A 288,358-nucleotide genomic window follows, 5' to 3' on the forward strand; every position below is an offset into this window, starting at 1 on the left:
AAAATACAAGAGAATTGAAATTTTCCTCGCAACTAATGAATAATCATTTTTATTTCTTATTAGATTTCAATTAACTACTGCTCCTTATCTTTTGCTCTTTTAATTTAAGTTCACTTCTAATGAATAAGGTTGTTGGTTTTTCTTTTTTCATTTTATCTGAGTTAAAAAAATTTAAATAAAATTAAAAAAACAAAATATTTTAAATTCTAAAGAAATCAAAACAAATATATGTTTTCCTTTTTTAAACTATTAAAAGTATTATATTAAGCTTATTAAATATAATTAATCAATGTCTTCAATTTCTCTATATTTTTCCCATTTTAAATATAATTATTTTTGTTATGCTTCTTTATTAAAAGGGGTGTATTTCATGAATGAGATTAGAGTAAACTTATAGAATAAGTGATATATTATTTTCGTTGAGATTTTAAATATAAAAAATTATACGATAAAATTAAATAAAATGTATTTTAGTTGAAGTTAAATCCAAACTTATATGACAAATAATATTAACTTATTTTAGTTGAGATTCTCAAATTTTTTAAAAATATTAAAAATTTCTTGATAAGTATAATCATCTGAGAAAATCTGACGTAACAATTATTCGAGTTTATTATTTTCATTTCATTATCTGTTTTAGTTATAGTACCAATCACATGTTATTTTAATTGCCAAAATAAAACATGTTTATGAGATACAATTATTATTTGATTTCTCAGTTAACACAGTTTCAAGGATGGAAAAACCATTGATATATAAAAAATATTAAATCTTTCAAGAAGTAAAAAAAAAAAAAAACCCTTATAGTTAAACATATATTTAAAAATATTACTGTAAAAGTAAAACTAATATACATGTCAATACATAATAATAGAAAATGTTAAAATGTATCAAATTTAGCTCAATAAAAAATGTCAACACATGCACAATAGTAATTGATTATCATGCTATGCACAATAGTAATTGATTACCATGCTTTGAAGTGAGAGAAAAAAGCAAAAATAGACACACTTCAAATTAAACTAAATTATTTTAGAGTGTGGCACACTTAATATGTATTTAGAAATAAAACACTAAACTAAAATTAATAAATATGTCAATTAGAATGTGGTATATTAATTTTAGGAAAAAAATTGTGAACATAGTTAAATATTTAAAAAACATATTAAGCGAAAATTAATATGTTCATCAATATATAATAAGATAAATTGTTGTAATTTATAAATTTTATCATAAAAATATAATAGTAAAATAGAAATAGGGACACACAAGTGTGTCAGTGCTTGTGTTTCTGCTAGTATATGAATAATTAAAATTATAATTTAATTAATGATCACATGATTACATAAAATGTCATATATTTTAATTTTAATAATCCTGATGATTGAAATATGATATAATTATAATATTGATTATACAATTAACTATTCTCATTATTTTTTTGCATTCTTAGTGGATAGAAGATGTTTTATTGGTACGACTTTATTGCACATAAGCATATATATCGTTTAGTATTGATTGTGATCTGAATAATGAGCACAACTACAGCGTGCGTGTATCAACAACAAATTAAAGATCAACATTGACAAGGAAGCACAAATCACTATCAGTAATGACTTGTTAATTAATCAATCAATGAGATGTTCCGTATGCTTCTCTCTTTTTATTCCATCTTTGAAAAATTGCATTCCAACTAAACCTGAAAACCCACAGAAAAAAATTGGTTAGGATACAACTCCAAAGAAGAGCTTTCCAAAGGCCATTCTTAAACCCAACAAGGATAGCAACACTTTTTCCCTCCTTTTTCCAAAGTTGGAAATGTGAAATTCCTCACTCTAAGCAAGTCACTATAGTCCGGACTATGAGGAGGCCATTTTGAAGAGGAGGGAGTTGAATTCTATGACACCCTTTAACTCTCTTTAGTATGGTGGTGGGAAAGTGAATGCATGGGGTGGTGTCAGATCTGACCCAATCCTCCTCGTAAAGATCTATGTTCTTCCATTTATACATAACTATTCTTAAAAGTTAGTATCCTTCTCTAAGGGCATTTCCCCACCCTTTTTATGCTCTTACATTAAATCCTTCCCTTGTTTCTGACTGGTTCTGTTGTGGAATTCAACTAAGTTCCCCTTCCCTTCAATATATACAATAATAACTATATTATGGTTTTAAATTACAGTTGCCATAAGTCAAAAAACTTTTATAATAAAACAATTGCAGAAAATTACAGCTAATAGATCGTAATTGCGGCCACGATGCGATTATAAAATGTCAAAATACTTTGACATTATGATCACAATTGTAATTGCGGACCATAATTCAAAATTATATGAACTATATCATATTTCGAGAAATAATAATAATAATATATAGTGTTTTATTCAATAAATTTCCTAGGATAGTAAGCAAAATTTGAATGGCAAACTAGCTAGCATATATATATATATATAGCACAGCTTTAGAGTAGTGCTTATCTTCTTTATATATTAGTAACTTTCAGTTTCACTACCACATTTACATGGACTTGGTTTCAATATTGATCCTTTGATAAGTCTATCTAAACAACGCTAGCTATTCTTTGTATGACTAAATGTCTTATTGAGCGTGAATGGAATCATCAAATTGTTTTAACGTGTGTGGTAGGTCCATCCTTGATTATTACTTTTCAGGTTTCAATACAAACTTTCGAAAAGTATGTGTAAGACCGTAAATGCTAATTAAATTGGCATTATTTCACCCTTCCCCTCCGTAAAAAAAAGGGGGAAGATCCCCTGATCATGAGCCCTTTACTCTGAAACACGTACACTCATCATATTTTGGTAGTGATATAGTGAATTTTTATCATATTATAGAATTATAAATTAAATCTTACAATACAGAATTATTTTATATTGTGACACATGTGTTGTGTTTTTATTGATTTAATGTACTATTGTCAGATTACACAAAATTTCTTTTGTTTTACTTGTCAACATGATTATTAATGAATGGTCTTGTATGTCAATAAATTTCATCTCAAGATACAAACACTGCACGTACATTCACATGGGTGGTACGATAAATGTAATCGATAGTGCAATAATTTCCAAACAACCAAAACAAGGAAAAGAAAATAAACTTAAATTAAACACCAAGAAAAATAATTAATTGTAATTAGTTTACAGGTTTTGTTTCAGAACTGAAAAAATAAATAGAAGACCATGCTAGTACGAAGGGGAGGAAATATCATTGTTCGTAAAGAAAGCTCCATTGATGAGTTTTTATTGGTCTCTCAAACCAAATCATAGAACATAAATATTTTGTCTTGATAATTAAATAGTATGGAGTTCGTACGTGAACCCACCTGCAAAGGAAGTTAGGGTTTGTATATCTTTACATTGTTTTTTTTAAGTGCAAACTCCTTTGGTTCTTCATTCTTCCACCGACGCTTACTTGCTGACCTTATCATTAATCTTGAGGAAAATTTTCTTAATTAAGGAACATTAATGTATACGTAGCCAACTACTGCGTGCACCTATCCAACAATTATTAATAACAACAAGAGTGATAGTAAATAGTACGAAATAATTCACACGAAAAGCACGAAAACACAAATATTTGAATTCTATTGAATACAAATAATATATTAAAAAATAAAAATAAAAAAGAGTCAAAATACACAGTAATAGCAATTCGTTTTATATTATTTCGTATCAACAACCAATTTCCTAATAACAATAATGTCACTAAATTATTATTAATTATTCTCTTCCTGTTTCACATTTTCTCAACTTACCTCCACTGTAAAAAAACAAAAAAAAAAGTACCTCCTCAATGTCCCTATATTTCCTTACATGTTAATTACAAACCACAAGTCTGAGACCATATATAGTTAAGCAAAGTTAATGAAATTTAAAATTTTTTATTTACTTCCAAAATTTGGGGAGTTTAGTGACAAAAATTGAGAAAGTGTAAATTTTCGTAATGACAATATCAATAATAATGTAATAACGATGGTGATTAATTTTTGCTTATGAATTATGATCCTAGATTACTAATAGTAATAGATATGTTGAGAATGAGTAGCTGACAGAGAAAAGAAAAAAGCCAGGGAGCCAAACCTGCGATAGATTTGTTTTTGCACCCAAAGCCAATTAAGTCATGAGATAGAGGAAGGAAACCGTAGCCATCACAAAATGATTGCTTTGTGCATGCGCATAGAACAACATAGAATTATAATATATAGATACAGTGAAAGTCATGCGCAGGTGTGTGTGCGTGTTGTACTTGAGAACTTTGAAAAATGATTAAGAAAAAAAAAACAGAAGAAGAAATGATCACACAAGTCACAAGCAATGTTCCCCACCCTCTGATCATATATATGATCATCAGCCTGAGGCTGGATGATGTAATTTGGTTTGGCATATATATCATAAAGTTTGTTGCTTCTCACTTCTCATTGTATTTGAATCTTCTAAGTATTCATTACATGAAATATGTAAGATTGACTTAATGAGAATGAGTGAACAAATGAGATGTGGTGAGTTTGAATTTTATGCAATTAATATATTTAATAAAAATTAATAAATTAATATTTATAGATAAAAAAAAATTATTACATGTAACTTGTTACACTTGTCTTGTTCTGTGCATGATCACACACACAAAAGACGTGCTTCGGTGTGAATCATCAGAAAGATAGCAGCACTACTCCCTTTTCACTTTCCTTGCTTCTATTTAATTTCAAGTCCGTTCTCTCTCTCTTCCCACTTTCCTTCATATGGTCAGAACTTTGTGACCCGTATATATGAGAAATAATTGAGAATTAAATTCATCTACATAAAAAGTGTTAGGTAACTATTTCCTGCTCAGAAACAGAAAATCTTGTCTGCTTCAAAACCTGGAATTATTTGCAGACGCCATCATCTCTGATCTTAATTGAATCCATTATTGCTTCATTAATGAGCTTTGATTTTTTTTTATACGTAATTAGCTTTGAATATATACCAGCTATATATTTCAAAGTAGATAATACGCCTTAAACTAATTCATGTCTTAAGCTTCCTTAATTTTGATGACAATGCCTTCAATTAATTCAGGTCTTAAGTTTCTTTAATTTTGATGACCAAACAAGGTTACTTTATTAATATCTAGAAACCTTAGCAGACTTTAAATCATTTTGTTGAGAAAAATCACTTTGATCGGTTATTATAGCAGTGTGTTGCATTGAATTAATTTGTTCGGCAGAACGGTTTTTCTTTTATTAAACTAAATGACATCAACATTTCAAGGTTCTCAAGGTCCGTCAATGCTAGATATTAAATTGGGTTGTGTATATATCAGTATATGGTTTTTAAATTTTTAATTTCCATATGATGGATTATTTGATAGGGAAATCGTTCCACTTTTGGAAAATACAGCATCAGCTTCCTTTTTAAAGATTAGTTGGCTTCAAGAACACGATACGACCTTAATTATTTGGTGGTAGGCTAAGTTCTCACTAATTTACTGTTCATGGATGATATTGATATTTTAATCATCTTATATGTTTCTTGACATTAATGATCAATAGCATTTATCTATGATTACATACGACACATATGCAGGTGATGTCAAAATTAATTATAACTTTGGAATTGTATTCTGAATCTGCATCAATATGCTTTAATTATAACTTCGGAGTTGTCTTCTTATACCCATCCAAATTAAGCCTTTGGTTGACTACTCCAACCCATTACTTACAACCTTAAAATAATACTTCAACCCATTACTTACAACCTTAAAATAATAGGGTAAATGATTTGTTCCTTTATTTTATTTTTTTATTTAGTTTGACTGTTTATCTTTAAAAAGATTTAATTTAATTATTTTTTTTGTTTAGTTTATTCATTTATTTTATTAAAAAAATTATTTAATCTTTTATCTTATTCTTTTGATTCAGTTTGATTTTTTTTATTCATTTTAATCTTTTGATTTATTTAAAATTAATGTCGCTAATCATTTAAAAATAAATTATTTATTCACTTTTCTCCCATTTCAATCCGGCCACTTCATTTTCAACAAAAAAAAATTATTCTTAAGTGATCAATTACATCCATCTTAAATGGACCAAAGATCAAATTGAAAAAAAAAATAAGATAAATGACTAAAATATTTTTTTAAAGATAAAAAATTAAATTGAAAAAAAAATAAAATAAATGATTAAATTAAATTTTTTAAAAGATAAATGATCGAATTAAATCAAAAAATAAGATAAATGATTAAATAGATTATTTGACCAAAATAATAATATATGAAGCGTACCTATAACTATCAAACGTGAAAATTAATTGATATAGAATTGTTTAAACTTAATCAGTAATTTTAAAATTGAGTCTTAAATATGCAAAATTGTCACTAATAGTGATTGCATACATACTCAAGACAAAATTTAAGAATTTTTTTAAGAGTACCCAATTAATTAATATTGTATCTGTACTTAAGAATATTTAAAAAATATATATAATAGATAATTTAGACGGAACCTTATTATAAAAAAGATTAACACAAACTTTAAAATGTTCTTATAAAAAGGATCGGATAGTATAATTTTGAAAAAGAAAATAGAATTACACATGTATCAAATAAGAAGACATTTTATATATGTAAAAGTAAAAAAATATTAATCATTAAATTTTATTATGTAGTTAAGATTAAAAAAACATCTTATGTGACTTTTTTTAAAAATATATATATAATTTTCTTAAAAATAATCTTAATCATTTATATAATTCTTACAAGAAATTTTGCTATTACAATGAGTCAAATTGAAAAAATTCACTATATATTGACAGCTTATCCACGACTCCTCATCCCTCTATAAAACTTCCGCGGGTAAAAGATTATTATGAACACTCATATAAAATGACTTATAATGATCTGATTGATAATTAATGTGTTGAAATTAATTATTTGAATTCAATTCTTGATAGTAATAATTATTGATCAAATTATATTTATCTTTGAGTCAAACTTTAGATTAGTCAGAGTTTTTGTTCCCTAAATGGTTAAAAAATATATATAAAATGACTTATATGAAACTAAAGCTACATCTAAACTGTCATTGGAACTAAGCTTTTCTCAGTAGCATTTCTGGGATATATTCAAACTTGAAACAGTATAAACATAGTTCGACCAGAAACACAATTTATTTTAAATATGAACAATCATTGCTGAATGTCAGGAAAAGCTTTAATTTAGACCTTTGCATATAGTTTTCATATCTCATTTGATTGCTTGGTTCACCTATGAAATCAACCTCATTGTATTTTGTGGCCAAGTTAATTTGTCTAATTTTTTCTAGTTCTGTAAATATAAATTAAAAAATGATTTAAAAATGTTTCACCTGATCGAAATATTTTCTTTTATTATTCCTAATACATATTTGAATATATAACACAATATTGAATAAATATTTGTCAATAATTATTTTCTTAAAATTTAAAGAATACCATAAAATCTAATAATATATATATAAACTATTCTTATAATTAGGGAAATAATATTAAGTTTAGTAAATTATTCTTATAATTAGGGCAATAGTGTTGGAATTTTTTATTTCAATAATTAATGTGGATTATTATTATAAGATAATTATATTAACTATTTACCATTAGTGAATTTTATTTTATGTGATTAAATTAAGTGAATATGTTAAACAACTATCTACATCGGATGGACGTAAATAAGCATATGTCAATATTGGTCCATTAAGAAATAATGAAAACCCTAACTATTTAGTTTACACATTATAAGAAGGTTATGATTCTAATATATCAAGTTGTCACATATAATTTTTTTTTCTCCCCATATGAAGTTACTAAGTACTATTGAGGAACAAAGAGACTCCGATCCGGTTGAGAAAAAATCATGAAGCCACCGATCATGCTATTAATCGATTATCTATTATTTATCTCTATAGTATTCCGTAACAGATCCATCCTAAAAAGAGTGCATAGATCAAAAATCACCTGTGAATTCAGATTTTGTTGCGTTTGTTTAATCAATCATTATGGATTTAAGTATTCTTAAAACTCTCTTGTTCATAATCTAATGTAGTGTATTCCGGATTGTTATTGATATTTTATAAGAATTTCTTAAAATTTCAACAAATAGTTAAAAAAATATAAAGTTTATACTAAAAAATATAACACTTAATATTATTAATACATTTCTAAAAGGATTTTTAATAAAAAAAATTTCATATATTAATTTTTTACCATTGTTTTAAGGTGGCGGGTGTTTGGTATAAAGAATTTTTTAACGTTCTTGACACAAGAATAATTAAAATATTTTTTATTATAAGAATAAAAGTTTGTCATATCCGATTGAAAATAATAACCTATAATATTATGGATATGAAATATTCTTTAGAATGTTACGTTATGAATAATTAAGATTAATTTTGTCACTTTCATAAAAATTTTCATGGTGGAGTACTTGAATATAAACAAATTTAATTAACTTTATCTTATTTAATTAATTAAATAATTATAAAAATATATTTTTATTTAATTGTGATTCTATTTTTAATATCTTTTCTTTATTTAAATATTAGATTTCAATAAAAGATATTGTAGAAAAAATTATTATTTTTTATCTTTATTATATAATCCTTCTTAAAATATTTTTTGTATTACTTTCTTTCTACGAAGATATCATTGATTAAAGTTAATTATAGAAGGATGTAATAATGAGAGATACATAATCTATTAATATTTTGTAATTTTATTTGCATGAATAATTTTTGAAAAAAATATTAAGTTAAAACAAATTTAATGTTTTCAACTAAATTAACTAAAATTTTAAATCTTGATAAATTAGTTAATTGAAACTTATAATAAAAACATAAGGTAGTAATTTTTAAGATTAATAAAATAAATTATGTTAGTTGGCTTTCTCATAATAACTATGATTTTAATAAAAATATAAGTAGTTATTTATTACCTTATTAATTAATGTCTTTACAACACCGATGAGCAAGACACAAAGTATGATTTTAAGTTTTTCCTTATGTTTTTTCTCTCTCTTTCAAATGCTTTTTTAATTACTCCGTCATTTTTAGGAGTCATTTACTTTAATTTTATGACACATAAATTAACAAAAAAAAAATCATTTATATTTTCAGAAATCATTAAAAAATATATGTTTACACTTTCCTGTAATATATGTCATTTTTTCTTAGTGTGTCATTTATTTTTGTCATTAACTACTTGGACATTTTATACATTATTTATTTTTCTTTTCTTGATAAGAGTATTATTCACAAAATAATCATTAATATTATCTTAAAAATTTAAAATAAAAGATGAATTAAAAACATATTTTTTTTTATCGTGATAGATAAAAATAACTGAAGGTGCAGTAATCATTAACTTTGTTAATTAAAAATACCTTAAATGAAAAGAAACACCAACAAGCGAACCTTTAGCTTAGTTAGTTTTTTTATTGAACAAGGATTAACGATATACTGTAGTAAGAATTAAATGGATTCAAGAATTAACCATTTAATTTGGTCTTAGATTTTTCAATGTGTAAGGCTGTAAGGTGTGACTTTTTTTTAATTTTATTTTTAAATTCTGTGTAAGGTGTGATTTTGAGGACGCCATATAAGTGTTCATCAATCCCGAATTGAGCGAATTGAAGGAGACTGGAATATACCAAAGGGCAAGAGGCATTATTAAAATGGTGATAAAGGAGAAGTAGCCCTAGGATTTCAGTGCCCCGAAAATCAAATTGGAGAGAGAAAACCAGCTAGTCTTTCGTAGGTGCAACTCTTTTCACCGCTAGCTTTCTACTACGAGTCATGCAATTGCTCATTCTAGTTTAACCTAATCTAAACTTGATACGATAATTTGGTCGTGTAAATTTTGTATGTCTCAAGTAATAATTGGATGTTTGACTTAATTTTTTTTTACCAAAATATGTAAAATTTGTAATTTTTAAAATTTTATTGTATTTAAAAGTAAAAAAAAAATTATTTAAAACTAAATAATTTGTAATAATTTCTAAATAATAGTAAACTATATCAATATAAAAGGTGTTAAATTAAATTAAAAATGTATTATTTATTATCACTTGTTAAAATATATGTTTCTAAAAAAACATTTGGTCAATATTTTAAATCAAAATATATTTCTAAACCTAGTTCTAGTAAACGCAATTCTTATACAACTTTTGTATTGGGTTGTAAATTTATATACCAATTTACTGTAAATTAATTCTTCAGATAGCTAGAAAAGCTTTTAAATGTACAAATTAATTACTTTACTTCAATGTTTGGATCTATGCCAGAAGATGCGCTTATATTTAGATCCGGTCGTGTCTTAAACCGAATTTTCTCCAAAAAGAAGATACATATGGAAAATAAAAAATAAAGCCCCAAACACACTGAAAATACTTAATCCCAGCTAGGAAATCAAATTTAATTCATAGAATGAAAATGAACTAGCTAGGTATTGGGAAGATTACTTATAATTTCCGTAATACTCGATACAAAGATGGTTGATATTTCGTAGAACCGCGCATTGAATCCCCTTTAATTTGCTTTACCACCTTTTCTTTTTATTCATTCATGTACATGCTTTTTGCAGTCACTCCCCTTTCAGTAAAAACCCGTTCCCTAATACTTACTTGCCCTCGGGCCCCCTCTAGGGTCTAGCCACCTTTACAACCTTCAATCAAACTTGTTACTAATTCTGAGAGAGAACGATAAAAGCTTCAATCTAGCTAAGGCTAATTCAACGAACCACACAGCTGTCATCCTCTTATACGCACTACTTAGATTATATATTTATAAGTGCTGTGCTTCATTTCAAGTGATATGGTCATACCCAAAATTAAACCTCTCTCTAATCTCGTTATTCCCTTTTATCTTTTTCAGCCATTAATCCTTAGCAAATTAAACCACCAAATTAAACTTCAACAACACCCCCGATCTGAATAAGGAGCTAGCCCCATCCCATCTTATATTTCATATTTGTCAATTTGGTCATGGACACCAACACTAGTACATTATTCACAAATGTGAACAGCACTTGGAATCTTGAAAAGATGGAAACAAATGAACAACAACAACAACATGATGACCATAGTATTATTCTCCAAGTTCAAGACCCTATGGGTTCTGGGATTTGGCCCATCAACAACTACCAGAACCTTCTTCAAATGCATCAAACACCCAACACAACAACCTCATCCACGGTCATAGTACCACCCTCCTCCTCATCAGGGTTCCTTGGAGACATACTAGGTGTTCATCACAACCTAGAAGAAGATGAAGAGCCAGAAGAAGAGCTAGGAGCCATGAAGGAGATGATGTACAAGATCGCTGCTATGCAACCCGTGGACATCGACCCCGCCACGATTCGAAAACCAAAGAGAAGAAATGTTCGCATCAGTGATGACCCGCAGAGCGTGGCTGCACGCCACAGGAGAGAGAGGATCAGCGAGAAAATCCGAATCCTCCAAAGACTCGTTCCCGGTGGAACCAAAATGGACACTGCTTCAATGCTCGATGAAGCCATTCGATATGTTAAGTTCTTGAAGAGACAAATCAGGTTGCTTCAATCTATTCCTCAACCTTCACGTCAACCACCACAATGCATTGGTGTTGCCAGTACTACTCCTCATGCTAGTACCTTGTTGTTAGCCCCTTCTTCTGATTGGCCTTTTGCACCAAATGTGCTACCCCGTTCCACCGCCGTCAGCGCCTCCATGGACATGTCGGCTGGACTCGGATTCGACGGCCATGCTCATGCTTGTGATGGCTCCTCCAGCTTTAACCATCATGAGGTAATCAGTGAATAATTAGTGGCTTTTATTACATGTGAGAATCAAAAGATAGAAATTTATAATAATTCACACACCGTGCTCAATTAATTGAGCTAGACTATCCTGATGAATAATTAGTAGTTATTGATTAATTAGGTTATAATTAATTGTATTGCTTTATATGTGTACGCATATGGAATTGAGGAGTGCTTGGTTGGTATTAGTGTATGTGTATGTTGATGATGTTTTGAGTTTGGGGGAAACTAAAGAAAAAAGAATAGAGTAATATTTTAGGGGAGGGGAGAAAGGTTTGTTAGGATATTGTTGACTAAAGGGTTCTGTAGAATAATCATAACGGTTGGCTTGGTTACGTACAGCCATAGAATAATGTGTATGCCAGTTTCGGTGTTCGCCGGAAAGTTTGTTTAGCTGACTCTCTTCCGGGAATAAATTCAACTGTGACGTTATAACCTAGTATTGAATAATGAATAATATTATTGATTTGTGAACAAGATATCTTGTATTACTTTCAGTGCCCTTTTTCTTTCTCTTTCTCTCTCTGTGCATAATTACACATATACATGCTTATTGGCGTGTGTGCCAGCAGATACATACACACACGCACTCAAGAGTGATTTCTACTCATATCCAACAAGACAATATATATAATATGTGAGTATCGAATTAACTTGGCTCATGCTTGTGTCCAAAAATGTTGATTTCAAAAGGGGTCAAAGAGAAAACTCATGGTGATCAGACAGATTAACTAAAGCTGAAAATCCCTTTTTAATTATTTATATGGGGGAGTGGGGGAGATGACACCTTTGTAGTAAGGTTTTAATTAGTTGCAGATAGTGTGAAGAACTGGAATAATTTTGGATATATATATATATATATATATATATATATATATATATATTGGAGATTATCACCCAGATATTCAGTTGTTTTCTTAGATTGACATACATTTACATGTTCTTAATTGGCTTCTTGTTAACCATTGTTTAAGGCTGGCTGTTCTGTCATAAAACAATTAATATCTTTCTTTAAGTTATTTTAAGCATTTAAACAATAAAGTATTAAATGTTTTTTACGTTTTAAAACATTAAATTGATTCTTTATTTATAACTTTTTTCATAAACTCCTTAGCAAATTTTTGTTTATCTTTTTCTTTTAAAGGAATTTTTGTTTGTCTTAGTCCCCTCTTTCTAGACTTTATTTTCTGTGTGAGAAAATCAAACACTTAAACAAATGTGGGTTATGGGTTCAAAACCTAACGGTTTTCATTTGCACTGAAAAAGAAACCTTCTTCTTCTCCCTATGCTTTGTTTCTTTTTTATTTTTACCTCATCGAGTCATCTTTATCCGCTTTTATTGCATGCTTTCTTTCTTAGTGAATAAGAATTCTGGGACACTTCGATGCTGGTATGTGCGTATGGGAATACTTGCATTGCATGCACATGAATCATGATCATGCCTAAATTTTTATGTATTTCCTGTAAAGTTATGGCACACTGACGCTATAGCTAATTGTATATATGAATATATGTAATTTATTGTTTAGTATAGTTAATAAGTTGCGTTGTTGATAAATAAAAAAATGCAAAAATGGGTTTGAATAATATAGTTGGATTTATGTAATATTATAATATTGACTGCATAAAAATTTGTAAGTTATATATGTAATACATACAAAATCATATATATTTGTGCATTAGCTTAGAAAGGTGCCGAGGCATGTACATTATTCATCCAGTTACACACATAAATATAATAGATGTAGAGTCTTTGATGGTCTTTTAACGCACTTATGTATACATGGTGAATTGTCGTTTGTATGCATAGTTATTTTGTAATCTTCACTTGCTTAATTGACATTATATATCACTGTAAATGAGGTCTATATAGTTTAAAACAATAATTTATAAAACAAAGAAGTGAAGGAATATGAAGTCTTATAGGAGAGACATCCCCTCAAGTATTTTGATATATATATATATATATATATATATATATATATATATATATATATATATATATATATATATATATATAAAAGATCACAACACTTGTCAAAAGTATTTTTGAAAGAAAAGATCAAAGTGCTTCTTCTATATACTTGAGATTTAATTTCCAAGTCACTTAGCAATTGGTCACCATCAAGTGTTAATACATGGCTTCAATTCTCAAATAGTATAGTGCTTCAGTTGGAGCGATAAGAAATAGTGGTAAGAAAACATATTTTTCTAATACACAATTTATTATTAATTTAAATTGATTAAAACTCATGAAATTATAAGAAAACTATTAAATAAAAAAATAAATTACACATCATTTCATCAATTAATGGTAAAAATGTTTTTTTCATTAACATTTTCCTTTACTAAAAAATATTAAATATTTATTTTTATATTTTTGATATAATAAATACTTTTTCAATAAAAAGTTTTAATTAGTTTCCTTAAACATTTAATTTATTGTATACAAAAGTCATGCTGTTACTTCCTAATATTTCTCTCCTAATATTTCTCTTATCTAAATATTATTTGAAACAATTTATTAAGAGAGTGACTGCTAATTATTACAGACTAATTTTTTTTTTCGATACAACAGACTAATAAATTTTAGTGCTTGGATTATTATTTATATATATGATTTGCTATAATCCTAAGATAACAGATTTAATTAAGGCACACTCGTCTATCTCAAGCACAATAATGTTTCTTGCCTCCATCTTTTAATTTTTAGCTCACATGTATACTTCTTGCGGTGATACATATAAAAAAGTGTTTAGGGTTAATCATAAATTTTTTATTTTTTTAACTATATGAATCTTGGACTTCTAATTTTATTTTTTGAGTCAATAAAATTTTCTATTTTTTAAAATAATGTAAATTTGGTTTTGTTGATTTTCTTTTTGCCTAAACATCTCACATTCTTATTGTCTTGTGCAAATATTTGGGGTTTATTATGAATTTGGGACATGAATTTTTTTAAAACTTAGATCTCAAAAATTTAGTGCAAATTTAGTAAATTTTTTAAATGATATTATATGGCATGAAATAAGGATATGAAGAACGACAATTTTGAGATTTTTTATTTTAATTTTGGTGAAATTTAATGATTTTGTTTGTGAATTTTGAGTAGAATAAGGTTTAAAACAAAGTAATTGATTTAATTTATGAAAAATTTAAGTAAAACGTAAAATTTTGAGGATTTTATTTAGAAGAATGAAGGACAGAGAAATCAAATTTGTCTAATTTTAAAAATATAGAACTTAAATTATTAACTCAAAAGACTTAAGACCAAAATTACACACGGTATAAATTTTTTTTTGTCAGTAAAATTACACACGGTATAATTAATTTAAAGGAACAAGAACAATATTGAACATCATTACAATTAAATGAGGAAAGATATCAGCATAATTTATTCTAAAGATATACTAGTATATATTGAAGATTTATCCAAATTAAAATCACATGTCTCCTTTTGGCTATTCAATCGAAAGAAATGTCTCATCTTATCTTATGCATCACTTCTTGAAACAATTAATGTTGTTCTCTAGCCCACTTTCCCCCCTCATGCCATTTATATATATATAGTACTTTTCCTTCACCATATTGTACACCCAACCCCACTAGAAGTCTATCTCTTAACTATATTATTATTAACACCAACTTCACAATTCCTCTCTCAGCTACTCATAAACAAATATTGAACACTTAGAAATTAAGCCCCAGATATATAGTCTTCAAAATTCCCTGAATCAAAGTTAAACCATCCTTAATTTTCGTTTTTACTATTTTTTTAAGAAACAAAATCACTTAATTTGATCTCATGTTTACTTTTGATGCGGAGATTATAATGTTGTTGGTGGCAAAATTGTCATATAGATGGCAAGGTTACGACCTGAAAAATCAGAAAGAAGTACAAGAAAATTTACAATTGTGGATTTGCATGCATATCTGATGGTAAAAGGTAATCGTATGATCTTGCACCTATTGTCAGTGAGGTTGCGTGTGCAGACAATGAAGGGTGAGTGGATGACAGTGGTGTTATTAATTAGTCAAATCTTCAATATTTCCACTAAGATACCAAGTCATGACTCGGTCATTTCGTTTCAATACAATATATAATGGAACAGTATAATGTTCAAGTATATAATAAATTAAATAATGAGAACATTAACTTGCGACCTCTTCAAATTGGTTCACTAATTTACTGAATACTGTACTGATCAAACTGGTCAAGTCTAGCCAACTTTTGTACTGATCAAATTATGTCAACACTAAATAGAATACGACAGAATTAGTTGAATAAAAGGATAATATAGTGAAATAAACTTATATTTTTCTAATGTAAAACCTTAAATGATTCGTTACATATGTATATAGCATTAGTATGTAAATTATGGCCTTACTTAGGATCTTTGTCAGTGTACTCTAAAAATAGTACGGTTCTTGAATCTCAAATTAAAAAACCAGCTGTGAATTCTTGGATTTTTCTCAATAATATAACAATTTATTTAGAGTTAGATACGCCCTGTGTGTGGGTTCTAATTTTGTAAAGAGTTATTAGAGGTAAATGAATTATTGCCGAAGAAGAATATCATCATGGCGAAGAAAAGTATGAACTGTGTCATAAACTCGGATGCTTTGCAGATCAATCGATCTCAGCTAAGCATGTACTATAAAGATATCAGAAGTATGAAGTTTACCATAATGCCTTCATCAAATTTGATCTCTAGTCGTATATATATATATGATCGATAGAGAATGGCTGCGTGTAAAAATGGATTGTTTTGCGGCAACTCAAATCAAATCATGTCATTTTAAGGAATGAGAATCACTTATTTAGACTGCAGACACACACAACAGTTATAAATACTTACAGGTGATATAAGATTGATCAGTAATTTAGAAAGGAGAAGGGAGGGAGGAGAGAACGCAGGTTCGAATCTTCCTATCACTTTTAGCGAAAACTAACAAATAAATTAACATTTTGATAAAAAAAATTTATAAATACTTATGATATACGCGCCCGCACTTGCACTCAAAAAATATAGTGGCTGTTAGTTAACTTGCGGGTATGTCAGTGGCTTTTTCCCTGGTGGCGGTGCATGTGCTTACTACTACATATTGAAAAGTATGCTAAATTAATTAAACCTAGCTTTCCATGTTTAACCCTAATAAACATAACGAATCAACAGATTTTAAGGTTTAAAGAAAAAAAAAGGCGAACTGAACATATTGTAATAACAAGATAAGAATTAATGGAGTGCATGCATTTATTTGATATTTTTAATATTAACTCAGATTTCATTATATGAAGATTTAAAGTTGTTATTGATCTATATTTATTGATGGAAATATTGGAATGATTATTGATGTGTGTTGTTTGTTGAGGCTGTGAAAGAAAAATATTAAAATTGAAGAATGTTATTGATCCATATTTATTGATTGAGATAATAGAGTAATAAATAAATATTAATAATAATTTGGAAAAAAATATAAGTTAATAATTTAGGTTAAATATTTAATTAATTATTAATAAAATTAGTTGAATGTGTAATTATATTAGAATATAATTAAAAACTTATTTTATTTTGAGACATATTCAATGATTTAATTTTATTTCTTTTGATGATTTTGTTAAAAATGATCGAGGGAGTATTACATAATAACTTTTTGAAGCACTTATACTTGAAAACGAAAAAAGTCATCATTCAACGTACACCGGAAGTTTAGAGACTCGTGAATCGTGATACTATGAAAATACGCAAAAATTAAATTTTAATATTTAACGTCACTTTCTGAGATGAGAAAATCCTTTTTTTTTTAATGTGTCCTTGTATATACTGAGAAAAGACGGTTATCATGTATGACATAGTAATTATATTGAGTAATGAAATAGAAATAAATTAAAGACGCCCCCCAGGACTTTGATATTTTATTATATTAAAAAACGTTCACAGTTTTAACTCAGTGAGTCAATAAGTTCAAGTAGCTAATTAGTTAACCTAAATAAGTTACAAATGTTTATTTGCTACCTTCACTATGGATTAGCATTATGAGAATCAATCCCCATGAAATCAATCAATATACAAGAACACCCTTTTATCTAATAATATAGAATATAGAAGACCACAAGCAAAAGAGGAGCAGGCCCAAAGAGAAGAGAGACTAAGACTTGCATGGAATCCATAGTCAGTTTTCTATTAAACTTTTTTTTTATATATATTGTATTGATTAATTTTTCTATTATTTGGTATTTTTCATTTTTCTTTCTAATTTCATGATAAATGTGTAATTTTAATGCACCGTTGTTGTAATTTTTCTCTTAACCACACGTTATATTACATAATTAAAAGAACGCTGGCCTATAATTTTTTTCCACAAGTAATATAGTACCTCACAACGGGAAAGAAAATTATATTTTCATTATTAGTTGAGAATAGAAAAAAGAGAGATGAGAAAAAAAAATATGCATATAATTTTATTTTTCTTCCATTGGTGAGATCTCATGCATATTGGATTGAGAAAATTGTCAAATTGTGAAGCACATTTTTTTAGTATAAGTTAAAATTTATTCAAAAGTGAAAAAATTATAGGCACAATTTATTAAATAAAAGTGAAACTTATATAATTTATTATTTTCAATAAATTTCAGTTAATAATATTAAAATATATTAAAAAATTATGTTGCTAAAAAAAATTATCTATAAATTACTCTAGGTGAACTTGCCTATTTTTTAATAAGAAACACAAATGCGTCATTTTATATTATAATTTTTTTCCTTGAAATAAATAAGAGGAAAGGTAATGTTTTATTTTTTTCCTAAAATTAAGAAAATTAAAAGTTACTTTTTTTCTGTCTCGTTTTTCTCCTTTGCATCAACTAATTAATTAGTTCGATGATTGACTGTTATTAAAAAAAAGAAAGAAAAGAAGAAGTGGTGAACAGATCATGCCATCCTGGTGGCTGGCAAGTGTGCACTGTTGACGACATCTAAACAGGCAAATGGTTGTAATATAAAAACATGATTTGGCTTTGGAAATTAATCTAAGCAGCTACGGCAACTCATGTTGATAAATTTAAAAATAATAACTATCTTAGAATACATATTACAAATTCAAGGTAGCAAGCACCCTTGAATACATATTACGAAAATAACTATCTTTTATAAATAAAAAAATCATATAAGTAATCTCAATAGGAAATAAGAATACAGTATTTAAAAATAAAACTGTCTTGCAAAAAAATCATATAATTATGAAATTATTTTGCTGTCTTAGTCCTGGATATTATTTCCTCTCCTAGATTTTTAATTAAAAAATATAATTACAAAATTATTATTTTATTTAAACACATAAATACTGATTTATTTTTAATTTATAATTATTAATATCTCTATTACTATTAGTATCATTATCAACAATAACATTATAAATATTTTCATTATCATCATAATTACTATTATTTTTTATTATCATTATTATTATAATTATAATTTATTTTGACATACTATAATTATAATTATCATTATTATTAATGATATTATTATTTTCATCTATCATTGTTAACATGAATGTTACCACTTAATAGTTATTTAATTAATACGCAGTCTGATCTTTGAGGTTTGAGCTGACAAAAAGTGAATATATTACATTAAAATTATAATATTTTTATTTTAATTAAAATCATTTTATAAAAAAAATAATTATATTCTTAAAAACATTTTATTTAACCGAATATAAAAATAAAAGTCAGTTAAAAATTATATTATTATTTCTTAAAAAAACGAGATTAAATTTATTGTTTAATAATAACAGTTCTGAGAATGGAAAAGTAATTTAGTCCATAATAATAAATTTAAAACTTTACCTAATACTAGTGAGTTGTGGTGACACATGTTGTCGCCCCACCATAATCAACCCAACAACTCTTTCTCTCTCCGTTCCTCGGACTTCGATTTTTCTGTATTTCCCATACTTTTTCATTTTTGGCATCTGGGTTTTCTTTCTCTCTCTCTCTCTCTCCAAAATCGAATCTTTCTCATCTGGGTCACTGAATTAATTCCCCTTTTCAACTTGCTGAGCGGTTGCTTAGCGTGATGATGGCTGTTTTCTGTCACAACAATGAGTGCTCTGAATAGGACTATTATTTCCTTCAACAAAACTTCATCCTTCAATCATCGAAGGACTCTCGGCATTGTAAGTCCCAGAGTGATTCATAACAACCGCTTCGGATGTGTCTCTCTGAGGCTTCAGGTTCTTGTCATCTTTGTCTCTGTGGTTTCCTTCTTTTTAGCCATAGGTGGCTACATGTACGTGCTTCCAAGCCTTAGCCACGCGTTTTTCAATGGCCAAGTTCCCTTGTTATTATCTGAACATAACAGCAACGGATCAGTGAGAGAATGTGATGTATTTGATGGAAGCTGGGTGCAGGTTAAAAAAGATCACACCTTGTACAATGCCACAGAGTGTCCTTTTGTGGAACGAGGATTCGATTGTTTAGGGAATGGGAGGAGTGACAGGGATTATCTTGGTTGGAGGTGGAAGCCAAGGAGTTGTGAGATTCCAAGGTTTGATGTGCGTGGTGTGTTGGAAATGTTGAGAAGCAAAAGGGTTGTTTTTGTTGGTGATTCAATGAGTAGGACGCAGTGGGAGTCTCTGATTTGTATGCTGATGGCTGGTGTTGAAGATAAGAGGGGTGTTTATGAAGTGAACCAGAATCAGATAACAAAGCGGATCAGGTTCTTAGGGGTTCGGTTCAGTGCCTTCAATTTCACCATTGAGTTTTTTCGCTCGGTTTTCCTTGTGCAGCAGGGTCGAGTGCCTAGACATGCACCAAAGAGGGTCAAATCGACGCTTTTGTTGGACAAGTTGGATGATATAAGTGACCAGTGGGTTAATTCAGATATTCTGATTTTCAATACTGGACATTGGTGGGTGCCATCTAAGCTTTTTGATATGTAAGTTTCCCTTCCTTTCCACGTTTTGATGTTAAGCCACTTCCTAGTACAGTTGATTCTAATTCTGTGAGTGAGAGCCAAGGGTAGTTTCAGGTTGGACTGAGACACGTACCACATTATGTCCACATTCTATTTTCAAAGAGAACATAGATATGCATATATCCCATCTTGGCATCTATCTTAAATATGTGTAGTTGCTCCTGAATCCTCTTTTTATGCAATTTTTACTTTTTAAAATTACATTCAAGAGTACTTCCCTTTGTGAACAGAAAACTGTCATAGTTAAAATCATGCACAATTGGTTAATATTGCAACTATCTTCCCTGAGAATGAGGGATGTGCATAGCCTCATTTGAATGTTCCTAACTGTCAGGATAAGCTATCTGTCAGCTTTCCTGTTGGATGGGAATTGCATCTGGCTACTTTTTCTGAGCATATTTTTCTATAAATTGAATATAACTTACCGGCAGCAAATGTTCTATTAGCAGAAACGTGTTTATTAGCATAACTAGTTTGCCAAATCAGCAAATCCTTCTAGACTCTCCCATTTTGCCCTTTTTTTTGTCTCTTCTGGCTTATACCTATCAGATTCTAGGCCTTTGATCTGATTCATTAAGCAATTGACCTTGATTTTCCCCATCAGCCCTAACAAATTCATTATTCATTAAATATTCATTCAATTGCTTTTTAAATTTATATTTGTTAGGAATAATCTGTGCCTTCAGATTTTGAAATCTGTTTTTTTTTTTTGTTCCTGTGTAAAATGCTCCTCTTCTTTCTTTCAACAGGGGCTGCTATTTCCAGGTTGGAAGCTCTCTGAAACTTGGGATGACAATTCCAACTGCCTTTAGAATAGCACTTGAAACTTGGTCATCATGGGTTGACAGAGAGATTAATAAAAATAGAACACGTATCTTCTTTAGAACTTTTGAGCCTTCCCACTGGAGGTATTTCTACTTTACTGCTAACATGATTCTCTATTTAAGCATGTTTATCTTTGAAATCTCACTTGCTGGCCATGCCTTATGTATAACTCAAATATTTTCTGGTTAAAATCTGTTCTCTTCAACAATTATTGATCCAGCCTTCATGATTGCTGCAGTGATCTTACCCGTTGGATTTGCAATGTGACCCAGTACCCAACATTAGAAACTAATGGAAGGGACCAAAGCTTGTTTTCAGATACAATTTTACAAGTTGTAAAGAATGTTACTATTCCTATAAATGTTCTTCATGTTACTTCTATGTCTGCTTTCCGGAGTGATGCACATGTTGGTAACTGGAGTGACAACCCATCTATTCAAGATTGTAGCCACTGGTGTCTTCCTGGGGTACCTGATATGTGGAATGAAATTATCCTGTCCCAACTTTTTACTGAATTTGAAATCCCTTCTCAGCAAATTGAATCACTCAGTAAGTTCAGTTATCTTCTAGTAGACTAATACTCTTTCACTTTTGCCTGGGAGCCTTTGGTATGATTTAAGCGCATTCATGATTGGCTAAAATACACAAACTGCCTTTGACTTCTATTGGTGCATAGTCACTCCCCTTATCTAACTTTTATCTAAATTGATAATGAAATCATTCTACGTAAAAGAATTGTAAAACATTCACCTCTTATTGATCTAGTTTACACTTTAATCGTGATGGAAATGACTAATTCTTATGATTCTAATCTTTAATAAAAAAAAATGGATTGCAAATAATTTTAGAGGTTTTATGTTAGCTACTATTTATTTAGATTGAATTATTATTAAGTCTCTCATATATTGTTCAAACAACACTACTTTTATAGTCAAGGTATCTGGGTATGTATTTCCCTAATCATGAAAGCATTGTAATTGCAAGAACTATCTGCCCTTAACTGTAACTTTGTGTAGCCTCAAAATAACTACTTGCCATTGCAATTCTATTTGTAGATCAATCCACAATTACATAATATATCTTAAATTATATGGCCTTTCTACTTCACATGTCAATGTATGGTAATTTATGCCACTTTATTTCTCAGTAGCTTTCTGTTCTCAGGTTGACCTATGCATGGCAGGGTAGCTATGTAGTTATTCTCATATATACCCTGCATTTTTTTTTTTCTCAAGTCCGATGAGTTTAGTTATAACTTTTCTTAGGTTGGATACTTTAAATGTTTCTACTCCCCACTGTAATTAATTATGACTTCAGTCCTAAGCTCAAGTAGAACCCTTAGCCCTTGTTCCACATCAGAGTGAGAGAATACTTTTCTTTTATGAAGTAATGCTTCATCATTTTTAGAAAAGAATTACATTTTTCACATACTTTTTTCTGGGTGCAGATTAGAGAGACAGGGTTCTTAGTAATTGCAAGCGTACCTCAAAAAGTTCAGATGCCTCCTAAGTATGGATCGGATTCTAGCACCATAAATCTGGGGCCATCTCATTCTGCAATTTTGACCTCTGCCATCTACCATGGTTTTCTTCAAAACTCAAACTGCACCAGATTTTGTAAAAGTAAGGCCAAAATACACATACCATTTGTCAAAATCCAATGAAATGGAAAGTTTTTTTTTTTTTTTTTTTTTAATTTGCCAATTCTTTGTATCTCAGAAAGGATATTGTCTGGGATGCATGTCATGATTTTTGGATTGTCATGGCAATACTGTTGTTCTACATAGCAAAAGAAGAAAAGGATAGTACGAATCAATCAAATTTTCATTTTTCTGATTGCCTTGTCTTATTTTTGGTTGTCATATTTCTCTTTATTTAAATGAAACTTTGTTTAATTTTTTGCTTCATTTGGATGCCACTTTTCTTTTGGCCTCGTGAAAGGTTAAGGCAACATTTGACAGGTTCAGATCAGTCATGTGATCACCACCTATTCAGACACTTCATGTTAATATCTATACCTGTATTATGCACAATACAGTGCATTAAGAACAACAGTAGATAGGTGGAGACCGATCTACTCAAGTGTAATATGTGGATAACTACACTTATAAAAAAAAACTGGAAAACAAATATGCTACAGAATATTAGTCACATGGTGAAGAAGTCTAGGTAGTAGGTACATTCTAAAACAGAGGATGTGCTTATTCCAGAAGTTGACAAAAATCAGTTGAACTTCGTATTGATGGGATATTCATTTTGTATCTCGCATGGAAACATAATCCTCCTTTGCTTAAAGGTATGTTTGTATCAGATTATCATCACCACAAACAGATAAAAACCATGATCCAGGGAAATTTTCCAAATTTACTTGCGTTCCCTAAACAGCCTTTCCGGTGAAATACTGGCTGTAAGATAATGAGAAAAAATTGAGAACAATAATTCAAGAATCTTTGTTCAATCAAAACGATTATTCGAGTGCTTTTAACATGATTGATGTAATATTCAACTTTTTTGGATAATTGTCAAGTACATACTAGAAAGTATTCCCTTGTAATGTCTTTTAGCCAATTTCCAATTACCATTTTGTACGGATGGAATACTGATTCCACAATAAAAAGTGCAATTCTAAAAATGTAATGTATAACATGAAATAAATCACACGTGGCTGATTGGATTGGATTAACTATTGAATAAAACAATCATTTCATAGCTTATGGGAAAAATCTTTGTAAGCTAAACTTATGGAAGAAATAATATTTTTAAAAAAATAAAATAAGATGGCATAATCATGCACAATAATAGTATACTTATCAAACTAAGCAAAAAGAAAAAAAAAATGTTTCTTTTAAAAATAAGGTAACAATCATGCATCAAATTAAGCAAATTTTACCTTAAACCTGACACGTCCAATCTAAAAATACTTGTAAAAAAGATATTTTATGCTATTTTAGTATCTTACCAATCTTTGGTAATGATCTTTCGCCTCTATCTTGTTCGCTACTAATTTCATCCGTCACCCCAGCACTCTTTTATCTTCGAACATTAGATAGGACACAAGAAGTAGAATAACAGGTCCACAGAGAAGTCTCCAAATTGAAGATTGTTTTCACTAAATGATATATTGGAATCTATATTACAGAATATGTCAACGAAAACTATGAGAAAAACATTAGAGGGGGAAATATGACTTCCAAAAAAATGCCGCACAACAGATGTATACAGGCATGCATGGAAAGAATTTCTCAGGAATTGAAAAATCATGGATCAATGGCAGTAGGAGTAATACGCTTCTTGGCTGGCTTATTTGATATGGGTGTACTCTTCGGATTGAACAATTGTGGCCCTGCCTTTTCTTCTGCCCCTGATTTTATACCGTCTAAACTTGATTGCAGAGTCTTTGTCTTCTCCTTTGCTTCCGCTTGTTTACCATCTGAATCTAGATTAGCTGGCTGTTTCTCTGCCTTATCTTCTGGCTCAGCTTTTCTTCTATCTAATTCAGCTGCATCAATACTTCCAGTTGTTTCAATGACCATGTCATCAGTTTTCTCTTCTGCTTCATTTTTCCTACTATCTGCTATAACCCCTCCAACATCCCCTGTTGCCTCAATGACCATGTAAACAGCTTTCCCTGCTGCTTCATTTTTCCTAAAATCTGCTAAATTCCCAGTTGACTGGATCATGCCAGCCTTCTCTTGTGTTACAGTTTTCCCACTTTCTGTTACAACAGCACCAATATTGCCAGAGGCTTCAATGACCACGTCATCAGCCGTGTCTTCTGATTCCATTTTCTTGCTCTCTGCTAGAACTGCACTAACATTCCCAGTTGGTACAGTTACAGTGTCATTGGTTGTCTGTACAGTGCTCCTACCATCCTTGTTTGAGACTTTTCCTTCTAGAAAAATATATAAAAGGGAAATTAAAAACGTCAGAGTGGTGACAATATGACATCAGAAAAAGGAAGGCTACTTACCTGATAAAGAGTAAGGTGATCCAAGTTCGTCATTTTCAAATTCCACCAAAGAGCAGAAACCATCTTGTGAGGACAATGCCAAATAATGAGCATCAGATGACCTTATGAACAAATAACAGTTAGAGTTAAACCTTTCCCTAAAAATTCATCTTAATTCTCAAACCAAAAAAGGAATTGCTAGCAACTAAAATTTACCAGGTAATATCTGTTATTGCGGCATAGTGAAGGCCAGCTAATACAGCTATCGGAGAGGTGCTCTCAGTGTCATAAATGTACAATGAATTCAAAGTGGCAACAGCAAATATGATGCGATATGGGAATTTAAATAACCCAGCTGCAGTAAGCAAAATGAGCATTATGCATCTGTTGAACAATAATTTCTCCAAGACAGGCAAAATTTTAAGCAATACTAATTGGCAGTGCAAGCTTTGATTTAAGCTGACCCCCAGGCCACTCAGGCAATTCAATTGTAACAGTACAGTCAAGCACCATTATATATAATAAAAAACTTCGTACCCCATTGCCCAGAGGCTCTTCGCTATGCGAAGGTTAATAGCTGTTCATAAAATATAAGTATACCAAGTACACAAATACCTGAATTTGTTCCCCGAAGTTTAAAAAATATGGGGCAGAATCGGACAGCTACAACAGCTTTGCTTGCACAGGGAAGTTGTATAGCAGGCCTGTATAAAAGGTCAAATAATAAAGTAACACATCACAAACACATACTTTTGTAACTTGATTCATTAACTTAAAACAAATAATTGCACATAAAAGCCAGAAAATTGTATAGTTTGTGGCATTGAAATTTAACTACTCATCTAGAAAGCAAAAGATTAGAAGTCTGTTTTGGTTTTGCATAAAATAGCTGAAATTTTACCTAGAAAGATCTTTTCTAGAAAATATGTAAGCCGCATTCACAGATTCAGATGCAGTACTAATTTTGTAAGAGCCTGAAATAGGTAAAGTGAGACATAAACTTATCAGTAAGAAACCGAGCATATGGTAAATGTTATGCAGGGTTCAGGCCTCAAAAGGAAGAAATCAATAGATATGATTCAACCCATAAGTTGAAAATATCTATTGATTTTAAAAACAGTCCAGACATCAGAATGCAACCAACAATACATAAATCAACAATTCAATCTCCTTTGACCAGAGACTCGTCCACTTCCTTGTAAGATAAAAGATGATAAACTATGAAATATTCAAGTGCTGGCCTGATTCTAAAACAATCTCAGCATGCAATTACAAAAGCTCGTCCATGGAACTAGCACAAAAAGTAAGATTAATTGAATCATGATCTACTACTGCTGAAAGCAAATACCTGCGGGCACAAGTAGAAATGAACCATCAGGAGACCATGCTAATCTCCTGAAGAAAGATGGCAACGTCTCATCATGGAAGAGATGAAATTTTGTCTCCTACATTAAGAAAATTAAGCCTGATGTTCAAGTATGCAACAACCCATCAATGATGCAAATAAAGACAAATATGGACCTCTAATAAGCTAACCTTAGAATTCTTAAATAATGGCTGATCTGCCTTGGAAATGACTTGCTGACAAACATAATTGATTTTCTCAATGCCCTTTGATTTATGAGGCTTATTCATGTAAATTCGGCAAGTCCTATCAGAACTAAGAGAAGTAACATATTTCCCTAGAGGGTCCCATGCAACCCCCTGAACATAGTGTGCATGGGTATCCAACGTCTGAAGGTTAGTTCCTGACACACAAGGATCAAGTACTATAAGAACATAAACCACACACTACAATTGCCATTGCAATTACAGCATATCAACTGCCATGTGCAACAGTTCAAGTGTATTGAGGACAGTCAAGTCTCATCTTTCTTACCTTTGTTAACATCCCATATAATGCAACAATTATCAACTGATCCAGAAATGATATACGTGGCATCAGTAGACCACTGCAGGTCCAAAATGTCCTTGTGGTGAGATCTAATTCACAAAAATATCTTTTATAAGCTGGAAATCAATGCAGTAAAACAGGAATGTTAAAATGAATATTAAAAAAAAATTATGTCATTGCTCTGTATGAATGATTCCTGAATTGGTTTTTAATCAAACCAAATAGTGTTGTGTGATCCATGAATTGACCTCACCCAGAGGAATAAGGCTTTGTTGTTGTTGTTGTTGTTGTTTTTTATGAATGGGTTGTAGTCATAGTTTGTAATTCTAATTTAATAATACTCAATCTTTCCTTACATATATATTTGCAGAAATAAATCCAGCAAAATCATTACTTAGTTAAACTGAAACAGGTAAGCACAAATTCAGCATTCCCTTTCCTAATAAACTATGAAAACCGTGGAGCTTGTTTAGTGTACAATTTGACAAATTGAATGGATATCAATCAGCTAAAATATGGCAAAATCTGCCATACGGCTGGGTTTTTTTTTTTATAATTATTTTACAATGCTTTACTTTTAAATTTTAGTGCTTCTAAGTGCTCATTGACAAATCAAAGCAAAGGCCTAACCGTAACATCTTGAGAACCTTCCATGTCTGGCCAGCATCAGTAGAATGCAGCTTCCAAATTATCAAGTCCCCTCCTGGAAAAAAAAATCCAATTTAGATGAAACATTGCCTAATTACATTAACTCTAGGAAAACATAGCTGAACACACGAAGATCGTACCATCAGCACCAGAGGCTAGCAATTCCCCTGCAAAAAAAAAAAAAAATTGTTACTAACAGAAATTGCAGGACAACAAATGAGGGAAAACAATTCAAATATCATGAACAATAGCAAAAATGATTAACGAGATACATTTCCGTGACAATCAAAGTATATCCGTGCGAATTAACAAGATACTAACTAGTTGATCCAATCAAATTTTGACGTATCCTATTCCTAGGAGGAGAAGCAGAAGCAGCGAATTTGACTTACCGGAAGAAGAGAAGCGAATAACATTAACTGCAGAGCTATGGTAAGAGAGGTTACTAAGATAGGAAACCACGGGAAGCTTCTTCGGTGACCCCGCTGGTTTTATTTGCCAAAACTGAAAACACAAGAAGACGAATGAAATCGAGCGAACGATTTTCCCTAATCTAAGCGAATGCGAAGCGAGAGAGAGACCTTGATGTCGAAATCGGCGCCGGCGGTGGCGAGAGTGGCGGAGTGAGGGTGGAAATCGAGGGTTAAGACGGGTTTGCCGTCGTGCCAGCTAATCTGAACCGTGCCACCCTTCATTGTTTTCCGTATCGGAGTTTTTAGGTTTGGAGTGTAGAAGAAAGAAGAAGAAGCCACATAGACACTGAGAAATGGATTTTCGCGCCCCCCTTTTGCTCTTGGCGGGAAGTGCAATATGGGCCTACAGTACCACACTTACAAGTGATTACCTGTAATTTAGGTAAATATTTTAAATAGAGAGAATATAATTATAATAATTGATTTGAAAAAATTACTCGAATTACATTAAATATTGGAAGAAGAAAAAACTATTCGTAAATAATGGAAATAGAGCCACTAGGATGGTTGAAACCAGCCATCTGACACATCTTTTTAAAGTAGTGGAAGTGTGGTCTAACCATCAGAACCGGCTCTAATATCATCCCTCACTTATATATTTTAATGAGAGATTATTTTTAATCGATAAGAGACTTGAATTATTTCTAACATTAATAATACAATACAAAGACTAAGTGTGCTACGTTACTGAGTCGTGGACCAAGAGAAGTAGAGACCTAGAGAAGCCGATCCAGATAGTTATAAGTGCCCGTAAAACCAGTCCGGTTAGTTGAACCGGTTTGAAAAAGAGTTTGGTTCGGCTTTTAAAAAATCCAGTTTGTTTAACTGAAACTAGTTTTTGGCCCAGCTAGCCAATCCGAGATTATTAACTTGAGCCAAATACGCGGAGCAATACTAGATTAACATATCAATTAACAAGCTCTTATATAAGCTTTGATCGTTGTTTTACACCCAGCTGTTGCAAACATTGAGACGCAGAAAGAGAAATTAAAGTATATAGAAGAAAAATACACACCACCAGATAATTTTAGTGGTTCAAATTTGGCATATGATGCAAATGCAAATGCAAACTAGCTACCGATTAAGATTCTCAACAATCCCCAAAGCAACATCACATAAACACTTCAAACCATCCTCTCTAGGAGCAAGCTCAGAAGGATAAACCAAACCCGAGTAGAGTTTGAACAAGTTGTGACAAACATTGGAGTAATCATAGGCTGCAATGATGTGCATGGAAGCATAGTCATATGCCTCATTAACCAAATCCTGAGCAGAAGCTTGGAGGGCATCACTGGCATACTTGTACTTTTCTGCACACTCCTTCAGCACCCTTTTGAAGGTGGAATCGTTGTTGTTGGCAGTGCCAAGCATCTTAGAAGACAAATAGAGAGAAGTGGAAGTGGCATTGGCCATTCCAATCCCAACCATGATCACAGCCAAGCCCTTTGGGTCCGCGTTTGCGCTGCTTGGATTGGATTTCAGGGAGGAGAAACACAGATTGTAGTACTTGGTGTTCTTGCAGGTTTTCTCTATCAAACTGCCATCTCCTTTAACAAATACGTGTGGCTGAAGAAGGTGTGCTAGCAAGAGGAGAGATAATAGATAGAAGATCTTAGAAGCCATTGAGATTGAGATAGCAAAAGAAGAACCAACACCGAATTATCATCACCAAGCACCTAAAGGTATTTATAAGGGGATTGAGAGTTTTTCAAGAAGGTTTTAAGGGATTTCCTTTTACTGTTAAATTCTGGGAGATTTGCACTGTGACATGATTTGTTAAAATCTTTTAATTCAATTTTAATTTGAACGTTTGGAATTTATTTTAGTTTAAGGGAAACTTTTGTTATAACTATTAAATTAATTGTCTTATGATTTGTGTGTGGTTTCCGAAAATATGTTTCAGCTTCAAATTCCTTCTTAACGTTCAGTTTTAGTAAATAAAAAATGTACTTCTCTATTTTCCACGCACAGTGTTAAAATTTTAATGAAAGTCGAGGCAATAATTAAAGTCAAGAGGCAGAATTATGTTCGGATGTGCTTTTACGTCCGGTTTGTCTTGCGTTTCAAGAATTAATAATAGTTTGCCTGAATTTTCGGCTTGAAATTGGACGACAAATTCTTGCAATGTTCTATGTAGGACTCGTGACATGTAACACGAGCATTGATTGGTTTGGTCCATGTTCTTGTGATAAACTAGGAATATCTTGTACCAGTACTAGTACATTATTGTTGGTTGTTGGCTAATTATAAGCAATGATGAACATATCTTTAGGGCGGGGCATAAGTTGTAAACTATGCATGAGTTGTTTTCTAGTTGTATTTACCGATTATGCAGACCTTTTTTGGGAAAACACCAAGCTACTCATAAGGCATTGCTTGTCTTCTAGCACACATCCAGAGCCCAATTAATTCACGGGTCACAACCAACAAGAATCTAGACTCTCAATCCCATGTCTATCCAGTTCTGAAATGTTTCTCATTCACCACTACTTGAACAATTAATAAGCTTCAACCACCATCCTTCTAGATTTTGCTCACTCCAAAAGGCTACAAATCTTTGAAGTTGCTCTACTTTTTGTCAGAAGATTTTCACTTATTTCAAGTTCAATGATCTCCAATTCTTATCATCAATAATATTCACATAAGAGTAGTAATTAATTAATCTTGTCATTACGGGTAAGATAGTTTAATTTATTTGAGAAGACTTTTGATAGATTTCTGCATACAAATTTCAAAATTCAAATCCACTCAGCGATGAAATATATACTCTACTCATATGTAAAACCCGGCAGTAGAGCAACACCTTAGTTTGTTTTGTACAAACGCAATGAAACTCAAAGGAGAACCTTGAACTTTCTTATACATTGACTATTATCCTAAACATATTTTCTTTCTGACATAAAAAATGAATAATTTGAAGTGTTTGAATTCACGGGGATGATACAACACAGGTTCTTCACTTTTTCCAATGTATTTAAAGGCTTTATTGATTTCTGAGAAAGGCACTCATGGCTGATAAATTTTGATAATTTCTCCGGCTCAAGTTCTTGTCACATTAGAAATAAATCAGAAGAAAAAAGTGTATGATGACAGGTGTCTAAGATAAAAAGTTGATTTAATTTAAAGCTAATGCCTAATCCAACAATATCACTATACTTCTTTTCATCTAGAAATTGTTGTCAATTTAATTATAGCTTTTGCACCTCAGTTAATCCAGAGTTCTCATGGTTAGTGTCTAAAAAACATGTGCCTTCTTGAGCTTCTCAGCTCGTGGGACTTACAACAATATGGGGCTCGAGTTTTTACGAGTTTCGTTCGTGCAAGTTTGCACAGCCAAACTCGAGTCTCCAAAATCACACATTTTTATACCCTTTAGCCTATGTTGCTTATAGTTCTCTAGACACTTAATTAGACACTCTAATTAAATTTTAAAGTCCTAAATTGTATCATGTATTCATGTAGCTTAGCTTTAGATGATTAACAGGGAAGTTTACAAATTGACCTAAGTCCTTAGACTAATTTCTCCAAGTGTCTTCAGTCTTTCACCTTTTGGCCTTCGGCTTTGTCTTGGTGTGTCTTAGAATGATTTAAGTGTTGGATTTGTAATCATCAAAACTTTTTATGAATGTCTTTTGGAAGTCTTCGGCTTGGGAGGTTATGGTTTATATTAACATTAACACTTTAATCATCAACTACGATGATTTACATACCAATCTCAAGCTATGCTTAAGATTTTCTTCCACTGACAATTATAAGAGTATTACAGTAATTTGACCTTTTACAATCAAGGAAACCATCTTAAATAACCAAATACCCCAAGATTCAATGTTTAGTTTGAATCTTTGCTAGTAACCTCAACACGTCATTATTCATTGTTGTTCTGCCGGATGATATTAAGGATTAAGGAGTCTTTTAATTCTATCACTTTTTGTTGAAAATAATAATAATTACTTTTTTAACAACATGGTCCTCGTTCCTAACCAATTAATAACTTGTGACAAATATTAATGTCTCTCAACCATGACTTGATTGTATAGCTAATAGCCTATATAATATAAGTAAAATAAAAACTTTTATCTTTTATAAAAGACTAAAATATATTTGTGATCTTTATTATATATATATATCTGAATTTTGATTTTAATTTCTGATAATTTTTTTTATTCATTCATATTTAAAAAGTTTTATTTTTTACTCGTGTCATTAAGATTTTACCGATTAACTGGCTATGTGATTGTTAATTTCTTAAAAATATGATTTGTGATTATTTTAAAACCATCAATATTTGTATTGAATTATAAGGTACAAGAGATAAAAACCTCTCGAAACAATTGAAACTAAAAAATAATTCCACCCACAATTAAAAAATAGAACTCAGATTCAAAAGGATAGAACATCCTTTTTTTTTCAATTGAAAATTAAATACCTTATCAATTACTAGCAGCAAAGCGAGAAATAGGATATTCATGAGATCTTACAAAAATAATTCCGCGGTTGCTGCAACAAGAGTAAGCAATTGCTACACAACAGAATGGCACAAAAATCTATGAGAAGAGCCTTTGAGCTTCTTGGCGAGGCCATCGGCATTCGGCGGCGGAGTCGTTGGGAGAGAAATATTAAACACTCTTCCCATCTCAAAGTTTTTTTAGTTTCAATTGTTTATGCATGACAATTTAAAATTCAAATAAATCTTATAATTTTAAAAAGTTAACACTCTATCATCAGTTGAGTTGACGGAGAAATGCTAACAATCAGGATGAAAAATGAAACTTTTTAAATATTAAGAAGCAAAAAATTATCAAATTAAAACTAAAAGTTATATATATATATATATATATATATATATATATATATATATATATATATAAAAGTAGAGAGAGGGAGGCTAAATTAGGACAAATCTAATTAAAATTGTTAGCCCATGAAGTTGACTTCAATCGTACACAAGTACGTACAAGATGTTATCAAAATTTATGTACTATCACATCGAAAAAACTTGTGTGTATTAATATTCATTTAATAGTATATATATATTTAGGACAAATTTAATTAAAATTGTTAGCCCATGAAGTTGACTTCAATCATACACAAGTACATACAGATGTTATCAAAGTTTATGTACTATCACATCGAAAATAATTAAAGAAAACTTGTGTGTATTAATATTCATTTAATAGTGGGCCAATTTTGCATGTGTATTATAATATTCGTTTAATAGTGACTCCAATTGAAATTCATAAATGTCTATGAAGAATAAAAAATCCAAAATTCTCATTGAAACTTTTTAATGAGAGGATTTACTCCACAAATTCATTTTATGCATTTATTCATTTTGGAAGAAAAAAGATTATGAATTAATAGGCTAAAAGAATTTATATAATTGTCCAATCTTACCTCAGTATGACAAGTGTATAAAATTGTTTTATATTATGAGTGCATAACATTAAAATGTAAAAAAAATGAAATTACCAATCAGATCCTTGCTCTTTATTAAAATGTATATTCGTCTTTTATCTTTTATTCGGCTATGACCAAGGCATGCATTCTTGTCTACCCCAAAAGGCACAAACTATTAAAGTAAGAAATCTAGCAAACAGAAGTGAGGATTAATTGTCCCCACTTGAAGTTATTCATTCATTTAATTAAATTTTAACCGACATTAGTTCAACTTTCTGTGGGTCCACTTGTCCATGTCAAATTAAACTTGTGGGTAAACTAATTAGGTAGGCGCAGCTTCTCAGCAGACACTATTTTTGTTTTTTTACGAGAAAACTTCTAAAAGACCCGTAATACTCAATACCTAAGAACAATTTTAAAATACGAATCAACACGCAATAAGAAATTTAATTTTATGTAACTAATAAAATAGTAAGTACTATCCTTTTTTTTACGCAAATAGAAAGTACTATCCTACTAAATAATAATAATTTAATTTTTAAATGTAATTCAAATATTCTTAACAGTGACATAATAATTCCACCAAAAAATACTAAATGACATAATTATTTTATTTTTTTATTTTAATATAAAAGTTTAGTTATATTAATCACTTTTCATACAATATTATTTAAGTTAAATTATAATTTTGATCACCCTAATTTTAAATTCATGATTTTAATTCCTTTGATTTTTAATTGTAATATTTAGTTTTTTAATTTTATAAATTAATGATTTTGATTCCTGATATATTATTAAATAATAATTGTGATTATTAGACATATTAAATTAATTTTAAATTAAATAAAAATTATGAATTATTAAAAATTTTAATAAAAGACTTTTTTATCTTTAATATGGTGTTGCTGTCTGTCGGTGGAGTTGTGACAATGGAGGAGGAAGAGATATTTTGCCGAGGAGAGAAGAAACACATTATTATAGAGAATCATGATTATTAATATTTTTTAATAATTAATGATTTTAATTAATTTATAATTAACTTAATAATGTGATTAATCATAATTATTTATTAATAATCTATTAGGAGGAGGATCAAAATAATCAATTTATAAAACTAGAAATACCAAATATTATAATTAAAATCTAGTAAGACTAAAATCATTAATTTAAGAAACATGAGAAACCAAAATTATATTTTAGCTTATTACTTATAATTATAGTTGCATTAAAAAATTATTTTATTTGTACACAGAATAAATTTTAATATATCAATGAATTTTATAAATGATAACCGATGTACTAAAGTTTATGATTCTACTAGTCCATTCTCATTTATATTTTTAAATGGCAATTTTAAAATAACATAAAAAATATTTATGTTTTAGAAATTTTGTGTAAAATAAGAGTTATTTATTATTTATATATACATATAAACACCACTTCTATTTAATATAAATATAAACACTACTTTGAAAATTAATTGCAATTAATTTTCTCCTAAGTTACACAAAGTGGGTTTTTATAATAATACAAAATATAGTATATGTTTTAATAATTTTTATTTTTTTTAAAACTTAAATATAAACACGGTAAAAATTTGTAAAACTATTTTTTTAACATAAAATGATTTTTCATAAAAAAACTGAAAATACCTGTTCTTAGCTTCTTATAATCCTTGTTAAAAAAAAAAAAAAAACTTCTTATAATAAGCTAAACATATGGGACACGTCCTTATCTTAAAAAGTAATTAAAACAAGACCTTATATTCACCACGCAAAAAAAAGACCTTATCTTATGTATTCTATATCATTACTGTTTATTATGAAACTCCCCAAACTACCGTTCCTTCCGGTTTACTTTAGGGGGAAAAAATTCTCCCAAAACTAAGGTCAGGTAAACATACCACATTACCTACCATTAGCTGGTTCAAGAAAAAGTAAGAAACCATTACCGTGCACTTGGTGGTCAACAGAAAGGAAAAAAAAATTATATCTATATCAATATACAAACCAGATACAATTTTATGTAATTGTTTTGAGTCTTCATATTTTTTAGATCATTTTATTTATATTTTTAATAATATTAAAGTAATAATAATAATTAATCTTCACGTATTAAAACTGATCAACTAATCAAAATTAAGTAACCACTCACTAATCACTTTACATTTTTATTAGACAATTTTACCTTTAGATCATTTTTTATTTTTTTTTAACTTATATTAACTTTCCACTACTTTTATATTATTAATTTTTTTATTAACTGTATTTAACTTGTATTCTTTTTATTATTTAAAAAATCCATAGAGGCACGTCTTCCCCTGGTTATTATAATTGTAAAGAAACGTTACATTTAAAAGTAATGTTCAAATAGAATGTTTGCATGTGTTGTCTAGTGGGCGAGCTACCTGAATTGTACACATATCCACAATAAAGAGGCTCCACAGGTTTGTCCAGCCCATAATATGCATCCCACTGAAACAATTACCTCTAACCAAAATATAAATCAACAAAATTATTTTGCCTTCTCTTAATTAAAGCCTTCTTCTACTTGCACCCTTTCTTATATGCTGCGTTACATAAACAACATCATACAACATTATATTCAGTTGTTCTTTCTAATGGAGGTACTAGAGCATCCCTTATTGGCAGAGATACCCGTATTAGCCGAACCATGCATGGATCAAAGCGTGGACAAAACCAACAACGAGGTTGGAGTGTTATCCAAAACAAGCATATCATCTCATGACTTTTGCAACCACTCTGAGTCCTTCAAGAAGCTCGTGGAGATGGGTTTGCCGTGTAATGAATCAGTTGAGGAAAAGCTGCATTGGTTGCGGTTACAAATCATAGGTAATGAAGCAGAGTTCGATTCCCCATTTGGAAAGCGAAAAGTTGTCTATGCTGATCACACTGCTTCAGGCCGCAGCCTTCACTACAATGAGAATTTCATCATCAAACACCTTCTTCCTTTCTATGGTATGTTATTCACATCATTACACCAAGCCACCCTTAATCATTTATATATACTATAAGCTCTGATTTGATATAAGAGTAAATAGTGTATACACTTATTATATTATCTAATCATAAATTATCACGCAAGTTTGTTAACTTTAACCATGTCTACCTCAAAATTATACTTACCATTTTTTTTACTGTGCATGGAAATTAAACTCTTGTTATAATATGTTGCTAGCTTATTTTTTATTATGTATAGACTATGGAAGGTACGTTGCTCAACTTAATTTTCCATATTAAGGAAGCAAGCTATAGAGGACACTAGAATTTTAAATGTGAGAACATGTCTGAGTCTTGTTATTTTGTGTATAGGTAACACGCACACATGTGACAGTTATGTGGGAAGCAGGACAACAAAAATGGTACACGAAGCAAGTGAGTACATTAAAAAGTGTTTAGGTGGTGGAGAAGATGATGCACTTATATTATGTGGCTCGGGCACAACTGCAGCTATCAAGAGGCTTCAAGAAGTGATGGGAATCGCTGTGCCATCTGTTTTGAGGGAAAGGGTTTTGAAGAGCCTTAGCACAGAAGAAAGATGGGTGGTTTTTGTTGGACCTCATGAGCACCATTCAAACCTCCTTTCTTGGAGGCAAAGCTTGGCTATGGTGGTAGAGATTGGTCTTGATGATAAAGGGTTGCTTGATATGGATGCTCTAAAGCTACAACTTGAGGCCTACAAAGACACCAATCGACCCATGTTGGGATCTTTCTCAGCTTGTAGCAATGTCACGGGAATCTACTCAGATACACGAGCAATTGCTCAGCTTCTTCATCGGTACAAAGCCTTTGCATGCTTTGATTTCGCAGCAAGGTATTCAGTTAGATCAATAATTGTGGGCATGTGTTGTCGATTCTCTTACTTGTTCTACTTGAATTGATTAAAATTATCAACATTGGTTCACACAAGTAATAAGGACTTTATGTTCTTTAATTTTACAGACAGGTATTGTATAGAATTTTTGGCATGTGTTGTGCTATCTGTGTACATGGAGAATTAATATATAGTCTTAAGACGACCAGATATATGTCTATAGTTCTTACTAATCTCTATATGACATGAAGTCAAATTTTATTCTTTTTTTTATAAATCACAAAACTCAATTACTTGTCATGTGGAAATCGATGAGGATCATAAACATGTGTCAGATCATACAATAATTTCCCGTTGTGCATGAGTTTGTGTGTTAGAAACATTTGGAAAGTTGGTAATGCTTTTATTTGTTTGTTTAGTGGTCCATATGTGGAGATTGACGTGAGGTCAGGGGAGAGTGATGGGTATGATGCAGTGTTCCTGAGTCCACATAAGTTTCTTGGTGGTCCTGACTCTCCTGGTGTGCTCCTCATGAACAAGGCCCTGTACCTGCTAGGATCTTCACCACCGTCCACTTGTGGAGGTGGAACCGTGACTTATGTCAATGCCTTCAATGAACAGGTAAATTGCCATTCTCATGTTGAAAATTTTGGAAAATCATTCGCTATGAGCCTATGACAGAAACTACGATTTGGATCGAAAAATAACTCTAAAGTTACCTAAGAAATTGTATCTAAGTTTTATCCTTTTATGCCATCTTACCTATGACAGAAACCACATTAAAATATGTAGACATACATCCATTTCAATATTCATTTTGCAAAGCATTTTAAAATCTTCTTCCCCTTCACCTTATATTCATTCAAACTTCATCAGTCATCATCATCAAATTTAATGCAGGATACATTATACTTGGAGAACATAGAGGAAAGGGAAACTGGGGGGACGCCTCCAATAATCCAGACAGTGAGAGCAGCATTGGCATTTTGGGTGAAGGAATATATAAGCTATGAAGATATTGAAAAACGGGAACAACTGTACATTAACAAGGCACTCGAGAGACTTGGTTCAAACCCCAACATTGAGGTTCTAGGAAACTTAAAGGCCAAGAGACAAGCTATATTGTCATTTCTGATATACTCTACCACCACCAATTCTTGCTCAGCTGGTGAGTGGAGTGATGGTAACAAAGAAAATGAAGGGGAGCTTGATTTGTGGGCAGAAACGGGGAACCAAAGAGGTAAACCACTTCATGGTCCTTTTGTTGCAGCATTGCTCAATGACCTCTTTGGAATTCAAGCTCGAGGAGGGTGTGCTTGTGCTGGACCTTATGGACACGAATTGCTCCACATCAACAAGTCTCATTCACTTGCCATTAGATCAGCAGTTCAAGAGGTGAAAAACATGACCCCCATCAACTTTAAATATTATGTTTTAAGTGTGTAAAATGTGGGTTACATTACTTAAGATTTTAGTCCTTACAATTTAAAAATCGGTGGTGTGGTTCTTGCATTTCTGAAATGTGATGGATTTTGTCCTTGACTTTATACTTCATTTCCAACTAATCAAGGACAAAATCTACCATGTTTCAGAAAATACAAGGACTAAAACTATTGATTTTAAAACACATTTGATTTGTTTTAAAACTAAAATTGTTTTGTTACTTTTGCCCAGGGCTATATTGGAGTAAAGCCAGGGTGGACTCGAGTAAGTTTTCCATACTACATGAGTGAAGAGGATTTTGAGTACATTCTGAAAGCCATAGAGTTTATAGCTGTGTATGGCCAACGATTCATTCCTCTATATAGTTTCAATTTGATAAATGGCAGCTGGAGATTGAAGACACAGAAATTTGAGGCACAAACCAAGGAAGGCACTGACAAATTTGAGGTGGCTAAATGTGTTGCTAGTAGCCTCCGCAAATTCCCTTCTCAGGGTATACTCCAGGAGGAAGTGGATCCCAATATCTTCTGCTTTAGAATTTAAATTTATTGTCAATAATACCAAACACCATTTGTTCCATGTACAAATATTTCACGAGACTTTCCATTGCTTTTACACCATGATTGGGATCTACATTTCCTGGCACCCCTTGCTGGTTTCTATACTTTAAAAAATTAAAATAGTGAATGACTGGTATTGGATTTAGAAATGAAAAACTCTTGCTCGCAAAACGGTCAATAATTCAATGCAAGTAAGGCTAGTGAATGATTGGAATGGTGACAGAGATTGGAGTGAAGAGGAATAGAGTGGATAAAAAAGTTGATCCAATTGTTTGTTTTGTAATAAACTAACAATAGATCAGAATCGAAGGGGATGAGACTTGTTTTCTTAGTCTAGTTTTTATCAAACTTTGGAATTGAATTTGCATTCCACTCCATTATAAACATTCAAATAATAAAATAATATTTGTAATCCAATTCATTTCATTGTATTATGTTTCAATTCACTCAACTTCATTCTCTATCATCAATGTAAACAACTTGAAGGAAACTTGAATTTACTCAAAAAAAAAAAAAAGAAACTTGAAAGAAGTTTATATGGGACCCTTTTTTTTTTTACAAAAAATTATATGCTACCTAGACCCATATAATCATATAGATGGATATTATAGTATCTAATGTATTCGAAGGAAAGTCTGTAAAAAAAAACTTTTGAAGGAAGTTGTAAAGATGAATTTCAATAGTTTCTAACCCACTCTTTTAATTATATTATTTATTATTAATTTAAGTTGATTGAAAATCATAAAATTTTATCGATTTTACTTTTTATTTTAACGATTCTCTTTTATAATTTTGTGTGTTTTTTGATAAATTTAAACTAGTATTAAATAATATATTAGGAGGAATATAATGGGAAGGATATTAATTACCCAAATTCTAATCTAGTTGGACTTTATGAGTTTAACAACCCTTTTATCTTTATAGTTACAATAACTTTTTTCTTTTAGTTTTTACGGTTAAAAATATATAATTTTAGTCTTATATTCCAATTTTCCAACCTATTTGGTTTTCGCTGTATAAAATCGCCTAACATAGTTATATTTATATTTTTAAAACTGCTACAACATGGACAATAATGACTCATAATGAAAGACTAAGGACTGAAATAATTTTTTAAAAGAAACAAAAACAAAGAATTTTAATAAAAAAACAATAAACTAAAAGTATACTGTATTTTAGCCTTAATTTTATTACGAAGGTATGAATATGAATGATTTTTTGTTTCTTTTTATATTTTGATGACTCGGACCTCAACTTTGTCGGCTTTTTACTCTGAAAAAGTAACGACGACCTCCACTGCAGAGCACCGTTGTCACCGCAACAATCATCGACAAAACGCCGTCGTTTGAAGCAGCTACGGAGATCCACTGCGATATTCGATTGAATTCCGCGCTCTCTTACAACTAGAAGAATCAGGTTCAATTTTCCATCGCAATTTCGGTATCTTCTCTTCCTCCAATTTAAACTCGCGTTGCAATATTCAGGGTAATTCCTCAATCGTTTCTCCTGTAGCTTCAGTTTCCGTTTTCCTAGAACTTATCATTGTTAAATTGTTGCTCTGTTATTTTATTCGCATGACTGCTGCAAAGGTTTCTGCTCAGTGTCTCGGTGCTCGGGTTTTGCAGTAGTCGTCAGAATTGGGCAACTGCAAAGAGGGTAGTATCGATTTGTGAGAGGATTAGGGTTTTCACCATGGTTTAAGGGATTTATAGGGTTTATATTGATAGAGTAGCCAGTGTCGGTAGCATTAACGTACTTTAGTTGTTCTGGATTTGATCCAATTGAAATTAGGGTGTCCCTTCGATGATGGTAAATTGAGGATGGTGAGGTTTTTAGGGTTGACTCTTGGTTATGCTGAAGAACCCCGTGAAATAGCATCGAGGTCGAACCTGACCAGTGATTCTGGTGAAAATGGGTGGCTCATCAGGTTCTTTGACTCGGCATTCTTCTGCGAGTGGATTGCTGTTAGCTACTTGTACAAGCATGATCATGCCGGGGTGCGTGATTATCTCTGTAATAGAATGTATACTCTTCCTTTGCAAGGTGTTGAGAGTTATTTGTTCCAGATATGTTACATGATGATACACAAGCCTAGTCCCTCCTTGGATAAGTATGTGATAGACGTGTGCTCGAAGTCGCTTAAGATTGCTTTGAAGGTGCATTGGTTCTTGATGGCGGAACTTGAGGACTCTGATGATAATGAAGGGATTAGTGGGATTCAGAAGAAGTGTCAGATTGCTGCCACCTTGATGGGTGAGTGGCCACCTCTAATACGGCCCCTAACTGAACCCCCGAGTCCCGGAGGCAAAAGCCAAGTTTTGAATAGGTTACTGTCGTCGAAAAATCTCTTGTTGTCACTAACATCCTCACCACCTGCTCAAAAGCCTTTATCATTTTCACCGTCCTCAGGAAACAATTTGCAAGAGGATGACAAACCACTTTCTCCTGATGAGAATAAGATATTCAAGAAGTTTATGCCGAGCCCGAAGGTTAGAGATGCTTTGCTTTTTCGGAAGTCAGTGGACAAAGACGATGATGGTTCAGAAAAGGATGGTTTTTTCAAGAGGCTTTTGAGAGATAGCAAAGGTGATGATGAACTGGGCCAAAAAATTCGTGATTCATTTCTGTTTAGGAAGTCGTCTGTGAAAGATGATGAAGACTCTGAAAAAGAGAATTTCTTTAAAAGGTTCTTAAGGGACAGTAGAGGTGACGATGAAGACTCGGAAAAAGATGGTTTCTTTCGAAGGCTCTTAAGGGATAGTAGAAGCGAAGATGAAGATGTAGCTTCAAGTTCAGAGGGATTATTTAAGAGGTTGTTTCGTGACAGCAAGAATGATTCTGAGGACAGAACACGTACTAAAACAATAGAAGATGAAGATAAAGAGGGATTTTTCCGAAAGTTTTTCCGGGAGAAATCTGAAGATAGGAAGGATGGGAGTCATAGGAATGATAATAGAGATGTGGCTAATTTTGAAGAGAAATATGCCAAACCTGCTGAAGAGGATGAAAAAGAAGGGTTTTTCCGGAAATTATTTAAGGATAAATCTGAGGACAAGAAAGATACAAATGATAAAATTGAAGAGGGTACTGCCAATGGTGAGGAAGAAGAGTCTTCTGAGTTTTCCTTGTTCAGAAGACTATTTCGCGTGCACCCTGAAGAGGCTAAAAGTAGTCTGTTCAATGAAAACAGTAATAATGGCGGTTTATTTGAAAGTAGTCCAGGTACAGAGAATTTTTTCCGTAAATTGTTCAGAGACCGTGACCGTTCAATTGAAGATTCAGAGCTATTGGGTTCAAAAAGACAGAAAGAGGTCTGTTAAATATTTGTTTATAATTTGGTTTATTTCTATGGTAAAATCAGGAATATAAAGCAAAAAAGTGTGAATGGAACCCATATATACAGAATCCTAATTATTTTTTTAATCATAAAAGATGCTTAATGGCTCTCTGTGACTTCATGATAGAAAGTCTGTTTTACAATGTCCATTTGGACTCTGACATTGCTTAAATTTTTGTAACAGCCACTTGATTGGCTTGACTACCTGCAGGCACAGCCTCTGCTTTGAATAAATCAATTTAAATAAACATGGTACAATTCATGCATGATAGCATGACGTCAGAAATGGTCCATATATGCGACGTCTCTGATTGTAGTTGTAGGTCTGAGGGCTACTACTACTAGTATCAATGCATTCTGAAATTTATTTCCATTTTCTCCTTTATGTTTTGCTAGTTTTTAATCTAAGATAAAGATTATTTCTCGTATATCACATTATTATGGCCTCGTTTGGGGGTTATCATATTATTTTGGCAGAAGCATCCTGGATCCCCAAAGCAGCAGAGTGAAAAGTCGAGCACAAAGCCTCCATTACCAATTAGTTTGTCTCAGTTCCGGAAAGGGGCTTATCATGACTCATTGGAGTTTGTGCAGTCATTATGTGATACATCATATGGGTTAGTGGATGTATTTCCCATTGAAGATCGCAAAAGTGCTCTTCGTGAGGTTATTTCCTTAAATTCTTTGTAAATGCTTTTTGCATCTAGTTAACATTGTTAAAGACATAATTGCAGAAATATGTTTGTATTCTATGTATGTGTTTATAGTTTCCTTTTCTGACTTATTCTTTGCTATTCTTTTATTTCTAGGCACTTGTAGAAATCAATCTACATGTAGCAGAGGTTCAGAACACTGGAGGTACTTCTTACCCATTATTTATATTTTTTAAATGATGTTCATTTAAGGCAAACAGATTCCTGTATATTTTTTTATGTTTCAACTGAGGAGGTTAAATGTTATTTCCAAAGAGTGGAGTCTGAATTTTTTTAGTGGCACTGCTGCTCTCTTGGTTCAGAACGAGAGGTTTTACATGTGTATTTTCTTTGTTCCTTTCAATATTTAACAAAATAATTGCCTTGGGTGGCTGAGTGAAGCGTCATAGTTTGGAGCCACCGAGACATCAACTCTTAGTGGGTTGAATCCCACATCAAACATTTTTTTTTCTTAAAACAAAAAAAAAATGTTCTAGAAAACAGTAATCAAACAGGCTCTAAGTTTTTGGTTTTTGCTGACAGTCCATTTTTAGGAGGATCCTTGGAAAAGTATTTCTATAATGTGAATACAGTTACTGTAAAGTATATCCTTTACATGTGTGCTGAACACCAATTATGTTGCTGCATTTTCCATTGCTTATGCTAAGTAGATTTCACTTATCTCCCTGCTTCTATATGAATTATAGGAGTTTGTTTTCCATTGGGAAAGGGCATGTATCGTGTGCTTAATATACCTGAAGATGAAGCTGTTCTCTTGAATTCTAGGGAGAAGGCACCTTACCTGATCTGTGTAGAGGTTTTGAGATGTGAAATGCCAAGGTAATACATGGATAATACTCCTCAACATTGTGAAGAATAATATTAAAGTGAAAAGCATATTTTTGATATGTTCGATTCACTGCAAATTGTTTGTTCTAGTAATTCCAAGGAGGCATCCAGTTCTCAGAAACTTTCTCAAGGGGGAATCCCTTTGGCAAATGGAGATGCTCTCATGCAAAAACCACCTCCTTGGGCTTATCCATTACGGACAGCACAAGAGGTGTACCGCAATAGCAACGATAGGATGTCCAGTTCAACTGCTCATGCAATTGACCAGGCGATGACTCATGTATCTGAGGCAAAAATCAAATTTGTTAGTGTGAATTTTTCTGTGGAAATGCAGTTAAATGGTCAGCCAGAGGAGATTGAAGTGGCCGATCTACACGGTGGCAGTCATCGTTCTGCTTCAATTCATAGAGAGGGTGTGTATGATGCAGCAGCTGCAGGACATGTCAGTGATTTGGAATGGGTACGAGTAGTGTTGACAGCCGATCCTGGGGTTAGATTGGAAGATATTGAGGATCAAGCACCGCCTCGGAGGAAGGAACATCGCCGTGTTCCAAGTACGGTGGCAATAGAGGAAGTAAAGGTGAGATAGAGTGCTTTTTCACTGTTATCAATGCTGCTATTGTCATTACTTTTGTCTAAGCTTCTACTGATCTGTTTTTCAGTCTTAATTTGGTAAAGAAAATCAACCATGTCTCCTTGATAAATTACTTGTCATATATATGTCTGTTGATCTGGTTCCTCATGGCATTGTGCAACCTATGATGAAAGAAATTTAATGTTGTTTATTACTTTATTTCTATTTTTAATCAATCAATGGGTCAATAAGGATTATTTTTTCTATCAATGGTTGTCAAAGTGGACTGTGCTTTAGATTACCCAAATGATATGCATTAAAAGAATTCCTTAATTGGAAGAATATTTTGTTTTTAATTGTCAACATTTGAACCTTTGGTAGGCTGCGGCAGCTAAAGGGGAAGCACCTCTTGGACTCCCTTTGAAAGGTGCTGGTCAAGATTCATCCGATGCACAACCAAGGGTAAGCCATACTTATTGAAGTTTACTTTTAATTAACCTCAGGGTTGTTTAGTTGTCATATATAACATGATTCTTCCAACAGGTTAATGGAATTACTCCCAAAGCCAGCGATGCCTTGTCTGGTGAACTTTGGGAGGCAAAGAAGGATAGGATATGCAAGGCTTCCATATATGGGAAGTTACCTGGTTGGGACTTGCGATCTGTAAGTGCATGTTTTAAGTAAAAGAATTTGCTTTATATGTAGTTATTACTTATTTTGGAAACTCATGAAGATATGCACTTGCTATATTAATAAAACTATAGAAGTGGTAATATTTACGCATAATAGGAAAAAGGAATGAACCCAAGGATCTGTTGATCAATTTATTTTTTACTATAATAGAAAATCACCATTTGTTACATTCGGTGCTTTGTGTCCTTGACACAAATATATTACAGTCAAATTATTTTGAAGATGGTTTTTACAATTAAACTTGATAATTTGTGCCTTCAAAAAGTGCTTAAAAATGTCAGCGTAACAACAATTTGAAAGTTTCACTTGCTTGGTGGAAAAAAGCATCGTATATTTTAGAATTGAAGGCTTAAGACTCCTAAGAAAAAGGGCTGACTCTGAATATTGTCTCTATACTGCTATTAATAAAATAGTTACTTAATTCTTTGTATGCTGATAGCTTTTTTGTGGGCAGATCCTAATTGTACATAACATGGAAGAATTCTCATTAGTCATGACAGATTCAGGATTGAATTACATACTGTACTTAGCAAACAATATTTTCACTGTGTCAAAAGCAGTATCTAAAGCACATTATCGTGTACTTTATATATTATTATTATTATTATTATTATTATTATTATGGTGGTTGGCTTTTGTATTTTATTAGTTATTTGTCTTTTAAGCATGATGATGCAATTTTCCTTTTCTCACATAGGTTATTGTAAAGAGTGGTGATGATTGCAGGCAGGAGCATCTGGCTGTTCAACTTATTTCTCACTTCTATGGTAGGTGGTCTTTCAGATGCTTTTGTTTTCCCCCTTCATGTGCAGAATTTAATCATTGTTGTTCCATTGATGTTCATTATGTTGCATAAAAGTTTTTCTCAATTCTTTTGTCTTTTATACTTGTTTCCCACGACTCTTGTTTATATGATGAAGTTTAGACAACATGTATTGTATCTGTGAAGGATTAATATCTATGTCCAAATGGAACAAGTATAGAAGGTAAAATTATGACTTCCTTTCCTTTTAATAAACATTGGTTTATAATTTTCCTATGCATGCTTGAAGTTAGATCGAGTAAGATCTGAATGACAGGAAACAGTTATTTTGTTAAGAATTTGGAAGTATCTAGTTGTTTTACATCTATTAGATATGAAACCATTCTTGTGCCTTTAGTAGGGCTGAGAAAAAGCTGTCTTAACCAAACTAAGTTAAAACTGAACTGAACCAAACCAAGCCCTAAATGACCAACCTTCTTGTAACTGTTTCTTTTCTAATCCAGTTATTTTAACTCCAAATAAATACAGTTATTATTGTATATGATTTGGTGAGTTTAAACAACAAAATTCTTGTTCAAGTTATTGTATTGTCTTCTCTTCTCTTTTCACCTGCTTCCCTGGATCCAAATGAAGCTATTTAATCTTTAAATATCAGAACATTTTATTAACTATTCCTTAGAAATTTCATTCCCATTTCATTTTGTAAGTCACGTAATGCTCTCTTCGTATAATAATACTATGTTATTCATGATCTCATTTAAGTTCTGTCGTGGATGTCCACTTGGAGAGTTGATAAATCTATTTTTCTGCAGTTTTTAATGCAGTAGTTGTAAGTGGAAGTGTGTACTAAAGCATGGATGAAATTGTCTAATAAGCTAGTTGGATTATATGCACTTAAGAGCTGTTGTGGAAACTTATTGGATCATATTTTTATTATGTTCTAAATTCTTATGAGAGTTTAAACCACAATACAAACTTTTGTCTGTGTTTCATTACATGTTGCTTATAATCATTGGATTTTGATGCTAGATATTTTCCAAGAAGCTGGCCTACCCCTCTGGCTGCGCCCATATGAAGTTTTGTGTACTTCATCTTACACAGCTCTTATTGAAACAATTCCAGATACGGTAATTCTGTGCTCACATTTTACATGTGTTGAAATGTCCAAGTTTTCCTCTATTATTAAAAAATATTGGTGCTTTCTAGGCTTCTCTACACTCTATCAAAAGTAGATATCCCAACATCTCAAGTTTACGTGAATTCTTCAATGCTAAGTATCAAGAAAATTCTCCCAGTTTTAAACTTGCCCAGGTAATTTAGAGATGCAGATGCATTGAGTTATTGTAGACTGAACTTGTTCATCTTATGATTTGCATGAACTTCTTATTGGCATTTGTTCCACTAGTATACTCTCTTTGTGAGTCCCACTAATCTATGAATGGGACCCCCCAAACAGGAAACAGGATCCACATTAATTTCACCACCCAATAAAAGTCTGTCGAAAAGAGGGTGTTGGAAAGTGTGTTTAGGGTTTAGTCAGTTAGTTAGCTATAGGGGACTTTTGTGAGGACAAATGTCTGTGAAATCCCTATAGTTCTCTATATGTGAAATGTGATGGTTGTGTCGGAAAGAACAGTCAGCTAGAATTAAGATACACATGTGGCAAGGTATATTGGATAAAATATCAAAACTTATTTGCCTAAAAATGAAAATATATACTTATAGATTCAACAAAAAATTAGATAATATATGAAGAATTTAAATACTTCGAATAAAAAATTTAACACATACAAAATTAGATACTTTGGAGTATTGCTGTGCCATTTTCAGCATTCTGGTTTATTGTTCTTGTATCATGTACTAGTAAATTTTAATTATTAAGCAGGGGTTTTCTTTTAGGTTCTACTTCTCAGCACCCTTTTCTGGGGGGGGGGGGTGTACTAGAGTTGATTTGTTTTGATCAATGTAGTCTTGTTGCTCCTTACTTTCCCTCTGTCCTTGTTCTTTAATCTGGCATAGTTGTTTAATGCCATTTGTTTCAGTTTAATTGTAGAGGTTATTAATTTTTGAAGCTGTTTGTTTAATAATTTTACTAATTTTAACTTGTGTGATTAAGAACACCTTGTTTTTATATTTAAAATGGAGACAATTTCATTTCTGTTATTGTGTTTTACTTTGATAATTTTACTTTCTTTGTTTCAGAGAAACTTTGTTGAAAGTATGGCAGGATATTCCCTGGTGTGCTACTTTCTGCAGGTGTGAACTTTCTTATTAACTGATGCTTTGAGTGACAATTTGAATGATAACATTTTACTGTTTATTGTCATTGAATGCTTTTTGTTCTTCCCATTTCTCTTTTTCATTTCTGGTCATTCAGGTGAAGGATAGGCATAATGGGAACCTCCTATTGGATGAAGAAGGTCATATCATACATATCGATTTTGGCTTCATGCTTTCCAATTCACCTGGTGGTGTTAACTTTGAAAGTGCACCTTTCAAATTAACACGTGAACTTCTTGAGGTAAAACTCAGATTATTTACTTTTTTATTATACTGCCCATATTCAAAATTCCATTTTAATAGATATTAGATTTCCTCTATACAATGATCACAAGTTCACAACAATGTGATTGTACTAGGTTATGGATTCTGATGCTGAGGGTGTTCCAAGCGAGTTCTTTGATTATTTTAAGGTGCTGATGAATACTCTTTCTGATTGCAGATGATAGATGCTATTGTTAGCTCTAATTTGACATGTTGCTTTGTCCTCTGCATTTCAGGTTTTATGCATTCAAGGCTTCCTTACTTGCCGCAAGCATGCTGAGCGCATCATTCTTCTTGTTGAGATGTTGCAGGTAATATGAATGTTAGCTCCCTGTGGTTCCATGGTCATATAATATTTAGTCCATCTGTGTTCTGTCTGGTTGTGATTTGTACTTCCAGTTTCTCAGAACAGGAAAATAGGTAGCTTACAATATGCTTTCTCAAACAACCTTGCAAATTTTACTGACTGAAAATATCTCATTATATGATAGAAACTTGGTATCGTATTATTTAGAAAGAACAAGGGATTTCTCCCTCGAATATAGTGCCTAATTTGCAGAACTTCAAGGGTCTGCACCCCAATGCCCAAAGGCTCCAATTATCTCACAAATGACAATTGACAAGTTATTCTTCTCTTTTCACCTCTCTTATTTATTGGCAATCTGCCTTAATTATTTTTCTCAGCCCATCAAACAAATAGATACCAGCAACTAACTAACAAACTGACACTCTAATTACTAACAGATAGATGTTATCTAACATTATATTCTCACCAGTACATGTACTATCGTATGCCACTTAGTGCCCCCCCCCCCCCCCCCCCCTTTTTCCACGTCTGGCTCTGGAAATACTCTCCTGTTCATGTTGGATTTCCTCTTAATTTTTCTCTTTTTTTGGGTAATGTTGGTATCAGGATTCAGATTTCCCATGCTTTAAAGGTGGTGCTCGGACAATACAGAACCTACGAAAGCGATTCCATCTCAGTTTAACTGAAGAGGTTTCAATATTAATAATGTTACCTATTTAACTGTCACATGTTTTTAGGTGTGATTTTTAAGAGTGAGTGTTATAATTTTTTTGGCAGCAATGTGTCTCCTTGGTGCTTTCACTCATTAGCAGCAGCCTGGATGCTTGGAGGACACGGCAGTATGATTATTATCAGAGGGTTTTGAATGGAATATTATGAGATAGTTTGTCATGGTGATCACTTGATTTTCGACTTTGGCCAACCCTTGTACAGTGAATGCTCGTCAATTCAATTAGTATTGACATTTTTAAGTCACTAAAAGGGAAGGTTGGTTCACCATGGAGTGGCTTTAAAGTATTTAACAGAGGGAAGAATTAATAGGTGGGGGCGTCCAGCCTCTTTTCTCCCAGGAAAATCCTAACTGGCCTTAAAATTTGTACAGTGTACCAGGCTATATTTACTGGAGCTGGGTCTTTTTTTATTTCATTTCCCTCGTATCATACGAATGAAGCTCTGCTGCTTGGAGAAGTTACTTTAGCCTCCTAAATGCAGAGAGATAGTGCAGAGTGTACAGTGATTTGAGCGGGACAGACCACATTTGAAATGGGTGTTGAAATGGTTGCTTTGTAAACTGATTTATTGTCTTTCGGAGTGTTCAAACTCCGAAGTGTTGGGAAGGAAATGATGGACAGGCCTAAGTGTAAGCAAACTGTGCTGTAATTTTTCTTGATCTCATTCTCATATGTTCAATTCAACGGCGTCTGTCTTCTCAGAGTTGATTGCTTGACCCTGGAAAATTGTGATCCAGATTCTTAAAATGATGTTTGATTGTATTATCTCCTGGTTAATTTCACGTGAAATTTGTCTAACCTTCGTATTAATCGTATACAATGTTTCAGGCTTGGTGACATTGTATCTGGATCACAGTTCTTGAAATTTACTTATAGTGGAATGGTAAAGTTGTCTCTGCCTGCTGCAACAAAGTCAAATGCGACATTGAGAAAAAATAAAAGGGTCTTGAAAATATTGGTTAAAAGGAATAATAATTAAAAAAGTTTTTATTAAAAATTAAGATAAGGTTAACTTGGAGATCATGGTAGGAGTGTTAATATTTTTGCATTTTTAATTCCTTAAGGGCCTAATCAGATATTTTAGGATACTGTTGGTATTTTCTAAAAGGATTAAATATATATTTTTTCTACAATTTAGTGTTTTTTTTATTTTTGTTCATGTATTTTTTTTTTTGCTTTAGTTCTTATAAAATGTATTATTTTATTTTGTCTTTAAAATACTTTAGATAACTTTTTATTATTATTCAAAATATTTATTTTTTACTATTTAAAGTATTGTTTAAAATGTTTTAAGAAAGAAAATTAAAATAAACATATTTTATAAGGATTGAAACAAAAGAAAAAAAAATTGTAGGGATGAAAATAAAATAAGTGTTAAATTGTAAAATGTATTTAAGTCTTTCTAAAAATAAATCATTAACATGAAGTTGGTGCACTTGAATGCACTAAGCTAGTTAAGTGCCGGTATATTGATAATTTATTGTAGTAAGTTAATTGTGGTGATTTTTAATTGATAATGTCTTAATAATTTATTGGTTTAATAGAATCAACATGGATGTCAGGGTGTGTACACATTTAGGCAAACACCATTTTGACTTGGGTTGGGAATGTGGAATTGCAGAGAGATCTGAAATTGACATTAACGATGATAAACTTATGCTTCATCCATTCACTTTTATAAAAAAGAATCATTGTTTCTTGATCTTAAATATAAATAAGTATTAACTATTTTGTTTTATTTAATCAAATTATTTTTAAAATGTTTTTCATTTAATAGAAAAGAGTTTATATTTGATATTAAGTTTTAAGTTTTAATGAAAGCCTGAAAGGCTGATTTATGAACTATTATTGTTTAATTTGACCACTACTTTATTTGGTCCGAAAAAATGGAATGTAAAAATTTTTGAATTCGCCAAAATTTATCTGATGGACAGTAATTTATTTTGTTTTACAGTTACAATCAAAGATTCAAACATGTAGCTAAGTAATTTTATGTTGGGCTGTCCTTTACTACTTTTTTTTTTTTTCAAATCAAACAGCTTTATTTTATTTTAGAACTAAACTATTGTTTGCGGTTGGTGGGCCAGGATCTTGACCTTGACCTTGGTGCGCGTTCCTTACAGAGATTATAGCATTGGCAACTGTCTCTTCTCTTCTCTTCACTTTCCTTGCAATTCATCTTCCTTTCATTTTTCAATAACGAGAGAGAGAGAGAGAAACGTAGTTCAGTTCAATTCAATTCACCACTGTCATTCCCAAATCCGATCGCAACTTCAATTCTTCTTCATTTTTCTCTCTTCTCTCTCTCTGACAACAATTATTTTGTGGTGACAAACTCACTCACCGGAGTAGCTTCTTCGCGTTTCGTTCCGTCTCCCGAATCCGTTCGATTTCCTTTTGAGGGTTTGACCGCGCCGACGCCGATGTCTGTTTACCTCGTAATCGGAAGCTCTTCATCCATCATCGGTTTCAGATCCTGCTTCACCAACCGCGCCAGGCTTCGCTGTCCCGCTAAGATACGCTTTCGCCACTGGACTTGACGGCACTCCCTACCATTTTAGGGTTTCCTTTCCGCTCAATCAAACTAACAAAAAAAAAAACTTTTGGATTCTGAAGCAAAGCGTTGTGTTGTGTTTTTTATTTTGGATTCGATGGTTAAAACTGTTGGAGTTCGGTTCCACCCTACTGGTGTTGAGTTAGTTGTGTACTTTCTGAAGAGGAAAGTGATGGGAAAAAAAATCTGCGATGGTTTCATTGCTGAACTTGACATATACAAGTATGCTCCTTGGGATCTCCCAGGTACATTCATTATACACTAATTTAGCATAGTGTGACTCTTTCGATAAATTTCTCTTTAAGCAGTTACAGGATTAAGCTTCTGTCATAAACTATAATTAATTTATCAACTAAATTTCTCTTTAAGTTCTTCTATTTAATTTCTCCAAAATGGTGCATAACTTGATTTTAAGTTACAGGAGAAATTTAATTCATTTTCTGTAAGTACTAATTGAAAACAGAATCTATGAATGCCATACCAACAAGGTCCACCATAGTTGGTAGATGGCTGGGTTCCTTAAGCATGTTGACAGGAGTTCGATTCCCTGGCCGTGTGTATAGAGAAGACTTTGTTGGGAGAGGCAAAACCCACTTTCGTGATCTCTACACTTCGAGGGTTAGTCCCATGGCTTCTGGCTGTGGGGATACCTTGCTTCCAGCAAAAAAAAAAAAAAACTATGAATGCCCTTTTGTTTGTTTGAAAATTGAAATTAATGAGGTTTACTTTTTGGTGGTTTGTTTTACAGATAAGTCTTGTCTGAGAACTGGGGAATTGGAATGGTACTTCTTCTGCCCGCTAGAGAAGAAATATGGCAGTGGGAGCAAGATGAAGCGTGCTACTGAAATTGGGTATTGGAAAGCTACTGGGAAGGATAGAGTTGTTCAGCACAATAATCGAACTGTGGGGATGATAAAGACACTGATATTTCACACGGGTAAATCGCCTCGTGGCGAAAGAACTGATTGGGTTATGCATGAGCATAGGCTTGAAGATAAGGACCTCGCTGACAAAGGGATTGCTCAGGTATTCTTTCATTTCTCAATTGTAATGTATCTTTAAAATTTTGGGTTAAATATGTTTCTAGTCTCAGTAAACAGGGCAAAGATTCACTTTTAGTTCCTAATTCAATTGTCTCCTTATTATGTAAATGTGTCATGTGTGATCCATATATTTCTATAGATGAGAGACTAAAAACGAAACAATTTTCTATGAAGGACAAAGACAACCAAAAGGAGATGATTACTTTTTAAAGGGCAAAATGCAAACCTTTTCCTATTTGTAAGGATTAAAATCAATTTAATCGTAATTCTTTTTTTCTGGAAGAGCTTTATTTAGGAAATATATGTATCAGTTTGTTGTGAACTGTTGGATATGTGGAAGTTTGTAGAATTTGTGCCTTTGATTGTGAATGCACATATGACATAACATAAGGATATGTAAAATATTCTTGCTACTGTTGGTATCTATTACACAGCAACAGTTTAACAGATAATATATGAATACATTTTGATGTTGAAATTTAGAGTGGCTTTTATGTTGCCACCTATTGTGTTGCTATTAGTGGCATCAAAATGGAATTTGTTGTTTCATGTTTTGTCTTATAACTGTTGAGAGATTTGTTGGCTGTTTGTATATGACAACCCTTCTCACCTTCTTTGCATCATTTGTTGATTATTTTTTTCCATCTTATTGTCCTTGCAAAAGTATTTAAATTAGTTCTCCTGGTGTATTTCTATGGCAGGATTCCTATGTAGTCTGCAAGGTATTCCAAAAGGAAGGTCTTGGTCCCGGGAAGGGAACACACTATGCGAGACCATTTAATGAGGAAGAGTGGGACGATGAAGAAATTGGAATACCTTGTGCTGCTTTGACTGCACAAGTTCCCACCTTGCCTATTACATCTGATGGTTCTGTTGCAAATGACAATCATCTCCCTGCTAGTGGATGTATTGGGTCAGCATCCACATCATGTCTATCAGGATCAGTGCCTTCTCTGGGCACAGTAAATCCTACTGGTCCAAATGATCAAGCTGTTAATGATGATATTTTACCAATGCTTCATATTTTTAATGATGACAAATGGTTTGAGGTACGCTATATATTTCTTGTTTGTGCATTCTTTTGGGAAATGCTGTAATGTTTGTTTTTCGTTGTGTTATGTTTCATTGCCTATTATCTGTAGTCTCCTCATAATTTAAGTGTCATTTTAATTTTTATCATTTGATTGTGATGCATGGGTTAGTGCTAGTTGGATACACGTAATTCCAGTGACTTATTTATCTGAATTTAAAGCCTTATTATATGCATATTGTCTTGTAATATGCTTGTGTATACTCATTTCTTGACGTATGTTGTTATGCTTGTGGGATAACAGGAGATTTATAATCCTGGTCAGGAAAATATTGTTGAAGGTGCACCACCTTCAGATGATTTTTTTGCGGGCTTGGAAGACTACTTTGCTGGTTTCTCCTCTGGCCAGAATACAGGTGATGTTGGGAACTCTGATGACTTGGACTTCTTAGAGTTGAATGACCTAGACACCCCATTATTCTATCCGACCACACAACCTTGAAGTTAATAAGAGTCGCAATAAAGGGGTTGTTTTGGTTATGACTTACGACTGACCTTTGGCAACTAGCTAGAGGACAATTTAAATTATTGTTTTTTTTTCTTATTCTGTGCTTTGAACATTGACTCTCAAGTCCCGTGAGTGATTGTGTGTATATGTGCTTGTTTTTTTCATTTTAGAACTTCCTTCTCATAACGAAAATTGTGTATTTCAACATATTCATATTCATTTGGGGAATATCTTAACGTGATATCAAGAGATTCACTAAAATACCCAACGTCTTGCTATCTGGTAAGAATATTGATTAAGGATCATAAAAAATACGTTTAAATACTTTTAATAAATGTCTTTTTTTCAATATCTATTTTTGGCTTGTTGCAAAGGGTCATTTGTCAATAAGAAATAAACTATTTAAGCATGCATTTGAAGAATGCATTTTTCCCTAATTAATGTTCAAGTGAAAAATTGAAGGTAACCAACACATCTCGCGTCTAAGGAGCATTTAAGATATTTTATTAAGTGCTTTTAATTTTTATTAAAGTAAATATTAAATGATTATGTGTGTGTTTAAAAGCAATCCATTTTCCGATCTTTTTAAGGCAGTGTGTGTGAAGTAGTAGTATCTGTCTTATCTATATGAGCCCTAATGTTGATATTAAAATAATGTAATACAAATAAATAATAATTTTTCACAAGTTTTATATAGAAGATTATTCGTAGAATAATTTATTGTAAAGAAGAAATAATTTATTAGAATTCTGAATTCAGTGTAACAGCTGTTATTTCCAAATTTATAACGGAATAGCCATCATCTCTGATATTGGGACATTATTTCTCGATAAAATTAACTTTAAATTAAAAGTGCTTGATAAGATTAACAGTTGAAATATCTGAAAAGTAATAAATAAGAAAATAATAATATTATAATTTATTTTAAAAAAATTAACAAAATTGACGTTTAAAAAAATATTATTTCAAGTAATATTTCAAAAAATATTAAAAAATATTAAGAAACTCTTAAAATAAATTTATTTATCATACCATCAAATAAACTTTTAAACTAGTAAAAAAATTAGAAATTAATTAAAATATTTTATTATGCCGCGGAAGAGGTAGTTGGTTAGGAAGAATTCTTTTATTGGGTCTAATATTTATAGAGACAAATAGATAAAAAGTTAAAATAATTTTATGCCATTCTCTGCCCTCTGTTTAATTAACTTTAACTCCTATGGTAGATATGGAGATGCCAACTTACGCTCTCTGTTTTAGAATTTCTGTTTAGCGAGAAACAACAACGTTGATGAGGGTCTTGACGATGCGATCGTCGTCTTCAAACATAAGCTCAATGGTGTCTCTGAACACTCCCAAGTTTGTTTGGGGTGAAGAAAACGAGGACAGCTTGTCTCTGCTTTTTTTTTCTTTCTTTTTCCAAGTTTTGAGCCTCCAGCCATTGCATTAATAATTTATTTTGAGATAGTACATAAGCCATAGTCAGCCAAAGCCAAATTGCCATATTAGTTAGAACGGAAATCAAAAACTCATCCTCAAATTTTCAGTATAATCATTTAAGCGCAGAGAAGAGCAACCAACGACGATTTTGATACGCGAAGAATAGATAAATTTTTAAAAAATTATGTGGGACTCACGCTTTTGAACTTCCTCTCTAATATATATGCATGGATGTTGTCTCATCGTCATAGCAGGGTAGTTAGAAAAAACACTTGTACAATGAATGAATCACATAAATATCTCGAAAAGAAAAAAAAATGGAAGATGACTCAAGATATAAGTTATTTATTTATAATTTATAATAATAAACAAGAAAAAGGATAAATGTCCACCCCAAAATTCATTAGATAAGCTATGGGAGAATATTATTGATGAAAACCAACACGTGATGTTTTTAATGGTTAAAACTTCCTTTTATCGATGAAAAAAATCATAAAATTAGAAAATATCAAGTATAAGAACAGAATAGTATTTTAGTAATAATATATTTATTTCCTTACCTAACAAATCACATTAATTTAAATATTTTTTCAATTTTATTTTATTTCTGTTCTACCAAACCACTTAGGTTCTTGTATAATTGTAATATTTATTCTCTCTCCAACTATCACTATAATAATGTTGAGTTTATTGCTATTAGTTTATCAAGGTTTTTTTATTTAAATAAAAACATACTTTTCAGAAACTAAATGATGGATAAGCAATGTAAAAGTTTACATTATAAAAATGTTTCCTAACTTTCTATAATGTAATTATATATATATATATATGTTACAGAAATTGCATATTTTGATCTGTTCACTCAAGCAATGACCACAAAAAGAAAAATAATACAAATCATTAGTATGAAGGTTTGATTATGGTTCAATACGCAAAGGAAAAAGATATGGATAAATAGCTGACAATCAAGAAACTTGCTCGATGATGACTCTGTCTCGTAGCTTCTATGTTTGTTTTCTCTAAGATGTTGCACATGTACTCAACAATATGCATTCCAATCACACAAGAATCCAGTTTCTCAGTCACTTCCTCCATGAATAAAAAAGTGTAGAATGTGGAGATATTTCCAAAAATAAATGCATCCAAAGATAATTATTTTATGACATCTTAACAAACATAGGAATACATTTTCCTAATTTCATATTCCCAAATCACAAAATGGTATGAATAACAACTCCCAAGTCCATTAAGTAAGGAGTCAACATCATGCCTAGTTTAGGAGCCCAATCTGCATACCCCTTATGGGCTGATGGGTTGGGCCTGGATAGAGACAATACAACCGTCCAACAGCTCACAATTTAGACCTCGTTTGGGTAAGTAAATATCATCATATAGGTGAAAACGCTGGAAGGAAAAAAGAAGAGGAGAATGAAGCAGAAACTTTGAGAGGGATAGGAAAGGAAAGTGACGTGAGATGGTATTAGAATAATTGACCCCAACAATAGAATAGAATATTAATATTGATGAAGCCACCAAATCAAAATCCAAAGCATCCTGGGCCTCATTTTAGGGTCCAAGAAAATCTTACGTCCCCATCAAAAACGATACCCACCATCAGAAGCGTACACGTTTATAAGCTCATGTAGATCAACGTGGCCCAAGCCCATGGCGGTGCCCTTCCACCTATTCTAAACACGTAAAAGTGCGTTCTCATTTGCACATACATATCCTCGATCACTAATTTCCTCTTTTAGAAACCATACAAAACACGTTTGCATGCATCGTTTTGTCTATTTGTACGATGCCATCTTCGAGTGCCATGTGTATCATCACCCACCCAATCCATTCTGCCACCTGCACCCCCACCTTCTAGGGTCGCCACGTTGTTGTTGCGTGCCGCCATCAATGGGTTTTGTTCTTTGTTCCCCCTACTATATAAGGGAGCCAATACAATTTGCATTCTTGTTTCCATAATAACAACTACTCCACCATTAGTGAGAGAAGCTTAATTTCTATTTTCATGTTTTTCGGATTTGCATCGGGGCAAAGGAAAAAATGGAGGCATCCATTATGTTACCTCTTGAAAGGACTTCGTCAATTGAAAGAGAGCCCAGGACTCTTAATATCAACCAAATTCAATCCGCTAGGGTAAGTCATGCTTTCTTTCATTTCTTCTTTTTCTTTTCTCTACTCTCTCGCTAAGGTTGATGCTACATATAAAGATAGTTAATTAATTTAGGATTTAATTTACAGGAGTTAGCAATATATATATTGAACACAAAGACCATAGAAGAAGCGTCCAGAATTTTCACGGAGGTAGATACTTCTGTTCCTTTATTTTCCATATTTTCAACGATATTTGGCTGTTGCTACTCAATGGAATATGATTGCCGAACAATCTATTACGTGATAAATACGAGGGAGGATGGGGGGAGTTGTATTGTATATACCAATAATTAGTTAGGTGCCTTAATCTGGACCATGAACGTGTACATATGATTTGAAGATGCATGCATGATGCATACTAAAGGTGAAAGCTTTCTGGTAATTAATTTAAATGCTTTATACTTTGTATATGATTTTGTTAATTTGCACCAAGATTTCCGGCTCTTGGTCATCCATATAGAGAAACACCCAAGTCATAAACAATCCTCCTCATCCTATCCTATTATAAACTATAAACTAAGTTTGTTAGGTCCAAACTCACACTCTATAATCTTATAAGACAACAATTGCAAATTTTTAACTTGAAGGGGACGGAAAAAAGAATGGCTATGTAAGTAGAAAAATCGCATGAGCAAGTGTGTCTGTGTTGTATTGATATTTTGGATTTACATGAAAAAAATGTTATCGAGTGGTGGGTCTAAGGAGTGAAGATTTGAGTTCGGTTGTATGTGGAGAAAATTGGTTAAAGGAGGACAATCCACTTACCAATACATTCAAATTTCTAAAATGAATTAAATAGTTTAGATAAACAATCGAAAACATTCCTGCAAATTCTATGCAAAAAAAAAAAAAAAAAGTCTCTTTAAAGAAGAAAGTCAAGAATTTGAAAATAAAAAGTTATAGAAAATATTATAAATACAATTTTGTTGTGATTTTTAATTCATCCGACAGTTTAATTTCATTTTTATAAATAGGTAGAAATCACAAAATTTTGTATTGAAATTTAGGAGGTACATGCAGAAAAATACTAACCAATGTCTTTCAAGTGTCTATTAAGAATTTAGAAAAAGTGAAAACAAATTATAAAAAGCATCATTATTAATGTCTTTTCATTTTAAATACACCTGGTCATATTTTATTTAGAGTTTGATGATATAATTATTATTAATATGTGGTAATTCGTAATGGAATGAGATGACGAAAATTGTAGTTAATTATTATTATTGGGACAGTAATTGAGGATTTTCTCAATTAATTAAAAATTGGCACGCAGGGGTTGCAGCCGGTGGTTAGTGCTGCTCCAAAGATGGGTTTGGGTGAAGAAGTTGAAGTGTTGGACTCCAAAGTAGCCTCCGTAGCAGCATTCAGGGACATAGCATCTGCACCTTTCTAGCTAACATTGTTGTGCTGTTGTGCAATAATTGCAGAATATATTACTCCACTTATTAGTTAGCTTGTACATATCATCTGCCATACACGTTGAAATTTTGGGTTCCCAACTATATTTCATTTGATTCGTTATCCCCTTTTTTGGATGCTTTTCCAATAATTAACTGCCTCATTATACATCATGCATGTTTTGGTACACGACAAGGTATTGTAAAATAATTGGAACTCAATTACTATATACTACTATTCAAAATCATGGGCGGTTTGGTTTAGTGGAACAATATATAATTAATTAATTTGTCTCTTGAATTTGATTTAGTTAGGTTGCAAAAACAATGTACTGTAAATTCATCGTTAGTGGAGAACCCTCGTACTGGCAACAAAGATTGGAAGAAAGCATAAAGATGAATTAATAATTCACATCATAGATTAAAACTGAAAAGTTGTACCCTCGTAACAAAGAGTTGGTAAGAGATCAAAATGTACAGCGAGAGTAGCCAATACATGTGGGAATAGGCATAAAACCATTTTAGCCTACTTTGGCCTAATTATGTGCTTTTTTTAGTGAATGCCCTAATTATGTATTTAACAAACATGATAAATTTAACATTTTAAAAATCATACTTGACAAAGCACGTTAAGTTCATTTTGTTTTATAAAAAATTAACATATTTTTAAATCCATAGAAATCCATCGAAGATAAATATAATTTTTTTACAACAACTCATATATTCTATCTCTTTATCGACAGTGATAATCATAAATTATAATTTATATTTTTTAACTAAGTGATATATGATTTAAATTTTGATAAGTGATAATCATAAATGATAATTTATATCTCTTAACTAAGTGATATATGATTTAAATTTTGATAAATAATTGGTATCAATTAGTATACATGTAATTATGTTTAGGTTCCCTCAACTTGAAAAAAAAATCTCACATATTTTATTTAATCAACCATTATACATGCATAGAAAATTAATTAATGTAGGATTATTTAAATTTAATCATCCCTCTCAAGTTTAAATCCAAATATATAACTAAGAAATGTAAAATAAATGTAAGAATCTATAGTTGATAGGCAGAAATAATACATACATATGATCTATGTTTGTTTTATCCTTAGATAAAAATGGGCCTGTTTATACGGAAGAATTTGGGGAAAATTATATCTTACTTCTTTCAAGGTATAAAATTGTATTCTCAAACACATTCTTTAAAATATTATTCTCATCAACATGTTTGGTTTAGAATATTATTGTCGTAAAATGTTTGGCCAACATTAGTAATTTCATAAAAAAAATATTTTTTTCAATTATATTATTTCTTTATCCTCCTATTATCCAACTTTAGCTCTTCTAATCAATAAATGTTATTTTTTTCATTATATACAAGATTTCCTTCAAAAAATATTATTTTTTAATTGTATTATAGATTTGATTGATTATTGTATTTTAACATTTCATAATTATTTTACTTTATCCTTATCTTTCGTAAATTATAATTCTTATTTTTTTCAATTTTTTCGGTCTAAGTATTATTTTTTTGTTATTATTGTTATATATATGTATTTAAAATTTTTATATGCTTATAATATAATTGTTAAACTTACTATGCGCGCGTAACTACACAAGTTAAGGACAAATTTCAGGTTTATTTGTCCTATTAGGGAAAATTTTATTTAATCGAGCTAGTAAAAGTGTGAAACATGCAGACGGTTATACTAACAAGTAACAACTTCACTATTGCCTAAGTGACCCTTAATCCTGATCAATCTTCAGTGATGTTACACTAACAGACAGTAGTTATACTAACAAGTAACATATATTTATAATATATAAATAACGTCATATAAATATAAGCACCATTATTGGAGATACTATTAACCCTCCTTTCATTTGCAATTTTGTAACCAGGTAGAATGTATTTGTAACCAAAATTCAATCAGAAACTTTAAAATTATAGTTGTGATAAATTCTCCTGTGTGATTGGTGGAAATATTATAATATCTGTTACAATTAATATTAAGTAACTAACAATTTAAAATTGTATTTAATTAGTAGTTATATAAATTAATTATTGCATTAAATCGTAATTAAGAGACAGAATTTGGTAAAACAATAAGTCATAAAAAATAATAAATACTGTAATTATTATTAATTATAAGGAACAGGGAAGTAATATTTTGGTCAAAACTCTGCCGTTGCCTCTTTTAGTATTTTTTTATTGACTAGCTAATAATTTGAAATTGCATTTAATTAGTATTATATATTAATCATTAAATTAATTGTAATTTTTTTAAAAAAAATAATAATTGCAGTTTATTAAGAGATTCTGTAGCTCACCATTATTTTGTTTGGACACATTAGTGGTGTTGGCAAGTCGGCTTTGATCAAATGTAAGACACAATTCAATTAAAGTTGATCACTTTGGTTCAGTTCGATTTTCAATTTTTTTTAAAATCTCAACCCAACCCATTTGTGACCAGTTTGGTTCAGGTTGGGTAAACATGTTACTCATTTAAATTTAAATTTTTTTTTAGAATTACTATTTTATATCATGATTTATCCAAATATTCAATATAATTAATATTACAATATTATTAAATATCTGAAAATAATAAAATTAATTCATTTAATATTATCATTATATTCTAAAATAAACCGATACAAATGAAAACAATATTCTTTGACCAAATTTAGTATAACAGTGTGAATCACAACTATTTTCTACAAACTAATTTCTTATAATAAATTTTGTTGGGACCAGATTTGCTACAATTTGTTGCAAGAGATTTGCTGAAATAAATAAATAAAATATGATTCATTAATAATATAAAAATGATAACAAAAATAAATATAAAAAAGGTAAAACAGATAACAATGTACCTGATAGTAAATTAGTAATATCTTAAGAATAAATAATTGAAGTTTCGTATTTAAAACGAAACCAAACATCTCTAAAACTTTTGATCGATTTTAATTGGTTCAGTTTGATTTTGATCAAATTTAAAAATCTAAATTGTGACACATTCCGTATATAAATAACTCAACTCAAATTTTAATTCAAATACATAAATAACTCAATTCAAATTATTCGGATCTATAGTCGAGTAAACACACCGGTGGATGATAGTCTGACAAAGGGAGGATTATAAACAATAAAAAATCATTTTTTTCGGCCAAAACCTAAAATCTGGACCTGTATGTCTGATTATGAATTTGTGGATAATTCCATTTCAAGTTTCACTCAAACTTTGGGGATTAACAAATGATCATTCTTTTCTAAGTGAACTGGAAGTTTTTTTTTTTTTACCACGAAGTGAATTCCTGAACAATATATAGAGAAAATTAATAAAGTGAATTCCTGAATATTTTCAAAGAAACACGTATAGAGAAAAATAACTAGTTCTATGAGCAGGTCATTTTATCAAGTCAGATATCTACACAGGGCATCAAATCTAAATTCATAAACCCTAAAATCAAGCATATATGAACTGTAGAGAAACCAGTAATGCCTTAGCCGAGATTAAACATGCTATTGATGGGATCCAAAAGCTGTGGCTGTGGAGGATGTTGCTGCAGCTGTTGTTGCTCTTGTTGTTGGTGCTGGTGATGGTGCTGCTGCTGCTGCAAGCCAGCATCGGTGGCTACCGCCACCGCACTCGAAGGAGTTCCCTTGGCTTCAACAAATCTCCACATGTACCACGAAGCAACGGACCGGTAAGGCCTCCACTTGTCACACAACTGGTCCATCTGCGAGGGCCGGGGCAAGTCCTCGAGGTTGTAGAGTGAGAAAGTCCTCACGTTGGGAACCGGCAGAGTCGCTCCTGCGCTTCCGGTTGCCAGTGGAAACCCTAACGGTGAAATCAAGGATTGCATCGTGGCCGTTGTCGGAGTCAGAATCATCTGCTATAATGTTGAAGACATTGATGCATGAGTTCTCCGCTTTGGATTCTGGCGTTACCACATTACGGTCAACCGCCACAGCCACGTTCTCATTCTTTTCTACTGAGTTTTCTGCTTTTGTCATTGTTCTCTTGAGAATCTTCTTTCCCGATCTTAGGTTGAGAAAGCCCTCACGCTGGTAGCCGGTTGGGTTCCGGAGGCTGTGGCGGCGGAGGGGGAGAGAGGCGGAGGCAGAGGCGGAGGTGGAGGAAGAAGGTTCGTGAGTTTGGGAGGGGGTGGATGGCTTCGGGTTTCGAGGGCTTAGGGGTTGTTGTTCTGGTTTGGACCATTTTGTGGAGAACATCGGGTCTGTGGAGTGAGAAAATCATGAACATACCAAGGAAAATGAAATACAAAGGACTCACACGCGACAGTGATGGAAAATCCACACGATGACCTGGACTGTATAATGAACACCAGTGTTGGAAAGCCTTCATGACGAGAAACAAAGCTTCCAGAGACAAACGACACAAAATGAGTGAGTGCCAGAGGGAAAAAGATTTAATCCCCTTCAAGGACAGTGTTTATAAAACCCTTCTTTGAATAATTGAACTCAACAACGGTGTGTTGAGCACCATCTTTGTAATACGAATACAACTTTGTTTCCCTTGTAAATGTCGTTGAAATACATTTTTTATTTACTAAAATGCCACCATGTCTAAAATGACATTGTTTTTGAAGCATCGTTGTTGAAGCCGCGTTGTAGAATAAGCTTTTTGTAATAGTGTTTAGATATCTGAATACTGTTTCTAAGAATGATGACGATCATTACATGTATGAGACTCAATTTAATTCCATTTCAAGTTTCACACAAGCATTCACATAAGTGTTAAAAAATTATGAGGTATAAATTAACATAATATTTAAATGGAATAGTAAACAATATTTTTCTTTAAAAATGAATTGCATTTCAATTCACTCATATTTGTGGTTGCTAAAAGACGATAATATATAATATCAACGATGGATCCAGAATTTTAAGTTGTGGGGGCGACAATATATATATATATATATATATATATATATATATATATATATATATATTTTGGTAAGATTAATAATATGATATAATATAATTAAAAGTACAAACATATATCACAATATTACTTCATAAATTTAATATTTTTACCACGGTTTCGCATCAAATTCTTGATGATATTCGTACGTAGCATGAAAAAATAAAAGAAGATACTGAGCAACAAAAGTGAAGCATAGGTCGTGCAATTTCGTAATATTATTTTCTTCATGTTTTTGATTATTTTTTTGTGGTCTAATTATTATATTTATTTTATTATTTATTACATTTGAAGATAAATCCAATAAAATTATAACTTAATTAGTTAAGTGTAGTGTATAATTTGACAATTTTGCAACTAAAATATAAAATAATAATGAAAACAAATGCATGAACAATTATTTATGTGTTTGGAAATTCATTTTACAGGCGTTAAATGGACTTTTTCCATATTTCAATAGAAAATGTTAAAGGAATAAAAGGGTTGGATTGATGATAAGTTAAACATAATGGATATACAAACATATATATACTAACGTACAAGACTAAAAGAAATCAAAACTAAAATAAAAACACATAAAAACTAAAAAAATAATTGAATAAACTAATTATATTGTCTTTAATAAGTATAGAAGTACTTTTTCAGTACAAAAATGCAGTAAATTATCATAAAAGAAAGATTTAAAGGTATTTTTAAAAAAAAAGTAAATTGTCCAGTAAAATAAAATAAAATGAGCATGAATACAAATATCTTATACAATAATTAGATATAACATTAGCAATTAAAATATAACTGTATTTTTTTATTCATTAAAATATAATTCTATATTAATAATAAGAAAAGAAAAAATTTTAGTGGGGGCAATTACCCCCACTTTCATGGATCCCTGTATAGTATACAATTAAACGTAGAGGTAAAGGCGTAAAGTTGAAAACATGTAAAATGATGGAGAAAAAAGTTACTTCTTCAAAGGAGTTCATCCATTTAAGTAATTAAAAATGTATTTATTTTTAATTAATTTCGTAAGCTAAGATTTTCTTATAATTTATTAAATAAACCATAGCAGCTATATTTTACAAACAAATTCACTTTAGATAAGAAGCAATAATGGCTCTACGACATTGTTCTCACAGTTTGTAAAATTGGTATTAATGTAACAAATTATACGTAGTAAACTGGTAAGTATTATGTTGACTATTGAATACTACTGATCATCCTATGAAGCAAATACTAATTTTAGATGAGTCTCTAAAATGTATAGATATGGAAACAAATAATGTTTCGTAAATGTACTTGAGAATATAATTTAGTCATATATTTTAAACTTAATGTTTATTTATGTGTTCAAACTTCTAATAAAAAATATATATGCTTAAGCAATACTTTACCAAAATATATAAAATCTAGCTCTACAAAGAAATTATTTATAGTGTTGGATTTTGCTGGTGAGAAAAAATGTCACATTATTAATGTATACATTATTTCAATATAAAGACAAAGAATTGTGATAATAAATTTACATTGTATAGTTCAACTAAATCACATTTTTTTAAGTAAAAAAATAAAATCACAATTATAGCCAATGCATCAACTAAAATAATAACATTTTTTAATCATCCTTGATTTAAATAACTCAATTATTTATCTGCTCATTGCCAGGTTCATATCTAATTTCTTCTAAAAAGGCAACCCTCATGGTATTCAAGGATTAATTGACTAGCTTCCTTTCACAGGTATCATTGAATATAATCTTGTAGGCATTGCTGCCTGTGATCTTGGACCAAATATGTCACTGCTCTAAGACTCTAACCAGAAATCTTGGAGTTCCTATCATTAACTATTTTCCTACAAAAAAGAAAGAACAAATAGAAACAAAGAGTACAAAATCAGACCATTTGTCGCAAAAACTGTCGAAACATGTGTCCAGAGGAGTTTAACCCGTTTCGTTGTCTGGATAGGATCCAACTCACCGTCTCCTCAGTATTCATGAATTTATCCAACACTATGTTGAAGAATTCTTCTACTATATACAGTCTCACTATGCAGTTTGCTACGCATCCTAATTGCTGATTTTTTTTTTTTTTTTAATGCTGCAACATTCATCTCATCTTCTGTCTGGACTCTGTAACAAGATAACTGAAGAGGATTCAGTTGTCTTATTTATTCTTCTTGCCACCAGCCAGAATGCGCTGGATTTGAAGCCCTCGGCTGAAAGCTTGGTTGTATAGCAGTCTAGTTTGGAATTCGGAAACAAAAGGGAACCAAGCCATTATGGCCACTGGTGCAAAGATAATCACTCCCATCACGTATTCATACCCTCTTGATAACGCTTTGATAGACCCCCACATTCCAATTCCCTTCACCAATGGCTTACATGCTTGAGCTATCTGCTCATATATAAAATCAGGGGCAAATCAGATAGAAGTAATTTTTCATTTACAGATAACAGCAAAATAAATCATGAGGGAAACTTGTCTAATAATATCACCAACGATTTAAGGAAAAATTAATTTACTAGATATTGAGATCTAACATAAAGAAACGTTCTTTTCAGTGAATTAGCCATTGCCTGGACAAGTGAACTTTATTTATGAGATAAAGGGCCTAATAACATACTGCTCGGATCAAATGCTGTATGTTCAATATCATCAAAAAAAAGAAATGTCCATCAAAACAAGAGGTACCTGTATAAATGCCCAACCTGTGGGCATAAAGGCTAGGAGGCTCGCAAAGATGTCACCAACTGTGAAACTAAGTAGGACAAACATCAAAATTAGAATGACAATGGTTCCAATAAACAGAAACATTTTGAGGAGACGAAACATCAGCTGGAAATCTGCACTGAATGTCTTGCTCCCCATGGACACTATCTGCAGTTTCAGACGCAAGAACGGCACCAATTAGTTAATAGAATAGTTATTAACCTCAAGCATGGAAAAGCTTTAACTCATTATGAACCACCTGATCATTGAATACTGACCTTCAAGATGACTATGACAGCCACTACAACTAACCAGGACAGACCATAAACCTGAGAGAGAAAATGCATGTTAGAAAAATCTTCTCTCATACACACCCCTGCCTTTTATTTCTTTTTCTTTTTGGTTCACTCAGGGAGGGTGGTAAAGGACTAAATTCTCTTTTGACCAAGGAACTTTGTCTAAAATGTATATTACAATATAGTATGGATAGATGTGTGCAGTCAAACCCTGAGGATGCAGATTCAAAAGTTTGATATGAAAATGGGCAAGTATAATTAAATTGGCAAGAAAAATTACCCCGATACTCTTGTCACCTCTAGCAACATGTAGATGATACACAATCCCATACTGATAGACAAAGAAACGCAGGGCAAGAATGACCTCCCAAATCCTCCCCCAAATCCCAGTGTACTGCAGATGTTCCTGCTCCTCATCCCACCATGATTCCCAGCTCTTAATTGAAGGAACACCAATACCACCTCGACTACTTATCCATTTTGCCCAATCATCCCAATCCTCAACAATCTTCTGCCACTCGAATCCCGATGGGTTAAAAAGGAAAGGACTGAACAACCAAGAACATGCCAAAAACCACATTGATACTGAGAGAAGGGCATATGCTGTTGAATCAGGAGCTGCTGATCCATAAAGCCCATAACATATAAGCAGTATAGAAATCTCTATCCCTTTTACAAAGTGACTCCTAGAATACATCCTGTAGTTATCTGCAAACCTCTCGTGACGAACTACAAAACCACGCCCAGTTGCTCTGTACTTTGCCCCTCCATGCAGGAGAGTGCGCCCAAAATAGTGCATCTTAGTCCCTAGTGAGAAAGTGAAGAAAACGGGTGCTAGCTGCAGCTGCATTATTATGATGTCACTTAGTGCAGTTCTGAATCCTCTCTCTAGTCCAATTTCCATAACCATGGGAAGAGTCATCAGAAGACCTATTTGAACAAGGGATTGGGAAGCCATTGCTGCCTTTAATGGATCATCTCCCTTTTTCCTGGCTATCTTAATTATAGCCTCCTCCAATCCACTCAATGACAGGTAAAATCTGCCATAGAGGAAAGCATATACCGTGATGGCCACTAACTGTGAACAGCAGAAAAAAGCTTTACTGCTAGATGTGGGGTTAGCTAATTAAGCACATAGGATAAAAAGTCAAAAGACATAAAATGAAGACAATTATATAGCTCCCATGTAGAAATTGCCAGATGTTAGTGTTTAAGTGATCAATTATCAGAAAATTTCCATATCCAATCCACTTATTGGATATTATTTTATCAAAAGACACCGTTAGGTAATTTTAATAACAGAATTTCCTGAATAAACCTTATTGCTTTAATAAAAGATGTTCAGTATTATATTGCTTGAACCAAAAGCATTAAGTGTTACCATTGAGCTGATATAAAATCCAACGGTTGTAAAGTAAAATGATAGCATGCGGAAAAAGTCAAATCGATGCCCCAGTCTGTAGATGTCCCTGCTTAGTATCTGCTCTCCATTACCACAGGCCACTTTTGCTTCAAAAAGAGAGATTTGATTGAGCCCTACATCTCTACCCTTTCCAACTTGGATATATTCATGATGAGTAACATTCCCACGTCTTAGTGTTGAGTTGAATCCTGTATAGGCAAAGGCATATGATGCAAAGGTAGAAATATCAAATATTGCTGCTAAAAAAAGATGTATCAAGAATGTTACCAGCAAATATATCCTCGCTCAGATTGATGCCACAAGAAGCCTTGCTGATTCCTCCACGGGTAAAATGGAAAATTCTATCAAAAACATCCGGATGACCATAGTGGAATCGAACCCTATATTTGAAAAAATCTAACATAAGTCAGAAAATGTGTATTCTATATTATATGTATTTTAATTCTCTTGCAATAACGGCTGAAGACATCAAAAAGAAAAATCCAATAGTTGACTGATTATTGCCTCCATGAAAATCAAATATGAGGGAGGGAAAAAGCAGGAAATCCATCAGTAAGCGAATCTCGGAACAACTATGGTTTGAATATGTTAACCTTTGAAACTTGTTTTAAATATCTTGCATGCATCACACTCTTAAATGCTGCCTTGATTAGACATGTGTTTCTCAGGAGGATCCTAATTTATGGAAAGTCAGTCATATAATAAGAAACACAACAAACAAAAACTTACTTTAGTGGTCTAGCAAGAACTCTTTGACCAATAGTGACAAAGCTAGTTTCTTGGTTTGACATAAACCAGGCCAAGGAAGAGACACTGTAACAAACAATAAAAAATTAAGTAATACAGGGTTCTAAACACAACAAAGTGTTAGCTCTAAGTAGAAAAATATTCATAACCTTCCAGTGAAAATATGCTCACGAACACCTAATATGGTGGGGGGGCGCACTCCATGATCCTCATTAAATTCTTCCAGAAGGTTACGCATTTTCAAAGCTTCTTCCAAATAATTATCCTAGAAGAAAATTTCAAATAAACCAATCTTAATAGACATCCATTGTCAACTTGTTCAAGCTTCACATTTTATATTGTTTTACCTGGTTCATGTCGATAGCCTGAAGAGCTTCCCCTCTAGTAAAAATGATGGCATGATTTTGGTTTTCTGGCTTTCCTTCTCCTAACTTTGCTGGGCCCGGAAGCTTTATTCGATATATTTCCTTCAGAGGAGACATGGAAACAATCATTTCTAAGGTAAACCACTAGTAATTAACTACCTCTTCTTTGACATCAACATGCATTTACTTGGTCAAGATTGTCCACAGCTTTGACCAATACAGAATAATAAACTTTCTGTACTTTTCCACCTTCTCTTTCTTCAACTTCATCAATATATGCAACACGAAGTGAGGGATTGCTATAAATGAAGAACCAAAACTTAGATTCTTAAATTAAGAACTAGGGAAACTAAAAGGCAAATTAGATTCTTCAATTTTATTTAACAAAAGGAGAACATACTTAACCATCAAATTCAGGATATCTGTTGCACGACGGTCCCCAGAGCGCTTCTGATTCCCATATTGCTGACAGGTCGCAACGTATGTGAATTTCAAGTCAGCCATAGCCTCTAAACGGGCATATAAGGATCTATGACTCTTTTTTTCTTCCTCAGATGGAACAGCAATAGCTTTATAACCATCGAATATCTCTGCTCACAAGACAAAAATAACATGCAATATTCTTAGCAGACAAATAATCTTTTTTTTTTTCAGGCACCATGATGAATACGACAAGTACTTTTACTGGAAAGCATATTAATGAAGAAATGTTTGTTAAGAGTTGAAGGTATGTATACATAAGAAAAGACTGAGCCAACTGTTTGGAAAAAACTGTGAATCATCCCCCCCCCCCCCCCCATTTTACCTACTAGATTTAGCTAAATATCTCAGAATAAAAGGAACTTAATCTTACCTTTTTCAGAAGCCATATCAAGAAATGCCTGGAGCTTTATTGCTCGTCGGTAGTACATCATTCCCCTAACTACATTAGAAGAGGAAAAAAATCAGTTGACCTGATCCAGCCTGAGGGGACGGGAAAGGGAGTCACCATATACCTGTCCTACAAAGTGTTTGTCCCCTTAATGAGGCCCAGTGACGTAGCTGTAATATATTCTCCTCTTTCTCCCATATATCACTATCTTTCTTACAATCAAGTCGCTCCAAGAAGTTATTCCATTCCTCTGGCAACATTACTAAATTTTAGCCAGTCCATTCTCTACTAGCAATACACAATTAAGTTATATTGTGAGTTATTACAAACCAGGGAAGATCTTTTGAAGGTAATACATGATTGACACACCATCTTCATTCTCAACCTCAATGTCATTCTTAGAATATACTGTCTCTTCACTGTAGTATGGAGTTAGGACACTGAAAAGAAGAAACAAAAAAAGAGAGGCTATAAATAGGTACAGGGCAGCTTCAGCATGCATCAAATTTTGAATTTTATGCATAAAAAAAATTCCTTGACAAAAAATGTTAAATAACTAAAAAAGGATATTTTGTGTCTACTGTATAAGATAATAATCCGATGATAGCTGAAGTCATCACATTGACACATTCTAAAGAAAACATCACATAACACTAACACTGATGGATATGGCTTCTGTTCTATTGCCCTTGTTAGGACGTTGACATTTAATTTGCGTAGTTTAGTGTGCAAAATAAAAACATGATGTTCCAGCAGTTTATAATCTCTATAAGACATAACATGGGCACATATCTTTGTGGCCATGTAATTAAGGAATCTGCAGCAGACCTGAATGAGAGCATTTTACGTACTCGAGGAGCACGTGGCATATCCATGAACAATGAATTGGTAAAGAATGAAACCCTTCTACGTACTTCACTGTTTGTTGGAACTTCAACGGCAGTTTCCTTGACAGTCAAGAGTAGATAAAGACGTCTAATCTGAAACAACCACAATGATTCATTGGTTATATAAGCATTTGGATCTTTGAATAATAATAATATAAACTATAAAAAATAAAGAATTAAAATTGAAGTTACATTACTAAGTACCTGTTCCTCCCATTGTGCTGTAACCACAGGAGGGAATAGTATAGCAGGTTTTGCCTCTGTACCAGCAAAAACTTGTTGTCCGGTATCCTTACTACTTTGATGAAGTTCTGCCAATTCGCTGATGAACATCAAAAGTAAAAAATCAAGCATTATTATTTTCAATGAAAGATCCATGAGCTATCATAATAATGTATTCCAAATTCAGTGGCTTTAAGTTAAACCAACCTGATTTCATTCACCATCATATCAGTGACCACTTCTAACATGTCTTGCAGCAAGACCACCACTGTACCCCGCTTGGATGGATCTCCATTTTTCTGAGACAAGAAATCAGTGCACAAGTTTCAAAATATAATGGTTAAAGACAAGCTACAATTCAAGAATATGAACTACATATATAGTTAGTTTTGTTTTGAATGGTTCACCATGATTTCCACAAGCTCCACGAACTTCTTACAAAGGGAGGGTAGAAAGCCCATACGGAAATTTGTAAGAAGTGTATTCTTTGAGATGTTGCTCTCGACTTCTTTGATGATGGAGGAAATTATACTGGTTCATCACAATTGATTCAGAAGTACGATAAGAATTTAATTGAATTAAATGTTCGTAGCTTCAATTATATGTGCTACTTAAGAAAACAGCAAACAGCTGATAAGAAAAATATCAAATGATCCTCTGTACTTCAAATATGCAATTATGAATTAATATGGCTCAAATTAATATTGATTACACAAGTTAGCGGTTAACCATTCCTTCATTCATTTATTTACCTAGTGTAGTCAAGTAGCTCAGAAATAGATCTAAAATCTAGCTAGATTATAAAAGGAAAAATAAAAAGACTTAGTGTAATTGCTATTCACGAAATTCAAAAAGACTGATGGACCACATGAACAAATTTGAACTCTTTGTACAAAAACAGATCTAAGCAGGATAGAAGATTAATGAAACTGGGTCTAATTTGCACCAATAAAAAATAATATAATCCATTAATCTTGAATAGCCCTTCTTGCATGAAGTGTAAACTAAATTCAAATGCACCAACACAAGATGACAACAGATACCTTTTTTCAGTTTCTCCTATCACTAAATCATGTAGAACATGTTTAAAGGATTCATAGCATTCAATCACAGCACATTTCATATATTCATCAGCACATATGCGCTTCCAAAGATCAGAGTCCCTCCCTCGAAACTGAGTTGCCATATCTAGTGCTACAGTAATCTGTAAGTCTGACAGCGTCAATCATATAGACTGATAATAAACATATGAATATTGAAATTGAATCACATTAACCTACCTTGCTTGCAAGCAAAAATGGTGGCCACTGAATTATTTTCAGATTATGACCCAATGAGTAAGGAACTAGCAAAAGATCCATCTCCCTGGAGTCATGCAAACATAGTTTAGTCCTAAATAGGAGATGGGCAGAAAAATGAAAAGATAGAAAACAAAGCAGCTAAAGAGATTAGATCTGAGGTCCTTTCCTATCACTTATGAGATCTTCCTCGCGGAAACTGCAAATAATCTCATTCCATAATTGGGCAAATTTGGCAGCTTCATTTCTTTTGCTTGCAGTAATCTATACAAGAATGGAAACTAAAGTGAAGATTGACTAATACATATATTTTAATGTAGTTATTTAAGTAAATGTGGTAGCAACCTCAGAAAATTTCTTTGAGAAAGAGAATCTTCCTTTTTGCTTCTTATCAGAAGGAACCAAGCATGTGTTGAATGCACCAGGCAATGACTGAAACCGTGATCTTAGCATGCTCAGAGTGCGTATCTGTGGAATCATATAAATAACAACATTAACTGACTGTTAAAAGATGGTCAACTATTATACTCTTTGAATCCATAGAAGTAATTGATCCAAAGTTCACCCATTAAATGAAAAGGAAAATCTGACTTCGTTACAAATTGAATACTTAATAATTTCATAGAAGAGGAATGAATGCTAGTAAGACATTATTTTAGACACTAATATTGATTGAAATTTATTGGGACTTACGAAATTATTGAGTTCCCTATTCAATGGGTCACATCCACTCATGATTTTTTAGTCTAAATTAATAAATTTTAGCCAGCAATAAAGAATATGTTAAAAAGAGTTATTGAAAAGTGCAATTCTATCTCATAAAAACATAATCAAAATGATGCTCCAGTACTTTGCATCCAAAAGGATCCTATAAATTTCTTAACTTGATTAAATAGATTTAGGGTTTCTATAAGAGCTTGTGTTTTACAAACAAAATTAGAAAGTCAATAAGATAATGGATGTCAAATTCTCTTTGGACATGACAAGATAAAAATAAAATAAAATTTATGATGACCTCTCCTAGACGATCAAAGGCTCCAACAAGACCACCGTACAAAGTTGAGAAGATTGCATACCAAATTTGAGTGTCCATGAAATAAACCTGTATTGAAGTAAATAATGAGAAGATACACTAAGATAACTGTACTAGAGAAAAGAATAATATATGTACACATAACCAGGATATATAACATACACACCAAAAGTACAGGAGCCCAGAGTGCAACTACTGCACTATAGTTATTTCGAGCTGCATAGATTTGAATATCTTAGATCTATAAAATTAACAGCAATATACAATGTAATCATGAAAAGGAGAAGAAACTACCATTGGGAAAAAATGCATGCCAGCCATAATTAACACGTCGAATGCTCATTATGTCCTTTGTTGGCCTAACTAGAGGTTTTATCTGAAGATAGATACAACAGTTAGAAAGATGCCAAATATATTTACAAGGCTAGCTTATTAGGTAACAACTACTATCATATAAGATATTTTACCTGGACAAAAAAGCTGAATAAAAATTTACATGTCAAAAGCAACAACCAGAATATAGTGTACCTGAAATTCATGAAAGAATATAGATGATGGAACAATTTTCAAACAATAAACAAAAGAACAATAAAATATATTATTTTAGTAACATAGTGTTGTGTGAAACATACTTCATGAGAGCAAATTGACTATCATGCATTCCTCTTCCAACATAGATGCTTGGCTGCATGGGGAGAAATGATCATTTAAAAATGGACAAATGATACCCAAAGAATCCAAAATTATTGATATAAGTTCAGAAAACAGATATGTTTTTAAAGACTACCAGTTACTAATTAATACTATTCACACATTCAAAAGGTAAATAGAAAAATAATGACTTAAAACAAAAGTTAGTGCTACAACTCGGATTCTTTGGAAGAGTTCAAGACCATAAATGTTGGGATTATAAATGTACAAAATCATAGTGATTAATAGAAGAATCAATTCTGTGGGCAAATTGTGTCCTAAGAGTAAGAAGTTCTAAATCAAACATTCTCACCAGACACCAAAAGAAACTATAACACAAAGATGAAGTGGAAACTCGTTAGGTATATTTTTTGCCACAAAAAGTTAGTTGAACCTTGAAATGGATTCCAAAACAAGTAGAAGAAAATCTTTGATCAGACAAGGTAAACTATCAAACTAGAAAAGTGTAATGGTTTGTTTTGTAAAGTCCAAATTCTAAAAGTTTCTAACATGTAGATCATAGCCATAAATCTCATGCAAGTCCAAAATTGTTTTGTACTCATTGATTTGCATTAAGATTAATGTAATATATACTGTTCAAATAAATAAAACTCCGAACTATTTAATTTTATTCTTACTTGTTCAAAATCTGACACAAATGATTGACATGATGGATTGCTACAATTCAACTATAGGATAGAAAAATTACATGGTACAGGAAGCTACTGCATGTTGTAGTCAAATATCTTGTGAAATTAAAAAAGAAAAAAAAAACCTTCAAATTAGTGCTTCGCTATCAATTTCTGCAAGATACAAATTGTGTGTAAATAAATGCATGTATATATTTTGCATAAGAACTTCAGACTTCTTGGTATTGAAGGGGAACACTCCAACTGGAAAAAGTCCTTATTAGGAAATTAGCTATATGCTCTTCAAAGTCACAGATATCAGTCATATCAATTTAAACAAATTAACTAAAACAAATGTTTAGGCCCGTATTCAAATTTGCATTACTTTCAGAATAACCAATAATTACATCAAAAGAGGCCCTTTACCAACAGAGTCATTTAATTTACAACCATGAAAAGAAATAGTTAAATATATAAGTGTATAAGACATGAGTACCTGAGACCACCATAAGAAGAGTCTGACTATGTGCCAGTCTGAGTTTTCAATCCAACGCCTTAACATTGGGAAAAGAAACAGAACAGCTGCTAGTAAATTTGGAAGCAAATATAATGCAACTGCCAGCATGTAAAATGCTGGAATGCCTCTTATTTGTTTGAAAAAGGAAAGCAACTGCTTCAGACCCTGAGGTGCACCCTTGAAGGAATGAACATAGAAGAGTGGAAGAATGATAACCCAAAAAAGACTGACAAAGACTTTAAGAATATTTCTTAGCACATCAGTGAATTTCCATCGATGATAGCCTGGAAAGTTCAGGATCAGGTCCAAGATACCTAAATCATAGAAGAGGAACAGAAATGATTGTAAATTTCTATAAACAAGGATGAAGATAAAAAGAGCCGTCAAAAAGGAAAAAATAGATATTATAAAGCTTGGATGTATTTCAATACTTGAAAATGAAGGGAAAATAATGTAGAAAAAACAACTTATCTTTTGTTTCCAGAAAGGATCATTATAAATTTTTGTATAATACAAATACAACAAACGAATTATCCAGGAAATGGTATAAATAAGCATCAACATTTAAGAAAACAATTTCTACATTCAATCTGAAATATTGGAGGTAAAGTGTATAGATTGAGAATCTGCAAGGTATGGATTATTCATTAGAGTCATTACAAAACATTTAGGCATGGATATGATCAGCAAATAATTTACGACATGTAAATCCTCAACGGAAGTAGCCTATTGATCTTATATAACTTGTCACTACAGAATTTCTTTTCTAAATAAAACACTTGAAAATTTGTAGGAAGGATGTGCTAGGAACAACTCATGCACCTGACTCGCCTAACAATGAAATGGAGGCAAAGAACCCTGATAGCATTGTATCATTTATTTAAAGAAGTGGAACTTGTCATGCCAAAAACTAAAATATAATTCAGTTCTATCTTGCTTCTCACATGACTTATTGTACTGCTCACATGACATTTTCTTGTAATTTAGAACAAATGAAATGCCAAGATTTTTGAGCTAATAGGAAAATCAGACCATCAATATAAAATTCTTGATACTAGTGATCCTTGATAATTGAGTGTGATAAATATATATTAATAAAAACAACTTAAGGGAACATATCATACTTTGAAGCAAGCGCAGAATGGATGCTGTGATGAATATACTAGATAGATTATATAAGACATCCTTCTGAAATATATCCGTCAGTGAAATCCCTTCCCAAGCAATAATGAACATCACCTGTAATAAGAATGCTCAAGCCTTGTCATAACTATAATAAAGGGGAAAGTAAAGGTATAAGCATTTCCTTTGGTTGAATTAAATACCTGCAAACCCAGTATAAAAAATGTCCACAGACGGTCAAAGCTGCGGAAGATGTGCCAGAATGTTCGTGTCTCAACAAAATTTGATTTGCCAGTTTTTCCAGATTTTCTTGCAGCAGCACCATTTCTTCCCTGATACAAAATTTATACAAATACTGAAAATAAAGTAAATTGCAATCATGCCAGTAGCTCCTTAGGAGGTAATTACCTGTGCCAAATCACTTGTTGATTTAAAGTATTCACCATCATTACGCATGGGCCATCCTAGAGAAAAGCAATCAGATGACCTGGAACAAAAAATAGACACTGTAAATTAATAAATGATTAAGCAAACCAACAAAGTCAATTTCAGTAATAAAATCCTAAAGAAAAACAGACCAGAAATACTCATTTAGATCATCATAGTTGCACCATGCTGAGTGCGGAGCCTTTCCATGTCCACTCTTCTTTGCTTCCTAGATTGATTAACATGATTAATAACTTTACTAATCATTGTAGATAGCATAGGCACCTGAAGTATTATGATGATGTCATGAGAGACAAAATCTTACCTTTTGTATTACTTGATACAGGGGAGTTATAACCTTGCGCAGGAATGCCTCATCATCACCACCATAAGAAGGCTTGATATTTTCACCAGTAACAATGCTGACATTTCCAGCCAATAAACCATGGAGTTCATATGCCATCTGAGGTTATTTATAGTTGGCCATTATTAGCATATGCAAAAATAAGTTACAAATTAAAAAATATTAAAAAGAGAAAACAACTACATTGCATTTGCAAAAGCATTATAACACTGAGATATTATGGAACACATGGAACCAGCTAGGCTCATATCTCAACATTTGTAACTATAGTACCACTGGTACTAGTTTCAGATATATATAATATTATTTTTGCTGAGCAAAAAACAATGGAACACATGGAAAGTGTACTCACATTGTGAAATATGTAGCATAGACACTCTGGCATGAAACGAACATTGGATGCTTCGCCCCAGATAAGAAGATACAAGCCCATATAAAGCAACTTCCTCTGCTGTATCTCTTGCTGACCTTGAGGAAGTCTGCGTAAAAAACACCATAAGCACTTTTAATACAACTTTTGCGATTTTATCACTGAAGCTGATACTCTTATATCTCACCGTAAACTATGTTTTCGTCCCAAGAATTTGCACCATGATTTGTAATTCTTGAAGAGATTTTTCATCACTGAATCAACAGCCCGATCATCGAGCTGATTTGGTAAAACCGAAAGTTAAACAAATGAAAAAAAAACATACAATTTAACTTCTAGCCAAAAGCAAAGCAGGCTACTCTGATAGCTACGATAAAAAAAGATTGATAATGTAATATTGACAAGAGTTCTCTTGATTGCAGTTTTATCTTTATTTAGTCAATTACGCTTTGTCTAAAACAGAAAAAGTGAGAGACAGATACGTGCCAGGTTGAAAGGCTCGGGTCTAGGGTGTAGCCTTATATGAGAATTAGCAAGAAGCAAAATCAGATGCTCTCTCTGATTCCTGACGTTGTCCCTCTGCCCAAAACAAAGCAAACACATTAACAATTTAAGGAGACCAAACAAGAATCTAGGCAATCACAAATCTTCTCGTTCTGTTCACGCGCAAAATACATACCTGAAAGCCAAACATGGCTCTAAGCCAATCAAGCATGTCTAAATCTCCAGTTTTCTGCCTCTGTTGCTCAAATGAATTAGGCCAGTTCAAGCCACGAGTATTCCAAAGCGCAGAAACAGCAGCCTTAATCTAATAACAAAGAAAGCCAGAGAACTCAATGCAATGCAATGCCAGATAAAACACAACGACCCCCACATCAATTGGTTAAAAAGCAACACCTCTTCAAATTGCATAATGGGCACAGAAGCACCAGCAGCATCCAGAGGAAGAATATTGTAAGGCGTATAAATCTCCGTCTTCTCCTGGACATCTCTAGCAGCCGCGATAATCTGCACACACAAATTGAATATTGAAATGGGAATGAAATACCTACTGTCACAACAGAACAGAACTAAACTCTGAAAGGGTAGTGTGAACCGAGACGAACCTCAGGAGCAACTTCTTCGACCTTCTCAGTCTTGTTGACGGCACAAAGCACTTCGAATAGAACCCCAGCAGTCTGGTAAGCTTTGCTAAGCTGGGCTCTGCAGATGAATTTGGATTTCAAGGTTAGAGACGGAATTCATAGTGACGTGTGTGAAAGTTCACACATTGCATGTATCTAATCTACCTGTCTGCCTGATTCACTTGGTCGAGAGTTCTGACATAATGTTCATAATATTGCTGATAGTAAGATTGAATTTCTCTCGCATCTGTTTTCTTAGCCCGAGAGGCAAGACTAGTTGGATTGTCCTGGTGTAGCACAAGAAATTATGTAAAGATGAATCAGTGATCAGTACCACTTCTACCAGTCGCGGATGCTAATACATAGAAAGGGAGCAAATGATTTCTTTCAAATCGATTCTAATTTGCTAGGGAAAGGAAAAACTGACAAGTGATTTCAAGATGAAGCAAGAAGGTACTCCATAATAATAGCAATATAAATAAATATAAGTGGTATTTGCACATACTTATTTTTAAAAAATAAAACTTTTATACAGTTCAATATACATTCGTTTTTAGAGTTTAATTTCTCACTCAATCAATTAGAAATCATCTAGTAATTTGTAAGGATAACTTATCACAAATGATAATTTATAATCAGATGAATATGCACTATTTATTCTTATTTTTAACTCTTTTTGTAAAAAAAAAATAATATAACAGTATCTATAATATATTAGACATTTTTACTGTTACATTATTTTTCCCATTTAATCGTATACTCTGTAAAAAGAAAAGAAAAATACTGCACACTTCCATTTCCTATTTAGCATTCATTTCTCCCTTATATTTTATTTTTTAAGAAAAATGTAGAGATTGTGTATTTTCCCCCGGCAAGAATTAAGATTATGATATGCAAAATTATAGTTAAAATTGGTTTGAAGATGATACTAATATTAAGAGTGAAACTCTCTCTGTCAGTCGTATAAAACTTTGCATGAAGAATATTAATTTCTGACTCGCTGTGTTGGTGCGTGCTGCAATTATAAACTTAATTTGAAAAATCTTGCATGCACTTACCCTCTCCAATCGCTGTAGTAACAACGTCTTAAACTGCCTGACGCCACGCCCGCTAGAACTCTGATCTAGCCTGTGCGCTTTTTCGAAGGCATAGAACCTACCTGCACATATTTAATTTTGCAATTAATTAACAATTATCAAGTCGTTAAATTAATTAATAATAATGACAAGTGATTATATATCCATGGATGCATACAGAGATAAGCAACCCTGGGGCGCTCGGTTTCAATTTCGTTGGCGACTCTGAGAATGGGAGAAATGGAGGCGAGTGAGGAGGGCACGACGTCGTTGTCGAACACCTCCAGCGAAAACGTCGTCGTCGCGGCACTTCTTGATGGCCGCCGATTCAATACTGTCTGATCCGGATTCGACATTCTTCTTCCTCTCCACCGCCTATACACACATATTCAGAAATTTTTAATTGTGATTGCAACCAAAACCATCCAAAGATATATATAATAACTCCAGTTTTCTGACTCTGTTGCTCAAATGAATTAAAGAATCAAAATCTTGAGATTGTCGGTAACGCGGGAAATTGAAGAATCAAAATCTTGGATCGGAAAGAAAGGGGAATTAGGATCGAAATGAAGACATAGGTGAGAGTGAGAACGAACGAGTGGAAGAACACCGATTCCGGAGTGAGAGTGAGGGAAGCTAGAGAGCGAGATCAGTGCATGGCAATTCAACGGAAGTCCGTTTTCCTCTTCTCTTCTTGTCTATTTCTAACTTACCATTTCGTCAACCCAATATTTGGATTTTGGAACCAACTTCGTCCCGCGCCCATTATATAGAGACACACAATGCTATTTTTAATTATCAGAAGATTCTTTTAAAATTAAATAATTGACATTTAATTTAGGGATAAAAATGAAATGGGTATATTAAAAGAAATAAGGGATTAAAGAAAATTAAGTATATAGTTAAAGATAAAAATAAGTGGTTTGACAAAATTTTTTGACCAGTTTTTAAATTAAATTAAAGAACAAATTTCACAGCCACTCTATTAAACTTGAACATATTACACGCGCATCCCATATCTTAAATTATATTTCTTTTGTATCCACTGACCGAATCCGTTAATTAACGTTGTTAATGTATTTGTGAGAGATTAAAATTATCCTTTATAATTCTCAAATCTCTTATTTTATTGCTCTCTCGCATGTTCTTAAACCCCAGATTAGGACCCCTAAAAATGTGCTTTGCTAGGGTTAGTGTAACTAAAATTAATATCATTATTGTTGAAAGGACACTATCTGGATAAACACATTCTTAAAGGACCACTTGTCTAACACGTGACTATCCTGGATAAATGAAATTAATATTGTTACTTGAAAAAGGAATATTAGTGTAACTGAAATTTCAAAATAATAATTTTTTGTGTAGAAATCATAGGGAGAGAATCCCCGTATAATATGTCTAAACTTAAGGAGATATTTGTGTATTTTGTTCTAAATAAAATTAAATTTGAAATCAAAATTAAGAAATATTTGAAACAAATAAAAATTAAAAAAAATACTTAACACATATAATATTTAGATAAATGGTGTGCTCAACTAGGGTGAGAATAATTCTTAAAAATACTCTATTTCAATTATAACTCTCCTCACATATAAGAATTTATGATTAAATATCAATGTAAAAAATTTATGTTGTCGGTTTCTGATTAAATTCTTTCAAAAGATTGTACTCCAATTTAATATTAGAAAGAATAATTAGAAAGTTACTTATTTACTTTGAGAATTTTAAATATTTATTTTTATTAATACTATATAATTTTATGTATATATATTGTGAATCTACGATCATTTAAAACTTTTTTCATAAATATATTTATTTTACACTCAAAGTTACTTTATTTTATAATAGAGCACTAAATAATGGATAAACAACCATAAAAACTATAAAATATATAAGAATGTTAAAGCTCAGAGAGGAACTCCAATTTAAAGAAATACATGTGAACTTTAATTATATATAACATAAAAGATTATTTCATTTTGTGATGATAAGTGTATTAGAAAACTTAACATGTGAGATTTAGGCAGAAAACTAATTGTGTCATTCTCATTACATTCAGATGGAACTTTGGATTTAGGAGAGACAGATATTAGGGTGTGTTTGACTTATATTTTTATTTTTTTTTTCATTTTCTAAAAGCTATTTTTATTTTTAAAAAATTAGAATTCTGGAAACATCTTTGGTTTCACTTCTTGTTTTTTGTTTTCAAGAAATAACAACATTGGACATTTATGTTATATTGACCTTTTGTCTTCTTGTAATTTTATATTTTCTTAAAATTACACTACCACATTTTTATTCTATCCAAAACGAGATTTTTGTTTTCAACTGAAAATGTGATTTTATTATTTTTATTCTCTGGTTCGTTTGGGAAATTATTTTCAGTAAAAATGTTTTAAAAAATCCAACCAAATACATTTTCATCACCATTTTCTATTTTTCAATGAAAATAAAGAAATAAAACAATCAAACCAAACACTTCCATAGTTTTCCACAACAACTTGACGCTAAGATTTAAATCATTAATAAAAAGTTCTTTAATCTTAAACTCAAAATTACTAGAAATTCTAGTTATCTTACAAATGGCTTCATCATGTGTTTAAAAACTTTACACTTGCACACGACTAATTAAAAATTTCGGTTGATTTGTGAGAACGAAAAAAAAAAAGACTATTTTTTTTACCTCTATGCACGGATTTTATGCTCTAAGTTTAAGCTATGTTTTTAAGATGCTAGTAATATATATGAAGCATTTATATGGGGATCATAGATGAACTTGCATATTGAAATATCGAAATCTACATATTAATCGATTAATCAATTAATTTTTTTGAATTTTTTAGTAAAAAAATTACATTATCATATTAAGGCAGTTATTGACACAATAAACCTGAATTATACCAACAATACTAACAAGCTAATATTTCCAATAATCATGTAAAATATGCGAGACAAACTTTATATTTATATTTATATATATATATATATAATTTTATTGTAATAAATTGATAATTTGATTTGTTTTTACCGTTATTCAATTGATATATTATTGTACATAATTTGAATTTAATAATTACTTCAAAAAAATATCTAAAATGATTTCTAACTTAATTAGCGTATGTAGAAATAAATTTTGTTTAATTTACTCCACTTAATAATTTTCTACGCACAATTAAATTTCATTATTTTAGCTATTAATTTGATAAATTCATTAAGTATATCAAATATATAAAAGTTCATATAACTTGAAAAACATTTAATATTTCCTCAATCATTTTTGTTTTAATGTATATTCTTATCCTTTTTCACGTATAAGCACGTTAAACTTAAGATGATTCTTCGAGAATTTGATCACGCCATCCATATGTCCGAGGGAGCACCATGGGTAACATCAAGTGTTGTTTCTTTTTCCAGTTTTTATCAAGTATTATAAAATTAATTTCATGTTACGTGCATGGGATGACACAAAATGGTACATCACTTGTGGTTTGTATCATATAGAGAGGATTCCACTTTAACTTTGGAATAAAAATCTTATCCAAAAATGACTTTACCATTTGGATTTCGGCTTAAGGGGGATGTATAATCTAGGAGTGGCCGTACTCACTCGTAACATATTTTGTGATCGTCACAAATTCTAAAAAATTTGTATGATTCTTCAAAACAATTTTTTTTTTTGCATATTATGATAATTTTAATTAAAAAAATGGTAGAAGTTCATTTTTGTCATTTTATAAACATTGACAGTCATATTAAAATTAAATTTTGATTGATTAACAGTAAAAAAAAGTTATATTAATTATAATGATTAAAAAAATAAAGTGCTATATGCAAACATAGACAATACAAGATAAAATTTGTAATAATCACAAGAAATTAAGGTTAAAAGTGGGAGAGTAGAGAGTAGAGTATTTGGTACACTAGAGAGACATATCACATACATCACATGGAGGTGTGGGTGACGTGGTAACATGACGTACATGTACACCCCTCTACGCCGGCTCACAAGTCACAACCCATGATTGGTCCTTTGGAATAAAAAAAAAGGAAACCTAATCCTAATAAAAACAAACAAAGGAAAATATTAACAAAATAGACACCAATACCAAATCCAACCTCCCCAATGCCCTAACTTGTCCCAATCCACACGTTTTGGCCTCCAACTTGCTCTTCCCTTCCTTGCACCTCTAGAATCTAGATAGATATATTAGATAGTAGTAGGAGCCTAGTAAAATTTATAAAGAAAAAAAAAAGTTTCAACTTGGTACCACTACACCACCTTTTTTTTCTACTTGAAAATTAATAGTGGATCGTACAGATTAATTTAGTACACAATAATATACTATTATTATTTAAAATACGAAGTACTACAAGTTTCCATACAAAGGTTTAAAAAAAATAAAACTGAACTTCCCACCTTTCCCAAGCATGGGTTCAGATTCCAAAATTTTTTGGTACTGAACAAACTAATTGAATAACTAGAACCAAATAAAACCACATTGCTTAGAATTTAAGATGCAGTAGAAAAAAGTGGCATGGATATCATGTAAGTAAATGTAGGAATGAACAAGTAATTAATTTGATTTGATGTAGAGATAACAAGTGAAGTAAAGAAAGCAAGAAGAAGAAGAAGACAACAAGGGTTATACTAAAATAAAAATACGGTCTTTTATCGTATTGTATGGATCCATCCACTCATCACTTAATAATTGCTCTTCTCTCTCCATTCTCTAACCACCACCACCACCGGCTTGTGTCCGTCTTTCGTCGTTTCTGAACCATATTACAAATCATAAATCACAATTCACAACACAAAACAAACCTTCTTCTCTCTCTCTGGGAATTGAACTTAATTAGAATGCCGGCTTGGTGGAATAGAAAGTGGAGCAAGAGCAAGGAGGAGCAGGAGCAGCCGGAGGAGGAGGATGAGGAGGAAGAGCCACGTGCCGCTTTTCAGCTGAATTTCATGAGCGGTGAGCGGGACAAGAACAAGGGTAGGAGTTGTAGTAAGAAGAAGACCAAGAGCTTCGACGACAAGGTCAAAGGGGTTCCGTTACCACTTCCCTCGCATAGTCTCAGCGATCCAATTCAATCATTTGGATCTGTTTCGGTGTCCGGTGGTTCCAGCATCAGCTCCTCCACCTCCTATGACGATCATCCAATTTCGCCTCCCAACACCAACAGGTTCTACCCAATCATTCATCGCATAAACTGCACTCGTTCTTTCCTTTTCCTTTCTCTCTCCACTCCCTTTTTCCTTTTTCTTTTTCTTTAAAAAGAAGATAAAATCACCGGTTTTGTGTATATGATTGTTTCTGTTCTTTCTTGTTTGTGACTGAAAATGTACAATTTATTCCTAGTTTGAGGAATCTGTTGATTATAAAAATTGTTAATAGATACAATTATACAAAGTTACTATCTAGCTCCTCCTCTGCCTAATTTCTGCTTTAGATTTCTCAGTTTTTTTATGAGGGATTTAAATTGTGGTAGATCAAAGTTTTTGAGAAAATGGCCCACCATAATTACAGCTGCAATGATAGGGTTTTTGGTGTGTCGCATTTATCCGCAAATTTCCTGCAATATCAAGGAATCTGATGAATGGTGACCACGACCATAATTTAAAACCTTGGTCTCAATCCTACAGGAAATTGCAGACAAATGCGGCTGATGTGGTCGCAGCAAAGAGACCTAATACCTTGACCTCGTGAACCGGTTGTGGACTGTTTTTTAAACCTTGGTTTTTAGGAATTGTATTGTAGGGTATGTGACTGTGATACGTGGTTGAGATTATAAAATGTAATTCTTAGTGCTGATGGTGTAAGTAACAGAGATAATATGGAGTGTTCAGGGTGCTTTTCCAATCTGGTGCTAAACTAATCCATGGTATTTGTTTAACATGCAGAGGACGAGAGGAGGTGAGGTTCAATGTGAGGTCAAAAAGTCCGGGTCCTGGGTCAAGAGGACCTACCAGTCCTACCTCACCGCTTCATCAAAGGTTGCATGCTTTGAGCCTTGACTCTCCCACGGGGAGTGAGTGTCATCCATTACCTCTTCCACCTGGCTCTCCAACTAGTCCTTCTTCTGTGCTTTCCAACGCTAGAGCAAATGGACATTTGGAAAATGCTACCAGCAATGTGTCCAAATGGAGAAAAGGAAAGCTTCTAGGACGGGGAACATTTGGGCATGTTTATCTGGGATTCAATAGGTAACTATTGTCTAACAAACTATGAAGTTTTTAAAATCTTTTCCTTTGACTTTCAAATCAACAGTTATAGTTCCGCACTTTGTCCTGCAAAGTGCATTTCTTGCTTTATAGGAGCCAAATCCTAAGAACTAAATATTACGGTGGTAATTGTTATTGGAAATAACAAATCTGACATTAAAGAGCAATGATGTTTACATAGTTATTTCATCGTTATTCTTTGAGAACATGTATTCGCCTCAATGTCTATATTCTGGACAGATTACTGAAACCATTTCTATTCTGCTTCCTATGTCTGACAGTGAAAATGGACAAATGTGTGCAATAAAAGAAGTCAAGGTTGTCTTTGATGATCACACATCGAAAGAGTGCCTCAAACAACTTAACCAGGTAATTCTGATATTTCCTAAGAAAATTTATACATGATGCTCTAACACATTATATTGTACTTTTGCAGCTCTTCTTTGCGCTGTTGCATTGGAGTTTGCTTTGATATGTCCAATTATAATTTTTTATAGTCCACAAAGTTATAACATTCTCTATTTGATTACAGGAGATAAATTTGCTAAATCAGCTTTCACACCCAAATATTGTTCAATACTATGGGAGTGAACTGGTATGCTAGAATATTCAAAGTTTAAATCGTTTTAACCATGTTTATACCTAATATAGCTGTGTGCACACTCAAAAGAGGTATTGAAGAATTTCCATTATCATGTATATAACTAATATATATACATGTTTTCAGGTAGAAGAATCACTTTCTGTATATTTGGAATATGTCTCTGGTGGTTCTATCCATAAATTACTTCAGGAGTATGGTCCATTTAAGGAGCCTGTTATTCAAAATTATACCAGGCAGATTGTCTCTGGACTTGCTTATCTGCATGGAAGAAATACAGTACACAGGTATTTTGATTATTCCTACGCAATCTTTAACATGAAATTTAGGCTTATTTATTCTCTTTCATATTGTTATCGTGGTTTTCTTTTGGCAGGGATATTAAAGGGGCGAACATACTAGTTGATCCTAATGGTGAAATCAAACTGGCAGACTTTGGAATGGCTAAACATGTATGTTCATCTTATCCTGTAAACAACAAATTGCTCCTAGCTCACTTCAGAAGTAAACTACATATATTGTTTCATTAGAAAAATAATTCACAACGCAAATGATGTAAATTAGGTGATAGTTGTTACTTAAAAGTATTTCTCTTGCTCATTGTTAAAAGTAGCAATTCTACTGATTCCTAGTAACAGATACATCTCCTCCTCTCTCTTGGATGCACAAGCTCCCTCACACTTTGTGCACTCCCAGTCTCTCACATAGAGCTGGAGAGCTGGCATGGCACACATACGTGACGCGACTATCACACATGAAGGATGCATTCGTCTCCTTCAAACACAAACTCTGTTTCTCTTCAGTGTTATAAATTTTATTAGATTTTACTGCTACAAAGAAAATGTGATCTAGAGAACTTAAAAAATGATTTGTATTTTGATTGATTTCTCATGCATTGTCTCTGACATTTTATGGTTCTGAACCAGATAAATTCTTCTGCCTCGATGCTTTCATTCAAAGGAAGTCCATACTGGATGGCACCTGAGGTAAATTGTTTTTTCTATTATTCTGCAATATTGAAATTTCTTTTAAAAGTGAGCATATTCTTCCCTCCTCTTCCACTTCTTTCTCACCATAGTTACTGGATAATGATATTCTCTTTTTTAGGTTGTAATGAATACAAATGGCTATAGTCTTCCAGTTGATATATGGAGCTTGGGGTGCACAATTATTGAAATGGCAACATCAAAACCTCCCTGGAATCAGTATGAAGGGGTGAGATATTGGATACTTCAGAACTAGCTTTTACTTGTATAACCCTGTTTGGTGAATATGAATGACCAAAATTGTTTTTATGTTGGACTGAACAGGTAGCTGCCATATTTAAAATTGGGAACAGCAAAGATATGCCTGAAATCCCCGAGCATCTTTCGAATGATGCAAAAAAATTCATCAAGCTATGCTTACAAAGAGACCCATTAGCTCGCCCGACAGCCCAAAAGTTACTAGACCACCCCTTCATTCGAGATCAATCAGCAACAAAAGCTGCAAATGTCAGCATAACCAGAGATGCTTTCCCTTGCATGTTTGATGGAAGCCGGACACCGGTATATATTCTTAGATATATATTTATTTTCTTTGAAAAGTCATGTTCTTACTTGCTCGTACCTAACATGCTGCAATTGTCCTGAAGTTTGGATGACTCGAGAAGTTATAAAGTGCTTGATAATATACAATGATGATGTACACACTGGATATCAATAGACTTTGCTATTATCTATATGCCAAATCACTTAACTTTTTCACCATTTTTATCTGTTTGCAGCCTGTGTTAGAGTCCCATTCCAACCGAACAAGCATAACTTCTCTTGATGGAGATTATGCATCAAAGCCAGCTCTTGCAGCACCACGTGCATTAAGGAGTTCAAGGTAAAATATCTACATGTTGTCAGTCTCATGAACGAATTGCATCTATGCTATTACTATTTTGGACTCACATTCTTCTGTAATTCCCTTGTTCAGAGATAACACAAGAATCATCACATCTTTACCAGTATCTCCCTCTTCAAGTCCATTGCGAAGGTATGAGCCAATGCATCAGAGCTGTTTTTTTTCTCCTCCTCATCCAGCTTACACCACAATGGGACAAAGTAGTTACACTTTGAATGACAGATCCTCATATCCAATGACATCAAATGCCACGTTTGCTCTTGATCCTTGGCATGAAACATCTCGATACAGAGCCAATACACCACCTGGTGGATCTCCAAGAATGAGACTAATTTAAGTTAAGATTGTAAATAGCTATAGAACCAAAATATTTCCACATCTCCCCAGTATACCTTGTGGTCTTTCCCTCTGAGGTTGAACTTCAATTTGGACTCTGAAGCACAAACCATCCAAAATATTCTGCTGGTCCATTCTTTATACAAGAGAACCATATACACGAGAACCAGATGACGGAAGAAATGATTCTGGCCCTATGCTCTCGGTGCATTGGATTGGGGAGACCATATTTGCTTGTAACAATTTCTTGATTATTGTAAATGCAATGTGCTTACTGGGTTTGTAGTAACGTTTATGTTGTATAATGATAGTTCATGGCAGAATAAAAAAAAGTAATTTTCATCGCCACTCTTTCCATTTTGAATCAGAAATTCTATTTGAGATTAGATAGGGAAATCTATTAGAGCTGGCCTAGAAGCGAGGGGTTAGGATAGTTTGTACAAGATTTTGTTACCATTATTGTATACCAAAAGAAAGATATTGTACAGGAGCGTGAACAATTTGGCTGATTGCATAATGGAGTCAGAAGTGTTTGGTTCACTTTCATATGAAACTTGAGGTAGAATTTGTTTGGGTTGGCCATTGGCGTTGGCTCACATTGGGAGAAAAAAACTGCCACTAACCTTTATGAGTTTGATTTTGTTTCATGTAACTATTGTTCTCTAATGTCATTATATGAAAAATCTCTTGGAAATGGAAAAGTTGATCATGCATCTTAGGGTCATATCCCTCGTTTTTTTCCCTCTCTTTTGCATCACGGTAGTTGTTGACCCAAGTGTCACGGATAGAACTTTTTTTTTCCGATCTTATGATTAGATTTTTTAATTTTATTATAGTTAAGCTGTTACTGTTACTTCTGCCATCAGTTCAATGCTTAAGTATGATGTATCTACCAAATTTATGCGAGAGGAAAGAGGGTTTTTTTTTTTTTTTTATGAAAAGAAAGAGGGTTTCAATAAAACCTTCACAATTTAAGAATATTTTAGGTAGAAAAAAACATTATGTTGGATCTTGCTAAGTGTACTAATGATGAATAAAAATATTAAATAATTTATATGAATTTTACAAAAATAATAATTTTTTATCCGTTTTAAAAAATATTAAATATAAACATCAAAAGTATATAATTTTTAAATAAATCTAATAGAGATAAATGTCTGCTTCTTATTTCTGTTTTTTGGGTTTTTAGAAAATAGTGTGATTTTAATTTGAACGATGCTTGTTGGTGAAGCAAATGCACAATAGTGGTTTTCTGAATCAGAAATATACTCGGAGAAAGAAACTGAATCGCTTACGCACGCGTTAACATTACCACTTTCTTACTTACAGCACAGCACTTCTGCTAACCTTTCGTCTTCAATTTCCCTTTGGATTTCATTCATTAGGTAATACACACAAATGACAAATCTCTCTATATTTAATTTTAATAATACTTTTTTTATTCTTAATGAAATGAAATCAATTTATATTCTTATTCTAATTATTAATTATTTTGTGGGTTTTTGACGTGTGTGTAATTGATTCAGATGGATTCGAGTTCGGGGCATCAAGAATTCGATTATTTGTTTAAGTTGTTGATGATTGGAGACTCTGGGGTTGGCAAGAGTAGTCTTCTTCTCAGTTTCACCTCCGATGCTTTTGAAGATCTCTCCCCCACTATCGGTCCGTTTTTTTATTTATTAATTACTATTGTTTTCTCCTCTGATTTGTATATTATAGCTATGTGTCTTATTTGATTTGATGATGCTTCCTGCAGGTGTTGATTTTAAGGTCAAATATGTGATGATGGGGGGTAAAAAGCTGAAGCTTGCAATTTGGGATACTGGTATTCACTTTGTTGTTATTCCTTTCATGATAACTTTGCTTATGGATACTGCTGAATGGTAGATATGGCTGGCATTCATGGAGGGTTTTTACATTGTTATGGGTGGCGGCCAATACTATATGTGATTGATTGTGCTTATGCTTCTTGATAATGCAGCTGGTCAGGAGAGATTCAGAACACTGACAAGTTCTTACTACAGAGGGGCACAAGGAATCATCATGGGCAAGTTTCTGTTCTCCATTTTTTGACTTTCCATCCTTCCCCAATTGTACATTTATTGGATTAGGTGAAATGCCTTGAATGACAACCTGGACTAGAATGTATTCAATGGATAGAATACTATTTAGTGTTCACAGGCACTGCTTATGGTGAATTCCTGTAAATTGAAATCTTTCCCATTTGTTTCAGTTAAAGAACAGTAAGATGTAGATTATGCATCACCATAGTGGTCTTCTTTGACATTTTTACTTGCATTGAAATAAAACTTGGAATCAATACTCGTTTACTTAAATTTGGATTTTAGCATTTTATTTAAGGACAATAAGCTATTTGGCTTTCTTAACATATTACCTTACTCGGGGGTAATCTAGTTTGTTCCGTTATATGCATTGAGCTAGTTAGTTCCTTGCTGAGAGGAGTTAACAGTAAAACTTTCCCATGTTAGGTTATGGAATTGCATGCTTATTCCATCCATCATTAAATTTTTTTCATTGCCTTGCTTAATCATAGCATGTGGTTACTTGCACCTTAATTCTTATCTTACCTCTAATTTGCTGACCTCTTCTGTGAAACATGTGGTGACCTGATGATTCTGATTCTTAGCATACTGTATCTATATCTACTCTAATCAAATCCAATTTTTATTGCTTTATTGTGAGAGTTGAATACCTTTCATGTTGCTTGGGAAAATTTTGATTTGAGAGCTGGTATGAATATTAGTGTGTAAATCCTGGAATCAGTTGGTTTGTTAGTGATTCTCTGTCATCTAGTTGATCTGTGGTAAATCCAAACTGGAATTTTCTCTCTTATTGGTTGGATTCACCACAAAATGGCTGCAATATCTGTATTAGGTGCAATGTGTTTAATGGTCTTTGGAAACCAGGAGGTGGCCCTTCCAAGTTAGTGTAGTGGTGAAATTTGACTTTGGATTAGCTGCTAATGTTGTTCCTCTAACTAATGCAGTTTATGATGTAACCCGGCGAGATACATTTACAAATCTTTCTGAAATATGGGCAAAGGAAATAGACCTTTATTCAACTAATCAAGATTGCATCAAGATGCTTGTTGGAAACAAACTAGATAAGGTATCTTTGTTTAAGAAGTTTACAATCATATGCTCCCATTATATAGTGTAGGATGTGTTCATTCTTGAGTTGTTCAAAATCTATATAATTCCAGTGTAAGTTTTCTTCCTTGGGACCTTGTATTCCAAATCAATTCAAATATTTAGGAAATTTTTACACAGAATATACTAGCAAATATCTTTCAACCAATTTATGTTTCATCTATAAAATATCTTTGAAGCAAATTTTGTTCTTTTCATTTTAGAGGTTTGCTGCAAGGGTGGGGGTGACATCCTTTGCTGCTGTGTTATGTTTATTGGAGTTATGGTGTTTTATGATGGGTTGTTAATACTCGAGTTTTAATCAAAATATTCCTCCTTCCATCTGTTATGGAACTCCATTTTGGCTGCTCAGCTATACAATTCTAGCTTCAACAATAGCAAGTGTCTAGTCAGCTACATGTCCCATTTGTTTCTTGTTCTATTTTCTGCATCATATCATAGCATGTTACTGAATTATTTTTTCTTGCATTCCATTAGGGCTTGGACATGCATAATGGTGATATGTGTTTTTCAGGACGGTGATAGAGTTGTGACAAAGAAAGAGGGAATAGACTTTGCCAGGGAATACGGTTGCCTATTTATTGAATGCAGTGCTAAAACTCGAGTTAATGTTCAGCAATGCTTTGAAGAGCTTGTTTTGAAGGTATGTGAAGCAACACGTACCCATTTCCTAACACTTGGGCAGTAATTGCTGTGCTTCATACAATTCATTATGCATGTAATAAGGTTACTATCATAGTGATATTTAAAAGGCAATGGTAATTTTTTTTTTTCATACTCTTTCTGTGTGTGTGCATCTGTGTGGTTTGAAACACAAAAATGTTTGATTTAGAAAATTAACCTCTGCAGTCACATGAAAGGAGTTTTTTCACAAGTTAAATGGTTGACGATATATAAGATATAATAGACAGAAGTTGAGAACTAAAGAAAATTTAGTTTAGGGGGCACATTGAAATGGATTGCATTTTTTGAATTGTGATGACCATGGTATTGCTTTGTTTGTTTTTCCTTTGGGTGTGTGCAGATTCTGGATACACCTAGCCTCATAGCCGAGGGCTCAAAGGGTGTTAAAAAGAACATTTTCAAGGACAGGCCACCCCAGTCTGATGCATCCGCAAGTAGTTGTTGCTGATTTGAAGAAGTTATTTCGCTCCAAAACCTGGATTTTAAGAATTGGATCTCCAAGAGAATGGAGCTTCATCCATTTTCTGAACCTGAACATAATTTGCTTGTTGTTTAGCATCAGAGAAAGCCATTTTATTTTTTATTTTCAGGTTTCTGTTTTGTCTTGAATATTCGATGTAACATAATGTTGATGGTTGGTTGTCTAATTTTTTTTTTACCTTTTGGGTTTCTTGTTTGTCTGAGTTACATTTAATTTTATATGTAGACGTTCATTTTTAAAAAAAAAATCATGGATAGTTGGATACCATCTGATACAAAGGGATAAAAAATTGACTGCTAAAGGGATCGAATTTAAAAATTAACTAATTCAAGTAATTTATTCTGCAAATACTTTTCACTAATAATTTTCTCAAATAAAACGCGTAATATGTGATTTTAATTGCAAGTTTAATGATAAATGAATCGATAAATATTTGATAAATTAAATATTAAGATTTTTTAAAATAGTTACAAATAAATGTCAATTATATACATTATACCTCTCCATAATTACAGATTCTTTGACTTGGATTTAGCCCCCCCCCCCCCCCCCCCACACACACACACACACAGATAAATTAAAGTAAATGATATTTTGGAAATATAGGAGCTAATACAGGGTTTCTAAAATTTTAAGGACTAAAATGAATGACTAACTCGTATAATTAATCTGGGAGAATGCGCTCCATTTAGGCTGTTACTTTTGAGTTTCAGAGTAGTGTAGGGATCTTAAGCTTTAATTTCCATGTAACTTTTCGCTTACGAAAACTTGGCAATGGATTATTATTATGGGATCGGAAGCAGCGGAAGCACACCATACTATCTCAATATTGTGAAGCACTTATAATAGATTGAGTATCAAGCAAATTCATGCCAAGAATTAGGAACTTTAGTTTGAAACAAATGTAAAAGTTAAGAACTTACTGAAACAGTTAAGAACCTAATGACAACCTCGCATTGCTCTTTAGTTCGGGACCACATTATCAAGCATCCTGTGAGAAATGATCGCCCAGTCCACTAACATTGGACCCCTTTTCCTTAAAATTCCAAAAGTAAGAACAGGACTTAAATCTTCACCATATTACTCCCATTAACTCGTTAGGTCAGGCACCTTCCTTGTCTTAGCCTAGGTCCTTGAGAATTTAGCATGAACAGTTGCTTATTTGGAATCATAATAGATAACATATATTCACTAAATGACTTTAGTGACCTCAAGATTTTTAAAGTCATTATAGGAGTTCATTTTCCATTCAAGTTATCAGATTCACAATACTTTCCTGTATGTAAGCGGTATGTGACCTTTTGAAGTATTGATAGTAGAGGTAAGTATAGTGGTAACGTTTTGATACACTACTAATAATTACATAGTGAAGTTACTTTCATATTTGGAGAGGTTACCAGTACCAGTGTCAGTTTATAGTAAATACTATCTAATATAACAGGATATAGGAACTAGGAAGTTCTACAGAAAGTGAAGACACCCCCTTCCTTCAAACCGAAGAGCCTAACAACCCCATTCTGAGCCAAGAGTGTGTAGCACCTAGACCTAACGCCCTAAACCAACTAGCTTGTCATTCAAATCAAGCTCGCACACCCAATGCCTCAGGTGAATGTTCCATTACATCCAACAATAAGAACACCTTTTGATTGACCTTGAGGTCCTCATTCCTTGCCTGCGTCATGAATGCATAGTTCACTAAATGTATGCAATGGTGTCTATCCTTTTTGCCCTCGGTTCTCCCAACTTGTACATGAACCCAATGCATGCTTGTCTATGGATTTGTAGAGAATTGAAGGGAACCAATTTGCAAAGTACCACGAATTGGTATGAAGTACTAATTCACAGTGTCAATGAGTTTCCATGGTTTTCACTCATCAACCTTGCAGCTTCCTTCGGGTCACATTCTAAGTGTCAATGAATTTATTCTCATATTCCGTGGTTGAATCATCTGACTGATGCTGTAATAGGGTACACATGCCTAACTGCCTTTTAAGGTTATTGAAAGCTACAAAGACTTGGCATTCTCAGAATATGCAAGGGTAGGAAGAGCATTGACCTTATATGAAGTTGGTGACAGAGAAGAAGCAATTGCAGAGATGGAAGACGTTTCAATATCTCTAAAAGGGTATCCAGGTATATTCATAGATAGAATTTTTGCACTCCATGATCATGCTGCAAAAGGAAAACTCACTTTTATCTAATTCTACATTTTCCCCCCAAGCAGAAATACATGCAGCTCTTGCAGCAGCCTTATATGCAGATAAGCATGCCGCTTTGCTTGCTGAAAACCAGTTTGCCATTGCAACTCTTCTTGATCCCCATTTTACAGACCTTTCATATGTTAGAGACACAAAGCACCGGCCTCCAAGTTTGATCAGTTCACTGCAGCACTTCATCACACTATCTTAAGACCTCACAGGATATCTATACGTTTTGTTTAAGCCATACTAAGCAGTGCCAGCTATATGATGCATAAAATATATACTCGCTAAGAGCAAAGTGTATCTTACGTAATAACAACAATTGACTCGAAAGTCCGGATATCGGACGCTAGAAACTAATTGTGTTCTCAAATAATCTAAATCGTATAAATTAAATAATTTCAAGTTTTTGTCTTGAGTTAAAAATTGTTTGTGTTTGTGTTTAGAAAATAAACTAAAGACAGACAACAATTTCAAATAAAAAATATGTGAATTAAAGTGACTCGAATTATGATTTCATGTATACCATTTTTCTCCTAATTTCTATTTTAATTAAGAATTCTCAATTATCAATTAATTGACTAATACCTCTTATTTTAATTCTCAGTCTATGATCAAGGTATGAGAATATCCTTCCTCCTAAATCAATCATGCATTGATCATTTTATAGGAACCAAAAGCCAATAAATATCTTTTTAGGGACCATATCCTATGTGTTTTTAAAATAATCATATTGTCGTATTCGATCATAGGGTAAAGCCCTCCTCCTAGTTACCATTCCAAAATTTGAATCCTTGACATTTCAAGTTCATTGAAGTCAGATTATTTCTATTGTGAGATGAAGGCTGTCTGAATGCTAACTAGATATGCAGAAGAAAAAAAATAAGGAAACAGGTAAAAGGGGTTGTCTTTCTTGTTCTTAATAAATAAATAAAAGTAAATAATACGTGCACCCACGAACACTCGCAGAAGTGTGACACCATAGTGTTGCGGATAACAGTCTCAACAAAAACTTATTAAGGGAGGAGAAATACATACAACTCTGCACTTTACAAAATACAAATAATGGACAAAAGAAGATATGTAGTTGTTGTGAACATCCTCATATTTGTCTAATAAAAATTGACAATACTCTATAGTTTATACAAATTGCTCAAAATGGTTGTTTGCACTTTGTACACAACTGTCTGTAGAAATTAAAAACAACCCAATTTTAATGGAAAAAAAAATGACAAGTGAAAGAAAAATAAAAGGAGTGAAGAGCAGGAAAATTTGACACAATGTTAATACATGTCCAACATTTGAGAAATTATTAAATGGTTATGGACCATCACCTGTCCAGAACCATCTAATCTTCACGCAAAAAATTGGGATTTTCAATTTACAAAAAATAATTAATAACAATCAATTGATGGGAGATTGATTGGGACCATGAAATAATTTCTCTCTACCTTTGGACAGTTTTTATATAACTATAATATGATAGCATGATGTTGCTTTATGAAAAGGGAATTGATAATAAAAAAAACCAACATCATGTAAATCATCTCCTTCTTGGCTCATTTGAAACTCATCTTAAAACATCCGTTCCATTCAAAGATGAAGAGTAAGATGAAATAATCTGCACACTATTATCAGTTGTCTGGATATTGAAGTCTGTAACAGTATAAATGCCATCATTCCTACTTAAAGAAGAAACGGAAGATGAGGCTGCAAAAGTGGTTGCAGCAACAGTATAACTCTGTTTTGTAGCAAATGCTAAATGGTGAGTCTCTATTGACATAGTGACGATTTAGGTGTCAGATGCCTTGCTAGGGTCAATGGATATGCTATTCAAGTTACTCAAATAAAATTTCTGTAAAATCTTAGAAATAACTACCAACAAAAGGGATGAAAATAAAGTAGCTCCTTGCACTATAAACCTAAAATATTGACAGGAAGGACTATGCTGATTACATTCTGTCTCCCAGTGATAATGAGCGGCCAAAACATTAGTCCTATCCAGTGTTATCAATGGTGGATGGCAGAATATGGTGGAAGGCCAAAACTCTGACATATAAACCATTGCAGCCTATAGCACTGCCATAGCGGGCCTCCCATCACAAATTGCCTATCGCAGTTGACAAAAAACCCACCATGCCATTCCGCCATGGCGGTCATAGCGCCACCATTTAACAACACCGGTTCTTCTATCAATTTCACAGGAGGAGATTTCTAACTGAACTTGGTCACCCAATCCAACAAAGAAGTTACCAAACCACAGTATGACCTGGATTGTAGAAGAAGCTCCTCAATATCTGAACCGCTGCCTAATACTCTCAATTCTATGTGGACGAGGTCGAGCAGGAACTGTCGAATCAGTTTCATTCAAGTCAAACTTGCCACTGTTATCAACACTTACATTGCCATATATTGGGACAATTCCTTCTTCAGGGACATCTCCTTTACAAACCGGACATTCCCTGACATCTGAATAAGCATACGACAACTTATGAAAGCATGGCCAGCAAAACAAGTGACCACAACAGGTCAAAACCGGATCTCTTGCCCTGTCCAAGCATACATTACAATGAAACAAATTTGTTGCAAAACCCTCACCCTGACTGGTTTCCACACCCAATGCTTTAGCAACCAAATAGCTAGCCTTCCTTTTACACGTTCTCCCATCTCCCACCATCTCTCCTCCAACATCAATACCACCAAACTCTTGATGCAACCTTTCTTCTTCGGCTGGTAGATCAGCTACTGTTCCCAATTCTCCTGCATAGTTAGTTACCTGAATTGGAGCATGACTCGGTCGCTGCCTCTGACGCTGCCTAGCCCTGAAAACTACTGCTTCTAGGCATCTAATACGCTCTTCTATTTGGCCCAAATGCTCCATCACAAACTTCAATTCTATGCACAGGTTTGTCCCCTCAACATCTCATTTCAAATGTTCCATCCCCTAACAAATAAAACCAAATTAACGTTTCATACATCATACACAACAAATGAATGATTACCAAATCATAAACAAGATCACCACCAGGCCCACATCATGATTCTTGCATATATAGGGCACAATGGAATTGAGGGTCACCATTCACCCACATTTACTCAAGCCAATCAAACATTTCATACCCAAAATTTGTATTGCAACAAGCATTCTTGATGTGCTTTTACTTTGCAATGATAATTTTAGAAAACGTAATGATCAATGTAGATTCATTTTCTCCTTTATCTCATTTTCTTTGTATCTCTATTTTTTATTTTTCATCACATCACATTACATCATTTATCACATCTATCACTTTTCTCTCTATTTTATCTTTCTATTTCTCTCTTCCATCCGCTCATACACCCTAAAATGAGCGTCCGTTATTCTTTTCCCTTTTAGAACAATTCCCGGAAATTCAGCCATTCAAGGAAAAAAAACAGAAAAACAAGATGTAAAGAAAACATGATTGATGAAAACCCCATTAGAGTAAAACACACAAAACAATAGATGATTGGAAAAAAAAACTTGATTCGAGAAGAGAGCAAAAGAACTACCTAAATACTGTTGATAAATGTTCTTCTGGGGCAATGACAAATTGGGGAGCTTGTTCTTATTTTGATCGAGAGAGAGAAATATTTTGGGAGAGATTGATTATCAGGTAATGAATGGGGCTTTGAACTCAAAAAGTGTGTTTCATGAAAGCAAAAAAGTTATGTTCTTTGGTCTTTGCGGAACATCACAGGAATGGAACGGTTTTTCAGAACATACAGAGGATTTCTTTTTTTTTTTCCTCCAGTGTTTTTTACCCGTCTCGTTCCACCAACGGTGTCTGGTTTAAAAGGACGTTTGACTAGATCGGCTTAACAAATTAGACTTGGTGTGTGTTTGGTTTTCAGGTTTGGAACCACTAAATTTGAGTTTAGAACTCATCAAACTTGACTATTGCTTTCATCAAAGTGTTTGACACTTCCATATTAACATGATTTAATGGAGTAAACTTGATTGATATTATATTGAGTAATTTTTTGTATTGGATTAAAAAATTATATTAAACTTTAATTCTAATTTAATTTTATGATAAAAATATTTAAACATAAATTTCATCTAAATACTTATTTAATGTCTTCTATTCTCACATAAAAAAAATTATGTCAAAAATCGTGACTCACAGACCTAAAACAAACATATTTTATTTTAAAATATTTATTATTAATTTTTAATTAATCTATGATTAAAACATTTTCTCACTCTTCAACTATGCAATGCAATAGTAATTGTCAATTTTTTCAAACTTGAATTTCAATCATTTTCAACACTCATTTTACAAATCACATTGTACTTTTGCAACAACTTCTCATTTTCTCTCCAAATGTTGATCTTTTAATTTTACAATATTTTTCAATAACTTTCATAGTACACCTTCTCCATAAAAAATACCTTTATAGTCACCATCATAATTGTCCCTCCTATCACTATTTTTATCAATTATCGCAATCATCATAGTCAATTGTCATCACCTTTATCATCATAATCTTTATTGTCATCACTATCACCACAATAATCATTGTTACAACTATCATTATGATTGTTGTCACCATCATCATCATTATTAATAATCACCACCATCGTCGTCAATCACCACCACCTCCACTGTCATGGTTGTTAGAGACGACAACGATAACAACAACAATGACCACTGTCATGGTTGTTAGAGGCGGCAACAATATCAACAACAACGACGATGACGGTCATGGTGATCATGATAATGGTGATGGATTAAAGATAATTAAAATATTTTATGACGTGATTTGTTTGATAAGTCTTTTAAAGATTTAATAATTATATTAGATTTTAATTTAAATTTTTAAATATTTTAATCTCAACCATCTATTATTCTTAATAATGATCTAATAGTCGTTATTAATTTATTCTTATATTGTCATATAAGAAAGTATTCTCATACAAGTGATGAAGCACAAGTGATAGGATATAAATGGTTAATGTGTTAAAATTAAATTAAATCGTTTAAATATTACACCAATGTGATCCTTGACGAAAATAATTCCTAATTTAAAAGTATTAGATGGTTAACATATATTAATAAGTGAAACTTCCATTAAAAATTTGTCCTAACCAACCTATGCATAACAAAATAAATGTGATTCCACCAACCACATCCCCACAAAATTGCAATATATGAAAACCCTCCCCTGCGACCAAAACCTCTCAAACCAGAATAAATGTGCTTCCACTCAAAAACCTTCAACCAACAAATGCCTATCCCCAAAACATGTTCCAGATGGCCATATACATTGTTGAAATCTGTAGTACGAACCCATGCAGCTTCAGAGTTTAAATCCAGTTCCAAATCAAATGAGATAACTCAATATAATCCATCCCATGCAAGCAAGCCCCAGGTTGGCTACTCCACTGCACAAAAGAATATTTAAAATGTTTCCCAAATTTTTTTTTTCCAAGCCCAAGAATAGAATAGAACTTCCTGTAGAATGGAGTGAAAATCAAACATTTTTTGCCTAAAAATAAAAGCACTCCTTCTATTCCAAAGTGTCCATGTTGTAGCACACCAGATCGTGACCCATAAATCTTTTTGCCCAACCTAATAAGCCCCCTGATGGTGCTGTCGGAAGTGATCAGAAGGCCTCTCAGGTAGTACATATCAACACCAATTCATTTGTAACACTGATGCAAAAAAGGTATAACTCTCGAACTTGAAAAAAAAAAAACGTGAGCCAAAGTTTCCTCATGCTCCTGGCATGATGGACACAAAGAATCCAAAATAGCATGTTGAATCAGCCTCTTCTTCAAATTATACTTTGATGGCAACCTATCCAATAAAAGCTTCCACACGAAACATTGTAATTTTGCCAGTAATGTAAGATTTTAAGTACTGGGAAATGACTCATCGCTTTGCCCACCATAATACAAGTCAAATAGAGTAGCATAAACAATATATTTACTATGAAGTTCTCTTCTTTTCCTTTCCTCTTTTTCTTGATTTTAGGATTCCATTCATGTTTAGTTAAATCTCTTTTTACTAATGGTATAATTGGTTAATAATAATGTTTGAACCTTGATTAATTTATATATTCTACGAACATTTTCTCTTATTTTTAGTATCAATTACAATGCTTAGTGTTTTTATATGCTTGATCACCTTTCAAATGTTGTGCTGGCTCATTTTTATGATACTAATAATGAGATATAAGTAGTATGCTTGCTGCGTTTGGTAACATAATGAAGTTAATCCAGGGAAAAACAACTTTGGGCAATTGCTTCTTGCACTCCATTTTTTGTTTCCTACACTTTCAAATGTTTTAAAATTCTAATATTACCCGCCTTTATTATGGAATGATCATTCTGAAAGTATATAAGTATTTTAGAATACCTATTATAGGTATTCCACGTTAATTGTTTTGGAATATGATTTTTATAAAAATGGAATGAAAGGAAAAAGAAATATGTGCATAAAATGAAACAACTATCCCAAATAATAAAAATTGATATGTAATATACGGTAAATTGTAATGCAGGAAGCACAAGTGGGACATTTCCATCTATGTCGAATCAATCCCCCTTTGTCAATTTGATTTGCCAAACAAGATAAGAGCATATTTGACTCCTTTCTCACTTGTTATAAAAATTGTTTTCTAAAATAATTTACATCACTCAATAATGAAGTTTTCATTCAAAATTTATTAAGTTTTAAATATGGTTTTAAAAAAAAGTGTTTCAAATACAAAAAACAAAAACAATAGAAAAATGTTTTCTCATCTTTTTTTTCTGTTTTCTGTGTATACTCTATTCAAGTACTCATGAAACAAACTTTAGAAAATAGAAATGTGTTAAAAGAAACAATTACTTTCAAAATGTTTTAAAGGGCCAAACAAGTTTTAAAAAAAATAGAAATTTTGTTTTTGAAAACAGTAAACAAACAATGCCTTAGTCTCCTCCATTAATCATTTTCTCTTGGCTTGTGACTTTCCCCACTCTGCCTCTCACTACCAAGTTGAACTCCATGTTTGATGTTCTTTAGCTGACTCTTGTAACTAGTAAGGGTAATATTGAGCATCCCTGCTTCCTTACAAGGAAGATTATGTAATTTTGTGTTAATTGGAATTGAGACATGCGGTTGAGAATTTGGTACAAACTTTCACTTTTTCTATGAGCGAGTTTGAATCCCCCTGATACATTTTTTATACTATCAAAGATTGAATTTGGAATTAACAACTAAATATATTTCATTTTTTATACTAATTGAATTTTATATTTTCATTTTTTAAAAAATGTATTTAACGAATTATGCATTAAGTACAAAAATGATTATTGACCTCCTTTTTATCTTAAAGTTGAAGGTGACACTTATATACAGTTGTTCCGAAAAGCGAATTATTTAGCATCTTTATAATTAATAATTTTCTGAACAAATTATACAAAGACACTCTGTGAATTTCTTTCAAAATTCACGTTATTTCTGTCTTTTTAACTTTATAGCAACGGTTGTAGGAAGTACGTGTTATAGGTCTGGTTAGATAAATTTCTCAAGAAATAATATTACAGACAAAGATAAGAAAAAAAATATCTAAGTTAAAAATCAACTTCTGAAGAAATTAATGTTTATGGAGAAGTTATTTGATTTTTTCTTATTATTTTGTACTCCTATGCATTCTTATGAAAAAAATTATTTTGTGTCCTAAATATAAAAAAATAATGTCAGTATAATATATTTTAAAGAAGTAAAAAGAATAACTGTAATGAAAAAAAAAGAATATCTAATGAATTTGAAGAAAACAAATTGTTGAATGTAATTTATTCTTTCTTCTTCTAACAGAGATGTAATTATAAGTGTTACTAGTAATTGGTAAATGGCACTTAACTCCTTTTCTTTATACTGTGATAGATGCTAGCTATATTAATGCTCTGGTGGTACTGAAATTGTAGTTTTACACGGCCCTCATTCCTCCACAGGGACAGAATCCACATTCACTTTTTACAAAAGAAAAGGTCGATATATAGCTGTCTCGAACTTGCTTAAGATATGTTTCTGCAACTACATAATGGAATTTTGATTAATATAACCTAAGATGAAAAATCAAAATAGTGATATATATCGCTTTGGATTCATGCATGGTACCCACACAAGTCCATTTGTCATTGAGAGCATCAAGTGACACAAGACTGGTTGTGGCTACTTGCTGCCTATAAGGAAACTTCCTGGTTACCTTTAAAGCATCTTATATACCCAAGCATTCACTTCAGTATTTAAAATTACATAAAAAAAGAAAAAAGTAACTCTTAGTGGTATATATTTATATTTATTTCTTAAACTATTTTTATTTTTTAAATGTTATTTTTACAATATTTGTAGGTAATTAATATTAATATCAATTTGGTTCATTATGTTTTCATATTTTTCTGGTTTGGTCATTTGAGTTTTAAAAGTTTCATTTTGATGGTAAATGAATCTAAAATGATCATATCATTCATTAAATGATGATGAAATGTTAATTTTATTATTAATTATGTTTTCTTGACGATTTATTTTCTGATAATTTAATGCATGTTTGAATTGTCGGTCCCAACATATGTTTACATCAACCTCTATTTTAGAGAAGCATCACATTTCTTGTTTTTGCGGTGAATGTGTGTTTTTGATGTCATTACACCTCAACCGGCAAAACAAACATATTCTTAAAACTTCAAAAAAATTGTTTGTCTAAATTATTTAATAGGTACCAAACAATTTGATTGAATACTTTAGGCAAACAGTTTTAAAACCCTAAATTATTTCATACATATTAAATGCTTTAGGCAAACAGTTTTTCTTTTTTGTGATTTTGAATCTTCAAAAAGATGAACAGTCTAAAAATATACTAAATTAATGTCAAAATATTATTTAATAGATGTGGAATGATCATTTTGAATTCATTTACAAATTTAAAGACTAAAATAAAAATTTTAAAATATAGAAAAAATGAGAAAACTGAATGGATCAAAATAATATTTTAATCTATTATTTATAACACTTTCTATAATATTTTTATATATTATTACAATCAAATCATTTATGTTTTCGTAACCTTCTCTCTTCTTATTAGAGATTATTCATAAAAAGGAATATTACTTTTCTTTTTTCTCGAATATCTTTTCATGATGTGAACACATAGATATTTTTCTTGCACGTAAAATTTGATATTAAAATTAAAGCAGCTACATCAATAAGTGTGTCGGTCACAAAATATTACTAATTAAATTAAATAATCCCTATCAGTGTTAATTATTTTCGTTTATATAAATTAATATTCAGTCCAATAATGTGCACTATTTGTTATCTCATTTAATACTTTCATCCTCAGAACAAACGTACAACACCGCGAATGTAAATGTAACCTACGGAAAGCCGAACCTTATGATTGTAATTGTAGCTGTCTCTTCAGCCACAAAATCATAACCCTTGAGATTTTTAATTTTGATATAAATTGTCTCCATAAAAAAATTGATATAAATTATCTTTAAAAAAAGTTTGCCATAGATTATTAATGAGAAAAAAATTATGCGTAAAAAGTTTTATACAATCATTCACTTATAATTTATCATATATAATAAATTTATTATTTTTTAATATAATTATGTTAAATTAATTTAAATAATAATTTGTGACGAAGTTATTGTTATCATGTTCTCTAAAAGAATGAGTGTATATTGATTATTTTATTTTTTTATAAATATATTTTTTTAATTTTTTTTAACAAATAAATAAAAAAAGAATTTCTAAAAAGTTAAATTAAATAAAAATATAAACTAAATTATATATAAAATTATACATATAACATAAATATAATATATATATATATATATATATATATTGAAGAGAGTTAGCATCATAAGCTATATATAAGAAAAAACTTTCTCAAATACATTTTATATTATTGTATAAAATTTATTAAAAATTATAAAGGTACTATTATAATTTATTAAATAAGAAGCGTGATCTAAAAAAAATAGAAAATTTTAAATTATTTTAGTCAAAAGTAGAACTGTTCAAAAGAGTTTATTGCTTGCATTTATCTTTTTAATTATTATAATGATATTATGTACTTATTTGTATATTAAAATATTGAAAAGACCATAAATATGTACAAGTAAATTCTTATCGGTTACTTCAATCCACCAATTTTTTGATAACCCAAAAAGAAAAATTTTAACTATTTTTATATCCGTGAGAATCAAAAATACTTTGAGAAGATTTATAATAACTACGTTGTAATCTCCTCACTCAAGTGAGCTACTTGATTATTTTAAACTCATTTTTTGGTTCTTGATTTTACAAAAGCCATTTACTTAATGTCAATAAAAAAAAATAAGATAAAAAAATGAAAGTAGTTTTTTTTAATAAAAGAAAAGACTAAATTAAATCTTTAATTTTCAAAAAAATATAAAAAGTGATTAACTATTAATTAACAATTACAATCTTGTTAATCTAAAGATTTTCTCGAAAACGTATCTATTGTTAATTTAGATTAAAATGTAACATAAATTTATCTCACTTCAAATAAAGGGTCCACACAAATACCTTTTTTTTTCACTTCAAAAAGGTGAAATTCATCATGAAATTTGTTTAATTATTTAAAATAATTAAAATTAAAGAGAGAGAGAGAGAGAGAGAGAAAATACTTGATCAATCATATGGTGATGTACATATAGTGGCGAGCAGTAGCTTACAAACACCATAGATAATTCAGATTAGATCCCAAGCTGCTTGCTAAGAGGGAAGCTATTTCAAAAAATAATGAAACCTTGTCAAACCAAATGGATCCCACATAATGAACCATGGAAAGCACCACAACAAAATCCATATGGTGCACTTCCTGACACTATTTGTCTTCCCCTTGTGCCGTGTGGCAAGAGTGCAGACAATTAGTTTTCCATGTTAAAAAAAAATCAAATAACAAGAATTAGGCACCACAATCGAATACCTTTTGGCAAAAAGAAAAACAAAAAACCTACACCAACATATAGCAAAAGAAGCATTGCCCCCCTCTTGCAAAACACAACCCCTTCATGTCCCCAACAAACATCAAAAACATAATTTATGAGTAAGTTAGCAAAAAAAAACCTACCAAAACAAACAACTTCTCTAATCTACAATATCAATTCTTATTCAGCTTAGTTTCAAAGTCCTTACTCCTAACTAAACTCACAAGGCACAACCCAAGTTTGTTCACGAAAGAGATAGGTTACAAAAGAGTATTTACATTAACTACTACTTAAACAGATATAAACTAAACCAAGTCAAATTAAACTAAACCAATTCAAACTAAAACTAACCCTACATTATCATATTTGTACAATTTTTTATTTACCTACCAAAGTAAAAAAAAAACTTCTACCACTGCAAAATATCTTCCCAATTATTATTTTCATCAACATTATTATTATCACCGTCAACACCAGAATTGTTTATATAGCTCTTTACTGAGCAAACATCTCCGGCTGCGGGGAAATTCTCCGCCCCGCCCTCACCACCGCGGCTGGTCGTTCCGTAGGTCTCCAAGAACTGAACCCTCCTTCTCATGTCATCCAATTGTCTTTCCATGAACAAAAGTCTCTCCTTCAGCGTCAAATTCTGCTCTTCAAGCTGTGCAATATGGGTATCTTGTTCAGCAACCCTTTTGTCCAAGTTTTTATGTTCTTCACCGGAATTAGGGTACACCATTTCGAACCTGCCGGCGCCGGAATCACAATTTCCTGGCCGGAGCCGAATAAGGCCCTTCATGGAGCCGTAGCCGTTGAATCCCCACTGCTCCTTCGCAGCCTTCTCGTCGAACGTCGCCGGAGACAGAGACGCCGCCGGCAGGATCGCCGGGGATGATGTCGCCGCCTCAGGAGTCGGCGGCGACACCATGCCGCCACAATTCTTCGTCCGGATTATGAACGACGTTGTGTTGCGCGGAGCGAACGGCGGCGTGAGCCGATTGGCGGCACCGCCGCGGCCGAGAATTCGCTTCGGGTGGTTAATCCGGCAACCTTTCGCGCCGGAGCGGATCACCGGCGGACCCGAACCGGTTCGGTAAAAGTCTTTCCTTTTGTTTCCAGTTACCCGACCCGGATGCGGATTGAACGCCGTAGGGTGAGGGAACACCGCCGCGTTTTCCGGCGGGTACGGCGGCCAAACGGCGTAGTTTCGGTTGTTTTGAAAGATCTGAGAGTAAGGCATCATTTCGTGCAGGTCGTTCATGTAAAAAGAAAGTCACTGAAAAAATTTCACAAGAAAATGAGACACAGAAAGTATCAAAACAAAGAAAAATTAACAAAAAAAAAGGTTTAAAAAAATCACAAAATAATAATAATAATAAATAAATAACCTGAAGGTTTCGTTCTTTTTTTGGATTAATTGTCGTTGGCGCGGAGTGAGTGGAAACGGTGTCTGAGAATTCGTGACCGAAAGGGAAAAACTAATTGCTCATTGATGATAAAGAGGGAGAAAGAGAGAGAGGATCAACGGTTGGATTTGGACTTTGTTTAAATGGACGGTAGAGATTTGATTGGGTTGTTCAGATAAGAAGAATCGGGTTCTAAAGGGTTTGGGAAAAGTAGAATCACAATTAGTGTAGTTTGGTATTGCATATTGCAGTGTGTGATTATCACTTTTTTCTTAAATTTTTTATAATGCCACTGCTATGTTTAAGTATCAATGGATTGGGCAATTTGTAAATTGTAGAACACTATTATATATTTATATATAGCCCACTCAAGACTGAAGTACCCCATTTATTTATTTATTTTCTTTTTTACATATACATTGGGAAAAGATGAAGTGTCTTGTGTCTATTGGTTAGTTCTATAAACAGACGATCTTCCTATAAACTTGTGATTAATTTTTATTTTATTTGCTTCTCTTGTTATGTTCAAAATCTATTTATGTAAATGGCAGAAAACAATTTCCATTTGTGTTTAAAAGGGTGACATACCGTACATTGAATTAAGACAGGATAACTATTTCCTTTTTTGTTTATATATATATATATAATAAATAGATTGATTTATAAGGTAGTTAAAATTTGAATGATGATTTCAAACACTATCTTTTTAAATTATTTTATTAATATTTTCCATTTTATTTTTATTTTTCTATCGTATCATGTCACGATCGTATTATTTATGATACATGCATATTTCTCTCTTAATGTTCATCAACATGTTTAAGATTTAGAAAGGCAAAATAAATGTAAGACAGAATGCAATATAACAAATTTAGTAGAATAATTATAATACTAACCATGAATTGAATATTTATTTGTTTTTTTAATAGGCTAGTTTGTTATGTCTTAAAGACTTTTTGGATGTCCTAGAAATAAACCTTTTCAACTAAATAGGCTTTAAAAAAGTGTTGGCCGAATTTATTGTCTGGCAAAATCTGACTTGGCGTGGGCAGCTAAGCCTAGTGTAAGTTAGGCCTTAAGTCCTTGTCAAGCAAACTAACTTATTTTTACGGCTATAATTTTACTAGGTGTTAAATATCATTTGGGTGTTGTTAGGTACACCAAGCATTATTGTTGGTACATCCAGCACTTAATGTGAAAAGGTAAAAATATTTTTGTGTATTTTTAAAAATATTTTTATGCACCCAGCTCATTCAAGTTGATCCGTATAGGTTTTAGTTGATCTGCAGTTAATATAGATGATCCGCAAACTTCTTACGGATCAACTTGATCCGTAAGAAGCTTGCGAATTAACTTGATTTGCATGCTTCTTGTGGATCAAGTTGATCCGCAAGTTGATTTTTAAGGCTTACAGATCAAGTTGTTCGGTAAGTCTTTTATGGATCAACTTGATCCGCAAGCTTCTTACGGATCAACTTGATCTGCAAGTTAATTTTTAAGACTTACAGATTAAGTTGATCCGTAAAAGACTTACCGATCAACTTGATCTGTAAGTCTTAAAAATCAACTTGCGGATCAATTTGATATGTAAAGGGAGAAAGAAGACAGGGGTAATTTTGCCATTTTCAAGAATGATGGGTGCATCAACAATAATGTTGGGTGCACCTAGCAACACTCATATCATTTAGTGTCTAATTTATTTATTTTGTTAAAAATTATATCGTATATCAAATTAGACGGATGTAACGTATATACTACTCAATATATCTTAATTGGAAATCTCATGTTAAATTGAAAATCTCATTTCACATACATTATTTCTACAAAAAATTATATTAATAAAAAATTAATTGAAAACCTCATGTCTCATTCATATATATAAAAATTAACACTATATATATATATATATATATATATATATATATATATATATATATATATTTAAAATGTTAGACACTGGACGATCCATCATTAAACAACCTAGACATCTCTTACGATTTTGATGAAGACAAAAAAATCAATTTATATTAACCACTTTGTTGCATCTAAGTTAACATGTTTGATGACCAGAAGCAACACGAGGAAAAAACATGTCCACGACTAGATAACTCATATACTAGAAGCATGAAGTACTCGTCTAGTCCATCCAAATAACTAGTGAACTAAGCAATTTATTTGAATTATCAATTTATTCTAGTTTATATGTAGCAATTTCTTCCTATTATGGTCGCGGAGAAAGAAACATTGTCAATGCCTCCACAAGGAAGTCAAACAGTAAAGGATTTCATGAAATTTTATCTTCTTTTTTGGAGTTTAGACTGTTGTTAATGGGTTTCAATATTGCCAGCTTCTGATTCAGGTCAATGAAACATGGTTGTACGGTAAGTTCAAGGGGACCCTCCTTATGGAAGTTGCAAAAGATGACAACTATAAAATCCTTTCAATAGTCTTTGTCATTGTCTAGGGTGAAACAACATAAACATGACTTTTCTTCGTAAAAAATTTAAAAAGGCATCTCACCCTCACAATAGGGTCTATGTTTGATTTCAATCAAGCACAAGTCAATAAAAAGTGTTTACATAAGACACGATAGTGGGTGGACGACACAAAATTTTGTGCATGTATTCTGCATTCAACACATTGGACAAAATTACATGAGGTGGTTTAAGAACAATGGCATCAAAAAATTAATTATCAATATGGGTGAGTGTCAAACTTCTTTCTCTTCATATTAAATATCACTTTATTTTGTATTATTGACAATATTGAAATTGCATATTTATAACTACTCAATATATGCAAGGACAAAGCCTATGTTCAATCACTACTACAACAATTTGAGGGAGGAAGAAAATGGTGATCGAGCAATTAATTGGCTCAGTAAGATTCCACGAAACAAGTGGACTCTTGCATGAAATAATGGTCATCGATGGGGACACATGACCACCAATCTTGTTAAGTCGATTAATTCGATACTCAAGAAAACACAAAATATGCTAATAAATGCCCTGATAAAATCAACATATATAAGTTGTAACACATTGTTCAACCAAATAAGGAAAGATGTCACAACAATGCTTACATTTGACCAAGTTTATACACAAGTACTAAACAAAGTCATGGAAGACACATAGAGAAAGAAAAACACTCACATTGTTCTTGAGTTTGATTGATGCGACACACAGTTCTTGGTCCAGGAGACAATTAACCTGAGAGACAGATTCGACCCACTGGAAATCTCACGGTTAGGCTGGATGAAAAATGATGTGATTATGACAAATTCCAAAAATTGCACATGCCTTGTTTTCATGTTGTTGCTGCTTGTAAACATGCTCACCATGAGTACAAGAACTATATGTATCATGTGTATAAGTTGAAAATGTCTCCAACGTATACAAATGATTGTTTGAAAAATTGCACAACGAAGCGTATTGACCAACGTGTCATAAGCCAAGATTCTGCTCCTACCCAAAGAAGAAGAAATTCTAAGGATTGTCCTATCTCCTCTAGTATGCAAACCCAAAATAGATATTTGGCAACTCGATCAACCAAAGTGATGTTTCATGTGTCGAATTCGAGGTCATTCAAAGAAAAATTGTCTTCACCTATAGGCTCAAGTCAACAATGTTAAATTTATGTCATATTCTTTGTATTTTAATTTTTTTTGTATTGCTTCAGATTTAAATATTTTGTTATATTGTTTGTAATTATATATATATTTTACAATTTAAATATTTTAGTTCAATTCAACTTGTTGGTTAAATATTTTTTTAATTTCAATTATTTGTTCTAATAATAAAATAAAATTAAAATACAAAGGATTTCAACTCTAGATAATTCTTTATATATTAATTATGATTTTTTTTAGTTTATTTAGTCTTTTGACTCTATTTCTTTAAAAAAAAATTTGGTATCAAAATATTCTATAATTTTTATGCTAGTAATTTTTATGAGTTTTTAGTCACTATTGTGTTGGTAAAACTACAACAAAATTAAGATATAAGGAATAAAAACATGTTTATTTTCATACTCATATTTTTTTAAAATAAGTGATTTTAATCTTTCTATTTTATAATTTAGATATTTCATCACTCACGTTTAAAAAGAATTTCAATAATATAAAGGATTTCAACTCTTCAAAAAACAATAAAACAAAAAATATGCAAAAAAATAACAACATATAAAAAATAATATTATTTTCAATTTAAACAAAACATAAATATAAATAATTAAAAAATAACATAAATAAATAAAAAGACTTAAAAAATACAAAAAAAATTTAGAAACAAATAAAAAATAAAAAAAAACTTAGTTAAATTTTTTTTTCTAAACTGAGTTTTAAAAAAAACGTTTAAAAATTAGTTTCCTAGGAACCGATTTCTAAAGTGAAAAAAAAACCTTAGTATACAATACTATTTTGTATTATTTGTGTAAATAATTTGCATTTTTATTATTTGGATAAGTTTTTATTTTTTTATTAAATGGGTAAAAACCTCTTAATTCCTGCTATTTTCTAACATTATTATAAAGGAAATATAAAAGATTAATTAAAGGGTAGAGAAAAGTACATAAGCTTTTTATATCAGTTCGTCTTACAATCGATCTAAAGCTATGTTCAATCCTTTTTTTTCACCATGACTTTCACTATCAAATAGAATTACAAAAAGATAAAAATTAGCTCCTCTCTCTCCAAGTATTCTTTATACTTGCTCCTCATGAAACTTTTCCAAAAGTATTCTTTATAATAAGTCTCTTTAGTCTCAACACTCTCAAATTGTACAAAAAGAAATAAGATAGAAGTTACTGTCTGTTTAGGATCAACTATAAAAGCAAGTGTTAAAAGCTTTTTATAGAGAGCTCAATCAAAGAATAATTACAATAAATGTAGATAATATCCACCCAATTGATTGAGAATAAATGTTAGCATTAACTCTATCATCATAATAAATTGTTGACTACTTATCAGCACTAGAAAATAGTCGTTGGAGGGAACATATACTTAAATGATATTCCATTTTGTTAGATAATAATCAGGAGCCAAAGTATAGTTTACCTAGGGTTTTTTTCCTTACTCTAGTTGCATAGTAGGTGAAAATAATAAAAATTAAAAAAAAGGAAAAATAGAGAGAAAAAATCTCAGTAAAATGAAAGAAAACAAATGAATAATATCAAAATTCGAAATAGAATTACACAACATAAAATTATAAGATTATAACGCTCTTAGCATTTAAAAATACCAGTACAAAATTTCTAACCACGTAATCATCAACATACATTCTACATTCTCACCCTGCTCAAGTGAGTTAAACCCCTTTCTCATCATCACAAAACGAAGAAAGATAGAAGGAAGGATTCATCAAAAAATGGGTAATTAAAAGGCATTTAAACGCTATATAAAATTATAAAACCTAGCACAATTTACAGAATAGAGAGCCTAGCTGTTCTGATACAACTTTTAAACTGTAATCCATACTAAAGCATGTACAAAATCGCAAGTATATATGAATAAGCATCTTATTATCTTTCATTATCATCCAATCTATGTGGTCACATTATTTAAAGAGTATATGAACCTCTTAAAATAATGTAACGACACATGGTCGAAACGTTTGATAAAAGATAATCGATGAAAATGAAATTTCAGTGTCACTCTTTGTGGTTAGAGGAGCGTTCATTACTTTGTCCACCAAGAATACGAGAAATCTGCAAACCTCTGCTAAAAGCTTGGTTGAAAAGCATTCTAGTTTGAAACTCTGAAACAAATGGGAACCATGCCAAGAAAGCAACTGGTGTGAAGAGAAGCAAGCCCATTATTACTTCATATCCGCGTGCAAGTGCTCGAACAGACCCCCAAAACCAAGTTTTTTTAATGAGAGGCTTGCAAGCTTGTGCAATCTTTTAGCGGAAAAACAAAAAGACAAGATAATGTAATGAGTAAATGCTCAAACTGGACCGTGAGAAGAAATATTGAGGTGTCACTTTGTTATATTTTGACAATGAAATCTCAAGTTTGTAGAGGATGTGACGAAAGAGAGATACCATGAAAAGAATAAAGGGTGTATACAAATCATAAAGGCTTTGATCCCTAAAGGCTTTTGTGTATACAAATTAGTCCATTGTGAGAATAAAGGGTCCATTTGTTATAGCTTTTTTTTAATACACATACCTTTGTTTCTGCTTTTCAAAATAATCAGAAGCTAAAAAAATATCTTAAATCGAATTAAAATCAGAAGGTATAGTGAACAGTCTTTCATAAAAACAATTGTTTTTCTTAGAAGTGATTTTTATTATTGCAAACAAACATAAAATAGCTTTTTCTTTTTTTAAAAATCTCTACAAAATAATTACTAGATTATTTTACATCAAAATTACTTTTTTTAAGACTGTACGCCAAAAATTGTTAGGAACTTGACAACTTGATAGGGTAAATTAATTAGTTAGCATGTAAACACATTTAGAGACCAATTTGTTTTAGCCTTAGGGATCAAAGCAACACATTGTTACTTTCGGGGATCAAATTATATGTTGAATTGAAAGAAAATGTGAGCAAAGAGAGAAAAAAATATTCACTGACCAGCAGAATTCCCCAGCCCGTTGGCATGACTGCAAGAATGCAGACTATTATGTCCTTAATTGTCATCTTGGCAACTGCTATTAGGATTATGAAGATGGCAAGGAATGTTAAGAAAATAGAACCCACGATCAATCGAAATAGAAGTTGGTAGTCTGCACTGAGGCGGCGCCTGCCAACAGATACACCCTACAAAATCCAATAGAAAGGGATGTGTGAAGGTGTAAGAGAAAAGGAGAGTATGGAGATGATGACTGTTCATCTCTTGCCTGTACCTCAGAAATATTGTTAGCCATTATGCAGCGAAAAAAGATGCACATAAATATGTCTAGTCATGATTAAAAACAAGAGTGGCCTTAGAAGTTAAAAGAAAAGATGGCATATTATGTGGACATGAACTTTTAATACTCTATTTTAGCAAATAATATTTAACTAAACCAAACACAAGGTCACAATAGTAGAAGTTTCTCAATTTATTTTTATGCAGTTAAAACTTCTACATAGGCGAATCTTGGTTTTATCTTATTGTGTCTTTATTTGTTAATTTTTCAACATAATGCTGAAAACTCATTAATGGTGTTCAAAGCAAAACATCATTTCAGCTATTGCATGTGGAGGCAGTGAGCACTCAGCAGCATTCCCTGAACAAAGAATACACCAAATCTTAACGATACAAAATATAATAATGTGAATTCTCACCTTCATTAAACCCAATATTACAAAGATTATCATCCAAGAAAGACCATAAACCTGTAAGCCAATAGCAACTAAAATTAAATCGATATCCTAGTTACTAAGATCATAAGCAATTAAGCAGTCAAAAGAGTACTCTTGTGGAGAGCCATGTGAGAAAAGCACTTACCAAAACACTTTGAGTCTTATCAGTGATTGAAAGGTGATAAACAAGGCCATATTGATAAATGAAAAAGCGGAGGGATAATATTATCTCAGTAGCGATACCACGCTTTCCGGAGTGCCGGAGATGCTCATGTTCCTTTTCCCACCAGGATTCCCAACTTTTTTCAGGAGATACACCAATGCCTCCACGGTTGCTTATCCATTTTTGCCAATCTGTGTAGTCATCAACTATCTTCTGCCACTCAAAACCTGATGGATTGAAAAGGAAGGGAGCAAAAAGCCATGTCCCTACCATGAACCACATTGTTACGGTAATTAAAATATAGGCAAGCACTCCTCTGTATTCATGGCCAAATATATGGTAGACCACAAGCAGAATCATCAATTCAATCCCTTTAACAAAATGGCTGCGGGAATAAAGCCTATAGTTATCAGCAAATTTGGCATGAAACACAACAAAACCGCGACCAGTGCTTTTGTACTCTGCACCTCCATGAAGCAATGTCCTTCCATAATAGTGTGTTTTTGTTCCAAGAGAAAATGTGAAAAATACAGGAGCCAACTGTAGTTGCATTAGTACAAATTCACTTAAAGCCTCACGAAATCCCCTCTCCAAGCCAATTTCCATCAACATAGGCAAGGCTAACAAAAATCCAATTTGCACAACTGACTGAGAAGCAAGAGCTACTTGAAGAGCTTTGTTGTCTCGAATAGCTCTTTTTTGGTTCAAACCTTCTTCGAGTCCACTAAGGGCAAGATAGAGGCGTCCATAAAGGAATACATAAACTGTGAGGACAGTTATCTGTTAAAATCAAAGTCAGTATTTGCGATGGATCATATTTATATATGCCACAATAAGGTAGGTTCCGGGTATACCAAGGTACTGAAATAGAAGCCAATGGTAGTGTAATAACAAGATAGCATTCGGAAGAAATCAAAACGGTGTCCAAGCCTGTATATGTCTCTACTCATTGTTTGCTCACCATTCCCAGCAGCGATTTTTGCTTCAAACATTGATATCTGGTTAAGACCCACATCCCTTCCTTTACCCACTTGTATGTACTCGTGATGAGTGACATTGCCTTCACGTAATGTAGAGTTGTAACCTGCAGATCATAAGTAAACTTTTACTATTTGATACCTCCATGAAAGAAATAGAAACAAATTAAATACAGGAAGAGAAACTAAAATACATGCCTGCAAATATATCCTCACTCAAGTTGATGACCTTAGAAGCCTTGCTTACCCCCCCTCTTGTCAGGTGGAAAAGTCTATCAAACACATCTGGATGGCCATAATGGAACCGCACTCTGAATGAAAGGCAACAAAACATCACTAAGATCATCAAACAATAATTGACACAGCCAGTGGAGACATGAAACTAAATATTTCTACTGGACAGCATCTGAATTCTGACTAGCACCTTGACTGAACTTAACATAAAGAAAGAAAGAATATATCAGAAAATAAAAGGAGGGAAATATAACTAATATCATTCTGGCTATTTTTGGCATGGGTTTAAATATTTATATAAACAAATTCCTTTTGCTAAAAGTTTTTTTTTCTTTTTCTGGTATCCATTTTCACTTTCATAAAGGCTAAACTCCTCATTTATCGTATTTCTCTCTCTCTCTCCAAATATATATATATATGTGTGTAGAGAGAGAGAGAGAAAAATCACTCTTTATATAGGGGACATATCTAATGAGAACAGTTATCATTTTAGAAATGTGAAAATTATAAATCTAGGTCATACAATCATACATGGATGGTTAAGATTGATAGTTTATCCTACATCAGCTGCTAGTTTAGTTGGGTACTAATATTGAGTTTGTTTATAAATCCATCCTTGCAACCAGAAGACACTATATAAAATATAAATTTGAGCAATTTAGGAACCATTTGACCATTAGTACCTGAATTTACGACATATGGATTTTGGAATCATCTATGGCTAACAATATCTCTCTTTCCTTTGATCCAAAATTGAATAAACAACTGGAAACCAAGTTCGGGTATCACTAATATTTCAGGCTCAGGAATTTATTATAACTTAGTAACAGAAATAGGGCTCTCTGAAAAGTTCATAAGTGCAATATTCTACTTACATATAAATCAAGACATTATTTTCACACGTAACCTAACAGTAGAAAAATACCCAAAAGTGTTGTGTTTAAAGGAGAACATGAGAGAGAGTGAAGGTGAGACTGAGAGAGAGAGAGGGAGTGGGAGAGAGAGAGAGAGAGAGGGAGTGAGTGAGTGGATCACCGTGAGAAACAGGAGGGGAGGCAAACCAAGAAGAGAACATCTGAGTGATAGAGAGGATCCCAGGCAACTCTACAGAGGAAACGGGCTCGGACAACATGCTAATTACCAACATCAAAATTGGAGGAACAGAACGGACATTACCTCTTACTATTTCACGAGGTTCCCTGATGATGCCTCAGAGAAGGACCTTTGGACCCTTTTCAAACTATGGGGGGACGTCAAGGAAGTCTTCATATCTAAGCAGAGAAATATGAGAGGTCGGAGGTATGGGTTTGTGAGGTTCAAGGGAGTGTCTGACAAGAACAGATTGGAAAAGCAGCTTGATAGCATCATTTTCGGCGGCCTGAAGATGTATGTCAACTTACCAAGGTACGGGAGAGCAAAAGCAATACCTCGTAATCGTACACCTGATAACGGTAGGCAAGGGCAACAACAGAAACAGAAAGGTGGAGCAGCAGTAGCCCCAAGTTCGACACTACGCAATGACGCATCCAACAGGACATATGCAGAGATAGTGGCTACAAACAAACAGAAGGAAGGACACCGAAGGTACTCCAGCTCTGAACATGGCGGTCAAGGAAGATCACACTCTACGGTCACCCTCAATATTCCACAAGGTCCCAAAAGGTGGTATACGGACGCTTGGGTGGGAAGGTTAAAAAAGATAGATACGTTCGAAAGAGCTGAAGACGAAATCACCTGGACGTTAGGATCTGACGTAACGCCTAAGTATTTAGGAGACGATATGGTCATCCTACTCGGACTCATGGACATGAAGGCAGAAGAGTTAGTTAACGAAGAAGCTGATAAGGGCACGTCGTTGTTTTATTCCCTGGAGAAGTGGAAGCCAGAGATGAAACCGGGAGTTAGGCTGGTGTGGATTCAATGTTGGGGCTTACCGTTAGATGCATGGGATATCCAGTACCTTTGAAAAATCATGGCACCTATCAGAGATCTGGTGGACGTAGATGACGATGTAGAAGAAAAGCGAAGGCTTGACAGAGCCAGGGTGTTCGTCAGAACCCCGTGGAAGCCATTAATCCACCATTCAGTGGTAGTTAAAGTCGGAGAGGAGATTCACTCAGCTTATCTGGTGGAAGAGAACGCCAACTTTGAAGGCACGAACGTGCGCCATCACCGGAGGGACATGGGGTCGTCGGAAGATATCCCGTCCGATGATAGCGACCCCGACACTCCATACTCGCGATGGAGTGCCCGCTCGACGGGGTTCCAACATTCCGGCAGCGCGCTGGCTCGGTGGACCGACAACGCCTCAACGGAGGACCAGGGGTTCTTTGACCCATTGGGTAAAGACCAGGGTGGTTTGGCGCAATCCTCAAGGGCTGACAGGTTCGTCACAGCGGTGGGTAGGTGTCACCTACCTGATAGTGCAGCCCAACCTAGGGGAGACGAGGATGCAATTTGTTAAAAAGAACAATGACATACAAGTTTTAGAGAGAATGCTCTTTTTCTTAATCTTCAAAAATACCATTACTGCAGTTACAAAGTTACAATATATAGACTACTGCAGTTACAATATATTTAAAATGACTCCACATAACTACTCCATATAACTACTTCACATAACTCCTATTTACAAGAAACTACCACTAACTTCTTAACTTCTATTAACTTCTATTCACATCAACATTCCCTCCCTTAAACTAAAAAGAAAAACAAACATTTAGTTTATAACTGACGCATCAACCATTCCCAGCATACTCCGTAATTTCAAGAATTGTTCTAACTTGAGAGGTTTTGTCATTATGTCTGCAACTTGTTCTTGAGAATTACAGTAACTCAACTCCACAATTTTGTCTCTGGTCAAATCTCTAAGAAAATGAAACCTTATATCAATATGTTTGCTTCTGCTATGAAAAACAGAATTCTTTGATAGCTGTATAGTAGAATTATTGTCACATTGAATCAAAGTACTATTTTCCTCCTTATGACCAAGTTTCTCTAAAACTTTTCTCAACCAAATACATTGACTGGCACAAAACGCAGTAGCTATGTGCTCAGCCTCAGTAGTAGACAATGTCACTATAGGCTGTTTTTTAGAAGACCATGAAACTGCTCCAGAACCAAGTAAGAATGCAAAGCCAGAAGTGCTCCTACGATCATCCAAATCACCAGCAAAATCACTGTCGATGTAAGCCACCAAATTTGTGCAACCATTCTTTTTGTAGAAAATTCCAAGCTCAGTTGTACCTTTCAAATACCTTAATATTCTTTTTGCTGCAAGCCAATGAGATTCAGTTGGGCAAGACATGAATCTACTAATAAGACTCACTCCATACATCAAATCAGGTCGAGTTGCAGTCAAGTACATCAGACTGCCAACCACCTGTTTGAACAAAGTTTCATCAACTTTGGTTCCTGCTTCATCCTTTGACAATTTCGTGCCTGGAACAATAGGATTCTTCACTGGATTGCTTTTATCCATTCCAAACCTTCCTAGAATTTCATGAGCATACTTTCTTTGACACACAAAAATCCCATCTAAACTTTGTATTACTTCAATCCCGAGAAAATATCTCATCCTCCCCAAATCAGTCATGTCAAATTCCAACATCATGGAATTCTTAAAATCATCATACATACTTTTATCATTTCCAGTATATATTAAATCATCAACATAAAGACTTACTATTAAAATTTTACCTACTTCCTTCGACTTTGTGAACAGTGTGTGTTCACATAAACACCTTTCAAAGCCTTCTCGAACAAAGTAAGCCTCTATCTTGCTATACCACGCCCTTGGTGCTTGCTTCAATCCATACAATGCCTTTCTTAGCTTGTAAACTTTGCCTTCTTCACCTTTCTTCTCATATCCCAATGGTTGTTGCACAAAGATTTCTTCATTGAGTTCACCGTGAAGAAATGCACTCTTTACATCTAGTTGAAAAACATCCCAATTGTTTTGTGCTGCCAAAGCAAGTATTAATCGAATGGTGTCAAGTCTAGCAACTGGAGCAAAAACTTCAGTATAATTAACTCCATATTGTTGTGCATACCCCTTCGCCACTAGCCTTGCTTTGTACTTGTCTACCTCTCCTTTCTCATTAAGTTTGGTTTTGAAAACCCACTTAACTCCAATTGGCTTCACCCCTTTCGGTAAAATAGTTAACTCCCAAGTCTTGTTCTTTTCTATTGACTCTATCTCTGCCATCATTGCATCCCTCCACTTCTTACTCTTGACAGCTTGTTCAAATGTAAGTGGGTCATCTTCAGTGAGCATTATCATTGCATTCAGACCATCTTCATCTGACAAACCTTCACCTGTTACATAGTCTATTGCCCAAGATGGTGGTCCTCTTACCCTCCCTTCATTCAAAATTGGTGAATCATTTTCAGTTGATTCACTAGAAGAAACACCAGTTTCACTTGAGTTTCTTGTATCAACATCACTGCCTTCTCCTTCAATGTTACCTTCTTCTTCATTGTTTTCTATTCCTTCTTCCATGTTATTCTCATCACCATCATCGTTCCACTTTAAAACATCTGATCTGCATTCTTCATTGCTTTTGCCCCAATTCCAGCATTCATCTTCTTGAAAAATCACATCCTTGCTAATGATGATTTTCTTGGAAACTGGATCATATAATCTGTATGCCTTTGATTCATCACTTACTCCCAAGAAAACACACTTCTTGCTTTTTTCATCTAATTTGCTTCTCTTCTGGTCTGGGACATGTGCATGAGCTACACACCCAAAAACTCGAAAATAATCAACCATTGGCTTCACATTGCTCCATGCCTCTTCTAGAGTTTTGTTCTGCACAGCCACAGTAGGACATCTATTGAGGATATGCACACTCCATTTTACAGCTTCGGGCCAAAACATTTTAGGAACCTGCTTCTCCGCTAACATAGAACGCACCATGTTCATTATCGTTCTATTTTTCCTCTCTGCAACTCCGTTTTGTTGAAGAGTATAGGCTGCAGTCAATTGTCTACTAATGCCTTGATTTTTGCAAAATTCTACAAACTCATTTGAGGTAAATTCACCACCTCTATCTGTTCTCAAAGAAGCAATATATGCACCAATCTCCTTTTCAACATGAGCTTTAAAATTTCTAAACATGGAAAAATCTTCTGATTTTTCATGTAAGAAATAAATCCAAGTTTTACGAGTGAAATCATCAATAAAACTTAGGATGTACCTCTTGTTGCTATTTGATTCTTGTTTAATAGGCCCGCATATGTCTGCATGCACAAGTTGTAACTTGTTTTATGCTCTCCATAAACTCTTCTTAGGCATAGAGTTTCTGTGTTGCTTTCCAGTTAAACATTCTATGCATATCTTCTTTGGAATCTTGACTGAAGGCAACCCAATTACCATCTTCTTATCAAAAAGTGTCCTCAATCCGTTATAGCCTAAGTGACCAAAGCGGCAATGCCAAAGATGAGATTCATTTTCTGATACAATTTGGAAACACGAGGAAGCTTTTGGTATCATGGTAGCCAACACAGAAAACATTCTATTTCCACTCATATCTGACTGCATAATTAATCCTTTCTCAGAATGATATACCCTACACTTCCCATGTTGAATCAAAATAGTTAAGCCTTTTTCTTGAAGTTGCCCTATGCTCAATAGATTATTCTTAAGTTCAGGAACATAATAGACACCAGAAATTGCCTGAGTAAATCCATTCACTTGCATACGAATGATACCTTTTCCCACAACAGCCATTCTGGTATTATTGCCAAGTTTTACAGTTTGGCTAAAGCTTTCATCCAGTTCTGAGAACCACTCCTTGTTTCCAGTCATATGATTGCTGCAACCGGAGTCAAGGAACCACACTTCTTCCATTTTGTCTTGTTCCAATTCAACATAAGACATTAATAACAATTCTTCATCTTTTTCCTTCTCTAATTCAACATAATTGGCATTTTTCTCCCAATCAGGACATTCATATTGATAGTGTCCTAACTTGTGACATTTGAAACATTCAATAACAGCTTTATTGAATGATTGTCTTCCCCTTCCTCAACCTCCTCTGAATGAACCATTACCTCTACCTCTACCTCTACTTGCTTTGTCTTCATGGGAGATCTTCAGAACCTGCTCTTCTTCTCCACGACTTCTCATCCTCTGCTCATGAACAAGAAGACTACTTTGCAACTCATCAATAGTCATCACGTCTAAGTTGTTGGATTCTTCAATTGAGCATACCACATAATCAAATTTTGAGATCATTGATCTCAAAATCTTTGCAGTAATGACTGTTTCACTCATACTTTCACCATGAGCCTTCATTTTGTTGGCTATGGTTAAAGTACGAGAAAAATATGCATTCACTGTTTCTCCTTCCTTCATTTGAAGAATCTCAAAATCTTTGCGTAAAGCTTGCAGTTGAGCCCTTTTGACCCTGGTTGAACCTTGGAATTTTTGCTTCATTGAATCCCATATATTTTTTGCCGTGTCCCTCTTAAGGATTGTTTCAAGGACTTCACGATCTATTGCCTGGAAAAGGTAATTCTTTACCTTTAAGTCCTTCAACTTCTGCTCCTCGATCAATTTGCATTGTGCCTCCGTAGGCTCTATTCCATCTGCCACCATCAATATCCCATTCTCAATGAGATCCCAATATTCTTTGGAGCGGAGAAAATTCTCCATCAACATTGCCCAATGATCATAATGACCATTAAACCTTGGAATTGCAGGCTGCACGAAACTGCTACTCCCACCTTCTGCCATTCTTCTCAACTCGTTCTACTCGAAAGAAAAACTGCAGTTTCTTTCTTGACTCACACTCACTGTTTTCCTCACACACTCACTGTTTTCCTCACATGCACTCAATATTAGGCCCCTACAATGGAGCTCTGATACCAATTGTAAGGGCCAAGAACCTGAAAGGCATGATACGGAGGAGATAGCTATTGTCAGAACACCAAAGGGGAGAGTGGATTGGAGTCTGGTGGAGGGTCAGTCAATGAGCCATGCACAGGGTCAAAAGGAGAAAGGCATTAAATGCCTCAACGGGTCTCAGCAGATTCTAAGGAAAGAAGACCCCTCGTGTTTATTAGCTGTGGAACCTGATGGGCCTAACATCAAATTGGGCCATGCTGGTAACACCCTCGTGAACGATTTTTTAGATACCTGCAACCACATGGGCCTAGTAAACAACATTCAGGGAGATGATTCAAAAGGCCCACTCACTACTTACTATCAGAACCTTGCAGAAAATGGAAGTGCTCTGAAGGTGTACGTTAGGGGTAAGGGGTGTAGAAAGGAGAAGGCCCAAAACATCAGTTTAGCTTCCCCACATGCAGAAACAAGTACCGTGGCAGATTTGAGGATGGACGAGCATAATTTATTAGAAACATTCCAGCAGTGTGATGTTGGATCACAGACCCAATTGGACCATGATCTAAGTGAGCTCGAAATCAACCAGGCATCAAGTTCAACAGACTCTTTGATCCGGGATGAGGCTAATGCTCAATGGGAAGTGGCAAAAGGGTTGGGGCTGACCTATGGGGCAGAGCAATCTTTAATCATAGGAAAAATCGCAGATATGGAGATTAAAGACAGAAAGGAAGCACAAGAATTAGGAATCAGAACCAGTTCATCATGAATATTATCTCTTATAATATTAGGGGGCTGGGGAGAGGGGTGAAATGGTCATCAATTCGTAGATTGGTAACCAAATACCAGGTTGATCTGTTATGTATCCAGGAGACAAAGAGAGAGCAGATAGACAGGGGTGTTTGTCAAGCTTTGTGGGGGGACACAGATCTGAATTGGGAGACTCAGCCGGCGTCAAATACAGCTGGTGGATTGCTTTGTATTTGGAATGACAAGGTCTTTAAAGTGGAAAGGAGGGTCAATGGCAGAGGCCTTATTTTGCTGGAGGGTGTTTGGCATCAAGACATGCAGGAAATGTTTATCGTCAATGTATATGCTCCGTGTGACATAGATGGCAAGCGAGCTCTGTGGGACTCTATCAGGCAGTTGAAAAACCCTCAGAATGAGGGCTTGTGGTGTGTTTTGGGAGACTTCAACAGTATCAGGCATCCATCTGAGAGGGTAAGCTTGTCCCAAAGGAAGGGGGACCTTAACAGCATCACAGAATTCAATGAGTGGATATCTGACCTAGCGGTAGAAGAAGTATCTTGCTTGGGCAGGAAACATACTTGGATCAGACCAAATGGGACCGCAAAGAGTAAGCCGGATAGGTTCTTTGTATCTGACGAATGGGTATCTAAATGGCCTGACAGCACTCAATTTATCCTAGATAGAGATTTTTCTGATCACTGCCTTATCTTACTGAGATCTAAAACCATTGATTGGGGACCCAAACCTTTTAGGGTCCTTGACTGTTGGTTGAAGAACAAGCAGTTCCAAAACATGGTCAAGGAAACCTGGGCAAACACTCACCCAGGAGGTTGGGGGGGATTCTCTTTGAAAGAGAAACTTAAGATCCTGAAGCAAAAGATAAAGCTTTGGAACAAAGACCACTTCGGAGACATATCTGAGAAGATAAAACAAATTCAGCTGGAGCTAAACCACCTGGAAGTGAGCAGCAATATCAGCCTTTTATCTCCTGACACAGCGGCAGCACGTAAAAAATTACAGGAGGACCTGTGGACAGCGGCCCAAGCCCATGAGTCCTTGCTTAGACAAAAGGCAAGGACAAAGTGGATCAAGGAGGGGGACTGTAATTCAAAATACTTCCACAGGCTCATAAATTATAACCGCAGGGTCAACGCAGTAAAAGGAGTGCAGATTGGAGGGTCATGGGTCGAGGAGCCAACTAGAGTAAAAGAAGAAGTCCGCAATTTATTCCAAAACAGATTCAATGAGCCTGATTATGATAGACCAGAAATTAACGGGGCATATTTCCGAAGTATCGGACATCAACAAAACGAAATACTGGTTGGCCGCTTCCATGAGGAGGAAATTAAGGCAGCTGTATGGCAGTGCGGGAGTGATAAGAGTCCAGGACCCGACGGCTTGAACTTTAAGTCTATTAAGCAATTTTGGGAGCTTCTTAAACCTGACATCTCCAGATTCCTTGACGAGTTCCATGTCAATGGAGTTTTTCCGAAGGGTGGAAATGCTTCTTTTATCACCCTTATCCCCAAGGTTAAGCATCCCCAGTCTCTCAATGATATCAGGCCTATTTCTCTTATTGGGTGTATCTACAAGATTGTGGCGAAAATTTTGGCAAACAGATTGAAAACAGTGCTGCCGGATTTAATTGATGAGAGGCAAACTGCATTTTTGAAGGGCAGGCATCTGCTGCATGGTGTGCTGATTGCTAATGAAGTTTTGGAGGAGGCAAAAAGGTGTAAAAAACCTTGCTTGGTGTTTAAGGTTGACTACGAAAAAGCCTATGATTCCCTGTCATGGAAATTCCTGATTTTATGATGACATGACTAGGTTTCTGCTCCAAATGGTTAAAATGGATCACAGGCTATCTCAGTTCAGCTTCGGTATCTATTTTGGTTAATGGAAGCCCTTCTGCAGAATTTTCTCCTCATAGAGGTATCCGACAAGGTGACCCCCTTGCACCTCTGCTGTTCAATATAGCTGCTGAAGGCCTCACTGGCTTAATGAGAGAAGCTGTGGCCAGAAACCTTTATAACAGCTTTCTAGTGGGCAAACATAAGGAGCCCGTCAGTATTTTACAATATGCCGACGACACCATCTTCTTCGGGGAAGCGACAATGGAGAATGTGAGGGTTTTGAAAGCAATTCTCAGAGGTTTTGAATTAGCTTCTGGTTTTAAAATTAATTTCGCAAAAAGTCGATTTGGGGCAGTCTCGGTATCAAACCAGTGGTGTTTGGAAGCTGCACAGTTCTTGAACTGCAGTATGCTGTCTTTGCCTTTTTCCTACCTTGGTATCCCCATTGGGGCAAATCCAAGACGTAGAGAGACCTAGGACCCGATTATTAGGAAGTGTGAGGCAAAACTTACGAGATGAAAACAAAAACACATTTCCTTGGGAGGGAGAGTCACTCTAATCAATGCAATCTTAACAGTGCTTCCTATCTATTTTTTCTCCTTTTTCAGGGTACCCGGCAAAGTAGTAGACAAGTTAGTCAAGATTCAGCGTAATTTCCTTTGGGGTGGAGGTGTGGAGCAAAGGAGGATCGCATGGGTAAAGTGGGGCACAGTTTGTTTACCTAAGGAGAGAGGAGGTTTAGGCGTTAAAGACTTGCGGAAATTTAATTTAGTTCTGCTTGGTAAGTGGAGATGGGAGATGTTCCATCAGAATGGACAGCTGTGGACCAGAATCTTGAACTCAAAGTATGGGGGATGGAGAAATTTAGATGAGGAAAGAAACAGCAGCCTTCATTCCCATTGGTGGAAGGACCTTCGGAAGCTCAACCAACAAGAGGAGCTATTAAATATAAATAATCAAATGGAGTGGAAGGTGCGGAGTGGAGACATGATCAGATTTTGGGAGGACAAATGGCTTGGAGACAACAGATCTTTAAAAGAAAAATTCCCTATGCTGTATCAAGTATCTAACCAACATCAGCAACCTATTAGTTGCTTGGGAAGTCATAAGGAGGAAGGGTGGGAATGGAACTTCAAATGGAGGAGAAACCTATTTGATAGTGAAGCTACAATGGCTGCTGAATTCCTAGAGGAAACAGGAGGGCTAGCAGTACAGCATCAAGGATCAGACTCATGGGTTTGGAAGCATGACTCGAATGGAATGTATTCGACCAGATCTGCATATAAGTTTCTGCTGGGGGAAGTAAGGGGGGAATCAGAGGATGGGAGTTTCTCGCTTCTGTGGAAACTTAAAATACCACCCAAGGAAAAGGTATTTACATGGAGGCTCATCAAAGACCGTCTACCAACGAAGATGAATTTAAGAGGAAGACAAGTGGAGATAGCTGATCCACTATGCCCGTTCTGTAACAACTTCGATGAAGATGCAGCGCACCTTTTTTTCAACTGCAGCAAGGTTCTTCCCTTGTGGTGGGAGACACTCGCATGGGTCAAATCAGTGGGTGCTTTCCCCAAAGATCCGAAAGATCACTTCTTGCATCATTGCAGGTTGAATGCTTCTCGAACAAAGGATATGAGATGGAGTTGTTGGTGGATAGCCCTCACTAGGACCATATGGCATCATAGAAACAAGCTAGTTTTTGATAACCAAGCTTTTAACGCAAGTAAGCTGATGGAAGACGCGCTCTTTTTACTTTGGTCCTGGCTCAAGGTTATGGAAAAAGACTTCGATACTCACTTCAACCAGTGGTCGTCCAATTTGTCAGATGTATTTGTTTAATTAGAAAGGGAGGGTTATTTCTGCCATCTCTTCCAAGAGGTGAAGCATGTATGTTTTTTGAGTTTGGGGTTTAGCTGGGGCTTATTTCTCTGTACCAGCTGTGTTTTAAACATTTATTTGTATCTACAGTACCTCTGGTACTTCTTAATATTTAATATATATAATTTTGCTGAGCAAAAAAAAAAAAAGAAAAATACCCAAAAAATGTAGCTACAGCTCTATTTGGTTTCAAAGTACCTAAGAATATTATAATTCTTATAGCTTTAGAAGCCTAATTATCTCCATAGTGTAACTGTTACTTTGCTGGCTTGAACTAGTTGACTAGTTGTCTTAAATTAGAATTTAACCTAGACTAATAGTATAAATAGGAGATCAGGTTAGTATTCTGCAACACATCTCATCACAAGCCTCCAATAAATACTGAAACCAAAGAACAAAAAAACTTACTTCAAGGGGTAAGCCAACAATCTTTGTCCAATTGTCACAAAACTATGCTCCTGATTAGACATAAACCACGCAAGGGATGAAACACTGCAAGCAACAAAAGGTAGATAAAGATAAACAGAAAACACAAATAGATTTCAGTTTATATCAGAAACGATACCAAGTAAATTGATATTGATACAATAGATCATACCTGCCAGTAAATATATGCTCTCTGAGTCCAAGTATTGTCGGCATTCTTGGACCATCATGTTGTTTGAGAAATTCTTGCAGCAAATTCCTCATTTTGAAAGCTTCTTCCATATAATTATCCTGTTACACATATATTTAGCAATCTGAATTTTTTTAAAAGCTAGCTTTCCCTACTTTTATATATATAAACAATGCTGAAGACCTGATTCATATCAATTGTTTGCAAGCCTTCCCCACGTGTGAAAATTATGGCATGGTTTTGATTTTCTGGCTTCCCCTCACCCAATATTGCAGGTCCTGGAAGCTTTATCTTGTAAATTACCTACACCAAAACAACTAATCAACAAGCTGAAAACCTTTGCAAGTTGCAACTGTAAAGAATATATCATAGTGCTGGATATATTTGAGAAGAGTCTATCCATCTAGAATTTTTTCATTACTTTACACAATATCTAATTGCAAAAATACAGGAAAAATCATTTTTCTATTTTTTCAGAAAAGATGCCTCAGGATGTGCCTGATTCTTTTGTTGTAGAAATGGTCTGTCACTTGTGTGACTATATCAATTTTGGTTTTTTACTCAGTATTTAGCTTTCACAACTAGGCTTTACAATATAATAATGTGCAGGACTTTCATCAAATCTAAATCTATTGACTTTTGTTAATTCCAAGAATGGTCTATGAACAGTACCTGGTCTAAACTCTGAACTGCTTCAGATGAATCATTTGATTTTGCTGGTAATGCAGCTTTCACTAGAGCTGAATAATAAACCTTATCTGTTTTTCGGGATGAGCCTTTGCTATGCTCTTCAACCTCATCAATGTAAGCAACTCGAAGAGATGGGTACCTGCAATCATAACATTAGTGCTGAATGTTATAGGACAGTGTTTGCATAAGCTATAACAAAGTGAGCAGGTTAATTTGAGACATACTTAATCATAAGCTTTAAAATTTCTTTTGCCCTGGGATCACCAGATCGCTTATGAATACTATATTGTTGACATGAAACTACATAAGTGAACTTCATGTCAGCTAATGATTGACATTGAGTCCACAACGACCGCTCACCGGTTGTACTTTCCTTGCTCTCTAGTTCTGCAGCCTTGTAACCTTTCATTAATTCTGCGAAGTTAAATGACAACATTAAGCTCAGTCAATAATAGATAAGGTAATGATATCTCTTTCAATGAATCTTCCACAATGTACCTTCATCCTTTGCCATATCAAGAAAAGCCTGTAGCTCCAATGCTTGTCGGATATACATCATTCCTCGGACTTCACTTGGCGAGAATAAAGTGAAAAGGCATAGAGAAAATTCATAATTATACGATGAAAATAGAACCTTAAATCATGCATCTGACATGTAGAAAGGTTGGTGGAGGGTGAGGAAGTCATTTGTACCAGTTTTGGTCAATGTCTGGCCTCTGTATGATGCCCATAAACGAAGTTCTTCTTCATTCTCTACTCTGAGTTTCTCTTCACTTTTATTATCAAAACGTTGAACAAAGTTTTTCCATTCATCTGCAGTGATATTTGAGGAAAAAAGTACACATCATTAGCAAGGATGGACCAAGCAGTTGGTAATGGGGTAATGCCCCCACCAAAATTTACAATATTTCAACCGCCAAGGACTCCTGCATGGTGGCAACCATTTTTGTGCTTTATCTTGATACAACAACGTACGTTTTTAGGTCAAACAGTTCTTTGACAAATATCTTGAGGAAATGGGGAAACCTGGAAATATCTTTTGCAAGTAAAAGAGGATAGAGACTCCATCTTCATTTGGCTCTCCCAGATGACTTAGGGAGAAAAGAACAGGTTCCTTAAAGTAAGGTGTCAAGACACTACAAAATCAAGATATATAATGGCATTAATATAGTGTATATAGAGATTATATCCAAGACATTTTTGTTGTGCATCAAAATGTTCCTTAATCACTATTCTATATATCATAATCATACAGAGCATATGTAAGTCACTATCACTATATAGTATTTGTTGTCCTTTTGACAAAACTTAAGATAATGGAGTGTAATTTACTCAATAATAAATCACAAAATGATGCTCTAATATGCAACATAAGTTGGAGATGGAATGAGCTTACGAGAAGGACATCATATTCCGAACTTTGGGAGCAGGTGGCATATCCATAAACAATGAATTAGAGAAGAAAGAAATACGCCTCCTAGCATCCAAGTTGGATGGAACATCCATAGCCGACTCCTTGACAGTAAGAAGTAAATGAAGCCTTTTTATCTGTCAAAAACAACAAACTAATAAAATGAATAAACCATATCATCACAAGGGATAAGTACACCGACAAACTAGTAATAGAATTACAGACATTCAAAATCTGGGTAAAATGAGGTTGAGAGGAAACATATAATTTTTATGTTCCTTAATAATAACATTTTTTATTTTGAAACTTACTTTCTCTGTCCAAGCATCAATATCTGTTTTGACAGGAAATTGAAGTTTGCCAAAAAATGTATATTGTTTTTCAAGGGGTGTGAACCTTTCATCTTTCCCATAAGACCCACCATGGCTTGAGTCTAGCAAACTACAAGAGAATGATAATGAATCCAAAATTTATCATATTAGCAAAGGATACAAAAATTTCAAAGGTCTTACCCCTCAATGTCTCCATCCATTATGTCTCTGGTCACAATCTCTAGCATGTCAAGCAAGAGAATCACAATTGAATCCTTGTCCTCCTCTTTGTTCTCCAACTGAATAAATAACAAAAAAATTGGTTAAAATTCACACTTGATTAAACAGAAAATGTAACATTACTGGTTACAAAATAATTACCAAACGTTCAATCAGTTTGACAAATCGTTCATATAGACTGGGGACAGCACTCAGATTCAATTCATTCAGCACAGCTTTGTTTTCTATGTGCACATCAACTCTTTGAAAAATATTCTGTATAACCCTGCATTTGTGAAACCATAATGTAACAATGCTGGTGTATCAAACTTTATCAACATTCTCTTTTGATACATATTTCATATAATAAGAAGCTTACATTGTCTCACGCTCTCCAAGAACCAAGAAGTTAATAATACTTTTAAAAGAAGCATAGCATTCCTCAACAGCAGATTTCATGTACTTGTCTCTTGACAATCTTTTCTCCAGTTCTTGTCCTTTCCCTAAACTGTCTTCGGCCATGGACACTGCTATTGGGATCTGTGCACCCAAAAGAGAGTTATAAATGAACTTTAAAAGGATAAGATTATTCTCACACAAACACACAGAACAATTGAAGTAGATGGACCTTGCTAGCAAGTAAGAAAGGTGGCCACTGGATGAGGTTCAAAGAACGGTCGGCCGAATATGGTACAAGCATGAGATCCATCTCCCTAAACGTTTCATTTGAGTCAGACTTATTTGCAACAAAAATTAAATACCTCACATCGAAACATGAAAATCTCAAGATTGTAATAATTCAAGGTTCATCATGAACAAAGAATTAAGAAGATATTGAGAAATGTTCAGCCATAAGCTCATAGCAACTACCTATTATCAATCAGGTCCTCCTCCCTCAGACTAGTGATTATTTTGTTCCATAACTGTGCAAACCTTGCAGATTCCTTATCTTTATTAGAAGCGACCTGAAACAATCGGCTCTCCAAGAATCAAAAATAAAAAATATATTGATGAAAGAAGACTACACATAGAAAGTAAAATACAAGACAGGCAGATCAGGAATGATATCCCAAAAGAAAACATTCAGCTCAAAAGTGTCATATTTGAAAAGGAAGCACCCTTAAAAAATTATCCAAAATTGAATACCTAAAAGTATGATTAAAACTACAAGCTGGTCTCATAAAAGGTGTGTAAGGAAAAATTTGCCATGTTAAATTCTAGAACCTAACCAATTGGACTATACAGAAGGAAAAGCAGCACCAATCTTAGCTACCTTACCATTGTCTTTACACTAAACCACTATAATGGACACAATTTGTTAGGGATACACGTTCTCCAAAGCTCCCAAGCAACTTACTTGTAGGTTGCTCAAGTATGTTTTAATTTAGCTTGCAGGTTAATGATGTGTGTTGAGATAATAGTTATCATGAGGAAAAGTTTCAAAACCTGATCAAATCTCCGAGAAAAAGTGGCCTTTAATCCCCTCTTTTTTTTCTTCTCAGTCTGTTCTGTGGGAATCAAGCAAGCATTAAAAGCACCGGGAATTGAATCAAACCGAGACCTCAGTAATTCCAATGTTCGAATCTGAAATTAAAATGAAAACAATGACTCAAGTATTTCAAGATCCATAACTCTGCAGTTAATGCAGCAGAAAAAATCTGCATGGCTTTTCTTTACCATAGTTTTAAGGATATTGTTAATACAACAAAATAACATAAAGAAAATAAGATCAATTCACATTTGAACATTAAACCCTGGATCATTTCATAACTTTCAATGATATCTTTACTTAGTTAAGATCCAATTGCAAGGTATGGAACTTGAGTCCAACATTGAAAGTATGGTACTCTAGCATGAGGTTCATAAGGTATTGGACTCTAACTATAGCAGATAGGTTTGGTGGTATAATTCTCCCAAAGTTCTTATCAATTGATATCTGACTGCTTTTTCTCATCAATTTCAACTGCAAATGAGCAGCGCAGGTAAGGAAGTCGTCATTGCAGTGTTTGATTTTGACTAGTCAAAGGACTAGTGCACAACCAACTTGTGTGGGTGTTAGGGATGCAGACTGTGGTGGGATATTAATATCCAATTGCAAGGTATGGGACTTGAGTCCTATATTGGAAGTATGAGATTCTAGTGTGGGGTATATGAGGCTTTGGGTTCTCCTACGGCAATGACTGGCATTTGTGCTGTGTTTCTACTAAGGCTCTTACCATTAGATTTTCAACTATGAAATTCCATTGAGTTTGAAATTCCTTATGTCACCATGCATATGTGCCAAATTCTAGGTTTTATCCATAAAAGTGAGCTATTCATACACCATTCAACCATTGGCTGCTCAGTACTGAAAGTCAGCAGTCAAGCCAGAATTATCATCAAAGAGGGGCAATGTCCAAATGAAATTGGAAAGCTTAGAAATGTTAATATAAGTTAGATATGCAACAGCTATAAATATAAACATAACAGCTATAAATATTAAAATAAGTAGTTATCTCAGAAAAATTGAGATAACTGATATCACATAAATCCTTCCAGCACATAGCACATTTCAAGTCTAATTGTGAAAATTTCCCTTTTGTAAGTATATAAGAAAAATATTTTAGTAACATAACAAATTAAACTTGATAATTTGTTAGGAATTAGGTAGATAGAACAGTTATTGTTTTTGTAGTTATAGTGGAAGGGTTAGTCAGTTAGAGGGGATTTGAGAGGTAAATAATCAGGAGGAAGATGTAAGGGAAGAGGCATTCTAATTTAGTATCATTTGAGAATTGAGGTTTTCTCTTTGTTAAGGGAAAATTCTTTAAGGGGAAACCTTTGGACGAAAGTTATCTCTCCTATTTTATGTTCTTCTGTAATAAAGATATAACATTTTTCTTTTCTTCAATTTTGTAATTTGGGTTCCTAACATAAACATTGGAAAGAGAAATAAGAATACAAAAAAAAAAGCCTTCTTCCACTAGGCAAGGTGGACTGTAGAAAGTCTAATAAGAAAAAAATTAGTAATCTAATAAACTAATATAAAAGAACTGAGAGAATCTATGAAAAGGAAAGTAGGAAGAGTTAATTTGAAAAGAGAGAAATAGTAATATTATTTTTTAATTGAAAAACTGTACATAATCTGAAGGTTGTTAATGTCTCCTAGATATGGAAAAAAGGCTTAGCTACATTAACTACACTAATGTTAAAATCTGAGATATGGAAAAAAATCTCCTAAATATGGAAACTGTCAATCCTAATAATCTGTACAGATAAGCAAATTTCAAAATTACAAGTTACAACGTGGGTCTACAACTAGTTTTCAAACCAGAAAGGAATGCTTAATACACACAATAGACAAACCTCTCCCAAACGTCGAAATGCACCATATATGCCTCCTACTATTGTAGAGAAGATGGCATACCAAATCTGTGTATCCATAAAGTAGACCTGAAAAGGGCACCTAGTTGACTATTAAACTCGTAGAACATGGAAATAATATAATTGGTGAGACATGTGACAGAAAGATAGACGTACAAGTATGATAGGGGACCATATTGCAATCACTACACCAATATTGTTTCTGGCTGCATGTAGTAGAAGATGATATTAAGAGCAATCCTATTATATGAATAATGAACTACATTCATTTTCATTTATTTCCAGTGTTACCATGAGGGAAGAACTCATGCCATCTGTAAACTGATACACGAGCATTCATGATGGCTTTTGTTGGAGCCACAAGAGGCTTAATCTGCATTGTAAAGCAAATGAACCTAATGAATTTAACAAACACATGCATATAAGATGCTATATAAAAACTCTGCACCTTTGCAGATGTAGATACAATCCTAAACTTGTAATGTTGATATGTACATGATGAAATTGGGTGGAAATGAACCAGTTAGTGGATGGAACTCGGATAAAATTAAAGAAAATAGGATCAAAAGGAAATATAAATTGATAAGAAATATATTTTCCTATAATCAGTCAATATAAACCTCCTCCATGCAGGAAGAAATAGAACTTACTGAAAAAAGGGAAAAAGGAAGAAGAAAATAGGATCCAAAAGTAACTATGAAATGATAAGAATTCAATATATCAATAGGCAATCAAAAACGATATATTTCTGGATCAAATCTTTACCTCCAGGTAGTAGCTGAATGCTAATTTAGATAGAATTAGCATAACCCAGAAACAAGTGTACCTAGAAAATTAAGACAGTTACTTTAATCAATCAGAGTTGACCAGTGAAAATGAACATAGATGAGGATTGAAGAAATTAACTTCATTCTCTTACTTCAACAAGGAAATTGGACCCTCCTGCATTCCTCTTCCAACAAAGAGTCGAGGCTGCAAGTTGTGGAAAAGAAAACAAGAGAGAAATAAGAAATACTGAAAAAATTAAATAAAAAAAGACTAAATATATGTTGTTTTTTTATAAACCAGTGTCTCCCTATCATCTTCAAGAAAAACTAGACAGGACAATTAATATTTGTCAGAAGTATTTCTTAAGGAAGATAAATAAAGCCATTGGTTTATGAGAAGATACACATATTATAAAATATATAAGAATAAATACACAAACCAGGTATGCATCTGTTTACCTGAGACCACCACATCATGAGCTTCACAACACCATTATTAGACCTCTCAAGAAACTGGCGAATGAATGGGAACACAAATAACAGTGCAGAGAGTATATTTGGAGATAAGTAGATGAAGACAGCCAAAATGAACAAAGAAGGGGAACCTGTACCATTGCCAAACCAATTCTTTATGGTTTGTGCAAAGCCAGATGGATTTTTCCAAGTGTAAGCATAAGTAACTGGTAAAATTATGACCCAAGCTGCAGCTAAAATTGCCTTAAATATATACCGCAGCTGGACATGAAGCGACATGACTTTCCTTGCTTTCCAACTAAGGAATACGTCCAGAATGGCTGGAAAAGTATAAAAGACAGCATAATCAAGTTGCAACTTCATAAAGTAGAACACATTGTTGTTTGATAATGGAACATATAGATAAAAAGGAATTGGAAATTTTATTAAGTTACAAGCACTAGAGTCCCCAAAAACAACTCTCAGTAACTATTTAAAATGAAACATCAATAAAAAAAAAAAAGAGATTTAACATCCTGTGAAGCTTTTGAAAAAGCATTTCATTATCTTATGTGATCTTGCTTCAATACATCTATAATAAGCCTCACTTGGAAGAATAGTTTCTGAATTCTATTGCTCAATTTCTGAATTTGCTGCTATGAAATGAATCCACAAGGCACAGAGAATGAATTACTATCCAATGTTAATTAAATGAAATAATCAGCATCATTCAGCCTGTTTGGCTTCATTTTCATGATCTTGACAGAAGAAATCTCCTGAAATAAATTTTTAACATTTTTCTGCTAAAATGAAGAAAAAAAATTATAGCGGAAAGAAAGACACGTATTTTGATGCCACAAAACTGAGTTATATAGTCCTTTCTCTCCATCTCTGCTTCATAAATTTAAGACAGAAAAACGATATGGAAACAAGAGCTGCAGCCTCTAGAAAAACTACATGTTTCTAACTACCTTGTGCAAGCTTCAATATTGCAGCAGTTATGAAGATGCTGAGAACTTGCTTGAAAATATCACCATCAAATATTGAGCTTAATTTTCCAGAACCATTCCAAGCAATGATTATCATCGCCTTAATTGAAAAACATGATCCGCACACATCATTAGCTTGAATGGATGCAGAATGAAGTTAAGGCTGTACATCAAAAACCAAATCTGAAACGATTACCTGTAAACAGAGTATATAAAAGCTCCACATTCTATCAAAACTTCTAAATATATGCCAAAATGTGCGTATTTCAACAAAATTAGTTTTCCCACTCCACCGGTCTGAAGCAGGACCTCTGTTTTCCTGTTTTCCAAAATCAAGCACAAGTAATTAGGATAAGATCATGGACAGAGGTTGCCTCATTCATATTTCATGTTTTAGGAAACATGTGGATTGTTCGAAAGAAACTCTAAGAGCAAAAACTCAGTTGTATTCATCTCCAATAAGTACCAAGTTCCTATATATACAGTCCTAAATACAAGTGCCAGACTGAAACTCTGTCAACAACAGGAGCCAAAAAGGTAAAAAATGTTTACAGTAGTTTAATATAAATGCACTAGTTATAATTAGAATTACAGTTTAATATAAATGTTTATGGTATCACTGAAGGTCAGGAGCGACATTGAGGATATTAATCAGTTTTCATCAGGATACACACACATACACTCTCCAATCAAGTTTCTTCTTAATGGTAATAGAATGTTTCTTTGGAGTTCCAGCAAAGCATGAAGCCTAAAATGGTTCTTGTTACACAATCTTATTTGTAACTCTAATCACACACCAGACATGAAATATGTCATACCTCGTGTTTGTTAACTTGATGTTGCTGTTGAGGAAAAGGAACAGAGAAGAAATCAGAGTCAACACGCATAGGCCAACCTAGCCGAAAACAATCAACTGACCTACAATTTTGAAACAATAATCTATTTAACAATAAAATTTATTGTTCAGGAAAACAACTTAATCAAAAAGAAGCATAATACCAAAAATATTCATTTAAATCATCATAATTTCTCCAGTGAGAATGCTTTGCTTTTCCCATATTACTTCTCTCAGCTTCCTGCAATACAGAAAAAATCCAAGGAAACAGATAAAAGAAGGCTATCAAATGTTCAAAGTAAATTATAAAAAAATTTCAGCTCATAAAAAAAAAAGAAACTCACCTTGGCTATTACATCATATATTGGTTTTACTACTTTCATAAGAAAAGCCTCATTATCACCACCATAGGCAGGCTTTACAGGTTCACCAGTCAGTGGACTAACATTCCCAGCTAACATCCCATACAACTCAAATGCCATCTAGGTAGATGAAGAAAAATGATGCTTAAGATTTGTTCGAAATTATTTTGACATTCAAATCAAATAACATAAAAAAAGAAAGATTTTACATCATGTATAATAATGGAAGTTACATTAAAATTTGGAACTACCAAAGCACATGCAAGTATGTGTTGGAAAGCTGCCTTAATTGCAGCCACCCCTAATCCACCTTAGTTTCAGCCTCTTTGGGACTTCGGACCCTTAATTGCAACCTCAAGAATGGTGGTTTATTCACACACCCACTAGAGGTATGGCTTAAATAAAGCTTGGACAGTCTTCATCTTACAAGCTGGTTTTGTGGGCTGAGTTAGGCCCTAAACCTAATTTCTAAGACTATGCAATATACATGGAAAATAAATAAAAATGTCTTAGGTATAGTATGTCAAAATGAGTGTACCACCAATGAGGGATGGGTCTAATTCTCGCTTTAGACTGAAGAAAATATTTTCCTTTTTTAATTTTTTATTTAATTTTAAATAATACTTACATGATGGTATATAAAACAAAGGCATTCTGGCATAAATCTCAAATTTGCAGCTTCTCCCCATATGAGAAGATATAGACCCATATATAATAATTTGCGCTGTTGCATTTCCTGCTGAATGGTTGGCAACCTAGCAATCATTTAAAAAAAACATAAAACTTCAAAAGAGTATATTACAAGGTCCAAAAGTATCCATTTATGCATAGCATGTAAATGAGCTAATTCCATCTTGTACCAAAAGAAGGAAAGAACAAAAATATACATAAAAAACCGCCTACTCAACACCAAACTATGCTAGTTTAAGTACCAAAACAACAAAATGAATGTAGGGGCGTACTTAAGCAAAGCTAGAGCCAAGCCAATCCCAATTTTCATCATTGGCTTAACTCCAATAATTATATGTCCATATACAAGTAAACTTTAATAATATTATTAATACAAATTTACAATACTATCATGTATCCAGGATTAAATACACCTTTTATATATATATATTATATATATATACACATTTATGTATATAACCTGCTTAAAAGATACAGTCTTACAGAACTAAGCTTGCTTGGTTTCATTTAGGGCACTCAGCTCGCATAGGGCAACAGTTGAGCCTAGCTAAGTGTGGCTCAAAAGCAGATTGACCTCTACCGACAACTCACTAGGTAAATATAAGACCTTAAATTTCAATTTGACACTCAAATAAACTAGCATTTGAAGTAACTACTAGATTAGGACATGCAAATCTCACCAAAGGCTACTTTTGCGACCCAAATACTTGCACCATTTTTTGTAGTTTCTAAAGAGTTTCTTCATCACTTCATTTAAAGCACGATCGTCCAACTAAATAGGGAAGAGTGCAATATATAAGAAACAAGAAAAAAAAAGTATGTCTAAATCAGAAAATGAAGGTCCAAGCCATATCAATACAGAAAAGAAAACCTTGGGTTGTTGATCAGGTTTTGGAACTTGTCGTATATGTACATTTGCAAGCAAAAGAATCAAGTGCTCCCTTTGATTTTCCACATTGTCCTTCTGCACAAGAGTACAAGGAAGATAACCTTTGAATGAAGTATAAAATTGAACACCAAACGGTAGACACAGATCAGTTCAGTCACTACCTGGAAACCAAACATCAGCTGAAGCCAATCCAGAATGTCTTCATTTACTTTGTTGCCATGTTCCTTTGGCCAAGGCAAACCCCTGGTATTACGGAGTGCAGAAACAGCAGCTTGAATCTGTAAAACCAAATAAGTACAGCAACCATAGAAACACATTGAACGAAATTCTAGCAGAGGTTATTCATAAGCTAAAAGTAGAAAGTTCATGCCAGACATGAAAAAAGGTGAGAAAATTATTAACAATATATTGTTTCATTTCTAATTATTGGAGTTTTTTAATCTTAACTTCTGCCTGTGTTTGTACGCAGGTAATGCCTAAACCACAAAGACTTGATTTCTAGGCAATCTGTTTTTGATTCAGGTACTCTACAGCCCTTAGTCTTTTTTGTTTTCATTTGCTTAAACAGGAGTTTCCAAGTTCTACTACAGGCAGTACAGGGTGTTACCTCTTGGAACCTCATGTATCAAGCATTAACTCAAATGAAGGGGGGATTAAAACATAATTAAAGAGAACAAACCTCATGATATCTCATTATAGCCTCTTTTCCACTCTCTGGATCAAGTGGCAAAATATTATAAGGGACATATAATTGCTTCTGTTCCTCAACCTTAGTATGAGCTTGTATAATCTGCAATTAAATATAAAAAACAGAATGTTATAATCAAAATAAAAACAAACAAGGAAGAATTAATACATTATTCTCTTTATATGTAAACTCTATTCAATGACCAATAGACATAGTAATTTTACCTCCTCAGATACTGGAATATCTTCTGTTCGATTAACTGCCTTCAATACCTCAAATAAAACTGCAGCAGTTTGGTATGCTTTTGTGAGCTGGGCACTGGGGCAGCATAAGATGTTAATTTCAGTATTTTCCATTGCAATTAAAAAGAAACTAGTACAATTCACACATAATTGTGTAATATAAGAGAGAAATAATCAAGTCAATGACCAAATTGTTGATTCAATTAAATTGTAAACTCACCGGTCCTTATCAGCAGCTTTATCTAACGCTTGAATATACTTTTCATAGTACTGCCTATAAAAAGTCTGCATTTCACGAGCATCACTCTTTTTCCTTCCCTCGTGTGTTGTGACATTTTCCTGTTAAGAATGAAAAATTACTTCAATATCTTATAATTTGCAAAGAAATGTATTCCAATGTATGCTACTCTAAAAGAGCGTTCGTTCTTTGGTTTTTCGCTGCTCCATTAATATACTAAATCAGAAGTCATTAAACAAGCTTTTTCAACTCCTAATTGTGGCATTTATTAGTCGAGGTAGGGAATGAAGCTAAACGGATTGAAAATATTAAGCAAAAAAAAGAATTTAGAAATTCTTAACAAATGAAATCAGGAGTCACCTTCTCCAGGCGCTGAAGAAGAGCAGTTTTGAATTGGCGAACACCACGCCCACTTGATTGGGGATCTAGTCTGTGAGCTAGTTCAAAGGCATAAAACCGACCTAATGACAATAAAGACATGAGCATTTGATAAAGAACATTCACATCAAAGTTCAGAAAGCATATCATTGCAACAGAGTAGTTTCAGATACAAAGAAAGTAAACACAAAATAATTTGTTTTGGTTGCAAACACACAATAATTTAATAGATGTGACAAATTAAGAGCTATATGAAGAGCACTTACCTGATGACTTACCAGTATAAAGGAAAGAAGCAATGAAGTTCAGATATCAAGTAGTTTTGATTCTTTGTGAGTTGTTAAAGAACCAGAAATTACCAATTATTACCATTTGATGCATGTAATAAATTTTAAAGAATTGAGAAAAACACAATGCGTTCTAGTATTATACAAATAAAATTAAGCATTCATGATTCCTGCAAAGACTGGTCTGGAATATAACAATTTCCTACCCCCCCAAAACTAAATTTTTCAATGATCTATAAAACACAAGACCATTTTACCCTTGGGATTGAGAACATTTCCAATCAAACCAAGAATCTGATTAGTCAATTCATCAATGAGAGCTTTGAACAACATTTGTTTTGATTTCTCAATGATTATTAGCAACATGTAGAATCTTCTGAAAACTTAGCTTCTATTGGACTTCGACTTTTGCATATCCTTATAAAACATGAATTTATTCTGCAGTTATCTAACCAAACTTGTCAAATAACATACACCTTACAAAGTACACACACAGCAGCAACTTACAGAGATAAGCAACTCTTTTATTGCTAGCTTCTACTTCATTAGCGACACGGAGGATGGGAGCTATCTCAACAAGTGAGGAAGGCACCACTTCACTGTCCAAGATCGGGTCAGCTCCTAAATTCCCAGCAGTCTGAGTCCGCAGTATCCGCCTTTGCGGAGGCAGATCAGACCCCCTTCTATAAGACATCTTGATACCTCAATTTATCAATCTATATCACTTCTAGTTGTTACCACTCCTGTAAGAAGGGAAAAGGTGAAACATTAAATTAAATAGCAAATACCTTCAGGGAAAAAAAAAGATGAAAATTATAGGAAATGATGGCAAATCAGAAAACTGACCCTTCACAATTCTGTTATAATAATAATCACTTTTCAATAATTGGAAAGGCAAACGCATATTAAGCTTGCTTATTTGGCATAGCCAGAGATCAAAAAAAATTCTTTCATCTCTACCCCTTCTCTCTCGCTATCCCTCTGTGCGTGAGATATTAAGATTGAAGGGAGCAAAAGATGCAAGGTTGAATGTGATTCTTATGATCCTTCATATAGAGAAAATTATATTCCATTTGCAGTGAAAAGTTGAAAATCCATGAAACCCCATATAAACTACATCCAAATGAATTGCAGAAAGGAAACCAGTATGGAAAGAAAATTCCCCAAAACGACCAGTTCATCAGTAATAAACACAAGTAAAACAAACTTTCCAAATTCAAAACTTAAAAGAAAAACCAAAACCCCAATTGCAAGAAAGCGCCAAGAAACACACCTCAAAAGGCCATGGATGAAACTCTGCCACAGAGGCAGTGATATCTTCGCTGCAAGCCACACTAATCAAGCAAGAAAATTTCTTCAGTTTTCCCACTATCTCTGAGCAACCCAACATGCAAAACAGCAAAAAGGATACAATTTTACATGAATCATGCTGTGGACAACTAAGCATGTGGGAGAGAGTGTGAAATTGTGAAAAGGATCAAGATTACCTCTTAAATTATTAAGGTTGATATATAAAAAAGGAAAACTCAAAGGGGGGTCTCTGCAATCAGCACAAGTCCAAGTGACAATAAAATAAGATTAAAAGAAAGCTTCTTTACAAGAAAGTGAAAGGGAAAAAAAACACAGTTAAGAAGGTTACATGGTTGTTAGATAGTGTGAGAGACAGAGAAAGTGAAAGAGTAGTTGAAAATCCATGAAACCACATATAAACTACATCCAAATGAATTGCAGAAAGGAACCAGTATGGAAGGAAAATTCCCCAAAACAATCGGTTCATCAGTAATAAACACAAGTAAAACAAACTTTTCCAAATTCAAAACTTGAAAGAAAAACCAAAACCCCAATAGCAAGAAAGCGCCAAGAAACACACCTCAAAAGGCCATGGATGAAACTCTGCCACAGAGGCAGTGATATCTTCGCTTCTGCAAGACACACTAATCAAGCAAGAAAATTTCTTCAGTTTTCCCACTATCTCTGAGCAACCCAACATGCAGAACAGCAAAAAGGATCAACTTTTACATGAATCATGCTGTGGACAACTAAGCATGTGGGAGAGAGTGTGAAATTGTGAAAAGGATCAAGATTACCTCTTAAATTATTAAGGTTGATATATAAAAAAGGAAAACTCAAAAGGGGGTCTCTGCAATCAGCACAAGTCCAAGTGACAATAAAATAAGATTAAAAGAAAGCTTCTTTACAAGAAAGTGAAAGGGAAAGAAAACACAGTTAAGAAGGTTACATGGTTGTTAGATAGTGTGAGAGACAGAGAAAGTGAAAGAGTAGTTGTAGGTGTCGTTGAGAATGAACACGGATGAGTGAGTGTAACCAACGACTCACAAAATGAGTGAAGAAAGGTATATATGGTAACTGGGAATGATGGGATGATGCCTCATGTATGTATGATATGGTTGTTTAAAGTCAATGCTCTTTAGCGGGTAAAGTTCCCCTAATCAGAGAAAGCCAGGTCAGCACTTGAGGTTCTATGTAGTTTCTACCTTTCTTAAATAAACATTATCCTTAAAACAAGGAAACTGAAATGAAAAGGTGACAAAAAAAAAGTGTCGGGGGAGCTTCTATTAATTGCATTTTAGAAAGAAATTTGAGTTTGATTTCAATGTATAGGGAATTAATCAGAAATTAGGATTGATTTTATTTTTTAAGTATTTACTGTAAAAATCAATTGAATTAATCATAAATTATCATTGATTTGATTTTAAGTATTTATTGTAAAAATAAATTGAATTAATAAGAAATTATTATTGATCTAATTTTTTAAGTATTTATTATAAAAATCAATTAACTTTGTTATTAGATAATAATATCTTTAGACTGTTATTGTATATGCTATCTATTATATTATTTTATGTTCTTATGTTTTAATGAAAATAAGGCAAAATTGATCGATGGTTGTGAATTTGTGAATGTTATTCATTTTTTGTTTTGTTTTCAATAGACAAGATAAAAAGAGAGGGAAAGGGTTAACCACTTGATCATTATCCTGTTGAAAGCATAGAATATCAGAATTATTGTCAGATTTGAATTTAATCTGATTTTGGACGGTGATTTTATCATAGCAGTCAGTCAAGATAGCTTGTTGAATGGATGTTCCTTTGGCCATCCCATCTTTTATAAATCTGTGGATCCTCTTTATACTTCTTTTTCTTATCTTTATTTTTTGTATCTTTATGCAGCTTCATGTGCTACCTTAAACCTCACCTCTAAATATTAGTGGTTTGACACATCCTTTAAAATATACAATAGTTTTTATATAATTACTAGTATCAGGTCTTCTGTCATGAGGTGAGTAAACTCAGACTCAAATAATAGGTGTGAATCATAAAAAATAAAATTCACTTAGCAAATGAAGTATTAAAAATTGGAAATCCTTTTTTCTAAAGCGCATATATATATATATATATATATAAAAGATACATAATAAATAATCCAATTTTATTTTCGATCCTAATAAACTTTTTTATTGTTATAAGTTCATCCTATATTAACTAGTGATATGATACCATAACAATTGATAGTGTTACAAAGATAAATTTATAAGATAACACATATCATCACTTAATCGATTATAGAAATTTAAAATAAAAAATAATAATATATCAAGAAATTAAAAAAAAATTATTAAGAATCCAAAATAAAATTCATTTATCATGAACCTTCAAAATATTTATAAAAAAAATTCTATATGACATGGTATCTTTCAATCTTTGTCATTTTTTTTTATGAACTTTTATTTCTTGTAAATGTGGTCACTCATGATTAAAGTATTTCGTGCTGATGTTTGTTTCCAAAAGTCAGAAAATATAATAATTTTTTTAGTTTAATGACACTTTGGAAATTAGGAACTAATTATATAATAATTAGAATTAATAAAATATGATATTCGTATAAGATTTCTTTAAATTATATATATATATATATTATTGATTTTATAATTTAAAAAGGTAAGAGGTAAAAATTGATTGTGTAATAAATAAAATTAATAGAATATAATATTCATATAAGATTTCTTTTAAAAAGAGATAAGTTATAAATTTTTTTATAATTTAAAAAAGGCATGAATAAAAATTAATTGTATAATAATTAAAATTTGATAACATATGATATTAAATAAGTTTTTCTAAAAAAAATAGCATTGTTATTGATTTGGTATATAGTTTATAAGAAATAAAATCAATCAAATATAATTTTTAGATCAGATTTTAATAATAATAATAACAATGATGATATGTGTTTTTATAGGAAAATTGGATGTCACCGATCGTGATTCTACAAATCATATAACAAGTCCAATCTAAAATCATGTTTACATGTTCCTGATTCTATAATCCATAACCACCGTATAAAGAAAGTTCTGTAAATAAAAAACATATAAAGAAAGTTTGTCTAAAAACAAAAAACAAAAACAATGACAATACAGACGTTACATCTTCCAGATGCGTACCGTGCTATACTTGTTAATAATTTATCCGTTCGTTTACTTCAACTTCAAGCATTTACTCCGAAAGTATGATGCACACCTCCTGCTTCTTCATCAATTAATAAATCATTTACTACGGACTTCAAATCTCTCATGTCATGAGACTTGACTAACTAACCAATCAAGTTTTTTTCTTTCTTAAATACTATTCAAAATACTTTTTCTTTTATTATTTAAAATATTATCAAAAATATTTTAAGAACAAAAAATAAAACAAATACTAAAACAAAAAATAAAATTTACAATAACAAACAAAAAAACAATCAATTATGCAGACAAAAAAAATATTTAAATCTTTTTATAATAATCATGTTATTAGTATGAATAGATTTTGCTTATAATTAATATCCGTCAAAAAATCTTATTAATCATTTTAATGAGATTTTCTTTTCTTAATTATATTTTTCCATCTATAACCCACCAAGTGTATTTGTTATTAAGTTAATTAGTTCATAAATTATAAGATATTCTTTTATCCAAAAATAACTCTATGAAATAATACTAAACCATTAATTTAATGTCAATACTTTTCTTTAGAAATTTAATGGTGATAAAAAAAATTGAAATTTCATGTTAATAACTAATTACTACAAAATCAGTTTTGCATACTTATTACCAAATTGTAATTATCCTTTTATTTTTATAAAAGGAAGTTGTCAGATCACATCATATATTTTAATGAATCATTAACAAATATCGATTTGTTTTATAAAATAAAAAAAACAAATATCAATTTATTTTTTCTAGTCTTTTTGTAAGAAAAAACTTTGTGATTAAAAGTCCTTTTGAGGTTGCGATAGCCTAAAATTAAAAAAAAAAAAAAAAAACACATAGGTATCAAATGTTGATATGAATTTATAAGATATTTTTCTATTAAAAAATAACTCATTAAGTAAATTAGTTCTTTCGCAATAAATTATAAGATATTTTTTATTAAAAAATAACTCAATATGAAATAAGACTAAAACATTAATTTAATGTCGATACTTTATTTTATAAATTTAATGGTGATAAAAAATTTTGAAATTTCGTGTTAATAATTAATTACACAAAATCAATTTTGCATACTTATTATCAAATTGTAATTACCCTTTTATTTTTATAAAATGAAGTTGTTGCACCAAATTATATATTTTAATGATTCATTAACAAATATCGATTTATTCTATAAAAGAAATAAAAGGAAAAACAAATATCAATTTGTTTTATCTAGTCAAGATAAAACTTTGTGATTAAAAGTCTTTTTTGGGTAGCGGTAGGGTCAGGGTAAACGCAGGTTGATAAAAGTACATCAACATCAATAATGCTAATCGATTAAGTGTTATTTTACTCAAATAATAGCATTAAATTCATTAAAGCATCTTACAAAGAAGGCTTAAGTATCAATTTGTTATCCAAATTATTTTAAATTGTTTAATTTAGTTTTTAAATTTTTAAAAGATTTAATTTGATTCTCAAATTCTTTAAAATAAATTAATTTGATTCTTAAATTTTTAAAAAGTCCAACTTAATAATTAAATTCTTAAAAATGAATCAATTTAATCTTTAAATCTTTTAAAATTTGAGAACCAAATTCAACCATTTAAAATAATTTGAAAATCAAATTGATTTACTTTTTTAAAAACTTGAGAATTAAATTAAATTTTTAAAAATTGAGAATCAAATTGATTCAGTTTTAATAACTTGAGAACTAAATTAAATTTTAAAAAATTTGAATATGAAATTAAATAATTTAAAATAATTTATGGGGACTTTTGTTTGTTTGCCGGAATCTTTTTAAGGAAACGTTGTTTGGCAAAATCTTTTTACATTTACAACAATATATTATTTAAAAATATAACATGGAAATATCATTTTTGGATATTTAAAAAAATTAATTACATTTTAATTTTAATATGTCTGGAATAGTTTTAAAATTAATTATAAAAATTCTGCTAATTTTGCAAACACCAAAGCTGTTGAAACTTTCCAAAGATTCATACGATGACTCAAACCTGTGCAAGGGAGGTTTTGGAATTGTGTTTGTCTCGTCTCGGGAGTGCACTGAGGTAAGCTAAAATTGCTTTTGTTTCTTTCTAACTAGTGTTTGACCCTTGTTATGCAAGGAGCATATATTATTACATTTGTATATATATGTATATATATATATATATATATATATATATATATATATATATATATTTTAGACTTATAAAATTATATTAGAAATTTAAATTTTAAAAAGACTTAAGTTTTGTTAACGCTAATTATGTTTTATTCTGTAATGTTGATATAAAATAATTTAACAAGTTAGGTTTTGTAACAATAATTTAAAAAGGACGCGTGTTATATGAGAAACACTTAAGTTTTGTAACAATAATTTTAGCCAATTTTATATTTTAGAGTTTGGCTTAGTAGTATAAGAGGAGAAGGAAGGAAAATGTGGTAAATTTAATCTTCCGCTAACAAAAATATTAACCATCAACAATTAAGGTAAATTGGATTAAGATTTCAAATGATTTTAAAATATTATTTTTTATAAAAAAAATCTTGTGGTATTTAATTAGAGTTTTTAAAAAATATAAATAAGTCTTGTGTTATTCAATTAAGATTTTTTAACAATAACAACAAAATTTGATATTCTTTAATTATGATTTTTTTATAACTTATAAGAAATTTTTTGGTATTTAAAAATATACAAAATTTAATAGATTGTTTTTTAAGAAATATTTTGATGAATTTTATCATATTTTTTAGAATAAAATGTTTATTAATCAATTTCACCCAAATCCTTTGAGATTTTGTTAGACTCTTTTTTTTTATTATCATATTTTATTTTCTCTTATCAAATATATTCACCCCTCTATTCTTTTCCATTTGTTTTTTAAGTTAATGTGTATATAATAAGGCTAATCATACTTTTTTTATATTAACTATGTTTTCAATCTAATGTTTCCATAACTATCAAGTTAATTTTGTTGTCTACTTAATCTTCTTATATTAAATTTTCACACTCACCACTTACTTTTACTCCATTTAAACATGTCATTTGATTTATATAATTGTAATAATAAAAAATCAACATAGGAGGACACATAATTAAAATTAAATTAGCTATTAAAAGATTAAAAAATTATATTGATTTTACTTTTTTTATCCTAATCTTATTATTATTTTTAATAACTCTTATATTTTTCAATGTGTTTTAAAAAAATTAAAAAATTCTTTCAAATCTTATAATATAAATTCATTAAAATTCAAACTATTATAAAAGTTTGGTAAACAAAATATGGTAAATCATAATATTTCAACGTAATCTTTAACATTCATAAAAAATATTATACTAAAATAATTTTTTAAAATTTTAATCCAACACAACCCTAACATCTACCGATAAAAAATATATAATAATTTAATTTATTTTTAATATTATAAATAAATTAAATTTTTATTAATTTTGCAATATTTAAAGTTTATAAGCCATAGTTTGAATATTTTAAAATACAATTATTAATTAAATTAGATGCAAACTATTTAAATTAACTAGCACTTAGAATACATTACTAGTTTAGTATCTAATGGACAGTATATATTTCCCTTTAGAAAATAACAGCACTATCTGCAAACAAAAGTTGAGAGTAACGACATCACAAGTTCACAACGTGTCTGCATCTATGTTTTTATTTCTCCACAGGCAACTGGAATGCGTTTGAGAAGCAAGTTTTGCTGAACAAACGCTGCCTTAATTTGGGCATGTCTGCAGCGGCGCGTTTGGGTAGAAGAGTAGGCACAACAGCAAAGGAAGAACTGAGAAGAAACAAAGGAGCATGGCGCGATCCTCTTCCGGCCGCCGCTTCTCGCGCAATCGCGGAGAGAATCCCGTTGGCGGATCTCGTTGTCCAAGTCAGAGACGCAAGGGTCTGTTTGTTATGCATTTTAACGAATCACCATTCATTCCCTTTTGTTTCTTTCACTTGTTTATTTTCACTTATTTCACCTATTGTTTTCGTTTTCAGATTCCTTTGTCCTCTGAATGTGAGATACTCAGAAACTACCCTCCTTCCCTGAAACAAATCGTAGCGCTCAACAAAATGGACCTCGTGGGCACATCGAATGTGAAGGTGTGGGGGCTTCTTCTCGCTTTATTCTTTTTTCTTTTACCATTTTTAAGCTTTCTGGAATTTTCATATACATGTGAAAGACATCAAAGGTCGGTCCTGTTGATAAGGAATGAAGTCATATCTCGAAAGTCACTTAAAACTTTTTTATTCACCAAAAAAAAAAATACAAGTGAAAGATTGAGTGTTTTTGTGAATATTTAATTAAGTCCCTAAACTGAAAAATATTGTTATTAGGTCCTTGATTTTTTTACTATTTTCGAAACTGGGGTTCCTGAAAGTAGTTTATGGGGGCTTCAAATGTAATCGTTCTATTAACTTCTTTTTTTTTTTTTTTTGATCAGCAAAGGATAATATATATATTGAATAAGTACCAGAGGTACCAAAAGTTACAAATTACAGTTTTGTGCCACAGATAATAGGATCCGCAGCATACTTTGTATAGTATGACTATGAATCAGTTTCAGTCTACATGTGGAAGACTGATGTGTAGGATTAGTCTATTAGCCTATCCAACATTACTGAATGAAAGCTATGCTAAGATTGCTAGACCACTGATTGTAATGGGTGATGAAATCCTTCTCCAAAGTACTGAGCCATGTCCATAATAAGAAAAGCGCATCATCCACCATTTTGTTGGCATTAAAGGATTCATTTGAGAAAATGATGCTATTTCTGTGCTTCCATATAGTCCATGTCAATGCTAGCCACCACCACTTCCATCTGTTAGGTCGTATACCTTCTGCCACTGCAATAACATAAAATAAATAATGCATGCATTGAGTGTAAAGGTCTTTTAAACTATCATCCAATCACAAATTGTAATATATGATAAGTTTGTTGACATGGGTGATTTTGGAATGTGATTACTGATTAGCAGTCTATTTGTTGCAAATCATGGTAACAGAGAAATTTGAGAGAAAGTAGGGAGAGTAGAAAAAGAAATTAGATGAGAAAAGTTGTGTGTAAACAATATAGTTATGGGCTTCTACAGAGAAGCTCTTGAGGGAGCTAAGCTAACTAGAGTAATCAACAATGCCTGGTTGGCTAGCTTCGTAACCAAATTAGGAACTAACTGATAAATGATTTTAACAAATTCACTTATGGAATTTAACCAAACTTGACCAAATAACCATGTCGGGTGATGAGAGAAATTGTATTCCTTTTAGATTTATTATTTAATGTTTTTTTAAAATAATAATAAATGCTTTGTGAATAGGCATGGATGGGATATTTTAGGGAAAGGAACTGCATATCTTGTGGGGTCAATGCTCATAACAAGGAGAACATCAAACAGGTAAACTGTATGTTCCCTCTAAAGAGCCTCAGGAAGGAATGATCTTATTTTAAATATCATGATGTTTGGCCTTGTCTATAAATTGTTAAATGGCATGGAACCAAGTAACTAACTTTGAATCTTACTGTTGTTGTCGTTCTGTGTACATGTTCAAATTGATTTGAATTAATTTTTAGCTCACATTTGATATCACTTAAATATAAGGAATTTATATACGTCTGTAAGATGCATATGCAGTTTTGTCTGAAGCTCGCATCAATAGTAGTGAGAATTTTTGTAACTATTTTAAGCACAACCTATCAGTTAGAGATTCTGAAAAATGTTAGTATTATATTGCTTCTATTCCTTTTGGCTTTTTCACATTTTTTGTTTCTTTTTTCTTCCTTTCTTTTTTGTTTCTTCTATTGTTTTCCTTTGCTTTGTTTCTCTGGGCAATGTATCTTTTAATCTATGAAAATAAGATCTAAGCAAATGATTTGACTTGTGAGCTTTTATATTTGGTATTGGATGTCCTGGTTGCGAAGTATTTTTGTAGTAAAATTAGACAAAAGTTTTGTTCCCTATGAACTAGAAAAGTAAAAGGTTTTCCACGAAATAAGACAACAACAATAATCTGCACTGTTATATTGAGTTTTTTATTTTTTATTTCATTATGATTTTGTAATTGTTCATGAACATTGAACGGATTTTCTAATTCAGTTGTTGCTTTTAGATAGCTTCTTAGCCTTATACAACGCCGGGTGAGTGAATTGAAGGGAGCTGATCAATGTGACAATAATTATACCGCTACAGTCATGTTAGTTGGGATTCCAAATGTTGGAAAGTCGGCACTTGTCAATGCTTTGCATCAAGTGGGGAGAATCAGTGCAGCAGGTATTCAAATTATTATTACAATTCTAATGAAACAGGCTAAATGACATGCTCAAGTTTTGAGCAACACCTTATAATATTTTTTCTTGTTCAATTTTTATTTTTTAGAAAAAGGAAAGTTAAAGCATGCAACTGTGAGTCCAGAGCCAGGGGAGACTAAAGACATACGAAGTTTTAAGGTTAGCCCTTTGTTTTCTTTATATATTAGTATATAGTTTTGGTAGGAAAAAATATTTATGGCCCACCAAATTTTCATGTTTCCTTAATGTGGACTATCAGTTTTATAATTTTGATGTTGTGCTGAAGGATACCAGAACTCTTAATTAGCCCCTAATATGATTTTGGAAAATCATATTCTCATTCTCCTTTTGGTTATTCTGTTTTTTCTTAATAATCTCCTTTATTTGGCTTAATTAAACATTTGACCATCATGTTGAACAGAACAAGACTTGATCAATGATAGTTTTAACTCTTGGTAGGTGCTTGGTGCATAAGACATGCTCCATCTAGGCATCTTACATTACCATTTATCAGATATCTAATATGCTGGTGAAAGATGCTCATGTTTGGTAAGCTGGTAAGATTCTTCTATTAAGAGAAGAAATTTCACTAGAGAATTGACAGAAAAAAAAGAAGCAGGGGACGGAATATCCACTTAAACCACCCAACACAAGATCTAGAATGCGTATACTGAAAATTATCAATTGTACAAAACTAACTAATCACTTTGTATGTCAAACCAAGAAAACACTAGTATACTACCAGAATACTTTTTTTTCATAGATTGCCAACTTTACCCATTTGTCATGCATGTTTTGGAATGTATGCTGGATTTTAATTGGAATACATTGAATACACACATTTGTGCATGATAAAAAAAAAATAGTTGGGAATGTAAGTTGCCAGTGTACTAATCATCTCCTAGGTATTCCAACATGCAAATTATTTTTAGCCAAATGCTGTATACTTTTAAGAATATACTTTAAAATAAAGTATATATTTTTTTTTGGCATGGTTGCTATTTCATTTAATCAGATTACTCGCACCTTGGAAAAACAGTTTTGAACGGGAGAAGTTTCCAGTTGAAGAAAATAGTTATTTATTTAAATGTTTAGACAAGGCTGATGTCCATTGTGTACTTTGTTAGCCTATCTATGCTACTATGATCTCCATACTATCTTTCCCTATTGTGCTTCCTGTCCACATATTTGTGTATTAGTGCATCCTTTGTGCTTTTCTCACTTTTGAAACTTCTGCTTTCTATTCAGATTGGTAGCCATCCCAATATCTATGTGTTAGACACTCCAGCTATTTTATCTCCCAAGGTTCCTAATGTTGATATTTTATCTAAATTAATTTTAACAGGTATGTTTAATTGGCTATCTTTTTCCTTTGATTTGTTTTTTTTTCATAGCTTAAATGAATGTTATTGAAACCTTGGCATAAAATTTGTTATTTGTTTGAAACAGAAGACAAAATTAGTTAGCAATCAACAATGAACCAATTGTTTTTATTTCCTTAGGTGGCAGTTTAAGTATCTTGCATCAATCATATAATGAGGAGGAAATAGAGGGTGATGTAAATCATAAGATTCAAACAAGGTGGATGAGATGGAAGAATGCTTAAGGTGTCATTTGTTATAGAAAAGCATCACTCAAGCTTAAGGAAAATTTCACCACTCAAATATAAGACCTAGAATGTTGGGTGGTCAAGAGCCAACAAGAAAATAAACTTAATACCACAAATATGAAAATATTACGGTGGATTTGGAGACACACAAGACAAGAGAAAATTGGGGTAGCATCTAATTCCTAAAAGATGGTAGAATCATGCCTTCAATAGTTTGGGCATGTGTGGAGACAACTTGTAGAAGTCCTAGTAAAATGAATTGATCAAATGGGCGGTAGTCCAACAGTTAGCAGTAGAGGAGGCCAAGAAAAGTTTTAAGTCAAACCAATAAGGATTTAGATATAAATGGCATGTCATTGCACGTGATATATCATGGGACATTATGACATCATTTGATCCATGCAATTGGTAAGTTCTAGAAGGAGTATTTTGTGATGGTTGTCAATGAAGTAATTATAGAAAAGGAGGCTAAACTTTTGTGATCATTGTGATGCTCACATTTTTATGGGTGTCTCTGTACCTCCTAAACTTGTTCTGTTCATGGATGTCTCTGTACCTCATAACTTCCAAGTGAACCAAAGAACAAAAACAATTTTCATAAAGGGAAATATGTTGTTAAAACTTTCAGATAATCTCTTCTTATTCTTGACTTCTTGTTTTTCTGGTTCATACCTTCATTTTAATCTTCATTCAGGAGCAATTGGGGATTGTTTAGTCAGGAGAAAAGAAGTTGCTCAACATTTTCTAGCTATTCACAACTCTAGTGAGCAATACAAGAAATGGGCAAAATTGTCTATGAAGGATAATGATAGATTATTCCTTAACGGGACAACAGAACAGTTGACTAGCTCTGGGTTGCATATGAAGCATAAAAACCAAATCCCTACAGATCACACACAGGTATCTGTAATTTATTTTGTGCATTATCTTAAAGCTCGTCTAATGTTTTTTAGTGTGTGGTTAAAAAATATTAATTGTATTCTCATAAAAATAACACAGCAAGAAAAAGAACGAAAGGACAATGAAAGAATTGAACCCAAACAAATGGACTGGTTCCCAGTTAAAATATGTAACTACAAAAATTTGGAAACTAATAAAGGAGCCAAAATTTTTAAAGAAATTGTTTGCATTTCTTTGGAAGTTGACTTGCATTGCTATTGGAGCACCAGTGAAGAATCAGTCAGCATGAGGATTTTCAGTTTGACGATAGGCATTGAAATGTCGAGTTGGATGACAGTTCCATATGTGCATTTATTTTCTTCATTTCCCATGATTCGTGTGATTGATGAAGACTGGTTAAAACAAATCGCATAGTTGATCAGTGTCTTTGCTCTTTTATTCTTTAAAAGTTCGGATGCATTTTAACTTTTGGTTTCACAGGACTGCGTAGTGCAGGATGTTCGACGAACACTGTTTGAAACAATTTCATCATTCGAAGGTGATGTGAGATGTGAAGACGAAATGGAAGCACTTATTGCAAGGCAGTTTACTGCCTTGCAGGAAGCTTTCCATGTTTCAATTGAATCTGAAGAAGATGATGCTCATGACAAGGTTGCTGGGAAGTTGCTTAATCTTTTCCGTACTGGTCGTCTTGGACATTATATTTTAGATAATCTTCCCGGATATATTCAATGATCATTGTTGTCCAATTGATACTAGTACTTCCATGGAGGTGGTTTTTGTGACAAGTCATTGCTTGCCTTTTTATTGTATCTGTCTGCTAGTTTTTTGTAACCTTTTTAGGTTGACCCAGTTAGGAATAATGAAGTGTATATTAATATCAGAATCGCATATATATATATATATATATATATATATATATATATATATATATATATATATATATATATATATATATATATGTGTGTGTGTGTGTGTGTGTGGAAGAGAATAGATATTTTATCTCAAAGTTTTAGATCTTGAAAAAATATTAAGAAAAATTATCATGAATTCAGTGTAATTTTTTTTACATATTATCAAATTACAACTCATCATATTAATATTTAAAATAATTATCTTAAAATAATTTAAACGATAATTTATGATTGAATGACATTGTCAGTACTTAAACATTAAATTTGCATATTAAATAATCTTTATATTTTTGGCTAAAATAATGATCCTTTAACTTTTAAAAGTTCTAAAATGATCCTCTTATATAATTCATGATAAGTTTGTCCTTTCGAAAAATTGATCATTTTTTATATTTGAACACGATTTTGAACATTTTTTTATTGATTTAAGATGTAAAATTTGTCTTATTAAATTTATTTACATGAAAAAAATGAAAATCAATTAATGTAAAGACAAAAAAGGCATAAATGAGATAAAAAATACATAAAAAGTAAGTCTCATATCCAACAAAAGACATAAAAATATAATGTCATATTTTTTCTTATTATTCACTAGACTCATTTTTCATACAATTTTTACTGCATGTATGATCTTTTTGTTTCAAACATTTGTTGGTTCTTATAATTTTTATGTAGATAAATCTAATGAAATAAATTTCACGTCTTGAATCCATTAGAAAAAAGTTCAAAATCATGTTCTAAAATAAAAAAATAATTAATTATTCAAAAAGACTAATTTGCCACAAATCAAATAAGAGGGCCATTTTAGTACTTTTAAAAGTTAGAGACCAATTTTGAACCACAAAATCAGGTAAAATTCCCAATTCTTGACACCTAACTAGATTATTTTGGGTTCATTTATTTTATAATTGATTTATTCTGTTAACCCAACTTAACCTAATATTTCAAACTTGGGTTGGGATGCTATAATAAGACTGAGTTTTTGTTTAATCTATAGCTACGAAATATTTGGAGTACTTGAATCAGTAACAATACACAATGGAGCTACAATAGCTAGCAATGGAGTTCGCTGTTTTTGAAAAGCCTAAGCAACTCAGTAACTTTAGCCGAAATACAAAAAAAAAAAAAAAAAAAGTTGGGAGTTGGAATATGTGTGGATTATAGGGACTGAACAAGATGACAGTGAGAAGAAGCCATTTCCTTATTCCACTAGCAGAAGATTTATTAGATGAATTGGAGCATGCTAGTGTTTTCAAGCTTAAGATCTTAAACAGGGATACCACCAGATTCAGATCAGAACAGAAGACACAGTCAATTGTTTTCTATTCTGTGACACCCCGAGACACAAATCTTAAACTAAAGGTCTAATTAAGAAAATTAAGTTCATTAGTTTAGGAAAACAATAATTAAACTTTTTGAAAAGACTGAATTAGAAATATCAAAATCTGACACATGTCATAGTATGGGCTGATAGCAAGTCTAAAAGACACCCATGTTAATATGCACACAAAGTAAGCGCAAATATATGTTAACTTTAGTTACCCAAAATAAAAGGAGGGTTACCATAAGCTCTCCCAGAACAAATATATTAGGCTTTGCCAATTCCTCAGGGCTCAGGTTTTTTATCCTGCTTTTGGCTCACTTCAGAATTTTTACCACTCAAATATACTATCAAGTCCAAATGCATAAAAAGAAAACTATGACCAAGAGCACAAGGACTAGTGCAGTGGCTTAAAATACAAACAAACATTACAATAAAATTTATTTTGGAGCAGGTACATTAACTATTAAACTTATCAGCCACGTTATAATGGACCAAATGCTCCAACAAACAACAAAAAGGACAAAGAATCCAGCCAGAATAGTAAGGAGAGGAGGTCCTTGAGCAGCATTGCTAGTTTCATTTACATCTGATCCTTCTGTGGGTGATTTTTCACCTACAGAGTTGGGATTTGTTGCAAAAACAGTCACCAGCCTCTGATTCACTATCAATCTACTAAAACCTTTGCACCTGGACACAACCAAAAGCAGAAGATACACAGCCTGATCTCATATTACTACAAATAAGATAAAGTATTTGTGATTAAAAAAGGATGCAAGTAACAACTATGTACAATACACACACTATCATTCATTCGAGTAACATGTTGGAATTGAAGAGGGCAGATGTATTTCATTTTAGATAACATTTCTCATACTTTTGAAATTTTAAAAATAAGAGGAATGGAAAGCAGAATTAACAAGTAACCTTCCTATCATTCATTGTTAGTTTTTATAAATACTTTTATCATTCTCTGAATTTAAAAATGAAAATTAACCCTATCCTCCATTCCCCTCCAAGCATAGCCACCCATGTGCAACTAAGGTCCATTTTCTTTTAATCCATAGGAATCAAAGACAGGTACCAAGGGTTTACAAAAACTCATACATCCTGATCAACCAGTTGAGCTAAACTTCCTTGGAAACTAAGGTCCATTTTGAAAAGTTTATTTACAACTTAACTAATTTAGATTTATCATATGAGTAGTGACATAAGCACTTGTGTACGGGTTTTTAAGAGCTTATGAAAATTTTCAACTTATTTTAAAACTCTCCAGTTAGTTTTTGAAATCAACTTAGATTATACAAATAACTTATATATAAGTGCTTATATACTATGTATTTATTCAATAACTTCAAAGTTCAAAAGCCTCCAGTTGTTTAACAAACAAACACTAGGATAAATGAGAAACCTTTTTTAAAAAAAAATAAGAAAAAGATTTTAAAAAAATTAAGCAAACAAAAGTCCTAGATTCTACAATTTGTCCAATGAAAATTGAAGAATGATGAATCCAAGCCTTTACACTTATTTATTTACCATCAGACCCACAATTTTTATCATTGCAAAACAACAAAATTTAAAGAAAAAACTTAATTCAATTCCTTAAGAGCTTTTGATACTGTTCTCTAATCAAAATTGGGATTTCACCTAGCTAATTTGCATAATAATGGTTTACATTAAAAATCAATGTAGGTTATTGAGGTAAAACTCCAATTCTGATCCAAGAATAACACTAAAAACATCTAAGAAACTGCATCTAAGTTTTATCCAAACTTTAAATTAAAAAAAGCAAGGTTTATTATAACGATTTAAACCAACAATTCTGCTAGTTCAGCACACCACAAAAACAAACACTGGTATCCACCACGATATAGATTTTGAAATTAAAATATAAAATCAGTAAAAAGTGATGAGAATTTTGAAACCCAGCAAACGAGCAAATACAAAAATAAAAATGTACAGAAAAATACAGAACTAAGATGTAAAAATTAAGAGCAAATAAATATAAAAATGAAAAAACGAAAAAAGTGTGAACCTGATGGTAGAAGACGAGGGAGAGAATTTTGGAGCAGCAATAGAGAGAAATTGAGGTGGTGAAGGAAACCCTAGTGTGAGGTGTGGCTGTGGTGCTGCGTGTGAGAATCTCAGATACGCCATATCACTGTCTCAGTCTCTCAGACACCCGCAAACAAAGGACCATGAAATTCAATAAATAATAATATCTATCATATTTATTTCCAAGGTTCTTTTTTATCTGTTAATTCATTAATCATTGTATTCTTTTTATATGATTTTTTTTATGCTTATAAGAATTTAATTTGAATTTATTGATAGTATATTTTTTTTACACGGTCAATTAGTAATAAATTGTCATTTAAGTTAAGACTATTTAATTTTATAATAATTATTTACAAATTACATCTAAAATCATTTTAATTGATTGATAAATTAAACATTTATATTTTCAGAAACATCCTTAAATGAAAAAAAATCTGGATTAAATGAGTTATTAAAGTAACAACAACGGGAGTAAAGTGATTGCATCGGGTGCAAATCTCAAATAAGCCCTCTGGGAAAATGAATAAAGAAAATTGTTAATCAAAGTCTGTTTAGCAGATAATAAATCTATTTTTGATTTTCTCTGTTCTCATAAATAGAGAGGAAAAATATATTCTTTTTCATTACTTATAACTATATACAATAAAAAAAAAGAATATTTTGGTGTACATAAGTTTATACGTATTTTATTCCTATAAGTAAATACTTTCATATGTTACTAGTATTTTATTTCTATAATTACATAATATCTATTTGTGTTAAATATTTTGATGAAAAATTTTGTCCTCCACAATTGTTCTACCTGGCTTGAAATAAAAGAAGAAATGGAAAAAAAAAAAAAACTCACCTACACTTTCTGAAGAACTCAAGAACACTAATCTCAACTGAAACAAAGAACAAATAATATAGAAAGGTATTTTCAACATAAATATATTTTATAAAAACTAACACGAACAAAACAAGAACAGAACATACAGGTAGGTGTTTGTAAATTAAAAACAGCAACAGAAACAAAGAAAAACGTTTTGATAAAGAGATCTGATATGCAACCATATGTTTAAAGATTTTCCTGTCCCCTTTGCACCATCAAAAAGTCGAGGTGTTGTATTTGCACAATTTAAAGTCTTCAATGTTATCAACATTTACATTTTTCTAGATAAATTTGTTGATTTTTTTAATAATTATCTTAAAAATTATATCAATCGATTGAATGGGAGACTGTGTATGACCATTAAAAAACTCTTTTTTTGTTGTCAAAAAAAGGTGATTTGATCTTTCTATTCTATAATTGCTATGCATGGCAGAAAATGCTCCCATTAGTTGGCTCGCGTATTATATTTTCAATCACCTTGATTATCCAAACATACATTCTCAGATCATTTTCTCCTGAATTTCTAGTTTTCTTGCAGCCATTGGTAAAGGAAAACGTTCTACAGCAAGCATCACTAAATAAAAAGAACAAGGCATCTTTTTTTGGTGGTGTTGGGGGGTAACATCTAAAACCACATTTTGAACGTACGTAAAAACAGAAACCCAGCTTCTATATTCTAAACAAAAACAATTGCCGCATCTATAAACTATTCCAAAGATTGCTACATAAGGATTCCTGACTTACTGATTAAGAAACCTTGGCTTGTTTACAATTTTTTCCAATATTATGTTATTAGTAAGGCTACTTTTCACATGTTAAGCCCTCACAAAACTTGTCCTTGTTAATCTTCTTGCTTGTTGCTTCAGACGGTCCCTCTTGCATTTCCATCTTGCAGATTTACAATATATATGGTTGATTTCCTCAACTAGCAAAGTTGACTTCCCTAAGAAGTTTAACTATGTACTTTATTGGCGGAGAAAGAGGGTTTCATTTGGAAGAATTGGGACCACTGAAACTTAGGGAGATATTCACATCAAACATCTGGGGAAAGTGAAAATTGTAATGGATGCTAAAGAAACCAAGATGTCAAGTAACAATTGAATAAGTTGAAGTTGTTATGGGATATAGATGATCGAAGAATCCGAATTACCAGAAAATGTAAAGGAGATTCTTGAAGTGCTTCAACCTGATACCCGAAAACTTGAGAGTCTAAAGGTGGTAGGATATAAAAAGGTACTCATTTTTCACAATGGATGTCTAGTCCTTCTCTTAAATATTTAACTCATTTAAGGTTGGAGAATTGCGAAAGGTGTTTACAACTTCCATTGTTGGAGAAACCGTCTTCTTTAAAGAATCTAAACATATCTAAGATGATTAATATAAAATACATATATGATGAGTGCTATGATGTTGGAGTGGTTTTTGTGGCTCTAGAAATTTTGTCCATCTACAGTTAGCCAAACCTAATAAGGTTATCTAGGGAAGATGGGGAAAACATCTTCCCATACCTTTATTTGCCTTGGATTGTTGCATGTCCTAATTTTTTACCAGAAAAAGTCTTGGTGCAAGGGTTGCACTCTCTCAAGACATATTGTGGAAAGTGATAAGTTCAATGTGTCGGCAGGTTTTTAATGCTTGACTCGTCTTATGTATTTGCATATTGGCAACCAAAGAGAGGTGGAAGGTTTGCATGAGGCTTTATAATATATGATTACACTAAACATGTTAAATTTATGGGATCTTCGAAACCTAGAATCCTTGCCTGAATGCTTTGGAAACCTTTCCTTGCTTCGCCACTTGACTATTTCTTACTGTTCCAAGTTGAGGTGTGTTCCATAAAGCCTAAGCCTTAGCAATCTGGAATATTTGTTTATATATGGTTGCCTTGAGTTAGAGAAGCATGTAAAAAGGAAACGGGAGAAGACTAGCCAAAAATATAGCTCACATTCGAGAAATTTATGTGAACGGTCGTTTAATATATATTATTGGTGTGCAGGTAGATTCTAGATCTTATTCTTTCCTCAATATAAATATATATATATATATATATATATATATATATATATATATATATATATATATGTAATTATTGAAATTGAAAGAAAACAATGATAATAATTATTCGGTCAAGACCATGTTACAAAGGTTACAAAGAGTATACACATATTCTAATGGTCAAATACATAAAATAGGAAACATAATTATGTAGTTAATGATGATATATTTGGTTTGATCCTTTGAATAAAGCTATGCATTTAATAAGATTTTCTTCCAAAGATTTAGAATCATTCCATAATTCTTTGCTTGATTTGTTGCATGATTCTTGTCACAAATAACGTTCGTTCCTAATATTAGATTTCTTTCTCTTTTATTGCTCAAGTAATCAAAACTTAATAATCACTCTGTATGTCTCAATTAAGAATTCAAAATACTTTTTTCATGGAATAGTTTAAATCGCTATATTTCACGTGTTTTCTACTCACTAGCTTCTCCATAACATCATATCAGTGGTGTTTGAAGCGCCCAACGTTGTTTAATAAGGGAGACAGATTTGGGGAATATTTCATTAATTCTGTGTAGATTTCAGATTTTCATTTGTTGTACTGCACAATTTGTTTTATTCTGAAGCTGAAAATTGCATTCTTCCTTGTGAGCTGTAGTATCTTGGGACTTGGATATCACCAATTGGATGATTTGTGCAGGTCGTGTTTGAAGATTTGTGTGTCTTCCTTTAAATTAAGTTTACAGTGAACTCTAATTTAAGCTTTGACTAACATGTTGCTGTATAATGTTCAAATATTCGTATTGTTTGCTCCTTTGTTTTTTTTTACCTCCTACACTGTTTTTATCAATGTATCAAAAAGTAGATTTGTATGATTTACTTCTGTATTTATTTGAACTCTCGTGTCTTCCAATCAATGTATTTAAAACTGTATATATATTGAAGTTTGTAAACAACTTATAGGAGCTTTGGGACATGCAAAAAAGTGGCATTGTTTGATCCTCACAGATGTGTAATTCCTAGGCCTTAGTATTAACATATTTACACACTTGCAACTGGAAGCAGCCTTATTTCAATATTAGCTAAAGGAGAACACCGAGAAATTAATATAATTAATATCTTAGATTTAATTATATTTTTGAAACTTTGATTTTTAATTATGTTAAATAATATTATTTAATTCATGTAACGGACCTCACCTAGTAAGATAAAGTTTTATTGTTATTGTATTGTATCTTACGTACAATTGGAGTTCATCTTGCTAATTAGACATTTTTTTCCTTTCTCCTATCTTCCATGAACAACTTAAAATGCATGTATATGCAAACTAATTATATAGCAAAAGAAAACAAAACAGGGAAGAACAACAAAAGAATATTCCTGAGACTCTGAGCCGAAGAAAAAGTTCTTAACTCCAATGACATTGAGCATACGGGAAGCCAAAACTCCTACCATTGCCCCAAATGTCTTCTTATTTGTTATATTTTTTGGGGAACTCATGCTTTAGATACTGAGATCCAAGATTTTAATGCAATGCACCTTTGATACAACATGTTGCATATATCTCTGGGCATAATCAAAAGGCATGTAAGAAGACCAATATTACTGTTGTCAAAAGTCTTGCTGAGGATCCAAAATAAATCAGCAGCAAGGAACCTCCATAGGACAGTAGCATCGACTCTCCCTCACAGGCTATTGAATAAACAATAACAGGTTTGCGTCTATTCTATTTATTTACTATATATTACCATTAATAAAAGAATGTCATTGCTGCAGCATGTCATGTTTTGGTGGTTTCATTTCCTGCTCATGGTAATCATGTCTTGGCAGATTGTCATACTATAACCATCTCTCACTATTAGAATCTGAAGCTGGGACTTCATCTTTCAATAAAATCTTAGACTGGGATACTAAGCCTGAGAGCCTAAGGGGCAAAACGAGATATATATGAATTTCATCGATTAATTTTTTTTTAATCAAGAGTGTTAGCAACATTATCTAACTCCAGCACACTCTTTCCATTGATTAAAATTCATGTACACCCCACTGATTTAAGAATGCGACTAACATAATTGGTGAGACTTACATAAATTTCACCCAATGAAATATCAAAAGTATTAAAGATTTTTTTTATTGAATGCAGAAAACATCTAATCAAGAGTTAGTGACATATCACTAGAAATACTGAAATTTATTTAAAAGAACCTCCGATAGATGTAACCATCAAAGAATACAGTGCCAACATTTTTTTTCTTGTGAGAATGTTACATTTATCCACGGGCCGCAAGACACGGTAAATAAATGTTATCGATCATTAGTCTAAGGGAGTAATTCCGAATTTAGAAAGAATACAAGGGGATGATAAACCCCAAAACAATAATGCCTTTATTCTTATGTTCCCTCAAACCTAATTTATGCAGTTCAGAAAAAGTGGGAAAGACCACTGTGAGGGTGAAAAACCACCCTTTACCTAAATACCAAAATCTTCTGAAATAGAAACCATGGGGGAGGGTAGTGAATATTCCTCATTACAATGGTACCAAATTTTCAACTCAACACCACCACACATCTACCGCAGTGTGTATTTTAGAAATTATTAACAGAAATGGTGCCTTAAATTTCAGGATGATTTGGCGACCAATTGCTCGAGCTTCTCCAGTGTTACACTTTTCGGCCTTTCGAGTGGCATTCCAAGAGCCCTGTCCCATATCAACTGAAATCCACCAAAAGAGAAATGTTAACCCAAGGTAACAAAAAGAGAAGGCTGTTTCTTCCAGCACCCTATAATTTCACCTAAACCCCTCTTAAATTCCGGATTAGGCAATCCAGAATGTAAAACCCTGATTCTGGTTTAACTTTTCCATAATAAAAGGTGGCACCCCTTGTAAAATTCCGGATTATTATTAATCCAGAATGTAAAACTTTCATTCTGGACTAACCTTTCCGTAATGAAAAGGGGTGTAATGTGAGATTTATAGGGTGCAGGAAGAAACAGTCAAAAAGGGAAGTGTTAACAAGGAAACAGTGAGGCATAACAAACCTGAGGGCCAACTCCAAAGCTCCTTGATACACCAAAGAGAACAGTATAATAGCTGTCCACAATATTAATAGATCATTAGATTAGATTCACCCTAAAAAATAATTGCAAAATGAAAACTATTTCAAGTGGAACAAGTGAGAGAAGTAACCCCATACTTTTCCTCAGTTAGACCATAATAGTTCAGTAGCACTCCACTGTGAGCATCAACATTAGGCCATGGATTTTTAACCTACACCATTTAAAACTCAAGTTCAGTCGTATCAGGAATAAATTACAACTAATAGCAAGAGAGCAATGAGTACATCTGTTATCCGGTTTAATGTGTATGAAAGACTCAATAGAAAACATCATGAGGTAAAACATCTAGGTGCAAATCATTAAAACAAAACAAAATAAAAATATAAAGCAAACATAACCAAATTAGAATGTGAAGGACCAGATCCACATTTTTGTTTCTTTTGAATTAAAATTAAAATGCTTTACAAGTGAAATTCACAATGGTTTGTATAGATGATTGATGTCGTTAAATTAAAAAAAAAAAACTATAGTAACTCAAAAGAACTAGAAATTCATTATCTAATGAGAAATGTGAGTATCACTCTTTTCAATACGCTAAGGGAGTTATATGCAGGTCCCATTAAACAGAGTCAACTCTGGTTATTTTCTGAAATCTACTAGAAGTTGAAGTTTACCAAACAATAGAGTGCACCAAATACTATATTGCTAGCATTTCTCTATTCTAACATCAAGCCTTATGTCAACTTCCTTGCGTAGTGTTTAATTCAATGCCTGTGCCCAACCTTAAAATCCTATAATCTTACGCAAATAAATTTTCATAAAATACTGGCATTTGGCAGCAAATTTATTAAGCATAAACCATTCGATATTAAAAAAAAAGTGAGTATAGAATAAATAACTTCATAGAAACGTATATTGAAAAATAAAAACATAAACAATACCTTGCCTAACTTGGTAAGAATGGGAGGCACAACCTCTTTTATCTTAGACACCTGAAAGGGTCAGTTGCATTAGAACATGAAGAAATTAAATTACAAGTGAGCTTTGGCTGTGTCGCAAGAAAGCACTCCAAAGAAAACACAATCTTGAATTAGGAAATAAGTGATTACCAACTGGAAATATGGATCATTAGGCAAATGCTTCAAAGCAAACTCCCTCTGACATGTGTATCTTGGATCTGTCTGGCGTAAAACCCCATGTCCATATCCAGGCACAACCTGCAAATCCAAAAAGTGCAACAGCCAAAGCCTATATTATCTGAGAAGTTGGCAGTAATATTCCCTCTAAATCATTTGGTGAAAAGATATGTATATTAAATTATTAATACATTGAAAACCCCATAGTAAAACATAATATATTCATATGTCCCGCATGTAATGTTCTCTAGTTACATATACCACTCCTTTATTTTGAAAATCTACAAAAACCTATGTTAAGTTTACTAGTAAAAACTTCCTGTAAGGGAAGGCTTGTATTGTAAAGAAAAAATTTGTGGGTAGGGAATTAAAGAACCATAATGCCCTCCAGCCAATATATCATTTTCCTCATCAAGAAAAGATTCGAACATAACACATTGGACACAGTGACATGCTTTGCTCAATGGAGTTTTTCCCCTATAAGTGTAATTCTCATCCTCTTCTCTTCCATAACAAATGTCATTACTTAAAAAAAGTAAAGACAAAACAAAAAAGCTAAAGTAAAAAATAAAAGGCTTCAAAAACTTCATTTGGCATCATAGATTCACATTAGTTATGATATTACCTGGCCTCTACTCAATGTTTTATTAATGTAGTCAGCCAATTGTTCAGTACTTATGTTAGGAGTTCCAAATTCTGCAACTATTGATCTGATCCATCGTAGAACCTCCTGTGGCAACATAAAAGAAGTGAACAAAACTAAAAATATAGGTATTTAATAGTATCTGACTATGTCAGGACAGAGTATACTAGTAAAGCAAAACAGTTTTATTTATGAAAAATAATACAAATGTAGGTCTGATTAAACATTATAGCCAAACATGATTTCTCAACCGAAAGATGAACTATAGCAAATTTAATACAAGAGAAACAGAAAACTGAAAAAAAAAAGGAAAAACCAAATAACAAAATAACCTGATTGGCCAGACCATGCAGGGGCCCAGCTAACCCATTCAAAGCAGCCGCAAATGCAAGATAAGGATCTGATAGCGGGCTAGCAACCTGACGGGAACACAGTACACAATACATTAAAAAAAATCTATATATATATATATAATAAAAACGCAGCCATTTACCACAAGTGGAGAGAGCTTGATTAAAGGAAGTAACTTACTAGGTGTGCTGTGTGTGAACTAACATTGCCACCTTCATGATCACTGCAAAGAAAATTTAACAAAAAAAAATTAGAAACTGGGGTTGCTGGTAATTAAAAGAGAAATATACAACTCATCATGATCATAGTATGTGTCATCATTAACAATAACAGGGGCCAGTGGTAATTACAGGGCACACATACAACTCATCCTGATCATAGTACATGTCATCATTGGCAATGAAATGCAAACCTGTGGATGGAAATATACAGCCTCATAAACTCCAGCATTTCCGGATCATCAAACCCTAACATGTGAGCATAGTTTGCGCCATAATCCAAAGAATCGTCCAATGGTATGATTTTTCCATCCTTATATTTCCTTTAAAATAGGCTAACAAGTCAATCCAAATGTAAGATGGTAAAAATCTGTCAAACACTTTTGATCACTGTCATCCCCCAATATATATAAATGTGTAATTTTGATTAGGATGATATGGTTTGCATACCGTCGATAAATATAAGCAGCAATGGCTGGCAAACGAGCAATTAAATTCATTGTATCCTCATAAGTTGGCTCCCAGTACCTAAATCCAAGCAAAACCAGCTAGAGTAACATATAAAGTTGCAAATAACACAAACACCATTTAGAATTTTACCTTGCCTTAGTTATCCCACCCTCATATGCCTTCTGAAACTCACTCTGCACCTGAAAATGTAATGAATTGATTGTGAATCATTTGTTTCTATTTACAAAAACATTAACAATATAAATGTTAGGCAATCAAATCAGTTTACTATAAGTTTCAGGCCAGATTCAAAAAAAGATGATGAGAAATAATATTGAGGAAATAGGATTAGGGGCTTTTTAATCTTGTAAAGTGTGTGGGTATAATAGGTGGAAAATCCTCTGATCTGTCCAGCTTAGCAATGAACAGATAAAGCTCTAACGGTGTCCAAAGAGGAATGAAGTTAGGAAAACCCATAATGTCCAGGATACAGGATTTGTGTTCCCCTTGTTTAACAGATCCATGCAATCTGGTTTTATGAAACAAGGTGTTGGTTCTCTGATTCTAGACTTAGCATCTTTTATTGAGCATTGCAGTCATAGATTCTGAGATGTTAAATGTGGCAGGCCACTTTAGCCATTTCTGGATGGTACTAAAAGAATCAGAGTTCATAGCAAAGGAATATAGGTTATTCAGTGCAAGTCATTTACGGAGTAGAATAAGTGGATAAGAACATTTTTTTTTACAGTATCCGGGCACAACATGGAATTTGCACCCCATATACAGTTATCATGTCTCCAATCTCAAATCTTGAGATACCTCAAGATTATCCTGTCCCAAAGTCAGTCAAGCTGCTCATTGATTCAAATTTGTCACCCTTCAAGCCTTCTCATTAAGTGTAGGCATCATCCCAGCACATTGAACATACCCTAAGTCTGCAGTTCTGTTACTGCTTTATTTTATTGGTTTAGTATTTTTGTTTATTTCAAATGTAACTAGGTCTCAAGCACCATCATGCTTAGTGACAACATATTGTAGACTAAATCCATTTCCATCTTCCTTTTTTTAAAAATCTAAATCTAGATGGATATTGAGATCATGTTTAGATTAGATTCCTTTTAAAGGTTATTATCGATAGAAAGTTTTTGGGATTGGTAATTTAAACAATAAGCAAAGATTATAATCTCGTGTCTCAACAAAGGAAATAGGTTTTTGATGATATAGAAAATTTTGGAACTTTCGATTCAAACTTAAAAGCTAATGGTTTACTTTTTAGCTAACTTTTGTTTTCCCATTGTATTCACAACAATTGATTAATTTAATACAAATAACTTCATAGCCATTTTTTTAATTTTACTATAAAAAATTGTTATTTCTGACAATCAAAACAAAATAGATTATCATAAAACAACTTTTCACCAAAAATAAAACTTGTTTCATATAATTGTTCATGCCAAAAGTCAATTAATAATTGATGGTTGACATAATCTATTTTTGCACAACTATTCCAAACACACACTAAGAGTAGAAAGAAACAGTATAAAAAGGAAATAGCAAAAGAGGAAAAAAAAACTATAAAACTACCTATATGTTTTCCCTAAAATTATAAGAGCATATTTCAATTTTGCTTCTTGTGCAACTGCAACCCAGTTAATTCTCTTTCTTTATTGACTGGGTTTAAGCCTTTGTGTTAGAGAACAAGCAGGAATTGCCAAATCAGTCTTTCACATATAATATAATAACATAATATACACAAAATAACAACAAATGCTGATATAATGCAACTAGACCACAGAAACTGGATGCATCCGATCAACAAAAAATTATTTGATTATTATATTTTAAAGATTTATGCCACAACCCAATAATTTTATGATACCCCTCAATTACTTAAAAGTTCATCAAAGAATCTGTTATTCAACCTGAAGGGCCATGACACCAGTTGTGAATTGAGTCATTGGATGAGCAGAAACAGGCAATGCATCAATTGCCTTATAAGCATAATCTGCAATAAAAAAAAGTAGTAATGATAAGTTCAAGAATAAACTGAGACTAAAGTGCATCAGAAACAAGCTAGGAAAAATTATGTAAAAAACTTCTAGCCACACCATGTCTGAAATTCAAAACAAGAGCAAGATTAAAGAGTGAAATTTTTCAACACAGACACAATGCAACCAAGCATGTCCATATATTTTAAGCATCAAGCACTTGCATACATATGTGAAATTCCTCAGACAAGAATCATACACATAAAAAAAGAAAAGTTGAGATGCAAGCCATAAAGTTCCTATGCAACAATGGTTTTAAACAAAACACGAGCTACCATTAGAGACTAGCAATTATAATCACATCTGTGGTCTTGAAAAACTTGTCATGCACTATCTATATTGTGGCAATCCACTTTAATGAGTCAATCCATTAACAAGCAAAGTATTGCTTCGAGATAATTATAACCAAGGTATAACATGAAAAGCAACAGAACCTGGGATAGTTGCACGACTTCGCAATTCCTGGGATAATGAGTCAACTTGTGCTTTGCTTGGTATCTGTGACCAAGTGTATGAATCAAAGATTATACAACAAAATCTAAACAGAGTGTAGATATTAAAACACCTTTGTACAAGGATTATATATATGCATTATTAAGTAAGCAATATTCAAAATAATTAATTCAATTTGATTTTCTAAAACTATTGCATACCTTTCCTGTCAATAGAAGCCACAGTACAGCCTCAGGCAAAGGCTCCCCACCAGGAAAAGCACCTGGAAGCTTTTTCTGGCATTCAGGAATTGACATGCCCCTAAAGCGAATTCCCTATAAGACGTAACATGCTGATCTCAGAGATCCATTCAGTAAATATTAACAAACAAAAGCTACATCAGAGATTCTATCAATTAATCAAAATAGTCATAAGCAAGAGTTAATTCACTTTGATAGTCACAAAAATCTGAAAAGTGAAGACTGAGTTAATTTATATACCTCATCCGGGTCAACAGCTGAGCCTAGCCATACTAAAGCTGTCATTCCTCTCATTCCACCAAGTACCTTTAAATTGTAACGGAAGTTACTCAAAATAAAAGTTAAATCACAAGCTTATTGACCAAAGAAGACAGCTTTTAATTACCACTAGTAATTTAAAAGATATATATCCACAAAGGGATGATATAATTACCATATCAACAGTGATTTTTCCTAATTCAACACTTCCATGATCTTTCTTCAGCTTCTTAACACGTTCCTGCAACCAGGTTTTATGTATAGATTAAAACACAAGATATACATATAACAATTTTTTATAAGTCTTAATCAATGATCAATTTTTGCAAGTTACAAGCTAACATGAAGTAACAATGAAATGAAGGAAACATTGTTTAAGGACCAATCATCGCTGATAATTACAAATCAGGTAAGGAATTAACCAAGAATCTCAGACTCATAACAGCATGTGCACAGCACAAAACACTGCAACTAAATTGTGCATTGCAAGTTGATCCCAAGTAAATACTTAATTCACACTGGCTATCACCCATTATGCCCAATTATTATACTAAATCAAGAACACAACAACGAAGCCACACTCTGCATAGACATCACAAAACTATCACTTGCTTTAATTAGAAACACGGATTATACATTAATGCATCCAACATAAACAGTTTTCACAACGGATGCTTAAAATCGCAGACAAACCTGATACTCTGGAACCAGTTCCTTCAACTCAGAATAAAGATCCTGCAGAACAGAAAAATAAGCAAATCAACAAAAATATAAAAAAGAAAGTTATTGCAATACATACAACCAACTTCACGCAATAATAAACAAAGACCAATCAGTCTCAGATACCCTCCAAATCCAAAGTCCAACAAAGACAAACCAAACTACAATATCCAATTCCAAACTCCATCACAATAACAGTAATAGAAACACCCTCCTCAGAGAAAAAATAGCATCTAATAGTATTCACTGAACACTTTCATCAAACACCAACGTTAAGGGTAGAGCAAGAGAATACAGTGTTACTGGAGCTCGGAGTTTGGAGCCATCTAACTGAATTCGCCAGATTAGATTGTTGGCCCTAAAACATTGGGGGAAAAAATTAAAAACAAAAATCAGCAAGCCACATAAACAGTAATCAAACACAAACAAATACTCAAATTTAAAAGTTTGTGTTTATCTCAGTTACCACGCGAGAGCGAAGTCGAGAAAGTGCAGAAACGCTTCTGAAGAATGCCATTTGCGCCAACGCAACAACCTGTACCAGCTAGTCAGTGTTAGGGACTCGGAAATTAAATCAAGCATTAAAAAAATTATTAATTAAAAGAATCCGATGAACAAAAAAAGGTACAAGGTGGCGAAGGGATCGTGAATCGGAACAGAGCGATGATGAATGAAGAATGAAATGGAAATGGAACTAGTTAGGGTTTTGGAATCGAAAGAAGAGCTTACCGGTAAAAGGTCAAAGAAAGAAAAAGGAAGATGGCGGATCCAGAAAAGTTGGGAACTGAATTGGTCTTTATATGGACAATGATGCTATGCAATGTGGTTTCTCAATGTAATGTAGACGGTGACAAAGTTACTCAAGTTTCCCACCGTGGGAAAGTAATTTTCCACCGTTAGATCTTATAAATTAAAAATCAATGGTTCCAATTTTTTTACTTTTTTTTGCTGTTTTTCTTTCTCTGTTTCCTCTTTTACCCCATTCTTCTTTCTTTCTCTGTTTGCACTGCTCCGGCGAAGTACCGTGTCTATATCCCAATGCATGATTTTATTTCATCTGATCGCTCTCTCACCTGCGATATCCTCTTTCTTTTTTATTTTGCTGCTACGTTGTTAAGGAGGGTAAATAAGGAAAGATTAGGAAAAATAATAAATAAATAAATAAATTTTCGGCCATCGATCTAAAAATAAAAAACCCCGTGATATCTCCTCTTTCTTTTATTTTTGCTGCTTATGTTGTTAAGAGGGTAAATAAGGAAAAATAACAGAAAAAAATGAATTTTCAACCATAGATCTAAAAATAAAAAAATCTAACGGTTAAAAGTTACTTTCCCACGGTGGGAAACTTGAGTAACTTTCCTACCGTGTAGACCCGTCTGTAATGTAAATGTGGTGCTGCATTAGGCGTGAAAATTGGCGGTTTAGAGGAGGATTCACACTTGCAATATTTATATGCTAATGGTCAATGATGGTAGTGACACTGACAGATCAACCTTTGGCTGTTTTTATTTTTATAATAATAGTAATAATTAACATTTTCACTTTTATTTAAATAATAATAATAGTAACAATAATTAAATTTATACTTTCATTCATATAAACTATGTTTAACGTTGTTGTAGTCTTAAAAGTGAAAAGTATTATATTTATATAACATTCAAATAATATTCTTCACGACAGATTTATCTCATGAAGAAAAAACTCGTCAAAAAAATATGGCTGCAGCTTTGTTTCTAGTTCTAACCTCAATTTTCCTTCAAAGTTCCAAAAAGATGGCAAATAATGTAAGAAAGTTAGTTAGTTAGGTCACGCGAAATTGGACAAGGGATTTTGACCTGTCTAAAATGGTTGGCTCCTAAAAGAAAACCACACGTGCCTAGAAATGACTAAAATAACAAATGAATACAAAAACTTTTTTTCTTCTTTTTCTCTGCCATGAATTATTTTTTCTCTCGAGTGTACATTGTGTTCTTGTTATGCTTTTAAAATTGTTTTTGTTAATCTTGTACATCAAGTTTTTATGTTACTGCGTCTATCGATATTCTCTCGTGAAAGTAAGAACCAAAGCTGGCCATTCTTTAAATTGTAGAGGCTGTCAGGATCTGATTCGTTTGCCTTTCAGGTATTCTCAGTTCTCAATTTCGCTTCTTGTGGTTTACACTTTGCAGTTTGTTTATGAAAATTACAAAAAAAAAAAAAGAGTCAGAAAGATGAATAAAATAACATATATATATACTTGCATTGATTTAAATTAAAATATTGTGAGAATACCACACTTCAAACTAACGTAGATATATTTTTATTTTACATATTTAATTACAATAGAAAAACTAAATAAAAAAAATATGATATCACTTATCTTTAAGATGATCATAATATGAATTGCTTGATTTTATATCAATAAGGATTACGATTCCATTAATTCATTTTCATAATATTTTTCTCAATTGTGTAACTATTATCTCTTTAATTTATTTTTATCTAACTATAAAACATTCATTATTAATTTTTGGGAGGTTCAGGAAGGAAAAAGGGAGATGCGGGAAGAAATTGCCCAAAAGCACATGAGACAAACAATGCCAAGAAAGCCCAACTTAGTCCACGAAGACTTCGACACAACACATAAAACAAGAGACACAAAAAGGGGAAGGGCAAAAATGAACATAACTATTGACTCAGTCGTAAAATGGAACTTGGAAGACACGTATACGAGTGTTAAGTTATAAATATTATACTTAAGTCCCAAAGACCTTTTTTTTTTTACTGAATTCATAAAAACCTATTAGCAAGTTTTAATATATTTCTTATTTTTACTTTTCCTTTCTAATTTTTTATTGAACATGTCTATATTTTTATGACCATAATTAATATGATTATGTTATTTTATCAATAAAAATATTTTTAGCAATATTTATTAATTACATTAATTAAACAATAAATTATATACATTGATTACAAGTAATTACATTAATCTTTATTTCTTCGCCAAAAAAAACATTAATCTTTATTTTCTAAATTGTATTAATCAATACTCAAAAATTTTAAATTCAAACATACATAATAGTTACAGGTAATTACCCTAATTGTATATAATTAATAAATAAATTAATTAGTTTGATTATATAATTAAAAAAATATATTTATCTTGCTGAAAATATTTTTTATTACCATAACTAAAATATATATTGATCATAATTATTTTAATTAACTTAAATCATAATATATATTAGTCATAATTACAATAATTAATATAATTATGTAATTTTATCAATAAAAATAGAAATTTTTAGCAATGTGTAATAATTATATTTAATAAAAAATAAATATTATACATTAGTTCAATGAAATTACCTCAGTTTTTTATTTTTAAATTTTATGAGTTAATACTCAATTTTTAAATTCAAAAAATTACATTAATTACCTTAATTGTATAAAATTTATCATTATATTAATTACTTTTTAGATACAATTTTTTAAAAAATATAACCACCTTTATTTAAAATAACTTTTATTACCATAACTTAAATATAAATTATGCATAAATATCTTAGTTAATTTAATCACAGTATAAAATTATCTTAATTACTCTATAATATAATAGAGTACTTTTAATATTAAAAATAGAGAAAACCTGGGAGTTTCAAACTTTAAAACTAGATAGACAACATTACATAAAAAAAAATGAAAAAGAAAACTGAAAATGAAAATTATATGAAAACTTTCTAATAGGTCCTTGAGACTGCAATGTTTAAAAACAAGTACTACTATTTTATATGGCAAGTTAAGATTACCTTTCAAAAATATATATGACAAGTCATGACACATGTCGTCCTATTATTGGATCGTGTTAAAGGGAATATTTGAACATGTTGGTTATTTACAACCAAAAAGGAAAAAAAAAACCCCCCTATAATTCTTACTTATTTGTAGTGAAGTTTTATATTAGAAATTTATATATGAAAATAAGAGGAACGCCAACGACCTTTAATTTGATATTCTCTTTCTAATTTATTTCATTGACTAAAATTTATTAAAAATATCAATTTTAGTAGTTTAACTTTTAAGTCATGAGAAAAAAATCATATAATAAAAAATGAGATCTACTCAATTTAATGATTTTTAATAGAATTTTAGTCCATCACATAAAAAATATTATAAAAAAAGTGTAAGAACAAATGTCTCTATCATTTTTCAAAAAGTAATCAATATAAGCTAATCTATCGTGGATATTATAAAGGTTTAAGTACTCTGCAGGTCATTGAACTTTCAGCAAATTTTTATTTAGGTCCTGAACTTTTTGCTTAATTGAATTTAAGAACTTGTATTTATTTTTAATTAGATCCTTTTCAGACCTAAAAATTTTAAAACTAGAGAGACATCATTTGCATAATTTTTTATAAAAGAAAACTGAAAATGAAAAAACTATATAAAAACTTTCTAATAAGCCCATTACTCTTAAGTACAATATTTAAAAAAATACTCCATTTGTTCGTACTTATAATATCTAATTACCTGATAAATCATAATTAAATATAATGATTTATTAAGTTAATAATAACAATTTTTCTCTAAATTTATATTTTTCAAAATTACTCGTGTCATTAATACTTTTCTCTTTTTTTTTTCGGTAATATGTATCAACTATTCTCTCTTCTATTTATTATTTTAAAGATATTTCAGTTAGTTTTTTTAATTTTTGTTATTATTCTCTTTTTTCCTAAATTTACATTTTTTGTTTTCAAGAACTTGTCCGACTTTTGGATAAACAAACTTTTTTTTATAGTAAAAAAACTAAAAACTAACGGAAATATCTTACAAAATATAATTATTATTTCTCTTTTACATTTTTTAAATAAATCATAATTTTATTATTTTTTTTACATTTACCAAGTTCAAGTTAATTAATCATCTTGTTTTGTCAAATATTCATAATTTAATAAGTTAAATTTTTTAATTTTCAAATTTTAACTTTCAACCACCAATTAAATTTTTAATTTTTAAATTTTCAACTAATTTTGTGAAAAATATTCAAAATTGAAATATGCTCATATTCGTTACAAGTTACAACATATTTCTTACTCAGATTATTTTTAGCAAAACTTTAAATTCCAACAATTTGTTTTTTGTATAATCACTGTAACGAGAATCAATTTTTTTTTTCTGTCTTAATCAAATCTAATATCTCTCCTCCTCACTTGGACCACACAAGTGGGTACAATTTTCTAAAAGCATAGGACAAAAAATTAGTAGAGTAGTAGGTACAATTCGAAGAATGTTACTATATTTTATTTTAATACTGTGGATAGAATAATGGAGAGTCGGCTTGATTATGGAATTCTCTATTCGTTTTTATATATGACACTCAATTATATAATTCATTAAAGTTAAAAAAACGTTTTAATTTAATTAATGATAATTAATTTGTCTTAATTTTTTTTAAAACTACCATTGTCACATTGTGAATATATTATCTCTTTTCTTTAATAAAGATATTTTTAATATAAAAATAATTAATATAACAAACATTATTATATATTGAATCTTATACAAAATATTATTTTAAATTTATCTTATAAATGTGTGCGATTAAGATTCACAATAAATATTAATCACCATTTCGAGAACTATTCTACAATAATACAATGATTAGAAAAGGAAAATAAAAATAAAATACTATGCATAAAACAATGGAGAGTCGGCAGTATACGCTGTCAAGTTTCTCTGTCTCAATCTCTCTCAGTCATCTTAATGTTATCTCTACACTTCAGAACCAACACAACAACATCTCTCTCTTTCTATAGATATATGTTCTGAGTCTTTGGTTTTACGCAACCTTCTAGTGTCACTCAAAACAAAGAGAGAAAAACTATTCTCACTTTAAGTGATTGATTGTGTCCATATTCATTGTTTCAGCATCAACAATGAGGCGCTACTTGTCAAAATTCATTCATTACCCAATTGGCTTTAATCCATCAAACTCCTTTCCGGTGAGACCTCTCTCTCTGAGTTTGTCCATGTCAGTGTCTGATTAAATTTCAGTTACGAAGATATAATTCCCCTGTTCTATCAGGAACTAATAAAAACCCATCATTGAACATCAATTGGGTTTTTTATATTATGCTCACTCCAATAATTTGTTTTAGTAATGAATGATGATACCCGTTTACATGCAGATGAGAATTGTAATTTTATTTCTTGTCCAGGGATTATGTCAGAGTATGAATAATATTGGTTAACCTGAGTTAGATTCATGCTGTGTATGTTAAATCTGGAGTGTGATGGTGCTGATATATATGTTCAAACTCAGTTATGAACTTGCAATCCCCATTTTCTATCAAGAAAATGCAAAAAATAATTAGTGAGTTGTGTTGTGCCATCTGAAGCATGGGTACTTCTAAAATTATGCCGTACAGATATGTACCGGGTACGTGCCAAAAAATATTTTTTTTTATAAAAAAAGGGTATTTTATTGGGTAATATGGGTACTTTTTTGGGTACTATTGGTCTGCCTGTTTTGAGAGAAATTAGAACACCTATGTCTTTATCCATTCTATGGAAAAAAATATGTTCAACCCTTTTTAATGCATACAAATCTCCATCTTCTCTTTAGAAAGAGTAAGAGTTATAACGAGGGTAGGGTGAAAGCAAAAAATGGGATATTAGTGGAGATGGATGAGATTCACTCAAAGGGGTTGGCATTCTTAAAGTTGCTACTCTTTCTCTTGACAAACTTGCATAAAGGCTATTTCTTCAGTGACTATGAACAATAAAATAAATGCAACTGAAACTGTTAAAGTGTGATATCATAATCATGCTTAGGTGTTATAATATTTATTGGTGGACATTTTCGTATCATAATTTTCTATATGAAATATTTTTTTGTCATGTTGAATAATTTAATCTCCTTTTATATTATAAATTATGCTTATTAGTATTTTTATCATTTATAAAATTTAATCATGTTTATACTAAATCCTATTTTCATATATGCACATTTTTAAAAAAATTTATATAACGTATCCGTAAGCTAGATTTTCAGAAAATCTCGCATCCTGTACTTGTATCCGATACTGGTACTGCATCCGTATTCATGCAACATAGGTTGTGCCATTGTAATATTCTATTAGTTTCTACTCCCACTTACATGAAGGATTAATTATATTGATACCCATTTGCTTGCAGATGGGAATAGTTACTTTTTGTTCAGGGATTATGTGTGAGAATATTTGGTGCTGATATATGTTCAAATTTTATTTATGAAACTGTCTGGTGGCTTGTGACAAATTTTCTTAACAGTTGAATTGTGAGATGGGGTCCTACTGTGCTGCCAGAAGTACTAACCGTCAAGCTTCATTCAGTGGCAACATGCATGAATATGCCACAAGAGCTTTTGCAACAACATCTTGTGCTTCATTGTCTGAAGATCAACCAAAGGATAACTCTGTCTCTGATATGTTAGTAGATTCATTTGGAAGGCTTCACACTTACTTGAGAATATCTTTAACAGAGAGGTGCAATTTAAGGTGTCAGTATTGTATGCCAGCAGATGGTGTGGAACTCACTCCTAGTCCTCAACTTTTAACAAAGACTGAGATTCTGCGATGCGCAAATCTGTTTGTAAGCTCTGGAGTAAACAAAATACGTTTGACCGGTGGGGAACCAACTATTAGAAAAGATATTGAAGACATATGTTTGGAACTGTCGACCTTGAAGGGACTGAAGACATTGTCAATGACTACCAATGGTATTGCCCTGGCAAGAAAACTTCCAAAGCTGAAAGAATGTGGGCTTAATTCTGTAAACATTAGTTTAGACACTCTAGTACCAGCAAAGTTTGAGTTTATGACAAGACGCAAAGGGCATGAAAAAGTAATGGATTCAATTAATGCAGCCATAGACCTTGGATTTAATCCAGTTAAGGTATTTCTTGGTCTTATATTATTACTTTTTGCAAGTTTTCTTCTTTTATCACCTTCCCATGAGCAGCTACCTTTTTTCCAAATTCATTAAGTTATTCGAATGAATTATACAGCAAGGAATTGTTCTTGAATAAAGGTGCATAACCTCTATGGAAGATTTCATATGCCACTGATGGATGCATTTTAAGGTATCTTGTATGTTTTTGTTGTATTTCAGGTCAATTGTGTTGTAATGCGTGGATTTAATGATGATGAAATCTGTGACTTTGTTGAGTTGACGCGTGAAAAGCCAATTGATATTCGGTTTATAGAGTTCATGCCCTTTGATGGAAATGTTTGGAATGTCAAGAAACTTGTACCCTACTCAGAAATGTTGGATACAGTGGTAAGGTAGAATTCGGACTGAAGACCTAACTTTTATACAGCATTTTTATGTTCTCTTATAGTAGACGCCCTTTATAAACATCATTATCAAACAGATGAAACAGTTTACAAGCTTAAAAAGAGTTCAGGATCACCCTACAGATACAGCCAAGAATTTCACAATAGATGGGCATGCAGGTAGAATTTCATTTATCACATCGATGACTGAGCATTTTTGTGCTGGTTGCAATAGATTGCGACTACTAGCTGATGGAAACTTTAAAGTCTGTTTATTTGGTCCTTCAGAGGTAAGTTACACTCAAATCATCAAAGTTCAGTATATTATGCATTCCACTTAAATTTGGTGATGGCAATTGGGCTAGAATCTGTGATGTTGCATAAATTTGGTGAATCTGTGAGACTACAGTTGAAGACAATAATTGCAGGCTTTCTAAATTCATATGGGTAAATGAATTTTATAATTAGGTGATGTGGGTGAAGAATCTGGGATTAAGGAATTGGCATTTTAGGCCTATAAATGTTTTTGGTGAGTAAAATCATGACTATTGCTATTGCAAACCTTTAGCAGTCAGGTTTTATAAAAAAGTGTGAATGATTCCTTGCAGTCAGCAGTTGCAATTTCTGGTTATGATTCTGGGAGGTGTTTACTTTTATACCAGTGATCATCAGTGTCTTAACGGAATAAAGGGTTAAAGAAAGGGAAGCATCAGATTAGAACTTTGAACCTGTGGTTTGTACTGTCAGATCTGATTTCCTGATATGATGTATGCTCAATTTTGGGAAAAAGGGAAACTATCTGATCAACTCATAATAGACAAGCATAACTACAAATCAGTCATCAAATACATATAGCATCTTTCATATGTAGCTTCACCAAAAGATTTCTGTGATTTTCTCGTATAGGCTCATGCTCATTGTCTTGCAGATTAGCTTAAGAGATCCCCTGAGACGTGGTGCAGAGGATGATGAACTTAGAGAGATAATAGCGGCAGCAGTATGCACTTCTTCTGATTATTATTGCTAAAACTCATTGTGTTATATTGATTTACTATTTTTTTTCTTTGTTAGGATTTGTTTTCCTCTTTATGTTGCAATAGAATTTCGTTCACATGCTATTTTAATTTAGTATATGATAGTGGACCTCTAATAAAAAAGATCTAAACACACCCCACCACCTAACTGAGAAGTTAGGCTTTCTGTATACAAGACCTAGTTAGGAAAGGTTTAGCCTCACTTGTTAGTTGGGAGAGATCAGGGTCTCTCAAATACCCTGAGAAAATAACTATTTGTATTGCCATCTACATTTGAACCAGAGTAACCTGAGTGTTTCCATTGGAAATACAGTACAAACTCATTTCTGTTTTATTATTTCCTTCTGTCTTTGGTCCAGTCCTATCAACATATGCGGTTGTCTTCTGGCAAAATAGTCAACAGTGGGTCATAGACTACTTGAAATTGTATTGCCAACTTTAGTTAAGCTATTTTTATGCGGTCTTGTAATATCATGTTTCTTAATGTTGCCTTTCTTTTGTCCTAGGTGAAGAGGAAGAAAGCTTCACATGCTGGTATGTTCGACATAGCAAAGACTGCAAATAGGCCTATGATACATATTGGTGGATAAGGTCTGTTCATCTTTCCTTCTACTAATAAAGGTTTTTCCTAAAATATTCATCTTACAATAGGGGGATACAATACTTTGTCTCTATTTCAGGTATCATACATTGGAAAAATTGCTTATATATCAGGCAACCAGAGCAGCCCCAGCCAGAAGCACCCTGAATTGAGTGTTGGATGAGAGCCTGAGATCTTCTTTGATAGTCAATTTTACTCTTTGTTGAGTGGTGCAATTTTTTCAGTTGTACCTAGGCATATATTTTGCTAAATGTTTGTGTCTATTGGATACACTACATCACTTGAACTCAGTTGCAGTATCAGCCACTAATGCAAATTTGGACTTAGGTTTTCAGATCTTTTGTAATTCTTTCTCTACTGGTTTATATTTTTAGACAATGTGTTAATCCTTTCTCCATTGGTAGTTTGTTTACCAGCCGAGGTTTAAATCTTAGCATGTCACTATATTTATTTCTTTTATGGCAGACATGACAAAATGAAATTTTGAGAAGGTTGGCTATGCCTATTACGAGGAAGAAAGGATTAACATTTTTTTGTGTGTAGAATAACAATGAGAATAAGTATAACAGCGAGTTTTACGTTGGCTGTCGAGGGCTGTGGAGGGCCTAACACAATCCTCTTCCATAACTCTCAATGTAGCCGACTTTACCTAATGAGATAAGATTTTGTTGTTGTTGTACAATAACAATGAGGTTTGAACCTATGACCAATGCTTAGTTTTTGGCCAGCATTGGAATAGATCATTGAATTTGTATTATGTATGGAACGAGTTGTTGACATAATGCTGCTTCTCAGACTTTACACAGAGAAGCATTGTTCCATTGTATTAGAGAAAAAGCTGAAGTTACGGCTTAAGGAAGAGATGGTACAATTATGCTTAAGATGTTTTGGACATTTGAGAAGATAAATGAAAGACTCAGCTAAAAAGTAATTTGGATGAAAAATAATCCAATCCATTAATTAGAGAGATAAACCAAGAAAGACCAGTGAAATCGTTAAAAAAGGATCTAAACTAAATTTAGATAAAACACAATAGAAATAACTGTTTTTTTTTTTTTTGTAGTGACAAATTGAGAAGGAGGGAATGATGTTTTAGTCTAAGGTAGGAAAAGTCACAGGACTCAAATAACTCTTGTAGAATACTTACATTTATCTTATCCTAATGGGACAAGTGAGAGCTCAAATCTGTGAACGATCAAGTTTGAAACCTTGTCTTGCTCTACACGATTAACCCCTTGGGCTTGACTTTAAATGATTTTGGTTGCTCTTACACATTTCATAGTACATTAAAAAAAAAGGTTAACATTTTTGCATAACCGTTTACTTTGTGACATTCAGATCGTGGGTGAAGCTATCTTTTGCTAAGGCTTCAAACCTGAAGCAGTTGACCTCACCTTGCTATGTAGTTTCTTTTGAATTATATATTTTTGTACATGAAAAGTGAACTGGTTTAGGAGTTGAGTTTTTGCCCTAAAAAATCAACGCTTTCATCAACTTGAATAAAAGAAGAGAAAGCCAATAAACTCAGCCACGTTTGTTTTCCAAGGTCAACATTGTCATTACCTTGAATAAAAGAAAGCTACAAAAACCTTGCGTTAGTGGTATCCCATTCTAAATAGCCGTGATATGTATACTTTGGACACATCATTATTGTGCCAGTGGATGTTTGCCTGTTCATATCCCCACAAGACACATTTTGATTATATTTTATTTACAAACTCAATTTGACATCATTAGTAATTTTTTTAAAAAAGAATTATTAATTTATTAACAATTTACATTTTGACCTGTAATTATACTTAAATATGATTTTGGTATGCAAAGCCATCATCTAATAGTTTAAGAGAATGCCGCGTTTTTAAACCCCATTTAGTACCTCATTACTGGTAAAGGAATTTTAAAGTTACTTCTAGCTTTCAGTTGATTCTATGCAGAAAACATGTTTAATTTTGATACCCTGTTATTGCAAAGATTACTCAACGAAGTGTATTCTAATTACATTATATTAATATCCAGATCCAACCCAACTTATTTACAGACCTAAAACGAATTTTAAAATGGATCTTTTTTAGTCTAATAATTTTTTTAATAAAAATTAATATTTTTATTGAAAATTTATTTTTCAAACTTTTAAAGATACAAAGTTATTTATTAATTTATTATAATTGATTTTCTTTACTATTTCTTTTTCAATCGATATTAAAGATAAGTTATTCAATCTTTCTTGAGATATTGTTAATCCTAAATAAATTTAATTAATTTTAGTTTTGAAAAACTTCTTTCGACCGAAGCAACACTTACTGAAATTGTTAACATTATTCTATAAGTAATAAAAATATTCGAAAAAGAATCAATTCTTTTTTTATATAATAAAGTATGTCAATCCGTATATTATTTTCTTTTTGTATAATTTCTCTTATAATTTTTAGTTTGGTGAATAAATCTAATCCATCAATATTCGAGTGGTTATTATGTTTTAATGAACGTTCAAGGTTAAGACAATATTCTTTAGGCGATTTTACAACTTCATTATCAATATTTTTATCTAATTATTTTTTTTCTACGAATAACACATTTTTCACGAAATTTAGGTTTTATATCCATTTCAGTAGAAATTTATTTAACATAAATTATAGCATTTTCAAATTCATATGAGTGTTATTGGAAGTTAAAACTATATTTCTTTTTGTAATATTTTTATGGGTATTATAAGAAAATATGAGTCTTATAATTATTCATATATTTTTTAGGCCTATTTTTTTTAAGGCCTAAAGGAAGGACTTTAGTTGTTTTACATTGGGCCGACCTTGTTAATATTACTCAAAATTATTAGTAAACTTATAATTATTCATATATTTTTTTAGGCCTATTTTTTTAAGGCCTAAAGGAAGGACTTTAGTTGCTTTACCCTTAGGCCGACCTTGTTAATATTACTCAAAATTATTAATAAATGAGAAAAATACAAAAATGATTGCACAAACTATATGTAATGCATTTTTGGATATCAGTTGGAGAACACAAATGTACTTTTGCTTCTAAAACAAGTGTTTGGATTTCCGATAGGAGGATTCTTAAAGTATGTTTTGAGAGCAAAATGAGTTTTGATTACTCTTCAAAAGAATGTTTGAAAGTAAATTTTTGTGTAAAACTTAGTTTGAGAGATGTAAGACTTAAGATATTTTTGCAAATTTAACTTTACCCAAACTTAAATTTACAAACTTTAATTCAAATATGCCCAATAAATTTTGCCTTCTTCATTTTATGCCTTGAAATTCAGAAAATATACATCAGAATTCCTAAAAACATGTTTCCAATTTTTATTCAAACATAACCAATTGACACAAAAGCTTATCATATATTTTAATGGGATAAACATTATTTGTTCTTAATCTTGTGCTCTAATAACTTTAAGGTTTTGTTTGAGAAACACATGAATATAAAAATCAGAACCAATGAACGAAAATGCACAACATTTAACCAAAAAAATACATTCAATTACGATGTAATGCATCCTACCACTCTGCATAAACTATACATTTCACGTCTTTTGATGAAGATATCACATCGACTAGTGTTGAGACCAAAATAATATATATAAATAAGAGACAATCCTCATCTTACAAATTGATTTCATAAAGTTGAGTTAGATTAATAACTCACATAATATCCTAGTGATTTGTTGTCGAGTGTTAAAGATCTCACATCTATTATGGTAGGTTTGAATTATTGAACCTCATCTCAATATTTGTGATGAAGATATGTCTCCAATGAGGAGTTCTAAATGGAGGTTTCTCAGCGTTCATTAATCCGTATCCCTTTTCATCCCTATTAAGCATGCTCTATTTGAAAACTGAATTTACTGTTTATAATAATATTTCATACGCTTTCAAACCGTAAATGCTGTTGATTTCTAAAGCTCACCACTATTGAAAAGTCTTGAATGATGAGTTCCAAATGGTGGCTTCACGACTTGCATTACATCTTGTATTCTCTAACAAACAGCATAATTTTTTCGCCATCTATTTTGTTCAACAATTCCAATTTCATCTCCAATCATAATTCAATTTACTGTCTAAATAATCTTTCTTTCACTTTCAAAGTGTAATGCTGTTTATTTCTGAAGCTCATTACTCTTGAAAAGTCTTCATAAAGATAACAACTGTCAGGTCTACATTAATACTGTATACACGACAAGGACCCTATTTGATTACTCCAATGTTGTCAAAGCTCGAATTATAATTTTTTTTCTTCAAATGGAGTGAATTGATCTGTGAATTTTTAGCCTGCAAAAGTCCAAATATCCCTTCTGCTCCCCTGGGAATGATTAGAAGAAGGGAAAACCAATAGCCTAGAGAAAAAGAATAGCTGAACTAGGAAAATTTTGGTTTTGCAAAATTTGACAATTGCTATCTGAAAGATCAAGAAAGCAATCATTACCAAGAGAAAGAGATGCAATAAGACAACTATTATACCCACAACAAAGTATTATGGCATGTAATGTTAATGAATACTCACTACAATCCTTAAGCATCCAAAGGACTAATTGAGATCAATACACATGTACTGTATCGGAACCAAGGTAATTGTCAATACTCAATCTAGCTACAATTGGGAGAAGCATCAGTTCTTCAGTGACTCATTTTCATGATAAATTTGTTCATATCGAAAAGATAGACACATAACAGCATATAAAAAACACAGGCCTTAATTTTGATTCCCTGCAGGCAAAGTACTTAACTCTTCCATAAAACCATCCAATTCTGAGAACCCATCAAGGAAACCACTGAACTTCTCGTTTGACTTTGACCTCCACACATCATCTTGAACTTCCTCCTCTTTATGTTCATTCTTTAGCCTTGTCCCATTTTGTAGACTCAGAAACTCCTCTTCATCTTGCATGATCATGGCCTTCTTGGGGTGTGAATCCATTGGTTCTTTGGTTAGTGCAGTTTCGGACTTGCTTCCACCTGTTCCTTCTTCTTTTGGCTTTCCTGTGAGCCTTTGAACCAACTCTCTGAAATTTGCAGCATCAGTTTTGATGATTTCTGGAGTATACACATGAATTATCCTGATCTTTGGCTTGGTTTTTGAGACCAAATGTGAATCTTTGTTAATTCCTAGCTTTGTCATCTCTTTTTTGGTTGATTCTGAATGTTGAAAGAAAAGTGGATTGAAACTGATGGTTACCTGCTACTATATCCTGCAAGAAAACAAGGTGCAGATTCTCATGTTTACTTGAAGCTGTCTTTTGGAAACTAAGATTGGATATACATCTCACCAAATTTATAGTCAATAAATTAATAAAGCAAGAAAGACATAATGGGTCCCGCCTACTCATACATGTAATTTTTTTCTTCAATATTTAATGTCTCTCTGCATTGACAATTTATAACAATGAAATATGAGAGCCATGTCCTAAGGTCATTTGGCCACTTGTTACATTCAATTTGATCTTATTTTGCCACATGTCAAACTAATGATTAGACCAAATTCCTTAGTTTGTCATTTATTCAATTGAGTGCAGCCTGTTAATTTGTAGCCACCACCAATTTAATAATACTGTATATCCTTTATTCTTGATGTGTATAGTCTCTATTTCTATTAATTTAGCTGTGGCAGGATATTCATTGAGAAACGCATCTAGCTCACACAGATTAGGCCAAAGTTCATACATTTTACCCTTTGGAAAAGACTAGGAAAATTTTTTCAATCAACAATATTAGTTCCCTACCGCACTTTCTCTATATTGTGAGTTTTGAATTATCCATTTAGGTCTTGATATAATGAGTTTGATACTAACTCAACTTTATAAAATCAATTTGTAAGATGAAGATTGTTGTTCATTCATATATATTATATTTTGACACTTTAGTCAACGGGAAATTTTAACATGTCTCCTTTTACTCAGGGCTACCTGTTACAATGTAGAAATTCAACATACCCTCCTTTGCCCACAGCTACCCACTACAATTAAGATGAGCTAAGAGTGATCACAATGGCTTTCCAACATTTCCCTCACACTCAAAGCTACCCGTCTAGAGGGTGATAAACACGAGTGACCTACCAATGAATCTAGAATAGACTTTGATATCATGTTATAACATTGGTTTGAATCTAACTTAAAAACTAGCGTACTCCATTGCTCAGAGGCTCTTCGCTATGCGAAGGTATGGGGGAGGGATATTGTACGCAGCCTTACCCTTGCATATACAAAGAGACTGTTTCCGGATTCGAACCCATGACCAACAAGTCACCAAGGCACAACTTTACCGCTGCATATGCAAAATCGACTTATATAGTGAGGATTGCTTCTCATTCCTCACTCATGCATCCTATCTCGACATTATCTTTAACGAATGAGAGACTTCAACATACTCTCTTTTGCCAACGGTTACCTGCCTCAATGTGGGACATCAACACATTCCTCTTTGTCCACGACTACCCGCCATAACTAAGGTAGACTAAGGTGAACCAAAATTAAGGTGACTTTCCAATATCTCCTGCACGCTCAAGGCTACCCGCCTAGAGCGGAATAAACATTGATGATCCATCAATGAATCTAAGATAGACTCTGATACCATGTTACAACGTGGGTTTGAGCTTAACTCAACCTTAGAAAACTGATTTGTAAGGTGAGGATTGTTCCCCACTTATATACTTTATCTCAACACTTTCTTTAATCAATGTGAAACTTCGACACATCCCCTTTAACCTACAACTATCTACGATAATGTGAGACTTCAACATACTCTTGTTTGCCCACGACTACTTGCCACAACTAAAGGGGACTATGGGTGACAACAATTAAGGTAATTTTTCAACAAGGCCTAAATGAGCAATTTAAGCATCATGTACTACATTTCTATTTCTGTGTCGATGAAGATACCAATTTAACATAGGGATTATCTAAAAAAGAAACCAAATTTTATTCTTATGTTCATTCAAATTGATAAGTATATTGGGACTTGAACACAAATATTAAGAAAAATCCAAAATCAAATTGACTAGAGATAATACAAAATAAAATAAAATTATATATAAATAGGATAACTCTTACCATCACATTCTGAGAAAGTATTAGGAATTGAATTAAACTCAAATTTAAATTCTAAGATAATATCAGATTATGACAAGAAAAAGGTATATATAATCATAGTAATGTATATAAATGAGATAATCTTCACTTTTATAAGTTAATTTTATGAAATTAAGTTATGCTCAAATTCCAACTTTAAGATAATATTGAAAGGGGATTCATCCTCTATGATCTTTATCTGACAAAAGTGAAGATCACGAATGTGATAGCTCGTGAGATCAGTGCAAAAGATGTACGCAAAGATTAGCCTACATAGCACATCTGTTGGGTTTGTGAAGATCAGCGAAGCACACCAGAGTGTTGTGTCCTAATGGATTAGTAAATATTCTTGCAGCATAAGGATTTTTTTTCTAGTCTGATAAGACTACCCCACGTGGGGGCGGGTTGTGGTCCCTCCTGCCCATGCACGTGAGTCCTAATTAAGGATTTTGTCAGTGACAGTTAATAAGTACAATGCAACAACAGGTTTTTCACTCTTGAAAATGAAATCATTGAGCTCCCTGAAACAAGAGGAAGCAGAGATAATAGGATTTTCAGGGGAAAAAGAAAAAGTACAAAAAATTTATACAGTCAAGCTCTCTGTGTATATCCTATTTCCGTAGTAAATTTTCAGTGAAGAAAATACGCACTCCTAAGTAATATACTAAAAATATTGGTTAAGGAATTAAACATAAATTTTTTATGTTGAGATTGCATTAAAAATTACAGAAGAAAATAGTATACTATTACACTTTTCTCAATAAATAGTAAAAAAAATCACTTTTGATTCTTTAACCAGTCTCCATAGGTGGTTAGCATTTTCTAAACAGGAAAAGTAAAAATGGATAATTATGATATGATTTGTGAAGAATTTGTAAGATAGTTAATGTTCATAATTAGGATGAAATATATTTTTGATGTTTTATTTTATTATTAAAATTTGTTTTGATCTTTATCTTTTAAAGATTTATTTTGGTATTTTATCTTTAAAATTTGGGTCAATATTGCATTTTCGTCAATCTGAAACTAGCATTGTTAGTGTTTTATATAATAATTAATTTTAATATAGTGACAATTTTTAACTGTTATTATAATATTTAAAGTTTCAAAAATTAAAAGAAAAGGAAAGCAAAGTGTGTGCATGAGAGTCTCTTTGTCCCCCTTATATGAAAGGGAGTAAGTGAAGAAAAATCTATGATTGTTGTTGCTAACAAAAAGGAGAGAATAGAATACAATTGGGTTCTCAGATCAATCCCCCTTCCTTTGTGCAGGGATCTCAAAAATAAATAAGAAGAGGATGAGAAATCCATTTTTTGTGTTGTTTATGATCGAATAAAGGAACTTTCTTGATTCATCAATTTATCAAATTGATTGAGAGATTTCATTGCCGTATGTGTTTTTATCCACATAGTGGAAAATAAGATGATTCGTTGAAGCATGTGTGTGAGAATTGAACATTTTTATCTCGCAAATTTTACAAAATCCAGTTTTTTTTTTTTATATCTTCTTTTCCATCTATGTTTTCTGCAATTCATTGAGGGGTTTAGGTCACCTCTCTCATGCGTGCGAGGAACATACCAAAAAAATATTTTTAAGTATGATCGAGAATGGAAGATAATAAATTAGGTCAAGTTTCCATATTAGAGAAACTTGTTTTATAAAACTAGACCAGGAAGCTTATATTGTTGGTAATTTTAATAAAACTAAATGATGACAACTTCTAGCATGTACCACTTGATCATGTGGTTTATTATGGACCACTTATATTTACCATGAGATTAATCTCTTTCCTACACTAATATGGTGAACCCTTAGTATCAAATTTTTAATTTCTCTTTGTCCATCTCCCTCTCCTTTGTTCTCCGACCATCGCTCACCGCTGTCGGAGGTGATTTTTGGTCATGATGCCTTTACTAGCAACCCTTGCTTCCCTTCCTTTTTCTCTTTCTTTATCAAACAGATCAACGACTCACAACACCACAATAGATCCATGATGTCATTGACTTCACCAAAGATGCACCAAATTCATGACAGTAAAACTGCATTAACTGGAGCACTGACTTTGTGATTTGAAGAACCACCACGAGTGGGTGCCGATAATAGATTTGCACCAAATTAAGGGGATTTTGTTCCTCATCTACTAGATCTATGACAACAGATTCGCACCAAATCAAGGTGACTTCTTGCGGGTTTGTTGTCCTAGATCTAAATTGAGTTGGACCTTGTTCAATTGTTTTTTATTTGATCATGAACAACGAAAGGGGTGACACAAATCTTGAAAGAGGTCACGATCATCACATGAACAAGGTGTTCACGCTGAGGTCATGGTGCCTATTGAGGCACTAGTTCAACAGTGATTGACAAATGGCGATGGTGATGGATGTGAGGTGGCGACAACAATGACTAGGTGAGGAAGGAGGAAAAGTTGGAGGGGAGAAAGGAAATGCTTTAGTGAGGGAGGATTTATGATAACACTATGTACCTTGTTTCATCTAATGTCTATAAATAATGGTGTGCGGTAGATCACATGATCAATTGGTCCATGCTAGAAGTGGTCCAAAATGATTATAATGGTTGTTGTTAAAATCCTCACATAAAAAAAACTCACCTCAGTTTATCTTAACATCAAAGCCTTTCAATCCACACAAAGTTAGATAAAAAAAAAAATCACCAATCTCAAACAACAATTGTACCAAAATCAAATTTGCATTTCACATGTTAAAAACAAAAATAAGAAATCAATAATAATAACTACACAATGACCCAACCAAAGCATTGTAAAATAAAGCAAGCAATGGAATTAATTAAAATTGAATTGCATGATGAGTGAGAACTAAATGGCTATGGAGACAAAGGTAGCATATATCCAACAAGAATGGATGGGTGAAAATTGAAGAATCAAGAAATGATGTTATTAAAACAATAAAAAAGTTGAGAGAGAATGAAAAAACCTTCAAAAATTGATAATTGAAGCAAGCAGATGAGTGTGACACTGACAAATTGATTGGCTTTCTTTGTTTAGTGATGGTGGTGGGAGATGAATCATTTGATTTGGGGTGAGACTTGTAATGAATATTTATTGTGTGAAAGAGCAAGTGAAAGAATGAAAGAAGAGTGAAAGAAGGTATTATTTATAAACTAATGAAATAAATTATTATAGTGATAGTTAAAAACGTTACTTTTATGAAAATTTTTCAATATCTTATTTTTATTATTAATGACATTAATTGCTTTCACACGAATCGAAGGATAATATTAACTTGAATTCAAAAGTTAAAATCACTAAAATAAATTTCTTAAAAGATAAGTGGGTCTCCGCCAAAATAGTTCATGATTATCAAATTCTTGAGTTAACTAGTCAACTCTTACAATTTTACGAGTCCACTTGTTCTCTGCGAGTTGACTCATGTGCAAACTCTCTTATTAGTAGACACAAGGTAGGCTTGGTGCAACTTGGTAGACTCTTGAGTTTACCACAAAATTAACAAATTAAAAAAATTAGACCAAAACGTAAATCATTTTGGATTGTTTTCTGTGCATTTAGGGTCTAACATACATCTATTTGGTATGTTGTTCCTGAAATGAAGGACCCTTCCCCTGTAACGACATCAAATCCTTGATGGGAATATTATACCACTAATATCACATATGCAAGTTATTATCTAGCAGTGATGCATTATTGAACTTAATTATTTAAATATTGTGGAATTTATTATTTACTATTTTTCTTTATTATGTTATTAAATTTTTTAATTGGTATGTTATTTATTGATATTTTGTTATTATTTTTATATGAAATAAACTCTTACAAGTCTACAAATTGAGTCTATGGAGCTTCCACGAGTCTATGTAGACTCTTGAGTTTGATAGTCTTACATGGTTGTGCATTCAATGGTAGTAGGCAGTGGTTCATTAGAGGATGGAGGTTTCGATATAGTTGTTGCTCCAGAGAATAGGAGGCACGACAATAGCCAAAGATGCTTCGCAGTAGGGACAAGAACTCGCATAAAAGGATTATCATGAAATGGTTATGGAGATGAATATAACATATATTCAACAACCACCACGAAAGTGAAAGTGATTATGAAGAAATGCAAGAAAGTAATGAATGGATGAAAATTGAAAAATCAAGAAATGATGTTACTAAAAATGCAAAGAGTTGTGGGAGAATGAAAAAAACCTACGAAAACTGAGAACTAAAGGAAACATGTGAGTGTCACATTGACAAATCGATTGTTTTCTTCATTTGGGGGCAGTGGTAGGAGATGGATAATTTGATTTGAGGAAAGGGTGTTCATGGGGTTGGGTTGGTTCAAGTTTGGCTAAACCCGTTACCTAATCCGATCAAAATTTTTCGGTTGGATTTAAGTAAATTTTTTACATACTTGACTCAATCCAACTCGATCATAAACAAATTGGATTAATTGAGTCTCAATATTTAAATTTTTTTTTTATTTTTTAAAAATTAAACTTTTTTAGAATAATAATTTGTTTTTGTCTAAAACTTTGTAAGTATATAATGACTAAATACACTCAAAATAGATCAAATTATGATAATATTTGACTAAAAAATTAATGATTTCAATGTTAATACAATATTTTTTTGTTTCTATATATAAATAAAGTATTATATTAGATGAGAAAACATAAACAAAATCAAGACTTGAAAACAACTCAAAAAGAAAAAAATATGGGTGATTTAATTTAATAATCTAATAAACTATGAGAGCTAAAAATTAATGTGTTTTGTATTTAATAGATAATTTATATATAATAATAAATTTAGTTATATGATATGAGATGAGTGTTGGGTTGGGTTAAAAAAATAGAATCTGTTATTCAATTTGTATGTAATTGGATTAATCGGGTTCGACTTGAACATTTAAAAATCAAATCCAATATAATTGGGTTGGGCCACCAGTTGACTCAGACCCATGAACAGTCTAATTTAAAGTGAGGCTTGTAATGTGTATTTATTGTGTGAGAGAGGAAGATAAAGAAAGAAGGGTGAAGTAAAATTTAATGAAATAAATTATTACAGTGACGGTTAAAAGCGTTACTTTGTTAAAAAATATCACTATCTTATTTTTATTATTAATGACATTAATTACTTTCACACTAGGGGAAGGATAATACTAACTTAAATTTAAAAGTTAAATCACTAAAATAAATTTAGTGGAAGATATGTGGCTCATAAAAAAAATGGTGCATGCACCAGAGAAAGGTGGCACGTGGTGGCATGTCAAGCTGAGAAGGGTGGCGCAAGGCGGTAGGCCTTGGGCCAAGTGGTGTGTGGTTCGTCAGAGGATGACAGTTCCAATCTAGTGGACATGTTGGAGAAAAGGGTCCACGACGACAACCAAAGATGTTTCCTAGTAGAGATAAACACTTGCAGAAAAGGATTATGACAAAATGGTTATGGAGATGAATGTAGCATATATTCAACAACCACTAAGAAAGTAAAAGTAATTATGAAGAAATGCAAAAAATTAATGAATGGGCGAAAAATTGAAGAATCAAGAGATTATGTTATTAAAAATGCAAAGAGTTGTGAGAGAATGAAAAAAGAAACCTTTAAAAACTGAGAAGTGAAACAGACATCTGAGTGTGACACTGATAAATCGATTGATTTCCTTTGTTTGGCGGTGGTGGTGGGAGATGGTTAATTTGATTTGAGGTGAGGATTGTAACTTGTATTTGTTGTATGAGAGAGCAAGAGAAAGAGAAAAGGGTGAAAGAAGGTCTTATTTATAAAATTTAATGAAATAAACATTTACAGTGAAGGTTAAAAATGCTACTTTGTTAAAAATTATTGCTATCTTATTTTTAATATTAATGGCATTGATTACTTTCACACTAGTGGAAGGATAATATTAACTTAAATTTAAATGTTAAATCACTAATATAAATTTCTTCAAAAATAAGAGTGTTGCCGAAAAAATGGTGCATGTGTTGGAAAAAAAAACCAAAGAAGGGTGGTGCGTGGCAACGTGTTTGGTGGCGGTAGACAATGATGTGTGGTTCACCGGAGGATGACGGTTCCGATCTAGTGATCATGCCGGAGAAAAGGCACGATGACTGCCAAAGAAGCTTCACAATAGGGACAGACACTTAAAGAAAGGGATTATGACGAAATGGTTATGGAAACGATGGTTACATATATATTTAACAACCAGTGAGAAAGTGAAACACTCAAGGTATAAATTAGATAAAAGAATAAAAGCAGAATTTAGCCCGCATAAATATGTTTATCTAATAGCATTATTTTGAGAAACAATGTTATCGATGTGCTATATATGCACTTTATTTAAATAAAATAATCCTCTCTAGTTACTAAAATTTTCTAGTGGGAAAGCGAAAGACTCAAGGTTGTTGTGGGTTCCAGTATCATGGTGGAAAATAAGGTTGTGACAAAATCAACTTATGAATGATTTACCTACGGAAAATAATCGCATGAAAACTTGTTTTATGTGAAGTTTTAAGCAAAAATTGCTGGAAATTCCACAGGTAAGACAAAATTCTAGTATTGTGTCTTTCTCCTCCGTTGAACTTTAATTTATGGGTTAATAGTGTGGTGTAAAAGGCTTGCGTGCTTCATTTTCGATTGGGGGAAACAAACCAATAATGTTACGATACATAGGCCTGTTATTAAAAGGTTAAATGGCGGTGGTTTGTTTATTTATTTTATTTTTCCATTTACATTAAAACTCTGCCTTTCTTTCTTAAGTCAAACCCACATTCTAACGTGAATGTAAAATTTATATAGTATATGGTATAATAATACTTGACTAGACTTTTATTTTAGGATTAAATGTAATTTTGGTTCTTTAATTTTAATTATGCAAATTTATAATTGTGTAAATTGATTTTTCTTTTATTAATCTTTTGCTAAAAATGTAATGAATTAATTTATAAAAGTAATAAATATAGTTGTTTTTATGATGAACTCACCATGATTTTACATGTGTGTTACCATGATTTTTTTAGCAATGAACCAAACACAATAACAAATGTTGAGTTTTTATTAATCTAAATAATATTTTTTTATTATACTATAAATATAAATGGATTAAGTTTAATCCAATCTCACAACTTAAGACGATTAATTTTATAAAAGAAATATTTTATTTAATGTGAGGCATTTTTAACATATATTATTTAACCATTCTAACTATCAAGACTTTTCATAAACAAGATCAAAATCTTTCTAGTAATAAAGTCTGCGACTTGTAGTATTTTCAGAAAGTATGTAACAAGTTGTCTTAAGGAGTGTTTGAAAAATGCACAATGCTTGTTGATTGCGTTGTCTAAACCACTTTATTTTTAGTTATATTTTCTCTCAAACAATATCGGATTCAACTAATCAGATAACTTCAAAAGGAGTGCTTAGACAAATCAAATTTAAAAGTGATAGATTATGACTTTTTAATTTTTTAATTATCCTGCTTGGGCTAGCTAATTGCCGAGCACTATTATTAGTTTTTTTATTATTATTATTATTATTATTATCATTATTATTACATTGATGCGCAGATCTCTTCTTGTATACGAATTCATCTGTGTAGGTTGTTGCAGTTTTGCTTTCAAATATAGTGTAGAACAATGCTCAAATTGATTTGAGCACCTAACAACTTGATGATGCTTACAATTTGCACTTGGAAGGCACTGGACATTGTATGTTTGATGGTGATTTAACATGTTTATAGTTTATACCCATAAATTGTGATTTTTAATTTGAGGGGTTTTTTTGTCCTAGTTCCGTATTTAAAAAGAAAAAAAAAAACCCTCCTATTGGGGGTTTTATATTTGAAGATTCTTCAGGCTTTATGTTCAATCAATATTTAAAAAATTGAATCAGAAATTGAACCGTGTGAAGATATTAGAGTCATGGTTTAATTAATTTAATTGATTAAATTTTATATTAAACTACATTTTTTTATAAAAAAAAAAAAGTTGATTTTTAATATATTTTTAAATAAATCATTGATAAGTTATTTTAATTCCTAAAATTACAAAACATTAATCATTTTATTTTTTATTGTTGTAATTTTTGTACTAATTTTTTATGGGTTTTTAGGTACTAATTTAAATTAAGATTAAAATGAATTTTCGTAATTTCAATAATTAAATAAACGTGTTGGTGTCTGTGCAAAGTGTGGTTCAAAATGGAATAATCATCGTCTATTTCATATTAGTTTAGAGTTTTTTTGTACAGATATTAGTTCAGACTTAATCATCTTTTCATGTCTTTTTTTTAAAAAAAAATTTTATAGATCTTTTCATGTTTTGTACGTATCAATATGAAATATTCAAATATAACAATCATAGCTGGATGTTGTCGTGTGAATTATTGAAACTTAGGCAAACAGAATTCGACTAACATAACTCCAACACAATTCTAAAGTTTAAATGTTTGAATCAAACAATTTGATTTTCAAGAGAAAAAATCTGCTTCTAGAACTTATGTAACAAGTTACTGAATTTATGCCTGCTTAGCACAGATATTATCTACTTTATACTATAAAATCTAAACTAACCATACTAGATCATGTTTTTAGTACGTTTGGCCACTGTTGACCTGTCCTCAACTGTACTTTATGCTTGTTTGGACTAAGCTAAGAGATCAATGCATACTCCACGTTCCTATTTTTTAGGAACTGCTTTTAGATCATGAGCTTCATTTACACTCATGTTTTTTTTTTTAACTAACTGCTTTATCGTCTCTCATTTTGCGGAACTGTCTCAAGATATTTAATCAATTTTTTGAATTTTTAAATTGATTGGCCGAATTATCTATCCAACACCCATATCTAATTATTTATCCGAAATATTAACCAACCTCATTTGGCTATGATTCCAACCTTGTTCATTCCACTAACTAACTTCTTGATCAAAATATCTTGGATGGCAACACTTCCAAATTTTGGATAAGGTAATTATTGAGAGAACTTTTGTTGAAAAAGTTCTCAAGCCAAAGGGTTAATTTATGACCATACTTGAGCGAATTACCCTTTCACAAAAATTATAATAAAATAAAACAAATGAAATCATCATACATAACCACAGTTTAATTAATTAAACCAGTTCGCAATGTTTAGAGTTTTTTAAGGCAAAGGAAGAACATACCATATATAGTACACATCATAGAGTTAAGGATGTACGGTAGGATATCATACCAATATATCCCAAAAAAATCAAGGTACTATACCAATCCCACAAAAAATCAATTTAGTTGAGATATGCTATTTTGGCACTAATCTTATACTCTTCTAAAATTTTCTTTTAGACTACAGAATGTATCCGTAGCAACAATGATAAGAGGAAAATTGAGTGTGTTGTGCTGTAAACCTCTCCCTAAAAGATTCGGGGCGTATGCTATGATTATGAATTAAGTCAATGTGTTTGTTCAATATCATCAAATTCAACATAGTTGACCTATAAATCCCACATTAAGAGCCTCTTTCTACAAGATTAATATTAATTAATACAATTACCATGAAGATAAATATTATAAGAAAAAGATTGAGTTGTGATTTTTAAAATTTTCATAATCATTTTTAAAATTTCCATAATCCTTTTTAATAAACAAAAGGATCGTATGATAAAGTTTACAAACCAACAATAAGATTTTCACAAGCAGCCTCAGCCAAACCATATCCAACTGATTTTGTAAAAAAAAAGAAATTTCAAGAATCAAGAAATTCAAACCCTTAGTCAATTAATACGAAAAGAGAGATAAACATATAGATAAGAAGAATTTTATATTAATTTATCTTTATCACTAAAATTACATCCAGTTTTTCACAATTCACGAGAGGCGTGTATTTGGAATTCCATGTTGTTCCAAGAAATTTGTACATGTGAGGTATTCTTGGCCTCCATCTATTCTAAGTGCTTTGATTCTGTATGCACTCTACTTTCCTACAAAAGCCTTGAACATCTTGAAAACATTACAGACTTTTGATTTCTACTTCTGAAAATAAACCCATGTCTTTATGCTAAAATCAGAATAGTTGCTACCATTATTGTTGGTATCTCAACCATGCATAGATATGAATGAACTATCTCTAACAACTTTTTCACTCTCCAAGACTTTCCAATTGAAAAAGATTCTGTGCTTCTTTCCAATCTTACATGTGTCACAGACGCCATTAGAAACATTCACAAGGCAAACCAGAAACGAATTATCTTCTTGACAAATAATTTAACCAAAAAAATGAAAGTGTTCAAAGCACATATGCCATCATCATTTGGAATTATAGAACTCAAACGAGAAAGTTTTTCATGATGAATTTTTAAAGGGAATGGGTGGTAGGGAGTCGTCTTTACCTATGAATTCTTCCATTTCTGTCTATCAACATGCAAAAGCCATGATGAATGTATCCTTTCTCTCACGGTTGTCTCATTCAATAAATTGTGATGAAAACCAGGAGCATAGAAAAACATTAGACATAAAATTTCATCTAAAGCAAAAGATAACTCATCTTCCTATCTCAAATATTTTCATCCCCAGAACATGAATTGCTTGCCAAAAACTTTTTGAATTTCTCACAACATTTGTCTATTGTTGGTTATTAGAATTCTCACCTGTAATTTGAATTTCTACAACATTTGTCTATTGTTTGAATCTATACTCTACAACTTTTTGTGCAGAACTTTCCACTGTAGAAGCAATTAAAATTCATCTGGTCTGGGTAGTTACCTCTATCCCTTCCTGATTAGGGACACCAAAAGTATTTTCACCTCTTCCTTGGCCAAATGACCTGAAATTGTTGTTTCTTCCTTGGTTGAAATTTCCCCATCCTCTTCCTTTGTAATTTCCACGACCACTGCCTTTGTAGTTTTCTCTTCCTCAATTGTTGAAATTTTCTTGACCTCTATCTTTTGCACGACTTTTGATTCTTCAACTCTGCTACCATACATGACATTTGTGTCATGGGATTCAATTATTATAGTTACCACATGATCAAACTTTTTCGGTATAGTGCGTAAAATTTTGTCCACCACCTTGTTGTTTGGGATGTCTTCTCCATACACCTCATCTCGTTACAAGACCTGTAACACATGAAAAATATTGTTTCAGAGATTCAAAATTAGACATTTTGTACCTTTTGTGTTTCCTTTACAGATATTGCAGCTTGGATTTCTAGGATTTCTCCACTCATTTGTAAGACATCTTCAAAATATCACACGCTTCTTTGACAATTTTGGCTTTTGCAATTTTACCAAAAATTGAATAGTCAACTCCTTGGTGAATTTGTAACAAGGCCAACTGTATCTCCTCCTAGGAGTATCATGATCTCTTTTTGCTAATCCTGATTAAAAAAACTCCAAATATTATGAGCTCTCAAATGTATATACATCAAAAGTTTCCAATAATTAAAATCTTACTTTGCATCTAGTTTGGGACCGAAGCACACAATGTTATAATTATGATTTTCTGATAAAATTTTGATTCTAATTATAAGAAAATTTATTTATTCTTTTTTGTAAGATTATTTTTTAAATTGTAGATGCATTAATTATGTTTTTCTCTACAAATTATTACTTAATTATTTTGTCTTCAAACATTAATGAGAAGCAATTAGGTGAATAAGAAAATAATAAAAAAATAATTTTGAAATAATAGTAGAAATAATTAACATAATTAATTAAATTAATTATTTTTCTTAAAGAATGTGAATTAATTAAGAGAGTCTTATAATTAAATACAAATGGAACATACAAAAGAAGTTAGAGACTCCTTCCTGTAGTCTCGGTTATAAGTAAAAAGAAACATATTTTACACTTATTAAAAAGATTAATTAGTTAATTTTATTAAATTGTGTCATTTTAATTAAAAAATAAATATTTTTCTTAAATTATCATATATTAAAATTTGATAGGAAACATAAAAAATTCTTAACCTTATTAAATAAAAGATATTTTAAAGAAAATCTCATTAAATAAGACATAAATAAATAAAATTTATTTATATTTGAGAAAAAAAGTAAAAAAGGTTTTGTAATCGAGACCGAGGACGTACATCTTTTTTACCTGCAACATTGCAATTACATATTCTAACAAGCAAGCATGTACCACAATCATTGAGTTCTTAACTAATTAAAAGCAGAGGTAAAAGTAAATTAATGTCAACATTAATATTCCACTCATAAATATATTACAATATTCATCATAAAAGAATAAATGAACAAAAGAATTCAATACCTACATACCAATAATTTTGGACTCTTTTAACAAATTTTGCAATACCATAGCCTCTACACAAGGAAACAGAGAGAGAAATAATTTAATTACATTCTACTTGGCATGGGTCTAGTCTAAATTGCAGTTTGTAACCACCACAGCAGCCGCAACATTTGGAGGTTTCTGAGCCTTAATATGGCCACCCGATAAGCTGAAATTGTCTCCAATTTGTAATTGCAGCCACAATTTAATTAAATCCTTACAATTATTGATCACTTTGATGAAGTGATGTTGTTTTAGCACCCTTCGGTGAAGGAGAGGGTTCTTCTTCTGGAGGAAAATCAGAGATCAAAGCGAGCATCCGGCGAATGCTCACCGAACGTGCCGGCCTGAAGCTGTTAGATTTCTTCATGTTCTTGTTGAACACGTTTGATGAATTGGAGAGGATAAGGTAAACCAAGGCTTGAACTAGAATGAACACCACAACCTTAACCAACATGTCTCCTAAGCTGCTCTCCATATTTGCAAAGTATTGCGTGCTAACACAAATGTAACAAAACCCTAGCTTCTATATTTCTTGGTTGAATCTCTTGAGTTGATTTGAAAGTGAACAATGGATTGATGAATGAATTGTGAAGAGAAAAGTGGCATGCACACGTCCTTTTTATAGTTTTTAACGCGTGAAAGGATATGTAGGACCAGTCATTGGAAAAGTAAAGTATATAGAATAGCATGCGATTTGGATTTTTGACCTAGTGTTTCACGTTGAAAACGTAGGAGTTGAGGTGGAAATTTCGCTGTTATCCAGAGATTAACGTGTGTGAATACGCGTGAAGAGTGTATTGGTCCATTAAAGTACCAATATTATATCAAAGGGTAAGCCAATGAAAGAGGAGAATTGGTTTTTGATGATGACCCATTAGGATAAGTTATGTTGGGCAGACATTTCGTGAAGAAAAATAAATTTGGTCAATTTGTGGCCTCTCAATGGAAGGTGCTGATTCATCGGGTCTATCTACTATAGTCTCGTTGCTATGCTAATAGTTATTTAATTGGTTTGTCTTATAAGCAAACGAAACTCGTCGTTACCTTGCTTAGCCATCCGATGACAACAGAGATATTTTAACCCGTGCCCTTGTGGGACATGGTGTGATGTTATTCTTTCATTTAATTTTTTTTCTTCTATTTGCTCAAATATCGTAAACTATGGACCTCAAACTCTCATTCCAAAACTTTAAGACAGTTCTATACTCAAAACTTTAACTTATATTATTTGTCAAGTTGAAACTACCTAACAACACTATGCACGCGTTCAGTAGTCACTTATTTGTACACTTGTCTTTCTCCCTCCCCTTTTTTAATCATTAAAGATAAATGCAAATAAGTGTAAAAATTGCATCAACGTTACATGAAAAAAATGTATTTTTTAAGAAAAAAATGTGAATTGATAGACTGTTGACAAAATAATAGCGTCAAATTAAACATGAGCAAATGTTTGCCATGACGATGCATGAAGTATAGATCAAGAGCAAATGTTTGCCGCGAAGTATTGAATATTTGATTGAAGGGATGTAACTTGACTTGCACCACACGGGTGCCACCTGATTGCTTTTCAATTCAAACAACATACATAAAACTTATACGTGTCTTACGATGAAGTTGGCATCCCTTTAAAGATACCCCTTAATGAACCGTTTTGGGTGATTCAAATGCTTCTTGGGATTTATGATACATGTGGGACATCATGGCCCAAAGGTAGTTCAGAAAATGCAATGAGTGTTATTAGGTGCACCCAGCATTATTGCTGTAGCATTCAGTATTCTTTGAAAATGACCAAATTACGTACTCCTGTCATCTTTCTTCCTTTACGGATCAAGTTGATCCGCAAGTTAATTTTTAAGACTTATGGATCAAGTTGATCCGTAAGTCTCTTACGGATCAAGTTGATCCGTAAGTTTTAAAAATCAACTTGCAGATCAACTTGACCAGTAAGAAGCTTGCGGATCAATTTGATCCGTAAGAAGCTTGCAGATTATCTATATCAACTGCGGATCAACTAAAACCTATGCGAATCAACTTATTGCATATGCGGATCAACTTGAATGAACTGGGTGCACAAAAACATTTTTAAAAATACACAAGAGTATTTTCACCTTTTCACTTTAAGTGTTGGGTGCACCTAGCAACATCCGCGTGCTAATAATGCTATGTGGTAGTAATATTTAATCCCTATCCCTCCTCCTTTACTTTTTCATTAAGTCAAAGTCCAGACCACATCCCTCCAAACTACAAACAGTGTCGATGCGTCTCTTTTTATTTTCTCTTAAAATTTAGTAAGAAGAATTTTCTCAGAGTTTCTGTTTTTAATTTCAAACATCTTGATATATTATGAGACTCAATCGGATATCCAAGTCAAATCTTATTGTGGTTTGACAAGACCTCTCATAAACCAAGGTAACCAACCAAGCACACAAGATTTTCATCAAACAACATGAATAGGAACTAATAAATAAATTCACAATCAGTATAGGAGGAAATTACCTTTTCAATAGGACAAAATATCATCTACCTTATCAAGTAGAAACAGGCTCTCAGCGTAATAAGCAGGGTATAGAGTCCATAAACCCCCCTCTGCAATTGGAAGTTGTACAAGGATTGTGTCTCCAGGTCTAAGGGATAAACTAATTGCCCCTGAACAATTATCAGCAGTGACCCTCTTCTGTTTCTGATCATGACGTCGCCTACGCTGTAAAAGAATTGTGGATTGATGCCTAATTCATCTATTGGAAAATCATAGATGTTGCTCCAAGATTGCACTCTATCAAACTTTGTCAACTCCCAAATTTGACAAGAGGATGGCCTCCCATTCATCTGAGGGGAGTGGCAGACGGTAAGAAGAGGGTTCACAGGGCGGTGGCTACCACCTTCGACAAGACGTAATCAGAGGAGGAACGAGCCAAACACTCGGGAAGCATTACCTCATCAAACTTCTCTTAGGAAAAATCAAAGGAGAGCACAAAATAGTACCAAGAACCGCAAATGTCGTCCACTTTGCGTCGGGCACAACAAAAAACAATCCCGCCAAGCATGTCCCTACCACCAAATTTATCACTATCACACAAGCTATATATGTCAGTAGGAGCCAGGATAACCATCCAAACCCCGGTGTCAACAGATTAAATGTGAGCCACGTGAGAGTCATGAGGATACGAGACAAAGTGAGTTTGACCAGCTTGTGGTCACTGATTTGGGAATCAAAGCCCAAGAAAAGGATACCTGAATCGAGGCACAAGAAGGTAGAGGACGATGGAGCCTGATGTAACGGCGTAGAGATGGATTGCAGAGGATGATAACGGACAAGAAACAGTCTGAGAGGCAGACCAGACCGTCGAAGATGGCTTTGATTTCTAAGTCGATTTTAAGATCAGGGTGAGGTGGGAGGGAAAGCACAAACCAGAGTTAGAGAGGATAGCGTTTTCACGGCGGAGTAAGTTGCGGATCAGAGGAGGAACTTCCTCTGCCGTGAAAACGATGTCCTCTCTGACTCTGGTTTGTGTTTTCCCTCCCACCTCACCCTGATCTTAAAATCGACTTAGAAATCAAAGTTATCTTCGACGGTCTGGTCTGCCTCTCGGACGGTTTCTTGTCCATTATCATCCTCTTATGCAATCCATCTCTACGCCGTTACATCAGGCTCCATCATCCTCTACCTTCTTGTGCCTTGATTTAGGTATCCTTGTTCTTGGGCTTTGATTCCCAAACCGGTGACCACACGCTGGTCAGACTCGCTTTGTCTCGTACCCCTCATGACTCTCACGTGGCTCACATTTAGCCACCGGGTTTGGAGGATTATCTCGGCTTCTACTGACCTATATAGCTTGTGTGATAGTGATAAATTTGATGGTAGGGACATGCTTGGCGGGATTGTTTTTTGCTGTGCCCGACGCAAAGTGGACGACATTTGCGGTTCTTGGTACTACTATTTTGTGCTCTCCTTTGATTTTTTCTGAGAGAAGTTTGATGAGGTAATGCTTCCCGAGTGTTTGGCTCGTTCCTCCTCTGATTGCGTCTTGCTTTGTGTCGTCAAAGGTGGTAGCCACCGCCCTGCTGTGAGCCCTTTTCTTATAGTCTGCCACTTCCCTCGGATGAATGGGAGGCCATCCTCTTGTCAAATTTGGGAGTTGACAAAGTTTGATAGAGTGCAATTTTGGAGCAACATCTATGATTTTTCAATCGATGAATTAGGCATCTATCCACACTTCTTTTACAGCGTGGGCGGCGTCATGATTAGAAACAGAAGAGGGTCACTGCTGATAATTGTTCAGGGGCAATTAGTCTATTCCTTAGACCTTGAGACACAGATCCTTATACAACTTCCAATTGCAGAGGGGGGTTTATGGACTCTATACCCTGCTTATTACGCTGAGAGCCTGTTTCTACTTGACAAGGTAGATGATATTTTGTCCTATTGAAAAGGTAATTTCCTCCCATACTGATTGTGAATTTATTTATTAGTTCATATTCATGTTGTTTGATGAAAATCTTGTGTGCTTGGTTGGTTACCTTGGTTTATGAGAGGTCTTGTCATAAGTGCTCAATTTAATAATCTTATTTTGGTAAATTTTATGTGAAAGTGAAACTTACTGAAAAAGCTAAAAAGAGTTTATAGGAGGGTTGTAAATCACTTTTATATGCTTAACCAAACTCCTTCAATTTTCAGCTTAACTACTTTTATTATAATGAGATAACCCAAATAAATTCAATAGAAGCACTTGGAATCGCCCCTTGAGTTCTGGTTGACCTGTTTTTTACCTTACAAAAGCAAATGACAAGTCAAACAACAGAACTTTTTGTTAGAATCAAAATTTTATCAGCTTCAGGCAAGGTTATTAAATTTGATTTTGTGTAAATTCGTGAAGGACTTGTAAACTCAAAAGAGTTTACCTTATACCAAAATAATAATTATAAAAAATAGTTGTAGTATCCAAACCAAGTTTAATAATATAATATATAATTATAGTATTAAAATCAAATGACAAATGAAAACCATAAAACAATAAAAAAACCAGCATCAAACTTGGTAACAAAGCACACTACAGTGTCAATGTATGGCAGTGATCAAATTATGCATAAATGACCAAATTTAAACTTAAAAATTCATAAAGTGAAAACACAAAATATAAGTAAAAGAGTTAATGATCTTCAGCATCTTTGTTTTCATCAACATCTGTCATTGGAGAAGAAGTGTTCAAAGGAGAAACCAGCTGAAAATGCATGGTAGCCAATAAAGAAGGACAAAATCCTAATGAAAAAGGCAGATTTTTGTTGGGGCTGTTTTAGGAAACTGAACCAAACTCTGAATTGGCCGTAAACTCACAATTTTGAGCGGGTGAACACGTAAACTCATGCAAGTTCACGAGTTAAACACTCAAGTTTAACGACCATGGCTGCTGGTCATCTTTAACAAATCAATTTATTTCCTAACTGCTCAACAAATCCTTGAATTATCGATTAACATTCTAGAAAATAGTTCAAAATTCCATAGGGCTTTGACTTTTGTTATCTTTTTGTCGATGCTATCAATAAGCTTTAATGTATCTGTAGTTGGTAGCAAGCTAGGAAACACTTTTTAGTGTATGTGGCTGCAAGGGAATTGTTGGAGAATCTAACCTTAAGTAGTGCAGTGCATAGGTTTGTTTAAACTGCCGTCGTGTGTCAACTTCTGAGAGTGAACTTGAATCAAATTCTTTTCAACTATTTAGAACAATAGTAATCAAATGACTGTTTACACATTGATGCTAATTATTCTATCCATTTTTTTTTACAAAAACAGCTTGAAGTGGTAGGACCTGGTGGATCACCCGATGGGCATGCTGATGATGATCACCATTGATTGCAATCCTTCAATTAAATCTGGAATAAATTCTGGAAAGATGGAGAGACATTGTTTAGCATACACTCTGGCCTTTCAAAATCCTGTGGCCTATGTTTGATTTTGATTTGTCTATACCTTGTTGTGTTGCAACTTTTGAGATAGAAAGTTTATGCAATTATTTGAACGCAGGATGCTCATTTGCTTGAGCTACCAATTCTGTTAGACAATGTTTTGTGCGTTGTGAAATAATTGATAGAACTTGACGATTTTTTATCTGGTTTTGAATTTCTGAAACCTTGGGTGATTTTTAGCACTAAACCATGAAGTGGATTGTTTTGGAGTAGGCAAGTGAAGTAGAGACAGAATTGAATGACAACTTGTTAATCTTTGGAAATAATTTAGGTGTGAGCGTAATGGCGAGGTGGGTCCTCTTGCCACCAAAAACCACAAATTTTTGTTGTGGTGTGTTTTATTTCAGTCTATTATGCATCACCTTCGTTCAACATGTTTAAAATTACTAATCATATCGTAAAAGAATAATCATGTTGAAGAATCTTTTGCGGATGAAAGGTCATGTGTGAAATGTTTGTTTTTTCCAAGTTCCAACCATGTGGAACATTCATATTGATATGCAATTAATATGGATTACATAAAAAATGTAAAAAGCAGTTTGATTGATTACATTGTCATTCACGTATTATTTTATCTCGTTGAAAGAAATTACAGGCTAAAAAGCCTACAACCAGTTGGTATGTCAGAATATAATATATTATAAAAAAACGCATAACTTGTTAATAAAACCTTTACAAGAAGCTTTTATAGAATATTGTTGAAGTATTTTATTCTCTCTTTTTAAGAAAGTAAAATCATAACATTACTCTTTGGAAAAGGAAATTAGTATTTGACTCCAAAGTTTATAAAGGTAATCTAAGTCCCCAAAATTAAAATGCAGGACTTGAGAATTTATATTCCTAATCCAAAGTTGGGTCGACCATATGGCACTTGTATCAATTGACTTTTAAGTAGAAAAATAAAGGCTAAATAGTAATTTTTGTTCATCGATATGTAATTCGTTAACAAATATTCTCTAAAAGATAAAAATACAAAATTTAGTTTCCATGAAAAATACGACAAAATATATCTGTCGTTAACTTGCTTCCGTTACCATTAATTGTCAACGTGAATTGTCGGTATAGGAGCATATTTGTTTTAATATTTTTTTGACTTTCCGTTCTATCATTCCGCCGACAAAATGCAAAATTTAGTCCCTGAAATATAAAAAGTGCAACAAATATATTGAGACGTTAATAATACATTGTGACTAATTATTATTATTATGTGTTTATAATTTATTATTCTTATTCGTTTAATACTTATGCAATATATTTTTTAAATTTCCTTTTAATATATATTTTTATTATTTTGATTTTCTTGTCAAACCTTAATCTTTGTTGTTAAAAAAAACTTTATCTTATACCTCATATTTAGATTGAAAATAATATATCAAGAATTTTGACAAAAAATAAAACACAACCGTCCACGGACCAAAATTATTTATTTTAAAAAAAGAATTTAATCAACTATTTAAAAAAAAAAACAAATCTCACAAAATTTAAACTAGATGAAGTTAAAGTGAAATTATAAGTTTTTTTCTTAATCAATATTATATATATATATATATATATACACACCTCAAATATGAAAGAATCTCTTGGATAAACGTTACATGCTTCCATTCAAGACAACACTTATTATACATAATATGGATGAAATGAAAATAGTTACTAACAAATAAAAAACCCAAATAAATTTAAATAAAAAAATACAATAATGCTCAAACTAATACATAAGTTAACTTTAAAACAAAAAAAATCTAATACATAGATTTATTTTTTGTCTTTGGGACATAGAGTTGTATCTCTTGCTCATTTAGGGGTTATAGCGACCTTGCATTCCATTTGACATACTATGGCATGACAGAGTACGTTATAAATGGTAATTATGATATAAAAAAAATTGAGTTATCATTTTAAAAAATAAAAGCCTTTTTTATTTGATCCGTAAGTCTTTTACGGATCAACTTAATCCGTAAGCATTTGTAAACCTTTTATGGATCAACTTGATTCGTTAGCATCCATAAACCTTTTATGAATCAAGTTGATCCGTAAAAGGCTTACAAATCAACTTATCTGTATGCTTAATATCAACATACGGATCAACTTGATCCGTATCAACCTTATAGATCAACTTGATTCGTACGATTTACGGACCTCCCTCACGCACACTCATCACAAATGCGAAGAAAGGGGCAGTTTTGACATTTTTAAAAAATGCTGAGTGCATCTAACAACACCTTAGCACAATGATCTAACTAACTGAGTTAATGAGCCAATTATGTTACAAAATAAATAATATTGCTAAACATAACAATAAACTTTCTAATGTATATTTAATGCGCATGTAAATTTAAATAATAAATTTTGTTACAATTAATTTTGATATAAATCATACAAATTATTTAATCCGTATATGTTTTTAAAAATAAAAAATATTTTCTATTACAAAATTTAATATACATTAAATTTTGTAATAATAAAAAAAATTAATACACAAATGAGTAATTTAACATATTAATAATTAGAAAAATAAAACTTTAAGAAATTAAAAAAAATAAAAAACCAATATAAAGTTTTTTTTCTAAAAAATCAATATATTCTGTAAGATCTTATAAAAACTCTTACGGAAAACCCTCTTCCGTAGGATCTTACGAAAGAAGTCTTTTCCGTAAGATCTTACGAGAAAAGCACGAAGGGCAGAATTGAAAAAAAGAGAAAATGCTAGGTGCACCAGCAATACTACCGGATACACCTAACAACACCCAAAGATTTATCTAAGGATTCTTCGGACCACAAGTACCTTTCCTAGTTAAGGTATTAATGATTCTTCTTACCCTCTAACCTTCATTCAACTGAAGTTAATTTTGATAAATTTAAATCTAAAAAATTAGATTTAATATATTTTGGGGATGATATTCAATATTATTTCAACATTATCCTCGGTTCAATTGTTTTAAAAAAATTATTAATAAAAATTCTTAACTTCCTAAATAGTAATTTGTGTAATATAATATTATATGAGTAAAAAGATAATGTATTTACAATGTAAATTTTTTTGCATAATCATTCAATTATAATTTGTCATAATATATAATAAATTTATTAACTTGAATAATAATTATTTTAAAATAATTTAAATTATAATTTGTGATTAGATGACGATAGACAATTGCTTACATAGTATAAAAACATTAAATTCATATTATATTAACATTAATATTATTTATCTTAAATACATTAATAAGATATAAATTAATTTTATATTTTTTTCATTTTATGATTTATCTATATATAATACATGATATTACGTCAATTTATAAACCAACTAATTCAATCTTATCCTATCTCTTATCATGTCGTGTTTAGGTAAATCTATTATCATGTCTCAATTGAATTAAATGAGTTTAAGTAAATAACTCTAAAAAATTTTAAGTGAAATAAAAATAAAGATACATCTTTACCCAAATCGTCTCATAGACACCCTTGAACGTGAGAGGTCAAGGCCAACGAAGTTAGAAAATTAAGGATATTATTCATTTTTCCTTCTTTTGATAGGAAAATTAACCTTAAAAACTGCTTATTTTCTATATTTACGGTTTCGCAAGGAAACAATCATTAACCCACTCCTTGAAGCATCAAAGTCAATCATAATCATTTGGGAGAAAAGTCGATGTTTAGTTAAAGTAGTGACGATATAGTTAACCAGCTGCGTTGATTCCTTAAGTAAAGATCAGAACAAAACTTACACACCACAACAAAGTATGCATTTTAAGGCTCTTCCATGGTACACAACAACACTCAAATGATTCAATCCCTCAACAATCTCAATATCTCATACCGTAACTACAGCAACATTGGCAGGAAAAAATAGCATCTACTGTAAAGCCAAAGCAAAAAAATTGGGAACGAAATGATTCAGTGGGAAGGATCCATCATCCACTTGGGCAATTCAGACACAACATAAAAGAAAGCTAAGTTTTACACAAGAAATTTGGCTAAGGAAATCCAGTTACAAGGACCAACATAGAGAGAGTGGAAGATGGGTAGAGAAGTGCACATTACCCGTGCACTCCATCAATTTATTGTATTTTTTAGCTATAGCACTAGACCTAGCTAGTTGGAGATTCCCAAAAAAGGAGGGAAAAGAACAGCAGCATAATCGTCGGTGCAGATTTACACTTGAAAAGACGATCTATGGTGATACAACTTCAGCATTATTTTAATACACTATATACCTGCAATCACATTTCAGAACAGCAATAACGTTAGTTCATAAGCAACAATAGAATTTGAGACTCTTTCAAAATAGAAGATAGATGGCCAATAAAAGTGAGTGATAGTAGTAGAAAATGGTTAAAGTTGCTAGACCAAATAGCATTTGACATATTTAAAAGTTAAAAGAGACAGAATTTGAGTGCGCTTGAAAAAAAAAACTAACTTACAGCTTTATTTAAACTTATCTTGTACTATAAGCTTTTGTGTAAGCATCTGGGAGAACTTATGAAAATAACTTATAATTTCTTGATATGCCGTTTTAAGCTTGTTTCTGCAAGCTTTCCGAGATAGCTTACAAAAGCAACTGGTAGTATATGTGAGAACAGTTTAATCATATTCAGGTCCAATTTGGATAAATTTCTCCATAAACACTACAAATCCACATAAAACTTAATTTTAAACTTACATAGAATATATTTCCATTTAATTTCTCCAAAAGCTAAGGGCATAAGCCTGTATTTGGTTGAATCTTTGCAGGTCACATCTTTGCAAAAATTCAAGTCAAATTTAGAAATGACATAGCAGCAACTAATGTTAGCTTCAAGAATGACGCGCATCTAAGGCCATCGAACGCCAATCCAAACATGCAATAAGTTGATTTTAACATATGGAGAAGCTCAATGCATTTTATCTTCCTTTTTTCTTTTCCTATAAATGCTCATGAAAAAATTTATCCAAACACAACTCTTGCTCTTCAAGTACAAAAATAACTTACACAATAAACACTTATTCCTTAAATCTCATAGAACTGCTTATGGTCTCTTGAGTCTTGACTCTCCTCCCCTTCCCCAACCCAATAGGGGAAAAACAAAACAATTTCAATGTTAACAATAAACACCAAATCTATAACAACTTTAAAGGCAAAAATGCAACATCACAAGAGTCCACAAGTTTTCCTCAAATGAAATGCAGAAAATCAACATTCAAATCTCAAAAATCTGGGTTTAAAAACAATTAGGGTTAGTTATCAACAACACTCTCCAAGGCTTAGAACATAATACACAGATTAACCTAACCAAAATTCCACACTCTCAAATCTCAATTGATCTAGTTCTCCAACCAAATTTCGAGTTTCACTTCCATGATCATCGAAATAAAAATTTGCATAAAATTAGAGCATTAAAAGACATGAAAAGAGAAGACAGAGCAGAGCACCTTATGAACCAATATGATCAGCAAGCCGAATCGCCACCTTGAGTTTCCCCAATCTGGGCGCCGCGATTCTCGTTCTCTTGGATGAGCGCGTGGCGCGAGGCAATGTGGTTGAGCGTGGTCCTCAGCCCGTAGAAATCCTCTTCCGTCAGCACCGTCAGCCTGGCAATAATCTCCCTCCTGATCTTCGTCATAACGCCGTCACCGCCTTCTTCCTCCTCTTCTTCCAACCGAAACCTGCATAGCGGACACGAGGCGTGGAGTTCGAGCCACGGCGTGATGCAATCGGAGTGGTATAAGTGTTTGCAGGGTAATTGTTTGGCTTCGGCGTGGGGGGTAATTTGGTCTTTGCAGACGGCGCAGCGAACGACGCCGTTGGGGTCGAGGGAGGAGAGGAGGGAGGGGGTGACGTGGAGGGAGGGGAGGGGGCGGGGTTTTGAGGAAGGGGGGTTGAGGAGTAAGAGAGCGTCTTGGAAAACGACGTCGAAGAGGGAGGATTCGGTGTCGTTTTGGGAGAGGGTTGGGGAGTCCATGAGCTCGAGGAAGTGGGTGTGGCAGTGCGGGCAGAGGAGAGGGGAGGGTGGGAGCGTCAGGGACACGCTCATGTCGCACTCGTGGCACCAGTAGGCTTTCGGATCCGCCATCGGTGGTGGTGGCGGTGGCGGCGGAGGAAGTGGGAAGAAGCTCTAACTAGTGTGTGAGGTGAGGTGTGGTGTACTTGTGTTGGGTGTGAGGAATGGGGATTAAGAGAGAGTGTGTGTGGGGCCCGCCCCGACTTCAATTGTTTGTTTCTCTATCGCTTTTTCCTTTCATTTGGTAGCTTCTTGAATGCAACCTTTCAACTATAAAGCATAAGGACTTGATATTATAAAATATTTCTCTATCCACAATGTCGCTTTGGCCGAGTGGTTAAGGCGTGTGCCTGCTAAGTACATGGGGTTTCCCCGCGAGAGTTCGAATCTCTCAGGCGACGTTAAATTTTCTTTTTACTATAGCTTTTCAGGAAATAAGTTTTCTTTAGAGAAAGGGATATATTCTACAAGAACTTTTGTTTTTTTTCTTTCTTATTTACTTTTTGAATAAATAATAACGCATGTACTTTGCATTAAGAAAAAATACACTACATCGACTGAAAATGTAAAACTCTTAGATTATAATTTAAAACAATTACTAATTGTCACTAATGATAACTTTCTTTTTTCTTACTTTTTAACAGTTAAGTTTTAAATTTTTAGAGAAAGGGATACGTTCTACGGGAACCTTTTTTTTTAAAAAAAAATTATTGTTCTTGTTTTACTTTTTGAATAAATAATACATGTAGCAAAAATCTAAAGCTCTTTTAATTGCAATTTAATGTAAGTACAAGTTTTCATTTATAAAATTTTGTTGCTTAAAAAAATATTTTAAATTAGTTGACTGTGTATAAACTTTGAGACTTGCAATATATCTTTATTAAGCTGAGGATGTATATTTTTTAAACTCTTATTTTGGGGTAGGTCCTTTTTTTTTATATGTAAGTATAATCTTTTGGTCATTTTATTAATGAATTTGTGCTTCTGTTCTGCATGGATTTGTAATCTCATATTTCAATTGATGTATTATTTTGATCTAGACTTGCACAAGTTCTGATGTAAACAGTTAGTATGTTTTGATTAGTTTATAAGATAAATTAAATTAAACTATGATTCAAACTAATACATGATTTAATAATATGACTGAAAGCGGAGACTTTTTTGAAAGTCATTTTATTTAAATTCCCACTTCATAATACTTTCGGTTAGGAAGGGAAAAAAATTGTACTGTCACTTTAGGATAAGTTACATATTTTTAATTAATGTTTTAGGGTATGATACACTGAATAAACAATGGTAGCCAGTGAGTTTTATTTATTTATTTGATATCATATTCGAACTCACACTCTAATGTTTTTGAGATGATATATGCAAACCACAAAGTCATGAGAAGAAGTGACAATAATACATAAACATAATATTAAAGGTTTCAATAAAATAGTATAAATTCTTAAATATGCAAAGAGAAAAGTATCAAATAATTCATTTTTTTTAAGAATTAATTGCTTCTTAATAAACACATTATGTTTTATTTAAACAAAAAAAAAAAAAATATACTGACTCGTCATAATTATGGGATGTAAGGCAAATGATGAAATGGAGATGTCTTTATCTAAAAGTTTTAAGGAAGCTTCTCTAATTTGAATTTGGTTATGGAATTAGTTTCTCTTATCATAACATATATTTCAATATAAAAATTGTAATTGAAATTAAAATTAATTATATTTAACGGTTAAATCTAGTGTGCCATCACTGCCATAGCTTAGGGTTAAAGCAATAAAGCCTCGTTGTCTCAGTAAGTAGCAATTATCTGCCATATTCGACACACCTAGGCCCCCTGTGTCCCTTAGATTGCCATCCTTGATCAACACCAGAAAATAAAATTTGCTTCACAATAAACACTAATCACAAAACACATAAATAATAGAGCTGCATTCATCCAAATTTTGTTTTCTAAAAAAAACAAATTTATCTACCAGGATCAGATCTGGTCAACGACCTTAACCTAACGAAAAACTTGACTTTCTTATCCAAATTATTACACCCATGTTGTTCCTTCCTCTTCACATCCCAATTCTCCGGCGACCCCATCATCAGCACGCTCTCTGGCGACCTAACTCCGGCAGCCGTCGACGCCTCCTCATTTTCCGGCTGATCAGCGGCAGCTGTGGCGACTAGCATCCTCCCCTGCATCGCTGCCAAGACCTCCCTCATGGCCACGTCAACATCCCCTCTGTTCCTGAGCAGTATCTCTCCCACGTGCGCAGGCGTGAGGGAGCCACCGCTGCGGATGCATCCCTCCACTGCCTCGAACAACACATGCGAGTCCACTCCGAGGTAGTTGCGCGCGAGCTCACGGAATGCGTGTGTCCCACACGTGCCGAGGCTGACATGGACGTCCATGCGGCCGCACCTGAGGAGCGCGGGGTCCACACTATCCCTGTGGTTGGTTGTAAAGACCACAATCCTCTCTTCACCGCAACAGCTCCACAACCCATCGGTGAAATTCAAAAGCCCTGAAAGCGTGACTCGCCCACTCTCTTCACACCCCGTTTGGCCCTTCTTATTACTACTCCTCAACGACAGCTTCGCGCCCTGACTTTTCTTAACCTTCACCGTTCTATCCGCCGTTATGTCAACGGAACAGTCAATGTCTTCAATTACTATTATAGAACGGTTCGTCGTTTGTATTAGTAACGACCGCAACTCGGAGTTATCAGAGACTTTTGTTAATTCCAAGTCGTAAACGTCGTAACAGAGAAAATTCGCCATTGCCGCGATTAAGCTTGATTTACCCGAGCCCGGTGGGCCGTGGAGTAAATACCCACGCTTCCAGGCCCGGCCCACTCGCTTATAAAACTCTTTACCGTCAGCAAACGCCGTTAAGTCGTTTTTTATCTGTTTCTTGAGTTCTGGCTCGAGGGCTAGGGTTTCGAAGGTGGACGGGTGACGGAAGGGGACGGAGACCCAACCCGATTCGAAGGAGCCCGAAGCGGTGGTGTTGTTCGTGAAGAGCCTCCGCTCTCTCGAGACGCGCTCGAACTCCTCGGCGCGTGAGGTCACGTGCGCGAGGTATGGCGAGAGGAGCGCGTGGCGGTGGCGCTTCGGGAGACGGAGCGTGAAGCTGCGCCTCTCCTCGAGCGAGTCCTGCGCAGTCTCCACGTGGTGCGTCCACCCGACGCGGTGGCCGCGGAAGGCGTCGTGGACGGTGTGGTTCGGCGCAACGGCGAAGGAGATACGGTTCGACGACGGCGAGCAGGAGAGAGTTAATCGGCGGCACGCGGCGGCGGGGGCGTGGTTCGCGGCGTTGAGGTAGAGGTGCACATGGCGGTAGAGGTCGTTGAGTTCGACGCCGCAGTAGCCGTTGAATTCAGGAATCTCGAAATACGAATACGGAGAAAGTAGATCTTGCAGAGATTCGTATAGAGAATGAAGCAAGGAGAGAAGCTGCGATGGAAGAACGTTCTGGAGAACGGTAAGTAACCCTAACAGAGACCACATTTGTGATAATATCTCCATTTCTGTGTGTTTTAGTGTTTTGGTTTGATTGAGAATTTGTTTGTGGAAATTGGAATTGAAGGGTTTGGGTTTTTAGGGTTCTTATACGGTGCGTAAAAGGAGGAACATGGCTATGATAAAAAAAAAAAAAAAAAACATTGGGTTGGGCATATGGTAGAGTAGGCAAAAGTTAAAGGTAAAGATGATGATGAAGCCGACCACTTTGCTTTATGCTTTTTGCTTTGTTCGTTTGAAGAAGATGTGTGAATTGTGTGATAAACTGATAATTGGGTTGTTAGGGTTTTATGGACATAGCCTTTGAGGTTATACATAAATTGCCATGCGTATAGAATCTCAGATAAATGCAGATTTTTGTTTGCCAAAGGTCAGGTCTTTTGTTTTTGTTGCTTGTTAATTTTCTGCTTTGGAATTGTTGAACGGTTTGTTTGGTTCTTTTTGTGGGCTCAACAAAACCAAAATCACACAAAAAAATGCAAGGTTTTGAAAATTGCTTACGTTTCAGCTTCAACCTTTTTAATTGTTATTATGGACCAAAAGAAAAACTCAGTTGTTATTTATTTTTTCTTTTTGTTGCATTGGTTTCTATTTATTGTATGTAGTGAGAGCATGGATTTAAATCGGAGTTTTCGTTGTGATTCTCGAAATTAAAGAAAAAATACAGGGAAATGTAGCTTTCATGGTTGCAATTTTGTTCTTCTTATAATTGTGGTAAAAATTGTCTTACATACTTCTTCCTTTTATATATATATATATATACACTCCTTCCTTTGATATGTGCTGCGATTACTTCTTTTTTTTTTTCAAAATAAAAAGCTGTCATTAAGAATATAAGACATATCAATGATCTATCCATCAACTTTAAAAAAAAAAAAAAGCTGTCTTGCATGCTCCTTCCATGAGAAATGGTATACGTACACTCTTGTTTTTTCCAATCTCTCACTTTTTTATTAAGTTATGGGATAGTTTGTTAAAGCTTATTTTTAAAATTAGTACTTTTTAAAAATAAAATAAGTAGTTTTTTAGTTTTCTGATGTATTTGTTTAAACTGTTTTTAGTTAAAATAAGCAATTTTTTTAAGAAGAAAATCATATCTCCTTTTTAAAAAGGCACTTATATAAAAAGTGTATTTTTTTTTAAGTTTTAACAAATTGGGCTTATATGATATATCTACTCTTGAGAACAAAGGTTGTCCCCATTGATAAAAACAGGGTTCATCTCCCACAAGAAAGTGAGCTCAAATCTAGTTATTGATGTGAGGACCTTATAATCTACTTCTCTCTTTTATCTCATTTTTCTTTCTCAAAGTGTGAAATAACATGGAGGGTCTATACTTCTTTATCCTATAGTATAAATTGTTTATTCAGATAATATATATGTCTGAAATAAATTTTATTCAGATAAATTGTGAAATAAATTTTAAATTCCAATGAATAGATTAATAAATTGTTTATTCAGATAATATATATCTGATTTTTCTTAGATAAAGTATGAGATTGAGATTTGTATATGAAAAAAACTCATTGAAAGAGTTAGAGCCAATAAGTGTTTTGGGCTCGAATTGCCTATGATATCCTGGAAAAGTTTACAAAATAGGCTATAAATATTCTCTAAATAAGGCTTCAATTTAGTAAATTCAAAGAAAAAAAAATCATTAAGAGCGTTAGAGCCTAATATAAAATGTTCTCAACTCCAATCACCTCTTATAAGAAATACCCTTGGTCTTAGAACAAAATGACAAATCAACCAGAATTATTGAAATATAGACAATTTACTCTCATTAACAACAATTGCTGATATAGCAGTTTAATTTTCTTGTTCAAGGTTGCATTAAACTTTAGGTATATTCATCAAAATTCAATCAATTTTTACAAGCATCTTTTTTTTAAGTAGCATCTGATGCCCCATAATTGTACAATGCACACGCGCCAACTAGCTTTAGTAAAGGTCTTGAAGAGATAATCCTCCAGCAGCAATGAATCACGGCGCATGCAAACACCCGGGGTTTCTTAGGGAATGGTATGTAGTGGATCTCGTTGAGTTGAAGCTGCTTTTGGTTCTTTCTTGACAAATCACACTTTATCTTTTTTTTCCTATTGTTCTTGTAATTTGTGCCTTCAGAGGTCAGAGAATGTTCTTGTGAATTATTATAACTCATCAGTCACTCATGATGAGTGCCAAGTAGCAGATGATAATGAGGGGATGATGATATTATGTGCTACTGATGATTTTCATGTTTTACCGCAGCACTATGTCGGTTGAAATTGGTACGGAGGAACCCACTAGATTGATTTTATATTCACTGTATCTTTTGGCATGGACCCATTGAATAATTTTTTTATTCATTAGCTCTTCATGTTTTTCTTATTTTTCACCTTTGTACTTATGGGTCGTATAGACCATTGCAATTGATGTTGAGGTTAGATTTCAATCCAATAGTACAAATATGAAAAATATGTACCCAGCTATAGATTGTGACTGAAAATGCCAATTTGTTACTTAGTTGCTTATTTGGTTGGGCACTTCTGTATATGCATGGAACTTTTCATTACATTATTTTAGGCTTTTACTTGTTGAGGTGGTGAAAGGGTCTATGAGATTGAGATGCATATAGATCTTAAAGTCATGCAGATGGTGGTGGTATTCTTTTTTGTGCATTACATTTCTTTTATATCTTTACATGCATATATGCTTTTGAAACAAAGTTTCATTTATGCTTCTTTACAGAAATTTGTCTAAATCTCCTTTACTAAAGCAACGCAATTTGCACCATCAGATCAAGATCCTGTGGTGTTTGGCTGTCGTTCTTATCTAATCTTTGTTGCCCCTTCAATGGTTTTAGGTATCTGCTTATAAAATGGTTGAAATTTTGAGAAAGGGAACACGGAAAGAGAAAATAAAAGAAGGAGGAAAAGAAAAAGAGGCATGTGTATGGCACATTAAAAGCCACGAATATGGAGATGGGGCAAAAATTTCAGTGTAGGTCAGCCTTGAGAGAAAGCCCTGCGTAAATGGGGGTATCAAGAATAAAGCCACAAAGAGGTTCTCCATGGAATGTCAATGATCAAATGTATCATATTCCATCTATGCAAGAAGCATAGCAATGTTGACTCATCAAGAAAATAGATAAAACTATTAAGTAGAGCAGTGTTATGACTGTAATTCTTAGCAAAAATTCGAAATCTAAGTTCATTTGGGTAAATTTTCTCCATTAACTATGTATAGGAGAAAAAAAATATTGAACTTCTCTGCAAGTTAAAATAAACTTATGCACCTAAGTGTTTTGGGCAAGTTAAATGAAAAAGATTGCTATACAAAATAAAAATATGTTAAATTTTGCTTTTGTGACTTTTATTTTCTTAACTTTTCTTAAATTATGAAAAAGGTTTATTTAAACATATGAGAGAAACCCTGCCTAAGTTTACTGTTGTCACCGTCTATTAGTTTGGGTCAGCCTTGAGAGAAAGCACTGTCTAAATTGGGATATCAGAAGAATAAAGCCGAAGTGGATTCTCCCTGAAATGTCAAATGATCAAGTGGATCACACATTCCATTATGTATATCTCTTTTTTACAAGATGGATTCTTCAAGAAAATGAGTCAGTACTCAGTACTATCTGGAGCTTGGTAGTGTTATCTTGCAATTAGTTAACGAAATACTAAAAATGAAAGATTGCACTTCACCCCTTTGGTTTAAGCTTTGGTTTTTCATGATAATCTATTAACCATCTAAACTGTCCATTATTTTCAATCATTTATTAATTAATGTGTGGAAAATATTTGATATTTTAAAGCAGAAGTTTGGTGTGACTGAGTAAATAAAGCATATATTCTAAACAAATATTAATAAAATATGGCGCTTTTAGCTTTAGTCAACAAAGAAAACCGATTAATGATTAAGGACTATATTGGAAAGAAACAACTAAAGAAATGTAAATTTACAATATCTCTGTTTTCTTTCCCAGGGTGACAGATGTAGGCCACTCCAAATATGATTAATATCAAATCTTTAGATAAGTTAAAGTTTGAATAGGATAGTAGAGAACAAAGTTTAAATAGGATATACAGACCGTAACTCAAGGATTATAAATGATTCGATAGTATTAAGATTAAAATATAAATATTCATAATGAATATGGACAATCACTTATTAAATATTTAAGACGAAAAAGGTTAATCTTGTGCATCAATACTCAAAAGTTTTACTAAGTAGTGATTTTGTAAAAATATAAGTTAGTTTTTTATTTTTTTTATTTGATATCATCTTAATTAAAATCTTAGGCTCCTTAGTGGTATCTTAAGGTATTTTCATAAGTTTTAATCTTTTAGATCGAATATGAGACTAATCTTTAGTCGGAGTTTAGTCACACTTAAAATTCATAACATCTTTCCAAGAGTGTATTATGTAAGAATCGAACCTAGATCCTTCTTCACAAATTTAACGTGTATCGTCAATTGAACTATTTCCATTAGGTAAAATGTTAGTTTCTCACATGAATGAAGTTGTTGAATCATAGATCTCAACCAAATGTATTCTCGACTTGTCTCGTGTAATACTAAATTTTTTGCATGAGTATATGATACCACTATTGTGTTTTGCTGCATAGATTATCATGAATTTGAATGTCATTGCTTGTAAATAAATATCCCATTTTTTATCCATCATTATGAAAATAAGATGAATAATCTCATACTAATGTTTTTATGTTGGATAAGAACTATATTTTGCTAGTAAATTTATGTGAATATATTAGGCTTCACCTAAGTATTCTTCGAAGTGAACACAATAGGTGTTGTGTGAGTTTGATAGTAGTTGCTTTTTGAAAGAATACTTGGATGAAGTCTAAAGTGACTTTTCAAAAGCATACTTGGAATAGCCTATATAGGTTTAGAGAATATTGAATGATGCTTGCAAAGGAAAGAAAATAATATTGAATAGAGTCTTTAGAGGTTTAGAATATTGGGTGTGCGAGCCTATGAAGGCTTTAGAAGAAAGAATAACACAATTGTGTGTTTGGTCTTAGCGGAAAAAGTCTACAAGTGCGGTACTAGAAGTAACTCAAGTTAGGATAAATCTATATAAATTCATTTGTATGTTGTATCCTTCTTTACTATTTCTCATTTACTTTTTGTTGCTGCATATTTATCTTTAGTTTTGGAAAAGTCTTGTTAGACATTTTATCAAAAGGTTTTTACAAAGCAACTTCATAACTCAGAAATAGCATCTACCTTTCATCAAAAAAGTAAAATTTGTGACAAGAGAATATGTGATTTTAAAATGTATAACTTCTAAAGCAGTGGTATTATGTTTTACATGAAAACTCTATTTTATGTTATCATTTTTATCCAAGTACTTAAGAAGGACAAATATTTCTCTTACATGACTTCTGATTTCCAAGCTAGTAGCTTGAGAGGAAAAAAATCAGACACAAGCCTAGTCATTTCATGTGTCACTATTCAACCTTTCTTCTACCAACCAATTAATCCACTTTAGTTTTTGAACATGAGACTAAATTTTTCTTAGGAGACTCAATTCTTTCGCAAATGAAATCGAGTCTTTATTGAAAGACTTAATTTTTTGTAAATTTTTAATGTGAAAACTCGATTATGTCTCAAAAGACTCGGATTTCCTTCAAGAGATTTGAGACCTTCATACAATTTAGCCCTTAAATGAGAATTTTAATTTTCTAATGCTTTTCTTTCGTAAATAATTGGATTAGTGATCTTTTTAGAAAAACAATTTAAGTATTTTTACATGTAGATAGATCAATTGAGTTAGACTTGATTGAAATAAGAGTGATTACACAAATTTATATAAATATTGACTCTTGGTCTTCATTCTTTGTTCAGTTCATTGAATTTGTCAACATCAAAACTTTGTATGCTTTTATTAACAAATCTTGTGAGCTTTATAGGAGGTCATGTTTTACATTTGTGTCATTTTCAATTACATTATTTCATCTTTGTTTTGTAGTTATAAACCATAACAACTTAGACCAAAGTAATAAATGAATCAAGCTAATGCTTTATATCTTTTGATTCCTTTTGAGTTATGGTTCATTCTGGCATATTGTTGGTTACAAGTTACACAGGATGCGAACTATAATGCAATAAACATAACTAATATATGCCGAAGAAGACTAAACCAAAAGAGGAAATGATAAGTTCATTAACTTAAGTGTTGTCTTGTTTTTGTTCTGTAGCATATTACCTTCATAAATATATTATGTTCTTCAAGTAGTGCTAAGCTTCCTATAAGAGGGAGAATGTCTTTATTTGTTTATGTATATGCAAAAAAGAAAAAGAAAAATTTATACTTTTCCTGCTATGTTTCCAAATAAACAATAAAATCTTTTTAAAAAAAAAAAACCAAAAACCAACATAAAATAGAGGCACATGAAATGGGATACTTTTATGTAACTAGCATATGACACTTTGGTCTTTCTACAACAACTCTTCAAACTTGAAGCATGGACAAAGCAAGCGCATTCTCAAGATTAGAGGAAGCATGGATAAAGCTCTAACCGTTTGATGAAAGAGTCCACTTAGATACCAAGTCAAAGATTCATGGTGTATAACCCTAATCAAAGATTACTATCACAGAAATCCCTAATCTTTAATATGAGAAGCTCATTTGTTCATGTTGTATAGTCCACCTAAGCTTAATATCAACCAAGAATTTCCACTCCAGAGTCTCTACTAACATCATTCACACTATAAATTACACAAAATTCCAGAAAAAGAAACTGAAACGAAAGCGTGTTGATTCATCTAAGAACTTGGAATTTAATTAAAAACCCACAAAAGCCACAAATCCATAACCAACAACTTGAAGAACAAAGAACAAAAATGAAGAAAAATGGGGTTACATAAATGACATGAACAATTCAAAAAATAAATGAAAAGAACAAAGAATAAAAATGAACAAAACTTGAGAAGAGACAAGAACTTGGCACTTCTGGTGAACAATGAGGCGCATTTTAGTGCGATTGCATTTCAACGTTAATATGATTTGAGAAATATTACTGTGATGTCATAAATGGAAACACCCTATTTTCGTGTTTTAATCTCTTTTCAAAAGATAAAAAGAGAAACTAAAAACGAGAACATTTAAAACCTTTTCCCCCTTTTTTTAGTTTTAAAATTAAAATTTGAGAACAGTTTTAGAAGACAATTTTATAAAATTTACTAAACAAAAAAGTTTTTGATTTTTAATTTTTTAGAAGCTAAAAATTGTTTTCGAAAAGTGTAATCAATAAAGTCCTAACAAGTTCCAGAGGGAGGATAGTTTTGAAAAAAAATATATAAAAATTTGGAGAAAAGGGGTGTACTAGTAAAAAGGGGTCTATATAGCAATTACTAGGCTTGGGCTTTTCGGTTAGGCTAATACCTATCCCCACCCCAAGTATTGTTATTCTCACTATCACGTGGTTATTATTTAAAATTCCAAAACTACTCTTTCAACGAAAATATGATTCTAATCATGTTTTTGTTATATATGTTTTTTCACCCCTTGATTGGTTCAAGCGCACAACTGCCTTTACCTTTAAGGAAAAAAAAACTGCGCGCACACCGAAGCGGTGCGACCCAGAATCAAAAACTGGACCTTTGGCTACTTTGCAAAAAGTATTACCATTTGTGCTACAAAAACTTCTTAGAACATAATTGCGAAAATTTAATATATATACCATACAAATGATATTACCAGTAATAATAAAATGTTATATTAATTTGTGATGTGATTTTTTGGCCTTTTTTTAAATATAGGGTAAAAAAAATTAGAGAGAATGAGTGAGACTTAGGGTTTTACTTTTGCGGCGAATGGAATGTGCAATGGTGGTTCCGACAAAGAGCCTCTGAATGATGGAGGTGGTGATAAAAAATGTGTCTCCTTTAAGGATACGATGATGGCTAACAAGACTCCTTTGGCTCCACATTCAAAAGTGGATTTGATCGAGCAGAAGCTAGCAATGATTGTGTTTCTAGACGACAATCCTTTTAAGCCTATGGTTCACATAGCGGATTAAGTGCTTGATAGGCTATGTGCACCATGGCAAGATGCATTGGCGGTGAAACTTCTTGTCAATAACCCTAGGTTTAATGTGATGAAGGACATGCTCACGAGAACCTGGAAATTGGCAACAGGTTTTAACATATTGGATATTAGAAACAATTTCTATATGGTTAAATTTGACAAAGGTAGACAAAACAATGGTAATTTTAGTAAGTAAAGGTGAAGCTATCAAGATTGTGCAATCAATTTGTGTTTTTCTTAATTTTAGGTTGAATATACAACTGAACTAGCTTTCAAGGTAAACACAAAGTTGTACACAAAGTTGTAGTTTGTTATCTTAGGTTTAAAACAAGATAATAATGAACTTTATAGGATAAGTACAACTCTAGATATTACAAATATACTCTACTAAGGTCATAGACACATGAATAGGAAATGGTAGATTAATTCCCAAAACTTAAGAAATATCATTCCAATCACAATATTGATAATTGTCTTGTGAACCTTATTTGAATGACAATTTTGAGGCAATTACTTAGTATTTCAAGGCTTCTAAACCTAATCTGTCCTTTTTAATAGTTATTTTGTAAATAAACTAGAATAGCTTTAAAATAGTTTAAATGTTTGATTTTTCATTTAATTTTAGTTTTTTTGTGTAAAAGTAAATGAAGAAAGAAGATAGCTAGTGTTGGGACCCAATTCAAGGCCCTTTTAAAGGATTGAGGTTGAAGAGGTCATACATGTTAGGCTTAACGCACTTTAGGTTGAGTAAATTGTTCCTAGTGTCAAAGATTTAAGCTGTGTGAACCTCAAGCTTAGCTCACAGTCACTTACAACAATTTTGTTTTACATGTAGACTTAGTGTGACATGTTGGGCTAAACGTGCATGCAATTATGAAAAAACAACATATTTGGTTGGGGAAACTATCGGGGGAACCATATAGGGTTTTAGGTTGTAGCCGGGAAGCTCTCCCTTGCCCTCCATGGCTTCCCTACCATTTCTTCTTCTTCTTCTTCTTCTACTTCTACTTCTTCTTGTAGTTAGATTTATCCATTTTGGGGATTGATGTAATTGAACTCATCTTTATGTAGACATTTTAGTTATTAATCTGTGTTTATTTTTCATTATTAAGTATTCTCTTTTATGCATTAATGCTTGTTTTGGCTTGATCACCCTTTGCTTGATGTTGTGGTTTGAATTGTCAATGAGAAATGCTTTTGAACTTAGAAATAGAGAGGAACACCTAATGAGTTTTGTGTTTAGGGATGGAGCAAAGCTTGTTAGCTGTCTTTTAACTCTTATTCTCAAAGAAAGTCATTTGGTTAGACTAATCAAGGGATTAATAGTTTGGTCAAAGGACTTAGATTCTTTCCATCCGAGGGATCGGGATTTGAGTATTTTTGTGAGTTGATGATAATAGTTGGACTTTGAACTAGAGGATAACGTTTGTTTGCATAAGGGTGTGATTTAGTGAAATCAATCCAAACACTTTTGTTCTTTGTTGTTTTGCCAATGTTTATTGCATTCCAAGTGTTTGTAAAAATTACCCGAAAAAATGTTTCTTGTTCTTTTGCTCTTGAACTTTATGTTTGTTTGATTTCTTGCTATTTATATTGTTACAATCAAATTATAATTGTTGTTTCCAAAAGGCATAATTAGTGAGCATTGCTTTTTTTTCAAGTATTACGTGAGTACCTATGGATACGATTGTCAAACTTTTTGTTTTATACTATTTGCGCGACTTAGTACGCTTGCCAAGAATCTTAACAAATACCAAGTGGACAGTTGATATAATAGGTGTAATTTAATAAAAACTAAAGTAAGAGTTGCTTCCCTTGTTGAACTGTTTATGCAATACAATGATTGACAATCATGTGTGTGCCTACTTTAATTATGATATTGATTGTGATGGCTACCTTTTATACAAATTTTAAAAAATTGGTAACTTTTTTAAGTGACAAATCATTATCGGTAAAATGCATAATAATTGAAAACTTGGGTGACAAAAATTCACAAAATAATAAAAATTGGGTGGTAAAATATGAAATTAAACCTTAAAAAATAGAGATTAAAATTTAGCCAAAATGTATTAGAGGATCAAAAATATTTTGGCCATATTAAAAGAACAAAAATTTATAATGAAAATCTTAGTTTTTTTTTTTTTTACAGTGGAAGATCTTAAATTTTTTGATCTATTTTTTTATTAGAATATTGTTGAGTCATAAGATAAATTAGGACCCTCAAATAATTTGAATTGATGTAAATAATTACAAAGTTTGAAAGTTAGGTCTTATATACCATCAAACATATGTAGTGTATCTGTGTCCGCTAGTTTAGACGAAAGCAAATAGATGCTAAGGTCTAATAAGCATTTAAGACTTCATTAGTGTTCTATGTCTGAGATTTATTTTGTAAAGAATATCTTGAAACATTCTTCCTAATATCTGTTGAAAGCCAATAAAGTAAGAGAATAATCAAAAACTCAAAGAACAACATCTCTCTTCCTTTTAAAGGTCCTTTCTGCTACACCTGCTTGTGGACAGTACCTTTTCAAAGCAAAAGTGCTTTGACCTCTGTTGAAGTGTGACTTAAGAAAGATGAAAAAAAGTGGTGTTTCAACATGGATTGGACGTGTATCTAATGCACCAACGACTACATCTTCTTACACAAGCTCACATAGAAGAGAAGAAAACTATTTAGAGACAAAAAATACTTTCTAAAGACTGACTATAAATATGAGAAGCTATGAAGAGAAGAAGTTACAAACCCACGCAAAAAAAATTGAAATATATTTTTCCCTCTTCTTCAAGCTCTTTCTCTGTAAATTTATAATTTATAAAACTCTCAAAACAATTTACATATCCTGAGAGAAAAAAAACTAAGTATTTCATTTGCATACTCGTTTCTAACACATTAAAATTATTTAGTGAACAAACCTTTTAAACAAATCTTTTAATTTGTTTAGAGTTAGAAGTGACTTGGTTGATCAAAGAATATTTAAAATATTTTAAGTTTAAGGATAAGATTTGTTATAAGGTCAGAAATATCAAGGAAGAAAACTTTTAACTTTGTTAAAGTTAGTGGAACTTAATTAGTTACTAAAAAGTAAACATAATCTCTCAATGAAAAAAACGACTAGTATAAAATCCTATGTCTTATCTATTTTTCTCTCTTGTTTTAATTGACAAAGGATTTAAATTTCATTTTGTTTTTTAAAGAATTTTTATAAAATATTATGATACGTTGATCATATTTATTTGTGAAAACTATGTTAAGTTATCTATTTTTAAAGTTTTATCAGAGGATAACTATGTGTTTACAAATATTTGGCATAATATATTAAGAGTAAATTTGACTTCACTCTTCAATTAATTAAACTTATTTTATTAATTAAAAAACTCGTTTAACTAAAGATGTAGTTATAATTATTCGCAATTAAAAAAGAAGAAGCAGATGCACCGTTAAGATTTTCCATTTGTATGTGAAGATCGATCTTTTTATTTCATTGGGGTCTCTTGTTCCTTTTAATTTATTTATTGATGAAATATAGAAGTGCTAGCTTTACAAATCCTCCTGGTATATGCATGAGAAGAATTACTTAAACCTTAAGACACTGCATGAATATGTGTATCTTCTCTTACTTGAGTTATTGAATCCCCCCCTTCGGCGTGTCTAGAAAAAGGTAGATGATTCCAACAAGGAAGCTCTATGCTGCCACATGCAGGGTACCATTTAATAATTGTAGAAAAAGTAGCAGCATGCCAGCATCCAATAACACCTGCAGTGATTACTATGTGTATGTATGAGTGATAGATTGATTAAGAAGAGATATAATATTATATAATAACTAGTGGACTGCAGAGATATATATATATATATATATATATATATATATATATATATATATATATATATATATAAGTGTGTACATAATTTGTGGGGAGCCCACTCTCCTTGGAGGAACCCCCTTGTCTTTTGTTTTGCCAGGCGATTAAAAGAAGCAAAAGTTCCATTTCATGAGTGTGAAAGACTAATTAAGTGGTGGTTCTTATCATCTTTTTTAGCAATGGTTGTAATCTTTCATCACCGGTTCATATCGGAATTGAAAAATCATACCAGCCAAAACAAGTGTCATTGCTCTTAATAACCACCCTTTCCAACTATCCATAAAAACAATTTATATTGCCTCACTAGTTGATTGATCGCAGTTAATTAAATCAACGGGGAACAGTATCAACGTTCAATTGACAGTGACCCATGATAAATCTAAACTAGATGTTGAAAACACGGCCTCTAGAGATATTTTGGGACACAAAAATGTTAAAGGTTTTTTTTTTTATAAAAATTTTAAAGAGACTTAATATATTATATAAAATATTAATTTTTTAATTTTTTTAGTTACAAAATTATTTATTAAACTTTTATAATCAAGTAATTCTAACACTTCACTTTCAATAGATAAAATAGCTAACACATTCAATTTATCTTGTAACATTGTTGATTTTAAATATGATTTAAACAATTTTAATTTTGTAAAACTTCTTTCAACAGTAGCAACTTTTATCGAGATTGTCAATAAAATTCTATATGCAATGAAAACATTTAGAAAAGAATCTAAAATTTTAATATAACTCAATACTTCTATTGGTGTACTAATCTCTTCTCTTAACACTTCTCTTAATACTTTAAATTCTGAAAATGAATCAAGACCATCAATATCAAAGTATTCATTAAACCTTAAAAACTTTTCAAGATTAATACAATATTTTTTCAATTCATCATCATCTAAAGTTTTAATTTTTTTGGAATCAAATAAAAAACCAAAGAGAATACAATATAGAAAATGATGATCGATGAACAGAACGATAAAACCTAGAATTGGGAACACACAGAGATTTTGTTATTTAGATGTTGTGTCAGGCGCAAGGGTGCTACGTGATAAGTGTTGTATTGCTGCGTACCCAGAGTCATGCTCGTGAAATGAATCGTTCGACCAATCCACCGGGATGGAGATGAAAGGCTCCGTATGCGGGACGTCGGGATGTATGCGATTTATAGGCGTTCAGAATCCAGACGATGTCAAATTCAGAAAGGTTGAGCTGCGAAGACAAAGTTTGATCAATAAACAATATGTTTCATTCAAGGGAAGGAGAAGAATAGATTTTTTGTTATGAACAGAAAATGAGGAGATGAAAAAACGTGAAGAATGGAGTCTGAGATAAGTTAGTTAGGGAATTGAGATGAGTTAAAGGAAAATTAATAGGGATTTATTTTTTTGGGATAAATAAAATACTTTAAATGACATTAATTGTGATATTGGTTAATTTTCAAAAAGATGATATTAATTGACTAATTTTTAGGAAAGAGAGAGATTCTAAATTATTTTATTTTGATAAGTTAAAATTTGTTAATAATTAGTAATAAAAAAAATTTATATTTGAATTTTTTTTTTATTAAGCTTTAAAATTCTAAAATTTTAATTGTTTTGGGATAAACTAAGGGATTTTCAAAATATGAAAAGGAGATAATACTGTATATTATGAAAGGGAAATTTTAACTCTGATGAAAGAATAACACTTAAAAGTAGTACTTAAAAATCTGTACATAAGTTTATTGAAATTATGAACTTTTTTCTTTTCACGAATAATGGTTGACATGGGTTACGTAGGTAGAATCCCCATATATATATATATAAACATCAATTAAGTTATTGTTAGGTAGGGCTAAAATCTGGTCTGAGTCATACTTTTTCCCTTTCTGCTAGTCATTATAAAAACTGAGTCATCATTTTCACATAAAGAAAGGAAAGGAAGGTCATCTCTCAATTTGGTCCTTGGTCGGTGGTACGTGGCAGCTTCTCATTTGCTAGCTTGTGTTATCAATAAACCACTACCATAAAATAACACACCGACTCCCAGAATATTTCTGCCAAAGGTGTTGGGTTTTGAGAAAGCAGAACCTTTGGCGATAAAACAAGCTTAAAAAAAGTCATATACAAAATAATAAGGACCTTATATTTTCTTAACCAATTAAATAAAGCACCTTAAAGAAATTGTGTCCATGTTAATTAAAGTCTAATACATTAGACATTATTGATGTAGGTTTTATTGGAATAAATTCCTCTATAAATATATTTAAAAAATGGAAACATAAAATGAATTGAACTTTTTCTACGTACTAAAATTAATTTACACTACATTATATTTTATATTTAGAACAAATTAAATTAGATTTTTTAATAAAATTAAGTATATAAATTAATTTTAGTTTATAAAAGAAGACCAATTTATTTTAACTTTTTTTTTCTTCTAAAAGTATTATTAATTAATTATAAAAAAGAAATCAAAACAAAGCTAACCCGAAGTCAAAAAACATTTAAGACTTTACTTATTTTAGACACAGCATTTAGCATGCCAATAACTCTATATAAAACCTTGTTGGCTGCACAATATTCTCCCACAAACAATCAACAACAGAACAACTACTTCTTCAAACAACAACAGATTCAAGTTCATAGTTTTTTTTGGTAAAACAGAAATGGCCTACCACTCTTCTCAAAATTCCCAACCTGCTCTCCCTATGCACCTATGTTTCTTCTTGCTCACCTTGTTCATGTTCCTTAGTTTCTCATTTTACTCAAGCTACGAGCCAATAATGGAGAGTTTCATGGACCAAGTGAAGTTGGTTCTAATGGTTTCTCCCCTTCTGCTTCTGCTAGTTGTGCACTTCCTTTGCAACTATGGTAGTGGAGGGGTTTTGTCTTCACTGATTCCTCTTCCAGAGAGAGAGTCACTGCACAGAGCAGGTGGAACTCCTTGGGGTGTTGGCTTGGTTCTTGTTCTTCTTCTCTTCATGGTGTCTTACCAGTCTTCTTTCCAGGAACGTTGGTTTCCTCTGCTCACAAGGTGAAAAGTTTTGGGTTCTTAGTTTTTTTATCCGTAAAGTTTAAAGACAACAATTGAGTTAGATTCTTGATTGGAGTTCTTAGTTATATGGTAACATGGCATGGCATGGAACTTTGTTTGTAATTAGTGTAATTTAGTGAGTTCTCAGGGATTTTCAGATTTCATTTTTTTTTTTTGTATTTATTTGTTTTTGTTGAAATTAAAGGGATATATATATGGTGTACTGTTCTTGCAATATATGAAACTGTGATTTTCAGTTTTTTGGCATACAGACCTTTTGTACAACTAACCACTAATCTGTGACTCTGATATATATGATCGAGTAACTTCTGAATTATGATGTTTATACAGTCACATAGCTTGAATTTTTAATTAAGATTAGTTTATAAACATTAGTTATACTTCAGCCCATCAAGAAAGATAATTAGTAAGCCAAGTTCAATCAAACAAGAGTAGGGATGAGAATAGGTCAGGTCAGGTCAGACTTTAAAAGGTCTGAGCCTAACCTACGATAAATCTTTGAGGTTTGAGTCTGGCCTATAACCTATCAAAAACTTTTATTTTGGCTCGACTTGATCTTTTTAAAAGTTTGGCCTGGGCCTGATAGCCTTTTTAAAAACCTTTTAATAAATATTTAATATTTTATGGCGTAGGAATGTGACAGGAAAGTTAAAAAAAAAAAAAAGTCAATCAAAATAATGAGGAATATAAAAGGGCACATGATTCACATCTAAATTGTAATTAAAGTCTTTGATCATAGGAATAAAAATTATGAAACAGTAAGGTTTAATCAAAGTCTGATAGTTTTAAAAAAAAATTAATTGTATCCAAAAAATAATATTATATATTGATATCCAAAAAATAATATTAATATATATATATAGGTTGACCTATCAAACTTATAAGACTTTTTAATAAGTCTAAGACTGGTCTATTTAATTTAATAGGCTTTTAAAAAAGTTTGAGTCTAACCTTTTAATTAAATAGATCAGTTCAAACCAGATTTTATGTAGGTCAGGTCGTAAACATCTGTAGGTCAGCCTAACCTATTCTCAGCCCTAAAGAAGAGGATCCAACTTTAAAATATGAAATTCTATTAATTTAACAAGGTGTTGCTAATAGTTGCCTTCAATCACTTGTTAAGAAATAAAAAAAATGATAAGTAAGGGGAAGATAATCAGAATTAGATTTAATCTATTATTAATTATAATTCCAAAAATTTAACTGTCAACTGTCATTTAATATTTTAAATTCCTTAAAAGGAACTAACTTTGGTAAACTTGTTAGCTGCTTTTACTTATAATAGGCCAATAAATGTAAATATATCGTACTCTTGGAATTTAGATGCTCGCTTGCAACTTATACGTACAAGTACCTTAATAATGTCAAGTATATTTAGAATTTAGAATAGTTTTATCATTTCATCATTAGTTCATACACTTACTTAACACTCGTTAATTTTTTTTTCTCTATCTTCTTAGAATATCACATTATCTATTATTATATTTACATTTCTCTTCTTTCTTTTTTTCTTTTGAGTGCCAACTGGTATATGAGTGTGTCCATAGATTATTTCCCTGGAATTTATATTTGTGTTAACGTTAATCAGTCATCCTGATTTACAAAATAAGAGTATACAAAAGACCTCTGAAGTGTTTTTTTTGTTTGTTTATATTATCTCGTCTGTTACTCACATTGCATTTAAGTTTATAGATTCTAAGTTCTAACTATATAAATATGGTCTAGTTTAATTAATTATATATGATAATTATGATGCATCCACACAACTTGTAGTTGTACATGCAACATGAAATTAGAGTTGTATCATTTGCTCAATCCATATCACACTTGTGTAATTTACACTTTATAGCATGTTTCAAATGTCCTTTCTGTAAGGGGATTCGCTTTTTTTTTTTTTTTTCAGAAGTTATTATTTCAAATAACGGGTAAAGTTAAGCCATGTTGTTTGAGGGAAGGTTACGCATATATAGTTCATTGTAAGGCCAACAAAGAATATTCTTCATCAAATCAATTCACCAAACTGGGACGTAGGTTATCAAATCAAGAATCTGAAAGGGAATCTTGCCCTTAATTTTTTTTTTCCTTTTCAAGTAGCTAGTTTGCAGAAATGACACATCACATGCTCTTCTGGTCAAAGAGAAGGAAAAATTACAACATTAATTAATTGTCTGAATATGTTTTCACATCCTTGTAATATTCTAATCCAATAGTACATAAAAATAACATATACATAACGGCATAAATTAAATATGAATTATCTAATTGTTACAATACTTCAAAGAATTTAATGCAGACCTTCTTATTTAATTACATTATTTAAATTATTTTAGGATGATTATTTAAAAAGTTAATAAATTTATCTTATATTATAATTAAACTGTGATTGAATAATTATATAAAAAATAATTATACGGTAAGTATATAATCATTGTTCTCTACTCTAAAATAGAGCAAATTATAACAATATTTTTTGAAGCTTCGTGTAATTACACAGACAATTTATGTTTTTTTAACCATTACTTTCACATCCTTTATAAGTTGTACTGGTGTAAGGTTCGAGGAAGTGTCAGTGACTTTCAAATGTATAAGAAATTGTTGGTTTAATTAATGTTTTCGAACTTTTTCATTAAAGGGAGATTAATGTAGAAAAATAAAATGATGAAATTACGTGTAATTTGATAAAAGCTAAAAAAAACATGTTGCGCAAGCTGTTAATTTGCTCTTTAAAATTAGACCATCAAATTTAATTATTTGCAAGAATGCATGAATTTCTCATCTAAAGCCAGGCATATGTATCAATCTAAGAAAACGAAAAGAGCATGTTTTGAGAAACTAATTTCTTTTTAATTTCAATCATAAAAATATTACTTTATTTTCATCTTATTTTCTTGTTTCAAAGACTTGCGTTGGAAATAATAAAAGTATCCCTGTTATATATTTTCACTAAAAAAAATTGAGAATAAATATAAACAAATCATAATTAACTATAATTAACCTAAAGGATTGATGCAGTGATGTAAATTTTCATTATATTTATATGTGTGAGATAATGTATTTAATTGATGAGAAAATTCATGTTGAATTCTGATCGTAAACAAAACAATTTTTTAGGTTAGCGGGAACCTCACATTGCCAAAGGAGTTAATCTATGATACATTGAGTTGGGGACAACGTGATATCCAACACAAGACAATAAATAAAATAAAAAAACTTTTAGCCAAACTTTTTGCAACGATGTTGGCTGTGCTATGACTTGTCACAAGCTCTTGTGCGTCCGTTAGTGCAACGATGTTGGCTGTACTAATTTGGGTTTTTGGTCATATAAGATATATTCTTTTGTTTATATAGTTGGACTTTTGATTTTTTAGGTATTATATTATGTGTGATTTAGTCCCTCTATATATATTGACAGGTTTCAATTGTATTAATTAGATCACTTAATAATATCATGGTAGTTGATTTGACTTGTCCATGTAGTCTTGATGTTGTAGAAAAAGATGAAGGGAAAAAATATAAATTTGTATTTAATATAATATAATATAATATTTTATTTTATTACATAATTTCTTTTCACAAAATAAATTGTCCATATTTTCTATGAAAGATTGGTCCTTATATAGTTTATTTTATTAAAGTCTTAGTCCTAATAATTTGTCGACGCTTATTGGAAAATGAAAGTCTTATTATATAAAAATTGGCATTAACACATTGATTTAATTTCTATGAAAAGTTTATTTTATTTTATTTATTTGCTGTATTTTCTTTCATTATAATTTTTTGAGAAAAATTTCACAGTGGTGCTGTTATATTTTATGATTTTACTATCTTAACAATTCATCGAACTCTTGTAATATTTCTAAAATTCGGGAAGAAAGACTAACTTTTATCATTAAATTTAGTTCCTACTCATTATTTTCTTTCTTTTTAGTGTGCAATGCATATTCATTTCCGACTAATATGTAATTCTAATGTGTGATTCATTAAACATTGCTAAATGTAATACATATATATGGGTGGGTTTGGTTGTAAAAAATAAGAGATAAGTCTCCTAATTATTATTAGTTATTTTACTTAAATTTACAATAATAATATTTTTGAAATGATCAAATAGATATTTATTTGATAAATCGATAGAAATTTATTATATTAATATTAATTATTAATTCCTATTTTGTACTTTAAAGGTGATCCATTAACACTCTTTCTCTTTCTTTTTTTTGTTGTGGTGGAGGATTTATTCGGTTTATTGAGACAGGCGGTTGGTAGGGGAGACTTCTCCTGTGTAGGGGTTGGAAAGAAGGATGTAAAAGTGTCAATGCTTCAGTTTACGCATGATACTTCGATCTTTGCAAAATCGAATTTGAAGACTGTCATTTGCATTAAAAGCATTTTGAGATGGTTTGAAATTATGTCCGGGTTTAAACTCAATTTTCACAAGAGTAGTCTCATAGGGGTGCAGCAAGTGGAGGAAGGTTTGGTGAAGAGGTTTGCTAATCTTTTGAATTGTAGGATCTCCACTCTTCCCTTTGAATACCTTGGAATTCAGGTTGGAGCTAATCCAAGGTCTCAATTGGGGGAACCTATCATTCAAAAGATCAAGAAGAGGTTATCCACTTGGAAGCAAAAACAACTCTTCTTGGGAGGTAGAGTGTGCCTTATAAATTATGTGATTTCGACTCTCTTCCTTTTTTTTTTTTTATCTATCTTTCTTTAAAATGTCATCTTTGGTGGAAATAAGTTTACAAAGGATAGTGAGTTTACAAAGACAATTTCTTTGGGGAGGTGGCTTGGAGGGAAATAAGTTGGCTTGGGTCAAATGGGAAAAGATTTGTACAACTAAAGAGGCTGGCGGGCTTGGCATAAAATTTTTGTGGCTTTTCGATGTAGCCCTTCTTTCTAAGTGAAAGTGGAGGATGTTGAATTCTCAACAAAATTTATGTTGCAAGGTGCTGAAATCAAGGTATGGAGATTTTATAGGATGGGGTGGACGTAGAGTGGCGGGAAAAGCTTCATTTTGGTGGAAGGATATATCATCAAGGTAACCGAAGGAGAGTGTGGTTGAAAATAACTTGGCTGGACATGTGGGTAAGGAATGCTATGCTGAGATGTGGAAACGCAAAAGAATAAGTATAATTCCGTCTACTTGAATTCACAACAAAAAAGATATATAATCTGTGAGATGGGAAATTGGATAAATGGTAGGTGGAATGACACTTTATTTGGAGACACAGATGGTAATCTTAGAAGAAGGCATATCCAGATTCAAGACAATGATTTCTCTTGTTTCATTTTGTCACTTGGAGAAGGAAACAACCCAATAACGATCTATTGTTTACTTGTGATTTTGCAACTCGGATTTGGAATACTCATTATATATATTTTTTATTTGCTACAATAAAGAGATAATATAATTTATAATCAAATATTTATAGTATATACATGTTTTTTGTTTTTCATACAATGAAGATATAATGTAGTTTGTGAGCTAAATGTCATAATTTTATAACCAGCATTCGTCGTAATAAAGAGATAATGTGATCTATGCGCACATAGTAGAATGAAAGTTTTTGCAAAATTTGTTATTCTTGAATATGAGTTTAAATGTATTTCTAAAAGTTTCTAAGAGAGTAAACAATAATTTCTAAAAGTGAGTTGCACTTATTTCACTTTTATTTTATATCATTTAAATTGTTTTTGGATGTAAAAACGTATGATATGTTTGTTTTCTCCTTCTTGTCCGCTTTGTATTTTATGTTCTTACTAAGTCTTCATGACTTACCCCTTTCTTTCATCCCCCCTCCCTCCTCAGATACACAAGTGATTGAGTAGCTAACTTCCTAGGATTTGTTGATTTATCCAGGAATTTATTCATCTTTTTGGTAGGCCCCCATTATATATGATGGAGAGTATAGGTGCCACTATAATGTAGTTGTAGGGATATGAGTAATAATAGATATAGAAAAAATCCTTTTATTTTGAGATATAGATGATCCTACCTTAATGATGTTTTGAGAAACTTTGATTATTTGTGTGTGCGTGCGTATGTGATAAAGATAAAAATAAGAATATGAAGATAAAAGAATTGTTAAGTCAAAAGAGATTTATGTCTTGAGATAGATCAATGCAGTTAATTATTTCGATTAAATGCAAATAAAAATAAAGACTATAAGTTGCGTCTTATGTGATATCAAACTATGCTTTATGATTCTTCGTCAGATTTTTCAGACTCAGAAGCAGGTTTAAGTCATGATATGATACATCATTAAATAAAACATTTAAGACTTCATTAATAATCTATCTGAAATTCATTTTGTATCTTAGAATCTATCCAGTCCCATAAAGAACAAATGAAATTCAAGTTTTGAGGAGTTGCCAAACAACATCAAAATACATGTTCTATTATGACAAATGTGCTCTAACTCAATGGGAGTGATTTTCTGTTGTAGTATTCAACGCGAAAGCAAACAAGGGTGACTTTTCAGCATGAAGAAGTATGTGTATTTAATGCAAACATTAAATGCTCCAATGACCACAAATTTTAGACATGACCTCAAGAGAAAAAATCTATCTATTTAAAGACAACGAACATTTGAAGATGAAGTCTTATAATTATCAGGATATTTCAAGAAATGGATTACGAACCTACGTGCAATCATTCAAATTCTTTTTGTAAATAAGTTTAATGTATATTCTTGTAAAGTTCAAAAAACTATCAAAACTCCTTAAACACCTTGAGAGAAAAGACTAACTGTGTTTATATTTCATATTCGTCAATAAGACGATTAAGATTTAGTTAGTGAGTCAATTAAACAACATATCTTTTGATTTGTGTAGAGCCAATAGTAACTTATTATCGAATTGAGTTTCAAACTATTTTTGAATTGATTTGATTCATTGTCATCCTATATATACATATATAAGATATTTGATATAATTGTAAATAATTAATTTGTATATTAGATAGATTCGTGGGACATATTTCTAATGAGATTTTTAGGGATATTACTCATGTATATATTCATGTATTTGTGAAAAGATTAAGGCTTAAATATGTTAGTACTTCTTGCAAATTTCATTTTTGATTCTTGATAATTTTTTTCTTCATTTTGCTTCTTGACATTTGAAAAATTTTGATTTTGATCTTTTAGGATTTCTCCGACATAGTCATTAACTTTTTAAAAATATGAGTTACGACGGTTTTAAAACTGTCATTTTAAAATTAAAGTTACAATTTATGACGATTAATAAAGTAAAAATTATGCAAGTGAATGCATTGATTCACCCAAACAACTCCATTTCCTGAAACTTCTATTAGTTCCTCAAACCACACACACACTCTTATTCCTCTCTCACTTTCTCTCTCCTCGTGATGAAGAAAGTCGATAGCTTCGCTTCCACATCAGAGTTAAACTCCAACGACAGCCATCACCTCAACCCTCCCTCCCGCATCATCCCTCATGAAATTATAACTCTCATCCCCTTTGTAATGAAACACCGCACCTATCTCGTCGTCGATCAATGCTCCTAACAGAGAAATTCTAAAGACAGATAAAAAACAAAAGAATTTTAAATATCAAAAAGCAAAAACAATGTTTTTATCATAAATCAAAAATGAAATTCGAATATATATAAAAAAGTATTAACATATTTAAGCCAAAGATCAATAACAAAATAAGATTATTCTTTTCTAAATTAGAGTTCTTTAGTATACTACCCTAATCTTCAAACATTAGCTCAAAGTAGTGGCCACTTATGTATTTATCCTGTGGACAAAGTTGAATCCCTTGCCCGACAGGGAAAGGTTTATTCAATGTTAGACGACATTGATTTTTCTTTTCTTTTCTGTTTTTCAAAACAGAGCGGCAACTAATACCAAAATGTTACTCTCAAATAGTTCATTCAACTGGATATTTTGGTACAAACATTCAACTCAAATTAAATTAGTAGTAAACATTATATTAAAAAAAATTCACGTGACAGCCCGCTGGCCCTATCTTTTCCTTTCACTCAAAATAAGAAGTCCGTGTCAAACATGGAGATTGAATGAAATTTCCATAAAGGACCATTCATCTTCATTACTTTTTTTTGGTGGCAAAGATATTCAATTACTTGTATTTAAAAAGTAATTATAGTATTTAATAAAACTACTATTATGACATTTTATTCATTAAAAGTACACTTTATAAATATCTTACATTACATCAAACATGGCTTTTGTGTTGGTATAGGCTGAGGCAAGGTCCCATTAGTTAGCATTATAGTTGCCCTTAATGATGTCAACGGTTCAGCAGCCTGTGGTGTGAATCAGTGATTCATAGTTCCGAGACATATCCTTGCCCATACCCTGCCTTCGCCCGCTACCACTCTTGGAAGTTGGAATAATATTTTTCTTTATAAGCAAATTGTACTATGAAGTATTTCATAAGTTAATAACTTAATATCCAATCCAATATTTAATAAAAAATTACATATGATTTTTTGTGTGTGTGATTGATATGACATTTCAATACACTATTAGATCAATATTTTTATTACATATAAACATACACAAATATTTAACATTTAAGTGATTGAAAATATTACTGTAAATAACATAAGAATGCTAACAATATATACTCTAATATATTCTTTTAAACACACTATTATTAATTAAAATATAATAAAAATTATAAAATTATAAGTGAAATTAAATAAATAAAAAATGAAACTCATCAAAATTTTAATATATATTTAATATTTTCACGCATTATCATAAATATGTAATTTTAATATATTTAGTATTCTTTTTATTAAGTTAAAGGGTGTTTGTTTCAAGGAATAAAAGAAGATTATTGGAAAAGTAAATTTGGAAGTGTCACATGCTTGGTATAAATTTTATTAAAACATTGTTAGAAGTTATTGATTCATAAATATATATTATTACTTTTTTTTATCAAAAAGATAAGTATCGTCTTAATTGATTTTTTATTTTTTATTGAAAATGTTGTATATGAGATTCTCACGTGAATGAAAGTTATTTTCCACAATAAGTATCTAATTCCTAAATAATTAATGAAAATAAATTATTCATTATTTCTATTATAACTAATATAAACTTCTTACACGAGTTATTCATTCACGTTAATGTAAAATTGATTCTGCAGTTTACATTGGCCGTATGCATCTGACCGAGTAGGGCACATGTCCTTTCCTTCCATCACAACGTGTCATTCGGATCCGGTGAAGTATGTGCCACGTCATGATTTGGACATTATTGTCATTTCAAATACATTAGGATTCTTTAAGTCCCAGTTGAGTTCCCACCAAAGTCCAAACCTTTGGTTTAGATACACACGAAACGTTCAACCGCACACAACACAACACAACGTTTGAGCAATTGAACAAGCAAAGAAGGCTCCTTGAACAGGACAAAACAAAACAAACTGGTCTTGTTGTGTTGAGCCTAATTGCTATCAATATTCAATATTTTATACTATTCTTTATTCTTATTCTTCCAGTTATATGGTAAGGATAGGTTGTGGATATCGTTGGATATGCTTCATATCTTCTTTTTTATCAGTGCCCATTGATTTTTTTTTTCCAAGTCACTATCTTGTGGTTTTCTTTCTTTCTGTTGTGGCCAAGTTGGGTTGGATAATTGGATTCTTTGGTGTCTGTGTATGTGACTGTGAAAAGGATGTGTCTTTGATGATGATGATGATGGGGTGCTTTTGCTAGCTTCACTTTCTTCTTCCTGTGTATGTGATCAAAATTCATCTAGTGGAATTTTGTAAATTTTTCTTTGCATGTTTCTGAATTTTGTTGTGATTCTGGGTTTTCGAAAAAAGGTGGTGTTTGATGGTTGCGGGGGCGTGGCTTTTGTTTTTGCTTGATCACTAGTCAATTTTTTTGTTGAATTCAGAGGGGTGTCAATGAAATTGATAGTATTTTCCATTGGTTGTGTTGTGTTTCTTTATCTTTTTAAGGATATTTTGTTCTACTTAGTAGAGATTGTTGGGTTATGGGGTTTGCTTTCCATGTATTAAGTTTTCTGATATGACGATTATGATCTGTTTCAACCTATAGCAAATAAGGTTACATAATATAACCGATGGAGTGAATTTGGGGGGAAGTTTTCCTGTGATTTCACTTTTTTTCTTAGGGTTGACCAATATGGCATTAAAATTGAAGTTTCAATGAATAACTTGGTTACAAAGAAAATTGCTTCTATGTGGCTCAAATTTCAGTACCCTTCACGATTGGTTGCTTTGAGCTTTCTTTTATTCTTGATTGGGATTCCAATCCATCCTTTGTTGTTTCCTTGCCCAATTTTGTTATATTGTTAAAACTCAAATATATTGTATTGCTTGCCACAAGATCAGTGCACATTGTTGATCTATTGAAGAATATTTTATAATATAGGCATCCTTTATGGACTATAATGGCATATGACTTAGGGATTTGCAGCTTCATGTTTGAAAACTTACCTTGTTGTAGAGAAACTCTTTGAACTGTCTAAATTTGAGACATCGGAAGAAATTTTTTGTCAGGAATAGGATTCATTTCCCCCTTTCATGAGTAGGGGAAATTCCTTTTGCAAATAGTATGATTTATCAGTATCATCCTTCCTGTAACGTATAATGGTTGAAAATTTTCTTTTATGCCTGAAAAGTTGGTTATTTTGGCTTAGTTTTATCAAAGGGATGCTTTTTAAAGTTATACACTAAATGAAGGAGGAATCAAAATGTGCAATTTCCTTTCATTTTAACTGTTAGGTTTGTGGTTTTACTTGTTCTATATGAGATAAGATGTAAAAATATGAAATGAGACGGAAATTTAAAAGGATTGCAAGCTAAAGTCTCTCATTTATTTGTTTCAGGTTTGTATTTGCTAATAGCTCCCATCAAAGGCCCAAAAATGGGTACCATCGTTGAAGCAGATAACACATATACCAAGATCCTAGGAAGATGGCCAGTCTTTTATTATGGCATGGGACACATGCTCAATGACATAACTGCTGCTTGTTGGTTCACATATTTATTATTGTTCTTGACAGATATTGGACTTTCACCAAGGTGCATTTTATGAATTCTTTTTCGCTCATCAACTAGTTTAGCTAAGTTTTGTATTATAATAGCTTGTTGATTGATGTAACTGAAAGATCAAAATTTGAAAGAGTTGGGATGTCACTAAAGATTTGGTTAGGTACAAATCCAATTGATAGGTTGGGTGGAAGTAGCCTGAGATTCTTCGGTCTTACTCTTGTGTAATAAAGACCTGACATATTTAAACTATATTACAATATTTAAATGGTTGGTGGACAAGCAAGTTATTTTTATAAATTGTAATAGCAGTTATTACATAAACAAGATAATTGGTAATAACAAGGTGCGGTAGACTGGCCTCAGTTGGCATAGATGCTTTAGTTGTGTTTAGTAGTGAACTTGTGAAACATACTATGATGGAAACCTTGGGCTGAATTATGTAGGGGAATAGGTGGATCTGTGTTAGAAGTAACCTAGTGGTGTGACTGAGACTATCTCTGGTAGGAGAAATTGACATTTCTCTGTTTTTGCTTAATATTCAATAATATTTTCCATTATCAATTTTTGTTATCTTCATTCTCTACATTTATAATTCTACCTTACTACATCATTTTCTTCATTCAAGTCTGCTTCTAGTAATATGTATATATCCTTCTATAGAAAATATGTTGCACGCAATTTGGACGGTTAATGGTGCAATGTTATGCAACAGCCAACAGAAGCACGAACAAAAAGGAGAAAGAACGAGTCACTGGTTTAGATTGTTAACTAAACACCTCTGACATAGCAGGGTAGTGAAAATAAAAGTACAAGACCCCAAGGAGAGTGTCAATTCACTATTCCTAAGACCTGAAAAATAACTGATGACCTTTCAACACCTCTGTTTCCTTCCTAAAAAATCCATATTCCCTAAGACTCATATGTAACAAATCCTCACTAACATGCACCTGGATACAGATCACATTCTTTCTTCCTTCTTGCATACTGCCATGACCCCTTAGTCATATTTGGATCTGCTACAATATTAGAAGGTCCATCTTGTTTAGGCCCAACAAATACCTGCATTTCTTTTGGGCTCACATACAATTAAAATTTTTCAAGATGTGAAACATTCAATTATCAAGCACATGATGCTTACAAAAAAATCTGTTGGATACTTCCATATTTCATGTTTTTGACATTTCTTTGTTCCCATTTCATAGGAATGCAGCTGTTGTGATGCTTTCTGGTCAAGTGGCTGATGGATTTGTCACCATATTTGTTGGTGAACTGGTATTTAAGCCTTATTTTCCCCCTTCGTTCTTGGGAAATATTTCCCATGCTTCTGTCACTAAACATTACATTTGCTTGGCCTTCCTTTTTTTTTTGTTGATTTTTTCTCCTTGTGTTGTTGTCTCCCTGGGGGTGGGGGAGTGTATAGCTTTAGCCTGTGTAATAACTGAGTAACCAGATCTTCTGTTTTGGAGACTAAGCTGAGTTTACTTGATGGTTTTCTGCATACCTCATATATCTTATAAACCTTCACTGTCACATAAAACCGTTAAGTTCACTTAAATTCTTTAGTTATGTCATCGTAATACCTATTTGCTGATTTTATCTAGAAGTAACATGAAGTAAAGAATCCAAGAAAGTTGAACAAAATCAATTGTGTTTTTCTTTGGTGCTACACTTTTCCCTGATCTTATTCTGTGCTTTCAGACCTTATTTTTGATTGACATGTTAATTTCCGTTGTCTTGCTTGATAGATAGACAGGTTTGGACACTTCAAGATATGGCATGGTGCTGGATCTTTATTGGTGGCAATTTCATTTTCTTCTGTTTTTGGTGGTTGTTTACCATGCAAACTGTTTAGTTCCAATTCAGGTACTTTTGAAACTTTGAGTTACAGCATGTATGCAGCAATCTTCAATGTGGGCTGGGCCGCTACTCAGGTTTCACACATGTAATAATTTCCTCTGATTCATCTTTTCCATTTGATGCTGAAAATTAAAACCATAAGTTTGAATGTCAAATTAGAAGTGGTTGGCTGGTTTGGTTACTTATAAAATGATATTCCAACTTGTGCTCTTGGTAACTTAAACTTTAAATTTGAAGTATCTAAACATCATTGACCTTTTGATAGTTATGTGATATCTATATTGGGATAAGCCATAATTTTGTTGAGAAAAGCCATTCAAATGAAAGGATGATGACTGGTATGTGGTTTTCTTGGTGATGTTGGTGGAATATTTAATGCAACAATGATGCCTGATTTTTGTTATTTCATCTTTAATTGCTAGTGGTAATTACTTCTTCAGTAACCAAGTCTTGAAATGATATGAGGCAATATTCATTTATAAACCAAGTGTCCAAGTAACACCAGTGAACTCTGCAATCTGACAAAGAAAAGGTTCCTAGCCCTTCAATTTAACTTTATGTTCATCAGTGTCTTCTTTGATTGCTCTTTTGAAGGTCCATGGTGAGTTGCATCACGCTGAACTCTACAAGCAGAGTGGCACTGGCTAGCTGTCGCAATGCTTTTACCATGGTAAGTTCTAGTGAAATTTCCATAGAAATCAATAATATGTTAATATGAATTACTAATGTATACAACTAACTATCTTTGAAGGTTGCCAACCTGAGCCTGTATGCAGTTGCATTGATAGTATTCAGTGTCATCAATGGAAAAACACATGATGATGTTGAAAATCAGGTATGTTAGATTGTAATTATTTGGATCCATCTTTAATCAGCTGCTGTCAAGCATAATCACTTTTTACTCCTCCAAATGAGCAGTACCGCTGGATTGCATATCTGTCAATTTTTATTGGATGTTGCTTTGTGGGCGTATTTCATCTTGCAACCAAAGAGCCCAGGTGTGCTTCTTGGCTTACTGCTGTTATTATTCATGGATTAAAGCCTATTGCTATTCACAGACAATAGTAGACATACTGTATGTCTGGAAAGATGTTCTTGTACATACTATTTATAATATCAAGATGCTATATGAGGCAGTTGTAAATATGAAGAAAAGCAATGCTTGAATAACCCCTTTGAAGCCAGATTAAATGAAAATATTAAAAATATTGATGTTTACCTTGTAAAGAAATTCTGAAAGAAAATGTAGACTTGGTATGAGAGCAAGCTTATAATTGTATAACTTCAACTAAACAAAGCACACTATCATCATTGATGCTAGTCAATTACATCCCTCTCAAAACTATTGTAAAATAGCTTGCTTGAGCAGTTTAGCTACTATTTTAGTATTTAGTGATTTTCTTCTGTTTTCTTCATAGATTGAAGGTGGGTGTACATGGAATGGTTCATGCAAGGATTTCATGGGATTACTGGTTCAAGAGAATTCTATATTATCAGGTTGCTCTTGTTTATGTTCTTACAAGATTGGTTCTCAACGTTTCACAGGTTAGCACACAGTTTCTTTCTTGCTTATTTATTTTCATTATCTTGTAAGAGGACTGGCTTGATATGTTTAGGCTATGCTATATGTTAGATATAGTGCATGAGGAAGACACTCATTCAGGAGCATAATTAAAAAGAAACTGAAACTTCATGCCTGCATTTGAATTTCCAATGAAGCATAACAATAATATTATGGTATATGAACATTTTGATACCAAAATGACTTCTTTTTCAGGCATACCTTGCTTTCTTTGTCATCAATGACCTACAAATGGCCCAATCAGCCAAAGCTTTGGTAATCTACAAATTTTGTCCATTTTAAGTTCATTGTAGTTCATTTAGCTTCAAATAATTTGAAGTTTGAATGATGGCATGGCTGATTACACTGCCTGATGATGTTTTACATAGGTTCCTGCTCTCATATACATCTGCAGCTTTGTTGTGTCTATAGCATTACAGGTTTCCTCATTAAATAAGTATCCTTAATGGATATCTTTGTATATTACATTTCCTTTGCCAATCTCCGATTCTTCACTGTTAACTTAATCTAACCTTTGTAGGAGATTGCATGGACTGGCCGAATGCTTAAGGCCTACTACTCTGCTGGATGCATTCTTTGGATTTTTTGTGGTGCAGTGATCCTTCTTTTAACCACAAATATGAGTTATGTCATGTACATAGTATCGGTATTCATTGGCATAGCAAATGCTCTCATGATGGTATGATGTAATCTTTACTTCATTAAATTGACAAAAGTAAAAGAAATATACTTCTCTTGTTTTCCACATTTTGAAGCTCATTTCTCTTTGATGACATATTGGACATAGTTGTACTAGTGTACAGTTGTAAAACTATTTTACTTGTTCATTAGACATAACAACATGAGTCAATAAGAGTAAACAAGTGCTCAAATTTGTCTTCCCCCCCTCCTCCCCTTTCCCTTGAACCAATTGCACTGTGAAGTTGGCACTTTTCAGGTTGATGTTGATTTCTAAATAATTTTAAATTGGTTATTAGTATAAGAGACATGTGAGATGGTTTCTTGGTTTAAGTTTTTTAACCCTCCTATCTAACAAAGTATTATAAATATATCCTTCATAAACTCCAGCAGTCACAGTTCAAGCTATTATGATTTAGTGTTTTTAATGTACGTACATATCCATTGGTTTTTATAATAGGTAACTGGAGTAAGCATGCAGAATTTTCTCATTGGAGAGAACCTTAATGGTTGTGCATTTGTTGTTGGATCATTGAGTTTTTTGGACAAAATTTCATGTGGGCTTGCTTTATATGTTCTTCAGTCAAACCAAAGTAAGTTTCTTAAATTTCTTTCATATTGAACATTATATGTCTATTGTTTCGTAAACAGCATTGTTACTAATCATATCATTTTTCTAATCATCATATATTGTTCAAATCATCAATGTAGATCTCTCTCCGCAGCTCCAGGCAACAACCCAATTCCCCTTTTCAGTTACAAGGATTGGTTTGGGTCTTGTTCCTGCATTTTGTGCACTAGTTGGGGTGGTAGTGACTTGCACCATGGATTTCCACAATCCTTCAAAGTCTTTGACGGCACCACTATTAGCCTAGCTGTGTCATTGATCATAATTATTCTCCTTTCTCTAACATACAAAGGTAAATGGTTATATCATACTTGGAGAAATTTCAGCTGCTCGGACCCATTGGAAAATTCAAGCAGCAAGTAGTACTGAGAATATTCACTTTATAGTTTATATATATGTATAATCTTGTATATTTATTGAATTATTAATTGTTACAAATATTATATGTCAAATGTATATAACGTGTCCACATTTTATTAAAATGTAACATTCACAGTTTCGTGAACTTCTCGTTGACGATCTGAGAAATGGAAAATAGTTACTATGAATTATGTGTTGCAAGTTTATTTCCAACTAAAGTTCTGCATGACCAGTCAGATAAGTAGGGAGATAGATTTCTTTCAACATTTTTTTAAAGGAAAATAGATAATTTTATTAATATGACCAATATCATCTTTCGGCATTATTTAAGTTGGAAAATTCTATCATTTTCAAATCTCAATTTAAATTAGAAAAATAAACAAGTGCCCCAAATGTATTATTATGGGGGTAAAATTACTTTAAACTATTCTCATGACAAGTTGAAGACAAGGGTGAGGAGAAATAACTATTCTCACTACCCAATTTGTTAAGACTACCAACTTTCTCTTCTGCCCACTCTCCAAATTGTTCTCACCCCCTCTCCTTTCACTCATTCTTCTTCCCACATCCAAATTGCACCAACCTTGATTTCACTCATTCTTCTTCCCACATCCAAATTGCACCAACCTTGAATGATCATTGTCCCTCATCTCCAACGCCACCCACACCATCAAAACCTGACCCCATGACTTCCCACTCCCCTGACCATGTGTTGTTCTCCACTGTCACCCATGACTACGCTACTGCGTTGTCCACCTAAACTCACAAGATCTATCGTCCACCTTCCTTCGCCATCGTGCCACATCGGCCACCTCGACCCCATTGAGATCTGTGTCGCGTCACCCCAATGAAGAAATCGTGGTCGTCCTTTGTTTGAGTTTGCATTCATTGGGTTTGTGGTGTCAGGATGGTTTGGTTTTTGGTGGTGTGCTGATTTGTTGGTGGTTGTGATCAACCAAAGCATAGAAAAAAAAAACACAAAGGAAACATAATTTTGTTATACATTGGACATATAATTTTACTTTACATCAGAAATATGTTTTCATTTAATTTTTGTCACCCCTTTAGTGAACAATAGAAACATATTTAGGCTGCACAATATACAAAGAAATGATGTTTTTGTTGTTTAATTTTTTTTCTCACCCATAAGATAATACAATGAAACTAGATTCTGCTGTTATAAAATTATATATCATGCTTACGTGAAAAGGGTATTTTTGAAAATAAGTGAAAAAACTACCCACGTGGATAGTGAGAATAACATTTTGATGGTGTGAATAGTAGCTCCCAAGAGTGAAGATTCTATAGCTGACTCAACCAATAATATAGATTTAAGTTCAGGCCCATGCTACTTATACCTGCTTTTTTTTTTCACGTTTGCTTAATTTCTTTTAATTTTTTATAAAATATTATTTATGGAAAATTTTCGCAATGTAATTTTTTTTATATATTATGAAAGTTAGGATTTTGTAAGATAATTTGTTACATTATGAAAAAATAGTTTTGATAATGTATAAAAAATTATATTATGAAAATTAGTTTTGACAACTTATTAAATCAAATTAATTATAAAAATTGTGCCAACAAGTACATAGATAAAATGATGTTTGGTTGTTCTAGTTTAACTATTGATCTTGAATTCAAGCCTTAGGTATGAAGTTATGTTAAATATTTAAATGGATATATGCATAATACTTGAATCGAACATGATTATTTTCAATTGATGATACCTCTTTTTTAGATTAAAATATTATAAAAATAATTTTTTGCAATGTGTTAAAATATAATTATATTACAAAAATTAGATATGCTGAAAAATGAGGGTATGTAAGTGAGGAAGGATACATATTTTGGAAATATTAAAAAAAAATTGAAAGTGTGAAGAGTGAAAAAAAGAATGTGAATATTATGGTCCATAATTTAGTTTATGATTATCTTATATAGTTTATGATAATCCAATTTTAAACGAGCATGCAACAAGTATGTTATCAACTTGTAATATTTTTTTTATCCATAAAAATAAAAAATAAGTATAGAAAATTTATAACAACTCACGTATTTTACCAACAACTTCCTTCTTAGTCAACCCGCAATGCTTATGAAAGGCTTATAAAAGTTTAATCCCGTTAACATTAATTAAATATATACGTATTTATCTTTTATGGTTGGTTAACTATTTAGTCTAACCGAGTAAACAAAAAAACTATTTAGTCTAACTATTAAGGTATTTCATTCTTACTAGAGAAGGTCTAGGCCGATCTAACATACTCTTAAACTTAAAGTAAACTTTGAAGTAGTGAGATTTCTTTATAAGTGATAATAATATTTTTTGATAAAAACATATTAATGATATTTTTATGGACTAATTTTTTTGAAAAATGATATATTAAGATATTAAACTGGCACTTAAGTATCAAACTTTTATACTTACACTACGTAATAGCTTTTACACTTAAGTATCAATTGTAGAATTGAAAGTTTTCATAATTATGGATTAAGTTTATAAAGTTCTATGCAAATAAAAAAAATAATCGATACTTCATCATTATATTTTATCTGAATTATTTTTTAAAAATGTAAATCAATGCCTATTACTAAATAACATACAAAAAAATTGTGCAAATTTATGTTAAGTCTGATGATATACATAATTAGGAAGACATTATTATTTCTCTAAAAAAAAAGACATTATTAAATGACTCCATTACAAATCCAAGTTAGATCATCCAACCATTAAATCACTGTGCCGCAAGGTGAAGAAAACAACAACAAAAAAATACTTCTTCCTCTCCCTCCCAGCTTTTATTATTTTATCCTATCACAAAAGAAGAAAAAATGATAGAAATTGAACTATAATTTTTACCTAATATTCGAGAGGCGGATGTAGTCAAGTAGATTAAGGCAATGAATCATGGAATCATCAAATAAAGGGCTTAATTTTCGTCGTTGTCACATAATTAAATCTAAATGAAAAATAAAAAGATCACACAACACATTAATTATTAATATGTAAAATCCAACGAAGCTGTCAAACTCAGTTTCGTTGCATGACTTATACGTGCATTAGCTTTCCCCAGGCTATAAATTGATGGTAGCTCAAATGGCCATTTTGAAGTGTCGGTTGGAAACATTAATCAAAATGTCTTAGTTTCTAAACTTCCTTTTTTCCACTCAATTATTTTTTGTACATATTTGTAACCCTTGTGGCTCTAGTCTTGTGTTCCTATCATCACACTATTCCTATAAACTTACAAATCACGAAATGTAAACAAAATGCTGTCCAATTTGATAAACTTTGAAAAACAATACTTGTACAGTAAAGGTACCTATAGTGGCAATTGGCACCTTAAGAACTTGCAAGGAAAGGAAGCACTACTGGGTCATTTTAGGAACCTCTATCCATAAGAAAAGTATTAAAAAGAAAAAAAAAATGAGGGCCTTTCTTTTAATAGATCCATAACAAGGATTTGATTGGCTATAAAAGATGAAAAGAGACTTATATTTCATTTTGATATATATAAACCTTCCATACCCAAAAAATTGGCGATTGCTTTTGCTATCATGGTCCTTGTCTATCCTTATTTGAAACTTGAGATTTTTCGTCTATCTCTATTCACCATTTTTCTGTCTTGCTAAATTGTTCTTTTCTCACCTCAAATGTTGAGCTTTGCAGCAGAAAAACACATCCGAAAAAAATCATCCTTAACATTCTAACAGTTGAAACTTTTTTAATGTAAAACCTGACAGTTTTGCATTCTGAGGTGAGAAACACATATTACAGAAAACATAAAGCATAAACTACTTGCATATATAGTGTGAAGGAAACTCCACAGAAGAATTCAAAACTAACAAATTACCATTGTTATACCACAAAATGGAGAAAGGGGCATGAAATTGTTGACAATGAAAATACTAGTATTAGAAAAACTATCATATTAAAAACATATATTTGAATGATACAATTGATCATATATAAAATATAATAAGCCATATGCATGAATAAGGGATACACAAATGATAAGAATAACATGAGATCGATCGAGAAATAAAAGCTAAGGTATTTTGTTGGCCAAAACATAAGCACATAATAATAGTACATAGAAATTATAGATCAACCAACCAAATTAATAACCAGCTAGTAAAACTCCAAAAATTTTCCCTGGCTAAGTTGATAACTTGAAAACAGGTTTTTTCCCAGCATCACCTCCTAGATGAGGATCACGCTTAGCCTTCATCAAATGCCCCAAAACTTTGGCGTAGCGACGCACCAACTTCTTGAACTTCAAGCCTTGGAGGTTGTCTTTATTCTGTTGCATCCTAACCAGCTGAAGATTATGCTGCTTCTCTTCCTCAGTGAAATGTTCACCAAGTGAGTTCCTTGATCCTCCTTTGCCACCTCTCTCATGATCATCACTATTATTATCATTATTATTGTTATTATTGTTACCCTTTTTCTTTGCTTCTTTGTGATCATCATCTCCTATGATGAGTTGCTTCAAGCTTTTGTGGTCACTCTCACCACCACCCTCTTTCACCTCATCAGCAATAGAAACATTAGTTTGAGAAGATTTTGTTTCCACTGTGACATGAACATGAACATCCTTTGGTGTTGTTGCTTCATCATCCATTTCTGATTTGGTTTTCTCATTGCCTTGCACTGGAAATTGTTGTTGTTGTTGTTGTTGTTGTTTCCTTGTTCTTCTTGACATGGTGATGTCATAGTGACGTTTTGCTGCAGGAGATTGAACCTCCATTAATTTTGCTATCTGGGAAATTTACTATGATGATAATCTCTAACAAGTCTCTCTTCACTAATTTTTGTGTGGTGAAATCTCTCAAAGGGAAGAAGCCATCATGGCTATAGCTGCACCTCTTAGACAGCAAGATCACTCTTGCAAGAAGAGAAATGTTCACTTTCTTAAAGAGCAACCAAAGGGGGTTGGTTTGGTTAGTTTAATTAGAGGCCTTTCAAAAAGGTGAAATGTCTGTTTTGTTGTCCATGTGTGAAAGTTGAAAGATTAACATGCCAATGAAGCTGAAGAAAATGAAGTGGGGGAAGTGTCACCAAACTTTAGAAAATTCACTATAATGGGCCAATACATGCTCCTTGGGCCTATGTCTGGAACTTCTTTACGTACGGTTGATTTATTTGGAGGTTTAGAATTTTTTTTTTATTCACCAATATTAGTGGTTAGTTTTTATTAGAATATTAGTGTTGGAGAGATTTAAACTCACAGCTTCTCTCCTCCTTTTGCCTTAAACTCTCCTTCTCCATCACCAATGTCAAACCAATCTTATAACTTCTAAAGGTTTAAAAAGGCTAATACATATTACACTTTACATCGTCTTATTGATTAAAATTTATCGAAAAACATAATTTTTGGTGGTCTCACTATTTATTTAATGTGACTCTTCTAATTTTATAATTTTTAATAAATTATAATTTCTAAAACGTGTTAGAAGAAATACATTAAAAAATGTCTTACTAGCATTTTTCTTAAAAGGTTTTTGAGAGTATTTATCTTTCATTTCACTATATTACATTTATTAATTTTTTTATCATATCATTTATCACATCTATTTCCCTTCCTTTATTTTATTTTATTTCTCCATTTCTTTCTTCCTTCGGCTCATGCTTCCCAATTTTGGTGTACTTTAACTTTTTTCCCCTTTATTTTCCCTCTCTTTATCTACACTGAGTAGGTAGCTTTGCAGCTTTCAGGTGAAGTGGGAGCTAATGACCCTTCAATCCACATCCATCATAGCTCCTCACCCCATGATTTTCTATTTCCCTGGCCATATGGTAAGGTAGTAGATGGGACAGGTAAAAACCGGAATTAGAATAAGGTCTAGTCTTGCATATATAATGCATTAAATGAACATTGCTTAATGTGTGCATGTGGTTAAGTCTTTGGGTGTTTTGTTTGTTGTAGTAGTTCAGTAGAAAGTCAGCGTTTTGCTAGGTATAGTTAAGTTCGTTACCTTTGAGCTAACTGTCTATAGTTGCCAAAAACAGATGACACATAATCTATTTGTGTATGAAGGTAAGAGTTATGCTTCTTTCCTCCTTTCTAAGTCACTGAAAAGGGTACTAGAAGAAGGTGTGATAGGGTTGTACTTCCTAATTTGAAATTCATGATAATCTCCTCTCTCCAAAGTACTGAATTACATGTTAGTGTCATGTTATTATGAGAGGGATAAAACAAAAATTTTCATTTAAAAAAACAGTTCACAAGTTTTATCTAGAATAATTTGTGGTTTTCTAACTTAAAACGATTTTTTTTTATTGTGACATAGTCTTAAGAAAAATGAGAAAGATGCATTTCCAAATGCAGCATTGTGATATAAATATTAAAAAAATATAAGTATAACGGGTCAGAAAAGAGATATAAAAATAAAGAAATTAAAGGCAACATATCTCAATATTTTTTTAAAAAAATGGTGAAAGTCTTTCTATTCTACGCCCATATTTTCATCAAAATCCACCCTGATAGACCCGGCACTAAAGTAGAGATATCAAATCACCATATGTAAGAAGCTTTTTTTTTTGTTCTGTAACTCATAAAAGGCACTTTGTTGTTTAAAATTGGAAATCAATTCAAAATTTGTTCAAATACGAATTCTAGTGTACAAAATAGTTGCTTAACGATCTGTAAATAACTTCTATTGAAACATTTTTAAATTACATAGAATTCAATTGAAAAACTGTGTTTACTTCATCAAACATGTATTCTTTTGATTTTTCTATATATATATATATATATAATCCTCACTCCCAAATTTTCAATCAAAATTCTGAATCAATCGATTCAAAGGTCCAACACCCACATGTAATTGGGTCTGCAGAAACAAGTCCCATACAAACTCCAACCCATGCTTAGTAGTTAGCAAGCGTATATGGGCCCCTTCATCCCCACCCCACGTTCTCACAGACAACAGTAAACAATCACCAAACCTAAACTAACAACACATTAAATTAGTGTACAAGAATTATAAATTTTACACTGATAATAAACTTAAATTAAACGCTGCAAACTTTCCATATATATCTGTTTTGGCTTTGAGTATCAAGATATATATATATATATATATATATATATATATATATATATATATATATATATATATATATATATATATATATATATATATATATATATATATATATATATATATATATATATAGGAACCAAATCACTTTGTACCTTGATTCACCAATACTAAGATTTTATTGTTATCTCTTTAATTTATACTAAATAATGTAAAAAATTGAACAAATATGGCGTGTGCTATTTATATTTTATTGTAATTTTATTTAATTATTCTCTTTGAATGACCACATCATCCTCTAATAACTGATTTTCTTTCATGTGCTTTCGTGCATTTCTAATTTGTACTAAATGACATTGTTTTTACATGAATATTTTTTTTATACAACATTTACTTATGTAAAATTGTACGAATATGAGATGTGGTATCTAAAATTATAACAAATATTACAACACCATTAACTACCCTACATAATACATAATTATCCCTGCATTCTCAAATGTGAATAAACTATATTAGTGTATGGAGCATTTGAAGCAACAATAATAGAGCATTGGTACACTACAAAATACGTAACTATCCCTGCTTTCTCAAGAGTGTAAGCATGCATTGAGTGTCCCAATATCTAACAATAGATGGTGAGTAAGAATTGCTAGTTTATTAAGTCGCAATTGTAACATGTCAATTCTAATTCAAGTTTTGAGGGTATATACAAACAATTTCAGTGAACAAAACATAATGGGAAAGTGTAATTTTGATATTGTTTACAAAGAAGGCTTGCATGATAGAACAAAGATTGCAGTTAAAATATGGTGAATCGGAGAAGAATGACTTAGTTTACAACTAAAACTAAAGTACTTAGTAAGGTGTGACACCTAAATTGGATTAGAAGACAAGACTTTAATTACGACGAAAATAAAGACATATGTACTAGACAAACAAGCCTTAAGGTCACTAGGGGAAATTAACTCATTCTCATTGAGTGCATTCTAGCTCACACAATCAACACAAAATACTTACATTCATAACCTTTCAGCATTGCACACATACACCATCACGAGCACTACACTTTACATGCACTTGTACACTGAAGTTAGGCTCTTAAAAGGTAAGATAGAGCATGTGAAACACTTAGGGTTCACTTCTCATGCCTCTCATGTCATGCATTCACTCAAACAACTTAGAATACTAAAATTGTCTTGTTACCTTAAACCACTTATTCACTTTTGGTGTAAAATGATCACTAGTTTAGGCTACTTCATCAATACTAGTTTCAATGCTAATACAAGATATTTTATAAGGGAGAACTTCTCTTAAGCTTAAAGATGGTTAAGGACTTAGACAAGGTTAACTTTAGGTACCATATGGTGTAAGAACACACAAGGGAGACAACGCTAATTAATGGTCCAAACTTTACACCACTCAAATTGATACAAACAACAACTATATGCAAATCTATCATATACTCAAATCGTATTAACATGTCTCACCAAAATGATGTACCTAAAGTTAACATAGGATATCACATTAAACTAATTGATAATGTGGCAACTCGTCTAACTGTCACATCATTATTTAATAATAATATTTAATGATAATGACAAAAAAACTAATGAAAGAATAATATAAAGACTAAGATCAATTAATTTTTTGTTTAGAGATTGAAAGTAAAATTCAAAAGATGTTTAGGAATCAAAATCACATTTAACCCATATTTTTAAATTTAAAAAAAAAATCTCCTTTCCATTTTCTTCCATCATAATTTTATGTTGTGTTTGAAATGACGAAAGGAAAAAATGAATTATTTAATTTAAATTCAGAAAACAGATTTCCTTAAATAGTCAGCATTTTTTCTTCTATTTTCTCTTTAACTAAATTGAAAAAAATATTAATATCCATATTTTTTCTTCTCCAAACAAACAATTAGGCAATTAACTGTCTTGAGGTGCTGCTTGTGCTCTCTATTATGTGTCTATTGTTGGATCCAATAGAGTGACAAGTAGGGACCCCATTTTTTACAAGTTAAATTTTTTAATATATATATATATATGTGTGTATATATATATATATATATATATATATATATATATATATATATATATATATATATATATATAAAATAGTATATAATATATTAATATTACAATTGATTATTTGTATTTTAAAATTATATACTGTTATTTTAGTTACTTAACTTTTATTCACTGATAAAATACTTATTCTCTTTTCATAGTTATTACTGTCAAGATAATGATATTATTTTACATTTTTAGATAAATATTTTATTTTCCTTTTATAGTTATATTATAGAAATAATTATATTTTTATTTTTTAGACAAAATATTTGAATATCATTTTTAATAGTATTTTTATTTTATCACTCATTGTTTCAAGACTATAAATAATTATATTTACAAGATTTTATTAATTTTTTTATAATATATAATTCGTGAAAGTTCTTTTTTTGGTGTGAAGTGATCAATATTTGTAATATTTTTTAACTCAATATTTGTAATCTTTTATTTCTTGGAAAGCCCGTGTTTGTAATCTTGGATCTTAAAAACCATTTAATTTGTAGCATGTAATTCCACAAGTACAAGGGGGCTAACATTTCCCGAACAAGGAAATTGCTTCAGCTTCCATCGTAAGCCTTTTGACCAACGGGAGGCTTTTTTTTTTTTTTTTACCAAAATGGAGGTAGTTTTTAAATTAATTTAGAAATGAGGACAAGTCATGGATTTCCACGATTTTGCAGAAGTTGTGAAACTTTATTCGACTTTGAATTTTTTTTAACTTATTCTTACTAAAGTCGTAAGAAGTGATATGATTTTTGCATTTTCTTTTACTTGACAACCCTAAGTTATAAATTTTCACACAACTTCAAAGTCATAATAATCCACCCAACTTAGAAGTCGTGAAGTATCATACGATTTTAGCCAAAATCCTAATTTAGCCACATCCAAAATCGTGATTAACTATATGACTTCAAATTTATGCACTCCTTCATATAATACATGTTGTGGTATTAAACTATCAAGTTTTCTGTCATTAATATTAAAATAATTTTATTAAATAAAATTAATTAATATTACTAGTTCATACAAAATTATTATTTTACTTACTTCATAAATATTTAAAATATTAATCAATTTTTAAAAATAAGATTTTCAATAAAAATATGAAAAATCAACACAATATTTTAAAAAAATTAAAGAAGTGGTAATAAGCTTTACAACTTCTGAGTCAAAAAGAAAACTTCTACTTCTAAGTCATGTAGAAATCTAATGATAATTTGGATGAATATTCACGACTTTAATTAAAATTCACGAAAAAAAATTAAAAAAAGTAAGATACAAAAATTAAAAAATTGTATAAAGTTTCACGACTTTTGTCTACAAAGTCCTGAACATTCGTATGACTCACTACTATTTTGGAATTAATTAAAAAAAAAACTATCCTCATTTCATAAATTAAAAAAAAAATTACCCTCTAATGATGGAAAAGACCTCCATGGTAAGCTTAAAGTACCATAGCCTCATTAATTCTCTTTGGGTTGCTGCTTTGCCCGGTGGAAACCATACCCTTGTGAATTTAATCAAAGAATCAATGTTTTTAATAATGTATTTTACATATTTCATAATACACTTGCAGTAATAAAAAAATCATATAATAAAAATGTGTTAATTATTATACTTTTGTTAACATAGTTTCATTTCAAAAACATTAATATACTAACATAAGTATTAATAAACTAACATCAACAGTTAAAAACTAATTTAATTTTAAGTTTCCTAGTATTTAAGCTTAAACTAACTTTTAGCATTTAAAAGTAGTATTTTTTTTATCAAAAATATTTATTCTACTAAAAATATAAAGTATGATAAGTATTTTTTAATAGAAAATCATATATTTTTTATGCTTAACTATAAATATTATAAACTTATATTCATAATATAATATACTAATTATATACATATTAACTTCCCAAGCCAATGAACATATCTGTTGATAAGAAAAAAATGGTTTAAGAATATTTTTACTCTTTTAAATTTGAATAATTATTTTTTAAACTCCTTAAAAAATTATTTTTATTAGTTTCTCAATTTTTTGAAAAGTTTTAGTCTCTCTTTATTTATTGTGTTTATGATTTCAAAATTATGATTGTTTTTTACAGTCATTTTTTTTATTTTTTAATTTAATTTTAAAAAAATAATTTTTGACGATTTTAAACTGTCAAAACATTTAACTCGTATAGTTTGGTGGCCATTTTTTTATTTATATTCTAGCAGTTTAAAAACAGCTACAAATTATTTTTAAAGAAATTAAATAAAAAATAGTGATGTTTATATATATGTATAAAAGGAAAAGTTAATATGTACTTTCAAAATATCATATCATTTAAATAAACTTATAACGACTATATTAATGCATCAAATTCCATTAAGTAAATATTACACTACAAAAAAAAAAAATACCAAACTAATGTTCGTATCGTCCCTGACCTTGACATGCACAAAAGTAGAGCACAAAGCATCAACTAGAGATGAGAGGGGTGGATACAGGTAAGACAAAATATCAAACATGAAGGAACGACGGGGAAGATGAAGTAACTTATTTTTTCTCAAGATTTCCAGAGAGCCACAACATGTCTAGTCTATAGGGGGGGAAAAGTTTGCGCCTTGGTCATTTTGAACAGGAGGGATAGAGGAGCTCACCGCTTTGGCTTTGTTGGCTTCAAAGGAGTGGCTAATGCTGTGAATTTAGAGAAGCAGCTAGATAGTATCAGCAGATGGGGATGGCATGGAGATCTTTCACGATGATCAGAGGGGTATGGAGGAACTGTGGAAGCGCAACAACGAGAAGTATTTGAAGTGCTACCTAGTAAGGCCTATCGTGTACATGAGTATGGTGTAGTTATGAAGGGAAAGAAAATGTGAGCCCAATATGGTAATCGGCTGTAATTTGGTTGATGGGCAGATTATGGTGGAGATATATAGTTCCGGAAACACAACATGAAATCAATAGGATCCCTTCTAACAGGGGTGGTGAAGCATCTCCAGTTGTAAATCTAATTTCTATCCAAGGCAATTCCATACCCTACAGTAGTGTAATTCAGTTCCGCGATATAAAGGCCTAAGCTAGAAATTTGTATGCCATCAGGATCAACATTGGAGTGTCAGATAAGAAGAACGAAATTCATATGGTGGATAGGATGAAAACTATGGAGGAAAGAGACAAGGAAGACAAGAGATTTGAGAGGGGGGCATAATGGTTATCAAATGAAGATTCTATCTTACAATGTTAGGGGGTTGGGGAAATGGATGAAGCGGAAGTTCATAAAAAATCTGATCTTGAATGAGGGGGTGCAGTTTGTGAGTATACAAGAAACAAAAAAAGAGAACACTAATAAGGAGTTATGTCACGCAATTTGGGGAGATACACAGGTAGAATGGATTGCCTAGCCAACAATATATTCAGTAGGGGGCTTATTGTGTTTGTGGTCCAACGAATACTTTTGGAGTACTTTGAAAGGAGATATACTTAACTTCCTTGAGGACTTCTATGAATCTGGGAACTTTTCTAAGGGAGCTAATGCATCATTTATTGCTCTCATCCCCAAGGTTCAAGAGCCACAAAGTTGGGAGAGTAAACCAATCTCATTAGTTGGTTGCATGTATAAAGTGGTTGTTAAGATCTCAACAAAGAGGCTTCAAGGTTCAAGGAGTACTTCAGTTATTGATGGGCGACAAAGTGCCTTTTTTGGGGGGGGGGGGGGGGGGGGGAGAAACATACTGCATGATCCTTTAATTGCAAATAAAGTAGTGGAAGACGTGAGAAGAAAAAAGAAAAAAGTGGATGATTCTTAAGGTGTATTTTGAATAGGCTTATGATTCAAGTTGTTGGAGCTTACTTTTTTATATGTTGAAGAGGCTAGGATTCCATGAACAGTGGATTCATTGGATTCGTGGTTGCCTAGTATTTAGTCTGGTGTCCGATTTAGTTAATAAAAGCCCATCAAAAGAATTCATACCACAAAGAGGGTTAAGACAAAGTGATCCACTTACACCGTTTGTCATTATTGTGGCGAAGGGTCTAAGTGATTTGATAAGAGAGACAATTTCAATTTTTTTTGGGGATTCAAAATGAGGGATAAGGAGGTTGAGGTGAATTTGCTACAATATGCGGATGACAAAATATTTGTGGGGGAGTTCAAATTGGAGAATGTGGTTGTTGTTAAAAGCACTTTGAGGTGCTTTGAGCTTGTATCTAGTTTGAAAGTGAACTTCCATAAGGGTAGATTTGGGGGCATTGGTGTGGATTTGGAAGAGATAGAGAGGTTCTTTACATACTTGAATTGTAGAATATTAACATTCCTATTTGTTTGTTGGGAAATTCCTATCGGTGCAAACCCTAAGAGATTGGAGACGTGGGAGCCCATCATCTCAAAATTTGAGAAGAAACTTGCATCTTGAAGCATAAACACCTCTCTTTTGTTGGGAGAATTTATTTTATTAATTCGATAATTTCCTCTTTCCCTCTTTATTTTTTGTCTTTCTTTAAAATGGAAAAAGATATTTTTAGGAAGTTGGTTAGTATTCAAAGGCAATTTTTGTGGGGGTGTGAGGAGGGGAGGGAAAAAATTTCTTAGATAGGGTGGGAAAAAATTTGTTCACCTAAGGAACATGAAAGCTTAGGGTTCACAAACAGACATATCCTTATTTAATATTGCTTTGCTTGCCAAGTGGACACGGAAAATGTTTAATAATAGAGGCGAGCTTTGGGAGAGGGTGTTAGACTCAAAATACGTTGCTTCTCAAGGCTTATGTGAGGATGAGGTGAACAATCATGAGTCTATTTAGTAGAGAGATTTAAAGATTGCATGTGGGGGACAAAATAATAGGTGGTTTGAGGATTGGATTGAGTGGAGAGTAGGAGATGGGGCATACACTAGTTTTTGGAAAGATATATAGATGGATTGGGGAAGAATGCTTACAAATTAAATTCACAAGGTTGTTACTAAATTCGGAACAAAAAGTTGAGAGTGGATGAGATGGGGAGGTGGGTTGATGGTAGATGGGTGTGAGAATTTAAATGGAGAAGAAAATGATTTGAGTGGGAGAAAGAATTAGCGAAGGAGTTCAATACTTTGGTCAACACTGCCAAAGTGGAAGGTGTAGGGTGTGACACTTGGCTTCGGTTGATGGAAACTACACATAATTTTTCAGTGAAGTCTACATACTCTTCTCTGCATAATCTGCGGATTGGGTCTCATGAGAATGGGGTGTTTAAACTTATGTGGCATATTAAAATTCGTCACAAAGTGTCTTTCATGGTATGGAGGTTGTTACATGATAGACTACCCGCAAAGGTATATCTACATAGGAGGCACATCCAATTGCAGGAAGGAGCTATTTCATGTGTGTTATGTAATGAGAATGATGAAGACGTATATCATGCTATCTTCTCATGTCAGAACGCACACTCTATTTGGGGGAGTTGGTATCGGATGTTGGACATCTCAACAGTTTCTCTAGGCTCAGTTATTGAACATTTCAGTCATAACTCCCAGGGTCGTTATAGTCCAAAAGCTAGGGAAACAAGATGGTGTTCAAAGGTATTATTTTTTATTAGGAGAAGCTCTGGCACAAGATCCGATTTGATTTGTGGACATGGCTTATGTTGGACACATATCAAGAAGTTCAAGTTTTAAATTTGAATTGTTAACAATTTTTAGATTTAGATTTGCAAATATGTTTTTTTAGTTTTAGAATTATAGATACATAGCATATAAACTTTGAATGGTTAGTTTTTAAGATTATTGTTAATTTTTGAATTTTACATATCTGTTAGTTTTTAAAATTATTATTAGTTTTTGAATTTTGTAACTTCTATATAGATAGATTAGCAGGTAAACTTAGATCAGGTAATTTTCAGCTTTTTGAACCTTGTAAATCGATATATATATATATATATATATATATATATATATATATATATCAAATAAATGAATAAACAAAAAAGTTTTGCTGCTACTGTGTGGGGTGCTGGGTTTTGTAGGAGGGAGAGGGGGCAAATTGTTTGTAGTTACTGGTGATCTGGGGTTGTGACCGGATAGTATGAATATATTCCAGTAGCATTACACGATCAAACATGGCCCGGTCGGTGGTTCTTTGTAACTTTTTCGCACTTCTTGTGCTTTTAATATAATTCTGCATATTGCTTACCAAAAAAGAAAAAATACCAAACTAATAATTTTTTTATTAGGATATACATAAACACAAAAACAAATGTGTACTAGCATGGCAACAAATGAACGAAATCATGCATGGTGACAAGGACCATTAATTATCTCACACCTGGGATAGGAGCGTTTTCCCAAACGTGAATACTGAAATTGAATCACAATCCACCACTGGCTGAGTTCAATTGGGTTTTGGGACCACAAAAGAAACAAGACCCTTGTGCTCATTCAATACTCTTGTTCACGCAACAAGCAACAACATTAATTATTCTTCTTTATTCGATGGCTCTCATGTTTTCTTTGTTATGGATATTGTTAATAAGTAGCACTTATTCGTTAAAAAATAAATAATAAAGTTTGTACTAAAAAATAAGGTTAAAAATATATATTGAAAATCATGATTAGGCATGGTAACTGGTGGATGGGGACGGATTTTGCTTACATCACCCGTCTCGACTCTCCCATTTTTCTCCTTGCCTTCGCTTTCGAAATTTAATAGAGATGTATATTTATTTTCCATATCCGTCTCCAACGGGTCAGATTTCGTCCCTCCTTCGACATATTTATAAAATTTTATTAAATAATATAATTTTTTATAAAATAAAAAATAAAATTTTAAATAACAACTATAACATATTTTTAAATTATATATATCAACATAAAATTCAATCTAATAATCTCATATTTAAATGAATTTTGTAAATTAATTATTAGCGAAACAAATTTAGAACAAATATTATTAATCTCATTTCCAATTCCAAATTCAACTTTAACTATTTGAAAAAATTTGATCCCAACTTCAATTCGGATTTTTCCCTTTAAAGTCGAAATGGATCCGCGACGAGCCCTATGAATTCAGGTCTCGTTGCCATGCCCAATGATGATCAGAATATATTAAGAAAAAAAGAGTAATGGAGTGTGAAAAGTTTTAATATTTTTATTTTCAATTAACATTTGTCCATTTTTTTTCTTGGTACTTTGCACGGGTAGATCTTGTCGTTACTAGCTTTGTGGGGCCGGATTAACCTAGGAACCTGAAGACTCAAACCAGTTCAACTTAATCTATAGTCTATAGTCTACACTGCCTCATTGAACTTTCTTTTCTCTCTCTTGTCTCAAATCTCAACAAAGTGACATGTCCAATTGCCATCTATATCCTCCCTGCCATTACCTGCACCTTCTCCCATGTCACTTTGAGATTCGATGACACACACTTCCTTCCTCTAACGCCAATGTTGGCATGTAGTATTAAGAATATAGTCAAACTACTAATACTCCTACTAGTTGTACAATAAATTACTCCAGTTTTTTTTCTTAATAATAAGAATAAATTATTTGGTTCTTTATGTAGCACAGTAACATTATTTACACATTAATCCATAAAATTAATTTTTAAATAAGTCTTTCAAAAGAATAATTCGTCATTACGTGGCTCTTGCACCATAATGGCTATTTTTTTAAAAATTAACATAAATATATTTTTAAAAATTACAAAAATAAATAAATCATATTTTGAAGTAGGATTTTATTATAATTCTTTTCTCTTTTTTTTTTATTAATCATCCAACCTACCTTATTGTCTCTGGAGTCTACAATATATATATATATATATATATATATATATATATATATATATATATATATATATATATATATATATATTCAGATGAAACAACTAAAATTTTTTGGTACACTTATTTATAATTTTTTAATCTTAGACTTTTAGTATTATATATTTTCAGAGACTAAACATAATGTTTTTCTAAAAATTAATAACAAAACACCTAGTTTTATATTATCTAAAATTGGTCGTAAAAATAATTATTTTATTTTATGCATAAAAATATATTTATTTTTCTCAAATTAATTTTACAGTAAAGAAATTCTTGTTTAATTTTTAATTTTTATATTTTAACTCATAGGATTTGTATAATAACAAAAAACCCTACTACATTTACAAATGAAAAATGATTGATTAGCAATAAAATTTGTATTTAATTTTTTTTTGGACAAAATTTTCTTCATTTAACAACAATCACACATAAGTTAGTCTAAACAGTAACTGGTAAAAAAATTATATGAATAATTCTTTTAAATATATATTTTATTGTGGGTTGAAATCGATTAAAAATCATAAGATTAAAGGATAGTTATTAAATTAACTGTGAAACTACTTGTGATTTATAATAAATTTTAGTAAATAATAAAGAATATATTTAAAAGAATGGTAGTATACAAGAATATATTTAAAAGAATGCTAGCATCTCTATGCTCTGTGTAACAAAAGTTGATGTCATTTTCACTTCTCAGTCCTCACACTCGCAGCACCAAAACCATTTTGCACTCACAAGAACCCAACCCCAACTCCAACAAAAAACAACACAACTAGAATCTCTCTCTCTCTCTGCATTCTCTTCTCTTCCTCATGGCGTCCCTGACCCCGGGCGTCCTCTCGAAGCTCCTGGACAACGCGGGTTCCAAGGTAACCGCCGCTCACCGGCAGGCCCTCCTGCAGGTGACGGAGATCGTGCCGCGCCTCTCCTCAACCTCCCCATTACAGAGCCGCGGCTACTTTTTAAAACTCTCGGACTCCCTCCACTCCGCCTACGTCTCCGTCCCCGACGCCGACGCCGACCTCATCTGCGCCGGCAAGCTCCACCTCGGCCAGTTCGTCTACGTCACACGCCTCGACGCCGCCTCCCCCGTCCCCCTTGTCCGCGGCCTCAACGTGCTCCCCCGCCGGAGGCCCTGCGTCGGGAACCCTACTGAGTTGGTTCCCAGCGAGAGGCTTTGCGTCGCCACTCCGAAGAAAAAGAAGAGAGAAGAGGTTGTTAAGAAGGAGAAGGGGTTGGAGATGATGAGGAGGTTGAGTTTGGATTCTTCTAGAAGGGTTTGGGATCAGAGTCCGGTTGCAAAACGGAAAACCGCTTCTGCGAGTTCGCTTTCGAACAATCTTAAGGCCAAGAAGTCTAACTCTAACCCCACTTCGCTTAACGTCTGTTACTGTTCTCTCTTTCTACCTTTTTTTTTTTTTTTTAATGACCAACTTACATTACTGTGTTGTGGGGTGTTTGGAGGGAAGGGAAGTAAACGGAAAGAGAGAAAAAAATTGATTTGATTTCATAAGTATAGAAAAAAATAATTTTTTTAATTCAAATTTAAATTTTTTTAATTCAAATTTAAATTTTTTCTTCCCTTTTCCACCTTTCTAACACTGTTCCAACTTCCAAATGGACCATGTAGAATGTATGGAAAATCAAAAGAGAAAAAAAATTGAAATTTTAATAGAGAAGATAGTTAGAAAAAATGATTTTTTTTTCTAGAAACTATTTTCTTTCTTTTGTTTTTCTTTTCAACTAAATAAAAAATGCATTGTTAGATTTTTTTTTTTTTTTTGTTTTCACCTTTGATAATCCACCTAATAGATCATGCATTAAAGGTTGATTTAAGTTATTAGGTCCATTTCTAACAGGAGAACTGCATTTTTATTTTACTCTGGTGAATGAAAGGTTTTGCCTTTTGGCTACCCTTTTGCTTTTTATTTTTTATTTTTTTCCTGTTAATTTTTCTTTGTGGGGAGGTTTGTTTTTATTTTTTATTTTTACGGAAGAGGGTTTTATATTAGTTGTTTCTTTCTTTTTAGGGGGGAATGGGCGTCTTCGTTTAGCATCAAATTTGATGGCGGGCACGTTTTTAAGGTGAAAAATTCACTCTTAGTCGTTAAGAATAGCAAATGTTTAAGTCGTATTCAGCAGCTAATCTATGTTTCGTGTTTAAGTTTGTAAATTTTAAGGAAACATGAGGTTGTCGTTCCACTGCTGAATTTTGTTCTTTTTAGATCACTGTTTCGGATAAAGTTAATGTTGAGGGCCCTCTTGACTTTTTTTTATATTTTATTTTATGTTTTTTGCGCTTTTAAAAGGCTTTTATTTCTGTTGGTGTGGACCATGTCAACGGTTTTCTTTTTTAAAATTTTTGTATGCTTTGACATTCTGTTAACAATTTTTGGTAAGAATTTGTCTAATTGAGTTTTGTGAATGTTTGAGGTCAGTATTGGTAGGGCCTTTGGTTTAAAGAGAAATTAACTTTTGATGGTTCTGCATACTCTGCTGTCTAGCACTGCATCATGTGGGTAGAGAAAACACTTTCTGATGTTGTATGAGACAAAAGGTTCATTTTGTGTGTGTCATTTCTTGTCTTTAACTTTCTTGAAGCTTATTGTGGGTTGGTGGTGTATGGTGTTGTAGGTGATAGACAAGAAGGTTGTTTCTGTCAAACCTGATTCTCCACTAAAATCTCCAACATCAAGTGTCTCACCCTTGAAGAATAAAAACGAGAACCTGTGTCCAAAATCATTGACAATCACACCTCCGAGGAAGAGTACTAGTACTAGTACTAGGTCACCCTGTGGTGGCACTGTTCATAGCCCACTTGTTAAGGTCCCCCTCAATTTCAAGACTTGGTGTTATGATACTCCTGCATGTTGGGAAGATGTCTCACTCCCCATGTGTGATCTTGGAAAGGTATTAAACTTGTGTCTGGCTAATATTCTAACTTTCATGTCGCCATCTTGTTCCTGTTTTTGAATTTTGTTGTTTCACTCTTTTGCAGCAAGTTGTGACTCATAGAACTGTTGCCTTTTTAGCGGCTGTGCGGTCTCTTGAAGAAGCATCTGCTACAGATTCTGTGATCCAATGCATGTGGTATCTATCTGTTGCTTGTAAATACAATACACAATTCTTTTGCTATCTTTTTATGCCCTTCCTGCTTGTTATTAGAATTTGCTCTACGAATTTCTCATCCATGATGTTGTAACAGATGCTTATTATCTGCTAATTCAGTGTTGTTAATGCATTTAATAATGTAATGAACCTGAACAATTTTTCTTAGAAAGCATTTTTAATTTCTAATTATTGAAATACAGATATGATTCTCTGTTATTGACATACTGTGATTTTCAAATGTGTTAGTATATACTTAACTAGTTTGCCTGGTAATCTTTTGCCCCTGGTATCCCCCTTTAAGTTTGAGGGTACAGATTATTGTGGATTATATCTTTTTACATGTATGGCACCATATGAATGTTATTTCAAATGTAAGTTTTCCAACCATGCGGTCAAAATTGTCAATCTGACCATCTTAAATAGAACAAGGAATGAGCATCTCATATTCTCATGTCTAGTGAAAATAGCTATTCCATCACTACATCTTATCATTGTCAGTTATAGATATTTGGAGTCAGAATTGGAAGGAAATTTCTCAGTTTTATACTAAATGGCATGTCTGGATCAGCTTATTTCAAGGGGAATAATTGTCTATTTATCAAAAACTCTCATAAGCCATTATTTCTTTAAGTAAGCTAAACACAACATATTCTATCATATTTTCCCCCTCTTTTGAGTCTGTATGAACTACAGTATGTGCTTCATAATTGTATAGACTAATATGATTATTCTCTTTCAGCATGTATGCAGAACTTTGCCAGTCTGGTCAAACACATTCTCCTGGATCACTTGTGAAGCAGTTTTTGGAGCTTCACCTGAGTTTGCAGAGAGTAACAGTGCTGTTTGATTCGTTACTCAACCCACTTCCTGAAACAAAGTCAAGCAGCCACTCTACCCTACAGTGTCTAACAGAAGATGCATGCAAAGTTCCCACCCGAAAGAATGCTATATCTTGGGTACAAGCTGCCGTAGGTACCAATCTTTCCAAATTCAATCTATTTGAAACACAGGCGAAAAGTGAGGTTCTAAATGGTGAGAAATGTCATTATGTTGTCATTGAGAATACTCCCGAGGACATCAATACTGAGACTTCACCTGCTCAAAACAAGCAAAATCGTGTAACTCAAGCAAACCACTTGCCAAATTCAACTGCTAAAAGACTTCCTTCTTCAAAGCGGAATCTCTTGGCAGCAAAGAACAAGGATGCTGACAAACATGATCGATCAAAAGAAATCAAATTAAAAGAGGCTGCGAGTTTGGCAGAAAAACTGCTTGAGGCATCTAGCGAATGGTTCCTGAAGTACTTGGAGGAGTCTCTGAGTAATGAGTTCGGGTTGAAAAATGAAGGGAACACTGAAATTGCAAGTCTTCTTGGACAACTCAAACAGGTGAATCACTGGTTAGATAATTTGGCTGGTGGAGATAAGGTTGATCACCGGGTAGAGAAGCTAAGGAAAAATTTGTACCGGTTTCTACTTGAGCATGTTAATTCTGCCGTTACTTCTAATTAGAGTAAATGTAGAAGAACTACGAGAGCTAACAATTGACAAAATGGAGAATACTATCCTCAAATGACTGTGCATTGGACAGCTGACAGTGGTATTACAGTGAATATTTAAAGTTTAAACAGATCGATTTGGTCTTGGTGTAACCACTTAACTTAGGATCTTACATGTACCTTGTATAATTTAGTCTTTGTCACTGAATGAAGTTATGCCCAAGATTTTTACATTTTGAGCTGTATTCTAATGATATGGACATGTTATTATTGACAGTAAATTTTGGTTTATATTCATTTTGGATTAACCTTGAGAGTTCCCAGTTCAACAGTCTTGCTTTTTTAATTAAGGTGGAGTTGTGATTCATTGGCTATAATAAATTGTTGATTCTTGCTTTCTTGTGTTGTGCAAATAAGTTGGCGACTCTTAACATGCTGCGGTGCAGAATGTTTTGGTAACCTTAAGCTCATTATGTTTTTGGTTGAGAAAAAAAAAAGAATCATGCCAAAGGGTATGGTAGAGAAAACAAGAAACAATGATAGAAAGAAAGACTTTTTTATAAGGACACTAGACCAAGTGAGAAGCTACATCAAAATTTAAATGCTAAATGCCTTCTTCTGATATGAAAGCCAAGGCATTAATTAACCCAATGTATTCACATTTATTTAGTTGGTCAAAAAGTAATCTGTATAAGAAGCTGATGATCCCTGAAGCTGTGCCTCCTCAACAGTTGTGGAGGACTTTCCCAAGGCTTTCATTCCTTTACAAGACTTCATGTGTTTGTGCATTTTCTCAGGCTTAAACGACTTCCCGCATTGCCTGCATCATCAAGTCCTATTTACGGTCTCATCATTCATGATTATGATAAAGATGTGAAATCGAAAGTATCTCGAAACATATGGGCATCAAGTACATATAGCTCATACTACTCTAGTCACATTTAATTAAAAATGCATGAAATACAACTCTTAAAAACTTGACACTGTACCCCGCAGCCAAAAGTTGGTAAACATCACAATCTGCTAATAAATGTTACCCTTTTTTATATTTTATACTTTTTTGTTATAACAAAATCTAAATTATGAGTATCTAATAATCCAAAACCATCTGAATCTTCATTCCATTGGCCTTTTGGTTGGAATCTTTTGACACTTGTCATTTCAGTAGGTAGGTCATATATTTTGATTTTGTTCATAATTATTATTAGACTAATAAACAGTCAAGTGCAGCCTCTAGCCTCCATGCACCTCCATTAAGCTGAGCATTAATCAGGCCCTGATAAGTCCTAATGTACTGTATCCTATTGATCCTCAACCAGTGTGCTAAAACATCCTCCACAAATATGACCATGATTTTTCATGAACAGTTTCTTGTCACAATATTGTTGAAATGCCTAACAATTGAAATCATATTCAGATGTGACATGTTTAGTCACTTACGAGCAGGTTGGTCCACCAAATGGTTTGGAAGAAGTTTGATTTAGCAACTCCCCTAACTTTTTCCTGCTCCTGCTAGTTTCATTTCCATCAAAGCTTTTTCTGCAAAAAGAGAATAAAAAATAAAAATAAAACAGAATTAAAGAAATCAGGCAAATAATATTAGGATCAATATTTAGAATCTTCAAAGCTCAATTTATAGTATAACTCCCCCACCTTGCCCCATATTGTTGTTTCTGGTGATGATGACCCCAAGAAGTCGCAAAACACCTGGCTGATCCTCCCAATTTGTCTCCCTTACAAATCTCAGCCCTTCTTTCAGGTATGTTGATAGGTTCCTTAGATAAATTCTTTTGAGCCAGGTTCATTTGGACCAGGGCTGCATCATTTGTTTCCACAGTGCCACAAGTGATCCAATTGCGGAACACATTAGAAACTCTGGCAGAATTGCTCCTGATCTTAGTAAAGGAGGATTGAGATGAAGATGATGATATAGTGGAGGAGGATGAATCAGGTGAGTTGGTTTTATTCAGGTCATCTTTGTGGCTAGCCTTCTTACTCAACAGATTGTGATACAAGGAAGGCAATGAGCAATCCTCTAACTTGTCTTGGTTGATTTCGTTGAAGCCGTCTTTGCCTGTTGCCTCTAAATGCTTCTCTTCTTCGACCTTTGAAGAGTCATCATCTGTCACAGATGACCTGTCTGAGCTGAAGACCAATGATGAGTCCTGGCTGATTTCTGATGACCCTTTTGTCGGAGTATCCGTTTTCAAATCCAAGTCTCGTTGAATTCGAGGTTCTTCTTCTGCTAGAGGCGGCTGCTGGTTTTTGTCCTCTATAGTTTGTACTTGACTACATTTCTTCTCAGCATGGATATCACAAACAGTAGTTTTCTTTTCATCAAGTGAAGGAGTTGTTGCTGCAGCATTATTATCCAAAAAGTAGTACAAAGTTAATGAGTCTTTTAACATTCTTGGAAAAGCATACATGCTTTGGAAATGTCCATTGATGGAAATTATGGGTGGCCATACTCAAATATTTAATGTGAACAACATAAGTGGGAATGGTGATTTTCTCCAAGTACATACCAAATGGGGTAGGGTGGATTTGTGATCCTTTGAGGACGTATTCATTGTCAGAGATGGGGGTTATGAGGTCGTCATCCAACAAGTCTTGCCACACATATCCACTCTTGTACCTCCTGCCGTTCAATAATTGTTAGTTACAAATTGATCATATGGCAGGCATTTAGTTAAATGTTAAAAAAAATGAGGTAGAGAAATGGACCAAAGAAAGGATTAGAAGGGTATGACCCAACCTCTTGTAGGACCAAGAAAAAGCATCTGGCAAGTCTTTTCCTCTCAATTCCCCAAGCCATCTCTTTACATCTTTTTAAGAGATAAAAAAAAAAGGCAATACTATTAGATAATAAAAATCACATATTAGTCACAACAAAAATGATCCATCAACACCAATAACCCATATACACCTAGAGAATCAAAGAGAGAAAATTGTAGACATGATAGGTTATACGATGTGACAAGAAATGTTAACTGAGTGTTGCATTGTAGCATGTGTTCATATGTCATTACTCTAATCAAAACACATTATGCGCAGAAAGAACAAAGAGGTACTATAGTCAGAGCCAGATGCAGAAGAGGCTAAAGTACTAGAAGAATGAAAAGGAAGTGTGGAAGAACAAAGATAACTCACCTCTTAGATAAACCCCATTTCGAGCAAGATGAAGAACACGAATCAGATGAGGATGATCTGCACGACCACCTATCTGACTAAGGAAGTAAATGATGTGAAGCCTTCTCACTTCTCCTCCACCTCTGCCTTCCATTCCAATTTCTCTTGCTCTATTCTTCTTCTTGCCTCTGCTGCAATAAACACAAACAACAACACCCTCTTTGACACAAGCACCAAACAAGTACTCTTCTTTTTAGGCACAACACAACACACAACACAAACAACCCTCTTATGTTATCCTCTACTATGATTCAAAATATTATATAAAACGTAGAAAGCAGCTAACATTGGAAAACCCACATGAGATCTTTGTCTCTCTGCCGGCCTGCTACACAAGGAACTGACATCACAAAATATAATATAAACCTTTATTCAAATAAAATATTCACAATTTCATATCATGGTCATATAGTATAAGGTTAATATAATGCAGGCCTGTTAGGTACCTACATGAGCATTACATGTTTTTTTTTTTTAACAAGAAAACATAATCTTTTTATCTTGTAAACATAAATAATAATAAAAAAAGAATGAGAAACATCGAGACTAGAGAATATACCAAGCAAGTGATTGGTTTGTGTACTAGAACGCAGTTAGTTACCTTTTACCTCTTCTTTGTAGCAGAGAAAGCAGAGAGAGAAAGAGAAAATAATGTGTGAGAGAATTGACCAGGTTTGGGGATATATAAAGATGTAGTTACGGAGTAGAACCAGATTCAGGGATCATCTGATTTCTCGCGGTTTAACGAATTTATACAATAAATGTATAATAGTCAGCTTTTGACTCAAGATCATTGTTCCCCCAAAAGTTCATTTCTGTTTCTTCTTTTTCTGTTTTATTATAATAACCTTTTAATGATTTCATTCATATATTTAATGTTTTCATTTTTTTTCCTACAAATTATTATTATTTGGAGTAGTATTTTTTTATTAGCTAATAGTTAATTTTATTAGTAGGAATAATCAAATTCATGACTTTTTTTCTTTTTTAATCAACCAAACTTATATCTCCTTGTAGTATTATTTTGGATAGCTAACTATACATGTCTTTTATTATATTGTTTCTTTTTCTTTCTAACATAGATGTTTAATGTCTTAAAATACTTAATGTTTATGCTGAATGCATTAACGCATACTTGCCTATGAAATTTCTCGTTAATCGGCAAACTTCCTTTTTATATATACTATCAGTAATTTTGGTCATTTATTGTTATTGTTGACTTTGTAAAATTCAAAAAACAAAAATCACGGTAAATCAATTGGAATTATCTTACTGAAATGTCCTAATCAATTATAATTAATGACTAAAATTCTGAAGTCTATGCAGGTGATTTGAGAAAACATACCACTTTTAATTTGCCTCGGTCAAATAATTAAATGAAACGATATGCTGAAAATATGTTCATTAATCATTATAAGTACTGAACAATATTTTATTAAGAAAACGTGGAATAAATAGTTAAAAATAAGAGTTTCTTAAGTTTGTTACTATTATAAGACCCAATTATGTAATGATTAATGAAAGTGCCTAGCTAATTTAGTTGATAACAATAAATTTATCTTAAATTTATAATTTTTTTAAAATTATTATTTTCATTAATACTTTCCTTTCTTTTAATTGTTTGTTAATATATTATCTCTTATTTTAATTTATGGTATTTCTAGTCTAAAAATAATTAATGTAAAGAGCATTATAAATTGTTGAATCTTATATAAAAAAATATCATTCCAAATTTAAATTTTATAAATAAAAACAAAGAAAATAATAATCATGTTATGTCAGAATAAATTTATTCACACTATAATTAATTAGAAATGATTTTTGATATAATTTTTTAAATAATTATTATAATATATTATACATAATAGTTGTAATTAGATAAAAGTTTATAAATTTACAATTAGTTGGACAGGTTGGATGAATAATGTAGAACCTTGCAAAAAAAGAAGATAAAAAGTGTACAGATTTACACTCGTAGTAGATGCAGTATTTGTTAAAAAAGAAATGGACATTAAAAATTATTTACAAAGATCTTTTTAATATGATAAATATGCACACGATAAAATGCAGAATAACAAAATCAATTGATATTTTAACAAATTTATAATTTATTTTAATATATTTGGTCATAATTGTATTTTATCCTAGGGGACCCTACATTTCAGAAGAGTGGGATCTGGTTTTTCTTTTACACGGATATTTTTTGTTTGAGAAAAAAATATATTCATCGTAAAAAAACCCACCCAACTATAGATCTAAACATAAAATTACTAGTTACAAATTACAAATACAATGAAAAGGATATATAAAATACACAGATCGCTTATGTTTTGCTAACAGCCTAACACAAAGATGCAACAAAAAAGATAAGCAAACCAAACCATTGAAAAACCAGTATGACTTAAATTGAACAAAAATGATACATGAAGACAAGTAGATGACAAGAGAAGACACAATAAGTGGGTAATGAAATCAATTGACGATTTGAAAAATACCAAATTGCAATCTTGGCCAGCAAGTACATTATACAGAATAATCAAATAAACCGAACGTGGCAAAAATATATCATGAAAGAAAACTGCAAACATAATGGTCCAAAAAACAAAGCATTTTCTCAAGAAATTAATTGACCTTTTCATGATGTGGAGGTCCTCCTTTGTATAGTGTGGGAAGCCTTGCGGTGATTCCATTGCAATTGAATACATGACACACAAGTTTTGTTTTATCCCTTTCGTCGTCCTTCCTTCAACATCACATATTGCGATTTTCATCAGAAGATGAGCTCATAAATAAGTAGTTGAAATGCAAATTAGGAAACTAATTATTCTCTGAAAACAATTCAATTAGGGATTGTCACCTTCGTTGAAAAGGAATGATTTTACCATGTAAACAAACGTTACATCTTTACATCATTATGTTTTATATGGCAAATAATTTTCTTCATTGCAGTTGAAATCGAAATATAAAACTTTTTTCACTTACTGTACATAAATTTTAAAGTTTCTTATACAGTAAAATTAGATATAGAAAATTTTCAAATTTCAGTGTATTTATTGTTCTCTGATTTTATCTCTTCCATGTGAAAATCAGAGCAAAAATTCGGCAGTTGTTTTTCATTTTTTTATGAAGCTTTTGCTGTAATTTTTTCCTTCTTTTTTTTTTTTACATTTATAACGTATTAGCTAGGATGATCTCTTATTTTGCCGAAAAAAGAAAATTGGGACCATATAGTTTAATTTAATCAATTGGATCAGTAACAACAACTTAAGAAAATAAGGAAAGGAAACTAGTGGATCAATATTTATTAAATCATGTGATCGTGAACCTAGCTTGCTAATTGCAATTTAACAATCATGAGGAGGGTCAGCTAAATAATGGAAATTTTGCTGCTTAAATAATAGGAGGCATAGACAATTCAACAACCTACTCAATTCATTAAAACATAGGTAAATTTAAGGTCATGCATAAAAGATTTTTTTATTGACAAAAATTGTAAACAAATAAATTAAACGGGGCACCAACGGATGAAGCCCGAAAACTATTCATATCATGTATGCATATGCATTTTACTATATTCAGCAGACACGTGTAGTTTCACTTGCGTCTTCATAAATATAATAATATTTGAAATCTTTTCTTATAAAATTTTTAGTAATTTTTTTATCCGGATACAAGTTCAGATACATTTGACGATGCTTCAAAGACTAATAAGAAGCCACAATGACTTGAAGATGACATGTGAAATCCTATTTTTAACACATTGAAATTTAACTTATTTCCGCTCAAAGTCTGCACAAGCCTCCATAAATTGAGGGTCTAAAAAGGGTGACACTTCATACAAGTGACTCCATTAGCAAGCATGATCATGCCATGTGCATGGTATGTATATTAAACTTCTTTTATATTTGTTTAAAACTTAATAATTTTATATTAAATGTTTATTTATTTACTACCAATGTTTTTGTTTTGTAGGCAATGAAATTTGATTGTTCTCTACATATTGATGAGGTCTTTCAGTAGACCCGTATAATACAGGTGAATTTGTTGAAGAAAAGATCTAAGAGAACACATGTGAGTTTTTTTAATTTTTTTTCATTTTATTCATATTTACTATATTGATGAAAGAACGAATTTATTTGAATAACAAGAAGATTTTCAAAATGGATTTTCTAATGTTAGGTCTGAGGTTGCATCATCTATTGGCAAATCAGAGACTAGCCCTCTTGACCTTGCTTTGGAGGAGAGTATTAAGACTTTAGGGACTAAAAACCTTGCTCGTGATTATTGAGGTGGAGATAATGACCTCACGCATAAAAAGGAAAGCATCAGGAAGTAGTAGTTCACATGACTTAGAAGAGATTACTCAACTGAGACAACGACTTTCACAAAATAGGAAAAGATTCACTGAATGAGGAAGAACAATGAGCGGATGAGTCATTTGTCAAGCAGTTCCTACCACTTGATGCACAAAACATCTTTCAATAAAACCAACAACAAAACAACCACCAAGAGCACAAAAATGATTACCATGAACAACAATAGGATGACCAACAACAAGAGAAAAACAGACAACAAAAATACTCTTGAGATTATGATAATGAGTATAAGCTATCATTATATAATATTAATTTACAATAGCATATAATATTGTATAATAATTAGATTATTAAATTTATATAAAATATTAACGACAAATTACCGACAGATAAAACCAACAACAAAACAACCACCAAGAGCACAAAAATGATTACCATGAACAACAATAGGATGACCAACAACAAGAGGAAAACAGACAACAAAAATACTCTTGAGATTATGATAATGAGTATAAGCTATCATTATATAATATTAATTTACAATAGCATATAATATTGTATAATAATTAGATTATTAAATTTATATAAAATATTAACGACCAATTACTGACGGATAATATATAAAATAATTCGTGTACACTATCTATCAATAATCCATCAATAACATGATTGAGTATTAACCATGAACTTATATGTTGATACTTATTAAAAAATATGTTTATCAATAATTTTGTTGACAATTATCGACAGATAATCACCTACGGATAAGTCCTTTGATAGTTATAGACATATATTTTTCATGGATAAATTCATCAAAATTACTGTTGGAATATCAAAATCCATTGGTAATTTTTTTTCCGACAATCATATTTTTAACATAATTTTGCTTGACGGTAATCAGTCGGAAATTCTGATTTACCGACGGATTTTTATGGTCAATAATCACAACATTTCTTGTAGTGGGCATGGCCTCTGAGTGCATTCATGTGTGGTTGCTTAAAGAAGTCGAGAACTTGCTTTAGACGTAGGAAAGTAAAAAAAAAAATTTATGACCTCATTAAAGAGTATGTTGGTGCAAGAGAATGGAAACAAGCTTGGGTGTTTTTGTGTTTGATGTTATGAAGGGTAGAGGGAAGGTTCTTTGAGGGATTGTTATGATGCTTTGGTTGATTTATTGGCGAAGATGAAGAAGACAATTGTTGATGGGGTCACCATCACCAAAGAGATCACTGGAGAGGAGGGAGGAAAGGGTAAAGGTTGCAATGTAAGAAGAAAAAATATTGAAACGTCATTGTCAAAAATTATCTTTGGCAACGACAAATGATGGTTGCAGGGGTTCTTGGGAGGGGGGTAAGGAAATTTGGTGTTAAAGTCAACGTGGGAGGTTCAAAATTTTACAAGTCATGAAAGTATACATGAACAATGTATATACAGTGAAAGGGAATGAAAAGATAATTAATCTGGAGAAAATTAGAAAAGCATGTGGTATCACTTAAAATTGTGTTTTAATCTCAATTGTTAATTATTTTTATTTATAATATAATTAAAGGCTATATATTGTTAGTAGTTTTCATTTCTTATTTTAAGAGTTTTCTCATTTCAACATCCCCTTTATGTAAATATAAAATACACGGGGAAAAGTATTTTTGAACTAAATCCCCTTTAATGTGTATCTAGCTACCCTCAGAAGAAGGTTGAAAAATATATCAAGATGAGTATGTGGTAACATGCAAAATATATATAGATAAATGTCAAACTTCACAACAAAGAAGAAAAAAAATGTGTTTATGAATTAATTCATAGAAGAGTAAACTCTCAATTTTCAATTCATACACGCGGCTAAGTAGTGTTTTTGAACCAAACCACTAGAAAGTAAAGTGTAATTGACCAAAGATAAAATGATTTCTTGTATGCAAATTAAATGATACAATTCTTCAAAACCATGACAAAAAGTAAAAAATGACCATATAACACAGAAATAAATCAAAGCTTGGCACACATTGCATATCATGAGTATCAAGAAATAAGGGAAGAGATATATAAATATGCTAACCTTGATGGCCAAACTGGTATACCTGCAGGAGGTTTTAGCGGTTGTGCTTGTGCATGTGGTTTTCCTTTTTGTTGGAGTGGCTTAGACAACTCCCCATTGTTGAGTGTGTTTATATGAAGATTCAACAATGTTATATATTTTATGGAGATATTGTATAAAACCGAAGCAGTGCAGTTTGCAAGCAGCACGTTCCTTTCGTGAAAAATGGCTGCAAATTCTCGATAATAATTAAGATAGCAATAGTAACGTAGAAGAAAAAAACACTTCAAACATTCTCCTCTTTGCTTAAAGATATAGTTGATGAATGTACATACACCTTCCTATTGGGGGATCCAAACATTGCTAAACACTGCGCCCTTAATTAAGTCAATCCTTTAGATAAAAGTTTATGCGTTTGCCTTTCCTTGTAGAGAAACTTTCAATAGGCTAGGGCAAGAGTGTCCCCACTTTTGAGCTTCTCATAGAAGAATGGAGACGATTTTCTTAATTAATTACCTTGAGAAAAAAAAGATTTCCCTCTAGATGCCGTAACGACCAGAGATGACCAAGAAAATAATAATATAATAAAATCACTCCTAATTAAAATTTATTTAAAAGCTAACAAATTAAAAAATTAAATATGTAACAACCATTTTTATTTAGTGATAACTTGTTAGCAGAACAAATTTTGCAGTGAGCAATTCTAACATAAACAGGAACAACTATATTCTCAAAAAAAAAAAAAAGAACAACTATATAATACAAAATTCAACATAATATTAAAATTAATTGTAAGCATGTGATTACACAAAAAATTGCCCGCTTGAAGAAAGGGCCTAATTTTGAAAAAAATAATATTAAAAAATAGTTGTTAACATTTCACACACACAGCACATTACAGTGTATTAACACACACGCATACCTACTTATGATGTTGTAAAAAAAATAATTAATAGAAAAATATATTAGAACAAGTGCGTGTTAGAAATGTGCAATGTATAAGCAAAAAGATACAACTCAACAATTAATCAATCAAAAACCATATGTAATAAAAGTTAACTGTGGGCTTGATTGCCTTGTAAATGATCGAGCACCCGTGTTCTAAATTACAGTTGCGATTGCAGTTATGTTAAGATTTTTTATACTGAAAAAACTATATGAATCGATGTAAGTGATGAGAGGGTGATGCGGTTATAAAGTGAAAATTATTAAGTAGTCTAAAAAAAATATATCATAGTCTCAATTAATTTTTATGCATATAACACATAATTATTACTATTTATTTCTTGTAATATATTGAAAACTTAAATACATATTACATAAGAGATTATTAGTTAGGATTAAGGATATCTGATGATTCAAAATTATCTAATAATTTTTTATTATAGTGACAGTAAAGATCTTAATGATAAATCCCAATCGCAGTTGAAAACAGCAAATATATAAATAAAACGTGCATCTTGTGGATAAGTCCACAACCAGTTAATCTTTCTCATTGAAAACGAGAAGATTGATTGCAACAGATAGATGCCATAATACCATATTTTAACTTCAAACAATGAGCGACGGTTTTTCACAATCAAGCTTTGACAATGAACTTAAAAAATTTAAAGCAATCACCCCAAAGATCCAAAATTCAAAATGACGAGAGTCAAAGTATAGGATTAGTCCAAATGGACACCAAAATGAGCTTAGGATCACACATGCTCCCCCATGCAAGCTAGTATAGTAATCCTTTCAATACCAAAAGACTCTAAAATAGCCAAGCCGAAAAGAAGTGTACGAACAGCACAAATGTAAACTATATTATTGAAGCACATTTTTAAAGCATAAAGACACCGCCAGCACTTCCTAGGTACGTAGCTATATATTGTGATAACACAAGTCACACAAGATATATAATATCTTACCAACTATTTTCTATTTGAGTCAAAACAAGGAAACATAGAGTAAAGTCTGAGCATTATATAGTTTTATAAAAAGTCTAATGGTCAACCTATTATCAAAGCTTTAATCTTGTCCCTTTATTTTGTCCTCCAAGGTTCCAACAACAACACCACAGTGCCATTTTTTTCAGAAACAGACTTAAAAAATAAGTAGTCAATTAACTAGCTTTAATTAATTCCCTTGTATGTATGGTTTGATGAAAGTAATTTTATTTCATAATATTAAATATGATACTAATTAATATATAAATATAATATGAATGTTTTTAATTAGTTATTTATCTATATATAATATAAAACAAATACTGACTAGCAAATATATATTATTTTGTCAATAAATTTTCTTAACACATACGTTAATTTAGATGTCACAGTTTGGTTGAAAAATATGAAATAGTGTGTAGCTAGTCATTTCATAAAAATGAATTAATAATTAATATTAGCATAATTTTTTAAAGAATTTTATGTAAAACTAAAGTTATATTAATCATGGTAACATTTTTTTTAATAATTTGTTTAATCCTAATAGAAAGTGTGGCTACGCGAAAATTCAATTAATTGCAAGAATGAAAAACAAAAACTTGAGTAGAAATACTCATAGTTTTAAAACTCACACCACTCATCGACCAGATGAGTACTGGATCAGTAATTAAACCACACATCATTCATGAACCGTATATGCATTAAATTTATAAATTTCTTATTAAATATAAAGTATATGAATTTTATTTACCATAGCTACGCATTATAATATTTTGTTGCTGAAGTGGTAAAATGTTTTATAAGGAGTGCATAGCCGCTCCAGGCGAAATTTAGTTGATTTTTTTATATTTATTATTTGATTTGAAGAAGCGTATGGCTTTGGTAGGAGCATGGGTGCAGAAAAATAATCTAGGGAAGACCTGAGTTCCATTCCCATACAATATATTATTGAGAAAGAATAAAAAAAATTAGATGTGATTAAATCCCTAATAAAAAATTAGTGTAAAACAATATGATACATCGGGATTCCACCATAGAACCAAAAGTTTTAATTATAGTGTTCCAACAAAATTACGCTGGATAGGATTGTGTGTAAAACAATATGATAGATTTTGGGGAAGGTCTTTCGGCAACGTTTAATAATTTATTGATATACCATTTTAATACCCAATAATTGAATACCCGAGGTTATAGATAGAACATCAAATTATTATGAGAAATCGATCTTGATATGAGTAACAAGATGAGAGGACCAAATTATATGATTTAGTTCAATTTTTTAATAATTAGAGAATCAATTAAGCTTGAAAAATAAATTAAAGGATTAAATTAATTAATAATTAATCCTCATTTTTAAGTAAGAAAAAGATTGAGGAAAGTAGCTCTTGTATAATATAATAAAGAGAGACAGAGATAGACCGCAAAAAATATTAATGTCAGTCTATTACTCAAATATGTTTTAGATTCTTCATAATTGATTGATTTTTATTTAGGTTGCTAATAATTTTTTTGTTATAATGGATCTTTAATATATAAAAACTTTTGTTTTGCGTCGTATTGTCAATTAAGAATTAAGTGATGAAATGGCTTAATTGAAAACAAAAATTAAAAACAAAAGATTTGATATATTAGGGTCTCTTTGGGGTAGTTTTGAGTTTCAAATTTTTTAAAAATAACTAGTTTTTAGTTATAGTTTAAAAATAAATAAACCAGTTTTTAAAATATAATTAATTTTAAATAAATTTATTTTGAAAATTTCATATATATTAAAATTACTTACTTTAAGAGTATTTTGTGTGATGAGAACAATAATGATAACAACAATGATGTTATCAACAAATATGATGATAAAGATATTAATAAAATTCATAAATTTTTTTTTTTTAATGTGGTGATCACGATAATGGTAATGAATTACTTACTTTTATATGATAAATTCCTTTTTTCCCTTAAAAATAATCAACACCCTTGCATCTTAGAGTTTAACACGTGGGATCCACAAAATAGTAACATATAAGATATTTGAATCTTATATTCCATTATTTGTATCTTTCCTTGCATTTTAGAATATTCATTTCAAAAGGTAAAATTTATATTCTAAAATAGACTTTTCAAAATATAATATGGTAGATTCAACGATGAAAATGCTGGAAACAAATTCCAGAATCTAATTAAAGCATGGAACTCATAAAAAAGCCCAAATCAAGTGGAAACAAAGAAAGAAAAACATCCGTTGAACGAATTATGACCCAAGCCCCATTTAAAAGATGAACCTTTTTCTTTACAACATTTAAAAGATTAACAAGTTTCTAGAAGATTAAATCCATCTTAAGCTGAAACCTTTAGACCCACAAGCTGGCGGATAAAACAAGTGAAAATTAAAGACACAATGGTATATCAATAAATTAGTAAAGATTAATTAAGTTTTCAATTTCTCAATTTTTTCATATTCTAATTTTAATCCCTCAAATTTTATTTGATAAATTTTAATCATTCATTAATTTTTTTTCTCAGTATTCTTAGTACCTCAATTTTGTTTTTTCTATTTTTAGTCCTTTATTTATTTTTAGTTTTAAAATTAGTTAAAAATATATAAAAATGAGGAATTAAAAATAGACAAAACAAGAATTAATCTTGAGTAATAAAGATAAATGAGGAACTAAAAATGGACAAGAAAATTTGAGGGACTAAAAATGTTGATGAAAAATTAGATAACTAAAATTTGTTAATTTTTTTTTGAAGAACTAAAAATTAGAATCTGAAAAAGTTAAGAGACTAAAAACTTAATTAACCCATTATTAAATGTTGCCAAAAGACCTTCTTAATCTTTATTATAGAAAATCCATATTCTATTTTCATTGTATTTAAAATTTTCTTGAATAATAAAGCGAGTAAAATTAATTATGACCAAGTGAGTTGGAACACATATGTAGTCTGTGACGAGGATATTTTTTTTTCTTGATTACACATACAATATTTTAAATATTGTAGTTAATTAATTATTGAAAAAGAAACAAATGAGTATATAAATTATACCCAACATCCCAATATATGAAATTAATTATTGAAAACCTGACTTACTTGCACAATGCACCATATTCTGGTTACCATACCATAATATGAGTAAAGTTACAAAAAATAAGGAGATATCTATATGTTGAAAAGAATATAAATCTTGTAAAATATATAAGATTACATATTATGATTAATTCTATTGAAGTGGATTTAAGTTTGAAAACAGGAAGGATGCACTTTTACTTTCACATTTTTTCCAAGTACTAAATCTGCAGAATCTGCTAACATGGAATGAAAGTTCATTATCTGATAAGGTGACCCTTCATGTAAGCAAACCTCAACACCAAAAACCTTAGTAATATATGCGAACCAACTGCTAATAAATAATGTAGCTAGAAATGCATGTATTTGGCCTTATTCCTAATGTACCATTACCGTAGTAGTCATATAACCCTACTGCACAAAACTCCAAGTATCTGAACATGCATGAATGCAAACTGAGGAGACATAGTTAGACCTACATGATTCTGTAATTTGGTTTCTTCTTCTAGGAACTGATCAACTCAATGATCAATCTTCTTTATCCCCTCAATGGACAGGCTGTTTTGACATTACAACTCAATGATCAATTCTCTGCATCCTTTTTCTCCCTCACAAACTATCAGATTAATATTGACGAGGCCAAAAATTTGTGGCAATATTTTACTTCTTCTTCTAGTATATACTGGGTGTGTGATTGGTATTAAAAGAACATTTTTATTTGTTTAATTGTTTTCACTTTGGTAAATTCTGTAACTCCCTTTAGAGGTGTCTTGATTTCTTTTACTTCCAAGGTATGACTAACTGCTGTACTTCCAATGTTTAACAAAGTCTTATATAGTCAATTAATCAACTGTATATTTATTTTCTAAATTGCTACAGTAACTAACTTGGCACAACTGTTTGGTTTTTTTTGTTATCATTAATTTAATGTTTGGTTTAATTTTTTTTTTCTTCCTCTTGTGTGAAAGCAGTAGACTACTTGATGCCATACTAAGGTCAAAACATAATCCAGGTATACTGGTGATAGATCACTCTTGTCATCATCAATTGACACAACTGGGAAAGGAATATTTGACAACCCTCACTTCCTTCTAGCTTTTTATTGGCTAAAATAAAAATCTTAATAACCTAGGACTAAGCAAAGATTCTTCATATGTCAACATCTGTTTTTAAAAGGTAAAATAAAAACTTCATTCTTTTAGTATTCTTTTCAAGACAATCCTTTAATTGTTTGACAAATATTCCTTCCATTTTGGGTGGTTTGATGATCTGACAAATAGAAATGAAGTTATTCAATTTCTGAAACATTTTGGGGTTCTAATATTTTGTTTTCTTTTTAAGAGATTAATTTCAAAAGCCATGCCGCTCTACAAAGTGGATTTAACACAATATTATAATTATGTTGATCATGTTGACAGAGAGCAATATACACCTTGATCAGTTGTTTGTTTAATTTGGAGTAGGTTTCTTCACCTTAAGTATAGAGCCACAGAATGTGAAGAAGCAAAATTTCTAAACCTCATCATCATAAAATTTGTACCATGAAGAAATTCCAATGCAAAATGAAAATAAGAAAATTGGTTAAGCAATACGCAGCAACAAAGATTATGTATAATCAAGTTTAGAAGCTACAATTTGGTTGGCTATAGAGTATGCATCAAATGAATGTTATGCATAATCATTTCATCTATCCATTCAAGTTTAATTTTAATCTTAAATTTTCGAAGATTTTGATTTAGAGGAGCCCTTCACCATGATCCAACTAAGACAAGCATCATGCCAATAACATGTATTCTACATGAACATGCAACAGCAAAATGGAAGAGACCAAAACCAAGCCACACGCATATGTAATTTCACTTTTGAACAACCAAATACCCCATAGAAACACATTTTATGCAAGTCATTCGTATCTTCAAGGAAGAGATTAAAAAAGATATCAGGAGAGTATGAAAGAGACGAGTACCTCTCTCACAATGGAAGAAGAAACTCTACCGAAAAAGTGATGAACCACAATGGATTTTCTGCAAAGACCACCAACAAACTGAGGAAAGAAACAACATTTCAGCATTCAAATTGCAATATCATCATTATAAAAAAAAAAAAGAAGACAGAACTCATACCAAAGTGATGAAATTTACATTTTCTACTCTCACGCATTCTTTTGGTAGTTCTCCATTGTGCAGAAAAGTTGAGCTCTTATTTGTTCTTCTTTCACCCACTTAGGAAGCAGAAAAAGGAATGAAGAAATCACCCAACAGACTTGTACAAGATAACCAAAAAGGTGAGCTTTGTAAGTTCAATTTGTCTACCTTGGTCATAAATAAAAAATTCACAATAATGCCCTTAATAATTTCAGCAGAATAAACACACACAAAAAATATTAATTTCAAGGGTAAATTGATAATTGATGTTGGAATTTTAGTGCCAAAATTGATTGTCAATTGAACAAAATAAGTTGAATAAATCTAAGTTACATATAGGACTGTGATTCAACACTTGAGTCCCTTCCCTTAACTAAGGATTGAGATTCGATCTCTGACTTGAGAATGTAGTAGCATGGAACTGGAGTTATCACTCTACCTAGTAATGGGCTAACCCAATGGGAGGAATTAGTTGGGTGACAAATAAAAGCTCTAGATACCTCCAATTTACAAACAAAAAAGGACTGTTTATTAGAATGAATGAGTTTTTGTGTTCAGTGAGCAAAGGATTTTATCATATTTGTTATTTAGTCCCTTATAAACCTATTAATTTCAACAATAGTCACCCAAATCTACTCCATATCTCCGAATGTCTCTCGTGTAATATTTCTGTAATCTTCATATCTCAACAAATAAAATTCAGCATATTAGCCCAAAACATAACCAGTAGTCCCCACATGAGCACAAACCACCTTTAAAGTGGTGAAACCGTTTTTATCTCTTACAACAATATGTCCCTGTTCAATTAGTGACACTAACTTGATAAAGTTGTGGCAATCTCCACAGACACTAACTTAATAAGATTCTTCACAATCTAGATGGGAATTTAAGGAAGTGTAGCTATTAACCCAAAGGCAATAGCAAGCCTTTCACTATGATGAGAAAGAATAGTTTCTTTTTGTATCAGGCTGATAACCAGCCTCTCTCAACTGGATGTTTAACTCCTAAAGTTTTGAGTAAATATGGTCTGACTTAGGATGTGACGAATCGCCGGCAAAGAATGTGTATGCTTGTGTTTCACCTCAATCCAACTGTACCCATGTGCTTTTTTCACCTTTCTATCATGCTTCAGTTTTCTCAAATTGAACACCTCTTACCAGTTTCCTGCTGCAGCATACATATTGGATAATGTGACATGCTTCTGAGTTTTGTGGCTCAAGTGAAATAATTTTTTCAGCAGCAAGTTTTCCAAGCTCTATATTGCTGTAGTGCTTCATTGTTGGCTTAATTTGATGACCATTGATCATTCCATTGAAGTAGTGTTGAGCTTTGTCGACTAGGCCAGCATGAGTGCCTGCAGAAATGACACCGGTAAATGTTATAGCATTCATCTCCAAATTTTGTTTCTGCATCCC

General features: G+C 32.2%; 27 protein-coding genes, 1 long non-coding RNA gene and 2 other non-coding genes across 50 annotated transcripts; 15 read left to right on the forward strand and 15 right to left on the reverse strand.

Annotated features, from left to right (window-relative positions):
* Positions 1–10,799: 10,799 nt before the first annotated feature.
* On the forward strand, positions 10,800–12,299 carry LOC100777351 (transcription factor HEC3). The gene has a single exon (XM_003532832.5). The coding sequence runs from the start codon at positions 11,011–11,013 to the stop codon at positions 11,824–11,826; it is 816 nt and encodes a 271-aa protein (XP_003532880.1). The 5' UTR covers positions 10,800–11,010; the 3' UTR covers positions 11,827–12,299.
* A 7,331-nt stretch (positions 12,300–19,630) lies between these two features.
* LOC100777877 (protein trichome berefringence-like 7) lies at positions 19,631–23,466 on the forward strand. Its single transcript, XM_003532833.5, has 4 exons — positions 19,631–20,767; positions 21,556–21,714; positions 21,870–22,180; positions 23,079–23,466. The coding sequence occupies exons 1-4, from the start codon at positions 19,932–19,934 to the stop codon at positions 23,081–23,083; spliced, it is 1,311 nt and encodes a 436-aa protein (XP_003532881.1). The 5' UTR covers positions 19,631–19,931; the 3' UTR covers positions 23,084–23,466.
* A 1,243-nt stretch (positions 23,467–24,709) lies between these two features.
* Positions 24,710–28,936, reverse strand: LOC547606 (putative FASCIATA2). Its single transcript, NM_001248353.3, has 12 exons — positions 28,703–28,936; positions 28,514–28,625; positions 28,262–28,288; positions 28,104–28,176; positions 27,459–27,562; positions 27,116–27,327; positions 26,928–27,024; positions 26,481–26,553; positions 26,195–26,283; positions 25,796–25,934; positions 25,601–25,701; positions 24,710–25,522 (listed from the first exon to the last, which is right to left on the reverse strand). The coding sequence occupies exons 1-12, from the start codon at positions 28,814–28,816 to the stop codon at positions 24,888–24,890; spliced, it is 1,776 nt and encodes a 591-aa protein (NP_001235282.3). The 5' UTR covers positions 28,817–28,936; the 3' UTR covers positions 24,710–24,887.
* A 165-nt stretch (positions 28,937–29,101) lies between these two features.
* On the reverse strand, positions 29,102–33,329 carry LOC100778408 (cell wall / vacuolar inhibitor of fructosidase 2-like). Of its 2 annotated transcripts, XM_041018200.1 has the most exons (2): positions 33,073–33,329; positions 29,102–30,174 (listed from the first exon to the last, which is right to left on the reverse strand). In XM_041018200.1, the coding sequence occupies exons 1-2, from the start codon at positions 33,179–33,181 to the stop codon at positions 29,669–29,671; spliced, it is 615 nt and encodes a 204-aa protein (XP_040874134.1). In that variant the 5' UTR covers positions 33,182–33,329; the 3' UTR covers positions 29,102–29,668. The 2 variants fall into 2 exon arrangements, with proteins under 2 accessions (XP_040874134.1, XP_003532882.1); XM_003532834.5 differs by lacking the exon at positions 33,073–33,329 and having other exon boundaries at positions 29,102–30,355.
* A 3,218-nt stretch (positions 33,330–36,547) lies between these two features.
* LOC100778947 (uncharacterized) lies at positions 36,548–40,035 on the forward strand. Its single transcript, XM_003532835.5, has 5 exons — positions 36,548–36,969; positions 37,324–37,825; positions 38,245–38,446; positions 38,726–39,220; positions 39,500–40,035. The coding sequence occupies exons 1-5, from the start codon at positions 36,558–36,560 to the stop codon at positions 39,809–39,811; spliced, it is 1,923 nt and encodes a 640-aa protein (XP_003532883.3). The 5' UTR covers positions 36,548–36,557; the 3' UTR covers positions 39,812–40,035.
* Positions 40,036–40,943: 908 nt separating this feature from the next.
* LOC100778394 (phosphatidylinositol 4-kinase beta 1) lies at positions 40,944–50,951 on the forward strand. Of its 2 annotated transcripts, XM_006585295.4 has the most exons (17): positions 40,944–41,313; positions 41,418–43,139; positions 43,643–43,831; positions 43,975–44,023; positions 44,565–44,697; positions 44,797–45,286; positions 45,662–45,742; positions 45,824–45,943; positions 46,671–46,740; positions 47,766–47,863; positions 47,943–48,047; positions 48,939–48,992; positions 49,114–49,257; positions 49,376–49,429; positions 49,517–49,591; positions 50,194–50,277; positions 50,365–50,951. In XM_006585295.4, the coding sequence occupies exons 2-17, from the start codon at positions 41,649–41,651 to the stop codon at positions 50,464–50,466; spliced, it is 3,339 nt and encodes a 1,112-aa protein (XP_006585358.1). In that variant the 5' UTR covers positions 40,944–41,313; positions 41,418–41,648; the 3' UTR covers positions 50,467–50,951. The 2 variants fall into 2 exon arrangements, with proteins under 2 accessions (XP_006585358.1, XP_040874135.1); XM_041018201.1 differs by having other exon boundaries at positions 41,057–43,139.
* A 1,445-nt stretch (positions 50,952–52,396) lies between these two features.
* On the forward strand, positions 52,397–55,714 carry LOC100778933 (NAC domain-containing protein 82). 2 transcript variants are annotated; one of them, XM_003531402.5, is made up of 4 exons: positions 52,397–53,117; positions 53,621–53,898; positions 54,617–54,964; positions 55,250–55,714. In XM_003531402.5, the coding sequence occupies exons 1-4, from the start codon at positions 52,970–52,972 to the stop codon at positions 55,445–55,447; spliced, it is 972 nt and encodes a 323-aa protein (XP_003531450.1). In that variant the 5' UTR covers positions 52,397–52,969; the 3' UTR covers positions 55,448–55,714. The 2 variants fall into 2 exon arrangements, with proteins under 2 accessions (XP_003531450.1, XP_006585360.1); XM_006585297.4 differs by having other exon boundaries at positions 55,271–55,714.
* An 11,415-nt stretch (positions 55,715–67,129) lies between these two features.
* Positions 67,130–82,309, reverse strand: LOC100779472 (callose synthase 5). Its single transcript, XM_014778993.2, has 43 exons — positions 82,176–82,309; positions 81,758–81,954; positions 81,562–81,662; positions 80,669–80,790; positions 80,486–80,582; positions 80,277–80,387; positions 80,059–80,187; positions 79,866–79,958; positions 79,567–79,658; positions 79,362–79,488; positions 78,971–79,108; positions 78,798–78,874; positions 78,628–78,706; positions 78,423–78,551; positions 78,222–78,336; positions 77,077–77,411; positions 75,894–75,946; positions 75,729–75,789; positions 75,556–75,637; positions 75,428–75,477; positions 75,244–75,330; positions 74,574–74,696; positions 74,398–74,492; positions 74,211–74,295; positions 73,974–74,134; positions 73,338–73,461; positions 73,138–73,229; positions 72,913–73,030; positions 72,650–72,801; positions 72,152–72,261; positions 71,946–72,071; positions 71,804–71,872; positions 71,351–71,540; positions 71,138–71,249; positions 70,933–71,052; positions 70,735–70,850; positions 70,568–70,651; positions 70,106–70,218; positions 69,797–70,026; positions 68,696–69,493; positions 68,398–68,448; positions 68,102–68,287; positions 67,130–67,804 (listed from the first exon to the last, which is right to left on the reverse strand). Exons 2-43 carry the CDS (start codon positions 81,933–81,935, stop codon positions 67,574–67,576), a joined length of 5,742 nt encoding a protein of 1,913 aa, XP_014634479.1. The 5' UTR covers positions 81,936–81,954; positions 82,176–82,309; the 3' UTR covers positions 67,130–67,573.
* LOC113002465 (small nucleolar RNA J33) lies at positions 71,795–71,875 on the reverse strand. Its single transcript, XR_003268026.1, has one exon. It is a non-coding gene; the product is annotated as a small nucleolar RNA J33 (small nucleolar RNA).
* Positions 82,310–86,222: 3,913 nt separating the features above from the next.
* On the forward strand, positions 86,223–90,977 carry LOC100780004 (mitogen-activated protein kinase kinase kinase 3). Of its 2 annotated transcripts, XM_003531404.5 has the most exons (12): positions 86,223–86,763; positions 87,482–87,784; positions 88,084–88,171; positions 88,335–88,397; positions 88,530–88,690; positions 88,780–88,855; positions 89,330–89,389; positions 89,511–89,618; positions 89,714–89,950; positions 90,169–90,272; positions 90,366–90,425; positions 90,516–90,977. In XM_003531404.5, exons 1-12 carry the CDS (start codon positions 86,438–86,440, stop codon positions 90,628–90,630), a joined length of 1,701 nt encoding a protein of 566 aa, XP_003531452.1. In that variant the 5' UTR covers positions 86,223–86,437; the 3' UTR covers positions 90,631–90,977. The 2 variants fall into 2 exon arrangements, with proteins under 2 accessions (XP_003531452.1, XP_006585362.1); XM_006585299.4 differs by having other exon boundaries at positions 90,366–90,977.
* A 956-nt stretch (positions 90,978–91,933) lies between these two features.
* LOC100526880 (uncharacterized) lies at positions 91,934–95,059 on the forward strand. The gene is given in 7 exon segments (NM_001248507.2): positions 91,934–92,014; positions 92,156–92,291; positions 92,386–92,454; positions 92,611–92,676; positions 93,637–93,758; positions 94,314–94,442; positions 94,824–95,059. Coding segments are annotated over 6 exon segments (630 nt in total). The 5' UTR covers positions 91,934–92,014; the 3' UTR covers positions 94,932–95,059.
* Positions 95,060–96,952: 1,893 nt separating this feature from the next.
* LOC100780016 (uncharacterized) lies at positions 96,953–97,373 on the forward strand (the record flags this gene model as incomplete). Its single annotated transcript, XM_006586327.4, has 2 exons — positions 96,953–97,097; positions 97,189–97,373. Coding segments are annotated over 2 exons (330 nt in total), but the record flags the coding sequence as incomplete, so codon positions are not given.
* Positions 97,374–98,818: 1,445 nt separating this feature from the next.
* On the reverse strand, positions 98,819–101,123 carry LOC100780540 (E3 ubiquitin-protein ligase RMA1). Its single transcript, XM_003532838.5, has 2 exons — positions 100,697–101,123; positions 98,819–100,109 (listed from the first exon to the last, which is right to left on the reverse strand). Exon 2 carries the CDS (start codon positions 100,044–100,046, stop codon positions 99,456–99,458), a length of 591 nt encoding a protein of 196 aa, XP_003532886.1. The 5' UTR covers positions 100,047–100,109; positions 100,697–101,123; the 3' UTR covers positions 98,819–99,455.
* Positions 101,124–108,298: 7,175 nt separating this feature from the next.
* LOC100781082 (uncharacterized) lies at positions 108,299–109,836 on the reverse strand. Its single transcript, XM_003532839.5, has 2 exons — positions 109,526–109,836; positions 108,299–109,413 (listed from the first exon to the last, which is right to left on the reverse strand). The coding sequence occupies exon 2, from the start codon at positions 109,396–109,398 to the stop codon at positions 108,547–108,549; it is 852 nt and encodes a 283-aa protein (XP_003532887.1). The 5' UTR covers positions 109,399–109,413; positions 109,526–109,836; the 3' UTR covers positions 108,299–108,546.
* A 4,893-nt stretch (positions 109,837–114,729) lies between these two features.
* Positions 114,730–145,350, reverse strand: LOC100780527 (callose synthase 2). 2 transcript variants are annotated; one of them, XM_006585300.4, is made up of 47 exons: positions 145,204–145,350; positions 145,052–145,104; positions 144,835–144,938; positions 144,452–144,504; positions 144,238–144,338; positions 143,472–143,707; positions 142,660–142,760; positions 142,282–142,400; positions 142,044–142,137; positions 141,811–141,921; positions 141,293–141,409; positions 141,114–141,206; positions 140,923–141,014; positions 140,181–140,307; positions 139,535–139,672; positions 139,355–139,431; positions 139,174–139,273; positions 138,552–138,674; positions 138,338–138,455; positions 137,373–137,707; positions 137,066–137,118; positions 136,912–136,972; positions 136,438–136,519; positions 136,303–136,352; positions 136,129–136,215; positions 134,230–134,367; positions 133,654–133,748; positions 133,412–133,496; positions 133,163–133,323; positions 132,946–133,069; positions 132,766–132,863; positions 132,565–132,694; positions 132,239–132,390; positions 131,869–131,978; positions 131,536–131,655; positions 131,341–131,409; positions 131,067–131,256; positions 130,825–130,981; positions 130,336–130,455; positions 130,135–130,253; positions 129,945–130,028; positions 118,170–118,282; positions 117,849–118,078; positions 116,977–117,774; positions 116,814–116,864; positions 116,118–116,303; positions 114,730–115,438 (listed from the first exon to the last, which is right to left on the reverse strand). In XM_006585300.4, exons 6-47 carry the CDS (start codon positions 143,656–143,658, stop codon positions 115,190–115,192), a joined length of 5,844 nt encoding a protein of 1,947 aa, XP_006585363.1. In that variant the 5' UTR covers positions 143,659–143,707; positions 144,238–144,338; positions 144,452–144,504; positions 144,835–144,938; positions 145,052–145,104; positions 145,204–145,350; the 3' UTR covers positions 114,730–115,189. The 2 variants fall into 2 exon arrangements, with proteins under 2 accessions (XP_006585363.1, XP_040874137.1); XM_041018203.1 differs by lacking the exons at positions 144,452–144,504; positions 145,052–145,104; positions 145,204–145,350 and having other exon boundaries at positions 142,660–143,707; positions 144,238–144,298; positions 144,835–145,044.
* A 5,693-nt stretch (positions 145,351–151,043) lies between these two features.
* LOC100781630 (DAR GTPase 2, mitochondrial) lies at positions 151,044–157,135 on the forward strand. Its single transcript, XM_006585307.4, has 8 exons — positions 151,044–151,356; positions 151,455–151,559; positions 152,776–152,853; positions 153,570–153,726; positions 153,832–153,902; positions 154,992–155,088; positions 156,047–156,252; positions 156,733–157,135. Exons 1-8 carry the CDS (start codon positions 151,192–151,194, stop codon positions 156,985–156,987), a joined length of 1,134 nt encoding a protein of 377 aa, XP_006585370.1. The 5' UTR covers positions 151,044–151,191; the 3' UTR covers positions 156,988–157,135.
* A 1,592-nt stretch (positions 157,136–158,727) lies between these two features.
* LOC100306614 (uncharacterized) lies at positions 158,728–160,670 on the reverse strand. The gene is given in 2 exon segments (NM_001250637.1): positions 158,728–159,177; positions 160,523–160,670. Coding segments are annotated over 2 exon segments (372 nt in total). The 5' UTR covers positions 160,645–160,670; the 3' UTR covers positions 158,728–158,927.
* A 5,110-nt stretch (positions 160,671–165,780) lies between these two features.
* LOC100781418 (citrate synthase, mitochondrial) lies at positions 165,781–174,070 on the reverse strand. The gene is made up of 20 exons (XM_003531407.5): positions 173,722–174,070; positions 173,459–173,527; positions 173,288–173,350; positions 172,966–173,007; positions 172,448–172,513; positions 172,255–172,320; positions 171,976–172,089; positions 171,757–171,820; positions 171,197–171,279; positions 169,425–169,474; positions 169,275–169,352; positions 169,019–169,147; positions 168,787–168,829; positions 168,588–168,674; positions 168,238–168,342; positions 167,586–167,693; positions 167,418–167,468; positions 166,614–166,687; positions 166,459–166,510; positions 165,781–166,131 (listed from the first exon to the last, which is right to left on the reverse strand). Exons 2-20 carry the CDS (start codon positions 173,507–173,509, stop codon positions 166,039–166,041), a joined length of 1,419 nt encoding a protein of 472 aa, XP_003531455.1. The 5' UTR covers positions 173,510–173,527; positions 173,722–174,070; the 3' UTR covers positions 165,781–166,038.
* Positions 174,071–178,704: 4,634 nt separating this feature from the next.
* LOC100781968 (GTP 3',8-cyclase, mitochondrial) lies at positions 178,705–183,261 on the forward strand. Of its 5 annotated transcripts, none has more exons than XM_014779006.2 (7): positions 178,705–178,979; positions 180,175–180,912; positions 181,129–181,296; positions 181,391–181,582; positions 182,221–182,289; positions 182,833–182,917; positions 183,007–183,261. In XM_014779006.2, exons 2-6 carry the CDS (start codon positions 180,301–180,303, stop codon positions 182,914–182,916), a joined length of 1,125 nt encoding a protein of 374 aa, XP_014634492.1. In that variant the 5' UTR covers positions 178,705–178,979; positions 180,175–180,300; the 3' UTR covers position 182,917; positions 183,007–183,261. The 5 variants fall into 5 exon arrangements, with proteins under 5 accessions (XP_014634492.1, XP_040874139.1, XP_006585371.1 ...); XM_041018205.1 differs by having other exon boundaries at positions 180,289–180,912; positions 181,129–181,301; positions 181,528–181,582; XM_003531408.4 differs by having other exon boundaries at positions 178,706–178,979; positions 180,289–180,912.
* A 4,189-nt stretch (positions 183,262–187,450) lies between these two features.
* Positions 187,451–188,203, reverse strand: LOC102669370 (VQ motif-containing protein 17). Its single transcript, XM_014779007.3, has one exon. It carries the CDS (start codon positions 188,055–188,057, stop codon positions 187,632–187,634), a length of 426 nt encoding a protein of 141 aa, XP_014634493.1. The 5' UTR covers positions 188,058–188,203; the 3' UTR covers positions 187,451–187,631.
* A 13,914-nt stretch (positions 188,204–202,117) lies between these two features.
* On the reverse strand, positions 202,118–202,829 carry LOC100305767 (uncharacterized). The gene has a single exon (XM_003531409.5). The coding sequence runs from the start codon at positions 202,706–202,708 to the stop codon at positions 202,454–202,456; it is 255 nt and encodes an 84-aa protein (XP_003531457.1). The 5' UTR covers positions 202,709–202,829; the 3' UTR covers positions 202,118–202,453.
* Positions 202,830–204,726: 1,897 nt separating this feature from the next.
* On the forward strand, positions 204,727–208,336 carry LOC100783042 (uncharacterized). Its single transcript, XR_415515.4, has 2 exons — positions 204,727–206,664; positions 208,022–208,336. It is a non-coding gene; the product is annotated as an uncharacterized lncRNA (long non-coding RNA).
* Positions 208,337–211,921: 3,585 nt separating this feature from the next.
* LOC100782164 (E3 ubiquitin-protein ligase RNF181 homolog) lies at positions 211,922–214,498 on the reverse strand. Its single transcript, XM_003532841.4, has 2 exons — positions 213,610–214,498; positions 211,922–212,414 (listed from the first exon to the last, which is right to left on the reverse strand). Exon 1 carries the CDS (start codon positions 214,248–214,250, stop codon positions 213,627–213,629), a length of 624 nt encoding a protein of 207 aa, XP_003532889.1. The 5' UTR covers positions 214,251–214,498; the 3' UTR covers positions 211,922–212,414; positions 213,610–213,626.
* On the forward strand, positions 214,498–214,579 carry TRNAS-GCU (transfer RNA serine (anticodon GCU)). Its single transcript has one exon. It is a non-coding gene; the product is annotated as a tRNA-Ser (tRNA).
* Positions 214,580–216,088: 1,509 nt separating this feature from the next.
* On the reverse strand, positions 216,089–218,567 carry LOC100783574 (AAA-ATPase At4g25835). The gene has a single exon (XM_003531411.5). The coding sequence runs from the start codon at positions 217,695–217,697 to the stop codon at positions 216,147–216,149; it is 1,551 nt and encodes a 516-aa protein (XP_003531459.1). The 5' UTR covers positions 217,698–218,567; the 3' UTR covers positions 216,089–216,146.
* Positions 218,568–232,115: 13,548 nt separating this feature from the next.
* Positions 232,116–232,880, forward strand: LOC100499949 (uncharacterized). The gene has a single exon (NM_001251533.2). The coding sequence runs from the start codon at positions 232,246–232,248 to the stop codon at positions 232,615–232,617; it is 372 nt and encodes a 123-aa protein (NP_001238462.1). The 5' UTR covers positions 232,116–232,245; the 3' UTR covers positions 232,618–232,880.
* A 9,060-nt stretch (positions 232,881–241,940) lies between these two features.
* LOC100784472 (major facilitator superfamily domain-containing protein 12) lies at positions 241,941–248,859 on the forward strand. 4 transcript variants are annotated; one of them, XM_003531412.3, is made up of 13 exons: positions 241,941–242,371; positions 243,493–243,688; positions 244,861–244,930; positions 245,404–245,600; positions 246,110–246,185; positions 246,267–246,350; positions 246,434–246,513; positions 246,934–247,060; positions 247,293–247,352; positions 247,466–247,516; positions 247,618–247,776; positions 248,236–248,368; positions 248,487–248,859. In XM_003531412.3, exons 2-13 carry the CDS (start codon positions 243,531–243,533, stop codon positions 248,648–248,650), a joined length of 1,359 nt encoding a protein of 452 aa, XP_003531460.1. In that variant the 5' UTR covers positions 241,941–242,371; positions 243,493–243,530; the 3' UTR covers positions 248,651–248,859. The 4 variants fall into 4 exon arrangements, with proteins under 4 accessions (XP_003531460.1, XP_006585374.1, XP_006585375.1 ...); XM_006585311.4 differs by having other exon boundaries at positions 241,941–242,138; XM_006585312.3 differs by having other exon boundaries at positions 242,145–243,388.
* Positions 248,860–252,749: 3,890 nt separating this feature from the next.
* LOC100306001 (uncharacterized) lies at positions 252,750–253,657 on the reverse strand. The gene is given in 1 exon segment (NM_001249205.2): positions 252,750–253,657. A coding segment is annotated over 1 exon segment (591 nt). The 5' UTR covers positions 253,518–253,657; the 3' UTR covers positions 252,750–252,926.
* Positions 253,658–266,325: 12,668 nt separating this feature from the next.
* On the forward strand, positions 266,326–270,640 carry LOC100782697 (uncharacterized). Its single transcript, XM_003532842.5, has 4 exons — positions 266,326–267,050; positions 268,303–268,578; positions 268,667–268,758; positions 269,519–270,640. Exons 1-4 carry the CDS (start codon positions 266,481–266,483, stop codon positions 270,288–270,290), a joined length of 1,710 nt encoding a protein of 569 aa, XP_003532890.1. The 5' UTR covers positions 266,326–266,480; the 3' UTR covers positions 270,291–270,640.
* Positions 270,641–270,817: 177 nt separating this feature from the next.
* Positions 270,818–276,239, reverse strand: LOC100785001 (uncharacterized). Of its 9 annotated transcripts, XM_041018206.1 has the most exons (8): positions 275,962–276,005; positions 273,753–273,806; positions 273,428–273,597; positions 273,033–273,102; positions 272,803–272,915; positions 271,931–272,633; positions 271,718–271,816; positions 270,818–271,097 (listed from the first exon to the last, which is right to left on the reverse strand). In XM_041018206.1, the coding sequence occupies exons 1-8, from the start codon at positions 275,988–275,990 to the stop codon at positions 270,944–270,946; spliced, it is 1,392 nt and encodes a 463-aa protein (XP_040874140.1). In that variant the 5' UTR covers positions 275,991–276,005; the 3' UTR covers positions 270,818–270,943. The 9 variants fall into 9 exon arrangements, with proteins under 9 accessions (XP_040874140.1, XP_006585377.2, XP_014634494.1 ...); XM_006585314.4 differs by lacking the exons at positions 273,753–273,806; positions 275,962–276,005 and adding an exon at positions 276,098–276,238; XM_014779008.3 differs by lacking the exons at positions 273,753–273,806; positions 275,962–276,005 and adding an exon at positions 276,098–276,171 and having other exon boundaries at positions 273,428–273,594.
* Positions 276,240–288,358: the final 12,119 nt, after the last annotated feature.

This window comes from Glycine max, chromosome 8, assembly GCF_000004515.6.
Source record: "Glycine max cultivar Williams 82 chromosome 8, Glycine_max_v4.0, whole genome shotgun sequence".
Lineage (NCBI taxonomy): Eukaryota > Viridiplantae > Streptophyta > Magnoliopsida > Fabales > Fabaceae > Glycine > Glycine max.

Excerpts from the sequence above, each read along its gene's own strand:
- LOC100777351 (XM_003532832.5), top strand. The coding sequence starts at position 11,011 with ATGGACACCAACACTAGTACATTATTCACAAATGTGAACAGCACTTGG.
- LOC100777877 (XM_003532833.5), top strand. The coding sequence starts at position 19,932 with ATGAGTGCTCTGAATAGGACTATTATTTCCTTCAACAAAACTTCATCC. Across the intron at positions 20,768-21,555 it reads CCATCTAAGCTTTTTGATAT|GGGCTGCTATTTCCAGGTTG; the intron begins GTAAGTTTCCCT and ends TTCTTTCAACAG. Across the intron at positions 21,715-21,869 it reads TTTGAGCCTTCCCACTGGAG|TGATCTTACCCGTTGGATTT; the intron begins GTATTTCTACTT and ends TGATTGCTGCAG.
- LOC547606 (NM_001248353.3), bottom strand. The coding sequence starts at position 28,816 with ATGAAGGGTGGCACGGTTCAGATTAGCTGGCACGACGGCAAACCCGTC. Across the intron at positions 27,328-27,458 it reads TATATGGGATGTTAACAAAG|GAACTAACCTTCAGACGTTG; the intron begins GTAAGAAAGATG and ends CTTGTGTGTCAG. Across the intron at positions 27,025-27,115 it reads CATTATTTAAGAATTCTAAG|GAGACAAAATTTCATCTCTT; the intron begins GTTAGCTTATTA and ends TTCTTAATGTAG.
- LOC100778408 (XM_041018200.1), bottom strand. The coding sequence starts at position 33,181 with ATGCCGATGGCCTCGCCAAGAAGCTCAAAGGCTCTTCTCATAGATTTT. Across the intron at positions 30,175-33,072 it reads GCAACCGCGGAATTATTTTT|CACACCTTCTTCAGCCACAC; the intron begins GTAAGATCTCAT and ends TCCTCTTGCTAG.
- LOC100778947 (XM_003532835.5), top strand. The coding sequence starts at position 36,558 with ATGCTGCGTTACATAAACAACATCATACAACATTATATTCAGTTGTTC. Across the intron at positions 38,447-38,725 it reads TCAATGCCTTCAATGAACAG|GATACATTATACTTGGAGAA; the intron begins GTAAATTGCCAT and ends AATTTAATGCAG. Across the intron at positions 39,221-39,499 it reads TTAGATCAGCAGTTCAAGAG|GGCTATATTGGAGTAAAGCC; the intron begins GTGAAAAACATG and ends ACTTTTGCCCAG.
- LOC100778394 (XM_006585295.4), top strand. The coding sequence starts at position 41,649 with ATGGTGAGGTTTTTAGGGTTGACTCTTGGTTATGCTGAAGAACCCCGT. Across the intron at positions 46,741-47,765 it reads ACTTATTTCTCACTTCTATG|ATATTTTCCAAGAAGCTGGC; the intron begins GTAGGTGGTCTT and ends TTTTGATGCTAG. Across the intron at positions 49,592-50,193 it reads TTCTTGTTGAGATGTTGCAG|GATTCAGATTTCCCATGCTT; the intron begins GTAATATGAATG and ends TGTTGGTATCAG.
- LOC100778933 (XM_003531402.5), top strand. The coding sequence starts at position 52,970 with ATGGTTAAAACTGTTGGAGTTCGGTTCCACCCTACTGGTGTTGAGTTA. Across the intron at positions 53,118-53,620 it reads TGCTCCTTGGGATCTCCCAG|ATAAGTCTTGTCTGAGAACT; the intron begins GTACATTCATTA and ends TTTGTTTTACAG. Across the intron at positions 53,899-54,616 it reads CTGACAAAGGGATTGCTCAG|GATTCCTATGTAGTCTGCAA; the intron begins GTATTCTTTCAT and ends TTTCTATGGCAG.
- LOC100779472 (XM_014778993.2), bottom strand. The coding sequence starts at position 81,935 with ATGTCGAATCCGGATCAGACAGTATTGAATCGGCGGCCATCAAGAAGT. Across the intron at positions 79,659-79,865 it reads GACCCGAGCCTTTCAACCTG|CTCGATGATCGGGCTGTTGA; the intron begins GCACGTATCTGT and ends TTACCAAATCAG. Across the intron at positions 68,449-68,695 it reads GAGGTGACAAGAGTATCGGG|GTTTATGGTCTGTCCTGGTT; the intron begins GTAATTTTTCTT and ends TTTCTCTCTCAG.
- LOC100780004 (XM_006585299.4), top strand. The coding sequence starts at position 86,438 with ATGCCGGCTTGGTGGAATAGAAAGTGGAGCAAGAGCAAGGAGGAGCAG. Across the intron at positions 88,172-88,334 it reads GCCTCAAACAACTTAACCAG|GAGATAAATTTGCTAAATCA; the intron begins GTAATTCTGATA and ends ATTTGATTACAG. Across the intron at positions 88,856-89,329 it reads ACTTTGGAATGGCTAAACAT|ATAAATTCTTCTGCCTCGAT; the intron begins GTATGTTCATCT and ends GTTCTGAACCAG.
- LOC100780540 (XM_003532838.5), bottom strand. The coding sequence starts at position 100,046 with ATGGAGCATTTGGGCCAAATAGAAGAGCGTATTAGATGCCTAGAAGCA.
- LOC100781082 (XM_003532839.5), bottom strand. The coding sequence starts at position 109,398 with ATGAACGACCTGCACGAAATGATGCCTTACTCTCAGATCTTTCAAAAC.
- LOC100780527 (XM_006585300.4), bottom strand. The coding sequence starts at position 143,658 with ATGTCTTATAGAAGGGGGTCTGATCTGCCTCCGCAAAGGCGGATACTG. Across the intron at positions 134,368-136,128 it reads CATTTCGACGTTTGGGAGAG|ATTCGAACATTGGAATTACT; the intron begins GTTTGTCTATTG and ends TTTTAATTTCAG. Across the intron at positions 133,324-133,411 it reads CTTTCTTACTTGCTAGCAAG|ATCCCAATAGCAGTGTCCAT; the intron begins GTCCATCTACTT and ends TTGGGTGCACAG.
- LOC100781630 (XM_006585307.4), top strand. The coding sequence starts at position 151,192 with ATGTCTGCAGCGGCGCGTTTGGGTAGAAGAGTAGGCACAACAGCAAAG. Across the intron at positions 152,854-153,569 it reads ACAAGGAGAACATCAAACAG|CTTCTTAGCCTTATACAACG; the intron begins GTAAACTGTATG and ends GCTTTTAGATAG. Across the intron at positions 156,253-156,732 it reads TCCCTACAGATCACACACAG|GACTGCGTAGTGCAGGATGT; the intron begins GTATCTGTAATT and ends TTGGTTTCACAG.
- LOC100781418 (XM_003531407.5), bottom strand. The coding sequence starts at position 173,509 with ATGGCATTCTTCAGAAGCGTTTCTGCACTTTCTCGACTTCGCTCTCGC. Across the intron at positions 168,343-168,587 it reads TGCATGGTCTGGCCAATCAG|GAGGTTCTACGATGGATCAG; the intron begins GTTATTTTGTTA and ends ATGTTGCCACAG. Across the intron at positions 167,694-168,237 it reads AAACATTGAGTAGAGGCCAG|GTTGTGCCTGGATATGGACA; the intron begins GTAATATCATAA and ends TTGGATTTGCAG.
- LOC100781968 (XM_003531408.4), top strand. The coding sequence starts at position 178,914 with ATGAGGCGCTACTTGTCAAAATTCATTCATTACCCAATTGGCTTTAAT. Across the intron at positions 178,980-180,288 it reads ATCCATCAAACTCCTTTCCG|TTGAATTGTGAGATGGGGTC; the intron begins GTGAGACCTCTC and ends TTTTCTTAACAG. Across the intron at positions 181,297-181,390 it reads CAGAAATGTTGGATACAGTG|ATGAAACAGTTTACAAGCTT; the intron begins GTAAGGTAGAAT and ends ATTATCAAACAG.
- LOC102669370 (XM_014779007.3), bottom strand. The coding sequence starts at position 188,057 with ATGACAAAGCTAGGAATTAACAAAGATTCACATTTGGTCTCAAAAACC.
- LOC100305767 (XM_003531409.5), bottom strand. The coding sequence starts at position 202,708 with ATGGAGAGCAGCTTAGGAGACATGTTGGTTAAGGTTGTGGTGTTCATT.
- LOC100782164 (XM_003532841.4), bottom strand. The coding sequence starts at position 214,250 with ATGGCGGATCCGAAAGCCTACTGGTGCCACGAGTGCGACATGAGCGTG.
- LOC100783574 (XM_003531411.5), bottom strand. The coding sequence starts at position 217,697 with ATGGAGATATTATCACAAATGTGGTCTCTGTTAGGGTTACTTACCGTT.
- LOC100499949 (NM_001251533.2), top strand. The coding sequence starts at position 232,246 with ATGGCCTACCACTCTTCTCAAAATTCCCAACCTGCTCTCCCTATGCAC.
- LOC100784472 (XM_003531412.3), top strand. The coding sequence starts at position 243,531 with ATGGGTACCATCGTTGAAGCAGATAACACATATACCAAGATCCTAGGA. Across the intron at positions 244,931-245,403 it reads CCATATTTGTTGGTGAACTG|ATAGACAGGTTTGGACACTT; the intron begins GTATTTAAGCCT and ends CTTGCTTGATAG. Across the intron at positions 248,369-248,486 it reads TGTTCTTCAGTCAAACCAAA|ATCTCTCTCCGCAGCTCCAG; the intron begins GTAAGTTTCTTA and ends TCATCAATGTAG.
- LOC100782697 (XM_003532842.5), top strand. The coding sequence starts at position 266,481 with ATGGCGTCCCTGACCCCGGGCGTCCTCTCGAAGCTCCTGGACAACGCG. Across the intron at positions 267,051-268,302 it reads CTAACCCCACTTCGCTTAAC|GTGATAGACAAGAAGGTTGT; the intron begins GTCTGTTACTGT and ends ATGGTGTTGTAG. Across the intron at positions 268,579-268,666 it reads CCATGTGTGATCTTGGAAAG|CAAGTTGTGACTCATAGAAC; the intron begins GTATTAAACTTG and ends ACTCTTTTGCAG.
- LOC100785001 (XM_006585314.4), bottom strand. The coding sequence starts at position 276,237 with ATGAAAATCGCAATATGTGATGTTGAAGGAAGGACGACGAAAGGGATA. Across the intron at positions 272,634-272,802 it reads AATCCACCCTACCCCATTTG|CAACAACTCCTTCACTTGAT; the intron begins GTATGTACTTGG and ends ATAATGCTGCAG. Across the intron at positions 271,098-271,717 it reads TTTGGTGGACCAACCTGCTC|GCAATGCGGGAAGTCGTTTA; the intron begins GTAAGTGACTAA and ends TTGATGATGCAG.